The 277,135-nt window shown below is 46.2% G+C and overlaps 5 protein-coding genes, 1 long non-coding RNA gene, 1 other non-coding gene and 1 pseudogene across 9 annotated transcripts; 4 read left to right on the top strand and 4 right to left on the bottom strand.

Moving 5' to 3' along the window:
• Positions 1–23,699: 23,699 nt before the first annotated feature.
• Positions 23,700–32,527, top strand: TRIM45 (tripartite motif containing 45). 2 transcript variants are annotated; one of them, XM_030326142.1, is made up of 6 exons: positions 23,700–24,742; positions 26,410–27,143; positions 28,418–28,547; positions 29,127–29,241; positions 31,235–31,395; positions 32,254–32,527. In XM_030326142.1, exons 1-6 carry the CDS (start codon positions 24,255–24,257, stop codon positions 32,330–32,332), a joined length of 1,707 nt encoding a protein of 568 aa, XP_030182002.1. In that variant the 5' UTR covers positions 23,700–24,254; the 3' UTR covers positions 32,333–32,527. The 2 variants fall into 2 exon arrangements, with proteins under 2 accessions (XP_030182002.1, XP_030182000.1); XM_030326140.1 differs by having other exon boundaries at positions 23,701–24,742; positions 31,269–31,395.
• Positions 32,528–42,729: 10,202 nt separating this feature from the next.
• On the bottom strand, positions 42,730–84,217 carry TTF2 (transcription termination factor 2). Of its 2 annotated transcripts, XR_003970842.1 has the most exons (24): positions 84,131–84,217; positions 83,943–84,045; positions 81,293–81,379; positions 70,499–70,565; positions 68,689–69,645; positions 68,008–68,122; positions 67,482–67,664; positions 65,857–65,984; positions 64,582–64,663; positions 62,151–62,270; positions 60,635–60,785; positions 58,729–58,837; positions 56,264–56,448; positions 55,148–55,301; positions 54,789–54,880; positions 53,834–53,919; positions 53,085–53,221; positions 51,955–52,125; positions 49,634–49,692; positions 47,977–48,127; positions 47,205–47,287; positions 45,203–45,277; positions 43,227–43,523; positions 42,730–43,050 (listed from the first exon to the last, which is right to left on the bottom strand). XR_003970842.1 is itself a non-coding variant. In XM_030325269.1 (23 exons), the coding sequence occupies exons 1-23, from the start codon at positions 84,156–84,158 to the stop codon at positions 43,379–43,381; spliced, it is 3,468 nt and encodes a 1,155-aa protein (XP_030181129.1). In that variant the 5' UTR covers positions 84,159–84,217; the 3' UTR covers positions 42,730–43,378. The 2 variants fall into 2 exon arrangements, 1 of the variants encoding a protein (XP_030181129.1); XM_030325269.1 differs by having other exon boundaries at positions 42,730–43,523.
• Positions 75,230–75,578, top strand: LOC115520691 (annotated as a pseudogene).
• A 7,544-nt stretch (positions 84,218–91,761) lies between the features above and the next one.
• LOC115522577 lies at positions 91,762–91,864 on the bottom strand. The gene has a single exon (XR_003971476.1). It is a non-coding gene; the product is annotated as a U6 spliceosomal RNA (small nuclear RNA).
• Positions 91,865–103,493: 11,629 nt separating this feature from the next.
• Positions 103,494–139,514, bottom strand: CD101 (CD101 molecule). The gene is made up of 9 exons (XM_030323861.2): positions 139,364–139,514; positions 130,625–131,005; positions 128,894–129,310; positions 123,519–123,905; positions 119,811–120,194; positions 118,715–119,119; positions 116,216–116,626; positions 112,774–113,169; positions 103,494–104,416 (listed from the first exon to the last, which is right to left on the bottom strand). The coding sequence occupies exons 1-9, from the start codon at positions 139,404–139,406 to the stop codon at positions 104,187–104,189; spliced, it is 3,054 nt and encodes a 1,017-aa protein (XP_030179721.1). The 5' UTR covers positions 139,407–139,514; the 3' UTR covers positions 103,494–104,186.
• Positions 139,515–150,606: 11,092 nt separating this feature from the next.
• Positions 150,607–151,359, top strand: LOC115519962. The gene is made up of 2 exons (XR_003970643.1): positions 150,607–150,777; positions 151,022–151,359. It is a non-coding gene; the product is annotated as an uncharacterized LOC115519962 (long non-coding RNA).
• Positions 150,805–236,779, bottom strand: PTGFRN (prostaglandin F2 receptor inhibitor). Its single transcript, XM_030323862.1, has 9 exons — positions 236,545–236,779; positions 194,686–195,054; positions 191,430–191,843; positions 186,638–187,018; positions 173,902–174,327; positions 169,019–169,438; positions 160,745–160,852; positions 155,924–156,229; positions 150,805–154,411 (listed from the first exon to the last, which is right to left on the bottom strand). Exons 1-9 carry the CDS (start codon positions 236,591–236,593, stop codon positions 154,245–154,247), a joined length of 2,640 nt encoding a protein of 879 aa, XP_030179722.1. The 5' UTR covers positions 236,594–236,779; the 3' UTR covers positions 150,805–154,244.
• On the top strand, positions 212,285–212,611 carry LOC115521442 (60S ribosomal protein L37-like; the record flags this gene model as incomplete). The annotated part of the gene is made up of 1 exon (XM_032594323.1): positions 212,285–212,611. A coding segment is annotated over exon 1 (297 nt), but the record flags the coding sequence as incomplete, so codon positions are not given.
• Positions 236,780–277,135: the final 40,356 nt, after the last annotated feature.

The raw sequence follows: 277,135 nt of genomic DNA, 5'->3' as shown, positions 1-277,135 counted from the left end.
ACATCCACTCCTTGCCTAGATTGTTAAGTAGGGCAGGCGAAGCTCTGTTGATCTGCTTTTCATTCTTTCTCCTGCTCCAAACACAACCGCGCAGTGCACAGAAAGGATTCTCTGTAAGGAAACCAGCCAGTTCCCGCCTCCACCGCTGCCAGCGGAGGGAGATTTCCCTGAGGAAACTCTCTCTTGAGGATCTCACTAGTAGAAGGAACGCTTTCTTCTTTCCTTCATGCCCCACAACACTGTAAATACATTTTTAATATCCTGCAACTAGATAATCTGACCTATAAAGTATAGCTTATTCATCTTTACCTTGTATTCCCTTCAAGCAGTAATTTGCAGGCTTTTTTAAAAGCCGTGACATACATGTAGGGGATAATGTTCACATGCAGTATGTATAGGTTATATACTGTTAACTGATTAGCTCTTTCTCCCTAGAACTATAGAGGGATAACCTTGAAATATTTTGTTTAATAACCAAATAGATCATTACTTATGACACACATTATAAGTGACGGTTGGGGAAGGTCAATGAAAAGACGTGACTGTCAGTTGACCTATGAGCTAGACCCGGGTGATCAGAGGCTCCTCACCTCCTCCTCTGTCCTTGGAATGAGGTTCCTACTTGCCTTTCCCACTCCCAGAGGCTGCTCCAAGAACATGGCCTTGAGATGATGATGTGGTGTTGAGAACACCTTGCACGGTATTTGAACCTCCTGAAGGCCCCTTTATGTATAAAGATTTGCAGGGATCCACTCATCTTGTTGTCGCCCATGACAAGCCTCATATGTAAGTGCCCTCTGCTCACTGCCACTGCCACCTACCAACCTGGAGTAACCGGCCTCCTTGGATCTCTCCCTGACCTACATGTTGAGGGCGGGGGGGAGGGGGGGGAGCGGGGGAGGCAGTGTCGGATTACACCCAGGAAGCTCTGAGACAGCTGCCAACCAACACGGGTCACAACACTTTAGGTCACATGCTTTCCTTGGTTGGAAACTCAAGCAGAAGTCATCTTTCTGCTTCTACCCAGGATCCTCATAGTTCATCTCTCAGTTCCTGTTTGCTCTAAGGATGATCCCCTCCCTTAAGAAGAGACTCAAGCCATCTCCTTTCCCCCAGCAACCCATGGTACCATGTGGTCTTGGTGGAACACCATCAAAATACAGAATAACCAGCCCATTTCTGAACAAGAGATACCCATATACAGGGGCAGAGACCATCAGTTCTCAATAAATGTTTGCTGAATGGTTGTAATGATAGCCTATTTCTGTTATTTTCAGAAGCCCAGGAATCTGCAGAACTATTTCACCACAAGATATGACCTAGTTTTATATTTCTGGGGGGAAATGAAATTTGGAGTGAACAAATAAGATCAAGAAGCAAAAAAAAAAGCCAAAAGCAACCCACGGAAGACTCCAAGATGAACAAGATAAATCTATCTTCAAAGATGTATATTTAAAGCTGGGAACATAATTCACCTGAACTGGAAATGTGTTAAGACTGAGTAAAATGCATGTGGAGACAGGTGTATCCATACCTCAGGGACCTCCCCTTACCCCTGCCCATCCAGGGAGTGAGAGGAAGGGATACTGTATCTCCCTCGTCTCTGAATCTTTATATTGCTGTAATGTTGCCCTAAAATCCCAGAACGTTCTGACTGCAATAGATCCACATCTTCTACTCTATGAATTAAACTGCAGGGGATATAATATGAAGCTGCTAATTGGGTGTCCCTTCACAATTCAGAGATGGCTGAATTTTAGTGATGGGTCAAGTTACTTTTCATTAGGATGACCCAAGAGCGCCTTGGAATCTCCTTCCACCTGACAAATGCTAAAGAAATGTGGAGAAGGTCATAAATGTAACACAAAAATTATGACACGGATTTTCTAAATTACCTGAGCCTCTTGTTTTTAAAACAAACAAATGCCATTACATTTCCCAGATGATGTTCATCCTGAACGGTCCGGCAAAGGACCTCTCACCATCACTGTATAGGGCACCGTATCATCACGAGGTGTCAGGTTTCTGCTTTGTATCCTGCGTGGACGGCGATGACCTCAACTCTCAACAGCATCTAGAGCATGCTCAGCTACTCAACGATGGTGATTTTTCACACCCATCCCCACACACAGGGGACATCTGGATATGTCTGGAGACAACTGGAGGTGTCACAACTCGGGGGAGAGGGGAGGGTGCTACTGTCACGGATAGAACTCAGGGAGGTTGCTCAACATCCTACAATGTACAGGACGACCACCCACAACAAAGAATTATCTGGCCCAAAACGTCAGTCGTGCTGTCACAAGAAGCCCTGATGCAGAGTAGACAAGGATCTAGAAAAGAGGGGAGCCAACAAAGCTGTTTGCTTCCCACAAACAGGCCCTGTCCTCGGTCTCAGCACAGAGGTGTCAGCACAGACAGCCAGAGCTCAGTGTCAGGCAATCAGGCATTCCCAATGGGGTTGTCTTCAGCTGGGTCCTTTCCCTCTGTCCTAGTGTACAAATCAGGCTCTGTCAGATCGGCCTGCACTCCATCTCAAGTTCTCGTGCTCCAAATTTGGAGCTCAGGACCTTGCCTGGTCACACTTCAAATTAAGGCAACAAAAACATGTACCTTCCTTGAAACACACAGAGACTTCTGAAAGCAGGGGCGATGAACCTTTGAAGTGAGACCCTGAGGAATGAAGCTCTGATCGAAAAGAATGTTCTGTTCACAACCCCCCTGCCCATACTCTTCATGTGTTGACCACTGGCCTCCCGGCACTTTGGACCCACCGTGACTGTATTACATTTTGTTATAGAAAACTTGATTTTTGAGTTCTGACCATTCAAGAGAATGATTAAATACGCATTTCCTATGCTGTTGTCTGTCTGGTCTGTCAAACAAAGCAAGCGTAAGGGAAGATGGATAAAAAGCCAGGGATCAAGTTCTGAAGATTAGAACGTAGCACATAACAGGCCTTCAACAAGTGTTTGTTGAATGAAAAGATAAATGAATAGGATGTGAGCATGGGCCAACTGGCTGGTCCTAGTTACTTGAGGAAAGTCTATAGGCTTTACCAGCCTGCCATGTCTCTATCCGGGAAAGGTCTCAGTGGCTTGAGGCAGATCAGTTTGGGAGAATACATAAAGGTGGATAAACCCATTGCTCTAGTGTCAAAAAATCTGATTTTTACTATTCAGGAAGTATCCAATTCTAAATCTTAGAGGTGGAGGACTTCAAAATCGTCTTTCCTAATCTCTTCACTTTTCAGATGAAGACCCAGAGGCCCAGGGGGAAGTGTGGATAATTGGCTATCGTCAGGTTACGAGACTTGACAAAAACTGCACTGGTAGTTGTTAGAGGGTTAAAATCTATAGAAAATTTAATTGCCAAAGGACAAATTCTCAGGAAACTTTCAGAACGCTTCCCTATTGTATTTCTAGCTTGGTCCCAATAGGCCTTCTGCAAGAGGAGACCAATGCCGAAGCAAACTGAGAGAGCAAACTGTGAAAGCATAAACACTCCCATCCCAGGTTCGTTCTCTGGCCTTGTCCATGAGCACACGGCAGATGCGTCAGACAACAGATGCATCATATCCGCGAAAGCGCAAAGACCAGACTATGAGACACACCACAGACATCTGGGGAAGCTCACATTTAGATGCCAAAGGTTAAAACATTTCGGAAATATTAACACATTTGACCGACCAAGTCAAACTTCAGTGGACGTACTGGCTCCCAGCTCTACCCAGGCTGTTTGAAGATTTAAGCGCACGGTGGCCTCTGTACGTGCATTGTTAATTGGGGGAAGGGGTGTTCGTGGTTCACTACTGCATAATAAAACTTCGCCCGATGGCATATGCAGTGTGCTTTGGTTCTATTGATGAAATATAACTCACCAATCTCCCCCCGGCTGGTGAAGTCTCTACCCATCCAACTGGCTGCTCTAATTGAGACGGTCTTACAATGTGCTTGAGCTCCTGGTTCCTCTTAACTTTGTCTTATTTTCTCTTTCACATCAGTCATCTCCAGGAGCTTCAGTATGAAAGCCATGAGTGAGAATTTACAAGTCACAAAAACAAAGGCTTAGCTATGTTCTCTCCTGTCTTTCTTTAAATCCTACTTAGCCTCCGGCAAAAATTCTTCCCCCATGAAGCTGTTTCTGAGCAGTTCTACACGCCACGATTTTACTCTCGCCTTTATACATGCAATTTAGCACAAAATCACACACTGTTTTGTCTATTGGTTTTCACTGCTGTGTACCTGGACTCCCTTGAAGATGATGACAAAATAAGGATGGGGGTCCAGGCAGCCCTTGGAAGGCTGCTATTAAAAGAGGGCCAAGCGGATAAACCCAGGAAGGCTTGCTTCCTGATGGTGTTTGCTGGGACAAAGCAGTTAAATCGCAGCCTAGAAGGGGGGTCTGCAGTAATCACTACAGGAGCCCAAGTGCGCACTGAAAGGTATGGCTCCCCCGGATAATGGTATGTCTGTGTCTTCTCAAAGTCATAGCCTGACCTTCAGCATTATCTCATTTCTCAGCACAAATCTAACTGTCTGGCCTAAGACGCATCCTTAGCATTTTCAGTTATAGGCTCCCTTACCCCAAACTCTAAACAACATATCAAATAAGAACTTGATGAACACCTTGGTCCTATATCACTTCTTCAGAACAAGCCAAGATGCTCAGTGAATCTAGCCTGTGGGCAGTTCATAGCAGAGTGAGAGCCTTTCCCTTCCCTTCACCTTCTATATTTGCAGTTACCAGATGTTACTTCCAAGTATTCACGTGTCATTCTAGGGACAGCGATTTAGGTTTTGACAGATAAAATTCCAGGACCTTATGATACTTGACAGGATTTTGATGAGCCAGTTCAGGTAGCCATATGTGACTTAAGTGGAGCGTCCAGGCCTCACACCTAGGGTAGGTGAGACTAGAAGTAGGACAGGGTTACAGCACACAGAGAGCAGTTTCTATTGAGAGGCAGTGGTGCCCCAGGAAAAGCCGTGTCACAGCTGCAGAATGAGAGGCTATGAGAAAAATGATAACTGTCTCCAGTTCCCTCTCCCTTCCTTTTTATCCATTTTCCCCGCCATGGCCCAATCAATCCTCCTGTAGGCCCTGAGTACCCTTTGTGTTTCCATCCTTCTTTCCATTAACTGCCCCGCCTCCGAATTGCCCAAGAAAAAATGCATCCTGGCATCTAGCTACACATGAGAAAGTAATCTGTGGACTACCTTTTTGATTAGCTTAATGTATTGCCCTCCCATGGAGGCAAATCCTTACTTTACTGAAATAAAGCTATGAGTGAAAATATCAAACAAGAATATCCAACTACTGAGAGATACTCGGGATATCGAAGTGTAGACCAGTGATCCTCAGCAAGGAAGACTGGGGCTGGGGTGCAGGTGCTTTTTAACAGTACAGACATCACCCCCATTGCTGCAGTTAAGAATCACCGTGTAACTTGAGACACATTTGAAGAGAACACGTTTCCTTTATAAACATGCGACCATTGTGAAAGTTTGAGGTCAACCAATGCAAATAGCTACCTTTAGAGAAGGAAATGCAGTGCCCACTGTGGGTCGAATGTCATACTAGGTATTTGTCTCATTCAAGCCTTATCCTGTAAGGTGGGTCTCACCTTGACCCATCACCATCACCATCACCATTTTACAGAGGAGAAAACAGGTCCTGAGAGGTTAAGTAACTTATTTAGGATCACACAGCCAATAGGTTGAACCAGAATTCAAACTCAAATCCATCATCACGACCCATACTATTTCTAAAAGAGTAGGGTCATATGTAAAAGTGCTACAAGAGGTTTAAAATATTACATAAATACCGGCCATCACATTATTACGTGTTAACACATGAGGATTCACCGGGAGCTTTCGGCTTCGCTGCTCACGTGGATTTTCAGCTGTCGGTGAGGACAGCTCTTCTCCCTGGAGGAGACCGCAATGCTTCCTCAGTTACACTCGGGCCATTTTCCATCACAGTACTCCCCTGGTTCGCAAAGGGGCTGGCAGTGGAACCGCAAGCCTCTCCCAACTTGTTCTAATGACACCACCTTGTCGTGTCCCCAAGCATCCTTTGGGGACCACCTCTAAGCCTTCAGAAGATGGGTGTCATCTGCTGAGGTGATGCCTTTTCCAGTTGGTCCAATCTGGCGTCTGAGACCAGCTTATGCGTTCATTCTTGTTCAGCCTCAAGGACACCTGGAAAGAAGAGATTTAATTATTATAAATTCTTCCTTGAATCCACTAATGTTGAGCACTGGTCCTATCTCCTCTGCCATGGCCGACATGCCGCTTTTCTGCAATCAAATCTATCACTTTTTCCAGTTTTGTTTCTTCTTTTAGGACTTCTGTTTATGGATGTTTAGACATAACTTCTGCACCCTGAGATTATATTAAAATATTTATCTTTACATTTTAATACTTCCATGTTTCTTCTTTAATATTTAAATCTTTACTCCATCTTAACTTAATTTTGGGTATAATCTGTGAGGTAAGAGAGTTAACTATTGTTTTTTCAAATTATTCTCCAATACTATTTATTAATTAATCCTTACCCCACTGACGTTTTATGACATTACATTGCATGTTCTTATATATACTTGTGTCAGTTTCTGTACTTTTGACAAACTTTGAGACCTACAATTTTAGCCAGTCTATATAGGAAAGGAAAAATAATAGGTATATGCAAATACATTTTTCCCAGCTATTCCCTGGATCTGGGTAAGAAAGAGACCAAAATAGCAGGGGAAATTAAAAACAAATAGTGAATAATCAGAAGGGACTTACCAGCTCAATAAATAAAAGCTTGTAAGAATTTGCCCCGGTGTAAATGAAGTGTTACCGTTCTCCTTTAATGTAATGAAAAAGGAGTAAGCATAATCAAGATAGAGACATGCCTGTCAGAAAAATGCTTGGCTCCATTTAATTCCTCTCCCCACCTCACCTATTCATGAGCCAGCATATTTTATTTACTTACCCACCTTCAGGGTCAGGCCTGAGCATACTCTGAACAGAGTTCCTGCTGTGGGCAAAAATTATACTGGGAGTCCCTGTCTCAATAGGACCTGCCCCATTTGGTAACTGCAACTATTAAAGAGATAATTCATGAAAAGCAGTTACTACATGGCCTGGCTGTATCCATTTGCTAGAACTGCCATAACAAAACACCGTAGATTGGGCGGTTTAAACAACAGAAATTAAGTTTCGCACGGTTCTGAGGACTGGAAATCCAAAATCAAAGTGTCATCAAGGTGCGTTTCTCCTGAGGCCTCTTTTCTTGGCTTGCAGATGGCACCTTCTCACTGTGTCCTTACACTGCCTTTTCTCAGTACACCTGCCTTCCTGGGGTCTCTTCCTCTTCTTTATAAGGACCCGTCATATTGGATTAGGGCCCACCCACATGACTTCATTTAATCTTAATTACTTCTTTAAAGGCCCTATCTCCAAGTACAGTCACAATCTGAAGCATACTGGGGGTTAGAACTTCAAAATACGAAGTTCAACATATGAATTTTGGGGGGATACGATTCACACAGTAACACGGGCATATATGAAGGAACGAATAAAAATTAGCGATTAGGAAGTACACGTGTTGGGCAAGGCAAACGAATACTGATGCAACCACAAGAGGAAACATATGAACAACTTTGCTCTTTCCTCCTTTTTGACAAAGAATAGATGTCTAATGTTCGAACAGCTGGGACACAACAGAAAGCCTTGTCCAAATAGCTACTGATTCAAACCAGGTCAGAGGATACTTGAAGACTAGAGCACAACAGCTCAGCAGGTGGACACTGCTAAGGGAAGTGAATTGGCTAATGGCCTCCCCAAACCATAGGTTACTATTTTAAATGTTACAAAAGACCACGGAGCATGAGAAGATGAAAAATAAAACCAGTGTGGGTCCAATCTTCAAAGGAGGAGAACTGAGTGATAGGGGCAGTTTGGCTGCATGTGACTAAACTAAATTGCTGAGTACTAAGCCAGCTCTGGGCTAGAGGTAGATCACAGTCTTTTCTGTCCTGGGGCTCTCAGGAGAGAAAAGAGCTTTTTCCTTTTTTCTTTCTTTCTCACTAAAATCCTCTTGCAGTCCTTGAAGATGGAAAACGTCTGTGTGTTGGGCAAAGTCATGCAAAAGGGCCACAAACACGCTTACCCCTAGTGCTACATAATGTGAATGTAAAAGAGGGCTTACTTGGGGAAAAAACTTCCAGGCAGATCTGAAGGAGCAGGGCAAGCCTCTGTGCTCTTGGTAGAGTTGTAAGCTTAGGCAGGGCATAGCTTCACTAGATTTATCAGGACCAAGCATTTAAGTAGAGAGTAGTCACCCACCTCCCATTACAGTGAAAAGTGACCCTCCCCCCAACATCGCTCTATGTATTTGTAGAAGAAGAAGAGTAGGTAAATATGACGCTATGGAAGCCCCCAACTGAGAAAATGGCCTTGTTAAAAAGGGGATCACCCAAAGCTCAGGACCTAGTATTAGGTCATTCTCCCTCCAAGGGCTTTCAAGGCCCTCCAGATGGGCTCTGCTCAGTCAAGGAAAAGAATATGTACCTGCCATCGTAGGGAGGGCAATCCTCGCTACCTACAAAATATCACTGGACTACTGCAGGTCAGTTGAAATGGCAGCATGTAGTGTAACTGATTTTCTTTAACAGCTCTTGCATAGGTGTGGCCACACACGAAGGGTGAGCTGGGACTCTGCAGGACTCTTTTTTTGCATTAGGCCCAAATTATGATTTAAAAACCAACAAACAAAAAAGCGCCTGGGTGGCTCAGTAGGTTGAGCGTCCGACTTCGGTTCAGGTCATGATCTCACAGCTCATGAGTTTGAGCCCTGTGTCGGGCTCTGTGCTGATGGCTCGAGCCTGGAGCCTGCTTTGGATTCTGGGTCTCCCTCTGTCTCTGCCCCTAACCCACTCGCATTCTATCTCTGTCTCTCTCAAAAATAAATAAACATTAAAACAAACAAACAAACGAAACAAGAAAACCGTCTGGAGTCACATTGTGAGAAAGGGCCATGAACAAGGGATGTGCAGATTCCTTTTTGTCATTTGAAGACCACCAACAGTCTCTCATCCCCAGAATACAGACAGCCCTCTGAGTTCACTAAGTGATGAAATCTCTTCCTTTGATTTTCCACTCTGCTTCCTGCGCTCATTTGCTCCCTGGACCCTGGACGAATGGTGGTCCAAATGCTATCACTAACACTATGAAGACAGTAAAAATGTCTGAAGCATATATTGTGGAGCAGACGCAATTTACATCAAAGGAAGAGTGTCGCTTTAACCAAAAGATTGCATACATTTTTGGTAGTTACCAAAAAAAACAAACAAAAATCTGATGATTCTCAAATTTTTATCTCCAGCTTTCATCTCTCCCAACCCAGACACGTTCCCAACTACTGCCCAGGCGCCCCCATCTGAAGCTACCTCATTCGAAGCATATCCAAAACAAACTCAGTTTTGTGAGTTATACTATCTACCGAAGTCATCCAAGTTAGAGCTTTCAGTCATCGTTGACCCCTAGGTCCTAATTAATTGATTATCAATTTGTATCAATTATACTGCTCAAGGGCCTCTGTTTTCATACTATTACAGTTTTGATCCTTATTGTTCCTGCCTTAGTTCAGTATCTTCTCTCAAGTAAACAACTGCTCAGCCTCTGAACTAATCTTCCTGCCTCCAGTTTCATTTTCATTTCTGAGTTTTGATCAGAGAACCACCCCTGTGAAACATGGTGGATGGGAATATAAGCCTGACCTCTCCTGAACAAAGTACTTTGCTTCAGGAGGGACAAAGCAAGAATCCATTAGGTCCAATTCACAACAGAAAAGTGACAGAGCTGAGGAATACAGGAACAAATCTTTCCTGGTCAATGTGACTTGATGCTATGGCTTGATCCAATGATTTTGGCAGAGTTCTATGCATTCTCTTGAGAGGAGATGTTCTTGATGAGAGATGGGAAGACAGAGGGAAAATGGCTACTCAACTAGTGGGTTAAATTAGCCAAGACTCTATTAGGACTCAAGATAGGTGACCCTTACCCGTTGGGATGAGCACTGGGTGTCGTACGGATACCAATTTGACAGTAAATTATATTTAATTAAAAAAAATAGGTGACCCTTAGCTTTCCTTAATTAATATGCAAAAGAACTCGGATATGTACACACTCTAAAAATCATAAAACAAATTTTAATTTATAGAGAAAAAAATCACTCCTAAATCTACCACCTGGTAATGACTACCATGTCTGTGCATACTCTTCTAGTCTTTTCCCAATATGCATACATATTTTAGATAGCTTCAATCATAGCCTTTGTCTTCGGTAAATATGTAGAATTATATATCTAAAGATGCGCTAAATTAGAAAAACAATTGACCTGGGGCACCTGGCTGGGTCAGTCAGAAGAGTGTTACAACTCTTGATCTCAGGATTATGAGTTTGAACCCCACGTTGGGTGTAGAGATTACTGAAAATAAATAAACTTTAAAAAAGAAAAATAATCAACTCTACCTAATCTCATGCATTTCACTGGAGGACTTTTCAATCTGGAGTAAGGACATCATTCATTAGAGAGTAGTTCCTAATGGTGAAGGGTGAAGTTGGAGCCTGGTTGTACCTACACAATTTTGTACAAAAGGAAGGGTGAAGAGTTTGGTAAGGTGCTACCCATTTAAAATCAATGGACTCCAGATATGGGGAAAATGCCTAAAGTCTAGAAAATAAAAAAGATAATCTCTTACCTTCATAACACATTCTTATTAGCAGCATCCTTAAAATAGAGTTAATAGTACCGGGTTCAGGGGCGCTTGGGTGGCTCAGTCGGTTAAGCGTCCGACTTCAGCTCAGGTCATGATCTCGCAGTTTGTGAGTTCGAGCCCCACGTCGGCCTCTGTGCTGACAGCTCAGAGCCTGAAGCCTGCTTCAGATTCTGTGTCTCCCTCTCTCTCTGCCCCTCCCCCACTCACACTCTGTCTCTCTCTCCTTCAAAAATAAACATTAAAAAAATTTTTTTTAATAGTACCTAGTTTACAGGGCTTTTGTGAGGAATAAATGATGTGAAATTGAGTTGTAAACTATTCAAAAATGGTACAAATGTAAGGAAAAACTATTAGTATCACTCCTAATCTGTATCTCTCACTAAACTCAAACTCCTAAAAGACAACACCCTTGCTTTTTATCTCCCCACCGAATCCCCCAGAATGCTATAATATAGAAGCAGAAACAGAGCTCTGTTGGAGCTGAGAGAAACAATTTTTTCCGGAATTGTCAGGGACATCTCGCCAAGAGTTTTACAGGGGTAATAATAGGGACCCGGAGCTATTTTTAATATTTATAAAAGTCTAACCTGATATTATACTATTATCAGCAGTACAGCTTTATAAGCTAAATAAAACATCAATGCCTTCTTTAATTTTTCTTGTTTTCCCTTTTGTATGCAATTATACAAAACAAATGTGTATCTCATAGAAAAATTAATTGTTGCTTTATTTAATAAATACTGTGTGAGGCCCTGGGGTAACTGCCAAGGAAAAAAAGATGAATAAAAGAAGTCATAATCCTTGCCTTCATGGAACTCAGTCCAGGAAAGACAGACAAGTTTAATGTGCGAGTTGACATTATACGACAAGGGCAATCACAATAAAGGGAATATATGGAGGACTGTTAACCTAGACTTAAGTGGGGCTGGGTGGTCATGAAAGGCTTCCTGGAGGAAGTCAAACCTTAAAAGACTTCTGGGAGTTATCCAGGCAAAGGCTGTGGGTAAAGGAAGAAAAAGAGGCCAAATAATACGTCCAGGAAGAAAGGAATATATGCAAAAGACAAAAGGAGACAGAAAACACTTTACCAAGAAACTTAGTTCAACAGGGTCCCCATGTAGAATCAGGGTACCGAAGTGGGTAAAGATAGGATTTGCAGAAGGATGACATTTTACCCCACCTTTTATTTTGAAAATTTTCACACCCAGAAAACACTTGAAAAACTAGTGCAATGAATAGCCATATCCTGCCGCCCAGCTACTCCAGGGAGTGGTGGAGGGGGTCAGCGGGGAGAGGGAGAGAGAGAATGAATGCATGAATCAACCAATCAGTAATAATCTGGCAGGGGCGCCTAGCTAACTCAGTTGGTCGAGTGTCCAACTCTTGATTTCAGCTCAGATCATGATCCCAGGGTTGTGAGATCAAGCCCCACATCGGGCTCTGTGCTGAGTGTGGAGCCTGCTTAGGATTCTCTCTCTCTCCCTCTGCCCCTCTCCCCTGCTTGTGCGCTCTCTCTCTCTCTCTAAAAATTAAAAAATTAAAAAATTAATAATCTGGCAAAATGTTAATAACTGTTGATCAGTTGGGATTTCTAGCACTCTTCAGATGCTCCTTCTCCTCCAATCTGTAAATAGAAATCTTTCTAGATCTTTCCTCCAGTTTTTCCTCCCCTCCCTACTTGAGAAACTTTTAAGATTAACTGGTCATAAAACATTCTGCTGTAATGTGCAGGCAATGGGAATATTTACCCAGATAAACCAGTGTCTCTCAACACATCTTTCATAACTAAGCCCCTAAGGAAAATTTTCAGACTTTTTTTTTTCTAATTGCCTCCTCAGGAAACTTTAATACGCAGATAAGCTGTAATTTGGCTTTGTAATGTGCGTATATGTGTATTATATATACATATACATTATATATATTATGTATATATAATACATATGTTTTATACTTTAAAAAAGATTTTTTCATACCCCGAGAACCAATTTTTGCCTTCTTGTGGGCAATATCACTCCCAATGAGAATGCACGGATAAACAGATCTAACACAAAGAGGAATAAATCAGATTATGATAGAATGAATTCCTATTCCAATTAGTTTCTAGAAACAATATTAATGTATTAGCTACTTCTCTAAATGTAAAGTAAGATAAATTCAAAGATTTTTTAACCAAAAAAAGTTCATTCCTAAGTCTTTGGGTCATATCTTCCATGAAAAACTTTTTATTATAAGCCACTTGGCCACCATAATTAACACCATAATGAACATGCTCCAGAGAACCCAACAGAGTGATAAAGGACCTAATTCATCAGTTGTTACCTGGTCCTGACAAAATGAATTAAATAACATAAGTCTCTTTTGGGAAAGGTAGGGGGAGAACCATAGTAATCCCAAGTAGTTTGGGGGCAACGTAGAGGGACTGACCCAAAGTATAGAAGTCCTAGAGATGGAGAATGCTCTTTGTAGGGGCAGCAAAATTTAGGCAGGCGTTGGAATGAGAAGATTTTATTGAAGACAAACTATCAATGACACCGTCTTACCAAGGTCTAGAGCAGTGCTGTTCAGCACACATTTAATGTAAGCAGTCTACCCAATTTTATTCTGGAAGCCACATTACGAAAGTAAAAAGGAACAAGTGAAAATAAGCTTAATAATAGATCTTATGTACTAGAGTTCTATGAAAAGATTACCACTTTCATATATTGCAACAGTGGCCAGTGCAAAAGAAATAATAATAATAAGCTATCAAGTCATGAAAAGATGCGAAGGAATCTGAAATGTCTGTTACTAGGTGAAAGAAGCCACTCTGAAAAGGCTACATACTGTATGACTCCAGCGATATGTCATCAGGCAAAGGACAAGCCACAGACAGTAAAAGGATGAGGGCTTTGCCAGGAGTGTGAGGAGAGGAAGAGGTGAATACGCGAAGCACTGGGGATTTTTAGGGCAGTGAGATTACTCTGTGTGATACTGTAATGGTGGATACACAACATCATACATTTGTCAAAACCTACTGAGTGCACAACACCAAGAGTGAGCCTTAATGAAAACTGTGCACTTTGGTGATAATGATGTATCAATATTGGTTCAATTACAACAAAAGTAATTCCTTAGTGCAGGATGCTGATGGTAGGAAGGCTGTGCGTGAGAGGAGAGGGGATCTATAAGAACTCTCTGTGCTTTCTGCTCAATTTTGCTGGGAACCTAAAACTACTCCAAAAAATAAAGTGTCTATTTTAAAATATACGTATATTTATAATATAGGCCATTTCAACATGCAATCCATATAAAATGTTACATTTGAGATATCTGACATTCCTTTTTTCATTATAAATCTTTTCAAACCGGCATGTTTGTACACTTAGACCATTTCTAATTTGTATTAAGCACATGTCAAGTGCTCAAAAGCCACATGTGGAACAGCGCAAGTCTAGACAGTGGCGGCACCAAGCCACGCTGGATACGTACATGAGGAAAATGTTTTTGCTGTGCAACCAAGCTTCTGAGTCTTCTTTCCACCCAGGTCACTGCCTCTCAGCTCTTATCATATAGATATTTAGGAACAGCCTCCCCAAGGACCCCCTCCCCAGTCCAACCCCCCAGAGAGTATCACTCCAAAGATTTTCCTGATGGGACTCTGTCTAAAAGAGAGGCGTGAACACTGAAGAATATAAGGGATCTACCACACCAGAGTTTCCTGAAAACACCATGAACTCCTCATTAATAAAAGGACAAAAAGCTTTCAGGTCCTGCACACTGTGCAAAAAAAGTGAAGAATTTATTAAAATGCAGTGCAGATTGGAATGCTACCTAGAAAATAGGTACTTAAGAAAAAAATAGTTGCTGTCAATATAGAAATAAATAACTGGGCTTTGCCTCAGTTGGTGGAGATTACATAGATTTCTGGGCAACCAGGAACATTATTTATATATATTTCCTAGCAACATTCCTGGAACTAATGTATAGGCTTCTCTCTAAGCCATGATATATTATAATCTACTCATGTTCTAAATGCTATTACCAAGATGTGGGTGCACCTCAGCTCAGAAAAGTTAGCTGTCATTTGAATTAGAAAAGGCACCACATTAAATCATAATCTGCCCTTTTATATTCATCATTTTCAGGTTCTATCACTCAGAGAAGCCAGAAGGAAAAAAGGCATTTATTTGCTTACCATTTTGAACAGCTCTTCCGAAGGAAGGGAAAAGAAAAAAACAGAAAGTGGCCTGACTATCACAAAAAAATATGCAGTCCCACAGAATCCTGAAAAGAAAACAGCATGATATAACACAGGCTGTACACATATAAGTTTTATTTATAGTCACAAAAACCATTTTTAAATGCCTAGCTCCCATCCGAGTCCTCTTTGAAATGAAGGAGAGGATTTAAATTAGTATTTAACCATATATGGTATTTTTCTTTTTTTTTTAATTTTTTTTTCATATATGGTATTTTTCAAATTAAGAATTCTACATGAAAAGTCAGAATATTTTCCATATTTATAATTAAACCTTTCCAAATAAGTATATTAATATAATCTTAACATAATTTAATAAAATGACATGATATCTTGGACTTGATTTAGAATACCCCAACAAATAAAAATAATAATAAAAGTAACAGTGGCAGAAATATATGAAATAAAAATGAGAGAATGCTATGAACTGGTGACACCGAATGATAGATTCTTGGAGGTTTGTTATTCTCTCTCCACTATGTATAGCTCATATCTAAGGTTTTCCAAATAAAAAGGTTCAAAATTGTGGGTGCTAAGTTTTAAAATATATGGGTATTTGGGGCGCCTGGGTGGCGCAGTCGGCTAAGCGTCCGACTTCAGCCAGGTCACGATCTCGCGGTCCGTGAGTTCGAGCCCCGCGTCAGGCTCTGGGCTGATGGCTCGGAGCCTGGAGCCTGTTTCCGATTCTGTGTCTCCTTCTCTCTCTGCCCCTCCCCCGTTCATGCTGTGTCTCTCTCTGTCCCAAAAATAAATAAACGTCGAAAAAAAAAAATAAAATAAAATATATGGGTATCTTTAACAAAAGAAATTGTTAACTGGTTATTTCTGACTCAGGGCCTGGCACATGAGATTTACTATTTACTTACACCCTTTTAAACTGTTCACATGTTTTGATCAAACATTATTTTCTCACTAAAAAAAATCTACACACACACACACAAACACACACACACACACACACACACACACTAGTGTTTCGGTAAGGGTAGAACACTTAACACTTCCTGAGGATACTGGTTATGCATTTAGCTCTGTACCTGATTAGTTGTGGGTCCTTAATCAAGTTACTTCTGAGCCTTATTAAATAAGGATAACATTTAAATGAAAAAATACATTTGAAAATACCCAACACAGTGTCTGGCACAATACAGGTATTCACACAGTGTTGATTTAAATGACATTTAATACTTGGGGACAACTAGATTTACTATGGAGACAGGCCCACTCTTAACATGTGGGGGGCCAGGAGCAAAAGGAGAAAAAGAGGCATTAGCCCATATTGTTTTTCTCTTTCCACCCCATGGAGGACATCCCAACAAACTCCATCAAGCTCCACCACCCCCAGCAGCTGCCCTTTGACCACTCCTGGGGCCAAGGTGAAGGGGGTAGAGTGGGATAATGTATTCTTAGTATTCCCTGTCCCCTGGGTAGGGATGTGACTGCAGAGGAGCCTGAGTAGTTCCTTTCAAAGCAAAGAGCTCAGAGTAGGGGACCCAGGTGCCTGAACTAAAAGCTGTACCGATTTGGGGCACCTGGGTGGCTCCATTGGTTAAGTGTCTGACTCTTAATTTTGGCTCAGGTTATGATCTCATGGTTCGTGAGATCAAGCCCGCGTCAGGCTCTGCACTGACAATGTGGAGCCAGCTTGGGATTCTCTCCCAGTCTCTCTCTCTCTGCCACTCTCCTGCTCATGCTCTCTGAATGAATGAATGAATGAATGAATGAGCTGTACTGAATAGAGACCAGCTGTTATACTGAACAACTCAACAGAGTAAGAGTCAGAAGACATGCATTCGTGTCCCAGTTCTCCAGTAATTTCATGTGACCTCAGGCCATGTCTTTACCTAGCTGTGCCTCAATTTTCTCATATATCTATCTAATAAATATTTATTGGGCTCCAGTTACGGGCTAGACATGCATCTAGATACTGTGAATACACAGAGAACACCACAGACAATAGCCTTTATCTTACCATTCTGATAGGGAACAAGCCATGAAGATATCTGGGGCAAATGTAGTCCAGACAAAGGGTCTCTTCTACATCAAAAGTTTCGTGATTAATCTGGCAAGTTGACATGTTCATTAAATACAAATAACAAAAGAATCCTAAGGGAAAGAAATAGCATATGTTAAAATATAATGCAATATTATAAAGAGTGCAAAACATGCCTTTTATCTTTTCTTCTTTTTCATTAATTTTTTTGAGTGTAGTTGACATGCAACGTTACCTTTCAGGTATACGACACAGTCATTCGGCAAGTCTAACCATGATGCTATCCTCACCACAAGTGTCGCTACCATCTGTCGCCATACAATGCTATTACAGTATCATTGAATATATTCCTTATGCTGTGCCGTTGATTCCTGCGACCCATTCATTCCAAGACTGGAAGCCTGTATCTCCCACCGCCCTTTATTCATTTTGCCCTTCCCCCCTTCCCTCCCTTCTGGCACCCACGTTTGTTCTCTGTGCATACAGGTGTGATATTTTTTGTCTGTTTACTCACTTAAAACATGCCTTTTAGTATCTGTTCTCTAAGAACATTCACAACTACTGCTCTAATTTTAATCACAAGAATTATCACCATCCGCAGTACAAAATCCAATCTCAAAGTGTGCCATTTTCTTTGTATTATTACCCAATTTATTTATGTATATTTTATGTGGAAGATAAACTTATATAAAAGATAATCTAATCACAAAGTGTTTATCCACATTAATTTTTTAGTAAATATGTTAATCTATCAGGGGCTTCATAAAACATTTATTTCAAAAAAGGTTAATAATGAGCTTTATTATTTCATAAACACAGAAAAAGGAATTCACAGAAAATGAATAAAATGAATAAAGTGTGTAATCAAGTACAATCTAAGAATAGCTTATATTTATGCCAAACCAATTAAGATTGGGTGCAGCTTCCTGACTATATCCACTATGGGGTGTTTGGGGTCAGGGCACAGCATTTGGTCAGGCAGCTAGGAGTCAAGTGAGATGTTAAAGAAGACTGTGGAGAATTTTTTCTGAAACGGTGGGTAATAAGTTACAACGGACCTTATGAGTCGTTTAGTTCCAGTCTGACCTGAAAGTAGTTACACAAGGAGAACTCCAAAGCTCAGATCATTCTAGGCCTTTCATCCCACACCTTCTCAAGAGTGAAGAGCTGCCCAGTTAACATAAAATCTCAGCTATAAGGAACTATTTATACTTATTAGATCTCACAATTAGAAACATCTTGGGGCACCTTGGTGGCTCAGTCTGTTGAGTGTCCAACTTTTGGCTCAGGCCATAATCTCACAGTTCGTGAGTTCAAGCCCCGCATCTGGCTCTGTGCCAAATTATCTGTCTCCCTCTCTCTCTGGACCACCTCCCTTCGCGTGCGCGGGCACTCTTCCTCAAAGATAAACATTTAAAAAAAAAAAATAGAAACATCTCAAGCACAGCGAATTTCTAGATAAACTGCAAAGCAGCCATAATGCAATGGGACCAAGTTTTCTCTTACCCATCTCAGTTCAAAATAAGCAAAATAGAAGTGTGCGCTGTCTAAGCTTTGGAAGTAGGAGAGCATTTTATTGCAGCTACTTCCACTAGATGGCACTAAAGACTCTTTTAGGAATCAGGCTCTCTTAGGAAAGAAAAAAAAATCAGGATGAGGCAGTAGGAGAAATGAGGTTGACTAGGCCTAGGTTGCAGAGGGAAAAGGTAGAGTTAAGGGAAGCCCCTCCTAGAAGATAGCTTCCATGAAAGCAGGGATTTTTGCTCTACACAATGATGTATCTGGGCACACAGTCAAACGTCCCTGCCCTCATTACCGTTCTAGTGGGGAGCAAGCCACAAAGACATTTGGGGAAAACATACTCCAGGTGCTCAAAGAATATCTGATGAAGAAATGAAGGTCCTGAATAGCCACTGAAGATCATGACCAAATTAGGGTTTCAGGAAGATTTTTGACAGGGTCATAGAGAATGGACTGGAAACAGGGACACTAATTAGTAATCCAAAGAAAGCCTGGTAAGGACTTGAACTAAAAAGCAGGAATAATAGGCATAGAAGGGAGGGAGTAAATTCAGAGATATGATGTGGGCAATAATGATAACAGTAAAAAAAAAAAAAAAAAAAAAAGAGCCCCCATATAAAACATGGGCTAGTGCTCTATAAACGCCACCTCCAAATCTCACAACCATCAGGGAGGATGAAGATTTTTTTTTTTTTAAATAGAGCTGAGGACCCTGGGGAATACTAGTGTTTTAAGAGCCCGGTGGAAGAAATAGTGCACTGCAGGGAGAAAGAGAAGGATTGGTTAGAGAGGCAGGAAGTGGAAGGAAAATCGAGAACAGTGTTATAGCAACCAAGGGAGGAGAAAGAGAAAGTTTCAAGAAATGAGGCAGCGTTGAAAGCAGGGGCACCTGGCTCAGTTGGTACAGCATGTGGCTCTCCAAGTCTTGAGCTCCAGCCCCACGATGGGTGTCTCCCTCTCTCTCTCCGGGAGGGAGCTTACTTTAAAAACAAACAAAAACGATAGCAAATTCTGTTCGATCGTAACTGAAAAGTATTTACTGAATTTAACAAGTTGGAAGTTACCAGGGGCTCTGGCAAAAGCAATTTTCAGAGAAATGGTGACAGCAAAAGCCAGATCCTAGTGTTTAGGAGTAAAATGCAAGAATTAGAGAAGCAAGTGTAGACTCTTCTTTTTAAGAGGCCACGGGAAATCAGGAGCTAGAGAGGGGCATAGGGTAGGAGATTTAAGCATGAGTAGGAGTTGAAAGAAAAGTCCACCAGAAAGGAACGGATGAAGACAGAGGAGAGAGAACAGGCAGATGAGGCTGGGCCTGAGAGCACAGATCCTAGGACAAAGGATTCTCTTTCCCTTGAAGGAAGGAAAAAGGATGGGGAGTGAGAAAGAAGTTTAATGGTGAAAGGTAAGTCCGGCATAGCTCTCTGGTTCACCTTCTATGTATATTCACTCAGTCTCTGCTGGTTCTAATCGATCAAAATGTCCAAGCAAGCCCTGATTTCTTGATGGGTTACCCTGCTTTTCCATCCTTCCTGCCTTTGGTACTTTCCCTGTCCTGGGCTACGAGAGTGGGCTGAAAGTCTTTAGATACCCCAATGGACCTGATCACTTTCATCAGTCCTATTCCTCTGACCCTGTGACTTCTGTCCTTCCCTGTAACTATTTGCTGCCTGGGGTCCTCAGAAAAGATGAAGTAGTCTGTTAGCATGGAATAAAACACTGAGCTGATTCTGGGAAAGGAGAATCCTTAACTAATCCTTGCCTGTGATCTCACGCCATTATCACCTATGGTCTGCACTAGCCACAAAACTCTTGGTTGCCTGTAGTCCTGTTTATCCTCCTTAATTGGACATCATCATTTCCTGCCTCACCAATAACAAGTCCTTATTACATGTCTACTGATTAGGCACTAGGTTGGTTCCCAAGGGTTCTCATCTTAATAGAGACACAGTGTATTTGTGCGTGTGTGTGGTGCAAACATATATACATGCACTCACACACACATACATAATAAAAACACTTAATACTACCATGTGACACAAACTGAAAAGAGAAAAGTAGAGGAAAAGAGCCACTGGAGCTCAAATTTGGGGCTCTGAAGCAACAGGGAATTTCGAGGCAGTTGTGTAAAGCAGGCCTGACATCAAAGGACGGGGAGGTTTAAATAGTAAAGGTGGAAGAATTCTGCAGACAAAACTGGCAAAGGCCAAGAAGTGTGTTTGACCACGTTCAGGGGGGTAACTAAAAGGCCAGGTTTATCGATGTATTAGGGAATCCAGATTTTATCCTATGGCGATAGGGAGCTAGTGCAACTTTTAGAATGAAGACTGACTTGTACCATGTTTTCACATGTTTTTAGAATTAATTTGGGAAAAATCATAGGATTGGTTGAAAAAAAAATGGAGGGCAGGGATAATTCAGAGACTACCGTAATATCTGAGGTGAGGGCGTAATACTACAGGTAAGGGTCCTATATCATCCTAAAATTCTATGCAGTATGATGTTGGCAGTGGGCATGGAAAGAAATTGGTACCTGCCTGGACATGGAAAAAGAAAAGGAAGCCAGGAACACTATAAGGTTTCAAGCTGGAGAGAAGGGGGAATAATGATATCCTGGAGAGAATAAAATAGGAAAGTTCAGAGAGCACAGTTTAGTGAGCGAAAAAGTTCAATGAAGTTTAAGGTATGTGGGGTTTAGGAAGATGGGGACACAATGAGTGCAGATTTAGAACAGCTGTGACCAAAGCTCAGGGGAGAAAGTGTGGATGTGGGAATCATCTACGTAACATGACAAATAGAGAAAAAAAGGTAGGGTATAAAGAGGACGAAGGGAAACCAGGGAAGGAGAGTGTGAGAAACAGCCCACGAGATTAGGCCAGAAGAGTAGAGGATTTAGAAAAAGAAAGCAAGTTTTAAGGATAAGGAAGTACATAACAATGGTAAGTACTAAAGAGGCTGTATATTGGGGAAAGTATATTGACGAAAAGTGACTTGGTCACTTGTAATCTACGAGTGAAAAGTTTCAACAGAAGAGAGGAGTTGGGGCGCCTGGGTGGTTGTCGGTTAGGCTTCCGACTTCAGCTCAGGTCATGATCTCGCGGTTCATGGGTTTGAGCCCCACATCGGGCTCTGTGCTGACAGCTCAGAGCCTGGAGCGTGTTTCAGATTCTCTTTCTCCTTCTCTGTCTCTGCCCCTCCTCCGCTGGTGCTCTCTCTCAAAAATAAACATGAAAAAAAAATTTTTTTTTTAAAGGAGGAGTTAGTTTATTTGAGGGAGGAAAAAAATGGGTGGTGATGAACACAGAAAGCAGGACAATTCTTTTGAGGAATGTAGTGATGAGAGTCACAAAAGTCAGCTAAATTGAAAGTCAGCTGAGTCGAGGGGGGATGTGCATCCCCCTTTAGGACTTGATCACAACTCTTGGCAGAAAGAACATGCTAGTAAAGGAGTGACTGAAAATGTACGAGCAGCAAAGTTTTGAAGAGCCAGGAGAGGTTGGAGTAAAAGAGCAAAGGTCTTGAGGAAGAGAAGAAAGGCAGTCAGGATGGGTGTGAGAGGAGGTGCGACAAACCATAGATTTTTAAGCAGAAAGTGAGTTTTCCAGATAGTCTTGCTTTTCTCACCCCATTCAAGTTACCTGCTGAGTACATAAGGTATTAGATGCTAGAAAGGAGAGTCTGAGTCAGAAGGAGGAGGAGAAGCTGAAGATATCCAGGTAAGGACTATTTTTTAAGACCTTCGTGGTCATACTTATTTTTAGAAATCACAAATCATTTTTATGTAACAGTGACATTGGACTCATTGCCATGCTGTATTTTGGAAATGGCCAAACATTTCCATTTTTAAAAACGTTTATAGTTTTCATACTCTAAAGTCAAGTGTTATTTTGTTTTGGGTTTCAGATTCCATATTTTTGTAAGCTTAGGTTCCAGGCTAAGTGTGCCTCTAGCATGAACTCAATGAAACAGCTGCCCATTGGGTCCAAATCAACTAGGGAAGGTCAGGAACAAAACCAGCAGTGAGAGAACCAGGCATACTGGACAAGCTTAAGGGACTGGAAATAGAACAGTGGAGGGAAAGGAGCTAGAGGGTTACCATTTCTGGAAATTGTGGAGATACAGGTCCCAGATCTCGGGTGTGGCAAAGCCCCCACAGGGCCGAATAAGGAGACTCCTGGTGAGGATACTTGAAGAAGGAGACAAAGAAATTGCCAAGGCTGCCTGTCGCGTTCATCTTCCCAATTATTTTGTGAGCCCACAAAGGGTTCCCTCCCTCTTGGCCAGGAGCCACTCTCGCATTGTGACCAGTCACGGGCCCCCTTGGACTGACTGATCAAAACAGCCGGACAAACTTGCTCCGTTTCTGGTGTACGAAACTGTAGGCTTCTCGGTGACAAATACCTAACCCCTCTGGCGTTCCGCGCCCCTGGCCCCGACGGGTCACACAACGGCTTCTTCACCCCAGGGAACCACGAAGCCAGCCCTCGGTTCAACGGTCTCCCAGACGGGTCCCCAGAACCTCGGGGCCCTGAGCCCCAGGAAACGAAGCTCTTATAACCTGCATGCTAGGCCTGGGGGATTCCTGGACTAAAATAAGCTGAGGAGGCCCAGGCGGGAACTCGTGGGCTCAGGCCGGCCGAGCAGAAACGTCCTTCATAGCTTCCGAAGCCTCTGGGACGAGGACCCCTCGTCCTACAACTCCCAGCAAGCTGTGCGCTGAGCAACTGACAGCGCCACCCGCCAATGGAAGGGCCCGGTCTGGGTCCGTGGGCCCAATCCGAGGGCGCAAAGGAGGCCGTCCCCGTGGCAGACCAGCGGGGCTTTTTAAGTGGTCCTCTGGCCTCTCTGGTCGCCACAGCGATAGAGGGATCGTCCCCGTAAAAGGGTGACGCTGCTTATACTATGCCGCTCACTTCCAGCCTCGCTCTTTTCCTCCCCTCCGCCCTAGCCCTCCCGCCGCCGGACCCCCGGCACTTAGCTAGATCCCTCCCCTACCCGTCGGAGTGGCCCGGCGAAGATGTGGAATTTCCAAATCTTATTGGATGGTGGTGGTGTCACTCTGGAGGGAGGCGGGACCCCCAGCGGCGAAGGCCGCCCCTCTCGGACGGTGATTGGACTAGCCTGAGTAGACCGGGCTGGGATTGGTGCGAGGAGGGGCCAGAGTCATCGGGCACCTTGAGCCGAGGTGTCGGGGAGGCGGCGGCCGCCGAGAAGCCGGCCGGACTCGCAGCTCCTTTTCCAGCCGTCTGCGGTCCGCGAAGGGCCGGGTCGAGGGAAGGAGCGGGAGCCCCCCTCCCCACCTCATCACGCGGGGGCGGGGGAGGCGCTTGTCGCGTGTCGGGCGCAGGACTCTTGGGGCCGGAGAGGGGGCCGGGACGCGGGAGGGGGGCGGGTAGTGGAGGAAGTGAGAGGTGCAGGGGTCCAGGAGTTGGCATCAGGACCAGCTCAGGATTTAGTCCTGGAAGTGCTTCCGGGGCGGAGGACTTGGGGGGCAGAGGAGGGCGTGGGTGCGTCTGGTATGGGATGCCATGGAAAGGAGGGGGCCCTCCTAAATAGATCCGTGGGTGGTTCCTTTGACTCTTCTATCATTTTGCCCTTTGCTTTGCCGAAGAGAGAGTCCCCATGGTCTCTGCTCAAATTCTGGAAACTTTCTCTTTGGGTGGGCTTAATCACCTACTACTTTATTATAGAACTACCCAGAGCCTTTCCTGATACTGGGCACAAACGTGGGGAATATGTCAGAAAACAGGAAGCCGCTGCTGGGCTTCGTGGGCAAACTCCCCAGTGGGACTGCACTTGGGAACTCAGGCAAGACTCACTGCCCTTTGTGCATGGGGCTTTTCAAAGCCCCCAGGCTCTTGCCTTGTTTGCACACAGTTTGCACCACGTGTCTGGAGCAGCTGGAACCCTACTCGGTAGTGGACATCCGAGGGGGCGACTCTGACACAAGCTCTGAGGGGTCAATATTCCAGGAACTCAAGCCACCCAGTCTGCAGCCCCAGATCGGCATCCTCTGTCCGGTATGTGACACTCAGGTGGACCTGCCCATGGGTGGAGTGAAGGCTTTAACAATAGACCACCTGGCCATGAATGACGTGATGCTGGAGAGTCTTCGTGGGGAAGGCCAGGGCCTGGTGTGTGACCTGTGCAGCGACAGGGAAGTGGAGAAGAGATGTCAGACCTGCAGAGCCAACCTCTGCCACTTCTGCTGCCAGGCTCATAGGTAAAGATGGGTTACCCCACCTGGTGTAGCTTAAGAGCAGAATTAAAAAAAAAAAAAAAAAAAAAAGTGGTGTCAAGCCAGAAATCCCTTGTGAAGAGATGGGAAGGAAAGCACTCTCAAGTGCCATGTAAGGTCAAACAGCAATATATGCTGTGATGAATACTCTAGAATGGTAGTTAACTCCTGCACCCTTACATGATACCTGTAGTAATAGTGGAATCAAGGTTTGCATAGTCCTTTTGCGGTTTGGGAAGCACGTTCACAGTTTCCTTGGGTCATTAATCGCTTTTTGTATAAAGGATAATGGTAGTGGGTGCTGGCTAAACAGAAGAATATAAGAGCATAGCCCCTGGCCTTGATCTCATTTGATGCCTTGCCACTCTTACAGAAAAGCAGGCACTGTTTTCACTCCCATTTATTATTTGAGGAAACTGAAGCTCAACACTGTGATTTGCCAAGGTCCGCCAGCTGGGAAGGAGTGCGTAACAGAACCGAATTTTACATCTAGGCTGCATTCTGTGCTGCGTTCTGTGCTCTTTCTGCTAATCCACGCTGCCCTCCAAACAGCATAAGGTGCTATTTGGCGGCACCCCACCTCAGCCTTTGCCTTGTACTACCTAGAGTCACTCTGGAGCTTGGTGAGGTGGGCCGGTAGGTGCTTGTTGGGGTGCAGATTTAGGTCTTTCGTGGCATTTGGTGAAGTTTGCCACATGGATCACTCTTTGTCCCTTGTCCACCTTCTCCCCCATTCCAGGGCATCAGAATAGAAAATAGCCATGATTTTAGGATTAGCTTAAAACAGTTTCTAAATTCTGCCTTCCATTTGTTTTCTGGTCTCACCCACAGAACAAGTTAGTAGTCTTCAGTCTATTTTTAACTGGTAATTATGACTGCCTTGCTGCCAATCAAACAGCTGATCTTGTTTTCTCTACAGCCACGTTTCTGGTGCCAGAATAGGCATGTGAGCTCCAAGTTGATATAATGCTAACTGGGGGGATCGCTCAACAGTCATCAGGTTTTCTAGAGATTTCCTTGAAACTCCAGAAGGCTACAGAAAAGGGGAATTAAGAGAACTGTGATCCTACTGACCGTTGATTTCACTCTTTCTAATAATTTCGATGACTCGAGGAAAATTCTAGCTTGCTGCTTTGGGGTGATGGAGGCGCTGGTCATGGAAATGCTTTACCGAAATCTTAGGGAGACTTAATGTCACGGCCAGCCAGACACTTTTTAATTGCCTAGGGTGTGCTGCTGTGTCCTCTTGCATAGTTTCTGTCTCCTGGTGCTGGGTTACCACCATGCTCTCACCTCTAGCTTGCTGAAGGAGCAGGCCATGGCTGTTGTTGAAACTTGCCAAATTCACTCTTCGGAGAAAGTTCCAGGACATAGCCTTAGTGTCGCAACCTTTGGCAGAGTCCCGTTCCAGGCCAGAGAGCCCTAGTCCACTATCGCTTTATTCAATATAGTAGCCCTTTCAAGTAGGTACTATCCCCCCAGGGACAGATGAGGAACTGGAATCAGAGAGGACCCTGTGGTTAGTAAGAGGTTAGAGCAAGGGACCGAACTCAGGTTTCTTTGACTTCAGCGCCCATGCTTTTGAAACTGCCCGACTGTTTCCCAACTGAATTGTCCCCTAATGTCCCGATCCTGGCTCTGTTTGCCCCTAGGCGGCAGAAGAAAACAACTTACCACACGGTGGTGGACCTAAAAGACTTGAAAGGCTACAGCAGGATCGGGAAGCCCATTCTGTGTCCCGTGCACCCTGCAGAGGAGCTGAGACTGTTCTGTGAGCTCTGTGACCGGCCCGTGTGCCGGGACTGCGTGGTGGGCGAGCACCGGGAGCACCCCTACGACTTCGCCAGCAATGTTATCCACAAGCACGGGGACTCCGTGCGGGAGCTTCTCAGAGGCACCCAGCCCCATGTGGAAGCCCTGGAGGAAGCCCTGGCACAGATCACAGAGATGAACAGTGCCCTCCAGAAGCGAGTGGAGGCTGTGGCAGCTGACGTGCGAACGTTCTCCGAGGGTTACGTCAAGGCCATTGAGGAGCACCGGGACAGGCTGCTGAAGCAGCTGGAAGACATCCGGGTCCAGAAGGAAAACTCCCTGCAGCTGCAGAAGGCACAGCTCGAGCAGCTGCTGGCGGACATGCGGACGGGCGTGGAGTTCACTGAGCACCTGCTGACCAGTGGCTCGGACTTGGAGATCCTCATCACCAAGGGGGTGGTAGTGGAACGGCTCACGAAGCTGAACAAAGTCGAATATAGTGCCCATCCTGGAGTAAACGATAAGATACGCTTCTCTCCTCAGCAGAGGGCAGGCCGGTGCCGTGGCTATGAAGTTTATGGGACCATCAATACGAAAGAGGTCGATCCAGCTAAATGTGTCCTTCAAGGAGAAGGTAGGAAGGCATTTGAGAGGGCAGTGGATGGGGACATGGTGTTGAAAGAGGTACGGCTTTTTCAGCCGGGGCCTTCATCCAGCTAGGAAGAGCTTCCTCCTGACTGGTTTACCAAGGGAGAGAGCCATACTGGTCCGAAGGAAAGCGACCCCTCCCTTGCCGTTTCTTTCTGTTTCGTTCTGGTCAGGGTACGGTGCGTAGCCCATACAGGGGTGAGGCGTGACCCTTTTCCAGTTGAGCAAAGTAGTAACTAGCAAGGACCTCAAGAAGCGTGCTATTTCTATCAGATGACAGAGGAGCCCGTGCCCGTAGAAGACGACAGGATAGGCCAGGGCGAAATCCTGCCTGCTCGGAGAGGAGACTGGCAGGCCCCAGAGTACTTGGATCTGGTTCTGAAGAGAGTTTCAGAGGAGTGAGGAAGACAGGGTTATAATGTACTTTCTTCTATGCCCTTTGTGGTTCATGTAAGTCACATCTCAGCATTGGAAAGATTATGATAAGCATTCCATTCAGTAGGGGGAGAAACAATTTCTTTTGACCATTCTGTCCCTAAAGGAGGCATGTCATTCAAACATATAGAGATTGGTCCTGACAGCAAGACGGTACCGTAGGGGCAGGCTGACTCTGGCGCGGGAATTCTTAACTGTTTGGAGGTCACAGATCCCTTTGAGAATGATCTCTCCCCAAGGAACAGCTATTACTTTGGGCACACCATTTCAGGAGATTCTTAGACCCTTCATAAGCCTCTCCAAAGACCACATGGTAGCTCATGAACCGCAGGTTAAGAAGCCAAGTTGCACCTGCTGGACCAGAGGCTGTAGCTACTGAATATTCCCCGCAGCATGCTGGCGGGAGTGCCGAAGATTCGAAGCTGATTAACCGACCCCCCTGCCTGTTCCAGCATGATCCACAGCTCGGGGAGAGCGGTTTGGGGGCTACTACCTTCTCTCACAGGGTCTAGAGCTTCTCTTCTCTGAATACGTAGGTCTGTCCTTAGGATTAGCTCCCTCAGGGCTGAGGTTCAGGTTCAGGATCCTGCGTGATCCAAGAGCAGCTACTGGCTGAGAGACAACCAGGCTCGCCAGGAGGGAGTGCCAAGAGGTATGCTCTAGGGGAAAGAGCCAGAAGAGAAGAAAAAGGAAGCAGGGCCATCACAGTAAACAGGAAGCACAACTGTTTGTTCTAAAGAGAAAAAGCGAGATGGTGTCTGATCTGGGGATGCAGTCACCAATGGTTGGCCTCTGAGATGAGGACTGAGTGTTTATCTTCTGCAGATCTCCACAGAGCCCGGGAGAAACAGACAGCCTCTTTCACCCTGCTTTGTAAGGATGCAGCAGGAGAGAGCATGGGCAGGGGAGGAGACAGCGTGCACGTTGCTGTAGTCCCCAAAGATAAGAAAGACAGGTTTGTATTACACAGTCAGGTGTCAGGGGTCATAGGGGGTGATGAAACTGGAAACTTGAGGCCCTTCCCAGTAGTGATATAACTGCATGGTTAGATCCCACTCCCCTGACGCTGTTAAAAAATGTGATATGACCTGTTGGAGCAGATGTGTTTTCTTGTGTGGGTTTTATGCCAGTACTCAATGCTCTGCCCCTCAGATTGTCTGCAAGATATTCTGTGTTGGACTGAATGGCCCCCTTCTCAAAATTCAGCCCCACTTTGCTACTACATTGTGCTGGGAGTGTATTTTTATGTCTCTGGAATCAGGAGAGAGGAGAGAGCGGGAGGGTACAACAGGAACCCCTCAAAGAACACAGTAACGCTTTCAAGGAACTCATCTGTACATCAGGTTGGATCAGCATTTATGCCGCTTCCCTTCTGCTGTAAAATTAATTTCTGAGACCAGTGGAAGAAGTGTCCTGCTGGGGGATACTTCAAATTAATATCGGGTTGAATGGTGTAGAGTTTACACCCTAAAGTAGCGGGCAGTTGCGGCGGGCTTGTGAGAGTGAGTGGTTATTGAACTCCGTGTGCATTCAGTCCGGTCAGAACGCTGGTACAAGATAACAAGGACGGGACGTACTATGTCTCCTATACTCCCAAGGAGCCTGGCGTCTATACCGTGTTGGTCTGCGTCAAAGAGCAGCATGTGCAGGTAAGTGAGCGGGACCCACGTGTGTGCCTCCCTGGGCTCCTTTCCCCTTGGCTCCTCTGGCTTCTACCATCTCAGGATGCGGGGACATGTCTCATAGGATCAGCTGTATGGAGGGGCCGAATAGAATTCTCTTTTTTACTCTGCTCACATTAGAAATGACCCAGACTTTGCTACTTTTAGCCTTACTAAAGGATGCTGGTGACCAGAAGAACTCTATCCCTACTGTACCTCCTGGCAGTTAGGCTTGCCTTTCATCACTCTCCCAGTTGGAGACTTCTTGATTTGGGAAAGATACCTCAGTCACAGTGGGCAGTCTGCCTGGGAACAAGTATACACATTCAAGCAATATAATCTAGCTCGGGATTTTCCAGCTTTCTTCGGACTGTGACCGGACATACTGGAACTTACTGTAACGCAGTTTGGGAGAGTTAGGCCCTCTCCCCTCAACTGACCAGTCTTCTCTCTGCCTGGCCATCTGCCCGCGTCACTCTTTACATACGTGCTTAGCCATTACCAGGGTTACCACACGACCTCCGCAGCAAGGGTAACACCTTCTGGTTTAGAGATTACAAATTTTTAAAAATTGGGCAATACTCAGCTCCAACAGAATCTCAAGTAGTCACAGGTGTTCCCCGACCAGAAAGCAATACTGACAGGGACAATAAAATACCATAGTGTCGTGATATGTTGGGCCTGTGGTGTGTGCACCAGGAAGACTCCTATTCAGCAGCACTTCCTGCCTGTCTGATTACGGCACGCTGGGGTGGGCCAGGTCCCTTTGCAGACATTCTCACACCTTTTTTCCAAACTGTTCAGGCATAGCGATCATTGTCCACTCGGACTGAGAAACAAACTTGCTGAAATACACATTCCCTGTATAGCAGGATCAGAATTTGAACCCATTTCTTTGAACTCTGGTTTGTTTTTAAAACAGATCATAGGGGCGCCTGGGTGGCTCAGTCGGTTGAGCCTCCGACTTCGGCTCAGGTCATGATCTCATGGTTCGTGAGTTCGAGCCCCGCATCGGGCTCTGTGCTGACAGCTCAGAGCCCAGAACCTGCTTTGGATTCTGTGTCTCCCTCTCTCTCTGACCCTCCCCGTTCATGCTCTCTCTCTCTGTCTCAAAAATAAATAAATGTTTAAAAAAAAAACAGATCATAAACTAGGGGCGCCTGGGTGGCTCTGTTGGTTAAGCGACTGACTTCATCTCAGGTCATGATCTCACGGTCTGTGAGTTCGAGCCCTGTGTTGGGCTTGGTGCTGACAGCTTGGAGCCTGGAGCCTGCTTCGGATTCTGTGTCTCCCTCTCTTTCTGCCCCTCTCCCCCTCCCCACTCTGTCTCTGTTTCAAAAACAAATAAAGATTAAAATAGATCATATACTCTTTAAGGGAAGAGAGATGGAACATTTGAAAGGCTTCTAAGGTGCCACACTCCTCTGCTTGGTGCTTTTGCAGACAGCACGGTTCCCACTCAGGGACAGGCACGTAAGCAACACTTATCAAATATTTGTGGTCTAACGTAGGATAGAAACTAGAGAGTGGAAGTTGTCCTTGAAGGAAAGGGGCAGGTAGGAGAGTTTCTAATTTGAGAATTATTCACCTCCCTCCCTTGCCTGTATCCTTATAGACCTAGACTAAGTGGATGGGTAAATGGATATGTCCAGGGGGGACGGGTGGAAGGAAGGGAGTGATGGCCCAGCCTCGGGGTTGCAGCGCACCAACACCCTTCCGGGACGGAGAAGACCGTGACATCCGTGACGCAGGAGCACAGATTGGGTTTACTCGTGTATCAGGTGGGCCACGTGCCAGAAGGGCCACACACATTCCTCGACTCTCACTGCATTTGTACCTGGCGCCATTCAGCCGAGCACCCAGCTAGTTGCCGCCCCTAGTCTGTTTCCCTGCCGTGGTCCCTGTCCTCCACGGCCAGGCCCTGGGACTTACACCGCATTTAGCACATGTGACGCTCAGCACACCCCTGTTGACTCATAAGGTGCTGTTCTCTGCTCTTGGTCCAAACACTGAAGGGCTCACCATTCACTGTGACTGTGAGGAAAAGGCATCGCTCACACACGGGCGTGTTTCACTGCTGCACGTTCTGCTCCAGCGGAGGCCAGAAAACTGCTCGCTGTGCCTGTGGAGGCACCATGCCAGGTAAGGAGGCTCGCTCTCCAAGTCCTGCCCCTGTCGGCCTGTCTCCCAGCAGTGGGGGTCACCTACCGCACAGCCACTAGGTTTAGGATGTTCAGACATAGGCTTTCTTGCTGGGAATATAATCTGTGCCTGTAAATATACCACAGTTCTAGAAGTTTCACTTAACGCTTCTTTATTCTGAAAAGTGAAATCGTAAGCTGAAAAGTTCGGAGTTCTTTTAGTTTTGATACAGTTCGCCAATCTTATGAGCCCTATGTTCTTCCCCAGGACATTCGATTTCCATCTGTGCCCTTTCCCGCAGCCTGGCACTTAAAAACTATAAGTCCACTCTGTTCCTTTTAAAACCTTAAAGAAATTCCAAGCAAGGCAGGGATGGGGAGAAGGTCTGGCTCTTTCCTTGGGGGTAGGGGCATCAGCTCAGGCAAGAGATCTAATTATTTCTTTTAAAGTATTCTACGGTGTTTGTGCTCTGATGGCGGGCCTTAAGATGGGCTCAGGCACTGTTTTGCATAAACACTACAGGAACTACGTTCTTTTTTACTTCTGCCACTCTTCCCTTCTCTCTTATTTCAATTCTTTTTCAGTGAAAATCCAAACCAGCTCATCTCCTTGAGTTAGCAGAACGTTAAAACAACACTCTTCTTAGCACTTCGGCTAACTGACAGTCTTAACTGACCGTCTTCAGCCCTCGGGAGTCCTCCTGCTATGGAGGTGACAGTTTGTTCTCCTCACCGGGTTCTTACTAAACATTTTCACATCCATGAGTCTAAACGTTGCCAGAAGCTTTAGTTTCCCTGGTGAACTTCTGGACTTCACTCTAATGGCTGTCTTCTGTCTCCTCTCTGAACCACCATGCAGGTGGGTACCTGGGCTGTGGCCACGGACACAAAGGTCACCCAGGCCGCCCGCACTGGTCATGCTGCGGGAAGTTTGCTGAGAAGTCGGAATGCACATGGACAGGTGGGGAGAGTGCACCAAGGAGTCTACTCAGGACCGTAGCCCTCTGATGCTTTCCTGGCTATGCGGTCAGCTTGTCCGAGCGGTGCCCAGCGCAACTTCAGATGACCAGAGGACCCCAGACATTAATTCTGAAGAATCTGGTAGAATTAAAAACAAAGTGCCTTGTCTTATACTCTTGAGTTCCAAGTCCTTTTTTGTCAATTCCTCACTGATCATATGTGTGGATGGCCGAGCACAAGGGACCAGCACATTTCTCTTCACGGTGATTGGCAGTGTTCACTCTTTTGTACGGGAACCAAGGGATCTGTGCAGTTGGAACTTATATCATTGGGATGTTTAGTTCCTTACTTTTTTTGTTTTTGTTTTTAATGTTTGTTTATTTTTGAGAGAGAGAGACAAGGTGTGAGTGGGAGAGGGGCAGAGAGAGAGAGGGAGACACAGAATCTGAAGCAGGCTCCAGGCTCTGAGCTGTCCACACAGATCCCGAGGCAGGGCTCGAACCCACGAACCACGATACCATGACCTGAGCCGAAGTCGGACGCTTAACCAACTGAGCCACCCAGGCGCCCCTAGTTCCTTACTTTTGAATGCGTAACTCTTTTACTTCTCCCTGAGCCACATATTTGCTATTTTCATCAAGGAATGAAAGCCTTTCATCATATCCATTTTTTGCTAGCGCACTCTACATGGATTATAATGACTTGCTGTTCAGGTGAAGGTCCCGGCTTGACCCGTACACCACGCTCATCTCGTACTCGTAAGCCTGGATTACTCTTTGGTCAAGGCCATACAAGTAGTAGGAAAATAAAGGAACAGTGTTGAAATACCACCTCATAAATTTATTGCAGTTCTACTCACGCCAGGCAATCTTGATACGTTCATCCTCCTCACATCCCTCAGCCCTGTGTCATTTAGAGAGGAGTCTTCACTTTTGTCCGAAAAGCCAGGGAGTTAACTAGAAGCTTTGAGTCCTAGAGTGCACCTGCTTAGCTGTCAGAGAATTCTTGGAAGAGGAAGCACACAGTGCCGGTGCCTCCTCCCTGCCCAGGGCTTCACTGTATATATTTGGTGTTTCCTTCTGGACTCTTGATTTCTTATGTGGCAAAAACTCAGCATGTATTAAGGATAATTACTGAAATCGGCACTGCAAGATCCATTAAGAAGTAGGTGACTCATTTGAGCAGTGAATTGGGTCAGGCAAAGGAAGTGAAGTTAGCAGATGAAACACACGACTGTCAGGTCATCATGGAACACGTTCATTTCCTCCTTAGGGCTCACAGATAGGAGCTACGTCGGAGCCGTAAATCCAAAGGTGTTCACTATGTTCTCATCCTTTTCTGGGAAGATTCCCCTCCATGCTCTCTAACCCACATCTGATCTTCCCAGAAGACACTGATGGCCCCATGACCCTCATGAAGTGTTAGCTACTTGCTTTTCCTCACTCCTTCCAACTGCTCCAACCAGAGCTCAGGTAGGTGTCCTGTTAGCTCATCATTGCTGCTTTCCGATCAGTGCTTCTCAGCCAGGCGTGACCTTGGGGACATTTGTCCTTGCTACAACGGGGGCTGGTGCTCGCTCCTAGCATCTATTGGGTAGAAGTCAGGAACTGCTCAGTTTAGGACAGCTTTCTGCAACAAGGAAATATCCAGTCCAAACTGCTAATGGGCCGCTGTTGAGAAGCCCTGTTCCTGGCCATTACCGCTCTTTTTTTAAAAAGTGGCCCGCCATGGGGCGCCTGGGTGGCGCAGTCGGTTAAGCGTCCGACTTCAGCCAGGTCACGATCTCATGGTCCGTGAGTTCGAGCCCCGCGTCAGGCTCTGGGCTGATGGCTCAGAGCCTGGAGCCTGTTTCCGATTCTGTGTCTCCCTCTCTCTCTGCCCCTCCCCCGTTCATGCTCTGTCTCTCTCTGTCCCAAAAATAAATAAACGTGGAAAAAAAAAATTTTTTTTTAAAAAGTGGCCCGCCTTGAAGCTGATGCCTTTCTATAACTGACTGCCCCTCCGTGGTTCAGCATCTACACAGCCCCACATCCCTCCTCGTTCCTTGAAGATTTTAGCACCGAGCTTGCTGCCGCTGCAGAACCACTCCTCAGTGTCAGAGTAATTCAGTGTCCACACAGCCTTCTTAATTCCAAGACCCGTTCTCTGTTCTTGTTCCCCCTACCTCAGCCAGTCGGTCACCCCCCGGACCTGGCTGGATTCCAACTGCACCGTCTGCAGAGTTTGAATTTCGAGCCTCCTATGACCACAAGCTCCCATCTCTCTGGCTCACCCACTGTAATAATCTGACTCTGCTCGGGAACCCACAACGCAGTGCCTCCACATGCTTCCCACCATTCCCCTCCTGCCCCCATGTGCCTTCCTTCATCCTCTCTCCGCTTAGATTCTCCAGACCATCATTACAAACCTCTCCTGCCTGTGGTCTCCCTGTCATTCGTGACAAAGCCCCCGCTTGGATCCGACTCTCCACCCAACCCTGCAGAAATGATCCTGGAGAAAAACACAAGAACAAGAGGACTAGCCTTACTTTAAATCCACGACCACTAATTTCAGTGGGCCCTTAGCATCGCCCAGTTGCCTCACAACATCTCTCTAGTCTGTTCGCTCCCCCACCCTGAAAAGACGAAATTATTTCTTACTTTCTTCTCAAACTCCCCTTTCCACCCAACTTCCCCTCCCCACTTATGACCCGGCCTCCTATTTCACCAAGAAAACCAAAGGATTCAGAAAAGAATCCCCTACCTTCCCACCACATCTACGCATCTGCTGGCATTCGTATCAAAAGCAAACCTCTATACATGTGGGGTCTGTACTAGACCCCATTCCATCTCTCCAACCCAGGAACCTTGCTCCCAGAACTCCCCACTCTGCTCACTGCTCATTTCAGAAAATAAACATGCTACAGTATTCCCCCGCCCCACTCTCCAAACAACAGGTTTCCCTTGATTTTTGTATTAGTCTGTTGGGGCTGCTATGACCAAAACCCACAGACTGTGGGGCTCAAACAACAGAAATTTCTTTCTCCCATTTCTGGAGGCTGGAAGTCCAAGATGGAGGCCGGAAGTCCAAGATGGAGGCCCTTCTCCCTGGCTTGCAGATGACTGCTGCCTTGCCTTCATGCAGATATGTACATCCCTCATGGCTCCTTCTCTTCTTATAAGGACACCGGTCCTACTGAATTAGGGCCTGTACTTCTCACCCCATTTGACCTCAGTTATTTCCTTAAAGGCCCTGTCCCCAAATACTGTCACACTGGGGATTAGGGCTTCAACCTATGAATGGCGGGGGGGAGGGGGGGGGGACAAAATTCAGTCCATCAAATCTTTCATTACCCTGACAACCGCTCCATTTTTCTGCTTCCCTTTTTAAAAACCTCGAAAACAATTGTTTGCTATCCCTGCTTGTCCTTGCACCCTCTCTTAGATCTAACCCAGTCAGCCCTTCTTCCTCATCACTCCACTGAAAACACTTATCAAGGTCTCCAGTAATGTCCACATTATGGAATCCAATGATCAGTTCCCAATGTTTCCATCAACAGCATTTAACACAGCTGATCACTTTCCCCTCCTTGAAACATTCTCTTCCCTTGGTTCCCGTGGCATCATTCTCCTTAATCGTCCATCTCACTGACTTTCCCTGACTTTTCATCTTGGCTAGTTCCTCCTCGTCTCCCCAAGCCCTACACATTGGAGAGCCCAAAGGATCCGTTCTTGCATTTCCATTTCTTCCCCCTCCCTTGGCTATCTCATCCCCTGCTGACCTGCTAAATACCATTTAGACACTGGTAACTCCTACGTTTATCTCCTCCAAATTCCAAAGGATTATATCCAGTGGCTCACCCCCTCTACTTGGATGTATCACAGGCACCTCAAATTCCAGATGTCCACAGCAGAACCCCTAGTTTCCAGTTCTCACTTCCCACCTGCCTACACTGCCAACCTGCTTCTCCTGCAGTCTGTTCTGCCTCTTTAAAAGGAAAGCCCCAATCCATTCTTACAGGCGGTAGAGCCCATGGCCCTGCAAACATGCTTGACTCCCCTCTCGAGCACCATATCCAATCCATGGGCAAGTCCTTTTGGCTGTCCCTTCAAAATACACCCCCGGAGCACTGCTACTGTCCTGGTGTAAGACACCAAGATTCCTCCCCTGCCTTCCTCCCCTACTCATCTCCCTGCTTTCAGCCCCCACCCCCTCCTGGGGCCTGTTCTCCCCTCAGGAGTCAGAGGCGTCCTTCTGAAATACCTCGGATTATGTCACTCTTCTGCGCAACACCCGCCAATGGCCTCCCATCTTACTCAGAACAAAGCCAGCGTTTACAGCGGCCTCTAAGAGCCTGCACCCCAGCTCCCTGCTCTTGTCTCATTTCCTACCCCCATCCTTCCGTCACCTATTCCAGCCAGACCCACCTGCCCCGGGCTCCTCAAACTCTCCAAGTAGTCTGTCTAGCAGCCTTTACAATCACTGCCCCTCCATCTGGAGTGCTCTTCTCACAGACACTTAATGATTCACTCTCTTTCTCCTCAGGTTTCTGCTCCTGTGTCAAACATTGCGTCGGAGCGGTCTCTAGCTACCTTGGATAAGATAGCATCTCCCCACCCCAGGACTCTGTATCACCCTTATTCGGCTTCCTCACCACCTCACACACATACTCTACTTGTTTAATGTCTGTTCTCTCATATGACACTCGGCTCTGTGAAGACAGGGACTTGACATTATCGATTATATTGTCCCCATGTAGGACAGTTCCTGGCACACAGAAGAGGCTTAATCATTTTGTTGAATAAATAAAGGTATCATTTGGTACACATTTTAGTTTGCATCTCCTTGGTATCTGTTTCTACAAGCCACACTGCCCTTCCCCCAAACTCCAATATTTGTCATGTAACCAAATCCCACTTGGAAAAAAAATCGCAGCCTTCTCTCAAACCTGCTCTATAAATTATATGCACCTTAGGAACCAGCCTTGAATTTTCCAATTACCTCAGACATCCAGGGAATAGCTTTGCCATGAAGAAGCCTGTTGTATTACATCATTTTTCCCTGTGTGTCTTTTAATGAATCAGATTTCAGAACTCAGGATAAAAAGCTTACCATTTATTTCAGTTGGGAAAAGGATTTGGTAATTGTATAACTCTACTATAGATGAAATTATATTGCAACAGAAATTTTCTAGGAGACATCCAGGTTCTGGCAAGTGCCCTCGCCTTTAAGCAATATTAATAGTAACAATTCTGAAACAAATAGCATGACAGTTTGTGTGGGAGGTGGGGGGGGGGGGTGTGTGTCCTGTTCATTGGCCTGCGATACAATGGAGTCTAAACTCAATTCAGTTGCCCTGCCAGCAAAGAGTAATCTGCAGAGCCCAAGACCCCCAAGGTGAGGAAAAAAAGAAGTCTGAGGATTTAGGAATTGTCCCCAGTGTAACAAAGTGCTTCAGAAATCACTCTGGAGTTGTGAGCGCTGAAGCATCAACCAGGTGCAGCGTTATGATGTAAATTTGATCTGTGGTTTACTGGTAAGTAAAACGAGGGCCTCTGTCCCGTGGGACGCCGTAACAGGATAAACACGTTGGCTGCCTTAGATCATAAACACACACGTATACCTGTCAGCCCACCCACTCCAATCTCTAAAAAGCAACCGTCACTCAGCTTTCCTGCAGAGGATGTATCCCTGCCAAGTTTGTCTCAAGAGGTGGTTGGGTAAAGCGAATGCCAACTGACGCAGAATACAGAAAGAGGCATTTCACTCGGCCTTGTTAGCACCCACGTATGGATTTCAATTCTGTCATCACTTCCCTAGGCTTCCCTGACCGGTTCCTGTCCTAGCTCCTTGCTCTAAGCCCTCCCAGCTACCACCGCTCTCCACTGCACACCATTGTCCCTTCACAGCCACATGTGATGTGATTAATGCCCGCCTCCCCTGTGAGACTGTAAGCCTCAGGGAGGACAGGGACTGTGTTGGCTTTTGCTCGCCCTTTTACTTTCAATGCCCGGCAGTGCCTGGCACATTTCACGTATATTTTTGAATGTATGAAGGACTTAGCAGTGGAAATAGTCTCCCCATCCTACCTTTTATACCTAATCTCTACCTACACTCAGATTAGCTAAGAATTCTGGGTAAAAAAGGACTCAAGCTAATAAAGAGGTCATGTGACTGCAGGTCTGTCTCCCCTGTTTGCCCCCTAGGGGCCAGGCCCTAGGGGCCATTTCCTTCTCCATCCTGACCGACGGACTCTTGTGGCACTTTGTGCTATAAGGGATCCTAATTTCATGTTTATTTCTGCAAACATTTTCTTCTAGGTTACATGCTTAGGAATTCCAAGTTCTCATTATCATTCTTTGTGCCTGCAGCTATGCTTTTTACATTCCTCCTGCCTTTTCTCAGCGCTAGATGCTAGATGGCAAATAGCAGTGCAATACCCCACTTTGTAAACCCAATTCTCTCAAGGCATCATGGTCAACATCAAGATTCCAGACAACCGCAGAGGTCATACGGAACACCGGTGACTCCATGATTGTCCTATTAGTAGGGAAGAATCTGGCTTCGCCTTTGAGCCTTGGTGAAGGCCACTTCATTGGGCAAGAGAGAGAATCAGAGAGTAAACAAGTCAGTGTTCGTGTATAGCAATTCTAAGTCACACACACGAAACTGCTAGGGAAAAGGGTCATATTCCACAAAGATATCATCCTACCTATTGCTGGTCATAACAACTGCGTGGCAACAGGAGCTCTTGGTGGGATCTTCAGAGTCGTTGGTGGGATTTTTAAAGGGTTCAGGATTCTGTCCAGCCATGGCATGCGCAATGCCCCCTTTTAAGATCAATGCTGCTAAAGAGAAGTCAAACTGTAAAGCTCCCATCAAGTCACATCTGTCACATAAGAAATACCTTGTAAGTTGGGTGCTCAGCAGTGTTGCCCTTTGGTGACAGATACTCACCATCTGGCTTTCAGCTGCACCCATGCTCCTGTTTTACTCTCACTCCCAGACCTGGTCCCACAGCGGTAACACTAGCACTTGTACGACACTTCCACGGTTTATAAAGCATTTAGTACATCGTTCTGTCCTTGCCCGAGTCTGGTAAGGTAGGCAGGCAGCCGTAAGAAGATAATCTGGCAGTAGGGGTGTCACATACGGAAGTCTGGTTGACACTGGCAGAACCCCAATTCAATCACTAGTATGGGATGCTGCCTGTTGCTACAGGGTGTAGAGACCCATCATGTCATGCCCAGGCCTTACGAAACTGACTCACAGTGACTAAAATCAATGTGGACCTGAGAGACACCAGAATGCTACTTAACATTAATCACAATAAGTTTCTACTCCAGGACTAGGATGTAAGAATGCATGGTTTGGGGGGCACCCGGGGGCTCAGTTGGTTAAGCATCCGACTTTGGCTCAGGCCACGGTTTCATGCTTCATGAGTTTGAGCCTTGGGTCAGGCTGTGCTGACAGTTCAGAGCCTGGAGCCTGCTTTGGGTTCTGTCGGTCTCTCTGCCCCTCCCCCACTTATGCTCTGTGTCTCTCAAAAATAAATAAATATTAAAAAAAAAAAAAGAATGCATGGTTTGGTATATTCCATCCCATTGAAACAACATTCCAATTTTTTCTGTGTCTACTTCATGCCAATAGCATCTCACTAGTATAGGAATACTTACCCAGGACATAATTATATGGCTTTGCTAGCTTAGAATCACAAGGAACACTACAGAAACTGGTTAAGGTATCAGACGGGATCTTACAGATTACATGTCAGCGGGCTCTGAATACCTGAAGATTGTATGTTATAATCCCTGCATCCATCTCCAAACTAAAGCAAAAATGCTTGGCCCTTGGGGCGCCTGGGCAGCTCAGTCAAACATCTGACTCTTCATTTTGGCTCAGGTTACAACCTCATGGTTCGTGAGATAGAGCCCTGCGTCAGGATCTACACTGTCAGCCTGCTTGGGATTCTCTCTCCTACCCTGTCTCTCTGCCCCTCTCCAGCTCATGCCTGTGCACATGCTCTCTCTCAAATGCGTGAACCTCAAAGCTAACAGTGCCTCTGTCCTAAACAGTGCTTGGAATGCATAGTGTTCCTCTAACAGGCCTTCTCACTGACATGACCGCCTTCCATTTAGTCAGATGGGTTACAGCATATGTACTAGTTACTAAATTCCCAGTGGTGCATAATGAGATGTTAATCCATACACCTTACAGATGACAGAGCTGAGGCGCCCAAGGAATCTGTAACTGGCCTAATATCAGACAATCAGCACAGAGAGGAGCGGGGCTCTATGCATTCTCGCCGGCCTGGGAGCCATTGTTACTGGGGACTGTATCTTTGCCTCGGTGTGTTGAACTTTTAACAAATCCTGCAAGAAAGGGCAATCTTACTTCCTTCATTTCCTGATCTCATCAGGGACCTCACTTTAGTTGCTGAGTTCTGAAAATAATACTCACCTTACAAACAGGGCAACCAAAGTGCAGAGAAGTTAATGATCTTGTACAAGGTTTATGCCCCCAGCTAAGACGAACCTGGAACTTGACTCAAGACTAAGTTCTACACCAGAATGCTTCCTACCAGGCCGTGCTGTTTTTGCCTTTGTAGGCTTTTAGTCCTTGTCCTCAGCACCATTGCTTACTCAGGCTCGGGTGCCTTGGTCCATACTGTGGCTGGGTTAACCAAGGGCTTCATCTCCTAACTCTAATTTAAATGAGGGCAATGGTTCTATCTAGGACAACCACAACTCTTTCTAACAGAAATTACCAGATGTGTTTTGGAAATGATTGCTAATGGGAAGAAGGAAACATGGACAGTCTCCAAGTATAAAAGTATCACGAGTTTGTGCTAGATTACTCACTGCTATATGAACAACCCCAAAATCTCAGTGGCTTAAAAAAATACTATTTTCTGATCCTGTGACAATCCAGTGTGGGTGAGCAGGGGTGGGGTGGGGGGCACACATGGGGAAGACTTTGTTCCATTGAGGAAGTGACACTTGCTAGTCTGCCGAAAGGGTCCATGGGCCAGAAATAGGTTAAGAATCCCTGACCTAGAGGCTTCTCTAGGACTCTGTAGGTGTCCATCAGTTCCTTGCATCTGGTGGGCCGATGAGGGAAGAAACAGCTTGATGACTCATTGAAGCTTGAGAGGGAGGTAAGAAATGACCCACATCCCTTCTGTCCTCATTCCATTGTCTAGAACTCAGTAATACGGGCCCATGTGACTGCAGTGAAGACTGGGAAATGTGGTCTCTCTGGGTGTCCGGGAAGAAGAGGCTGAGTGAGCACACAGCATTATCTTTGCTACAGTGTCGGGCACACATTTATCGGGTTAAACCAACCGTCATACAAATACTAAAGGATATGATGGCAGAAATACTAACATGATCTAATACTAAATGAGACTGAGATACGAAGTGCTGCAAATATTGTAAATCTGTAAAAATGCAAACACAGGCATACCCTGGATATTGCCGATTCGGTTCCAGACCGCCACAGTACAGCAAATATCACAGTAAAGTGAGTCAGACGAATTTCTTGGTTTCCCAGTGCATATAAAAATTATATTTACGCCATACTGTAGTCTGTTACATGTGCAACAGTATGTCTAAACAACATATATATTATATGTTAATTTAAAAATCTTTTATTGCTAAAAATGCTATCATCTGAACTTTCAGCGAGTCGGTGGAGGGTCTTGCCTTGACACGGATCATGGTGTTGGCTGTGGCAACCTCTTAAGACAACAGTGAAATCTGTCGTAACGAGGGACTCCTCATTTCACAACCAATTTGTCTGTAGCTTGTGATGCAGTGTGACCGCATCTTACCCACCGTAGGACTTCTTTCAGACTTGGAGTCCATCCTCTCAAACCCTGCTGATTTATCAAGTAAGTTTCTGGACTATTCTAAATCCTGTATTGTCATTTCGACAGTCTGCACAGCATCCTTACCAGGAGCAGATTCTATCTCAAGAAACCACTGTCTTTGCTCATCCGTCAGAAGCAGCTCCTCATCTGTTCAAGTTTGATCATGAGATCCCAGCCATGCAAATATAATGAAAAGCCTGAAACATTGTTACCAAACTGTGATGCGGACAGGAAGTAAGCAAATGCTGTTGCCAAGAAATGCAGTATCCACAAGGTGCCATGAAGGGAGGTCTGCCTGTACTGTAAAAAACGACACATAGCAGGGATGCCTGGGTGGCTCAGTCGGTTAAGCGTCCGACTTTGGCTCAGGTCATGATCTCGTAGTTTGTGGGTTCGAGCCCCGTGTCGGGCTCTGTGCGGACAGCTCAGAGCCTGGAGCCTGCTTCGGGTTCTGTGTCTCCTTCTCTCTCTGCCCCTCCACTGCTTGCACTTGCTCACTCTCTCTCTCAAAAATACGTAAACATAAAAAAAAAAAAAAAGACACATAGTCCATTTTATTTCACAAGTAGCACATGATATTACAGTGAAAGGAAACAGTGGAACAGCACTAGGTGAAACGATACCAAATACTGAATGCTGTGATGATGCCCATAACAGACACCTGCTCACGTACGAGGCACCTCCTTGGTCTCACGCCTGTGAGGGAGAACCGTTTGGTGGAGACAGCTACAGAGTCATGGCCGCGGGGTCTACTCTCTGCTCCGCCCAGGGACATGTTAAAAGGAGCAGCCTCACTGGCAGGAGAGGGACAGATGGCACGGAGCTGGGACACTGGTCCCCCCTGAGCTGAGAAGAGAAAGGCAACAGACGGCGTTTTGAGCTTTTACTGAAGCTTTCCTACAACTGTCCTGGCGTTGTTTTCCAAAATTCTTGAACTCTCAGGCATTTTCTTTTTTCTGAAGTAGTTCATTAGTTTCTCTGTCACTCTTAAATAAGTCGATTGATTAACCTGACTGACTCACCAATTAGTTAACGTGGTAACTGAGGCTCGATGACGCCTCCTTCCAGGGAGGGCCTAGGGCCAAGGAGGGCTCGGAGGGTCACGTGTAGGTCGCTCTCCCAGATCCTAACACAAACCAACAGCAGCACTACCCTGAGCCCGGTAAACAGGAAGTTAGATGCCAAAAAGGACTTTGAGGTCAGCCAACGTGAGCTTCTTGACAGATTTTCCAGATCCTGATAGAACCTGCTTGGCCAAAGTTTTCTTTTTTTCTTGAAGGTGTAAGATCTTCTCTTCCACTGTTCCCTCACAAATAAACCTAAAAAAATAGATATGTAACAAACACCCAAAACAGCATATTTAATAACACGTTCAAACTTCTACTCAAGGCTTTAGTTTTTAAGATTTCTTCCTTTAAGTCTTCTCAGGTTTAGTTAAAAACTCCACGCTTAGAAGACCCAAACAACCTTGACTAAGTATATGCCCATTTAAAATGATGTGACGTAAATTATTTTGCGTTTCTTTCTGAAGCTGAGGTAACTGAAAAAATGCCAAAATAAGCCAAAGATATCTCCATCCAAAACTGTAGAGATCAGCTTCCACCCAAAAAGCTCAATCTTGATCAAGTCAGAAGGCCTTAAAGCTTATCAAATTTCTGCTAGGTGTATGTGTGCTGGTGTGAGTGCAGTGTCTCATTTCTTGGCTAATTCACACCGAACACAGGCTGTACAACCTGAAGAAACGCCACTGTTGTCATTCACTCGTTTGACACGCACTGATTCGGCATTTACAACATGCCAGGTGTGTAGGAATGGAGGGATGTGTATCTTGTGCTCTCAAAGAGCACACAAAGAGAGACCTGAAAATAAACACAAGGCAGCTGGAAAGTGCTACAGAAATGTGTCCAGTGTGCACAAAGAGTAGAACATGGCGTGTCGGAGAAAGAGCAGGCTGTCCAGTCTGGCCAGGGCAAAAGTCAAAAGGACTCCGCCATGTTGTACTGCAATGGCAAAAGCTCAAGAGGATGGCAGGGACCGCTTCGTGAGTGGCTTTGCGTGTCACGCTAAGAAATTTAGATTTGGAAGAGGGTAGTGGCAGTGTGGAGGGAAAGGAAGGGATGGTTATAACAGACATTTAGAAAATAAAATTAATGGACTTGGTATGTGAAGAGAAAAAAGGGAGGAACATAGTCTGTGGCTCCAGAATTGGATATTCACAAAGACAAGGAATTCAGAAGCATCAAGAAACATGAGGTTATGGTATCCCATTTCCGTCTGCGACATTCTGAGTGCCTGGAACATGTCACAGTACTTGCTACACAGTGAGTGCTCAACGGGTATTAGTTTTGGGAGTTAAATGAGACGAAAGCACGAGTGAATGAGTAGGTGCACACTCAGACTCAGATATTTAGCACGGATTTGGGTATCTAGGTCTGATGTGTCGGAGAGCTTGGGAATGAGGACACAGACTGTGGGCTCCCTGGAGTAGACAGGATTATCGATGGAGGTGCATACAGGGTGAAGAGAGAGCTAACGACAGGGAAAGCAGCATGTCGCTGTGTATGGCAGATTGTGGAATTCACTGATGGCCCTGATACGCACACATATACCTGGTACAGCACACAAGAATTTTTTGGCGTTATTTTTGCAAACAAGATTTTTTGGGATATTATTCTTTTAAGAACTCTTACGTTCTTTTCCACATGTCTGAAAGTATGTCAAAATAAAAGTTAAAAGCAAGAACTAAATAAATAAAGGGTGGGGAGGAGGATGCTCTCCCTAGCCTAATATGCAATCTTGTAGGGACCAACCCCAAGGGTACCCCCATATTGCTTGTGTTCCCTTCCGGACTGTGGGTACCAGGGAAGCCGTGCCTCACGGGCATTGTTAGTCAGGCGCTCACCAAATACTTTACGTTCTATGAAAACACCCCCCAAGAAAGACTTTCACAAAAGTAAAGCTTGGGAAGGGGCCCAGGTCCCGGGAGGCCTTGACTTACTTGTGCACGACAACATCTTTCTGCTGCCCTACTCGGTAAATTCGGTCACAAGCCTGGTCTTCGAGTGATGGATTCCTGTTAGAAAAGAGGCAAAGCTCAGAGGTGCTGTCGCCCTGGGCTGGATGGGCAAGTGCCCTGGGGAGAGCCAGCCTGCGGCTGCTTCCAGAGAGTTCCGGAGCTACAGACGGTGATCACATTTTCAAAGGGTTGAGAAAAGCCCATAGAGAAGAACAAAGGACAGAGACTTATGTAGCCCGAAAAGCCTAAAACATTTACCATCGGGCCTAAAATATCTGCAGAGCAAGTTTGCAAATCCCTTGTCCTATGCTATGCTGGCCTCAGAAAGATTAGCTTCGAATATCTTCTCGCCCTCGAATGAGCAGCTCGGGTCAGTGTGCCGACAGAAACCCCACACCACCATCAGCTGACAACAGTTAAGTAACACAGGGGACGCCAATGCTCAATTTCGATCACTAACTAGCTGGAACCTCAACTTCAGATTGCTACCCGGAAACATGAGGGCTGCCTAATGATCTTGAACACCGTTTTTAACTTTCATATCCTAAGATTCAACTAAGGGAACTTAATTTCTTGTCTTCTTTATAGATTCTCACTATCAACTTCAAGCTAGTTTCTCATCTTTCCTCTTTGAAATCTTGGACAAGATTTCTCCATTTCAAAACACAGCCATGTATGTATTTACGTATGTACTCAAGATTTTATTTTTACCGGCTCCTGGGTGGCTCAGTTGGCTAGGGGTCTGACTCTTGATTTTGGCTCAGGTCACGATCCCAGAATCATGGGATCAAGCCCTGCATGGGGCTCCGTGCTCAACATGGGGCCTGCTTAGGATTCTTTCTCTCTGTTCCTCAGCCCCTCTCCCTCACTTGCTCTCACTCACTCTCTAAAATTAAAAAATAAAAAAAAAAAATTTAATACATTTTTTTAATTTTTTTTTTTCAACGTTTATTTATTTTTGGGACAGAGAGAGACAGAGCATGAATGGGGGAGGGGCAGAGAGAGAGGGAGACACAGAATTGGAAACAGGCTCCAGTCTCTGAGCCATCAGCCCAGAGCCTGACGCGGGGCTCGAACTCAGACCGCGAGATCGTGACCTGGCTGAAGTCGGACGCTTAACCGACTGCGCCACCCAGGCGCCCCTACATTTTATTTTTAAGTACTCTCCACACCCACTGTGGGGTTCGAACTCATGACCCTGAGATCAAGAGTCGCACACTCCACCGACTGAGCCAGCCAGGTGCCCCCAGAAATCAGCATTTAACTCCCACTCTGCTTTCCTCCCTCACATGTATCAGGGAGTCCCAAATAAGACCAAAACACATTCTCCCAGAAGATGATAACAGGTTGGTCTGTTTGCGCCAATCTGGGCCGCCTGGAGAATCAGACAAAAGCCCTATTTGGCATAATTGGAAAACCCCAAACTGAGACTAATTATGACATTTTCCTCCTACCAACACACAAACTCATTTATCTTATGTCTAGGAAATTTGCTGTTATGCTTTCAATGTTGATGCTACGTGCAAAACCAATAGCCTTGTGTTAAGTGTATTCCTAACATAATTAGAAAATTCCTTTTCCTTTTGCAGTAAAGCTGCTCCTTCTTTTTCAGGGTTGAAATTTCCTTGGACGTCAACAAATGTGTGTGAAATATGGTATTCTGAGGAGGTAAAACTGAGTGAGATAGCTCTTAGCCCTGAGAAAAAGCCCTCTTCCCAGTTTCCATGGAAACAGATGTCAGATTAACAATAAAGCGAATGCTATTTTAAGTAGTCATTTGAAGCCTTGCTTGCTCAGGAATTCAGGCCCATCAGCAGTCCTACACCCTGTTTAGCCCTGTACCTGTACACACCCATGCAGCTGAGGCATCTCCAGAATGCAAAAAGAGCATTCTCAACATAGGAAGTCAGGCCCCAACGCCCCTGTAGCCCATAGATCCTCATGCTACGCTGCTGACGATGCAAGGAGAATCCAGAATCATTACCAGTGCATATCCAGAAGAAAAAGATGGTTTCCTCCAATCAGGTTTAGGCCAACACCTCCAGCCGAGAGAGAGATTAGCATAACCTTCAAAAGAAAGCACAGCATTCCCTTTATATGGATTTGGCCTCCTACTACAGCTCTCCCTCTGTCTCAGGTTCAAGCCCAAGATCACTCCCTATCAAATTTCCTTCTGCCGGCCCAAAACTCTGAGATGTTATCTCCCATGCCTCACCTTTAAGAAAACTCACTTCGTATTTTTTTTGTGGGTCAACCTCAAAACACAAGGCATGCATGCCTGCCAAAATACACAAATACTACAGTTGAGAGCACTGGGGCGGCTGGCGCAGCGGACTTTCCATTAACCAGATTCCGTCCATTCCCTGGGTCTCTGTACCCCGACGCCTGCCGCTGTGAATGCTCCTGCCCATCAGTCCACCAAAGTTTTCCGTGTTCTTGCTGTTACTTCGTTTCTCCCCACACTCCCTCTCGTCAAACCCCCACCTAACCTTCAAGGCCTGCCTCCTCCACAAAGATTCACTCAGTCCAACCAGTTCTGCTCTTCCTCTGCTTCTACAGCCCTCATATTTTATTCTCTTTAAAGGATTTGCACACTTTGATACATACGCCAATAAATGCCTCCTAAATTAACAGCATGTGGAGGGAGCAAGGCAATGAATGTTTTGATAGCTGAGCTGCTACACCGGAATGCTCTCTGTATATAACTGAGAATAATTTGCTCTCGACTACAGAGCTCTGATGTGACCAGCTCATACCTGAGGGCCCCTGGAGCTGTTAAATGCCTCCACCAGGTCCATCCTCTGTTTGGGGCTGACAGAGCCATCGATGGTGGCGTAAGTCAGGCCGTGCCTCTTCAGGTGCAAGGCTACCACATGCAGCATGCTGGTCCACTGGGAGACGATGACGCTGGAAGCAAGCGGAGAACAAAACATCAGCCCCAGGCAGAGAGGAAACAAATTCATCTGCAGGGCCTTCACGTCCCTGTTACTCTTAAGAGTCAGTCATCAAATGTGGACGAGGAAAGGCCTTCTGCTCCCTGGGGGGCAAAGGCGCACGCTCAGGTCACATTTTAAGGTTATAATGCTGCTGGCTGTTTCCAGATCCAGGGTGCGATGTATCTCAAGCTAAAGGAGGTCAGAATAAAGTGGCGGCTAAGGACTGCAGCCTCCTAGCATTTGGGGGCCTAGTGCTCACCCAGAGATCTGTGGTCCTGCAGGAAAGGGATACAGGCCACCCTCCCTTTGCCAGCCACAACAACAAGATGCTGGGACATCTCTAGTCCCACCCCCCAGCCTCCATGCTATATGTCTGTATCTATAACTACATCTATCTATAAATCTCTATCTCTGTCTCTTTTTTAGAGGAAGAGAATTGTAAGCAGGTTCCACACACAGCAAAAGACCGACATGGAGCTCGATCTCACAACCCTGAGATCATGACCTCAGCTATCCAGGCACCCCATAGTTTTAAGTTTTTAAATCAAATTAGTCCATATACACAAATGCAGGTTTGTAACACACAGGTAAGGATAACATATAACAAATGGGTCCATGCACCCAACTCAGGAAAATTCCCAGCACCGTGGGGCTCCCTGATCCATGCCTCACCCCTGCCTTTCACATCTGTTACTCCCTTATTTTTCTTGAGATGTTTTCTTACCTTTTGAAAAGCATTTTAAAAAATATTTGTTTTTAAGAGAGAGCGTGTGTGAGTGAGCAAGCACAAGTTGGGGGTGGGGGTGGGGCACAAGAGAGGGAGGGAGACGCAGAATCTGAGGCAGGCTCCAGGCTGACAGCACAGAGCCTGACACGGGGCTTGAACCCATAAACCACAAAATCATGACCTGAGCCGAAGTTGGACACTCAACCAACTGACTGAGCCACCCAGGGCCCCAGCTTTTCTACCTCTTTAAAAAAAATATTTATTTATGTACTTTGAGAGAGAGAGAGAGAGAGAGAGAGAGAGAAAGAGAGAGCGAGCATGCATGCGTGTGAGCAGGGAAAGGGGAGAAAGAGAAAGAGAGAGAGAGGATCCCAAGCAGGCTCCACACTGTCAGCGCAGAGCCTGACGTAGGGCTTGATCCCATGAACCATGAGATCATGACCTGAGTCAAAATCCAGAGTCAGATGCTTAACTGCCAGGGCCACCCAGACGCCCCCTATGGTTTTCTACTTTTAAACACTTCTCCAGGTGCTTAACTTACTCTGATCCTCTAGGGATTTCCTTCTGAATCAATGCCACAAATATGTAAACTAGAAATCATAGAGAATTTGTGCTCTAACTTCAGTGCTTTCTCCAGAGGATGATTTAAGGTCCTTGATTTATAAAAAGCTAACACTTAGAACTATCAGCAATGTCAAAGTTTCCTGATGAATTACAAACAATACTTGGATAACAAAAGAACACATTTACCTCTTTTGGGACCCTCCATTTCCTCGGATTGCCTCCAATTCCACCAACAGAGATGAAATCTGGGAAACGTTATTTAACACATGTAAGTTGCAGTAAATTTGTTTTTTTCCATCATCCCTCCCCTGAACTACTGAACTGGCCTCTCTGCCTCTGGTCGTACCCCACTCTAGGCCATTCTCCTCTCTGCAGCCAGGGGGCTCTTTCTAAAATGCTGGTTTGTCACTTTCCTCCCCTGAAGGCCTGCTCCACAGGTTGTTGAAGAAGAGGACCCGTCCAATCTGAGCAACACCTGTTAAGCTTCCGAAGAAGCTCTCTGGGTATTTCTCACCCCACTCAGAGCACATGTGAGTCCACATAGGCGCAGCTGGTAAGAACACGAGCGCGACTTGGGAGAGCCGCTGGGTTCACTCTTCGCGACTGCTAATGCGAATGACCTTTGGAAAGCCTGGAGGGCTGGAGTGTATCCCCAGGATGGTGGAGGAGGAAGAAAACCGGACCAGGAATCAGGAGACGAAGACAGCTCTTACTGTGCCGTCACGCAGCTGTACCCCTTTGGGACTCCTGGTGAAGGGCTCAGACTCGTCATCAGTGAACAAGCAGCTGACTCAGACGGACCCTTCGGTGCCCTCAGGGCTCTGTCCCATGCTGCTATTGTTAAAGAGGTCACCACTAGACACCCCCGCTCGCGAGGCTGCTTTCCTATCTGAACAAACACGCTGGGCAGGATGTGGGGTGCAGGACTGGACCACTGTGAATTCGTGGGGAGCAAAAAAAGCAGGCATATGAAACCCCTCGTGTCTTGGAGACTTGGGGCTGTGGAAAGTGCTCGGACTGCCACACAAACAAGCTGGCGAGAGGTCTCCTGAGAAAACTGTAGTGGGAGGGCTGGAGTCATGGTCCACGAGCTGGGGTCAAGTTCCAGCAACACTCTGCAGGAGTTTAGGTGTGTTCTACCCAAACTCCCTGCTCCACGTGAAGCCTGAAGTGGCTTGAGCCACTCTTAATGGGCTTGCACGAAGAAGTCTTGTGAATATATATCACCCGAGTATTAGATGAGGAGCACAGGCTATGAGGACTCTGTGTTCTAAGCCAAGAGCTCACTCTGAAGGTGCGAGGACATGAAGTCCGTCCACATACGGTGTTCTTCTTATGTTTTCTCCCACTTGCTGGTGGTCAAGACCTCAGTAAATACTTTCAAAATTTAATTAAAATTAGTTCTTGGAGCGCCTGGGTGGCTCAGTCGGTTAAGTGTTCGACTTCGGCTCAGGTCATGATCTCACGGTTTGTGAGTTCGAGTCCCGCATCGGGCTCTGTGCTGATGGCTCGGAGCCTGGAGCCTGCTTCGGATTCTGTGTCTCTTCCTCTCTCTCTCTCTCTGCCCCTCCCCTGCTCATGCACTGTCTTTCTCTGTCTCTCAATAATAAATAAATGTTAAAAAAAAATTGTCTTTTAATTTTTAAAATTAAAAAAAAATTTTTTTTAATTTTTTTTAAATAGTTCTTAAGTAACACCATTCCCTTGGCAGTGACCTCATTTCTAGTTATATATATATATATATATATATATATTTTTTTTTTAAGTTATATATATATATGTATGTGTATATATACATACATACATATATACATATATGCATATATATAAAACTATTATTATTTTTAAAGCCTTGGAAAAGAGGCTGAGGCTGGGAATGGCAGCTTCGACAGCAGCCGCGAGGGAGACTCTCCACTCTCCACTCTCAGGGTGCACAGCCTCATGGAGGATGCCCCAAGCCAGCCAGCAGAAAGGCAGGACTCAGGTTACAGCACACCTCAGCCTCCCTCTACCGGAATGCTTCAGCCTTAGGAAGCTTTCATGAAAATGGGAACAAAAACGATTAACCAAGATAGAAGGCTATTTAGGAAATAACACTCACAAGATGGATGCCTTTCAGCAAGCCCAAGCAACTGGCGCTCAGATGGATTACAGCAGTCTCCAGGGTCAACCCTTTGTGGTTGTCCCTTAAAGCTTTCCCGAAACAAACTGTTGGCTCACTTAGGCCCCGCCACTGGCGTAAACCTGAGAGGCAGCCTTCCCACAATCCGTGACTGAAAATCTGCCTTGCTGCTGCAGCTGGCCCAGGTCACCCTCTGAAAGCCTAGTTTTACTCGTGAAATAGAGTCAGAATTTAAGACTGGAGGCGGAGCCGCGCCAGCTAAAATCTAACAGTTCTACCCCTGAAATGCAAGAGCTGTATGTGTGTGGACCAACGTGCCCCTCGCACACACGAACCTGCGCGAGGAATCCCAGTTTCTCTACCAGAACGGAGGTGACCAAAGTACCTTGCTGCTTGCTCTTGTGTTCTCAAAGATCTCCGCCTTGAAACATTCCCCATTAAGGGAAATGATGGGAGAAGGCTCCGCGTCACAGAGTTCGGACAACGTCAAGGCACTGAGCTGCTCTTCCAGAGAAAGGACCAGGCCCTCACTTTTCAGTTCTGCCGGGTCCAGGGCCTGAGAAGAATACAGGAGATGGGAACTGGTGGTGCATAGTCGAGGCAGCGAGACGGGTTATTTGCCAAGGCAGTGATGACCATCTAACATTTCACACAGCCAACTGTCTTCTAATTCATCATCAGTGTCTCCTCAGAGAAACCCTGCCCAGAATGCAGTCTGGCAAGTTTGTTCACCAGATTAAACATAAATCAAATGATGGCACTTCTCAGAGAAATGCCAGATTCCACGACCATTCTCTTTTCCCCAGCGGAAGCAGTACAGTTAATTAAGCTGTTGTCATCAAAACACATTACTACAGCTCCTCAGAAAGAAAAACACTCATCTTAATTATGGACGTGCCTCTATCAGATGTGAGCGCCACTTTTCCAATTATATAAATACTCGAGTTTTCACAACTAGCCTTAAAAGCCCCAATACCACCAGAAGGCAGAAAAGACTAGTAGCTAAATTGGCTTTATGGCATCCTCAAATACCAAAGTATTCATGGATGGTTTTCACAAAATGACATTTTCCATTCTAAAATAAAGTTTATTTACAAAAAGAACAGTAAAAGCTGTCTCACGGGGCGCCTGGGTGGCTCGGTCAGTTAAGCGCCCGACTCTTGATTTGGGCTCAGGTTGTGATCTCTGGGTTCGTGAGTTTGAGCCCCGCGCCATGCGCGGCACTGACAGTGCAGAGCCTGCTTGGGGTGTTCTCTCTCTCTGCCCCTCCCCTGTTTGTGCTGTCAAAATAAATAAACTTAAAAAAAAAAACAACAACAAAAAACCTGTTCTCAATACTAGGGGAATTATCTCAAAATCGGTGAAAACTAAAATAAGTAAGACTTTTCTGCCCCACCAAAACCCAGAAGCACCCCAAAACGCCATTTCCCTTGATCCAGCAGCTGGACCCCGGCACAGAAGAAATGGACTTCTCTGGCAGCCACTGTGGAGATGCACGCAAAGGGCTTTTCTTACCGACGTCAGCAGAGAAAGGTGACAGCAACATTGGCGGAGTCTCAGCAGCTGTGTCAACAGTACGTGGGGGGTGCCAGACCGCTGTGAGTCCGCGGCCGCAGAGGCTCCAGGCCCGCCGGACCCAAACTCCCGAGCCACTTCCACAAAGGAAAACAAACCACAAGAAACAGTACGGGATTTAAAGCACAAATATGGGGAGGAATCGCCAACTCACGGAGGCCATTGTGAACTTCTCTGATCTGAGATTCGGTAACACGGCTGTAACTGACTTCCCTACCAATTAAGCCAAATGAAACATAGGTTTTCTTTGCAGACCTACTTGCATTTTAATAAAGCAGATTTCAAAAGTAACTGAAAAGAAGTTTACATCACCAGGCCTGGTGCATGGAGATCAGCTTGGGTTGGCTTGGTTTGAGGTTCCTTGCTAAGATCGACTCTCTCAGATCAAGAATTCATAGTGGCGCCTGGGCTTAGTCGGTTAAGGGTCTGACTTCGGCTCAGGTCACGATCTTGTGGTTCATGGGTTCGAGCCTCTCATCAGGCTCTGTGCTGACAGCTCGGAGCCTGGAGCCTGCTTTGGATTCTGTGTCTCTCTCTCTCTCTGCCCCTCCCTCACTCCCACTGTCTCTCTCTCTCTCAAAAATAAATGAACATTAAAAAAAAAGGAAAAAAAAAAGGATTCATAATGTCCCGTCTCTAAATCCACATTTTCATTTCTTGTATGTATTTATGAGGGTCCCACTGCTTACCTTTACTGAATGGATTATCAGGGCTTCTTCCAGACTGGTTGCCTCCACTTTCGTGCCCTGCTTTGAGGTAGGATTGCAGAGCTGACCTGCCTCAGATCGAAAGAGAAAATGGACATATAATGTTTGCTACGACCAAAGACATTTACAATGGTCACTGCTTAACTGTGCTTGCGGTAGGACCCTGCAAAATTATAAAGGGGAGATCTGTTAGAATAAAGCCAGGCTCATGGCAAGTACTGGCCAAAGGTAATGAAAACTAATTATTTTAAAAGCCAAATCATTTTTTAAATGATTGATAAGGGTTAATAAACACATTAATATTATAGAATATTATGTTTAATGATAACTTACTACTAACTTACAACACATTAATGTAACACTAACATTAATTAGTATTAGTTTATGTTTATTAATAAATACTAGAATATTACATGAGTTTACAAAGAAAAAAACATATTCACACTGGAAGTGAGAGGTACCCAGAGGGAGAGAGTAAATCTGGAATTTAGGGAAGGACAAGAGTTTTAGAGACACCATAAAGAAGAGACGACAAGGATTACAGAGCAGTTTCTTTGTTTAAGTCCGATCAGATGCTCAGTAACAGGTCAAAGGTCAAAGGGATGTTCCTTCCCAATACGGCCCCATAGGACCAGATAGAACTGATGTACAGTGACCACACTGTAGGGCTTCTATGCAAGGAAGAAGCCCTCGCATAGGCTTCTAGTGCCTATGAAGAACATAGTGTGTATATGAGTCAGAGGGGAGTCGGGGAGTGGGTGGTAAGAGAAAAAGGGAGAAAAAACAAGCAAACAGGAGGAACACAGATATCCAAACTCATCGATAATAGCATAAATGCAGTTTGAGGAATCCCGTATTCCTCAAGCCTGGACTCACTCCCAAGCAGGGACAGGAATAACACAACAACAAATGTGAGGTGCTTCCTCAGTGCACACACCTGGATCTTGCCAAAAGGACACTGTAAACATTCTCTTCCTCTTCAGAGAGCTTTAATCGGTGCACCTGAAATTTCCGCTGGGGTAGCATCACCTGGAGGAGGAGAAAGCAGCCGGTGAAGTCAGACAAATGACCTGAGCATTAGAGAGTAAATCCCCACAGTGGACACTGGAAACCTAGTCAAAGCCTGGCCAGCACTTCCCCCTGTCCTAAATCAGGACTGCTGCGGGGCCCCCTCACAGGAAGACGGGACACTCAGAGACCCCCAGGAGCAAAGCAGATGGCTGGTCAAGCCAAGGCAGGGATACGGATACCCCCCTTTCCCTGGCCTCGCCCAGGGACGCGTGAAAGTAAGATTACCAAGGGCTTGCCGGTGGGGTCCAGCTGGTCTTTTGTTCTCCTCAGCAAAAGGCTCTTGGTTAAAATACTTAACCGTTCTCCTCCTTTCTTTGAACCATTGTCAACCTGGCTCTTCCACAGTCGGATATCATCAAATGGTGAGCAACGGAGAAATCTGTTTTTGTTGGGGAAGAAGACAGAGAGTAGGAAGGAAGTATTGAAGGATAGTTCAAGGAGGAGAAAAGGGTCCAAGGAAACACATTAAGATGAGAAACAAATCAGGGGCGGCTGAGTGGCTCAGTCGGTTAAGCGTCTGACTTCAGCTCAGGTCATGATCTCACGGTCCATGAGTTCGAGCCCTGCATCGGGCTCTGTGCTGACAGCTCAGAGCCTGGAGCCTGTTTCAGATTCTGTGTCTCCCTCTTCTCTGACCCTACCCCGTTCATGCTCTATCTCTCTCTGTCTCAAAAATAAAAAAATAAAACGTTAAAAAAGAAAAGATGAGAAATCAGATTTTCTGTTACATCTGTCATTCAATCATTTTTAACAGTGAATTTCATAGAAAAGCTCTGCCAGACATATCAAAAGGATCCAAGTCAAGTAATAAAACCACATTATAAAATGTGAATTTTCCCATTAACATTGTCCGTATTGCTACAGCAAAACACGCAATCAGTAGATAGAATTTATTCCTAAAGCTTCAAAGGTTGACAGAGAAATTCCCTATCCTCTTGCAGGCGGACTTGAATTAAAGCAAGTACTTTAAAATCAGCATTCTTTTCTGTTTGCGTCGAATAAAATAGTAGGCCTGACCCTAGGACATATGCTTTAAAGTGGAAAAAGCCCAGAACATTCACCGGACTGAAGAAAGAGGGTTTTGTTTCCTTTCATTTTAATCCGTCCTGTATTTTTTCACACACGGGGGCTGGATGTCATCAAAGTCTTGTACCTGCCAATCAATCAACTGGTTATTTTCTCATGGATATTAATTCTTTTGTCCTTTAAAGGTTGTCAGGTTTGCCGTCTGCTATCCGAGATAATCTGGCACACTCTGGAACTTTATCATGAGATATGAAACAAGTATGAAGGGTTATTGACACGGTTCACACTGACATAATCCTGGAGAGTTTTACTCACTTCAGCAGTGAATACATGTCCAACAAGGTGTTCTGAATGGGGGTTCCGGTGACAGCCCAACGGGCGTGGGCCTCTAGCTTGCACACAGCTGTGGAAGTCTGCACTCGGGGGTTCCTAACACAGTGAGCTTCATCCAATATGATTCGAGCCCAGACTATTCGAAGCAAAGGTGTTTTTGCTATATCCTGGAAGAAACCCAAGTGAAATCCATCAACTGTATGGGAGAATGTACACGTCTTCAAGAAGTTAAGGGAAAATATGAAAAAGTATGGAGGATCCATTCTTACCTTCAAGTTTGAGGGCTTAAATCAGGTATACTGAAATAAGAATTGAGCTGAAGAAACCAAAAGTGGAAACTCTTAATGGGCAGAAATAAACAAGTCAACTTGAGAGCCCCCAACTTTCGGTTTAAGATGCTTAGTAGTAAAATGTTTTAACTTAAGTTCATTTTATCCTTTCTACCCACTTCTGAGCAATGGCCATGGGTCAGGACTACACTAGGTGTCAAGCCTGGAAATTCACTCACTCAATAACATATTGACCAGATTTATAAAAATTCACTAGAACTGTACTGACGGGTCTACTTTTATGCGTAAGATATGAAATCAGACTTAAAGGACAGTTCCTAGACTCAAGGAGCTCACAATTTGGCAGGGAAGAAAATCAGGCATCCAGATTAGCATTATGTTTATATATTAAGTCCTGCTGGGTAATTCAATACACGCCGGAAAAATCTACTCAGTCCGGCTCACTGCTACATCCCTAATACCTGAAACACCATCTAGCACATAGTAGATCCTTAACGTTCGCTGAATGTGCAGAGTGCTATGACGTAAGTAAGCACAAGGTCTAGGAGAGGCATTTAACCAGAGGATTAAAGAACTCTCAAAGCAGGTAAAAATAAATAAATAAATAAATAACCAACCAACCAACCAACCTAGAAAAGGAACAGAGGCAAAGCATTCCACTCGGAGGGAGAGCAGCATGACAGCGCAGGGCAGGTGTCCGCCCCTTGGTACAAGTGAGCATGAGGCGCAGGGGGTGGGAGATGAGGGACGTGCAAGTTCAAGTTCATACAAGGTCTACTGCGTCCTGCAACGGGACTACGGTTTGATCCTGAAAGCAATGAGGAGCCACTGGAGAACCTCAAACGTTAATTACCAGCAAGAAGTCAAGAGTTGTTCTGACTGGAGAAGCATTCTAGAGATTAGCCTGAATATGGCTAGGTTAGTTCTTGGAACAGCACAGTATTTTCAAGAGAAAAAAAGCCCCACGGTAATGATGCAATAAAGCCTCTGTGCTGTATAACTGGGACTACTTGGCCATCCTAGCAAACATTCAGGGTTTTTTGTCTGGTTATCGTTTAGCTTCTGGCCCTCTTGTAGCCTTATTATTTGCAACCCTTTTTCTGGGAGGTGGAGAGGCAGTTGTTAATGGCTTAATACAAAAATACTTGTACTAAAATACTGGTCTTCACATTGAATATAAAAAATGCCCCAGGGTGCTTGGGTGGCTGTCGGTTAAGTGTCCGACTCTTTAAAACAAAATGTTTTTTACTGTTTATTTATTTTTGAGACAGAGGAAGAGCATGAGTGGGGGAGGGGCAGAGAAAGAGGGAGACAGAATCCAAAGCAGCTCCAGGCTCTGAGCTGCACAGAGCCTGATGTGGGGCTTGACCCTGAAACCACAAGATCATGACCTGAGCCGAAGTTGGACGCTTAACTGACCAAGCCACCCAGACACCCCAAGCGTCCAACTCTTGATCTCAGCTCGGGTCTTGGTCTCAGGGTCATGAGTTCAAGCCCCACATTCAGCTCTGCACTGGATGTGAAGCCTACTTAAAAATATATATATATATCGGGACACCTGGGTGGCTCAGCCGGTTGAGCGTCCGACTTCGGCTCAGGTCGTGGTCTCACAGTTGGTGAGTTTGAGCCCCACGTCAGGCTCTGTGCTGACGGCTTAGAGCCTGGAGCCTGCTTCACATTCTGTGTCTCCCCGTCTCTCGGCTCCTCCCCTGCTCATTCTCTGTCTCTCAATAATAAATAAATATTAAAAAAAATTTTTTTTAAATATGTGTGTGTATGTGTGTGTGAATACACACACACACACACACACACACACACACACACACACACACCCCTAAGAGTATATACTCCGAAGACTCTAAAAATTGCAAGTGGGGCTTCCCATATTCATGTGATGAGTACCATTACAACTATAACGTAGTTACCATTAGTTCAAGAAAGCAACTAAATACTGTGCCAAACCTCAACCTTTACTGCTGATGAGTTTGTCTAAAATAAAAGAGAAGGAACAGAGGGAAGAACTCTTTGTTTCCGCAGGTGGAATGTTTAGGCCATTCCTGCCCTCCCAGGAAGGTACCTTTCCTTACTCTGATGCTGCGGAAAGACTCCAGTTAAGTGAGGTGTGGCTCCAGTTTCCCTGGCGGCTCCCAGACTCACCTTCTCCGCGCTGGGGTTTGCACCCAGGATCACTCCCTCTTGTTTCTGTGTGGGAATCTCCTTGGTCAGAAGGTTATAGGTAGTGATCACGATGTCATATGTAGACAGTCTGCCCAGATATAACACAGAGTAAGCAGTAAACAATCCCTCCGTGACTGACAAAACAGGCGGGGATGACCCGTTTATAAAAAATGCGAGCGGCTGCAAGGACAGTCAGCAGAATTCGTTAACTCATGTCCATAATCCACACACACATGGTTTGGGAGGGGTAAACTTTACTCACTAGGCTTCCTTAGCTCTGACATCCGATCATTTTTATAGCCTGCTCACTATTACTAAACAGCCTCCCTGTTCCCATCCCACGAGTCAGAAAGAAAAACCTCTGGCTGGCATCATATTAAGCTTGGTACAATCTGGCAATAACAGAAGCAGCATAGGATTGAGAATTAACATTTAGTAATGATTTGACCTAGATTGATACTGACGTCTCAGGGAGGTAAGAAACTCTCAAAGCATTGTTCATCTATAGCTGATCTTTCGTCTTATGATTCTATAACGGATTTCTGAAAACCCATTAACCCAGCTTTGACATTTGGGTACAAAAATACATGCTGTAAGCTTGGAGTTTACCTCTCCTGTACTCTACACGTAAAGATTCTTAACAAAAGGTACAAATCTTTTTTCCAACGAAACGTAACATTGTGCACCTAGGCGAATGTCCATAAATGCTTCTGATAAAAATGATATGCCTAATTCAGAGGGAGTGCAGTCTACACATTGCCTTTGTCTCACACAGAGAAGAAGAATTAAGAATGATTCCAAACTGTCAACTAGCGCATTCGGAACACCAAACCAGATATGCTCAAAGTGCAAATCAAGTGGGGTGTAATTTATTTCTAATAAATATCTGGAACAAAGGCCACTGACAGCACTCTGCTGGAGAAGGCACGCAGGCCTGTCACTGCTGCCCTGATACTTTTCATCCGCTGAGGCGACCCTCACTCATGAGAGTGTATTGTAAGACTGAAGGCCCCCAATTGTGCAACTCACTGTTCTTTAGGAGGTCAAATTTCTAGTATTAGAGGTTGGGGAGATTATTTGGAAGCAGAAACAACTCTGTTCTTGACTAGACAGCAAGTATCCAACGCAGACCATCATATCACAATTAGAAACAAAAAACAGTTCCTTTAGAGGCTCCTGGCTGGCTCGGTCGGTGGAGCATGTGACTCTTGACCTTGGGGTTGTAAATTCAAGCCCCACGTTGGATGTAGAGATTACTTAAAAATAAAATCTTACCAAAAAATAATTCCTTGAAAACCAAAAGCAAAGATTAGGACTAAAATGACCCTATGGGGAAGGATTTTCATTCCTCCTTCCTGATCATCTCCCTTGAGGAATTTGGTTAGGTCTCACCCTTAACCCTTGAGTCTAAAACTTCTTAGATGGTTCATATGTGAAAAAGAGCACCAGTCTGTATCACACAATCCTTAATAGTCTATCAGAATGCTCTGTAAGACTGGGCTGACTGGGCTGGCTGCATGTGCACGAACAGAAGAAGAACGTGAAGCTGGACTCAGATATTCAACAATCATGAGCGACTGTGGCAGATCCCGTTGTTCCAGAGGAAATGCTGCTGCTCCCTGGCTGACAACTCAGACACCTCAGGCTACCTCATATGGCAGCTCCTGTTGAGGACGGGGACAAGGATACAGCAAAAGAACACCATTCTCTTACAAGCTGCATCTCTTCTCACAGGTGAAGGATGCTGGGTTGACGACAGTGCCCTTGGTCTTCACAAATCATCAGCCCTGATTAAGTGAAAGCCCAGGGAGAGCGGGGAAGGCCAACAGGCCCCTTCAGCCAAGATGCCGAGGGCTCACACCAACCGCCGTATTTCCACACTTACACTTTTGCACGTTGTTCCCGATTGGGCCCATGATAGAGACAGACTCTTAGTGTGTTGCTGCCCACACGTTTCATCACCTCGTTTTTCCAATGATGGATCAGGGAAGCAGGACAGATGATCAGCGTTCCATGGGAAATGAACTCGGAGGAGTCTTGAGGGGGGAAAAAAATCAGCACCTCGTTATGCTCATTCAACCGTCTTTGACTCCTTGAAGGCATTTCCTCTTTTTCTTGACTTTCATTCTTTCAATCAATATTTAAAAAAAAAAAAAAATTTTTTTTTTAATGTTTATTTATTTTTGAGACAGAGAGAGACAGAGCATGAACAGGGAAGGGTCAGAGAGAGAGGGAGACTCAGAATCTGAAACAGGCTCCGGGCTCCGAGCTGTCAGCACAGAGCCCAATGCGGGGCTCGAACCCACGGACCGCGAGATCATGACCTGGGCCGAAGTCGGACGCTCAACCGACAGAGCCACCCAGGCGCCCCTCAATCGATATTTTTAACAAACTGCTGCTCTTACTTCCACGCACAGGGTACCACAGAATGGGAAATAAAAGAGGTGATCTGTCAACTCAAAACACGTATATGTTTTCCCCTGTACAAATGTCAGACAGAGAAAGGCTGAGGAGGGAAAGTACAGTACGTGGCCTCAGTCTAGAAAAAACAATATGCTTCCACAGTGGCGAGGAGGCAGAGGTAGGATCATTTCCTATCTCGTCCCGAGTGGATTCGTCACAGGAGAGTATTATTTTCTCTGAAAAGTGTAATTTAATTACATCCACATTATAATGTAAGTACAAAACCCCTCAGAAAAGCCAAGCTTGCTTTGGAATGGGTTAGGGATGGAGTATTTGTACCATTGCCCGCACCCCCATCTCTTTGTATGAACCCAGGGGCACAGGACCCGGCTGCCACCGTGTTCATTAGAGGCCCTGAGAATGGACGGCAGGTTTATAAAAGTCCTACCAACTGACCCGCCAACTGTCTTGGCGGATGTTAGCAACTTCCACGTGATGTGGTGATGCCAATATGTTACATGTAGGACCTTTAATGCACTTGCACATTTTACTTTCAAACAGAGGTTGAGATAAGGTAGAAATTGTCTAGAATTTGGAAACTTCTGGAATTTCAGAACACTTGGAAAACAGCTTCTGCTATGGTGGCTAAAATCTGAGGTTGTGACAGACCTTCCTTAAGAAAACTATATATTAACTAATTTGTACCTAACCTATGGTTATGTCCTCAACATTAACAGAAATAATCATCAGAGCCCTTCCAGCGCCTTGGCTCTCTCTATAAAATTTTTTCTAATTACAGGTCAAGCTAAGTTTATAGCAAAAGGAGAAATGACCACTTGTAATTAAGCAGATCTAGCATCAGAAATGACGGCACAGGAATGAGTCTAACACTAGTCTTCCAATAGATGAATTAAGTATGACCAAACGTGTTCTTTCAGAGCTTAAAAATGTCTACTCTTAAAAATGTCCACTTAGGAAATAACAGGCTATCTGTATACCATCTTTGGAAAGCCAGGTCAATGCCAGGTTTTTGTCTTCTTCTTTGTTTTTCTCCCGATTCTTCTGGGTCAGGATGAGTGCAATCATTGTCAGAGTTTTTCCTAATCCCATATCATCCGCTGGAAAACAACAATAAAAATCGGACAGTCCATTACTTAGGGCAAAGCATCACCTCCACTTGAAGAGAGAAGCCACTGGCAGACCTTAGCCCTTGCTGTGCTGCCGGTGTGGATCTAGGTCCTTTCCAAGCCTGACAAATCCTTCACCTTGTGTTTGAAGACGAACCCTAGCTCTGGCTGTTTACTATCTAGATCAAAGGCACTTACCGTGACTTTTGCAAAACTTAGAACTTAGGACTTAGATTTTATTCTAGTCTGCATGCTGAAATGTTACTTAACGGATGCATACGTGGACATCTATCTCAGTTTGGTGGTATTGCCTGGTCTTTTTAATTTCTTACTCCGCCAAAGCAAAAGGATCCAGTAGGTGGAGTTCGTTCAAAACAGTCCTTCTCCATTCCCTTCATTTATTCATCAAAGAGCGCCATAAATGAACATTTCTTGGGTGGTGTCATTGTGCCAGTCACTGAACTTACCTAATTTATTGTTTGTACCCTACAGAATATTCTCATCCTCACCTGAACAGTTTCAATAAGCATTCTGACATAAGCAGAAATAAAATGTCACAGCATGGGTTCTGGTTCGCATTCTGGCCCTGCTACCATGCAGACAGAGTTAGCACCACACATCTGACCCCCATCCCGGGAAAGGCCCGCTGACAAGGTCGGCCCTGGGCTGGCGTGTGGGAACACGAATTCAAGCAGGGTTCCCACCATTCCCAGACCTTGTAAGAGCGCCTCACTGTGCCTAAACTGTGCCCACATGATGTGGTTTATGCTGCACAGCTGCTTTCCTTCTGGGAGTCTGGAATTTCAGGACCCAACAGGCCGGAAGCTGCCATTGTGGCCAGTTCCTAGTAAACACCTGGGGCCCAAACTTCCCCGCTTGGTAACATCTTACATGTGTCATCACAGCTCACCCTGTGTGACTTCACTGGGAAAGGTCTCTGGAAGCCTGCACCTGGTATCCCCTGAGCTTTGCCCCATGTGCCTTTTTCCTTTGCTGACTTCGATTTCTAGCAAATCAAAATCAATTTAATTAATTAATTAACTTATTTAAAGTTTGTTTTATTCTGACAGAGACAGAGAGTGGGGAGGGGCAGAGAGAGAGAGGGAGAGAGAGAGAGAGAATCCCATCAGCGCGGAGCCTGATGCGGGACTCGATCTCACAAGCCTATGAGATCATGACCTGAGCCGAAATCAAGAGTCGGACACTTAACCGACTGAACCACCCAGGCGCCCCTACTTTTTTTATTTTGTAACAAATCACAGCCATGAGTACGACCACATGCTGTGCATCCTCCTAGCAAATCATCGAAACTTGAGGATCCCCAACACGGCCACTTACTAGCCATCATGGCCGTCTGTCATGTTTTCTAGAAGCTGAACCCCTTGGAAAATTTTAGTTTGAGGAGTCTCCAAAGCAGAGCCTGGAAAACTTACTTTCTAGGGTCCCCTGCACCTAAGTCCCTGGCAGCGTGACCTGGCTCTGGAGATCACATGCACTCAACTCACATAAGATTTCAACTCAGATGTAAGCAACGTGAGAAATGAGGTTCCCTGTGACATCCTTTCTGCAGGAAACGGTGGGGACAGGAGTCTCCGACTCTAGGGTGGCAATGCTCTCCTCTGGTGCTTGAGCAAAGCAGCCATGACAGTTTCCACAGGACACTGAGTTTATTACTTGGCTTTGGCCATGCTCCTAGATATCTGGTCTCCAGCCTGGCTCTCCACATCTCCCAGACACTCTCTGTGCCACCAGAGAATGAACTCTCCTTCTGCTTAATGAGCCACAGTCAGCTTCTACTGTGTGCTACCACGACCTCACCTCTTGAGTATGTTGCTTTTCCCACCCTGCGCCTCAGTTTCTTCATCTGTAAACAGGGGGGATCATAGTGCCCACCCCAGAGCTGGTGACAGGGTCAAATGAGGGGGCATCTCTGGGTGACTCAGTTGGTTAGGTGTCCAACTCTTGATTTCAGCTCAGGTCATGATCTCATTATTGTGAGACTGAGCTCCACACTGGGCTCTGTGCTCAGTGTGGAGTCTGCTCAAGATTCTCTCTCCATCTGCCTCTTTCTGGCTCACACGTGCTCTTGTGAAAGGGAGAGGGGAGAGGGGAGAGGGGAGAGGGGAGAGGGGAGAGGGGAGAGGGGAGAGGGGAGAGGGGAGAGGGGAGAGGGGAGAGGGGAGAGGGGAGAGGCGGAGGAGAGGAGAGGAGAGGAGAGGAGAGGAGAGGAGAGGAGAGGAGAGGAGAGGAGAGAAAAAAATTACAAAACATATGTCGACTCTTATCATAATGTCAGACTTACCCAGAATTCCTCCATGTGGCTTCTGACTTTCCCGCCATAGTAACCAGGCCAACGCCTGCTTCTGGTGCAGTAGCAAAGGGACCTAATAGAGGTAAGAATCCAAAGCTGAGTACAAATTCCTCATGAGGGGCTGGATCCTGACTACATGGACTCCATGCTCTCCGATTCTCATGTCTAGAAGTGATCCTCCCAATATCCTAGCTGTCACGGGGCTGCTCACTGCTCCTCGGATGTCCCCGAGTCCGCCTCTGACCTAGGGGGACCATATGTCCTGGTGTGCCTGGGACAGACTTGCACCTACCAGCCAGCATGTCTATCAAGAGCGTCTATCAAGAGCGTCCCCTACCCCCTCAAGGGAGAGTCTTGGTGTGTCTGCTTTGATCGCCAGGCAGTTTCTATTGCTTGCTGCCAAGACCTCTGACTGGCCACCTTCCTTTCACTGACGAAGCCATTTCGATGGCTCTTCCTTATTTTCCTTTAAACGTGAGTCTCCATTCTGTAGGCAATGTCCCAATCTACACTGTGAGTCCTAAATTTCAACAGCCCTGTGACTGACACCCCCTTCCAGTCTTTTCTCACTCCACTTTATCCTGTGCTCCGCCACAACAACAATCTTCAGAAAACGCCTCGCTCAAAATTCTACAGTGATTCCGTCATTTTTCTTGAGCTGCTTCCCTATGCCAGGCTGCATGGCCGGGGCTGCCCCGCTCAGTAGCGCCACCTGCTGCCCTCGCTCTTCACTCGTTAATAATCGAGCTCTGTATCTCCTCTCTGACGGAGCCTTCGGCTTATACCCTCTCGGTAATCTTTAGCCTGCAACTTCTTTAAGGCACGGAATAGGCAGGCAACGAAGAGTTCTTTACCTAGAGTGACTTCTCCCTTATTTTGATTCCTCTGTATGCTGCATACTGTCTGCGGTCCCTTACAATGCACACTGTACCTCTGTTCTTGCATCATTTTCCGGCTGGCTTATATCTGTTGCATGTGCACTCCCCCCAACTAGTTCCCTAAGAGCGCAATTCCTTCGCATCCTCGTGGCACCCAGTGAAGCTCCGTAAATGGATCTTTTACTGCTATAGACTTCTATAATTTTATGGCTTTAGGGAAAAAAAACTATTTTTTTTTTCCTCACTGTTTAGCAGGAGGAGAAAATACAAGAGAAGCCGCGGAAGCGTTATCCGTAGGAAAGATCCACCAGGACGGCACTCTGCCGGGCAGAGACCCAGGGTCTGTGGGTGCAGGGACACTCCGCGCCAGGAATCTTCCCCGGCTCACCTTCAGCCCGGGGGGATCCTCTGCCAAAGCTGTCTCGGCAGGCCGCGACTCCAGTGACTGATGTAGCTCGTCAATGGCTTTACTTATGATTTTCCACACTGCGTGAGGGCCATCTGGTTTGGGAGGGCCTGGGGACAAACAGGCGTTCACTCAAGGTGTCACAAGTATTTCACCCCGGCAATTCGTGGTTCGCCAGATAATCAATCTGCACGGACTACAGATTCTTGCCTCTCAATTCTCCTGGCCTCCCAGGCCCCTCGATCCCCATTTTCTGTCTGTTTAATCACACATTCTAATAAAGGGCAAAATAACAGAAAGGATAATAAAGAGGTAACTTGTAATGTTTTGGATGTGTTTCTTTTTCCCCCCAGCTTCGGAGAGGTGGCAGAGGAAAAAATAGTGCCATTGTTATTTCAGGAAGAAAAGATCCTCGGGGCTGGACAAAGAAGGGAAGTCAGCAACAGGCAAGGCCGAGCTAGTGGAAGTCTGTGGATATTAATTCGGGCAGAGAGGGAGACAGCCCCTGACATGCGTGTCACACGCTGACCGCCCTGAGCCAGGCGGTATTAGCTCTCCCTCGTCCCACAGGGAACAGCTAGACACACACCTCAGCTGTTTGCAGTGTCAGGGATGAGGTGTCCCAAATATGGTTTCTAGATAAACGGCAAGCAATTAACCATCTAAACGTTACAATATTTTTAACGTTTACGATATTTTTAAACGATAAACCATTTTAATGGAATGCTTTCCAAAACGTATTATATACTTTCTCACCTTAAGACTCTAACATAATTTCGTTTTTGTCCAGGTGACTCAGTCACCATCATGCTCACTGAATGATGCTCTCACAGCAGTGCTCTCAGCCAGGACTGTCCTGCTACTCAAACACATGCATTTTCCGTTCCCTCTTAGACAAGCCTCAGCTCGTCTGGCACCGAGCCTATTTCTTACCCTCTGTTAACTACTGCTCCTCGACTTTCTCCCCTTCCTTCCTCTTTCTGCTTCCTTGCGTCTCTCCTTTTCTCTTTCTGTCCCTCTAGAGGTCCTCAGCTGGGAGAAAACTGGCCTTGGCTTTTCCAGTCGCTGCCAGCCCACCTAACCAGTGAGCTCATCAGGTCCCAACTCCTGATCCGCAAACCAACCCATCTTAGGACATATCTGAGGCTCTAATGGCATCGTTATTTGCGGTTACTTCTGAATCACTGTTTTCTGGAAAGTTTAGGACAGAAGCACTAATTTAAATAGGGTGGCTCTGCTCTCGGTGGCTCTTTGGTCATCAGCTTGACTCACGTCGCTCCTCTCCCCTACCTTAACACGCACACAGGAGTGCAAATGTGCCCGCTGGTCTGCCTACCTCGTGGTGGCGTGGGTTTGAGTTTTCACTTACATTTACCAGATGATTCCCATGTGCCGGCCACTGCGTTGACTGAATAAGGCCCGTGAACAAGGCAGGCACAGAAACCTAAACACTGTGGAAACCCGGCGAGCACCACAGTCTTTATTATAGGGGCAATTCACAATTCCAGAATGGCTTCTCTCTTCACATGGGCACAGAGACACCTGCTAGGCAGCATTGAACTTGGAGGTGTAGCAATTCACAGCAGGGCCAGGCCCTTGGATCTTACCTCCATAGCACCCGCTGGATCCCCCAGCAGCTAGAGGGCAGACGGCTTTCAGTCCTTGAGAACCCAGAGGCTGCAGTCCCTGATCATGCAGGGGTAGGGGAGGCACCAAGCGAGGGAGGTCAGTGGCAGTTTTGGTGAGGTTCCTCTGCTGTGGTACTTGAGTGTCACTCTTCTCATTAGTGTCTGTTCAAAAACAAAACAAGGAAAGAATAGGCTACAGTTGAGGAAAGCAAAGGAATTATCTGTGCGGGAGGAGGTCAGGAGAGGGTGGGACCACTTCTATTCCCATGAGCCGGGAAGACCTCAAGGGCACAGCATTGAAAGTCTCTTAACCAATGGGAACGAGCGGAGTCCATAGGCAATGCAGGAAGTTTTTCTAAATCACAAGTGTAATTCTGAAAAGCTCAGAAGTAGATCATCAAAAGGAGCGGTGAATCAATCAGTGTCTTCTTTATCAAAAGGGCTTCTCGAATGTCTCTTGTAAAGTTCACGCAAACCCTGAGTTCTGGGGCGCAGCCCATCTCACCTGGCTCTGGGGAGAGGGCAAGAGCTCCCAGGGCTTCCTCCAACTCCCGGATCTGCTTAAGCAACTTCTGACCCTTGTCTGGAAGCGCCTGGAGGTTCACGGATTTCAGTGTGCTCTGAAAAACACCTCCTATAAGATTCTCTCTTCTCCAGTTGTTAGAAAAACAGTTTCAAATTAAAGTACCCTAAAATGTGAAAACTGAAATTATGGTCCATTAAGTGTATGTGTGAAAACCATGGTTTTTTTTTGTTTTTTGGGGGCTTTTGTTTTTTTTAAACCCAGCTGATCTACTGACCCTGAAAATATAAGCCTAGGCAAAGACAAACTAACCACCTGCAAAACCTTTGTCCTATTAACCTATCCGACTGGTTTGCGGCCCACAGAAAGCAATGTTCTGACCTTAGAAACAAAGCACACGGGTGGCATCTGGGTGGTGCAGTCGGTTAAGCGTCTCCTAAATCTCAGCTAAGGTCATGATCTCAGTTTGTGAGTTTGAGCCCCATATCAGGTTCTGTGCTGATGGCATGGAGCCTGCTTGGGAGTCTGTCTCTCCTTCTCTCTGCCCCTCCCCCGCTAAGCAGGTGCGCACACACTCGCGCTCTCTCTCTCTCAAAATAATAAACTTAAAAAAATTTTTTTAAACAAAAACAAAAATAAAGCACACGGCAGCTCAGCAGTTACCTTCTTTTGTTTCAGTTGTGTCGTGAGGTACACACGTTGGGCTGCCGGGTCTGAAGGTTCTACCTTCTTGGAAACTCCTGAGGCGGCAGATGTGTTTCTTTGCACGCTCTGACCAGGGAATGAAAGGCAGTTCTCATTCTGTGAGTCCAGAGTCAAGTCAAAGAGCAAGGGAGGCTTCGGGGAAACAGCAGTACCTTGCCCACGGTCACCGTGGCTGGAGCCCGCTTCTGGGCCCTCTCCCAGGGGGCGCAACGCAGCGGCTGGTGCGCACTGTGTGGACGGTCCTTGTGGGGCAGGCACATCCCGAGGCTCCGAGTGCTGATCGGACTGCGTGCTTGGGTAACCCCCTGCCTTTGCTTCTCTAGCCTCCCGGCTCTTGGAGTGCTCTTTGTTGAGGCGGCCCCCTGTCTGGGGCTTGATTGTTGGGTTCTGACCATGAGTAATTCCAGGCAAAGGCTTGGGTTCCTTTTCCCTTAGAGGCTCTGATGTTTTTTGGACATGATGACTCTCAACATTTGATTTCTCCTGAAGAGATCTGGACGGTTTTCTCAGCTCATCGCCGTGGCCCTGTTTGGATTCAACCCCAGAAAGGTCTCTTCTGTGCGTCCCTTTGCTCTCCTTTGCTTCACACTGAAACTCTTTCTCCACTCCATGCTTCTCTTGACCTGCAGCTTGTTTTTTCTTTACCTCCAGGCCAGAGGAGAGATCTTTCTTCATCCAGCAGTTGGATTCAGCCTTCCATTCCTTCTTTGGATCCAAGAACACATCTTTTTCCTTTTGATTCTTGTCAGCCATCTTTTTCTCACCTTCGCCTTTGGTGAACTGTTTCCAGAGAGACGGTTCTTGATTCTTGTCAAGTACCTTGAACGGGTTTCTCTGCTGGTTGGAAGGATAATGAAGTGGCTCAGAGGCACTCTCACACTTGTGGGTTACAGGATGTTCTTTGGAACCGGGCTCCTAAAAGACAAAATAATCTTCATATAAAACGTCAATGCAAGCTTTCTATCTAGAATGCCTTCCCCCCCCCCCCCCCAGAAGAAATGGAAACAGTAGTCCAGTATTTCTGAACATTCCTGGGACCATTTCTGCCTCTAGGAAAGACCATGTGCCTAACTCAGAGAGTATTAGTTTCTGAACAGAACTTCCAACACTCGGCTCCTTCTCTGATCATGACCACTGCTTTCCCAGGCTTCAAGGACAAGCAGTGACCAAATCAAGTGCTTCTGCAATTGTAATAGCCACATTGTATACCTCTCATGAAAAACTATTCTCTTGGATGAACCTATCCCCAAACCTATACAATACCCTCAGCTTGCTTTGAGTCTGGCTTTAGGAAGGTTTCATTGTGCGAGTCTAGGGTTACAAGTTCAAGCTACACCTCCACCAATGAAAGTGTGGCTGCCTCCCTGGCCTAGCCCCTCAGGCACCAGGCATCTGTGAGTCTCTCATGTGCCAGGAGCTTATGAATCACACCCCATTTATACCAACATCAAGGAGTCAGCAGTCCATAAAAAGATGCTGAAGTTAGTCAGGTGAATCCAAAATTTTCCCTAGAGAAAACAGTGACTACAATTAAAACCTCGGAAAATATTTAAGTGAAATAGGAGGCAAATCATTAAATCTTCACTATAACCAAATAGTCCTTTGAATTAAAAGACCTGACATGGCCCATGCTGCTTAAAGAAAAGATCTTTCAGGGACAGTATGATGAAGACAAACCAGTTTATACCGGACTTCAAAGTCTTTTCAGGCAACACTGCAGATTAAACAGTCTTAACGAAGCAGGTCTGAAGACAGGAATAATTCCTACCTGCCATGGGATACTTCCACACCACTGCTTCCCTGCTGCCTTACTTCTAACGCACTGGAAGAACAATCTAGTGAAGTACAAAACACAAATAATCAAGGCTGTGAAAATCCATTAAAACGAGATACATTTAGTTTTCATCCAAGAAAACATCTTGCAACTTCTTGACACCAGTTTTGAAAGGTCACTTGAAACCAGTGACTCTTAGATTTATATTTAAAAATTCTCTACTGCACAGGATCTTTCTTCATAAGGGATACGAAGTGAAAGACTAGAGATGTCATGGAAACCAAGACGTGTACTGGTTTGTTCTTTTTACTCTGTAAAGGATGACTAAAATGGAAACATGATCAGTGGTGGCTGTTAAAATCAGAAAAAGAGAGACCATCAAATCCCTGACAGGAAACGATAACACCGCCTATAAAGTAAAACAAAATCTAGCCAACCAAAACAAACACGAACTACCCTGGATCTGGTCAAGCCCCTAGATTCAATTATCAATTTACTGGAAGCACAGACAACAGACGAATGCACGGATCGAGGCCACAGGGATGTGATCTGTAAAACCTTGACAGGAGGAAATGCTCTGTGACAAACAATTGTATTCTTTCAACAAATAAATGACAAGGGAGGGACAAAATGGAGAGAAAACTTAAGAGACTTAAAAGACATATCAATCAATTGCAACCTGTGAACCTTATTCATTGATTTAAACAAATAAAAACTATTAAAATTAACTAGTTGTCATCTATGAAGCGACAGGAAATCTGCACTCCAACTGGTTAAAAAGAAAAGAGAGAAAGTCCCTATCTTTTAGAGCTAGATACTGAAACACTTGCAGAAGAAATGTTATCTGGGATCTGTTCCAAAATATGGCGAGAGCTGGAGGGTAGAGTGGGTAGAGTTGGTAACTGCTGAAGTTCACATGCTGCATTATTCTATCTTGCCTACTTTTGTGCATGTTTGCAATCACCCATGAAAAAAAAAAGATCGTATTCAGACATACATCCAAATACAAGACCGTCCCTGTACAAGTAAACCCAGCCTTCACACCCACTGCACAGAAATGGCCACGCTACTCCGTTAGCAAGCAAACCACGCATACGCTCTCCAGCCCCCTGATTTTCCATGCACATCTCCCTCCATCCAAAAGATGTCCTCTTTGTCCCTATTTGCCCACTGCTTCCCCCATCACCAGCTGTCAAAGTCCTGTATGTCCCTCCATGTCGGCTTCAAGCCATGTCTCCTTTGCAAGGTCTTCCCACATTCCCTTCCCTGCTCATCCACTGGGCTGCTTCTGGATTTCTGCTGTATTTAGTTGTATTACACTTGTGTCTGCCTGCCTGCATGACTGTATCTTCAGTGACTGGAAGGCTATAATCCTATATGATCTCTTTATTCCCAACTATGCCTTGCCTTTTGTACAGAATTGTTAAGTATTGCTGAATTAAATAGAACCAACTCATTTTTTCCTTCCCCAAAATGATTCCTCAAAAACATTTAATCTGTTAAATAAGCTCTTTCAAATAGAATTTTACCTAATTGTTCAACTAGGTAATAAACTCACTCAATAAAATGGCCATGGAAAGGAGCCTCTCACGGTACCCCATCTGTCCAGTTCACGTTCCTCCCAAGTGTCTGTTCCTGTTAGTTTTCTGTTTGCCTCTCCAGAGACTTGTAAATGTACATTCAGATCAACATAAATATATAAATCTTAATTTCCTTTTCCACACAAATGGATAGCATAGTATACATACTACTAAATACCTTGTTTTTAACAATATCGTCAAGATTCTCCAGAATATATACATAAGGTGTTCCCATTATGTAATACACGTATAATATATATTATATAATATATGTAAGCAATATACAATTTTTACATAATTTTTCTTTTTTACAACTGCACAGTTTTTACACAGCTGCACAATCTCCCACAATTTAGAGTTCCATTATTCATTTAACTAGAACCCTCTTGATAGTTTGGTTGTTTCCAATTCTTTCCTACTAAAAACGATATCACAACAAATAACTTTTTACATGTGTCATTTCACTCGCGTCTTAATACATCTGTAGGGTAACTATTTCTCACATTGTGTATTAGGGCCTTCTCTGTTTTTCTTTATCAATTGGCTTGTAGATTTTATTTATTAGCTCTTTTTGCTGTTTTCTAACTCATTAAATACAATTTTTACCTACATTAATCCCTTTTTTCTCCTTTCTTTCGGTCTAATTTCTTGCTCTTCTTCTAACTTCTTAAAATAGTCTTGTGACATACAACAGGAATCGTGACAGTTTGAGTCCTAATTCAAGATGAATCCTGAGCGGGTCTCAATCCCCTGACGTCAATATCTCACCTGGACGTATAAGCAAAGATAGGCCCCAAATGGACAGATACTACATAAAAGTCAAGCTAGAAAGAAAACAGGTCCAGAGGTGCCTGGGTGGCTCAGTCGGTTAAGTATCTGACTTCAGCTCAGATCTTGCAGTTCGTGAGTTCAAGCCCCGCATTGGGCTTTGTGCTGACAGCTCAGAGCCTGGAGCCTGCTTTGGATTCTGTGTCTCCCTCTTTCTCTGTCCATCCCCCGCTTGTGCTCTCTTTCTCTCAAAAATAAATAAACATTAAAAATAATTTTTTTAAAGAAAATAGGTCAGCCCCTCCCATAAAAACTCACAATTTTCCCATTCAAGCTCACAATTAAAAAAAAATAACAAAAAACCCATACTGGTCTTTTTAGTTTTTCTCACTGAAACAGGATAATTACATAATTGAACTATGTAAAATACATGTATTTTACATGTAAAATGCTATGTAAAATACAACTATGTAAAAAAAAAAAAACTATGTAAAATACAACTATGTAAAAATACATAATTGAACTATGTAATAAAATTTATGAAATGTTCTGAAAGCACAAAAATTCAAAGTGTTGGCTACTATTAGGCAGGACCATTACTTATCAACGTGAATCAAGAATAAATTGCTGCTGTGGTTTCAAGTGCATCAAGTACTTGAAATCTTTACTGACAAGAACATTTCATAAATCATATCTATTTTAAAGCCCAAGCCACTGCAGACTTTCAGAAGGGTAGGACTTGGGAGTCCAAAAAGGGGAAAAAAAACAACACACTTACCATGCATCTACTAAGCATTTACTTAGTTCTAGGCATGGTGCTAAAAAAAATGTTTTTACTTGCATTTTTATTAAAACCTATCTGAATGGGTTTCTCTGTTTTTAGGATAAAAATTTTGTTATGTTTATTAAATTGCAAATCAACAAGGAAAGCAATGGAAATACATTCTCACAGAGAAAGCAAAATTTTTTTATAAACGTTGATTTTTGAGAGAGAGCGTGCGAGAGAGCGCGCATGCGCGCAAGCAGGGGAGGGGCAGAAGAGAGAGGAGGACAGAGGATCCGAAGCGGGCTCTGTACTGACAGCAGAGAGCCTGACGTGGGGCTTGAACCCACAAACCCCGAGATCACAACCCGAGCCGAAGTCGGATGCTCAACTGACCGGGCCACCCAGGTGCCCCGAGAAAGCAAATATCGACTCCACTATGAAGAGTGTAATTTCTGCAGTATGTCATTTTCCGAGATATAAGTAATAAGCGATACTGATGAACACAGCCAGAGGAGGCCAGACCTCTTCAATGCCGTCTTCTTCACCAGAAGGCAAATCCCCCCTGGTTGATCGTCCAACCCTGGCTTGCACTGTCAGGCACGTTCACTTCAGCTAGGCTGGGATTCTCTCAAGTCTCCAGAGTCATCCTCCCTTGGTTCAAATCCCAGCCCTACTACATAATTAACTCTGAAACCTCAGATACTTCATTTGACTGGCCGCTCTGCCAGTTTCCTTTTCTGTAAAATGGCCAAAACGAAAACAGTACCTACCTCATATGATCACTGTGAAAACCACGCGCATTAATGCACGTAAAGATAAGGTTCAGATCAAAGTCTAACCCGTATCAAGGACTTGTTAAGCAGTAGCAGTCATTAGTTCACTCTCACTGACCATCTTGCTGTAGCCACACTTCTGTTTCTAGCCCCAAACACTGTCCTTTACTCTATCCAAATTTTAAAGGTCATTCAAGGCCAAGCTCATGTCTCAGTTCCCACACTTCCTCAGTAACTTGCACCAGCCTTGAGCCCCTGCTGTAGATCTTACTGTCACAGAAGCACCTGCACCTGAACACATCCAATTTCGTGCTAACACACACAGATCGTGCTGGGCGCCAACCTTCGTGTGTCTGACTCTTACCCCAATGGTGTCAGAGGCCGTTAGGAAGACAGGTTCACTTTTTTGTATGCTCCAGCACTGGAAAAACACGAAGCAGGATTTCTACCTCATTCCTTTACACGAAAATTCAAGACGGAACAAAAACATAAGTGTAAAAAAATGAAACCGGAAAGGTTCTGGGGGAAGAAAGAGAGAGGAATTTTTTTTTTTTTTAATCCTCAAGCGAAGAAGGCTTTTCTCAGTGTGACCTAAAATCCTGGATTTGGTAATTCTGACCACATAAAAGGTTTTTGCTTTGTTTTTTTAAGATTTTAGTTTTTTAAGTAATCTCTACACCCAACGTGGGGCTCGAACTCACCACCCTGAAACTAAGAGTCGCACACTCTACCGACTGAGCCAGCTAGGTGTCCCATCCACAGACCTGGCCAGAAGAAAGTTTTAAACCTCCGGCTGCGGGAGCCAGTGAGGAGCAGCAGCAGGGCTCTGTGCTGCCCTATGGCCATGGGCCTTGACAAGGGCCACAAGGCGACTTGACTGAGAACTAAGCAAGCTGAGGCACAGCCACCGCCGCGGGCGCCTCCCCGAGCACATGCTCATATGGAACGTGAGGGCGCCTCCCTGAGAGCACATGTCCCTATGGGACATGATCCGAGAGGTGTGGGCTTCACCCCACACAAGGGCACGTCACAGAGCCACTCAAGGTCTCCCAAGGACAAGAGTGCCCTCAAGTTCTTCCAGAAAACAGTGGAGACACACATCCATGCCAAGAGGAAGAGAGAGGAGCTGAGCAACGTCCTGGCAGCCAGGAGGAAAGCGGCAGCCAAGAAGGAGTGAACCTCTCCCCTGTGTATGTAATAAGGCCTTTTGGGGCAGGGCGGGGGGGGGGGGATTTTAAACTTCCATATGGTAAAAATACCATTAGCGAAATTATAAGACAAAGGCAAAATGGAAAAAAGTGATTGTGACACATATCACAAAGACTAATATTCTTCACACGCGAGGGTTCCTTCAAGTGCACGGCACAGGGCCTGACACTGTACAATGGATGCGACGCACAAGCCGTACTAGCTTCACTGAGTGGGACTGCTCACGGGGTGGTGGGACCAGAGGTCCTTCTTCACGGGCCTGGCTCCCATTCAAATTCCTCCCTATAACCCAGATAATCATCACTGGGCTATACCAGCTGTTTGCCCATTTTACCCAATAACCGGCAACACAAAGAATTTTTTTTTTAAGTAAAAAAAATTTTATTTTTAATCTTTATTTATTTTTGAGAGAGAGAGACAGAGCGTGAGCAGGGGAGGAACGGAGAAGAGAGGGAGACACAGAATCTGAAGCAGGCTCCAGGCCCCAAGCTGTCAGCACAGAGCCCGACGCAGGGCTCGAACTCACAAACCGTGAGATCACGACCCGAGGCGGGGTCGGACGTTCAACTGACGGAGCCACCCAGGCGCCCCTACACAAAGAATTTTCTAGACACGCAAAGATTCAATTGTTATTAAAAAATAAAATTTTCTGAGCATCCCGCAACAACTAGTTATTTAAAGAACTAAAATTTGTTTTACCTAGATGTAGATAAAAGAATACTTCTAGCTATTTTGATCCTATATCCTTGAGAAGCTAGAAGAGAGGTTGGTGGGGGCAGGGGTGGGCGGCAGGGGAAGGAGGGGAGGAAACAAGAACTCAGGAAGCTCAATGATGTTGTCCAACATTTGTAAATCAAGGTATGCCACGTCATTCAAGGCAAGGCAAGAGTTCTTCCTTCGGGTTCTACTGAGTGACTGTTTCTTTATTGCCCATAAACAGAGGGCCAAGGCTGAAGGGCCAGTCAAATGCCGGTTGAGTGGCACCATCTGGTGTTTAAGTAGGAGAACTGCACATAAATGCACCTACCGGCCAAGGTATCAAAAATGGGCTAAGATCTTACCCTCACCTGGGCTTACACCGCCCCCCCATTACTCTGCTGCTCCTGTCTCCTAGCTGGGTTAAGCTTTAAACATACCGCCATTAAGTCAAAATGTAAAGTACTTTAAGTTCTGGAAAAGAAACTTTTCTTCTGAAAACTGGGTTTCAGAAGAAAAGGTTACATTCCCTGAGGTCATTTTCCAGAGTACAGGAGTTCTGGCTAAATGCCCTTACTGTCTGCTAAGGAAGTATCAGCCACCGGCTTACGTACTTCTTTTAAAATTTCCAGCCTGTACTACCTACAGGGGTGCTTGGTTTTTGTTTTTTAAGTCTATTTATTTATTTTGAGAGAGAATGTGTGGGAGGGGCAGAGAGAGAAAGAGAGAGACAGAGAGAGAATCCCAAGCAAGTCCCACACCATCAGCATGGAGCCCAACACAGGCTCGAACCCACGAACTGCAAGACCACGACCTGAGCAAAAACAAGAGTCAGATGCTCAGCTGACTGAGACAACCAGGCGCCCCTGCTTGTTTTTTGTTTTTTAATTTACTGTGTGCTGTATAACTGTATTTTATTGTGCTAAAACAATCTTATAAAACCTCCAGTGAGTAACTCAGTAATAGTGTTCTAGACTTGGCCTAAAAGAAAAACATTAGCATACCTTACTTTTCTATTTTAAAGTAATGATCAACTCTCAGCCTCATCCACCTAGTATGAAGAATGTGAATGGTAAGCTCTCAAAACTCCATCTTTGGTCTAGACCTTTCTTTGCAGCTAGCTGGTCTCACATATACGTAAGACACAATTAGTCCAAAGCTGTCTGGGTTAGCCACACATCCCAACCTGACAACCATTTACTGAGCACTGACAGTGAGCCAAATGCCAGACTATGTACATCACACATAGGACCTCACTGAATCCTCACAAGCCAGGGGAGTCGGGACTGCCATGATCACTGTTCCTGATGAGGAAATGGGGAAGAAAAGTACATGCTTAAATGCCTACCAAAACACTGTCTTACTGATTTCCTTTCGGCAAGTTTTCTGCAATCTGGGCACACCTAACTCCACCGCCAGTGCCTCAATCCAAGCACACCTTTCACTTAGAGACTAAAGTCGATGCAGCTAGAAATCAGCCAGACCTAGGTCTGAATCCCAGCAATGCCACTTCACAACCATGGGACATCAGATTCCTTTTCTAACCTCCCTAAATGTTGGCGGCCTCATCCACCTACCACAGAAGATTCTATGGTAGGAAGAGATAAAGACTATGCCATTTAGTAGACATTCAATAGCAGTTCTATTTCAGCAGTCCCCTTGCCTCCACCACTTTCCTTTTTAACCAATCCTCTTCGGAGTTCCTCCTTAATTAATGCAAATTGGACCCAAAATTCTTCAGTGGCTTCCTACAACCTAAACAGTATTCCCATAAGGTAGGGGGCCCTCAGCAGTATGTAAATGGTTTTAGATGTCAGGACATCCTGACTTCACGCCCTAGAGGCTTACCAGCCCCACTGTACTACCAAAAAAACAGTCCAAAAGTGAAAAAATTTTAAATTCCATTTATAATAGCATCAAAAACATAACACTCTCTGAGGACTAAATTTAACAAAAAGGGTATAGTACTCTGTAATAAAAACTATTCAACAATGCTGAAAAAAAATTTTAAAGCATAAATACACCATGCTCATAGATCAGAAAATCAATATTAACGCAGTTCTCTCCAGAATGATCTATACAGATTCAGTGTAATACCAACAAAGTTTTCTAAGGAAATTTAGAAGTTGATACAACTTTTTATATGCAAAGGACCTAGAACAGCCAATCTTGAAAAAGATGAATGCTGGAACACTCACATGATCTCATCTGAATGTGTGGGGGTGGGGAAAAGGGCCAACAGACGGGCAAGTTCAAAAATAGACTCAGAACATGATAGTCACTGATTATTTTTTTTTTTTTTTTACAAGTGCCAAGCATTTCCACGGGGGAGGCCAAGTCTTCCAAATGTTGCTGAACCAACCAAATAATACTCATTCAGTAATATAAGGAAAAGTAAATGAAATACTCTTATCTCATAAGATACCCAAAATTAATTGGAAGTAGATCACAGACTAAACAGAAAAGCCATTAAGAAAAAAAAAAAATGAAAACAAAAACAAAAACTATAAAACCTCTAGAAGAAACCACTGGAGAAATTTGTGCAAGGATTTCTAAGAGAGAAACAAAAAGCACAAAGGATAAAAATATAATAAACTGGACTTTTATGGGGCGCCTGGGTGGCTCAGTCGGTTGAGCATCCGACTTCAGCTCAGGTCATGATCCCAAGGTTTATGAGTTCGAGCCCTGCATCGGGTTCTCTGCTGACAGATCAGAGCCCGGAGCCTGCTTTGGATTCTGTGTCTCCCTCTCTCTCTGCTACTCCCCCATTCATGCTTGGTTTCTTTCTTTTTCTCTCTCAAACATAAACATTAAAAATAAATAAATAAATACATACATACATAAATACCAGACTTTATAAAAATTTAAAACTTCGCTTTTCCAGAGAGTTAGAAAAATGAAAACCAGAGACTCAGAGAAAATACTCATTATATATGTATTTACCATAGAACTTATATAGGGAATATACAAAGACCTCTTCCAATTCAGTGATAAAAAGACAAAGGGCACAGTTTTTAAAATAGGCAAAAATCCCCCACAGTTACACTTCACTGTTTCATTTCTGTTAACGTTCCTGAAATGACAAATTTTAGAAATGGAGATCAGATTCCTGGTTGCCAGAGGTGAGGCGGAGGGAGTGGGAAGCAGGGCAGGGGTATAAAGGGGCAGTGGGAGGAATGGAGTGGTGATAGAGCTGTTCCGTATCCTGACTGTGGTAGTGCATACTCATAACCACTCGTGCTAAACTATATAGAACGAAATCTAAACACACACACATCAGTACAAGGGAAACTATCTTCCCAAATAAGAACAGCGGACAGAGTCAATATCCTAGTTGTCACATTACATACTGTTTATATACACTGTGCAAAATGTTGCCGTTAGGTAAGGTCTACAGAGATCCCTTAGGTTCTATTTGTTATAAGCGCATGAGAATCTACAACCACCTCAATAAAATTTTCAATTACAAAAGTGAGCAAAAGATTTAAACAGACACGTCACCAAAGAAAAATATAGGGATAAGAAACAAACCCAAGAAACTGTGATATTCACAAAATGGAATTCAACTCAGCAATGATGTACAGACCCCGTTTCAGATACTGTTACATAAAAGAAGCCAGACGCTGCAGAATGAACCAAACCAGTGGTGGCACCTAATGGGGTGACAGAAATACTCTGTATTTTGACTGAGGCTTGGTTATAAGGATGGTTATATAAATCTCTCAAGCTGAACTGCTGAACACTTAAAATCTATGCAGACTACTGTATACTGTATCCATAATTCAATTAAGAAAAAACAGAGGCGCCTGGGTGGCTCAGGTCATGGTCTCGCAGCTCGTGAATTCGAGCCCCACAGCAGGCTCTGCAGACAGCACAGAGCCTGCTTCTAACCCTCTCTGTCCCTCTCTCTGCCCCTCCCCTGCCCTCGCACGGTCTCTCTCTCAAAAATAAACATTAAAAAAAAAAAAAAAGAAGAAAAGAAAAACAGCAGTACAGGCAATATTCAGATATGTAAAAATTGTGAAGATGGAACTTAAATGCCAATGTTGGGTGTGGCGGGGGGGGGCAGAGATCGATCTAGAATACATAAATTCTGAACTGCACAGAATATCATATAAAGACCATCACAGCTGGCCCCTGCCTTCCTGGCCAGCCTTACCTTCTGAAATCTCTACTCGAACACATGCTAAACTACTACCAAACCAAATGCTTGCAATTCCTGATCACTTCCTAACTCTGTATGCTAATGCAGGGTTATCGATCTGTTAAATATGACCCCTTTCCTGCCCCTAGTGAATTTCTACTTTTTTTTCAATACTCATGACCAATATCACCTGCCACCTATATAGACTTCCCTGCTCTACATCCGAGTTTTCGTAAAAAAAAAAAAAAAAAAGAAGAGAAACTAACATTTATCGAGTGCTTAACATACTTGACACATTTTGCAACATTACTTTCATTCTATTACTAGGACGGAAAAGTTGACAAGTTACTGCAAGTTAGTGACTATTGGCAGGCTCGTGTTACGGCTACTTAACAGCTAGAAAGGGAGGAAGGCAGAGCAGTTGATTCTGAAACTAACCAGATTCTCAGACTGACCAGGTGCTCAGCAGTGACAGTGACAGCTCAGAAGGCATTCAATACATAGAGAAATTCTGTTTGTTAAAAATGATTTCTAGGGGCGCCTGGGTGGCGCAGTCGGTTAAGCGTCCGACTTCAGCCAGGTCACGATCTCGCGGTCCGTGAGTTCGAGCCCCGCGTCCGGCTCTGTGCTGATGGCTCGGAGCCTGGAGCCTGTTTCCAATTCTGTGTCTCCCTCTCTCTCTGCCCCTCCCCCGTCCATGCTCTGTCTCTCTCTGTCCCAAAAATAAATAAACGTTGAAAAAAAAAAATTTTAAAAAAATGATTTCTAAAGAATAGTCCATCCTAGGAAAACACATCTGGCTGTAAATCCAGCGAAGAAACAAAAACTTAGATGTTCATTTTGGACACTTACCTGTATTCTTCCTTGCCCGGCGGTAGGAGCAAACCCTGAAGTGCTACCACACAGTCCTCATGCAATAAACAATGAGAAACAGGAATGCTAGAGGGGGAGGAAAAAAGGAAATTTTGTTTTAGGGGACATCAGAAATTAACATTCTAAAATTAAGTCCTAACTATGGGTTTCATTATTACTTTTTTTAAATGTTTATTTATTTTTGAGAGAGAGAGCATGTGAGTGGAGAAGGGGCAGAGAGAGAGGGAGACACAGAATCTGAAGCAGGCTCCAGGCTCCGAGCTGTCAGCACAGAGCCTGACATGGGGCTTGAACTCACAAACTGCAAGATCATGACCTGAGCCACAGTCAGACGCTTAACTGATTGAGCCACCCAGGCGCCCCCTAACTACAGGTTTTAAATGTAGGAGTGCACCTATGACCTCCACAGGGTTTGTAGATGCCATACATTTTTACATCTATGTGCCATCCTCTGGGGAAAGGCTCACTCAGCAGCTTTCATTTCTTTCCCCACTTCCCCAAAGATAGGACAACAATAAATACATCTTTTTCCTGATGACTCAAAAGCTTAAAACTATACTGTTGTGCGACCTCTACATTGTGAGAGCCCCACCCCCACCCCGCCCCAGAAACGAGTGAATATCAAAGACTAGCTGTGAACTTCTTCCATCATCCCTTTGTCTGTTACAACCTCTTTGCTGCCCCTCAGTGTTGTTCACATGCCTGCTCTAGAAACATGCTCCACTAACCTGCTTCATGCCTGGCATAAGTTTTTAACTCTTCTCTTCCAACTTCTCATGGGAGAATGTATATATAACATTTGAGGATAAACAATTTTGAGTGTAGACCTAAAATATACTCTCATAGGGCCTGTGGCACTTGTTTCTTCCTTTGTTTTGCTTATATTCTAGTTCCCCAGACATATTCCAAAGAGATCAAGTTTATCAAATAACTGTCATTATATTGTACTGCTTTGATAGCAGTGCATCTGTATAAATGGCACTCTACAGAAGGGCTTCTTTTTTTTTTTTTAAGACGTTATTTCTAAGTAATCTCTACACCCAGCATGAAGCTTGAACTCAAATCCGGGAACAAAGATTCTCACGCTCCACCAACTCAGCCAGCCAGGTGCCCCAAGAGTATATTTCTTTTAACATAAAACTGAATCTTATGCTACCATTAATGCTTACTTCCTACAAATCTGAATGTGCTTCCATGTTGCATGAAACTTGAGCTAGGTCTAGAACCTAAGAAACTCAGTAAAGAAATTAGAAATAAATAGTAAATCACAATGATATGTTGTTGATAGTATACCCGGCTTGTCCGCCCCCGCACCCCCCTTTTCTTTCTTTTTTTTAAATGTTTACTTGAGTGTGAGCAACCCAGGAAGAGGCAGAGAGGGAAAGAGAGAACCCCGCAATGTCAGCACTGAGCCCAACGAGGGACTCCATCCCACGAACCGTGAGATCATGACCTGAGTGGAAATCAAGAGGTGGACACTCAACCTATTAAGCCACATAGGCGCCCCTGGCCTGTCCCTTCTAAAGATTTGACACTTTTTCTCAAAATCATTTTGTATGTAACCAAACTGGATCCCAGTAATTTCTTTCAAATAAAAAGACAACTTATTAGGGAGCCAAGAAAGTATTTTGTCTAAAAGTGTATTTGTCAAATCTGAAAACGTATACCAATTCCTTCATTTAGTTTCAAAGCCCAACAAAGACACAAATCGTCTAAATCACGTAAGGGAAACACAGGTTAATACACACATTGAAAAATACCTCATTTTCTAGTATGGATACCCACTTTGTGTCTTATTTCAGAAGGAGAAAATTTATTTTTCTCTACCAAGTTCTGTAGACATCAGGAAAAACGTTTAATGTGATAGTTTAAAAATTCACATAGGCTGTGGACACTTGGTACTGTGTCAAAACATTAACACTTTATGAGAACAGTATTAACTTTTTGCTTCTACCAGAGTGCGGGTAGTATGTATGCGATGAACCATGGGAATCTACCCCAAAAACTAAGAGCACACTCTACACGCTGTATGTTAGCCAGTGTGACAATAAATTATATTTAAAAAATAACTACCAGAGTGCTGAATTAGATACTTGATTTTTTTTTCCAGCGTCAATCCCTAAAGTAACCTGTTTCTTTGGATTGTCAATCTCACCCCCTTAAACGCACAGAATCCTATTTTAAAAGGGAGCTGATACTCTGACCACCAGAGTGTTTTAACCTCAAACATTTAAAAACAAGTTCGGCCTAAAAGTAGTGCGAAACAGGGACCAATTATTTTCTACTATGTCTGCATGTCCTCACTTAGCAGGGAGAAGCAATGTCCGAGCAGAAGGCCTGACAAGCGCACAGAAACCCAGAGCTGGAAAGGACCAGAAGGTTCCAGATATAGCTGACCCTCCATCTTACAGGAGGGGGAAACAGAGGCCCAGAGGGTGAGTAAGCTGCCTAGGGCTCAACAGCAAGCAGGTAGAGAGCGTCTCCCCAACACGCCACGCTGCCCGGGGATTATCAACCACTTAAAGGGCCCTGGCTGCACACACCAGGGTCCCCACCTCTCCTAGTGCCTGTGGCGCCGGGCAGAGGGGAGCTGGCGGTGACAGGCAGTCGTGCCCAGCTCGAGACTTACTCGGCTGCCAGCACTAAGCTGCAAGAGTTCGCCGGGCACACGTAGAAGCTCTTTCCTTTGTTGGGACCATCGCGGACGCCAGTCTTGAGAAAGCAGATGGTTCCTGAGGAGAGAAGGTTGATAACGATTATGCCACGCTTAGACTGACAGACTCCCGGAGGAGCCCCTAAAAGATCCGAGCCCCTTACCGTGCTCCGAGCACCTAAGCGCTTCCATGACCGCTCCAGTCTCCAATTCCAGAGAGCCGTGCCCCAACGCCTGCTTCCGCCTTTTACTCCGCCCTCCTCTCTCAGGAGCCAATCAGCACCCCCTTTCTGCAGCCTCAACCCCCATAATTCACCGCGCGTGGCCTTCACCCGCCGCCTTCGCGGGAACTCGGCGTTTGAACTGTGGGGCGTGGCTGCAGCTGGCGCGGCTCTTCCAGGTGGGGCTTTCCGCGTTAGGAAGCTTCGATTGGCTGTTGCCGGGAGGGGCAAGGACAAGGCTGAGGCCGGGGCGACTCCAGTTTATAGGTGAGACCTAGAGGCGGTCCTAGAGGGAGCGTGCGTTGCAGCTGCAGAGGGGAGCTCTGCAAGGAAGGCTCCCTTCTCCCGGAGGCCGACGGCGCCTGGAGCTTGGCGGTCGTCTCCGAGCCGGGGCCTGGCTCTCGGTCCCTGGGGAGGGTAGGCCCGGAGAAGCTGCCACCGCGGGAGGAGCTGTGAACCCCTCCAGGGCTGGGGCGAAGTGGGGTGCGGGCTACTACTGGGCGCGTCGTGGGGGACGCAGGCGCGAAGACTTCTGCAACACCCCCCAGTGATCCTTTAAGTGTGCGTGGAGCTTTAGACTTCGCAGGGTGCTCACACGTAGACGTGTCTCTTGACTCGACGGCCTGGTGAGACGGGCATTATACGGAAGGTCCCGAGGTTCCCAGAAGTTTGACTCACCCAAGGTCACAGAATTAGTGAGTGGGTGATCCACCGACAGGTGCCCAGGGGGGCTGCCCAGCTGCATCCTGTTGTGTACTGAATGTTCTCTAGGGCCTCTTGGTGCAGGAGCCCTGAGTTGTAAGAGTCCAAGTGGAAACAACAGGAGAGAAATAGATTACCTTTGGTGTACTCTGTGTATTTTGTATCGTCAGACTTTTTCTATTAGTATGCTTTTGCAATGTTAAAAAAATATTGAGAGGTGCCTGGGTGGTTCAGTTGGTAAGCCTCCTGACTCTTGATTTTGGCTCAGATCACTATCTCATGGTTGGTGAGATGGAGCTCCGCCTGCGGTCCCTATACCCCCCACCCTTCATTGGCGCAGAACCTACTTGGAATCGTTTCCCTCTCCCGCTGCCCCGCCTCTACTTGCGCACGCGCGTGCGCGCTCTCTCTCTGTCGCATAAGAAACTTTTAAAAAATCGAGAATGAAGTTAAGTAAAAGAAAGGGAACTGTATTTGAAATGGTAATCAGAACTATTAGTGAGCAGAAAGGGAGGAATAGAAATCAAGAGATGTATTGCAGTAGAGATGGATTCATATTACAGCTATTGAGGACCATATGCCCAGACATACGGTGTGGCACATGCAACTGTTCTTATGGGACAGTTGAACAGAAACTCTGTAATGTCTAGGAAATCTAGGGTATATGATAAATGTAAATGTGGGGGGAGGGCAGAAGCTTCACAGGAAGGGAGACGGACCTGAGGTATCATTTATTAATGAAACAAGTACTTATTAAATAGCTTTTTGTGTGCCCAGTGTGAACTAGGTGCTTGAGAAAAATAAAACTCATTTTCACGCAAAGTTGGAAACAATTTTTCTAACCACAAGGAGCTTAGTATATGAAGGAGACTGCATTAGCACATATTGAATGAACACTTAAATAATCAAGTAAAATGATATTCAGTGTCAAGATGAGTGGAGTCAATAAACTGCGATTAATTTAATCACAGCCAAATTAAAGAAAAGGAGAATATTTCTTCCATAAATTTGGAATATGCCAGATCAAAATGTTTAAGCTCCAGACAGTTGATAACCATATTTATAAGAGTGAGAAAACAGATAAGGTTGTCCTTGGGTGAGAGGTGGCCATAATACTGGCATAAACTGTAATGAATTCTACAATATATACTTTTCAAAATATTTACATACATTCGTGCATGTGTATTAACTTTTATTCTTAATTTATACATTTACTTTATATTCTAATTAGCCTGCAGACCCTGGAGAGAATGTGCTTCATCAACCTCTATTTTGAGTAAAGTTGAGAGTTTAAGTTTGTTTTCCTCTAAAGCTAATTTATTCAAAAGGAATGCCTAAGCTAAGTTCTAGGGCTAGGTGGTTTATATTTTATTTTATTTTATTTTATTTTAATTTTTATGAATATAATTTATTGTCAGATTGGCTTACATACAACACCCAGTGCTCATCCCAACAAGTGCCCTTCTCAATGCTCATCATCCATTTCCCTCTCCCCCACGCCCCCCCCCCACCCTCAGTTCTCTGTATTTAAGAGTTTCTTGTGGTTTGCTTCCTTCCCTCTCTGTAACTATTTTTCCCCCTTTCCTTCCCCCCTGGTCTTCTGTTAAGTTTCTCAAGATCCACATATGAGTGAAAATATATAATATCTGTCTTTCTCTGAGTGACTTATTTCACTTAGCATAATACTCTCCAGTTCCATCCACATTGCTGCAAATGGCAGAATTTCATTCTTTCTCATTGCCAAGTAGTATTCCATTGTATATATAAACCACATCTTCTTTATCCATTTGCCAGTTGATGGGCATTTAGGCTCTTTCCATAATTTGGCTATTGTTGAAAGTGCTGCTATAAACAATGGGGTACACTTGCCCCTATGCATCAGCACTCCTGTATCCTTTAGGTAAATTCTTAGTAGTGCTATCGCTGGGTCGTAGGGTAGTTCTATTTTTAATTTTTTGAGGAACCTCCACACTTTTTAGGAGTGGCAGCACCAGTTTGCATTCCCACCAGCAGCGCAAGAGGGTTCCAGTTTCTCCACATCCTCGCCAGCATCTTTTGTTAATTTTAGCCACTCTGACCTGTGTGAGGTGGTATCTCAGTGTGGCTTTGATTTGTATTTCCCTGATGATGAGTGACATTGAGCATCTTTTCATGTGTCTGTTGGCCACATGGATGTTTTCTTTGGAAAAATGTCTATTCACGTCTTCTGTAGGGCTAGATGATTTAAACTCACACGTTAATGATCCATTAAATTCTTTCCCTATAGGGCTGGTCAGATGCAAAATGTATGATGGAATTGTTCTAAAATCAAATTGTGGTAATGACTGCGTAACTGTATACGTTTACCAAGGCTCGGACAACTATGTATTAGGGAATTCTACGGTATCTGAGTTATCCCTCAATAAAGCTGTTTAAAAGCAAACAAAAAACTTAATTTCTAAGCGATGCCAAAACATCCGCCTGGCAAATAAAAGCTAGGATCATCTCGACATTTTGACATCCTAGGGAAATATAATGGGTGATGGAGTTAAATAGTAGAAACTCTTAAGTTTCGGATGGTGTGGATCCTTAGGCAGACTGGTTTGCTGGCCTATGCCATAACATCCCTTTGATGCAAACACTTATTTGAATTCTTGGGAAAATGAAAGAATTCTCTTTTCTCTGGTCACCATTGTGCCAGCTGGCATGTGTTAAACCTGTCAGTCACCTGTAAGATACTGGCAGAGAGAGGATCAGCTAGACCAGTCACCTCTTGACATCCTTGCCACTGTCTGTATTTTTTTTTTTAAATAATCGGTGATTCTAAGTTATTTGTAAAATTCCAGCTTCTGTGCAGACTTTGGCTTCACTCATCTTAATAATTAAATTGTTCAGGGGTGCCTGGGTGGCGCAGTCGGTTAAGCGTCCGACTTCAGCCAGGTCACGATCTCGCGGTCCGTGAGTTCGAGCCCCGCGTCAGGCTCTGGGCTGATGGCTCGGAGCCTGGAGCCTGTTTCCGATTCTGTGTCTCCCTCTCTCTCTGCCCCTCCCCCGTTCATGCTCTGTCTCTCTCTGTCCCAAAAATAAATAAACGTTGAAAAAAAATAATTAAATTGTTCAAATGTGTTTTTCGAGTAGGCTGATAATTCTAAGAAATGTAGTTTGTTATCTGAACTTGTATCTTTCTGGATTTTTGCTTATTTCTTTGGGGTGGGGTGGGGAGAGGTAACTACTTTAAAATGTCAGATAAAGGATTTGTGCCCGTGAAGCACATGGTCACGGAAGGAAACCCTCACTGTCACTGCAGAAGGGTGTTCGGAGATCAGTGATTTTACATGCATTTTCACACTTTGTTCTCACACCTACCTTGGCAGTGGGTGTTCTTTTATCCCCATTTTAAAGAGTAGGACACCAACGTTCAGGGTAGTTAGGAACTTACCCCAAGGTCATGCTCCTAACCACTGTCTTACAGAGCCTGTGCTTGAACTTTGGGACCAGATAGGGCCAGTAGATTACTCTTGTTCTGGCTCAAAGTCACAAAGCTGACACCAGGCAGATCAGGGGCTGGAAGCGATTTTTTGAGATTCCCAGTCCAGTTCTTGCCACTACCGTATTTTTATGAAGTATAGATTATTCAGTGATTCATTCAGGGATTTAACCTACGCATAGCCAAGTGTTCAGATATTTGTGGTATACCGACAGGGCTTGACAAATTCAAGATTCAAAAAGCAAAGCAAGTTGTGCCATCTTATAAATGACCACGAGGTGGCAGCCTACGAACATAAAAACCAAACACAAGTCCCTCCTGCTGTTTCATTCTTTTGTTTGTTTAAGGATATGTAACGGTAATTCAATTTCCTCTCATTTTGTGCCTTTCAAATATATGACCATTTAAACCTTATCCTTTGACATAAGCACAGTCAGAATGATACTGTGCTAAAGATAAATACGGTTTATCATTTAAAAAGCCAGGAGACCTGGGGTGCCTGGGTGGCTCAGTTGGTTAAGCATCCGACTTTGGCTCAGGTCATGATCTCACGGTTCATGAGTTTGAGGCCCATGTCAGGTTCTGTGCTGACAGCTCAGAGCCTGGAGCCTGCTTCAGATTCTGTGGCTCCCTCTCTGCCCCTCCCCTGCTTGTTCTCTCTCTCTCTCTCTCTCTCTCTCTCTCTCTCAGAAATAAATAAAACATTAAAAAAAATTTTTTTAGAAAAGCCAAAAGACCTTAGAAATTCTTTTGTTGCACCAATATTCTTTATTAGGGTCCAAATTTCACTGCTCTTAAAATATTGTCCCCAAACTGGTTCAAAGCGTGCCCTCCTTCATCTACTTCCTTGTTGTGGTTTTTTGGTAAATGTACAATTCAGTACTTTTTTAGTAAACCTATAAAGTTGTGCAGCCATGACCACAATCCAGTTTTAGAACATTTCTGTTACCACCCCCCCCCAAATTTCCCTTGAACCTGTGTATAGCAATCCTCACACCCCCAGCCTCAAGCAACAACCGATGTGCTTTCTGTCCATAAATTTCGTCTTTCTGGACATTTCATGTAAATGGAATATGCAACATGTAACAAATTGCCTGTCTTCTGTTCCATAGCCTAATGCTTTTGAGTTTCCTCCATGTTGTAGCATGTATCCATATTTCATTCTTTTTATTGCCAAAGAGTATCCTGTTGTATTCATTCATCCGTTGATAAACATTTGGGTCGTTTTCCCTTTGGGGCTATTAAGAACAGTGTTGTCATGAACACTAACAAGACTCTGTGTGCACAAAGTTTTCATTCCTCTCAGATACATACCTGTGAGTGGAATTTCTGGTTGTGTATTAAGTTTATGTTTAAGTCTTTAAGAAATGGCCCAACTGTTTCCCAAAGTGGCTGTGTCATCTTATTTTCTTACGGGCAGTGTATAAAGGTCCCAACTTCTGCACATCCTCACCAACACTTGTTACTGTCTGCCTTTTTTATGATACTGGTTCTGGTTGTGGTGAAGTGGTGTCTCCTCTGTGTTTGAATTTGCATTTCCTGATGACTCAACAGTTGAGCTCCTTTGCATGTGGTTGCTAACCATCATCTTCCGCTTTTTCAATGGTTTTGCAAGGCTTTTTCTTTTAAAGATCTGTATGGAACTTAAACTAAAACCTAAGTAAAAATGACATCAATTGTTATAAATCTAAGGACATCAAAGAAATAGTTCTGGTTTGTGATCATGGTAAGTAACACAATTGTATATACTGTTTTTTAATGTTTATTTATTTTTGAGAGAGACAGAACACAAGCAGGAAGGGGCAGAGAAAGAGGGAGACACAGAATCCCAAGCAGGCTCCAGGCTCCGAGCTGTCAGCGCAGAGCCCAACACGGGGCTTGAACCCACAACTATGAGATGACCGGAGCCAAAGTCGGTCGCCCAACCGACTGAGCCACCCAGGCGCCCCAGCACAATTGTATATACACTATGATCATGGTCATGTGAAAAATACTTTTTAACTACAACAGACTGTTAACTTTTAAGAGTACATATTGTGTGGTTCCATTCCTATGGCTCTGAGAGTCTGGGTTGGGAGATGGGTCAGATTTTTATTTTTATTTTCTACAACTCTCATGTGTTACTCTTATTATTTAAAAAAAAAAAAAATCCCTGGGTGGGTCAGTGGGTTGGTTGAGCGTCCAACTTCGGCTCAGGTCATGATCTCACAGTTCGAGTTCAAGCCCCATATCGGGCTCTGTGCTGACAGCTTGGAGCCTGGAACCTGCTTCAGATTCTGTCTCCCTCCCTCTCTCTACCCCTTCCTCTCTCTCTCTCTCTCTTTCTCTCTCTCTCTCTCTCAAGAATCAATAAACGTTAAAGGAAAAAAAAAAGAACTCATCCACCTTTTTTTTTAATTTTTTTTTTTTAATGTTTATTTATTTTTGAGACAGAGAGAGACAGAGCATGAACGGGGGAGGGGCAGAGAGAGAGGGAGACACAGAATCGGAAGCAGGCTCCAGGCTCTGAGCCATCAGCCCAGAGCCTGACGCGGGGCTCGAACTCACAAACCGTGAGATCGTGACCTGAGCTGAAGTCGGACGCTCAACCGACTGAGCCACCCAGGCGCCCTCATCCACCTTTTAAAAACATGAATTGGGGGGTGCCTGGGTGGCGCAGTCGGTTAAGCGTCCGACTTCAGCCAGGTCACGATCTCGCGGTCCGTGGGTTCGAGCCCCGCGTCGGGCTCTGGGCTGATGGCTCAGAGCCTGGAGCCTGTTTCCGATTCTGTGTCTCCCTCTCTCTCTGCCCCTCGCCCGTTCATGCTCTGTCTCTCTCTGTCCCAAAAATAAATAAACGTTGAAAAAAAAATTAAAAAAAAAAAAAACATGAATTGGATTCTGTTGTTCTTTGCTTAAAAATGCTTCTGTGGCTTTCCATCGAATTTAGAAAAAAGCTGAAACCCTCATCCTGGCTCATGGAGGCCCCATGTGACTTCGGCCCTGTCCACTTCTCTCTCTCACCTTCTGCCATTCTCCTCCTCGCCTTCTGCCTTCCAGCTGTCCTGACCTGTGCTCCTGGCCTCCCGTGCCTGGCTTTGTCTTACCTTAAGGCCATTGTTCGGTTGTTCTTTTCTCTTTTCTTTTCTTTTCTTTTCTTTTTTCTCCTTTCCTTTCCTTTCCTTTCCTTTCCTTTCCTTTCCTTTCCTTTCCTTTCCTTTCCTTTCCTTCCTTTTCCCACACTCAAAGAAGATTAATGTTAATATGCCAATCAGGGATAATTTTTCCATGAGCAAGATTGCCTGGCCTTATATTCCATATTTGGACAGAGCTAGACAGTTAACCAGTGGCCATAGCCCATGCTGAAGGGGAAAGGGTTTGATAACCCTCTGCCCATGCTCCCGTGTGGCTGGTTCTGAGTGGAACCAAAAATATGGAACACCTTGAGAATTTGTCATCCTTGCACAGGCGCTGTGCTAATCCTGTGCGTATCGTTGCAATTTTAGTATACGTGCTGCTGAAGCAAGCACTATGTTGTACTTTCGGCCTGACACGTTTCTTTAGATCTTCTTTTTTTTAACTTTTTTTTTAATGTTTATTCATTTTTGAGAGAGAAAGAGAGAACATGCGCGCACGAGTGGGGGAGGGGCAGAGAGAGAGGGAGACACAGAATCCGAAGCAGGCTCCAGGCTCTGAGCTGTCAGCACAGGGCCCGATGTGAGGCTCGAACTCACGAACCGTGAGATCATGACCTGAGCCGAAGTCGGACGCTTAACCGACTGAGCCACCCAGGCGCCCTTTCCCTAGTTCTTTAAAAGCCTAGCCCCTAGGTCTTCAGGTCTCATCTGAAGTATCACCTCAGTGAGACTTTCCATGACTACTTAATCTAAAGAGGTCCTTCCTTGCTACTCCCTGCCTCCGCTCCCTGTTTGCTTTCTGCATAACATTTAGTTTGCATGGTCTGTTTATTTGTTGATTGTGTCCTCCGCATAGATTATATATGTAGGTGCCAAGAGAGACCACTTCTGTTTTGCTCACCATGCTGCGTAGATACTCAGTAAATATCTAGTAAGTGAAATGAACTAAACCGTAGAGCGGAAGGGACTAAAGTCACCAAGTGTGCCCGCCCAATCCCCTCCACTTCATCCCTAATGGATTCAGCATGAGGACTTCAAGTCACAGCAAATTCTCTGTTAGGGTATCTCACATTGCCAGTTAATTCTAATGTCTGTTGAGGAGAAATATGTCTTTCTGTCTGAAACTTCCACTTATTTGTAATCTGGAGTGACACATAATACACTTAATTCTTTTCAGTGTCACTTTCAAATATTTGAATATGGCTGTCTCATCCTCCCCACATCCTCAGAGAGCCTGCTCCACCGGCTGTGATCATTTCCCTCCCCTCCGGAACCCCTCACCAGCACTTGTCCATGAACGTTTGCTTAATCTGAGGCCTCTCAAACAGAATTCGGCATGAAGAATCCTGTGGGATAATAATCTCCTTTATTTGGGATACGACCACATATACATGCAATATAAGGCAACACAAAATTTCTCTCTGCTTTCTAACAAATATGTCACGCTAGTTATTCACATCAAGTGTGCAATCAACCAGAACCACTGCTTTCGTTTTTCGCGCATGAACTCGCGTCTCCCCTACCTGGTGCACCTAATTGCTTGAGTTTAAACTCTGGATTCCCGCTTTCATCCTGCTAGTTTGGATCCATCTTTCTCACCTGTCTAGATCTCTTTGAATCTTGTTCCTGTCAGCTGACCTATTAGTGCCACCTCCTGACTGTGTGTCAGCCGACCACTTGACAAGCCCGCTCCCCTGGATTCCATCTGAGTTGCCACGAGAAATGCTAAACCGGGCAGAGCACTTGGGTATCATGTGCCCAAGGCACATGGGCCGGCCGCGGCATCATGGTTTGGGCATGGTTATTCGGTCAGGCACAGAGTCCCTGAGATGAAACGTTGCTCTTTCTTGCCTCGGTGCCTCCCTGCAGCTCGTGCATACTCTGTCCCTGTCCCGATTTACCAGTCCACACAGCAGAGCTGACGAGAAAGTGAGGTTAATCTGGGTGATTTTTTTTTTCTTGGCGAGCAGCACAGGAAGCGGCCCAGAAGCTGCAGGGGGATGTGGTTCCTCGGGACAAGAGGCCCCTGTGTCACACCAGACTAATGATTCACTCAGTGACAGTCACACAGTCCGCTGTCTTTGCCTGACACCCGTCTGTCACTTGTCACTTCTTATCTAATCCTCCACCTCCCTCCAGGTCCTCTCTCCGGCTTCACCTGCATCGGGATGAAGGCGGGCTGGTGCGAGTTGAGGGATTTGCTCCAGCCGGACAATGAGAAGGAGAGTTCATAACTCTTTTGAGGGAGAGCCGAGGCGGCCTTCCTGGGTAGCCCAGAGCATCCCCTTCAAAAGATGGAGCTCTTCTGAGCTCTTCACTTCCCCTTTAGAGCTTCCCCCCTTTCCTGGACGACTTCCACCTTCACTCGAAGCAGAAGTCTTCCATAGAGCAGACACAGCCTCCCCTCTGCAGTAGCCCGGGGGGCCCAGTGAGGCCTGGCCCCAGTACCGCAGAGCTTAGCGCCCCTCCTGCCATCCGGAAGTTTCTTCCGGGAAGCAGGCAGCCTCCTTCTGTCTCCCAGTCCGTGGGTTCCTTCAGAACCTACTGGTGCCTGGTGCTTCGGATGGGACCGACCCACCTAAGCCCCAGAGAAGAGCTTGGGTGGGGCAGGGGCTTCTGGGTTCTTCTTTCTGTGGGACCTTGGCTTTTATTTCTGCTTTCTCACTTTTATGCTAATTGCCTCATTCTTCTCTCCCCTTCCTCTTTCTCTCTTCCTGCTCCCGCTACCCCTCCTGCCAACCCTCAGGGTCTTCGTTAAGGACTGGCTCTGCCCAGAGCTCTGCGTGCACGTTGAAGTCGTCCCTCTCCATCCTCACACTTTTCTCGAGGTGACATAATTCCTGCCACTTTCGTCATTGCCTACGTCTGGCAGAACAGCTGGAGCAGGGCTAAGTGGTAGGTGGGGACATTCTGTTCGCATGAGTGATTTTGTTTTTAAGCCGTACACCCTACCCAAGAGTGTGCATGTACAATAAAACATACCAGATAAATTACCGCATCTGAAGCATGTTAACAGGCATGAAGAACACAGGTATGGAGCAAAGCACCGTCCAGTGCATTAATTACACTGTCAATTTCTTCTATGGACTGAACTGTGTCTCCCCGAATTCATGTGATGAAGCTCAGTTTCCCAGTGTGATGGTATGTGGGGGTGGGGCCCCTGGGAGATAATTAGGTTTAGGTAAGGTCTTGAGGCTGAGGCCCTCATGAAGGGATTAGTGCCCTTATTAGAGATACCAGAGAGACTCTTCTTCTGTGTGTGTGTGTTTCTCTCTCTCTCTTTTCTCTCTCTCTGTCACATGAGGACATAGAGAGAAGTTGGCAGTCTACAAGCTGGGAAGCGGGTGCTTGCCAGTTGGCTGGCATCTTGATCTGGGACTTTTCGTCTCCAGGACCGTGAGAAACTAAAGTTCCGTTGTGTAAGCCACCCAGTCTATGGCATTTTGTTACGGCAGCTCGAGCTGACTAAAACAAATTCCCAAGCTAAGTATTTGCTATCTACCATAACATTTGTTTTCCAGATGTGCCATTTGCACTCAAATCTGCATGCAAATTGAATTAGCTAATTAATACAGGTATATACTACCTCAGGATAGGAGTCTCTAGTGACTCCCTTCCCCATTAATCCCCGTATATTTATATATCTTCACTTGGAACTCCTGGATTAAACTCAGTTAAGCTTAAACTCCCTTGTCTCTTCATTTAACTGTAAAGCACTCAGACAATTTTGTCCGAATGTTCCTCTGTCCACATTTGCCTTGATATCCTCTTTACTGAAACATCATACTTATCCTTCCCAAAATTAGGCTCATGGGCGGGGGACCCAAACAATGATCCCATTTTGTAGCAAAGCCCATGCTTGGACCTCATGTCTATACCCTGTTCTTTCCACGATCATGTTAAGAATTTAGAAGGTGAAATGCAGGTATCTGGTTTCCTTTTCCGGAGCAGAGACGATTAAAATGTCCAGCCTGTCGATGATTCCCAACACTTATGAGTTCTGTCTCCTTTACGCGCCTATCTCATTTAGCCCTCACAACAGACTCTGTGGAGTAGTGAGGATCCCCTCCCTGGAGGGACGAGGGCAGTGAGACAAAGAAAGATTAACTGGCAAAGATGACAGCCAGCGAAGGATGTCAGGGTTTCCCCGCAGGCAGTCTGAATCCAGAGGTTACCTTCCTGACTACTAAGAAACCAGATGTATTCGTTGGGCGTCCCACCAAAAAGGAGCAAGGGGTCAAAGTGGAGAGCCCTAAGAGGGAGTATTTGGCAGCCTCAATTTTATCTTGCTGCGGCTTTCTTCTCACGGGGGCTCACGTGTTGGCTCTTTCTTTTGTGCGAAAGGATTACTAAATATCATAGTTGCCATTTAGCTTTCTGTTGCCAGGTTGGGACGGCTCCTGGTTTACTGCTTCTGAGTGACCCAAACTGAATACTACCCTGGATACCTTCCCTCGAAGAAGAAAAGTTTTGAGCAAGGAATTTGGACTGGAAACTTAGACTTTAGAATTTAGTACGTGTGTGTTCGGACCTGACATTAGGTCCTATTACTGATCGGGTTTTTTCGCACAGCATCCCGATTTGTCAGTTCTGGGACTAGGAGGTGTTTGGCCCACGTGTAGGAGTAAAGGCCATCCTGACATCAGCACCATTTTATTGGGGGGGGGGAGGGTCATATCTTGGGTATTGAGAACAGAAGATCCTCAAACAATTCTTAGCCGCCAGCAGGGTGGTACCAATAGCTGCCGTGAGATTATTAAACAGTACGAAGATTTCCTACAGACAGACTCAAGAACTGGTAGCATTTGCCTTCAGTCATGGGAGACCATAACAAAAACACGCTCTCATGTGTTTATTTTGGCAGCATCCTGTGGTAGCACAGAGTAGCCATGCAATCAACACGCATGGGATTAAATGGACATCTGTGGGAACCAGGGCAAAGAGTGCCAAGGGGTCCCCTGTCCCCTGTCTAAATTTAGTCTCCCCTTTTTAGAGCAAACCGGATCCTAACATGTGACAAAGCAAACATCTGGCATTAGTTTTTCTGTCCCAGTGGTGCTCCTGTTCTACCTTGTGTGTGCAGCTCTTTGCTCAGAATGAGATGGTGGCATCTTTATAAGTAGAGGAAGCACAGTGTGATAGAAAGGGTGTTGCTTTTGGAGTTCATGCATCTGGGCTCAAGGGCCAGCTCTTTTTGATACTTAAAGCATGATACTTAACTGCTTTCTCCTGGTTTATGGTTAGATCTCAGCTTCACAAGTTTGTTGTAAAGCTCTGCTGCTCCTAACCCATGATGACGGCTCAACATAGTGAACATCAGCTCCCTTCTCCTTCCCTCCTAGAGGGAATGGATCATATCACTTATTTCTGCATTCCTAACTCCCAGCATATGTCTTGGCACACGCGGAATATCTGGAAATGTTTGTGGAACAAATAAAATCTTATTTCCCAGTGTATTAAAATCCCTCCCTCTGTGTTGGTCATCTAGTTGGTTCTCAAACACTTAAAAAAATTTTTTTGTGGGGCGCCTGGGTGGCTCAGTCAGTTAAGCTTCTGACTCTGGCCCAGGTCATGATCTCGTGGTTCATGAGTTCGAGCCCTGTGTTGGGCTCTGTGCTGACAGCTCGGAGCCTGGAGCCTGCTTCAGATTCTATGTCTCATTCTCTCTCTGCCCTCCCGCCCCCCCCCCCCCCCCCCCAGCCAACTTGTGCTGTCTCTCTCTGTCTCTCGAAAATGAATAAAGGTTAAAAAAAAATTTAACTTAGGTGCAAGTTATTTACATACAATTATTTCAGTTGTATACTACTATATTTATATATTTATTAAGTTATATATTAGATTATTTACATAAATTGCTAGATCTTAAGAAAGCTTAGTAAATTTTTACGTAGGTATACATACACCCATGAAACCATCACCTAGATAAAGATAAAAAACATTTCAGTTGCCCCAGAAGGTTCTTCCTGCTACTTCCCAGTCAATACTCCCCCTGCCAGAGGAAATGATTGTGGTGACTTCTGTCCTCATAGATTCGTTTTGCCGGTTCTTGGATTTCAAATAAGTGGATCTTATAGTGCATACCCTTTTGTGCCTGGCTTATTTCACCCAAAAAATGCTGTGATATTCATCCATGCCGTCACGTATGCAGCAGTTTGTTCATTTTTATTATGTGTAGTATTCCACAATATATATAAACTATGCGTCCGTTCACCTACTGATGGACAGTGGGGTTGTTCCTAGTTTTTAGCAATGATGGATAAAGCTGTATTTTCGTTTATGTCTTTTGGTGGATAGAGCTATTCCTTTCTCTCGGGTAAACGCAAGGAGTGGAGTTGCTTATCAAAAACTACCAAACTATTTTACAAAATAGTTGAACACACTTACACTGCCACCAGCACCGTATTGAGTTCTGGTAACTTTAAATTCTTACCTGCGTTTGATATTTGGTATTGTCTTTAACATTTTAATCATCCGGGTATCTCATGGTTGTTTTAATTTGTAGATTTCTGATGAGTGATGATGTTGAGCGTCTTTTCAGGTGCTGTGGCCACGGGGCTGCACTATTCAGATCTCACTTCAAGGGAACCTTCTGCAGGGAACATAGCTGACTGACAGCTTCCAGCAGCTAGATCATCATATCTGTCATGATGCTCGCACTGAGGCCACATTTTCCCAGGAAATTTGCTGCTTCCAGTCAAAGACTAAGCAGGGCAGAGATACTAGACTTAGACCATTTCTGCCCAGTGGAGCCCTTCTCCAATAGCCAATCTTTGTTTAAGAGACTCCCATCAGCTTGGCCCAGATTACCTCAAAACTACAGTGTCTAAAGTTCTTCCTAAATCATCCGCCTTCCTTCCCTGATCCTTTTATAGATGTCAAACCTGCACCACAGTCCAGGGCTCTCCCCACTTTCTCCTGCCCCACCCCCCTTTTCCTTCATAGGCATTTCCCTCAGTAGACCCCTTGCATGTCTAATCCCATCTTGGCATATGCTTCATGAAGCCTGAACTGACCTACTTGATTATTGACTGTTGATAATTCTCTTTTGTAAAACCCCTGTACAAGTCTTTTGTCTATTTTTAAGATGAGCTTCATGCTCCTCCTTTTTTAAAAAAATTTATTTATAGGAGCGCCTGGGTGGCTCAGTCGGTTAAGCATCTGACTTCGGCTCAGGTCATTATCTTGTGGCTTGTGGGTTGGAGCCTTGCGTCAGGCTCTGTGCTGACAGCTCAGAGCCTGGAGCCTGCTTCGGATTCTGTGTCTCCCTCTCTCTCTGCACCTCTCTGCTAATGTTCTGTCTCTCTGTCTCTCTCTCAAAAATAAACATTTAAACATTTTTTAAAAATTTATTTATAGGAGTTCTGTATATATTCTGGATATAAATTCTTTGTTAGATATGATTTGTGAATATTTTCCCTCCGTCCATGGCTTGTGTATAATCACTTTATTAATGATATCTTTGATAAATAGTTTATTTTAGTGGTGCCCAGTTTATTTTTTTCCTTTGTAGTATAAAATGTGAGGTAGGTATCAAGGTTCTTTTTTTTTTTTTCATATGAATATCCAATGGTGTCAGCAACTAGAAGAAACATGATTTCCCCACTGCAGTAGCACCTATAATGGAAATTAGGTAAATCTACGTATGTATGTATATTTCTGGACTCTATTCTGTTCCATTGATTTCCTTGTTTATACTTGCACCTATAATACACAGTTTTTAAATATATATACCATCACACTTTATTTTTAAAGTAATCTCCATGCCCAACATGGGGCTCAAACTCCTGGCCTTGAGATCAAGAGTCACATGCTCCATGGACTGAGCCAGCCAGATGCTCCTACAACATACTGTTGTAATTATTATAGTTTTATAGAATGTCCTGGAACTTGAGCTCATAATTCCTCCAACTTTTTCTTCTTAAATATTGTCTAGATTATTTATATTTTCATTTATTAGAATGAGCCCATCGATTTCTAAAATTGCCTGGGATTGGGATTAGGATTCCATTAAACCAGGGTTTCTTATCCTCAACGCTATTGAAATTTTGGGCTTTGCTGTGGGGAAAGGAGTCTGTCCTGTGCATTGCAGGAGATTTAGCAGCAACCCTGGTCTCTGCCCACTAAGTGCCGGTAGTAACCCCTCCCCCCACCCCAGGTGGTGCCACACAGGTCAAGGGGCGCCTGGGTGGCTCAGTCGGTTAAGCATCTGACTTAGGCTGAGACCATGATCTCATGGTTTGTGAGTTGGAGCTCCACGTTGGGCTCTGTGCTGATAGCTCTGAGCCTGGAACTGCTTCACATTCTAGGTCTCCTGCTCTCTCTGCCTGCCCCCCACCCCTGCTCACGCACTGCCTCTCTCTGTCTCTCTCAAAAGTAAATAACATTAAAAAAAATTATTTAAAAAAATGTGTCTGTAAATTGCCAAATGTCCTTTGGCAAGCACAACTGCCCTGCCCTCTCTCCCCGATTGATAACCACTGCATCAAATCTATGGAGCAATCTGGAGAAAATTGGCATCTTAACAGTATTGGGACTCTCCATCCACAAAAATGGATTATCTCTCCATTTAAAACTGAAGCACACACTTTCAACACCCTGTACCATTGTGACCTTAAAGGCATAACGAATTCAGGTTTTCATTTACTGGTTATTTATGACATATGAACTTATACCTCCTCGCCAAAACTATCTCAGCAAATGGTTTAATGTGATAATTATTCTTCTAGTCAAAATATCTCTATTGGAAGTCAGAGCTGATCCAAAAGGAGCCTTGGATTTAAATATGACATAGTAGAAACTCTAAATGTCTAACAAGTAAATTAAACAAAAAAGCAAGCATCAAAAAGATAAGGTAAGGGGCGCCTGGGTGGCGCAATCGGTTAAGCGTCCGACTTCAGCCAGGTCACGATCTCGCGGTCCGGGAGTTCGAGCCCCGCGTCAGGCTCTGGGCTGATGGCTCAGAGCCTGGAGCCTGTTTCTGATTCTGTGTCTCCCTCTCTCTCTGCCCCTCCCCCGTTCATGCTCTGTCTCTCTCTGTCCCAAAAATAAATAAACGTTGAAAAAAAAATTTAAAAAAAAAAAAAAAAAAAAAAAAAAAAAAGATAAGGTAAGGGTGTAGGTTCAAGCCCCACATTGGTTGTACAGATTACTTAAAAATAAAGTCTTTAGGGGTGCCTGGGTGGCTCAGTCGGTTAAGCGTCAGACTTCAGCTCAGGTCATGATCTCACAGTTTGTGGGTTCGAGCCCCACATCAGGCTCTGTGCTGACAGCTAGAGCCTGGAGCCTGCTTCGGGTTCTGTGTCCCCCTCTGTCTCTCTGCCCCTCCCCCACGATGCTTGCTCTCTCTCTCTCTCTCTCTGTCTAAAATAAACATACATACATACATACATACATAAAATCTTTAAAAACACAAAAGATAAGGTAAATGGAAAGCCAATTAAGTGAAAAGATACTACTCTGTCATCTCTACACTTATCAATAGAAAATTAATATTTATTAACCAGAAGAAGAATCTCATAACATGTCATTGTCTTTAACAAATATACATTAGCTACCTCTTTGAGCTTGCTGTAAGACTTGAAACTTTCTGACAGTTTGGTTCAGTCCACAAACCTCATAAAGTTGTTTTTGTCCCTGTTACACAAATTAGAGGACAGTGGAGGTGGTGTCCTGAGGCTAGCAGTCTCATTTTGTCCTGGTACTGCCCCAGTCCTCACCCATCATCTATGCTGCTCCTTTTTCAATTCTCCTGAAGGGAGCTGCCCCTTCCCTGCTAAATAACATTCAATGGCTCACCACTGTCCACCAAATAAAGGCCAAGTTCTTGTGCACGTTCAAGATCTTGTTTCCTATACATCTCAATAGACTATAAAGAACAAAAACAGCCTATTCATGCCTTTGTCACCTCCTTGTCGTCTCACCCCACACAGAGTAGGAATACCTCCGGAGTGATGCATTTTCCATCTCCAGTAGGAGTATGGCAGAGGATTCGAACTTCACAACTGTTTGGACTGGACACTGATCCAGAGGGCTTAGGATTATTCTTCAGTTAATCAGGTATATTACAGATACAGATACAACAGGTCAAATAAAATTTCCCAGGAGCACAGGGCATGGCGGAGACAGAACACTAGCCACTAAAATAGAGCAGGGTTGGAAAACTTTTCTTGTAAAGCGTCAGATAGTAAACATTCTAGGCGTTGCGGGTCATATAGCCCCCCTGGCAGTGACTCACCACTGCCATTTTATTGTGACAGCGGCCGGAGGTAATATCTAGGCAAACGGGAGTGGCTGTATTCGCACAAATCGTATTTTAAAAAACAGGTGGTGGGCAGCATTCGGCCTATGGGCCATAGGTGGCCAACTCCTGAGACAGAGGGTTGTTCTGTTACCAAAGAGGGTTTGAAACACAAGATGCTGACGGGAAAGCCAGGTGCTGACATAGAACGGAAAAGTTGAAATCAATGAACAAAAGTACAATTCTGTACTAAGTTTTAGACAGGAAAATGGAACAAGTACCTAACTGGAAAAAGAAGAGGTTTCATGTAAAATGTCTCCTGAGTTAGGTGAAAAATTTTATTCAGTTCAAGAAAAGAGAAAAGATGACTTTGGGGCTTGGTTGCCTGAAAATTCCCCATGGGCCAAATGGAGCCGTGTGGCTTCTCTGAACATCTAACGTGCTGTATGAAAGCAGAGCATCCAGAAGATGCAGGGTGACGACCCCAGGGGATGGGGCACCATGTTGGTCGGGTCACCACTAGATCCCTCACCCCCATCTCTGCCAGACACTAGGAGGTGCTCACTGGGAAATAATCGTTCCCGTGCTCTGCGCTGGGTGGTGCGGTTGGACATTTGAGTGTCTGCTCTGTGCAATGTCTGAGCCGGATTCAAGCGTGAAAAAGTGCTGTTTGAGCTCCGAGCTTCTGAAAGGCGGGGCCCAGCTGAGGACAGAGGAAGAGAGACAAGGGGAAAGAGTAGCCCAGGCAGGGGACAGTACTAGAGTCTGCTGGGATTATCTGACGGGGCTCAATTCTGTTCTTTCTCTTCAAAATACCAGTTAGAATCCAGGTTTCTGCCGGGGGCGGGGGGCGGGCAGGGGGCATCATACTTTCTAAGGAGTCATAACTTTAGCTTTGTTTTCTGAAAAATATGCCACCCTACCTGAGAGACAAGAGACAAATGTGTTGACACATTTAAGGAAACACTTGTAGTATTTCAAATGAGCCGATAAAGGGAGAGAAACGTAAGGAACCCATAGGCTACAGTGGGAGTTCTCAGAGCCCCGGTAATCCCCTGGCAAGGGAACTAATTATGTTTGCAGAAGACGTGTGTGCTTGATAAAATAATTAAAAATAAATTGCTCTCCTTGGACATGCAAATCGCCAAGTGTTAAAGCAACCCCATTGGTCACATAGATAATAAATAGATGCGTTTTCTCAAGTCTGTTAGGTGGCACTGATTGATTTCCAGTTCTGGCTACGATAGGGCCTGAGCAGCTTTTGAAACAAAGATGAGGAGACCTCAGACCCAGTGGGAACAGTTGTCATATCCTGGGGGCCAGTTGTTAAAAGCTGTAAGCCATGACACTCCCCAACCCCAGCCCTCCTGACCTTTCCTGGCTGAGAACTGGGGACTCTGAGGAACCAGACTTGACCCAGTGATCCCCCTGGGCTCCCAGCCCCTGCTGGAGAAAGAGGGGACAGGGGCCCTGTTACTCCTCCTCCCTCAAAGAACTACCACGACACTCTGTGCTACTACCCAGTGCTGTCAGGTCAAAGAAAATAAGGCATTGGCTAAAAGCCAGGACCCAGATGGATCTTTTGGTGTGGGGAGGAAGGGGAGATATGAGGCCTTGGGGTTGACTGTCGTTAAAAAAAAAAAAAAAAAAGTTTTTCCTAATGACCTAATAGTCTTATAGAGCAAAGAAGAAAAGGAGATGAGAGGTGAGGTGAGGAGAAAGAAAGAAAGAAAGAAAGAAGAAAGAAAGAAAGAAAGGCAGAAAGAAAGAAAGAAAACAGAGAAAGCGAGGAAGGGAAGGAGGGAGGAACAAAGAGGAAGCAGAAACTCAGACTACAAAATGCTTTATAATTTCTTCAAAGAACCCATCAATATTAATTAGGTACTGTCTATGCAAAGATTGTCCTTGAGTAGCATTTATAGATGGGATGGGGGCAAGACAGGATTTCTGCATTGAAGGAAGTCACATCCACATTGGGAAGTAGATCTGATGTGAATGAAGGGCATATTCCCAATTCCTTTTTGCCTTGCTGACATCAGGCCCCTTCCCACACCTCTTATTTGGGGGCAAGAGATTACCTAGAGCCAGTGTGACTGGACCACTCGGAATGCTTTCCTGGGAATCAGTGACATAAGGGAGGAGAAAGCAGAGGGCAGCCTCACCCTGGGCTTCGCCATAGGATCGCAACTAATACCCAAGAGGCTGTGTGAGGGAGGTTCTCTCCTTACAGAAGGGGACCCTGAACCTCTGTGAGGTGCGGCAAATGAAACACAGGGTAAATCATCTAGTTCCTGGGAGAAGGCAAGGGGTAGATGACTTAACACACAAAGAAACCACATACACATTCCCTCTGATTCTTAGGTAACTTGCCCAAGGCCACACACACCAAGAAGGACACAATCAGGATTCATTCACACCAATGCTCAGTCCAATTCCAGAGCCCACACTTTCCATAGGGCTGCAGACAGCTCTCGGGATTCAATGGTCTTCCTCTTCCCTCCAGGTGGTTACCCAGTCTCCAGCCCGTTTCAAATCCACCCAGAGAGTCTTTTCTTTCAGCGCGTTTAGCTTCAGTGCCGACAACCTCCTGGCTTTGTGGTACAAGCAGACGAGGGAAATGAGCAGAAGGATAAACAGAATGCAGGGGCAGGTGAATAGGAAATAGAGTAAAGGTGTTGATGAGCAGATCCTGGAGGGAAATGTGGGCTCTGCAATGAAAAGAACAATAAAGAAGATAATTAGTCTCCAGCTTACCTGCACTAATCAATGATAAACACTTGGGGGATTTATTGTTACAGGGAAATATATGTAAAAATAGTGGGGCCAAGTAGTGGTGGGCCCTTTAAATCGTTTGTGGGCAGAGGAGTCCAGAATAGGGCTCTTCCAGCCTAGCTGCCCTCACCCAGCATGTCCCAACCACTGGGTGGGGGGTTCCAGTGACCTACTTAAAACCAACAGCTGCGAAGAAAAATAAAACAAAAAAAGAAAACCTCTCCTTTAATCTTCTATCCTCAGAAAAGATATCTATAATTCAACCCTCGTTCTCAGCTCTGTTGCTGGTCCTGAATTTTTAACTGAGTTATTCCCACTGCTGCTGCTTAAGTGTGCGTACTCATATGGACACGCACGCGGCACACACACATGCACGTGTGCACACTCACACAGTGCGCTGTTTTTACACAACTACAGTGAGAAGCTCGGTCCGGACTCTCCTGTTGGGATCCCCCCACCCAGGCACCCTCCGTTTGGCTCCCCTCCTGTGTTGCCCTTACTGTTGCCTCCATCATGCACGCTCTCTGCATCCTAATCCTCTGGGTCCTCCTGACCCAGCTCAGACAACACTTCCTCTCCTGGGTCCTCTACCTGCCTCAGGCACAGTCCTTTCCAATGCTCCTCTCACATACCCCCTGGTGTAGACCACTTTTGTTCCTCCTTAACCATCTCCTTCATTCCACCACAGTTGAGTACGACTGGTAGCGACTGATAGCGTCATTGGTTTCTGTGTCCCCTGCTATGCCCAGCACTTGCCTGACAACGTTGGCTGATCTGAATCGAACCGGACTGACTGCAACCACCTGGGCAAAGGCTACTATATAAAGGCAAGCTAAAGCACACGATCTTCCAGCAACTGCAGTCCGTGGCGGGGGCAGGAGGGGGGCACTGTCAGCGCACAGACACGCCAGGCATGCACAAGCAGTCCCAAAGTGGCTCCTGGCCACACGGCCAGAGAGGCAAGGGGACAGGGCTGCAAACACCACAGGTTCCAGGAAGCAGTGCCTAACAGCCTCCATGCACAAAGGCACATGCTTAGAGAGACACCAACCACTAAATGTAGTCTTCTGACGACATTTGTTTATGACAGGATATTTGAACTTGGGGCTTTTTGGAAAACTCTGATGCTAATAGTAGCTGTGCTTTTATTGGAAAATTGTAATGACATAAGCAAGTTCTTCTTCAGAGGTTAAGTTATAGGATTCACGGGATTATAGACTCTTAGAGATGTAAACGGCTTTGGAGGTCATTTCCACCAACCTCTACCGCAAGAATTCCATTTTTGGCATTGTTGATGCATTTGCACCTTGAAGAACGTCTCTTTGTTGGAAGTCAAGAAAGAGCCTCAAACATTTGTCCGGCTCCTGCCTTGTGAACTCCTGAAGGACAGGGCCCATGTCTTACGCGTCTTTTTATCTTGTACAGCACTTTGTCCATAGGTCATCAATGGAAACCGATGGATGAATCAATTGCGTGAGTGCATTGCACACACAGGAACCCAGGGGTGGCTGTCATCCTGTTACACAGAGTAAAGACCATCACTGAACAGGAAGCTAGCTCTGAACAGGACTTGACGAGCTGAAGGAGTTTGCAGCTGGATTTTCTCTGGTCTCATGTATATTCTTCGCCCTCAAGTTGGTTTTGGTTTTTGAAAGGGTGGGCAATGATAAAGCTAGACTTTTAATTCATTATCACCCTCTCTCTCTCTATCCTACCTGACCCCTCTCTCCAAGGCCCTGCTTGACTACAATAAATCTCCCCAGGTCTTATCTTAATATATCTGAAGGCATGTGGGTAGGAAGGAGGTAGAAATGGCAGTGCTGAAAGAGACCGGAGCTGTAGAAAACAGCGGAGAAGAGCACTGGCCTTGACACTTCACGCTACTCGTACGCACAGTAGCGACTGAGTACCTCTTCCATCTCGAAGGAAGCCGGGTTCACATTCTGGCTCTTCCACATACTGTTATTGACGTTGGACCAGTTACTTGCCCTCAATAACGCTTAGTTTCCTCATCGATCAAATGGGGATAATAATTTCTAGAGTCGTGATAAGATAATGAAGTATTTAACAGAGCGCTCAGCACATCTGTTGAGTCAGCAAGGAATAACTATCAGTACACTGGTAGGAAAGTCACAGGCAATGCTCTCCCAAGAGACCGGGTCGAAAACGGGGCTTGACCAGCTGGTTCCCCACACAGGCACCACAAGCTTGGCCACGTTCTTCCGCAGGCCCAGTCTCTCCCTCAAGTCTCTGGTCCCTCCGTCTCCATGGCTGGGTGACGTTCCACTGAGAGTCAAATGATTACATAGGAGACTCTGACTTCCCTTCCCTATCATGGGAGGCAGAGAATTGGGAAGTGAGAGTCCACCTCTGTGTCACCGTTGCTAGGACGGTGGTGCGATACTGAAGAGATTTGCACCAGCACGCAGAAGGTGAGAAGAAATCCGGTACTTGGCTTTTTTTCTTTTTCCCCTGAGACTCTAACCTTCAGTGTGAAGGGACTGCCAGAGGGCTTGGGTATCTTAATGGGGAGGAGACTGCTCTGTGTGGAGCAATCTGCCATCAAAGGATAGCACAGGCGCTCGTCACAGTGCCGAGTTGGCCAACAGCCAGCAACTGTCAGCTCCAGTGCTTCTAAATTACCTCTCCTGGGAGGGCAGGGTTTGCTCTAGATCCCACAATCACCAGTCCCCACCATCTGCCTCTCACCCATATCTGGATTAGAATTAGCGACATCCCAAACCATTAAGGTTTGGCATTTTGAATCAATCCGAGTAAGTGCCCGATGCTCGAAGTACAAGGTCTGCAAGACAGAGCCAAAAGTGTAATGAGAACACTTCATCACGAGGCTTGGTTGATAACTTGCTCCCACCCACAGCCAAATACACCACGAGGAGCATTCCTTTTCCATATTACCTCAGAAGTACTGACTTCAGCAGAGGACAGATACCGGAGAGCGAGGGGGCTACCAATTCTGCCCCCACCCCAACCCAAATTCAGCAATGGACCATGCCAAGTGTGGCCATGGGAGAGAGTTGGCTCCCGCCAAGAAATGAAAGTAGGGTTCGGGAACCCAATACAAGCGCATCCCAGAATGAATGGTGCCTGACAGTATCCTGTTTCATCCCAACTGAAGACTCGCTTGCTCATTCTTTCATGAAGCATTTATTGAGTACTACGTGCCAGACTTTGTGGGAGGCACCGGGGTAGCATAGAAAAATGTTATGTTCTCTCCAGAAACTTCAGTGTGGTAGGGGCACATATCTCCTTTGAAGGGTCACTTTCTAAGTATATCCTTACCCACCTAGAAGCTGGGGAAGAGTAACAAATACATATGATGACAAGTAATCCAGTCCCCAGAAAGCCTTATAATCTTGCCTATTAATTAATTACAGAGAATTCTCTAGAATAAGACATTTATGTCTGGGGTCTGAGGGTGAGGTAGGAAGACTAAGGTATCTCTAGCCCCTGCCTTGGCTTAGTCATAGGTAAGGAAGTCAGATGGAGAAGCAAATGCCAGGTCCATTCCATTCCCCCAGGGAGATGCGTCTTAACTTTTCTGTCTCCACTTGAGCCACAGCACTCCACAGACTTATTAGGTAGTCCTAAACTAACCCACCCTGAAATTGCCACAGGGAGGTGGCAGAAAACCATCTGAGAAGTGGAGAGTTGATAGCATGTTAGTCCCTGAGAAGGTAGCAGATAAGTTGGGAGGTGAAGGATTAGTAGGTGTTGACCAAAGGTGGCATGGAGGGGCACTGCAGTCAGCAGGTGGTATAGCTTCATCATCTTCCTCTCTGCGGCCTCTTTCCCCTCTAGAATTTTTTAAAGTGCTCAAGTCCCTACCAGCTCCAAACCAAAACAGAACAAAGTAAAACTTCACTGACACCTCTTGCCACTTATCTTCTCTCTTACCTTTACATCAAAGCTCTTGAAAGTGTAATCTATATTTGATGTGTCCACTCTTTCACTGTGGTCTGCCTTTTCTCATTACTTCTCTGCAATTGCCCTGCAGTGTGAAATCCCATGGACACTTGCCCGTTCTTATCTTAATTGACCTCTTTACAATAGTTGAGTTTGTTGGCTTTCCCTTCCCTTTTGCTGTGCTCTCTGCCTTTGGTTTCTAGGATACCACCAAACCCTGGTTCTCCTCCTACCTCTTGGCTACTCCTTTCGTTCCCCTTCAGTCTCCTCTTCTGTACTTCCCTGATCAATAGTATCTCAGGGATGTGTCGTTGGACACCATTATTGGCTATGAGTTGATGCCTACTAATCTACAGCTCTGGCAAAGATCTCTCTTGGAAATCCCCATGTCTATTGGGTATAACTCTCTGGATAACTCACACATACTCCACACATCAATTCCAGCTCAACTTATTCAAAATTGAACTAATTTCTCCATCAGACCTTATATTACCTCATTTAGTGAATGTCCCCACTAACCACCCATGCTAGAAACTTCTTATTTATCCTTGATTCTCCCCTTCTGCCGATTCACCCTCCACATGCACCTAATCAGTCTCTAAATCCTGAAGATGATGCTGCCTAACACTGACTGCCTGCTTTTCTCTCATCCCTCATTAAAGCACTGCCTTAATTTGGACCTTCATCTTGTCTCACCTGGGTTCCTACTATCAATTTCAAATAGTGCTCTCTGCTCTGTGTCTGCCTCCCTTCCAACTCATCTTTAACAGGGCTCCCAGTGGGAGCTTCCTAAAATGCAAATCTCATGATGTCACTCCCCTGGTTGAACTTCGCTGACACTTCATAAGGTTCATGACTCAGTTCACCTTCCTTAGCTACATACGTGGGATGAGTTTGAGATCCATACCCTCCCATCTCACTAGCTGCCTCTCTTACCCTTGCGCCACAGTTTATTTTTTAATAATTTTTTAATGTTTATTTATTTTTGAGAGAGAGATGAGTGGAGAGAGAGTGTGTCAGAGCATGAGTTGGGGAGGGGCAGAGAGAGAAGGAGACACAGCATCTGAAACAGGCTCCAGGCTCTGAGCTGTCAGCATAGAGCCTGATGCAAGGCTCGAGCCCACGAACCAGGAGATCACGACCTGAACCAAAGTCGGACACTTAAACTAACTGAGCCGCTCAGGTGCCCCTGCCCTTGCACCACAGTTTTTATGATCATCTTGCCTAGCCTTTCCTTTCCCTAAAATATGTCCTCTTCCTTTTCATAGGCCCCATACTCTGGGGAGTTTCCCAGATCTCCTCCCCACCCAGCCCTTCACCCCAGCCCTGCCTCTGCTCCTTGTGCAGCACCCTAAAACTATTTCTTTGATGACACCTACCACTTTGGACTTTACTTCCCCAACAGAATCTGAGCTCTTTGGGGGATGCCTGGGTGGCTCAGTTGGTTAAGCATCCGACTCCTGGTTTCAGCTCAGGTCATGATCTCACGGTTCAGGAGTTTGAGCCCCACATCAGGGTCTGTGCTGACAGCGCGGAGCCTGCTTGGGATTCTCTGTCTCCTCCTTCTCTGCCTCCTTCCCCTCTCTCTCTCTCTCTCTCTCAAAAAATAAACATTAAAAAAAAAAAAAGGAAAAAGAATCTGAGCTCTTTGGGAACAGACTCTGTAATACATGTTTTTGTGATCTCAGAAGCTCACATGGTTATTTATTGAACAACTTAAAATATTTTGTCATGGGGCGCCTGGGTGGCTCAGTAGGTTAAGCATCAGACTTCAGCTCTGGTCATGATCTCGCAGTTCGTGGGTTCATGTCCCTTGTTGGCCTCTATGCTGACAGCCTGGAGCCTGCTTCAGATTCTGTGTCCCCTTCTCTGTCTGCCCCTCTCCCACTGTCTCTCTCTCTCCCTCTCTCTCAAAAACAAATAAACATTAAAAATAATAAAAGGAGTAAGAGGTATATATTAAAAATATTTTGTCATATATATAGATGTAGATAGATATATATATAGATATATATAGATACAGTATATACGTGTGTGTGTATGTGTGTGTGTGTTGCCTGTGTGTGTGTATAGCATGTTTGGAGGCATAAGAGGAAAGAGAGTTAACATTTCTTGAGCACTTACAATATCCATGGACTATGCTAGCTACTTTACACACATTTGTATTACGATCCTCATTTTATGAGTAAGCTGAGGCTCACAGTGGTTAAGGAACCAGGGTATGATTTCACAGCTCATAGGTGGCAGGGGGCTGTGATCCAAGCCTAGGCTTGTCTGATTCCAAACCCTGGGATTTCGCATCCCACCCCCCCCTCACTGCCTCCCCAACTACCAGGAAAGAACAGCGAGGTAGAGGAAGCAAAATGCTGTAAGCAAGGATTTACTTGGGAACCCCCACTGTGTCTATAACAAAAACCCTCCGCTTATCATGGCACAAGTTTTCAAGCTTCTTCAACTGTAAAGAATACAAAGACCTCCCAACTTTTAATGTTTTCTTTCCAGAGTTTATCTTCTAAAAACCTTACACCTGACTTGTAAGGATTCTACAAAGATTAACTATATATGTGTATATATATATATATATATATATATATATATATATTGCTGTGTAGGATCCCATGTCTCTCAGAGGAGATGTGCTTTTTCATCACAGATTATATATTTATTACAGTTATTATCTATTTATTCTGCTACAAAAAGTGCTGATTCTACAGAGCCTAGGGATTCCAGGGAGAAAACATGTATGGAATGTGCTCAGGTTGTGGGACTTCCCGTAATTGTTGGAATAGAAGAAAAATATCTTCTGGACACTGGGGAGAAAACTTCTGTTGAAGAACACTTGGGGGAGGAGGATGCTGGAGCCCTAGGGAGCAAGTCAGAGAACTCTGACTTCTGCTCTAGAAGCCTGGCTGGGACAGGGACACAACTGTCCCTATTTTGGAGAAGTTGCCACCTATTCCCAGCACCACTTTTTCCCCCCAGAGAGTGTCACCAAAGCTAGCTGGTGTTTCAGGAATGTTACCTAGAATTGATCCTTTTTACTCTTGCTGGTGTGGGGCACCAAGGTCACAGCTATGCATCTCCGGTGTCCCCTTCCCACTATTAAGTTCAGCGCACCTCTCGCCTTTTCCCTAAACCCCACCAGGAAGGAGCCGCTCAGGGGCATCTGGGTGGCTCAGTCGGTTAAGCATCCAACTTTGGCTCAGGTCATGATCACGTGGGTTTGTGAGTTCAAGCCTCTCATCCAGCTCTGTGCTGACAGCTCAGAGCCTGGAGCCTGTGTCAGATTCTGTGTCTCCCTCTCTCTCTGCCCCTCTTCCACTCTCTCCCTGTCCCTCCCTCTCTCTCTCTCTCAAAAATAAATAAACATTAAAACAATTTACATAAAAAAGGAAAGAAGAAAGAAAGAAAGAAAAAGAAAGAAAGAAAGAAAGAAAGAAAGAAAGAAAGAAAGAAAGAAAGAGAAGCAGCTCAGAGATGAGCTGGCCATATTAGCCAGCACACTGATCACCAGGGAAGATTTACTGGTCTGGCTGGAGAAATTTTTGCTTTCATTAACAAATGCTTAATGAATGCCTACTACATGCTTGGCACTGTACTGGCTGGAAGGTTGCCCTCTTCTCCTTCACAGCCTCTTGCTCCACACCCCTCCTCAAGCTGTGCACTAGCTGAGTAGGTTGGCCTTCCCACGTGGACAATGGTCACTCTTGGGCCAAGGTCTTTAAGTAGCTGCCTTCCTCGCTGGACCCCATAAGCAAGCTCCACAGGGCATACTTCCTTCTCTGATGCCTTTCAAGCTGCAGTCAGGTGAGGCCCACCCACCACATGACTATCGTTCTCAAAGCCCTGCTGATTTGTTGACCTGTCGAGAGAGAAGAACATGGCACTTACTCATTAAGAAAAGTTTCGCTTTGGTTTGGAGGTGGGGAGCATGTAGAGGCAGTTGACTGCAGTGAGACCAAATGAAACATCCCGTCACCAGGCCCCTATCCCTCATTCCAACTCCCTCTGCAGATCCGAGCATTCTGAGACTGGAGAACCAGCCAAGGGGTAAAGATGTCTGCTTCGAACGTAATTTTGTTATTGAAAGGGATACGATGTGGATGGCTTTTTTGGTTCGGGAGGAGAAGGGGCGGGGGAAGCAGGTCAGACGCCCCTGACATTTCCGTGTCTGTGCCCAAAACCTTGCGTAGACCTCATCTGTCCAAATGAGAACTAGCAATCACTATTGACAGAAACTGCAAAGTCACTTTCTTTAGGGAATCTGTAAACTGCTTTCAGCAAAACGTAACTGGGAGGGAAACACAAGACAGGGCGGGGGACAAAGATTCTCCTGACCAGGGGCCGGGGCAGATTAACCCCTAGTTACCTGAAGGCAGCACCGTCAGCACCACATGCTGGGACTCATCTGATGCTCGGTTGACCCACGTGCCAGGGTTACTATGCGGCTCCCACTCTGTCACCTTGCACCAGTACAAACCAGCATCCTCCATTCTGACCCGATGAAGCTTCAGGACAAAGTCTGTAGGGGATGAGCGGTAACAGTACAGATGCCCCCCGAGCCCCTCGTCACCATACTCCAGCAAGCCATCATGCCGAAGGTGTACCAGCATTTTCCTTCCTGAATGCTCCCCGTTGCGCAACCACATCACAGAGTACAGAGAAGCCGAGCTGCCAGAACTCTCCAGGCTGCAGCGGATGGCCACCTCCGTGTGCTCGGTAGCATTTTCTGTCCAGTACACTTTGGAGACACGTACCTTGCTTCCTAGGAAATAAAATGGCAATAAGTTAGAGAAGAATCCAGATTTGTAGATTGGGTACCCCCTCTGAAAGATCTAGTTCTCACTGAGGAGATGCCATCTTAAACTCTTTAGATAACCAGGTCTCTCATCTTTAACGTTTTCCCTTGACCCCTGTCCTTCTTCAACATTTGCTAGAACATTCTGTGCGATGAAGCAAACCAGCCGTTTCCCTTCAGCCCTACCTCTTGTCTGCTGAAGGCCTGCCTCTGAAGCCACCCAGCTTCAGTGGGTGCTCTGCTCTGCTGTTTTGCCTCTCCCTGGCCAACTCTTTCTTCTTCTGCCCAGATGGACCATCCAAAACTTCTGGCTCTTCCCTCAAGTCATTACTGCACCACTGCCCCTCATTCTTGGCAAATTACCTTCCTCCCATATACCCAGATATCATCTCAGTCCAAGATGCAGGGAAAGAGGAGGCTATCTGAGAGACTGAACATTTTTATACAAGTATTAGAATACCACTCAAGGAAAGACGATTTAAATTACTAGATTAGACTAAGTCTTAAACAGATTTTGACATTTACTTCTTAAAAATTTTCTCCTGGGGTGCCTGGGTGACTCAGTTGGTTAAGCATCTGGCTCTTAATTTTGGTTCAGGTCACATCTCATGGTTCGTGAGTTCGAGCCCCATGTCAGTCTCCGTGCTCATGGAGCCTGCTTGGGATTCTTTCTCTCTCCCTCTGTCTCTGTCTCTCTCTCTCTGCCCCTCCCCTGCCTCACAAAATAAATAAATAAACTTAAGAAAAATTTTCCCCTCCTAACCTGCAGGTGAGAACTTCAAATGAAGACCAGAGCAGTTACTAACAAAATAAACTATAGTATACGCTAAATTTTCAACTCTACTACAAACACATTTATTGATCAATCTTAAAAAAATTTTTTTGAATGTTTATTTATTTTTGAGAGACACAGAGGGACAGAGCATGAGTGGGGTGGAGAGAGAGGGAGACACAGAATCTGAAGCAGGCTCCAGGCTCTGAGCTGTCAGCACAGAGCCCGACGCGGGGCTCCTACTCATGGACCATGAGATCATGACCTAAAACAAAGTTGGAAACTCAACCAACTGAGTCGCCCAGGCATCCCATATCTTTCCCTAAAAGGATAACTTTGTCTCATCCTGGATTTTTGTTGTTGTTGCCATATTTACTCTCTCCCTCCATTCATGGCAAAGTAAGTGAAAGTTTATATGATTCTGTCTCTGCTTCCTCATCTCAAATTCCTCCCTACTTTAATGCAAACACCTTCTAATTCTATCCCATGCTCTGGCCAAGATCATTAGTATGGGCCTGATTTCCCAGCTCAAGACACTCTGGTTTTGTTGTCCGCTCTGTGGGTTTTATCACCGAAGTCCATTTTCTTCTTGAAATTCTCTCTTCTTTTGATTTCAGAGAATGTGTCTCTCCTGCAGTTCTGACCACTCCTTCTCAGTATCTCTCCCTGGGGCCTCTTAACTCACTCCCTGCCCCGGGGTACACAGCTGGCCACCCCCAGCCAGCCACACCTAACCCACAGATATGTTTTGTTTGACTCCCACAGTCTTTTTTAAAAATTTGGACTAGCTGTGTATAGTCTCCACCAAGCGATATCACCAAAAAAGATGTTAGGCGTTTCTTGATGTACTAAAAGATTGGGCAACACTGAGCCCACATTTCCGGATGGGAAGGGTTTTCTAGCTTGAGCCAAGGAGCGGCTGCCTCCTTAAAGGGTGTGCGAACACTGTCAAGATTTGGCTTAGGCAACCGGGAGAAAGGGCTGCCAGCCACACAGATGGAGAATGCAGAAGTTTGCACGGGTCTTGTGGGATGGCAAGAATGATAATGAGGTTTGGGACATGCTGCGCGTTAGGGTCTCAGGGGCATCCAAGCAGAAATGTACAACAGGCAGTTGGGAAGAAAGAGCCGGAGCTCAGGAGATCGGAGCGAAGTGTAAAGACTTTGCGCTATTTCATCGAAGGTGGTAGTTGAAACCAACACAGTATTTGAGAAGTTCTGGAGAGAGCAGAGAATAATGAGACAAAGGGGCCCAGGATCTGTCCCTGAGGAGCACCCACATTTACCAGGGAGAAGAAGGGCCTGAAGAACACAGAGAAGGGGAACCAGAGCAGCAAGAAAAGAGAGCCTTATGCTCCACTACTGTTTGGCTCCACTGCCCGCCCCCCCCCACAGACCGTAAGCTCCTTAAGGCAAGAGCTGTGCCTTATTTCTCTTTGTATCTCTAACTGTCTAATACATAGTAATGTTTATTATAATCTTATTTGTGGGTGTTCCGTTGAAAATGCAATTTTAAGCACCAAACCAGACTAACTTCTTTGCATTGTGCTGTTGGATCTCAGCCAGTTCCCGAACCCTAGCCGTGACATCTGTCTCATTTTAATCAACCCTGGAGGTGACCAAACCGATACCAAGAGATCTAACCAACCCTGCCCACACTTCAACCGCAGCGCTCTTAGACCAGCGGACGTGGATGGAACTTCTATTACAGTTTTAAAGCTCTCCCGAGGAAGAGGAGACTCCCTCAGTAAGCATTCCGACAGTTAACTACTCTTCTTTGCCGTATGTTTAGGCAGCCAAATGTTGAAAAGCAATTTCTCCACACATCCCTATAGAGTTGTACAGTTTCTGTTCACAGTGGGAGAAATATGCTTCGTATTACTCTCTCTTTGCCAAATTACAGTAGAGCCCCACTGGAATGACACAGCTTGTTATTACAGAGATCTAGAGATACGATACCCTGGGTAGCTGCATAGAGCAGGCTGCCAGGCTGATAGGCAAACCAATCAAAGGGATCTTGTTCCCATCCAGACTCCTCAAAACCTCAGATTGACTCACCTTACGTGACTCCCACGTCCTCTGCTGGGCCACCAGGTCCTGCATTCATTGTGTAGGTGGCCACTATCCCTATGGCCCTGGGTCACATTTCTACCTTCAACATAATCACTCCATTGAAGAGCTGCCCAAAAGAAGAAGGCCATCCTATAGAAAGCCGTTGTGAGAATACACTCATGAGGTTTACCTGTGGGCCTGAGTTTCAATTCTGTCAGACCTGACTTCTTTTCTCCAAGCTTGTGCCAAGTGCCGTTTCTGGACAAGAACCATTCTTCCACAGCACAGTGGTATCTGCCCTGATCGCTGTCTTCCACATTCAGAATCTGTAGCTGAAACAAGTCCTGGGAAACTTTCTTGGGGTGGAATTTTTGTTGTCTCAGTAGGGAGTGAAATTCATCCCCATATTTTACAACATTGGTTTGGTCCATTTCCAGGATCCTCAGCCAGGTTGCATTCATGGAAATGGGAGAGAAGTACCAAATAACGGCTAACTGGAGGTCTCCAGTGGACTGGGACAAGATGCTACATTCTATATTGGTGTTGGAGTTGATGAAGATCTCTTGGACTTGACTGGTTGAGTTCACTCTTAGCTTGCTCTCTAAATGAAAAGAATGGTGACAGTTACTTTGTTTTGGTTGTTACTTTGTTTGTTTTGTTTGTTACTTTGCTAGAAAATAGAATTTTAAGGCAGAAGGGACATTAGAGGCCAACTGGGACAATGTCTCCTCCATCCACTGGATGGGGGAATTTCCTCCCCAGCAGCCCCACTCACTGCCCATTGAGCCTCTGAACAGTTCCCCAACTGACAAACCAGTCCATTCCATCTTTGGACATCTCTGCCACTAGAGAATTCTTTCTGATATCAAGTTGAATCTTACCACTCCATACCTTCCAGCCACTGGTCCTGGTTCTACCCTTACCTGGATGAGTGGGATGGGAACATGGGGTGGGAGGAAGTGTCATACAGGAAACTAATCTCTTCCACATGATAATGCCTCATTATTGAAGCTTAGACATCTTCTCTTCTGCAGCATTTCATAAATCAAAGTGGGAGAAAGTGCCCCTATTAATGCTTTGTCTGTGTGCTCACTCTCCAGAGTACCCCCAGATTCACAGTTTGCCAAACGCCCTTGTTGGTATCTACTCTTGAACTCAGGTAAACAAAAGCAAGTTGTACGTGGGCTATTAACATTATATGTTTCTTTGCAGCCAGTCAACTGTAAGAATCTCATACAGATACATAGTCAACTACCCTTTTATTCCAGCAGCTTTTCTGCTCCGTCGGGAAGATGAATGCTAAAACCTGCCTTCCAAACCTTATTCTAACCTCTTGCTGACATCACTGATTCTGCTTTTGTAACTGCTTCTTGAAGTTGCCAGTAGATCCCTTTATTCTTCCTTCAACAAACATTTATTAAGCACACACTGTGTTCTCTGTCAGACTATTCCCCACTCTGTGGCTACCTTCCTTCCGTGGGTTCACAGTCTAGAGGGAGACACTAGTACAGTCACAGAGGCTTAGGATTACAAGACTGTGTCACCCAAGAGTGACAGAGGTATGCAGAAGTCAGAGCACAGGGCACGACTACCTAACTCAAATATGGGAGTGTGGGGAGGCTTTCTGGAGAAGAGACCTCTAACCTAAGTCTTAAGGGTTAATAGGAATTAGTCTGATGGAGAAGAGGCTAAAGCGTTCCACACAAAACACATGACTTGAACAAAGACTGAAAGAGGGGGAGAACATAGAGTATTTGAGGGCCTGCAACTAGCTCAGCGTGGCTGGAGCTCAAATTCAAGATGGAAAGTAGAAGATGAGTCAATCAACAAGGAGATCATTACTAGTACAAAAGATGTCACTCAGCAGCAGAGAGAATGACCACTACCATGTCTGAACATCCACTCCACGCATCGGCACTGTACTAGGCACATTATCTATGTGTCACCACCTTTAACGTGCGCATCTTTAAAGAGCAACTTATGGATGAAGTACCTAGACTTGGATGGATTGTGTGACTTGTCCACAGCTATGCTGCTGTCTGGTGCCGGTCAGATTGAAATGACTTCAAAGGCTCTTGAACACTCTGCCTTAAAAGAATGCAAGCCATAAAAGAAGATGCATGACCCAGCAGAACTTTGCCCAGGTTGTGTCATACTTTTTACCTCTGTTCTTTTACCAGCTGACAAGGTAAATTATATTTGACTATAATCATATCCTCTCTCTTATACATTCACATGGTACAACAAGAGGATAAATGTATTCTAATGGAATTTACGTTATCCATACCACTAATGGAGACATTCCAAACATTTAATGACTCATGAGGCATGGGCAGTGACCAATCCAAAAGAATGCCTCCCCCAGCTCTAGGAGCTGGTCTTAGAGGCCCCCTGTTGTGCCACATGGTACCTTGCAGGTGCTGGGAACTTATGGGAAGGGGGGAAGGGGCATGGAGCCACAGTTATTATTAGTCAGTGTGGAAGTCTGTCAATGTTTTAACAATCAGTATGGCCATCCCATGCACGTTAACTCAATGTCAGCCTGGATATTGGTTTTCTGTGGTGCTAACTTATACAGTAAGAACATGGGGAGAAGGTATTTTATGTTTTAATTCTACAAACTTACCCACCATGGGAGAAATGTGTTGGTTTGTTTTTAAAGCATGGATTAATTTCAGGTGGTGTTTACCTGGCAAAGTGATGGCTATCATCAGCGAGTGAGAGACGGCGGAAGCCCTCGGGGGGCCGCTCGTGTCTGGGGAATTTCTGGCGTAAACTTCTACTTGACACCGATAAACTCCTGCTTCTTCCTCCGTGGCATCGTGGATTAGGAGTTGAGAGTAAAATGAGGACTGCAAAAGCTTTGTCTTCTTTTGGAACTGAGATAGGAAATCCCCCCACTCAATAGTGCCGTTCCAGGCGATTCGAACAAGCAGATAAAAGACCTGAGATCTTGCTGGCTGGAACTGCCACGTCACAGTGAGTGGCACCCTGAGGTGGGAGAAGTCAGCCTCCACTATGCAGGACAGGCCAAAGGTGTTGGTTAATGTCACTTGGGGTTGACGGCTCATCAGCTTAACCTGTAAACTCGACTCTGTGGGCAGAAATAGATGGGAAACAGGATTTCTAATATGCTTATCAAATCAAAGCCTTCCTATTCACCTATTCACACAGAGCCATGCATTTGTACATCGGGAGAATCAAATATTTGGAGGTAAAAGTTGACTCATAGTACAGCCTGTCCTGAAATCTGTCCTCAGATTTCCAAAGCTGACCCTCTTCTAAGAGTGTTCTCAGTAGTGACAACAAACAGGCAGTGTCTCTCCAGCCTGCTGCTTAGACAGCTGCTACGGAGTGGGTGGAGCACTCCCCAGCCCAGTGGCTGGCCTCCCTCCCTTATTTCCACTCACAGGCTCAGTGTCACTGTTTGGAACATGCTAGAAGACTCTGCAACACAGGGCCACAGCTGTCAAAAGCCCGAATGTATGAGGCTCAGCTCCACTGGCCATGTGTCCTCTGTAAGTCTACTCCAGGTCATAGGCTTTTGTTTTTAGCTGTGAATAATAGCCTGCAAGGGGCACCCTACAGATGATCTTCATAAAGATGAGTAAACTTTAGAGAGTAGTTGACGGACATGGCAGCCAGAAACAATGCTCCGTGTCCTGGGGTGTACGTGCCCTAACTGGGGGGTTCAGGGTGACACACAATCAGACTCTACTGCGTCACACTGCAGAGGAAGGTACCGACGACCCGCAAGTTCAGAAAAGGATTTCTTGGACACTTACCCAGAGATCTGATGCTGACCGACAACTTCTGAGTCCAGCTCCGACCTCTGGCCTGGTTCTGGGCGCTCTCAGACACTCGGCACTCGTATATACCACCGTCCGTAATGGTGGTGGAGGTGATCTCCAGCTGGAAAGTGGCCCAGTCCGTTTTCTCCAGCCTTGTGTTGCCGTGGTTATTGAGTTCCTTGTAGGGGGCGCCTAGCTGCACCGTGCCATCCTGCCCCATGCCAGCCACGAACTCTGGCTGCGTCTGGCCCTGTGGGAGGCGCCACCATTCCACAGACAGGGGACTCTCGGTTCCATCTGCCTTACAGAGAAGGGTTAATACCTCTCCTTCCCACACTGCTTGCTGCTTGCTCTTGGTAGATAAGGCCACATTTCTTGCTGTGGATTACAGATTTGAGAGGAAAAAAAGGGTTTCAAGTAAATGAAAACGTTTCGAAAACACAGTGACATCTCTTTAATTAGGATTTGACTCGTTTTGTGACCAATCAGATCAGGCCGTGTAGTCCTGGACCACCCTCAGAAAAGAAATTGGCTAGGGGCGCCTGGGTGGCGCAGTCGGTTAAGCGTCCGACTTCAGCCAGGTCACGATCTCGCGGTCCGTGAGTTCGAGCCCCGCGTCAGGCTCTGGGCTGATGGCTCGGAGCCTGGAGCCTGTTTCCGATTCTGTGTCTCCCTCTCTCTCTGCCCCTCCCCTGTTCATGCTCTGTTTCTCTCTGTCCCAAAAATAAAATAAAAAAAAAATAAAAAAAAAAAAACGTTGAAAAAAAAAAAAAAAAGAAAAGAAATTGGCTAAACACTTAAATAGTGGGCACAAGACAATAGAAAGAATATCAGGAGAACTTATTTACACTTAAACAATTTATAATTTGCCCTCGTTTTTAGCGATTTGTTAAATCAGCCCTTCATTAAGAACATCTAGTTGGGAAAACATCTGGTAATATTTTCTTAGATTAATTAGGGTGGGTATAGGAGCCTGAAAGTAACAAAGCTGTGTTTATTTAAATTTCTAGTTTTTTGGAATTTTGTGTTTCACAGTTCAAAATGACATTCCTCTCCCTACTTATCTTTCCCTAATTAGTATGTGTTTTGAACAGGGAACGAGTGTTGGTAATTAGATTTCTGTTCAAATTACTGCTATTAGGGGTGCCTGGCTCGCTCGGTCCATGGAGCATGTGACTCTTGATCTCCGGGTCATGAGTTCAAGCCCCACACTGGTTGCAGAGTTTATTGAAAAAAAAAAAAAAAAAAAAAAACAAGAACAGAATAAACAGAATAATACCATTAAAAGCAATTACTTGGGAGAAAATACACATATATAGATTTCTCTTTTTCAAATCATATATTCATATAGCTAGAGATATGTTAATGGTTTGGTTGAGGGAAGATCCTTCTTACAGCTGAACTACAATGTTAAACTGCAAATATACGTCTGGCTCCCAGAAATTCAAGACACGTGGAAATGCAAACATTCGGACGCGTCCTGGGCAAGGTTTTGTCCTGGGTGCTGTGTGGGCAAGGCAAAGACATCTCAGTAGCTCATGCATCCCAGGCTTAAGGCCGAAGCCCTGGGAGTCAGAGTTACCCTGGGCAACACACTGTCCTCCCTGAGCCTCGATTTTCTTTCCTGCAAATACGAAGGTAATAATCGCACCCACCTTATGGCATTGTTGGGAGGACTAAAAGTGGTACATGCTTAAGGGCTTAGCCTGCCGGGCAAGGGGAAGCTAATAGCTTTGGCTGTAATGATAGGTGCTTAGTGAAAGTGGGGTGGTTCAAAGACAAAAGAGAAAAAAACAAAATAGACTTGGGATGAGAAATTTAAATAGGATCTAAGTGAATTTGCAAATTGTTCTTCCCTGCTGAGGAAGGAGTTTAGTCTTCTCCTGCTTTATATATATATACATATATGTATATGTACATATATGTATGTATATATGTATGTATATGTATGTATGTGTATATGTATGTATATGTATGTTACAAAGGCAGAATGAAGGTTGATATCCACAAATAAATTTAATATATGTATTTCATATTTTAATATAATTAATAATACTATTGATTCTTATTTCAATAATATTTTATATATATTATATATTATATCACATGTATGCAAGCCTGCTTCCAAATTTTGGGTGTTAGAGGCAGGATTATACTTAGAGTCATTTTCAAGTTAAAAATAGACTCATAACTGAAGCTTAGAACGTAAAGAGGAAATTATTACTCATAATCTCACTACTCTAATATAACCATTATGATTAGTTTCAACTAACATCAATTTTTTTAAGAAAAGATGAGGTGTCCTTAACTCATTACAGTCATTACTGCCTCTTGGTAAGAAGTAATAAACTTATCAAGTGTATGTAAGTTACAGATTCACAGTGGTAGCAAGTACCCCCTTCTGTTTAAAATATTCATAGAATGATAAGACTCTGCTCATACTTTGGTTTGATTTTCAAAACTGTGAATGCTCAACAGGATCCTTAATAAATTTGCTAACAATTTTTTTCTGTTTCTGCACATTGGGCCCAGTTTGGATTCCAGCCTGTACAAAGAACTATTTTTTGCTTTGGAAGACCACCCTACTGATGGGCTTAGGATCTGGGCACCGTTTGGCACAGATTCCCACATGTGGAATTTAAGAAAGCTTTACCGATATGTTTCAGCAGAGACTGGATGCATGAATCAGAGACCTAGACCTGTGTAAGTATGTAAGCCCGCCCACCTAGTTTTTCCTGAATCCTAGAAAGTTCGACCAAATGTTTAGCGTGAAAACTAACACCAACACGCTTCCTGGCTTGCCACTCTAGGCCAAAGATTGTGATCTTCATTGCTAGCAAATGGGGTGACGGAGAAAAGCATGAAAGGGAAATTTGTCCATCTTTGGAGATGCCTCCAAGGAACCAGTGAGACAAGGGTATCTTTATTTTTTGGTGGGTTGTGTTCTGTGCTCTTGGGCAATTAGTCTTTCTAGACTTAGAATATAATACCCAGCCCGGAGCATCCTAATGTTCGTTGTAGATTTGTCTGTTTTCTCTTCACACAAAAAGCACTGACTGCTCAACCATGTTTCAGGTCACCCAACCTTCATGAACTAAACAAGGCCTAAGTGGCCTTCCACTTTCATGCATACAGATACTCAAAGTGGTTTGGACAGGCACGTCACATTACAGCAAAATGCAGGGGACAACATCTGCCTGCTATCATTTACCTCTTCATTTCTTAGTCTGAGTCATGCTTTGATGTAGCATTAAGATGCACTATCATCCTGTGTATCAGGTTAAGATAACAGAGGATTGACCAAAGGTACCTGAAAGGTGTTAGTGGGGGGGGGAGCATAATGTAGGTGTGCATTCCCCAGGAAGGAGGCCAAGTGTCATTTTTCCCTCTTCACACACTCACATCACACAGACAACGATAGAAGACAGAGGGTTTCATTGATACAGGTATTCCCTGCTTGAAGAAAAACCCAAGGTGCAAAAATTAGGACTAACAGCAGACAGAATCAAAGAATCTAAGACGTAAGACAGCAAGAAGAGACTTCAGGACAATCTAATTGTGTGTCTTTCACGCCACCTCAAAGTGATCCGACTGGCACCTGCCTCTGCAGGAGAAGTCCGCTGTGTCCGTGAAGTCATACTGTACTCACAAAGGAGGGAAGCTGAGAACAGCCTAGTCATGTGTGGCCCTGACTTCACGTACCTGCTGGCATCCTCAGATGCACGCGGCTGTCCGGTGACTGCTTTCTCTGAAGCACATCCCAGGAGTCCATCTGATTTCTTACCACCTCTTCCACGGCACATGTGTAGGCCCCTTCATCCTCGGGGCCCATAGAAAAGATCTTGAGAGAGAAAACCTTGGGGTTTAACTTTGAAACCTGGAGCTGTCCTTGACTTGCTCTCTCTCTGTAGTCTCTCTTGAGGTCCAGAACACCACGAGCATTGATGCGGGCCACCTCGTTACCATTGAAGAGCCAGATGCCCTGAAGCTGTGGGTCCTGGCCACTGCCTACTACCAGGCAAACCAGTTCTAAGGGTTTCCCTGCTGTAAACGTGCTCCGGATGGTAATGTTGACTTGAAAATCTCTCACTAGGAAAGAAAAGCAAAGCAGATATTTAGAGAAGTCACAGCATCTGTCCTTTCAGTACCGCAGGGAGATAATACCTCCTGTAAGGATCCACAAGGATTGAATTTCATGTGGGAGTTTAGCTCCAAAGAGCAGGTCAGCCAAAGAAATGCCTAGAAGCAAAGATGCCCTTGACTATTCCTTAAATCATTCAGAAAGAACAGCATACATAGCTTTCTGAATGCAATCCTATTAAGCAAAACGTATGCATAGAAATATAAAGTATACAGTAATGTATCTCTTTTTAATAAAAAATAACATCTTATGGTATGTTGAATTGCTATAAATTGGGATTTTATTTTTTGGTTGAGAATATCCAGTGGAATTTTCTTAAGTTAAAGCACATGTGATGTATGACTAGTCTGCAGTTAACATAATCCCTAACCATGAAAAACTGAAAGTTTTTCCTAAGACTGGGAAAAGGCAAAGATGCCCACTCTCACCACTTCTATCCAACATAGTACTGGAAGCCTTACCCAGAGAAATTAGTCAGGGTAAAAAAAATAAAGTAAAAATGAAGTAAAATCATCCATTTGCAGATGACGTGGTCTTATATATAGAAACCCCAAAAGACTCCACCAAAAAACTATTAAAATGAATAGTTTCAGTAAAGTTGCAGGATACAAAATGAACATACAAAAAAAATCAGTTGTATTTCTATACACTAACAACAAAGTACAGATCGCGAGTAACTTGTTCTGTGAGTGTTCCGCATGACGAGCACACATTTCTAATAAATTTTAACTTGATAAACGAGCGATGTCTTGCAATATGAGTAGTACGTGACATCAAACGTCACATGATCACAACTGAGCCAATGGTTCTTCTCTTTCTCTCTCTTTTGCTGTGGGATTGTGGGTGATCGTCTCCCATGCTCAGATGCTCAGTCTCACACCGTGGTGTTCGGCAGAAGTCAGTGATTTTTCAGAACGTTGGAAGGTGCCCACAACTGGCACCAGTGTATTTTTGTCACTTCAAAGTGCCTATGGATAGTCCTTTGATTTCCAGACAAGAGTAAGCTTAGAAATGCTTTGCTCATTCTATGAATTCTATATGTCAGGCTGTCTGCACATATAGACCCTTTCCTCTGCTGCCTTATTGCCAGTTACATTAAATACAGTACATGAGGGGCGCCTGGGTGGCGCAGTCGGTTAAGCGTCCGACTTCAGCCAGGTCACGATCTCGCGGTCCGGGAGTTCGAGCCCCGCGTCAGGCTCTGGGCTGATGGCTCAGAGCCTGGAGCCTGTTTCCGATTCTGTGTCTCCCTCTCTCTGCCCCTCCCCCGTTTATGCTCTGTCTCTCTCTGTCCCAAAAATAAATATAAAAACGTTGAAAAAAAAATACAGTATATGACAAGAGTTTATTGATACTATACTGTAATCAACATGTTAGTGATAGTGAAAGTCACCCTTCACAATAACTCTCTTCTCTCTTGTTTCCCTCACACCAGCCATGAAGATTTTCAAAGGTAAGTACAGGTTAACTTGTTTATTTTTCTTTATATTTTTGTATTTTCTTTATTATTTTATATTACAGTATTGTAATCATTTTTATGTGAACATTTTTAGGTTGTGGAACAAATCATCTGAGTTTCCATTATTTCTTATGAGGAAACCCACTTTGATATACAAGTGCTTTGGATTACCAGCATGTTTCTGGAACGATTTATGCTCTCAAACCAAGGTTTTACTGTACTGGAAAAAGACATTAAGAAAACAATTTCTACAGATGGACAACAGGCACGTGAAAAGATGTTCAGCATCACTCATCATCAGGCAAGTGCAAATCAAAACCACAATGAGATATTAGTTCATCCCTGTCAGAATGGCTATTATCAAAAGGACAGGAAATAACATGTGCTGGAGAAGATGCGGTGACAAGGCAACGCTTTTACACTGATGTTAGGAATGTAAATCGGTGCCACCAATATTGAAAACAGTATAGAGATTTCTCAAAAAATTAAAAATAGAATTACCTTATGATGCAGCTATTCCTCTTCTGGGTATTTATTCAAAGAATACAAAAACACCAAGAAGATATATGTACCCTTATGTTCATTGCAGCATTATTTATAATAGTTAAGATACAGAAACAACCTAAGTGTCCATCAATGGATGAATGGATAAAGAAAATGTGGTACACACACACACACACACACACACACAGAAGAATACTACTTAGCCATAAAAAAGAAAGAAATCTTGCCATTTCCAACACCATGGATGGACCTTGAGGGTATTTTTCAAAGTGAAATAAATCAGGCAGAGAAAGACAAATACCATATGATTTCACTTATATGTGGACTCTAAAAACCAAAACAAATGAACAAACAAAATAAAAATGAGCTCACAGATACAGAGAACAGATTTGTGGTTGCCAGAGGGGAAGGGGGTTGGAGAGTGGGCAAAATGGGTGAAGGGGTTCAATTGTATGCTGATGGATTGTAACTAGACTTATGGTGGTGATCCCTTGTAGTGTATACAAACATCGAATTCTAATGTTGCACACCTGCAACTTAATGTCATATACTAATTTTATCTCAATTAAAAAAAAGCTCATTTACAATAGTGTCGAAAAGAAGAAAATACTCAGGAATAAATTTAACCAAGGAGGCGAAAGACATTTGCACTGAAAACTACAAAATATGGATTAAAGAAAGTAAAGAAGATGCAAATAAATGGAAAGATATTCTGTGTTCATGGGTTGGAAAAGTGAAAACGAGTATTGGTGAGGATGTGGAGATCAACTGATGAATGGATAAAGAAGATGTGATTTATATATACAATGGAATACTACTTGGCAATGAGAAAGAATGAAATCTGGGCATTTGTAGCAACGTGGATGGGACTGGAGAGTGTTATGCTAAGTGAAATAAGTCAGGCAGAGAAAGACAGATACCATATGTTTTCACTCATATGTGGATTCTGAGAAACTGAACAGAAGACCGTGGGGGAAGGGAAGGAGAAAAAATAGCTACAAACAGAGAGGGAGGGAGACAAACCACAAGAGACTATTAAATACAGAGAACAAACTAAGGGTGGATGGGGGGGGATAGGGGAGAGGGGAAAGTGGGTGATGGGCATTGAGAAGGGCACTTGTTGGGATGAGCACTGAGTATTGTATGGAAACCAATTTGACAATAAATTTCATAAAAAAAAAGGATGTGGAGGTAAGGGAATGTAATATTGGTGGGAATATAACATTATAGAAACAGTGTGGAAGTGCCTCAAAAATTAAAAACAGACCTATCATATAATCCCAGTGATCCCACTTCTGGGTGTAGTATCCAAAGGAAATGAAGTCAGTATCTCAAAGAGAGATCTGCATTCCCATGTTTATTATGCATGGTAACAAAGATAACGGAGTCAACCTAAGTACCCATTGATGGAGGGATGAATGAAGAAAATGTGGTATATATACACACTGAAATATTATGCAGCCCTGAGAGAAAAGGAAATCCTGTCATTTTCAACACCACAGATCAACCTGGAGGATATTAGGCTAAGTGAAATAAGCCAGACACAGAAGGACAAAGACTGCAGGAACTTGCTTGTATGTGGCATCTAAAACTGCCAAACTCATAAAAGCAGAGAGTAGAATGGTAGTTGCCAGGATCTGGGGGAGGGGATGGAAGAGGGAGATTGTGATCAAAGGGGACAAAGTTTCCACTGTGTGAGATAAGTTTTATAGATCTAATGTATAGCAAGTGACTACAGTTAATAACACCGTGTTGCATACTTGAAATCTGCTGAGAACAGAGATCTTAAGGGTTCGCACCATACACACATGCACACACACCCCCACCCCCCCACACACACTACACACAGAAAGTAACTATGTGAGATAATGGATATGTTAATTAGCCTAACTGTGGTAATGGTTTCAAAATGCATGTCTATCAAAACATCATGTACACCTTGATGGGGGGTGGGAGGGAGGGGTGGGTGGGTGATGGGTACTGAGGAGGGCACCTGTTGGGATGAGCACTGGATGTTGTATGGAAACCAATTTGACAATAAATTTCAAATTAAAAAAAAACATCATGCACACCTTAAATACATACAATTTTTGTCAACATAAAGACTGTTTTATATAAAAAGTTCTCAGAGAGAAAAAGCACCCATGATGTGCCCCCACAGAACTCACTGAGTATAACTTGGACACTCAAGGCCAAAGACAATTTTTTTAATGAAACAGAATAACACTTTTCCGAAAAAAAAGAAAAAAGAAAAAAAAAAAAAGAAGGAACTTCCAATGATCCACCGTTGGATCACTGCTTTTAGCATGGATATATATAGTTTTCACAACCTCTTCCTATTGGACCATAGCCTATGTAGAGAAACCAGGAATCACAGCTGAGGCTTCCTGCTTGCATTGATGAAAACGCCAATGGATCATGAAGAGGGACACCATCCCAAGTAGGAAATGGTGTCAGGTGGGAGGAAAGCCTGGCCGTGACGAAGAAAGCGTCCACCCTGGAAGCGGGCTACTCTGGGGCCCGGGTATCTGTGGTGCAGGATCACTGGAGAAACACACCAGCTCAACTTCTTACCAGTATTTAGCCTGTTTGAGGCTCAGGTTCCTTGTTTTAAAAATGGGGAGATGACTAGCTGCCCCATAGGGTAAGGACTACATTAGATAAAGTGCAGATAAAGTGCTTACACAGAGCTTGGCAAGAATAACACCGTTTCCATGCATGATTTGTGGAATCTATCTAACCATTCAACAGACCTTATCCCATAGAAACCCTGCTGTGGGCAGACCCCCCCCCCCCAAACCAAATGTCTTTCTTCTTATTGATGCTTCCTAGATGCCCAAAACAAATTTTATTCAAACTTTCTAAATGTGGTTTTTTTTTTTAGATTCAACCGAAGATTAGAAAAAAGAAAAAAAGATGGCCCATAAATACCCACTACCAACATAGTAATGAATTTCCTGAGAAGATCATTACCTGTCGGTTGGATCCTCAGAGTTGTTTGATCCGTCTGCTTTTTCGTGATTAAAGTCCAGGTTTCATCTGGATCTTGAATCCATTCGGTTGCCTCACAGAACAGCTGGCCTTGATCGGAGGGCTGGAGCCTCCCTACGGCCAGCCTGAAGGTAGTGACCCCAAGCTTGTTGAGATGCACATCACCAGTGGCAAACCTCTCGGTAAATGAGGGCCCAGGGATCAACATGAAATCTTTGGAGAGGGAAATAATCTCGGTAGCTTGGCTTCTTTCTCCATCCTGGATCAGGTGCCAGGTGACAGACAGGTGGGTATGCTGAGTTGTCGCTTTGGATGCGTCGCACGTAAGTTCTAATGATTCGCCTTCCTTCTTACTGAGAGTCTGGGAACTCATAGTGGCAGAGAGGGTATCTGGAATAACTGAAAGCAAAGGAAAGATGACAACTGACTGGCCCAGGAACCCACCAGACAAGCCTCCTTAGACAAAGATGGTGCCCTGACCCACCATCTGTAAAGCACACACTTTGAGTTGTTTTCCACTAGCCATATGCCTTCCCTATTGCCAAGGGGAACATTGGCATCTGTATAGATAGCCTATGGAACTTGGCAAAACTAATGCCTCGGTGATGTATTGACCCTGACTTTACATTTTTAGCGTAGGCTGTGACCAATTTAGCTACTTAGACACAGAGTATTTAAGACGGAAAAGCACTGGGAGCTAGGAGACCTACATTCTCATCCTGAGTCTGTCCCTATTTGACGACAGGAACTGGAGCAAGTCGCTTCACTTCCTTACGCCTTACTTAACCTGCTTCTTCGTAAAGTTCTGAAATAATCTCTTATAATCTATCACCCAGAGCCAAAATGCAACCCTTACCACAATTTTGATAATCACCCTACTCACCTATCATCGTGTTCTTCCTCAAGGACATTCACACAGCCTATGCTTATGTGAAAGCAACACTTAGATTCAATCAACAAATACTGCTTGAGCAACCACTCAGTGCCAGTCACTGTGCTGGGGGCCGAGGTAGCTGTGCTCATGGAGCTCTGGGTGAGGTAGGGGTCATGTAAGGAGCCAAATATCACATAACCTGGGTGAGTGCTAACAATAGTGATGTGAATAGAGCATCAGGAGGAAACAAAGATATGGGAGCACTGCCTGAGACAGGACAGATTTCACAGAAGAGGGAATACCTAAGCTGGGTCCACAAGCATATGTAGGAGTTGGCTAGACTGAAAGACGGGTGCTAAGATATTCTAGGCAAAGGGGCAACGTGGTCATTGCAAGGACTATGAACCTCTCTCTCTACGTAAATATGCTAGAGGAGAGTAATTGGGGAATCATAATTTCCAAGTTGATGACTTATCACTGATCGTGCTAATACAAACTCTTTTACCAAGTTAATGTTCTCCCTCCAAGAAGAGACATGGCCTGGGGAGAACCCTCACAGTTCTGTCTGATCAACCTGCAGCCAGCTATGGACAAGGCCTTCGGAGACTTATACACTATCTATATCTTCATGGCAAGGTTGACTAGAGAGATGAATTGAGAGTTTTAGAGAATGTGGGATACCGATCTGTGACCAATCTGCAACACACCCAGTGGGCCGCGAGGGCTCTCTTGCCAAAGGGCTTGACACAACGTGAAGTCACGTCACGTTGCAAGGCATCGTGATGGTGGGGGTCTGGCTTGTCGGGGGACCGGCAGGCGCAGGAGGCCAAACAGCTTACCAATGAGTCTAGTCTTCGCACTGTAATTGCCGTAGTATTTTTTATCCGTGTTCGGTGTGTAACACTCATACTCTCCAGAATCCTTCAGCTGGACCTTTGAGATGTGCAATAAGACTGAGTTGCCCCGGACCCTCTCCACGTAGATCCCCCTGCTTCGTACTCGCTGCGCGTACACCGCGTAAGTGAAGGTGGCATCCACGGTGCTTATGATCTGGATTTCTCGAGTCGGGGCTGTCGGCAGGTAAACAGACCACTGGAAGTGCTGCTCAGAAGGTCCCTCATAGCCAGTTACATTGCAGCCAATGCTGACAGGGTAGCCTTCAGCCCGAAACAGCGGTCCTTTCTGGACCGTTACTTTTCTCTGGCCAATGCTGAGCTTAGCTTGCAAGGAGGAGGAAGAAAGGGGAATAAAAATAGATTAGTGCTCCAGTCCCCCGTGTGCCACCTTATACAGCTCCCTGTATTATAGTTCTAGTAAATGAGATCACAGGTTATTAGCTATAATCAACTCAAATGTTCAACACCTCCTCCAGGCTGAGGAGCAGTGGAATGCCTTCATGAGTTCATTGGGTTTTTTACAACTTTAACTTCCACAGTAATTCCTAGGCTCTTAAAAAAAAAAAAAGTCAGCTTCACCCGTGTTATGACTGGTAACGCTTGGTGCCCAGTGTTATCTGAGGGCACTTATTTGAAAGTAAATACAATGCATGATAATTCGCCTTTTACATTATTTTACGGGAAGATTCAGCAAGTACTTCCTCCAGACTCCAATTCCCGAGTGCCTGTCAGGCTGTCCTCACAGACATTGCTGGAGAGACAAAGTCTAGGGCACCGCCCACGCTGTCCATGGTGCCCAGCTTTCTTTGTCTCGCTACTTGGTTAGAACTATTTGTAGCCCTTGGCCAGGTCTGATGCAGGACTAGCTAAAATTAGCATCTGAAGAGCGAGGCATTTCCTTTCTATACTGGGGAGGGTTTGGGGTTTTTTTTTTGTAATTTTTTAAAGAGCCACTGCAGCCTTACTGAAAAGCTTCCTAAAAGATGGCCCATCAAGTCCACCAGGATCTGGGATCAAATTCACTTCAGTTCTCTTCTTACCAGAAGTTTTCAGTTGGGACTACTCAGGAATGCTGCCTGTTGAGACACACATCTCAAGCATTAGGGTCAAAGGACAGAATATGATCAAATGGCAGCATTTTCTTTCTTTTTAAAATTTTTTTTTAACATTTATTTATTATCAAGAGACAGAGAGACAGAGCATGAGCAGGAGAGGGGCTGAGAGACGGGGAGACACAGAATCTGAAGCAGGCTCCAGGCTCTGAGCTGTCAGCACAGAGCCCGACACAGGCGGGGCTCGAACTCACAAACCACGAGATCATGACCTGAGCCGAAGTCGGACACTTAACCGACAGAGCCACCCAGGCGCCCCAAATAGCAGCATTTTCTTTGCACGTTTTCAAACTCCGGCATTTGGTAGAAATTAAAATGTCTGTGTTTATGGAGCGTGTTAATACTAAAGGTTAGTTTGTGTTACACAAAGAACAAAGAGCTAATGACAGGTGCCAAAGGGTGAGCTGGATCTTTTACTGGGGGCCTGGGGGCTGAAGACGAGAGGAAAGATGGAAAGACGTCAGAAGAGTCCGATGGGGAGCAATTGCTGGGATTGTGGAACGAACAGAATAGAGTTCGTAAGAAGGTAGGGCAGCAGCAGAGTACCTGCTGAATTTTGCAACTCCACAAGAACAGCAGCAAGTCAAGGAGACTAGAGTGGAAGAAAGTGAGAGGAAAAATGGCCTTACAGAGACCATGAGAAGGCTGAGGATAGGAATTCTGGAACGGAGACAATTCTGATAGAAGGGGCCCTACAAAAAACGGGGAGAAACGGCAAGTGGTTATCTGATGTAGTCCACTACAAATCACAGACTGAATGCTTAATGCAAAACTGGGAAACAAGCAAACCTCCAATCCACCACACGCATTTCCCGTAGTATGAAAATACGCCAATTTATTCATAAATCCTGGTTGATGTCATATATTTATATTATGTTCAAACGGAAGTTAGAACATAAATATAGGAAAAACATAACTTATTACTTACCAAAACATTACTCAACAGAGACCATTTGAGGCATTTTTGGCAACGCCAGCCAGACTTCGGCACATATCTTAAAGAAATGTGTGCCCGTGCATCAGGCTACCTGTGCAAGGACACCCACAGCAGCACTGTTCGTTGTGGCCCCAGTCTGGACAGCACCCATATGTCCATCAACAGCTGAATGACATGACTGTGGTATGTCCATAAAATGGAATATTACACAGAAGTGAAAGTGGATGGATTGTGACTGGTTGTACTGTGGATGACTGTGTTTAATGAACGATGCAGAATACTTGAGAATCTTTTTGACTATATACAGAGTGATTTCAGTCTTTATAAAAATTTAAAAACAGGTGAAACCACACTAGAGTGTTCAATAAATGGAAAAATAATGGATAAAGCCACTTAAAAAGGAAGAAAAGCTGGGAAGTGGTTATCACGGAAGGCAGGACAGTGATGGTGTGTGCAGAGAGGGTTATGATGTGGATGGGGCATGTGGCAGGGTGGACGGGTGCTTCTAGCAATATTCTAGCTCACGACCTGGATAGTGATGACATGGTTTTTACTTTTTACTTATTTATTACACTGCATGTTTATGTTTTGTTAACTTTCCTTATGTGTTATAGTTCCACAATAAAAATGTTTTTAGAAGGATGTTTTCTGGGGTACCTGGGTGGCTCAGTCAGTTGAGCGTCCGACTCTTGATTTTGGCTCAGGTCATGATGTAGGTATTGTGGGATTGAGCTCCGCATCGGGCTCTGGGCAGAGTGTGGAGCCTGCTTGGGATTCTCTCTCTCTCTCTCTCTCTCTCTCTCTCTCTCTCCCCTGCCCTCTGCCCCTCCCCCTTTCATTCTCTCTCTCAAAAAAGACTGCTTTTAGAAGTATGGTTTCTAAGTTACCACTAACCTGTTTCTAACACGGCATGTTACCACAATATTATTTTGGTGGCTAGGCAACACTTTTTCAACATTTTCCATGACTTTTCAGAGATGGATACCACATCTGAAATATTTTCTTGCAAAAATCAGCACTCCATTTTCTAGTGCTTTATTTGCCAATCCAATAAATATTTATTCAACAGCTTATAGTATTCTTGACACGTCAAGGAACTAAGAAACGAAGATGGGATGGGGATGGTCTTTAACTTTGTGACTGTATAAGTCAAGGAGGGTGGAGGTCATCTCTCTGAGATAGGGAGATGATAACACTGTTCTGAGGAATTTGAAGGAAGGGGGGAAACGGAAGGTTTATGGGAGAAAGAAGGTATGAGAAGTGGACTTTGGAGAATCAAAAAGATTAGGATAGGGGCGCCTGGGTGGCGCAGTCGGTTAAGCGTCCGACTTCAGCCAGGTCACGATCTCGCGGTCCGGGAGTTCGAGCCCCGCGTCAGGCTCTGGGCTGATGACTCGGAGCCTGGAGCCTGTTTCCGATTCTGTGTCTCCCTCTCTCTCTGCCCCTCCCCCATTCATGCTCTGTCTCTCTCTGTCCCAAAAATAAATAAACGTTGAAAAAAAAAATTAAAAAAAAAAAAAAAAGATTAGGATAATTTAAGTGGGGAGACTTCATGAGAAAATTGTATGAGTAGGAACTGGAAGACTTGTTTAGGAATTAAGGAGCAATAAACTGGATCAGGGGAAGGGTTACATCAAGATTAATAGAAGGAGGCAAGGTTGATAGGAATTTGGGGCCCAAAGCATGAAGGACTTAACTATCATGTCTGAAAGTTTGAACTTGACTGATTAGGTGCTGGGGAATCCACTGGAAGTGTTGGAAAGGTCTTAGGAAAATTAGTCTGACAGCTGTGTAGGATGATGGAAGTTAGAAATAAACATTAGGGAATTCTGGTAGCCCGGGAAAGAAGTAATGACAGCAATAGGAATGGAAAGAAAGGGACTGTCATTTCGAAGCCACTGTGGAGATAAAATCTAGAGAGTTTTTCAGTGCCTTGGATTCTTGGAGGTAGAAGGGGTGGATGGAGATGAAAGGCAGGAAGAAATAAAAAATGATGGCAGGTTTTGTGAGGCTGACCGAGAGTGAAATAGTACTGTTAATAGAAATAAGGGTATCAGGAAGAGACTGTTGCGTGTTCAAGGGTGAGGGAGAAGATAATGCGCTTGATTTTTGAAAATACGAAATTCGAACACCATTAAGTAAACAGGAAGGATATCCAGCAAGCATTTGGAAATAATATTTAAATATATATATATTTGTACTTTTTAAATTATTGTCTTTTTTAACTTTAGAGAGAGAGAGAGAGAGAGCATGCAAGTAGGGAAGAGGGGCAGAGGGAGGGAGAGAGAGAGAGAGAGAGAGAGAGAGAGAGAGAATACTAAGCAGGTTCTATGCTCAGCACAGAGCCTGATTCAGGGCTTGATCCCACGACCCTGGGATCATGACCTGAACAGAAAACAAGAGTCGGAGGCTCAGGGTGCCTTGGTTAAGCATCCGGCTCTTGATTTAGGCTTAGGTCATGATCTCACGGTCTTAGGATTGAGCCCTCATCGGGGCTCCGCGCTGACAGTGCAGAGCCTGCTTGGGATTTCTCTTTCCCTCTCTCTCTTACCCTCCCCCCCCTCAAAATAAATAAATAAACTTAAAAAAAAAAGGGTCAGAGGTTCAACTGACCAAGCCACCCAGGAACCCCTATATATTGGTACTTACTCAACTCAAGTCTACTCAACTTGGAAAATATTTGTAATCTAATCCTTTTAAGAACTCTGTGATATCCCCATGTTTAGCAATGTGAGACTTGCAAATGGTTGAACCAGAGTCCAACCCAGATTTGCAAATGTCAAATCCCTGGCTGTCTCCATTGCTTCTCACTGCTTCTTGTGAATGTCTGCTTGTAACCACCGAGGGTTCTGGGCCACAGGTGCAGATTCGGTCGCTGACAGTGCTGGGCAATGATAGGGAATACAAGGAGAAAGGCTGAAGAGAGGTAACTAGAGGGTCTCTCTAGTTCAGGGACAGGATGAGGAACAGACCTACAGAAGGAAGAGTGAGGGAGATAGGAGAGCAGCCGGGACACAGCAGCTCGGAAACCAAAGGAGGAAAAACTTGACACAAAAGAGCTTGTCTGGTTGTTGAGCGCTGCTGGGAGGGTAAGGACCCTAAAGGCAGGGCACAGTCTTTTTAATTTGATGAGGAAGATATCAGTGGAAATCTTTGTAAAAAGAGATTTCAATAGAGCAGAAACAGAGGACTTCAAGGGTAAGAAAGGGTGTAAACTACCCAAGACGTCTTGTGGAGACAGGAAGCAGAATAGGGTGGCAGCTGGAAAGAGTAGCTGAGAGGGGAGGAGCAGGGAGGGCTGGAAGGACATGTTTAAGGACAGAGAAGGTGCAGAGGGGTAAAGATGGATGACGCCAGAGAGGATGATGAATGGAGGAAGGTCCTCGTAGAGGCGTGAGGTCAAGAACATGAGTGGGAAGGGACTGCTTTCTCAGAGAAGTGGAGCAACCGTGTGGAAGTTTCATAGGTATTTTTAATGCGAAAGGAATGGCTGGCAGAGGTCAACTCAAACGGCTATGCATTGGGACCATGCACTGAAACATCTTCTATAAGGACATTCTCTGTGGGATATGTTGTACACATCTCTCCTCCTCCTCAGGGGTAAACTACTTCCAAGAGCTCTTCTGTTGCTTTCTCTTCCAATCAGAGGGTTAGAAATCTTTGCATGGCAGCTCAAATTCCCATTGCCTAACGGGCACACATCTGGGCGCCGACATACTCCACTGGGGTCACACTTTTGAAACACAGAGAATTCTCGGGTACTGGCTTTGTTCAGAAATATCCCCGGGACTGCCAAATTTACGACTACAATATTACTTACATGGAAGCTGTTAGGCTGAATCATATAAAATGGCCCATAATTGACCATTTTTGACACACAAAAACAGCAACTTCAAATGATCCCACTTTACACAAAACCTACCTGGAGAACGTCAAGCGAGACAAGCAGTATCTCTTTCTTTACACGTATAAAAACCCTATACGCTTGGAGGCTGAGAGAACTTCCAACCAAAAACATTTTTTTTCTATGCATAAAGTCTCAGTATGATTAAAAAAAATAAATCGGCCCCTCCCCAGCACCCTCCCTCCCACCTTAGTGGTTTTTATATGTAGGGCAGTCAGCGTGAGGGGTGATGGATCAGGCAGGCAAAGCTAAGTCCAAGAGCTCATCTACCCATGACATTCACCTCATCTAGCACCACGTTCTAACAGAACCGATCGGTCTTTATGCTTATTTAAAAAAAATAATTTGGACAAAGTATACATTTGCTAAACAACACAACTGGTCAATTGATCAGGGTTGAATTTCCTTCATGATTTATAATTTTCCCTCCATATGTATAAGGAAGGACAAAGAGTGGGCTTCCAAAGTTCTTTCAAGTTACTTCCTGATTTATGTGTTCTCACATAAAAACTGTGGCTCTACACAAAATGAGTGCTGGATAGTGAGTCAGAATTTAGAAGAAATAAATACAGGGGCGCTTGGGTGGCTCTGTTGGTTAAAGGTCATGATCTCACAGGGAGTTTGAGCCCCGCATCGGGCTCTGTGCTGTCAGCACGGAGCCCACTTTGAGTCCTCTCACTCTCTCTCTGCCTCTTCCCTGCTCTCTCTCTCAAAAATAATAAATATTGGGGCGCCTGGGTGGCTCAGTCGGTTAAGTGTTCGACTTCGGCTCAGGTCATGATCTCACGGCTCATGAGTTCGAGCCCCGCGTCGGGCTCTGTGCTGACAGCTCAGGGCCTACAGCCTGCTTCAGATTCTGTCTCTGGCTCTCTCTGCCCCTCCTCCACTTGTGCTCTGTCTCTCTGTCTCTAAAATAAACAAACATTAGAAAATTTTTATAAGAAAAATACTAAATATTAAAATAAAAGAAGTAGTAAATATACACCTCATATATATTTATAATTGTTTACATGAGTTAAGGAAAAGCTTCCAGCTTCTCTTTTTTGAACCTGCCTACAACCTGCCTTCACCCAGGGCTTCCAGACTGCTCACCAGAAAAAAAAAAAAAAAAGGAAAGCGTGTGAGAGAGTTTGCAACGTCTGACTTGTTGCACAACGTACACTCCGTTTTCCCCAATACACAGGCCAAACACACAGTCCAAATACACAAAGCACATACACTTAAGAATCATACTCAGGAAAAAAAAAAAAAACCTCACCAAGATTCATACTCAACAAGTGACCAGGGCACATAGGAAGGTCCCCATCCAACTACCCAGCCATCAAAGCTTGCCAAGCCAGTCTGGTGGGTGCCCATCGCCCAGCAACTAACTGGTCCTTGTAATGAATCCTGCAGACCACCTCTTACCCATCAGGCCCCAGATCTGAGCCTTGCCTCACACAATCCAACATTCACTGAACCCAGTTCAGTTCAAGCCAGTGTTCATGAAGCACCCCAATGTGCTGAATGCTGTAGCCTCTCCATGCTTTAGTCACAGCACTTAGTTCCCCTACCGTCACTTGAGTCCCCGCACTAACACAATCTAGTCTCTACAGCAGGAGTTCCTAGCCTGGGTCCACACACAGGATCACAGGGCCCATAAACTCCAGTGAAAAACAAAAACCTACATCTTTATCTTCACAAGTCTTAACGAGAACTCAGCATTTCCTTTGGTCATGAATGTAGACAGCAAACCATAGATATTTCCATATCATATTACAGTTGTTGAAAGTATCTTGAAATATGATTCATACTCATTCCTGCTTTGAAGTTTGGTGGTTGACAGACCACCTCTAGATCTCCTTATGGAATCCGTAAAGAAGCAGACACATCACTACGTCACTCTTTAAAAATATTTTGATGATTGCATTTCAGCATGACTGACTTCCCCTATAATCCTATGCATTTCATTTTAGGCATTTAAAAAATGATGCTAAGGTGGGTTCTCTAGGCTTCACCAGATGCTAAAGGAACCCATAGCACAAAACCAGTACCTGCTACTTGCTCTGGAAAGATCTCATTCCCAACCCAGGCCATCAGCTTTTCAGTCTACCCCCAAATGTCCCTTTCCTCCACCCTGTTCTAATATGTTTAGATGCTCCTGGGCCATAGCTAAGGCCCCTCCATATGCCCTTTAGCGGAGCCCAGTGAATCTTCTTGGCCCCTTCTCAGTCCCTCAGGTCAATTCCCCCGCTTCAGTTCGTGGGTGATGTCCAGAACCTTCTTTTAGCTTAACCTAAAACTACTAAGTACGCTAATACCTTTTCCTTCCATCCAGCCACATCCCCAAGGCTCACACATCAGAGAAACCTTCAGGCCACCTGTCAGTCTGGGGAGCTGGGCCCTCACCAGGGATGGGTTAGCCCAGGAAGAAAAGGTAAAGGCAGGACCAGCAAAACTGGCAGAACTGGCCCCACAGACAAATGTAAAAAACAAAAACAAACAAACAAACAAAAAAAACAGTGGGACCAGGTCTGTGGGACTCAACCAAGCACTGCACCTCCCTGGAACTCGAGGATGCTGAGGCAAACCATGAAACCATTATCAGTAAGTCAAAAATTACTGCCTGCGCCAGAGATGTGTGGCACGGTTTTCCCCGTTAAGTACCAAGTTGTCCTGTTTCACCACCCACCAGCCTCCTGTTGACTAGCTCCGGTGACAACAGAGACATGCACAATTATGACACTTACTCAGAAGGAGAAAGAGAGATGCCACGTATAGGATGTGTGCCATTTGGACCAGTACAGACCTCTCCTGGCGGTGTCACTGAAGTTGTTCAGACACCCAGCGACAAAGGCTGTGCTCTCACTACAAAGGTAAAGAGGAAGCAGTAGTGTGGTTTCCAGCCCACTGAGAAAGACAGATGGTTTGTACAGAGCAAAACCGTTTGCATCATGAACTTTTTTGCTAATCACTCAAATCTGGGTGAGAAAAGTTACACTGGGTAAGTAAATGTATACAGATAGAAAGAAGAAAATACAGATCCCATCCTGGCTAACTGCGTATCCTTAAGTAATCACGAGGGAATATAACTGACTAAATAAAAAAAAAAAAAAAAAACAAGCTGAAATTTTCTCTTCTTAGCCCTTACCTGTCCTTCCAACTTGGGAGAGGAAGGGACCGAGAAATGCAAGGACCCCCCAAAAACACGAACCTGGGGAGACATGAGGTGCTGGTAATGTCAGTCTCTGGAACCAAGCTGCCTGGGTTTGCATGCAGATTGTATTTTTAATAGCTCTATGTGCTTGTTAACTTTTCTAACTCATCTACAAAATGGAGATACTAATAGTATGTACCCCATCAGACTGCTGTGTGAATTGAATGAACTAATTCACTTAAAGCACCTAGAACAGTATCTGGTACTTAGTAAATGCTCAGTAAAATCATCTGCCATCATGTGACATGTAAGTGAATCTTCATCTGCCCCATATTGGCCTGGCATGAAGGATGGTCAATGAATGCCTAAATATGACAGTTTGCACTGAACCCAGGCCAACTCACCCTAGAAGACAAGATCATCCAAGGATAGGCTCACTGAAGACATTCGTTCCCTAGGTCAAGGCTACATCTAGATACGTCAGTAATGAACTGGTCTGCTTCAGGCCACAGTATCAGGCAGATTTCTGCTCATTCCATCCATCCATCCATCCATCCATCCATCCAACTTGTTTAGTACTTCTGTGTTCTGGGTGCTTTGCTAAGTTCTGCGCAAACAAAGATGTTAACTACCCAGCCTTTGTTCTCGGGAAACTTCCACCTACTCAGATAATCACAATGCAATGTTTTCAGGCACAACAGTCAATGCAGCTGCTGAAAGGGGTAGGAAAAGTCAGTGGGCAGGAGGCAAGGTCTGGCTGGGCGGGGCTGGGCCAAATGAGACAATTAGGAAGGAAGAGGGGCAGGTACAGCTGGGGGAGAAGCAGTCTAGCGTGGATACTAATGCACCAGTCACGTTCCCCTGTTGGAGTAAAGTTTGAGGCTGGTATGGAGGGAGAAGGGTCCACAGAGGTAGGCTGGGGCAGATCTTACTGGTAAGAAAGTGGTCTAGTTTCGTTCTTCTGCATGTCGCTGTCCAGTTCTCACAGCACCATTTGCTAAAGAGGCTGTCTTTTTCCCATTGGATACTTTCCTGCTTTATCGAAGATTAGGTGGCCATACATTTGTGGGTCCAACTATGGGTTCTCTATTCTATTCTATTGGTCTATGGGTCTGTTTTTGTGCCAATACCATACTGTCTTGATGATTACAGCTTTGTAGTAGAGGCTAAAGTCTGGGATTGTGATGCCTCCTGCTTTGGTTTTCTTCTTCAATATTACTTTGGCTATTTGGGGTCTTTTGTGGTTCCATAGAAATTCTAGGATTACTTGTTCTAGCTCTGGGAAGAATGCCGGTGCAATTTTGACTGGGATTGCATCGAATGTGTAGATTGCTTTGGGTCGTATTGACATTTTAACAATATTTATTCTTCCGATCCATGAGCATGGAATGTTTTTCCATTTATTTATGTCTTCCTCAATTTCCTTCATAAGCTTTCTATAGTTTTCAGCATACAGGTCTTTTACATCTTTGGTTAGGTTTATTCCCAGGTATTTTATGGTTCTTGGTGCACTTGTAAATGGGATCAGTTTATTTCTCTTTCTGTTGCTTCATTATTGGTGTATAAAAATGCAACCGATTTCTGTATGTTGATTTTGTACCCTGCTACTTTGCTGACAGAGAAATGTTTTCAGGGGTCAGAGAAATCCTATGGGAACTCACTGTACTTTCTGTAATTTTTTTTCTATAAGCCTAAAACTAGTCTAGAAAATAAAGTACTTAAAATATTCCTTATACTGTATCCATAAAGTGGATGCATTTTGTATTTTTAAAAATTTTACCTTAGTAAAGCTGATTTAAATATCAGGGGAAAAATAATAAATGAATAAACTTTGATCAACTCTGTAAAATATATATATATATATATATATATATAGAGAGAGAGAGAGAGAGAGAGAGAGAGAGAGAGGATAAATAGCTAGAGATGCATTTGGAATTAGAAGGTAGCCTCTGATCTGAGGATCTTCTGAGGGATGCTGGAGCTGGGTGGAGGTGAACAGGAACACGATTGGCTATCACACAAGGTAAGTTAGGTGAGGTCACCTGGGAGAAATGCAAATAAAGAGATGGACATTTGAAGGAGGGAGAAGGCATAGCTGATTTGAGGAGAATGGGAAATCAGGCCAATCTTTAGGGTAAAAGCAGCATTTAAGATAGGACTTACTTTCCCAGTGGCAATTATAGTACGATAGGGTAACATTCAACAAACTCAGGTCTGGAAGCCTCTAGCTTCTACCCTTTTTTAGTTTTCACTTTCTCTCCCTCTGGTGTTATTTATTGGTGATGATACCTAACAATTAGCTCTCCAATGTTAGTCAACCTATAAATATTAATGTGTTTAGTGAAAAGCTCTATACTTACCTTTTCAAGGTACTATGATGCAAGGGTTGGAGATAAAACAAGTGGAAGACGAGCCCTTCCCTCCAGGAACTTGAAATCTAGTTTAATAAACAACCATAGACAAGAAGCAGTAGACAATTGGCATGAGCTCCTAATCATGTGGGCCTCTCCACAGCAACGCTTGAGTGTCCTCACAACATGGCGGCTGGCTCCCCCCAGACTGAGGCCAAGGAGGAAGATGTAGTGCCTTTTATGGCCTAGTTTCAAAGTTACACACTACCATTTCCGCCCTATTTTACTTGTTAAAAGGGAATCATTAAGTCCAGCCCACACTCAAGGGGAGGGAAATTAGGCTGTGCGTTTTGAAAGGAGGAGTGTCAAGAATTCATGGACATTATTTTAAAATCACCACAAACCTACACCTATATTCAAACAATTTTTAACACTTTTTCCATATGTGCTTTATATATGTGCATGAATATGTATGTATTTGTTTGAAAGAAAGAAAAAAAGGAAGGAAGGAAGGAAGGAAGGAGGGAAGGAATGGGAAGGGAGGAGGGAGGGAGAGGGAGGGTAACCAAATAAGGCAGCATGTGTTGAGTATCCACTTTATGGCTCAAACGAGAAATATCCTAAGAGTTAATAGGCTGGAGAGGCCACTGTAGGCAGGGAACAGCCATAGGTCATTCCGAAAAGGCTGGTTTTAAGTAGGTCCTTGGGGATCTGTATGATTCAAACAGGCAGAGGAGGGAGGGAAGGAAATTCCAGTAGGGAGAAATGAAATGTACAAAGATACAGAGGCAGGGATGTGCAGGTTATATTTAGGGAGCAGTTAAAGGATAGTTTACCTTGAATGGGGATTTCAAACTACTCTCCAGGCTGTTAACTGTAACATCAATGGGGCTTGAAGTACAGTAATTTGTTCATCATTTCAGTTGGAGAAGTCATGGGTCATCCCCAGGCACCAAAATTTTAGGCAAACACACTGTATGAGTTAGTTATTGCTGTGGAACAAACCACAAAACTTTGGTGGCTTACAACAGTAAACATTTCTTTTTGTTCACAAGCCTGTGGGTCACCTGTCCAGAGCCGGACGGTCTAGAACAGCCTTGGCTTGCATCCCTCGCACTCCCTCTAGTAGGCTAGCCCAAGCAGGCTTTTATGGTGATGTCAGGGGGCCAAATAACTCATGGAAACACAACAGCACTTTTTAAAGCTTCTACTTTCATCATGGCTGCTAACATCCCATAGATCAAAGCAAGTCACGTGGCCAAGTCCAAATGCAAGAGATAGGTTAACAGCCTCCATCATCTTTCTAGTGAGGAGAACTGCAAAGTGACAGGGCAGAAGGACAGGTAAAGAACTGGAGGCACTGATGTAATCGATCTGCCACATGCCCTGAAAAAATAATTAGTTTAGAAATGGGCATTGACCACAGAGACGATCGTTGCCAGTAATACACGGTATCGGTATTCCTGAAATATTCAACCAAATAAATATGATGCAACTTCTCATTTCTAGCCATTGCCAGAAAGAATGTTTTTTTTTCCCCCTTTTCATTTTAGTGGCTCCATTTCTGCCAGAATTAACACTGACTGAGTGATGTCGCTTCTTTTCTGGAGAGGAAAAAAGAAAAGAAAAAGAAGCTTTCCGTTGTCCACAGGGGGAAAAACAAGAAAGAAGAAAGAGAGCCAGAGAGAGTGTTATTCCATTACCTGGGGAATCACTGCATTGTAATTGTATCAGCTGAAAAGAATGTAAAAATGTAGTTCCTGAATCAGATGGAGGGAGAGAGCCAGTAATGGACAAAGCAACACAGGAATGTACAAAAGAAACAATTTTGTTCCAGTTCCTGGAAGATTAATAAAAAGAAATGTGTGGGTTTTGAGACTTGAAATGCACACGTAGCCCACAAAATCACAGCAGCTAAATATGTGGCCTCCTCTCTGAAGCATTCAGGCCCCAACATATTTCAACAGGGACCTTTTACATGTAGGCTTTGTGCAAGATATTTTCATATACACGATTTTATAGAATAGCTCACATCACCATGTGACAGGTATGACAAATCCCATCTTACAGATGAGGAAACGGAGGTTCAGAGGAATCAACTGACCTAGCCAAGATTGTATGGCTAGGAAATGGATGCCTATTTGCTCTTGGCTGAGTGATTTTTATTTTTTTAATTTTACCTCCAGTACAGTTAACATACAAGCGTTATATTATTCTCAGATGTACAATATAGTCATTCACCAATTCCATAGATCACCCAGTGCTTATCACAATAAGTGCACTCTTTAATCCCCATCACCTATTTTACCCACTCCCCCGACCCCCTTCCCCTCTGGTAACCATCAGTTTGTTCTCTATAGTTAAGAGTCTGTTTTTTCGTTTGTCTCTTTTTTGCTTTTCGTCTTGTTTCTTGAATTCCACATGAGTGAAATCATATGGTATTTGTCTCTGACTTATTTCACTTAGCATAATACCCTCTAGATCCATCCATGCTGTTGCAAATGGCAAGGTTTCTTTCTTATGAGATTCCATTGTGTATGTGGTGTGTGTGTGTGTGTATACATACACCATATCTTTATCCAGCCATCTATTACTGGACCCTTGGGCGGCCTCCATAATTTGGCTATTATAAATAATGCTGCAATAAACAGGGGTGCATGTATCTTTTTGAATTGGCGTCTTGATATTCTTTAGGTAAATGTCCAGTAGTGGAATTGCTGGATTGTAGGGTAGTTCTATTTTTAACTTTCCGAGGCACCTCCATACTGTCTTCCACACTGGCCGCACCAGTTTGCATTCCCACCAAAATGCACGAGGGTTCCTCTTTCTCTACACCCTTGCCAACATTTATTTCTTGTGTTTTTGATTTTAGCCATCCTGACAGGTGTGTGGTGAGAGTGCTCTTGCTAGTATACCTTCTGGCTTGCCGTTCGTGATTCCAGAAGGCAGAGTGTGCGGGGAGATGGAAAAGAAAAACCCCAAGGGGTCAGTAGGAAGCTCGTCATGATTTTCCCTGTTTGAGCTCTTGCAACTTAGGTCAGATTGAGGGCCATCCCACAGGTGTTGAATTTGCCAAGGCAGAGGAAGCCTGCGGACCGAGCCTACATTCGTGGAGCACCCAGCAGTGACCCCACAGGAAGGGACCATACTGACCTCAGTCAACACCCTTGTGAGGCAGAGGAAGAAACAGGCTTTGAGAGGGCCCAGCTGTGGCCTGGCCCCGCGATGGAGAATGATACCCAAGTCTCTTCCCACTTGCCTGGCTCCACCAGGAGCTGACAATTAGTTAACCAAGGCTGAAGAGCTTCTCATGGGGCATGGCGACTGCCGTCTATGGGGCAAAGGCTGAACTGGAATTCTGTGGGCAGGGGCAAGAGCCAGGGCGTTGGGTGGGGATGGGGCTTGGGCGTAGAAGATGGGGAGTCGGGGACGGTAGCAGAAGAGAAAGAGCAGCAGAAGGGATTCCTAGGCCATCTGCCGTCTCCAGATACTCCCTTGCTAAGGGCTAGTCCTTAAATTTCCTACCAGGGAGTAACTGACAGCTGTGTCTCATCCCCCATTTGTATGCGGACCATGACATACACTTCCAACCCCACCTTGTCCCTTAAGTGCCAGCCCAACCACCTTGCTGGTGGAGAACATGTCCATTTGAAGGTCCTCCAGGAAACTCAAACTGGAGTCTGAAGCTGAAATCCTTGTTTTCTTGTTCACACTTTGAGTGTCTGACGTGGTTGGACGCGCCTGTATCCACCCAGACCCACGCTCTGGCCTCCACACTCCACATCCGGTTATAAAGTCCTATCGGCTCTTCCTCAAATCTTTGAGGACTCCATCCTACCTGCTGCTGTCACAACCGGGGGCCTCGATTTTGCTGCTGGACTAACACAGTTCAATTCATCTCCCAGCCTTCCCTGCACACCACCCTCCCTGCTAACAGGTTAATGTAACATAGAAACCTAGCCAGGCATTCTCCTGATCAAAGTGTTTCGGCGGCTCCTCAAATATTTCTAGAAGATTAAGTCCAAACTCCTTGACTTGACCTTTAAGAGCCAGCCCTTGTCAACTCTCTGCCCTTCAGACACAGAACGGTGTCTTTCTGCTGGGTCTTACCATTGTTTCCCTCTTTAACTGTGCAGATACTAACTCCTCTCCTTGGAACCCTGCCCCCTCCCTACCTGGGAAATACCTGTTCATTGAAAACAATTTAAGGGGCGCCTGGGTGGCGCAGTCGGTTAAGCGTCCGACTTCAGCCAGGTCACGATCTCGCGGTCCGTGAGTTCGAGCCCCGCGTCGGGCTCTGGGCTGATGGCTCAGAGCCTGGAGCCTGTTTCCGATTCTGTGTCTCCCTCTCTCTCTGCTCCTCCCCCGTTCATGCTCTGTCTCTCTCTGTCCCAAAAATAAATAAACGTTGAAAAAAAAAATTAAAAAAAAAGAAAACAATTTAAAATCTAGGCTTGTAGATTCTGTCATTTTTATATGGTAATAAAATGAATTATTTATGTGCCACCCTCTCCTACAAGACCTACGAAATTTCGTAGTGATAGGATCCAGTGCTGACTCATCTATCTACTCAACAAATACTCAATGCTTAAAATATTCAGGCTCTGTGGCTGGTGTACTGATTTACAACACGCACAGGAATTTCTCCCTTACCCACGGCTTTACTTTCTGCAGGCACCTGCAGCCTTTTGGAAGCAGGTGATCCTCCTTCTGTCACACCGCCACAAGGTCAGTAGTAGCCTAACGCTACATCACAATGCTGACATCCGTCATTCACCTCACTTCATCACAGGAAGGAGAGTTACAGGACAACAAGATATTTTGGGAACAAGAGAGACTACATTCACCTTTTGTTATCGTATATTGTTATCATTGTCCCATCTTATTAGTAGTTATTGTTGTTAACCTCTTACTATGCCTAATTTGTAAGTTAAACTGTATATATGCACACATAGGAAAAAAAACATTAAGTAAACAGTTTGGTACTATCTGTGGTTTCAGGCGTCCTCTGGGGGTCCTGGAATGTATCCTCTGTAGATAAGGAGTGGGGGGCATGAATGTATAGACTTTGGAGTCAGAAAGGTCTCAATTCTTAGTTCATTTGAGCAAATTAATGTGTTATCATTTCCTTATTTCTAAGAACGGGAATATTAACAGCAGCAACTCTATCATCTGAAATGATTAGAGCTGTTGGTCAATGAACAGAAAATGTCAGGTAAAGTTGAGAATTGGAAAAAGATTCCTATGTACCTTACGCATGTTATTTTCAATTGGAAAAAGATTCCTATGGACCTTACGCATGTTATTTTCAATTGGAAAAAGATTCCTATGGACCTTACGCATGTTATTTTCAATTGGAAAAAGATTCCTATGTACGTTACGCATGTTATTTTCAATTGGAAAAAGATTCCTATGTATCTTACACGTTATCTTCATCTCAACCAACATATTCATTCACCAATCTCTCGACATAAGCCCAGGTCTTTCCTTGGAGCATGGGTCTGTTTTCCGGAGCCTTCTAACCCTTTCCTGCAGAGACCAAATCTATCATGTCTAGTCTAAAACTTTGAAGTTTGAGTTCTTTCAAATGAAGTAAGAACTTACGATTTCTTTCAAATGAAGAATTTAAGAAACATGTGCGAAGCCAACAAAGTACAGAATCTTTTCCACATTTTCGTGATTTGTCTGCCATCAGTCTTTAACAGTTTTGCCTGGACCTACTGATAGCATTTTTTTTTAAAGCAATTTGTCTCGGTTGAGACTTTCCAGAGAATTCATCTTACTTTTATCCACACTTGGTTGCCAAGCTGGAGCTGCTGTATGCAGTTAAGAATATGCAGATTATGACCTGCTGAATGAGGGGGCACGAGCCACACACGTGGGGTCAGCAGGTAGCTTCCTCAGCATCCAAGCCCCCCAGGGCCGCTTTGATGGAAGGTGTAGTTTCCAGACACTCACACAAAGGACGTAAAGTCACAAGATTTATTACTTACACATCCCAGCCAACGGGGGTGGGGGCACCAAGCTGGGGTTAGGGTGGCCTCCGTGCCAAGGTCACGGGTGAGCACGAGATAGAGAGCAGGGGAGCAAACCCCTGTTAACTTTAAGGAGCTTGGGGTGGAGGGTCTCACTCCAACTTTTCCAGGGCTTCACTCTAAATGGTTATTTTATTTTAAATTTTTATTTATTTTTGAGAGACAGAGAGAGAGAGACAGCAGGAGCTGGGGAGGGGCAGAGGGAGAGGGTGGGAAGCAGGCTCTGTGCTGATAGCAGACAGCCTGACGCGGGGTTCAAACCCACACACTGCAAGATTGTGACCTGAGCTGAAGAAGTCGGACGCTTAACCGATTGAGCCACCCAGGTGCCCCTGTGACAAAATATTTTAAGTTGTTCAATAAATAACTATGTGAGCTTCTGAAATTACAAACGCGTGTATTACAGGGTCTTGTTCCCAAAGAGCCCCTCCAAGTGGCTATTTCAAAAGGTGTCCAGAGAAACACAAAGCGGGGACTGATGGCAGGATTCCTAAACTCAAGTCCTTCCCTAAAGTGTCCAAATTCTGGGTGGGAGTAGGGTCGTCACCTGTAAATGTCTAGGCGTCTCGTCACCGCACCTCTTTCTCTGGCACTCACATCTCAACTGGTGGCCGTGCAATGGACTTACGTAATCACAGGAGCCACACTGGTGGCACAAACAAGTTGGAGGATAATCAGGACGGCGAGGGCTGAGGTGAACGTCGCCGCTGCAGGTGGAACTCAGGTGTGCCCGTGCAGCCGGCGAGCCTCAAGTGGCGAACATATTAATCATGTCCTTCTATGTTGTTTTCTGAGACTCTGATATCTAGGGCCTCGTTGACCCTGGAGACCGCTGCTCCCAGAGCCGGCCACTTCCTAGAGAGAGGAACTGATTCACTGTGAGCACGCCTTGCACGCACAAAGCCGCGGACCCGGAGCCCACGCCCCTGCCACCTTCTCCAGCGGCACCCACACTCAGGACCACTGTCTCCTGCCCTCCTCACCCCAGGGCCAGGTACCAGAAAACTAGGTTTTCTGCACCCCAGAGCCCAATGAAATTAACCAAACTGCGGACCCTGCCTTGCCCGTTCTTCCCCGTGAAAACCACGATAAAGGCTGCTGCCTGTGCTTCTCCCCGCCCTCCGCCTCCTGATGGACCCTGGTCTCGGCCGTGTGGCCTCCCAGCGTGTGGCACGGTGCGCCCCCTCCTCTTGGGATCGGTGAGTATAAAACAAACTAGCTTTTCAGTGCCGGTCATCTCTTGTTCTGCTGGCCCTGTAACACCTAATAATAACAAAACCTGTATGTTAAAAAAAAAAAAAGGGTGCGACGTACAGTGGTCTGTGGGTCAGAGTTAATGAGTGGCTTTTATCGGGAAGATCCAGTTACACGGAGAGCAGTTAAGACAGCGTCTGCTGAAGCCACCGTGGGAAGACTGGAGGTACTTAACCTGGTTCACGGCATATTACAATAATCCCCGTGTTTGCTGTTGCCATGATGAGGCCCCTGGGGCCACAGCAGCGAGTGGGCCCTGCCCTCACACCACTTTCAGGCTTCCACAGCATTTGTCAGGGGGCCCTCAGCTAGCCGGGAGGAGCAGAAAAGGCTCCCTGGGACCCAAGTACAAGTTAGCCAGGCAAGCAAATGGTATGTGGGCAAGCAAATGTTTGTTTTGTTTTTAATTTAAATTTTTTTAAATGTTTATTTACTTTTGAGAGAGACAGAATGCAAGCAGGGAGGGACAGAGAGAAAGGGAGACACCGAATCTCAAGCAGGCTCCAGACTCTGAGCTGTCAGCACAGAGCCCGAAGCGGGGCTCGAACCCACGAACTGTGAGATCATGACCCGAAGTCGGACGCTTAACCGATTGAGCCACCTAGGCGCCCTGTCGTTTTGTCTTTTATTTAAACTGAGGTAGGAACAGGTTTGGTCATCGGTAGGGGGCTGCTAAGACCAGCTGTGACTATGTCACATTCTGATGTGAGCAGAACCCTCCCGGTTCACCGAGAAGCATGAGCGAGGGGCCATCCCCCACAGTACGGCATTAATTGTGCATTTATACACTGCATGTACCTTCTACATCCTTAGGCAAGGTTAGTAACTGGGACACAGACCCGGCCCCTGAAGACCTCACAGAGAAGCTCCCCACCCAGGACACTATGGGACCCACAGGGGAGTGTGGGGTGGGGGGCAGAGACCAGCAGAGAGTTGGGGCTCCCGAAGCCGGTGGCCTGGGAAGGAGCACTGTTTTTCTATCACAGGGGCCGGCACCTTCTGGACCAGTTTGGCTCCAGACTGGGTCATGAGTCAGAAAAGCCGTTGTGTTCCAGTCACGATAAGGTCACAGAACCTTGCGTTTGTTTCCTCATCCGCAGAAAGGAACAACGTCCAACTTCCCCCTCTCATGACGAGAGACCCATAAGGTCATGAGAACTTACCAAAGAACCAGGAGACCTTCCTCGGCAACAGGATCCTGGCCCCCAGCTTTCCGTGTGGTGGGGCTCTCAGTACTGATCCTGTTAAATCCACTTCTATCTTTAGTGAAAACCTACAACGTTATTGCCACGAGTCAGAGAGATCGGAAGGTGTTAAAGCTGCCACTGGCATTCGGCCGTGATGCCTCACGCAGAGGGGACCAAAAGGTAACGAGACCAAGTTCCTCACACGACTTCAATTTAAATTAAACTTCCTTTAATGAAATAAAAAACAAACGGTGCATTGCATAATATCTGTGGTCACAGTATAAAACAATACAATTAGTTCATGTAACATCGGGTATGGACAAAAATACACGAGACCCTTTATTTGTCTACGTAAAATCTGGCAGATCCTTCTGTGCGACGCTAAGAAAGACAGAGAGTCAACTTTTTTTTTTTCTCCTCCTAGCGATCTGCGCGCAATATTTATCACGGAGAATTTGGTCAAACAGCAGAGGAGGACTTACCGAAATCCCAGATCCCTTCTCCCTCTGCTGCCATCGGTGAAGCTAAAAAAAAACACAAGTTTTCTGAAAGTAGCAAGTTGTGTAGTATTGCTTATTATTCCTGCCCAAAAGGCTCAGTCTTTGGCTCACGGATGTCAGTGACAAAATCATGGCTGCAGGCAGTCTGTAAAGCAAGAAGCGAGAGCCACCGGGGGAAAGAGACAAGGGTCTGGGCAGAAGGGATGTCCTTTGCCGGGATCTTAAGGAAAAGCCGCGTTGGGGGGGGGGGGGGGGGGGGGAGGGAAACACACAAATAAATACATTTCTAAATTAACATTTAAATCCAGTTGGTGAGTCAGAGTTCCATCGTCCCATGAAAAATCCGAAGCGTTGTTAAAAAGTCAGAGTTTGCATTTTTTTTCTTTTTTCTTTTTTAAAAAGTGAAAAGTGTTATGTAAACATCATGAAGTAAACAATTGAAAGTAAATTTGAGGCTTCTATCTGAACATAGCTTAGGCTCTTCCTGGGGGCTGTTTTTATGATTAGTTAAAAAAAAACAAAAACAAAAACAAACCCAAACTGTTTATAAAGTTTCTTTTTGTTAAGAAGTGCAATTTCATCTGTGTGAATTGTGGCTAGGTTCTTCTTCTGTTCACACCAGTGCCTCTGCCAGGAACCCCCTTCCAGAAGAGCACTTTGGGGGGGGGGGAGCCGTATTTGGTACAGCAAGAGAGTGTATCTCACATATTTAAAAGGACACACATTCCAGGCCAGTTTCTGGCCCTGGATGGAGTGAGGTCCCTGGTACAACACCCTGGGATTTCTTCCTCCTCTGTACCAGCCCCTAGGCGACTGGCAGTGTGGCCAGCCCCACGATCACAGGGTGGGGTTGGGGTCAATGCCTTAGCAACCCCAGCCTCGAGCTGCAGTGGCAGTTTGCAGTCAAATGCTCTGCCACGGAGCGATACCCCCAGCAGTGGCGGTTTGAGAGCAGAAGGTACAGCATGTGAACACCTGTCACTTGCCGTGTGTCTGGCGTGACCCATCCATGGTTTTACGCATACCTGGGGCCACCTGGCCACACTCACAGCAAGGTACCCTTTGCTCTACCAAGAAGGGCCTGCACTACGACAATCCTGAACCTTCTTTTAATGGTGATAACTGTGTGGACTCAAAGGGCACTGGTGTCCCTAACGTAGCACCTGTGACTGTGTGTTCCCTCTTCCGTTCCCGTATATACAATCACCTGGGACCCACCTCCTCTGAGATAGCATAGTTAAGAAACAACTGGTAGAAAAGACCCAAATCTAGTGCCATCAAGGCCTCCTCCTGTTCCTCTGGTCACCCGTGCTCGGGTGGGGCAGGTGCTGGGCTTGGAACTCACTTGTGCCACTACCGTTAACACGGCATCTACCGTGAGTGGTCCCCTAGGTGGGCAGGACAAAAAGGGAAGCGGGGTGGCAATCTGCCTCCTGGGGGTGACTCAGTGACAAGGGCAGAGTGGGCTGTGTGTGGGCAGCGCAGGGAGGGAAGCAGCGGGGACGATGGTGAGCCGGTGGGCGGGGGAGTGTGGCTCGTCTGGCCCCTTGTGACAAAGAGCCGCACATGAATGGCCATCATTTTGTAGGACTTTATTGCTCAAAACAAACGAATCTTTTTTCCCTTCGGAAGACAGAGCAGCGTGAGATCCGTCAGAGCCAGGATGAAAGCGCAGAGGATTGCAATGCGGGGCATGACTCACCAGTGAGCCTCAGAAAGCCCACTGGGATGCTTCCGAAAGGCCAGTGCTATGCAGGGGCAGATGCCTCGGGGAGCAGAGGAGCTCTTTTGGTCCGCGTCCTACTCCGGGTACGAGCAGTTGGGCAAAATGGATTGCTCTCAGATCTACTTTGTAGGCTGTTCACACGGCAGTAAATTGCTGGTTTCCTTCGTGTTCCTAACAGGAAAGCAAACATACCACAAAGCGTACCCTTGCTCGCTGACCCCCGGCGGGGGGTCTTACGACGACTTGAAGGGCTGAAAAGGTCATGGAAAATGCACGGTTCTTCCAGGCAATTTCTGATTCTGTGAAGTCGGTCAGTCTTGCAAGCAGCAATACACCTTCACATTAAGGAGCCCAAGCAGCCACGAAGGACGTGGGGTACACGTGTGGGTGCCCCTCGGTGGCCGAGGCCTTCGCCTTCCACGAAGGGCAGGAGAGGGGGACGGAGGTGACGTCCTCCTCCAGACACAGCCCCGGCACCCCCGACACTCCTGGCCCGAGCCGAGGACAGCTGACCCCCCAGGACTCTCTTCTGTACTCCCTGGGGCCCCCTGAGGCATGGCGGCCTCAGAACCATCGGAGTGAGGGCCTGCTCCTTCCCTTGTCCCCAACCTCGTCTTCCTTGAGGACCTTCTTACTGCCCCGGACAGAGGTGGCTGTGTATTTTTCTTCATATTCATTCTTAAGGCTAAGGTGGCAAGATAAGGTGCTTGGTGGGGAGCCAAATTCTAGATTCCAGGGCCATTTCAGCACGCTCACATAAAGCAAATACGAAAGAAATGGAAAGGGGGCAGAGAAGCAAAAAAAAAAAAAAAGGAAAAGAAAAAAAAAGCATTTGGGCTCAGTAAGAAGTTACATACTGCAAGTTTAGATTTCAAATGTCTAAACCCCTGAAAATACGGGGTGGGTAGGGTGGTCAAAGCCACGAATGAGCCTGCGGCACAGGTCTGTGTTGTCGCTGGGCCGGGGCGGACGGCTTCGTCTAGCGGCCCTCCTAACACGGGCCCGACACGGAAGCTGGCTCCCGGCGGGCAGCTCTGTCCTCCCCTAAGACAAAGAACTCTGAGAGCCACCGTCCTTCCTCACCGCGACCCCTCGAAACCAAACATACGAACACACACAGGTCAGAGATCTATAAACCGGTAGGAGAAAAAAATTAGACAAAGGGTAACCATTAAAAAGCCGCAGCCGGGAACACACACACACGATTGTTCTACCAGAAAGTGCCGTGGGAAGAAGAGTCGTGGGCTGGTAAACGTGTCCGCGCTCAGAACTTGACATGCGGGGGGGAGGGAGCGCCCGGTCCCACCTGAGATCGGAGAGGACTGGTTTCTAGTGTCACACACTGCGCGTGAAAAAGATCGCGGTCCTCCTCCCGCCCCGTCGCTCCTAGACCGCCCCTGTCGCGGCTCCCCCGGCGTGGCCTAGTCCATTTCCATGGACATGAGGCGGCGGCGCTCACGCCTTGTCTCCTGGACCTCCTTCTTACAGCACCAGTGGGAGCTACAGTACCCGATGAGGCAGGACAGGAGCCCGATGACGGTGGACAGGCCCACGCCGATCAGCAGCGGGTACTTGAAGGCGTTCAGCACTGGAGGGAAGGAACAGGGGGATGCCGGTCAGTGGTGCGAGGAGGCGGCCTCGGGAAGCCTGCCCCCTCCCCTCCCCTCCCCTCCCCTCCCCACCCAAGCGGGTGTCCCCGCGGGGCCCAGCTGGCACTCAAGCTGTCCCCAGCACCTAGCGCAGTGCTCCGGGCAGGAGCCCTCTGATCTGCCCACAAAGTGAGCACATGACACCCCGCCCGGTTCTGTGGGGGAGAAACAAAAAACCGGGAGAAAGATTTCGTTCGTTTGATGTCTCTGAATGTCAGCTTGCTTTTTAGGGTTTTGGCAGGAGACTGATTTTTAAAAGTCAGTATAAGGGCGCCACACATTCAGCAGCAGATGCGTCCTTAAAAAAAAAACAAAAAAACACAACACTGTTCATACATCAATTCTGTGCATCGAATAACTGAAGTGTACTAGCGGGGCTATTTTAAGTAACACTAGAGTCGATTATCCAGGAAAGTGAATAATTCCCTCCCTTGTTCAGGAAATCTGGCTTTTCATATGGAGCTACTTGAAACAAGGAATTTCTGCGATGCAAACAGGGGATAAATGACGAAGTTTCAGGAATGCACAGACACGGTACGGACCGCACACCCCCAAATCCCAAGTCCCTTCTCCCAGAAGCAGCAGCACTCTTTGCGCGGGTGCTAGCACGCCTGCCGGCAGCTGGCATTTAATGTCGCTCACCTTTCGGAAGAGCCCATCGTACGGCAGAGGAGACAGAGAGCCACAGAGGCTAAGGCATCCGTGGACAAGCTGGGGCTCCAGTTCCAGTCTCCCCCACACTGACATCTCCTCAGGGACACCCACTCAAAGCTCTCCCCTAACCCTCGGAGGCGCTGGGGCTTTAATTCTCTCCGGGGAATTTCTCCATTAACGTGTACTCTCAAGTTTTTGCAGAGAAGACAGGTTTCTCATTAGCCCAGGAACAGCTGCCCCCGCTCTGGGATGCTCGGGGAACAGAGGGGTGGGAAGGGGGCCCTCCGACCACCTAGTTAGAATGACTCTGGAGGTCGGTGTGGGCCAACAAAGCAGGGAGCCCCTTCTCGTCCCAGGGTTCCGGAGAGAACCCCCTGCATGCTAATGACACCAGTTGGACCCTCCCTTTTCCAAGAAGCAAAACCAAGAGGGCAGGAGGGGCAGGAACCCACTCACCACCTCTCCCGGGGCCCTGAACCCACTCCCTTGATGCCGTTCTCTGGCTCTGCCTGGCAGAATCCATGCCAGCCCCGTGACAGGGAAAGTGGGTCTGCACACAATTCGGAGAAACCATCAAACGTCTCTCCGGTAAGTGCTAACCACCACCTCCCGGTGGCGGCTCGGGCACATGATGCCGCACCTGGGGTAGCAGCAAGGCCTCCTTCTGCGTGCCGGCCCAGGGTAGGTCTACAGAGAGAGAGAGGGCCGGGTGCTGGGTGGCACATTCCTCGAAGGGCGGCCACCTGACCCTGTTGGCCGCCGCACAGCCCAGAGACGTAACCGGACGTCCTCCTTACCATCCATCTTCACAGTCACAAAGATGGGCTTGGAGTAGATCTCTGCCTCCTTCTGCCAGGAGCCTGTTGGGGACCTCACCCATGGGGTCACGGAGCAGTAGTAGTTGCCAAAGTCCTGGTCCTCGGAGCCATGGACTCGCAGCAAGAATTCCAGCACGCCGACACGCTCCAGGCTGAGCTCGCTCTTCCGGTCTCTCTCGGCCGTGGTCACAATCCCCTTCCGATCCAGAGAAGACAGGAGGACGGGAGCCTTGTCCAGACCGAAGGAGTGCACCGCGAACCAGGACACGTCAAAGGCCATGTCGTCTGTGGATTACAGACCACGCCAAAACCCCGGGTCAGCGCAACGGGCAGAAACGCCACACGAGGCTAACACGTGCGTAACCTCGCCAGGGGCCAGCGCTGGCCTGTATGCCTTGGGTCTCACTGGATCCTCGCGACCCCGCGATGACGGCCCTGTCACACTGCCCGCTCGACAGCGGGACCAAATACCTTATTCGAGGTCACAGAGCCAGGGGCGGGAGAATGTGTGGCTTCACCCAGGGAGCGTAGCTGCGGACTCTGCCCTTTTTTTTTTTTTTTTTTTTTTTTTACATTTATGTAGTTTTGAGAGAGACAGAGCACAAGCGAGGGAGGGTCAGAAAGAGAGGGAGACAGAATCCAAAGCAGGCTCCAGGCTCCGAGCTGTCAGCACAGAGCCTGACGCGGGGCTCGAACTCACAAATCGTGCGATCGTGACCTGAGCCGAACTCGGACACTTAACTGGCTGAGCCACCCAGGTGCCCCGACTCCGCCCTCTTTTTTTTTTTAATTCATTTATTTTGAGAGAGAAAGGCAAAGGGAGAATGAGCAAGGGAGGGGCAGACAGAGAGGGGGAAGAGAGAATCCAAGCAGGCTGCTGTCAGCGCAGAGCCCGATGCGGTGCGAGAACCCACGATCCGAGAGCAGGAGTCGGACGCTTGACCGACTGAGCCACCCAGGCGCCCCCGGAATCTGCCCTCTCTACCCTGCTGCCACCGCCCAGCCCAACGGGCACCCCAAACTGTCTCCCACAGCGGTGTTCCTTGACATTTCAGGCAGAAGAGCCCAGACCCAGAGGCCGCTAACCGTGGTCAAGGACAAAAGGTACGTAAAGTGACCTGTACACAATTCAGTGTCAACAGTTTAGATTTTATTGTTCTCAGTCCTCTTCTTCCCCGGCCGAAGCACTCAAGTTCCAGACAAGAGGGAAAAAAACGTCAAACTGAGAAAACTGAACACAACTTAACAGTCCCAGAGAGGAATACTACTGAACCTTAAAGTACCCTGCAAAACGAGGGCTCTAACAGCGTCAAATAAATGAAGATGGGCATCTGACAAAGAAGACTGGTACAAGAGGCAATGCTCACAGGGTGTGAAGTCAGAGCACGCGCCATGAGCCCCTGACCTCTTCCTCTGGCCGTTCCCATTGGAGCAGCAGTGTCAGAACTGGGACACATCCAGCAGGCAAGAAAGGACCACGAGGCCACAAACACGGTTTTCTTTCTCTGTGTTTAAATGTTTATTCACCTCTCAGAGCCAGTGAGAGAGAGACACAGAGCGTGAGCAGGGGAGGGGCAGAGAGAGAGGGAGACACAGAATCCGAAGCAGGCTCCAGGCTCTGAGCCGTCAGCCCAGAGCCCGACGCGGGGCTCGAACTCACGGAGTGTGAGATCAGGACCTGAGCCGAAGCCGGACGCTCAACCGACTGAGCCACCCGGGCGCCCCCAACACCGTTTTCTCTCAAATTCACTTGACAAGGCTTTCTGCATACATGTGAAATTACCCCACGTCCGTTAAACAAAAAGTAACATTTATCCACGAGCGAAAATACACCGGTGACCTCCAATAGCGCTACGTCAAGGCAAACGGTATTCAGGTGCTTACGTATTAAAAGAAAAAAATCAAAAGCAAGACTTTGTACAAAATTATCCACATGGTTAAGTCCTTTCCAACTTGCTCTGGAAATGCTAAGTGCCAGAGCAAACCTCAGCTCCCTACCCACAGGATGACAGCTCTCCACGCCAACGCTCAAAATACCTGCTTTCCCTCCCCCTCGTCCGCTGCGGCACTTGAGCAGAAAATCGGATTGTTCTCAGTGTGTGGGTCATCTCTTGCCAAGAAGACCAACTCCCCGGGGGAAGGGGGGGCAGAGGAAGTGCTGTCAACATCCTCACGCCCTCACGGTGCCAGGGCAGAGGGGGCCCCCGGGATCATGGTCACGTGCTTAGTGCAGCTGTCGCCTGCGGACGCGGGGCGGTTACCGAAGGCAAAGTCACAACTGCTGTCCCCGTTATGTGGGCTCCGATTCGTGCCCCAGTCCCGCCGCGCCTCACAGAGCTGAGGCCGGCCTGGAGGGCCAGGCTCCCGGGCTGGACCAGTACTGGCGGGCCACGTGGCCTGGAGGAGTGACTTAATTCCCGGAGGCTCAGTTTCCTCAGCTGTAAAATGAGTATCAACAGCTTCACCGTGGTTAAGTTAGCTATCTCTGCAAGATGCTTAGAACAGCACCTCGCACGTAGGAAGCGCTCACTAGCCCTACCTCCACAGTACGACACACACGGTCCACAAACAGGTGCTAACAGGGAGGGCGTTAGCGCCTGTAGCAGAGGCTCGCGGTGCCCGCCCCGACCAGCTGCTGACGGTGCTGACTGCTAACACTCTCACACCCGTGCCCTCTTGCCGAGGGTCAGCCTCAGCTGACGGAAGCCACCTCCTGGAGGTTAGGAAACACCCTTGCTCCCCAACCGTTCAGCCCGTGAACAGTGGCTGACTGACGGCGGGCATCTAAAAGCCCAGTCCCTCACCTCAAGGAGGCCATACTCTGTGGTACAACCCACGCGCCAGAACTTGCCGTGGGGAGTTAAGACTCGTTCTGAAGTCACGTCTTTGCCTGGCTTCCTTCCCTTGCCCGGCTGGACTCCCTCACTCCCTGGGCGCACAACTTCAATTAATCACTTGCACACCTGTCTCGGGGCTTTGCTTCTAGAGGGCGTGACCTAAGACACTGCCTCTAAAGGGCCACACGATCTGCCCCGTCCCTCCCCTTCTGGGCACAAGAGCGCCTTGGCGCTTGGCCCACGTATGTGATATGTCCTTTCCAAAAGAGAATTCCTTCACGGCCCATCGGATGCATGAGGAAAAACTGAATTATAGCGTGTGCTTAATTATTCAGAATCTTCCACCCACACCGTCCACGGGTGCAAAGTTCTGGAAAACTGTGATCTGCATGATAACAGCCACCTATAGCTTCGGTAATTACCCTGGGGGAAAAGACTCTTATATTAAGGGCATGATTAATATACGGGGACCCATTAATTTGCTGAGCATGAACATTTACATGATTTATTTTTGCACATGTCACAAACGAGCTTCAAGGGTAAACATGGTACCAACCGCTGAAAAGGGTGTACCTCCCCTCCTCCTGCCAGCCTCTATTACTTTCACTTCCGTTTCTACTTCTGAATCCCACTCTGTCCCCCCCCCCCCCAGTCCACATCTCAGCTTATTCGAGACCGAGGCACCCTACCCCGCACCTTGAGAACAGAGCTAACCAACTGGTGGCTCGGAGGGACTTCTTTTCTTTTTCACCAATTCTTCTTTCTCCCACCTCTAAACCTCAACCATGTTGAGGCTCCCTGCAAGAACCAATTCGGTATCAACCAGCTAGTCCCGGGGTCCGTAACCTGCAGCCCGCAGGCCACACCCAGCCCACCACCTATTTTTGTCAATAAAGCTTCGGTGGAACACAGCCAAGCGCATTTGCTTACATACTGTCCGCGGCTGCTCCCGCTGCGGAGGTGACTGCTGCGGAGGTGACTGCTGCAGAGGTGACTGCTGCAGGCCTCCCACGAGGCCAAAAATACCTCTCACCGGAACCCTTTATGGAACATAACTGCTGACCCTGCAGTAGTGGCTACCCGAACCGCGGGCCGGAGGGCCTGCGGCCACCCAGGCCTCCGCTGCTCGATGCCAGAGGGATCATGCCGTTCACTCTGGTTTCCCTGCAGGCCGTCCTCGCGTTGCTTACAACCTGCCCTGAATACAGAATGAAAACCTGCTTCCCGTGCCCACCCCAGGGCCACACATCCAGTGGTCTCTGCGCAGAGCTCGATTCCTTTCAAACCCTGCGGGTCTAAGTGTCAGGCGAAGACACCGACTGGTCGCTGAAGGGGGCCAGGCAGAACAGGTGTAAGACTGATGGCCCACGGCTCCCAGGCATCCTGTTGGCAGTGCTAATATTTTTTGCAAAGAAAAGGTTTACAAAGGTTTCCCAAGAATTTAAACAATAGCACCGCCTGGTCGCTCGCCCCATTTACTCTGCTCTGTATTTCATCACAGACTTAACACCACCTGATATTACGTTATATGGTGATTTCTGTCTCCTTAATCAGGTGGCAAGCTCCGTGAGAAGAGACGTGGAGTGTTCTAGTGCCTCCTCTATTCCCAGCACCTGTTGACAGAAGACGCTCAATGCATCTCTGAATGAATAAATGAATGAAAGACCAGGGAAAGGGGCTGGACTCTGCTGGTAGGTTTCGAAGCAGCTTGAATCGGCCCCGGAAGTGGCCCACTGATTGCCTTGAGAGCTCATGTTCCAGTGTCTGGAATCATCTAACGCACAGATGCCTCCATCGACAAGTATTTATTAAACACCTACTGAGTACCAAGTCCTGAGCTAGGCAATTTGGGATCAGCAGAGAGTCTAATCCCTGGCCTCCAGGTCTACGCAACACAGTGGGAAGACACGAGACACATTCAGGGAAAGCAACACGGAGCAGGAGGCAAGACAGAGAGAAATACCTGGATCCAGCGCTCCTCCTTCAACAGCGATGATACAAAACAGCTTGATCAGATCTCCCCGGATAACCGACGGTGTGTCTGAATGCACGGAGGCATTAAATATAGGACCTGGAAAACAGTGATGGCACCTCATTATTCCCGTTCACACTCGTGTTTAAATTCCATTCCTGGCGCTCTAATGGCCATCTAAATGTGGCCCGCCTTCCTTGGACCTGGGCTAGGTGGCGGTCTAAGGTGGCTTTGCTTCTCTTCAGAGAGACACGTGCATCACGCACAGTCAAATGAACGTCCTCTTCATTACAGCCACCACAGAACTCTTCCTACAGAATTACTTTTGCTTCTGGCTTTTCCCGTACCTCTTCTCTGATGACAACCGTGGTCCCATTCGAAGGCCACCCCCACCTGCCAGCCTGATACAGCCTGGGTTGCTTCTGCTTCTGTGCGGGTCACCTCCAGGCCAAGGTGGCAGGAGAGCAGAGGGAACAGGACTGGACTGGGGACACTTCTGGCCCCCGACGGGGAGAGCGGCCTCGCTGTGCTGGGGACAGGGGCTCTGCCGTTAGGAGGCTGAGATCCAGTGAGCAGACCAACTTGCCAACAATGACGACACTGTAGGGGGCACTGGCGGGCACCACAGGCTCCAATCTGTCAGGGGAAATCGAGGCAGCATGGGTATTGCTTCAAAACACTACCCACACAGGATCGGTCTTGCACACCTTCCTGAGAACACCTCTCCTTGACTTTCAGTTTGCTTTAAAAAAAGAACTTTTTCCTTCTTCCAGAGGCCAGAAGATGGTGCTACTCAAAGTGTGCTAACTGTATAGGGCACAGGTACTCCAAGCTTTCGAGTTGTGAGCACAAAAATGAGCAACAAAATTCGAAGTATAAAGAGTGAACACATAAAGAGAATTTAGTGCTAGAATTTCATAATATTTGCCACAGAGTCAGTTAGATGCATCTGACTGTAGATATCATTGCTACTATGCTATTTGATTACTAGACATAAGTAAGTGACTTATTAAATTAAAAAAAAAAAAAGTATGCCAGGGCGCCTGAGTGGCTCATTTGGTTGGACGGCTGACTCTTGGTTTCGGCTCGGGTCATGATCTCACGGTTTGTGAGTTCGAACCCCACGTCGGACTCTGCACTGATAGCGCGGAGCCTGCTTGGGATTCTCTCCCTCCCCCTCTCCCTAAGAATAAAATATGGGGCACCTGGGTAGCTCAGTTGGTTGAGCTTCTGACTTTGGCTCAGGTCATGGTCTCATGGTTTGTGAGTTCGAGCCTCACATTGGGCTCACTGCTATCAGTATAGAGCCGGCTTCAGATCCTCTGTTCCCCTCTCTCTCTGCCCCTCCTTTGCTCATTCTCATTCTCTTTGTCTCTCTCTGTCTCTCTCTCTCTCAAAATAAAAATTAAAAAAATAAAATAAACTTCAAAAAAAAAAAGTATCCCTTTGCACGGCCGCAATCTGGCTCCTATCCTCTTCACTCCTTTTACTCCTCAGTTTTATGTGGCAGCATTACGTAGCTTTCAGCCAACCTGATCCAAAGAGCTCAGTATTTACCTCATTCTAATTTCTAAAATCTCAGAACAGGCAAACCTAAAGAAGGTTCCAGAATACCTATGGGACTTCTCTTGGGTTTCCTGGGAAGCAAAAAGAGATGGCCCTGGACACAGATTCTGAAACTCATTCAAAGCTAAAAATATTGTGATTACTATCTTTTAAATCAGATCATCAAAGAGCAGGAAGTACTTTTTTTTTTTTTAACACCTAAAAGAAATGACCGAGAAAGAGTGTGAAGGTCATGCGAACCAACGAGGCAGAGTCGAAAAGGCTGTATTTTCACTTCACCGTGAGCGGGAAGATGAACTGCTCGATTGCTTTCCTCACACCAAGGACCAGAGTGGTCTGTTCTGCTGGGAGAAAGGCAAAGGGCGGGTGGAGGAGACGGCAGCCTAGGGGGGTGGGGCAGCCCTGAGCAGGTTGTGGGGAGAGTTCAGATGAACCACGGACAGCAGGAGGGCATCAACTCTGGGGGCAGGGCAGGGGGATCATGACAGAATGGCGGTCCCGGGCATGGGGAAAGGGATGAAAGCAGAGAGAAGAGGGAAGCCTGACCTACGTGTGGACGGCCTGCCCTTCAATTAACTGCCCTCCCAGCCACGGTTCCCACAGGTCCTGACCAGCCTGGATTTGATCTACCTGGATGGCTCCCTGGGAGTGCACGTTAGTAGCAGCCAAGGTGACCTGTGAGGACCACACGTTTTCTCTGACTAGAAACAGAGCTCCACCAAGGGGCTTTCTGGAAGTGTCCAGCCCCCTTCTGACAGACCACAAAATGGTAATAAAACAGGAAGAGCCTCATCATGGATTTAGGTTTCTAAATTTGAACCCACAAAGGAAGACTTACCAATTTGGACAAATTTCACTTTCGTTTCTTTGTATGTCCAAAGAAAACCCAAAATGCCTTGTAGGTCACAAGTTATGGTTGTCATTTCCCCTAGCGGCTACGGCTGTGGGAACAACAGAGCACTTGTGCTACGGCTCACGATGCAGACAAGGGTCTGGGAAAAGGCTTCATTGTGATATATAAACGGCGGTGCACTTCCTTCTAATGAAATCAACAACTTGCTGTTAATATGGGTCTTTATGCCAGCCTTGGAAATATTTTTATTATGGTCAATTTCTGTGGTAGTGCTGTTTTTGCGAGGGAATTTGGTTAACTTCACAGACGACAGACGTCGGCACAGAGAATGTAAGTGAACAATCAGAGTCACTAGATGTCCCCCGATTCCTAGTCTGCAGAGAGTAAGCACATGGACCACTTAGTTTTTAAATACAAACACCGACAGGACCATGTTCCAACTCCAGCCCCTAAAAAAAAGGTTATAAACAGCAGTGTTTTTGTGAAAGCCCAAACTGTAGGCCACCCACATGTCCATCAATAGGGTAATGGTTAACTAAATTTTCTAGGAGGTGTAGTCATTAAAGTTGTTATTTACCTAGAATTCGTTTTAACATGAAAAATACGTATCTTATAAGGTTAAGACGGGAAAGCAGATCATGCAAATGTATATACGGCCTGAAGTCACAGTCATGAAGAAAACACGGAAGAGAAGATTTCTAGGAAGACAGACAACACCAATTAACAAGGTCTGGTAGGTTATGGGTAATTCTTTTCCTTTTCTACTGTATCATATTTAAAGTTTTTTCTCTTTTAAGGAGAAGAGCTTTCGTATTATCCTTTTTGAAAGGCCAAAACCTTGAACACCATAACATTTAATCCATATTTCCCCCTGACACTTTGGGTCAGTGACATTCATGACTCAGCAGGGCCCCTTGGGAAACACTGTCCTCGTACCAAGAGGCAAGTACCCCCAAACCAGAGGATAGAAAGGTGGACACCAGAAAGGACCTCTTTGACATATGGCTCTTATGGTGTGCTGCTGATTTTTAGGAAGCAAACACTCTTCAATATCAAGTCAGTGCTTGCTGGCAGTCAATCGGGGTGAGGGCACTGTGCTGGAAGGATCTGATGGCAACTTTTCCTAACTCAACTGTGAACTGGCCATGACAACTGCATGGATTAAATACAATAAAAACCTCAGCCAGTCTAAGACCGAAGCCAGTCTTCAACCTTTTATCATTTTATCTGTTGTGCAGAGATTTAAAGAATTGAGAAATAGATTCAATACCCATTCCTCACCCAGGAATAAAAAGATCTTATGTCTCCCTTCTTTCCCATAACAATTCGAGAGAAACAGCAAATAACAAATGTAAAACAAGATGGAATAAACTCCTATGGAGAGTAAAACAGATACATGAATGAAACACAAAGACCACATAATCCTCTGAATATCAATAGATACAGAGTAAGTATTTGACAACATTCACCATCTCTCATGGTAAAAACAAACAAGCAAACAAAAACAAACAAAAAAAACCACTCACCAAACCAGTAATGAAGGGAAACTTCCCCAACTCAATAAAGGGCATCTATGAAAAACCCACAGTTACAATGATTCTTAATGGTAAAAAACTGCAAACTTTCCCCGTAAGATCAGGAACCACACAAGGATATCCTCTCGTGCCACTACCATTCAACATTGTACTAGAGATGCTAGCCAGGGCAATTAGGCAAGAAGAAGAATTAGAAGGCATTCAGTTTGGAAAGGAAAAATTAAAATTGTCTTTATTCACAGATGCCATTTCATTGTATTTAAAACAGTCCAAGGAATCAACCAAAAAAAAAACCAAAAAAAACAATTAAAACTAATAATAAGCCCAACAAGGTTACAGAGTCTGACATCAATATGAAAGGTTGCAGAACCTGACATTGATATACAAAAATCAGTTGTGTTTCTTTCTATACCCTTGTAACGAATAAACAGAAAAGGAAATTAAGAGAGCCATCCCAGGGGTGCCTGGGTGGCTCAGTCGGTAGAGCGTCCAACTCTTGATTTTGGCTCAGGTCATGATCTGCTGGTTCGTGGGCTCCTGCTCCATGTCGGACTCTGTGCTGACAGCATGGAACCTGCTTGGGATTTTCTTTCTCCCTTTCTCCCTCTCTCCCTCCCTCCCTCCCTCCCTCTAAATAAATAAATAAATAAATAGCAATTCCATTTACAATAGCATCAAAAAATAAAATACTTAGGATAAATTTAATGAAAGAAGTTCAAGATTTGTATGCTGACAACTATAAAATATCACTGACAGAAATTAAAGAAGGCCCAAATAAATAAAAAGATGTACCATGTTCATGGATTGGAAGGCAATACTGTTATATGGCAATCTCTCCAAACTGATCTACAGATTCAACAGAAGTCCTATCAAAGTCCCAGCTGTCATTTTTGCAGACATTAATGGGTGATCCTAAAATTCATACAGATATGAAGGGACCTAGAAAAGCCAAAACAATCTTGAAAAAGAACAAAGTTGGGAAGGCTCATATTTCTTGATTTCAAAACTTACCTCACAGCTCAGTAATCAAACAATGTGGTACTGGTATAGGAATAGACATACAAAGCAATGTTATAGAACTGAGAGTCTAAAACAACCCTTACACTTATGGGTAAATGATTCTTGACAAGTGTGCCAAGACAAGTCAAGGGGGAAAGAAGAGGCTATTCAACAGATGGTGCAAGAACAGCTAGTTCTTCACATGTAACAAGGCAAAACTGAATCCCTTCCCCTGCCACACACAAAAATTAACTAAAATGGATCATAGCCCTAAATGTTAAGAGTTGAAACGTAAAACTGTTAGAAGAAAACAGAACCATAAATCTTCACAACCTTGGATCAGGAAATTGTTACCTGGACAAGACACCAAAAACATAAACAAAAAAAGAAAAAACTAAATTGGACTTCATCAAAATTAAAAGGTTGCATGCTTCAAGGGATACCATCAATAAAGTGAAAAGACTACCCACAGACGGGGAGAAGGTATTTTTAAACAATGTATCTGTGAAGGGGCTTGTATCCAGACCGTATGAAAAACTCAACTAACCAATGATAAAAACATAAATAACTCAATTTAAAAATGAGTAAACAATCTGACCAGACATTTCTCCAGAGAAGATACACATATGACCAATAACTCCACGAAAGGATGCCTAACATCAACAGTCATTGGGGAAATGCAAATTAAAGCCACAATAAAATACTACTTCACACACCCACCAGGTTGGCTCTTCTAGAAAAGATGGAGAATACCAGGGTTGGTGAGGATGCGCAACACTTAGAACCGTCACACGTTGCCGGTGGGAATATAAAACTGAGCGGCTGCTTTGGAAAACAAACATGGCAGTTCCTCAGAGTTTAAGAGAGCTACCATATGACCCAGCATCACTCCTCGGTGAGAAATGAACCCTCGTGTCCATCCAAAATCTTGTACACTAATGTTTATGCCAGCATGATTCACAGTAGCCAAAGAGTGGAAACAACTTAACGTCCATCAACAGACGAATGGATAAACGAAACGTGGGACGTCCACACAATGGAATACTATTCAGCCACGAAAAGGAATGAAGCAGTGGCACACGCCCTAACATGGACGCTTGAAAACATCATGTAAAATGAAAGAAGCCAGGCACAAATGTCCACATATGTGATTCAATTTATGTGAAAGGTCCAGAGGAGGCAACTCTACAGAGACAGAAAGATTAGTGGCTGCGGGGGGCTGGGGGTGGGGGTGGGGAGTACTAATGAGTCGAGTTTCTTTCTGGAGCGATGAAAAATTCCGGAAGAGATTGTGGACGGTTGCACAACTCTGTGAATATACTAAAAACTACTCAATTGTACAGTTCACATGGGTGACTTTTCCAATGTGTTAACTGTAATTCAATAAAGCTATTATTAAAAAAACAAACAAGCAAATACACAACAAAAGAAACTTGTGCTTTCTCTGCTCTTTCCAAATCTCAGGGTTTAAATCAATATTTCCTCTTCAGTAACCTAAAGGTTAACGGATTAGAAGATGCCAGAAGACAATTTTTTTAAGTTTTTTTAAAATTTATTTTGAGAGAGTGACAGAGAGAGAGAATGAATCCCAAGTAGGCTCCATACTGTCAGCTACAGCGTCTGTAACATCAACACAGCGTCTGATGTTAACACAGGGCTCAAACTCAGGAACCATGAGATCATTGGCTAACGTAAAGTGAGCCAAAATCAAGAGTCAGATGCTTAACCAACTGAGCCACCCAGGTGCCCCAAGATAATTTCATTATAGTATTAAAGTTTATGTTAATATAAAATAATACTAAAAAAAAAAACTTTAACAGAAAAAAATAAACTTTAAGGTCTAGTTTACTTTTAATATAAAAGGTAATCATTTAATTCAACAAATATCTCGTATTCACTATGCTGATTCAATTAACACTTGAATTTTTACAGGTGAGTATAAATGAACACGTTCAGAAATTTCTCCCTGGGATCCATGGGAGATTGACTGAAAACATTCAACATTAAACTCACAAATGATGATCGTTCACCTTGATATCCTAAACAAAACTGGGGATCAAACACTTTTAACTGACCTACCTACCAAAATGCACACACATAGGCAGAGATTTCAGAAGAGCTTCATGAATTACACAGATGAAAAAGAAACATTTCTCTATGTATCCATGCCATTAAAAAAAAAAAAAAAAAGTGGACCTTTCCGCCTTACAGGCATAAAAACATTCTACTTAACCAAAGATAAAATCAAGTCGGAAATAGATACAAAAATGCCCTTGTTTTAACATGAACACCACCAATAACTATTCCTAACGAACCGGTGACAGGTACATTCATTCATCCATACCACCACAGCTCTGGTAACTCGATTAACTGACGGGAAATCTTTCTCCAGTCCCAAAGCAAGGGGAGGCATAAGGTCAGAAGCTCACCCCCTACGGGGAAATAATGCTCTGTAAGTTGGACCAAAACTAGTGCCCATCACCTTCAGTCCTGGGGACCCCTAAAGACCCACTAAAGAGTGAAAGCTATGGGGCTGGATGCCACGGGGGTCTTGGCTCTGAACCTTGCACTTCTGGCAAGCCATTTACAACGCCTCTGGGGGTTCAGCTCCCTCTTCTCTTTGTTCTCCACCGTGTTCTCTAAAGGATCTAAAATAGCTGAGTTTGGGTTCATCTATTTAAAAAAAAAAAAAAAAAAAAGGTAGTTTTTACACACAAAAACTGATACACGAATGTTCACAAGGATTATTTGCAATGATCCAGGAACTAGAAAACACCCGAATGGCCACAGGCTGATAAACAAACAAAACGTCGTATCTCTGCACACTGGAGTATTATTCAGCCATAAAAATGGATGAATTACTGATACATGCTACAACATGGATATCCTTGAGGGCACTGTTTAACAATTAAGAATACAGGCAAACAAAAAACAGAAAGGTGGGAAAAAAAAAAAAGACATGAAGACCATATATTATATTCCATTAACGTAAAGTGTCCAGAACGGGTACGTGTATAGAGACAGAAAGAAGGGGAGTGCTTGCTGGGAGGCTAGGGATTGAAGGGTGTCGGCGGAGGGGTACACGATTTCTGCAGGCGTATGAGGAAAATGTTCTCCAATCGACTGTGGTGATGGCTGCACAACTGTGACTGTCCTCAAAGCCACTAAATTATGCCCTCTGAATGGGTAAACTATATGGCACGTGAATCACACCTCAATAAAGAAAGCCATTCAAAAAAAAAGTAAGCCACTGGATCAAGATCCTAGGGTCTCTCTAGTTCAGTGTGTGGTTCAACAGGGCTCCCTACTCACCAGCAGTCTGGAAGTCGATCTCAATAGGGTTGGACAGACTGGTTGCTGCTTCTCGCCACAGGCTGCCCCGGACAGGAGACCAGGCTGTCACCACGCAGCGGTACAGCCCCGCATCCGACACCTGAGTCTGGTACATTCGATAACGAAACTCATCTTCCTGCACCTTCTCTAGCACAACGCCATCCACCCGCGATGCGTCTGTCCAGTTCTCCAGCTTCACCACGGAATCCTGGTCCAGGGAGATGATGTACTTGGTTTCATTGGGGCTGGAGAGGTCCCCAACAGGCTTCTCAGCGGTGATGAGAACAGAGTAGCGCGGCGACTTAATATTCTTGGAAGACACTTTGCACGTCATCTCAAATGTATTTCCTGCAGCAAAGAAAGGCTTTGGCTGCCTTGCCTTCACCACAAGCACGGAATCTGGAACGAAGCACCAGAAAGAGGTGATTTCCAACAAGGCTGGTTAAGATGGACGTACGTCTGAGAGCACAATGACGGGGGAATTGGAATTTAGGCGCAAACTGCCGCACGACAGCACTTAAGAAAATCCGGAAACCCGGAAAGAAAACCACACGGATCTGGAAGCAGGCTACAGGCCACCATCCTGGATGAAGCAGAAGAGTCTGGAACGATTTGGTGGGCGTGAGGGAATCTGGGAGACTTGCGGTGCCCTCAAGGACAGGAGGCAGAGCTCACGCTTAGAGGACGGGAGGAGACGTGGTTGAACCCATCACCCAAGGGGGACTCTAGGCCATGCCAGTTGCCTGCCCTCCCCTGAGGTTCTGCTGGGTGAGGGAGAGTCTGCTGGGAGGAGCAGAGCAAGGGAGAAATGGGTTCTTTCTGTTTCATCATATGATGCTCTCGGTCAGAATGGGTTATTACTCAAGTGACAGAAACATGCACCTGTAGCTCTAGTCCTTCCCACAGAGACACTGTTTTAACATTTTGGGCGAGTGTCCATGGCTACACTAACTTTACGTTTAAGCACATTACTCCCTGCTTCTCTGTGAAAACACAAATCCCTAAGCATATACACTTTAGGAGTCATCTATATTATGACAGCTCAATGTCAGGCACGCGGAAGGTACTTCAACATTGGTTGAATGGATGAATAAATGAATTAAACATATTCTTTTCATCCTTTAATAAGATTATTAATTCTATAATCTGCCTAGCTAAAAACTGAAATTTTTATATTGGGTTTTTGCAGGAGCACCAAACCTATTAGGCAGAACACGTGTGTTATATAGTGTCTGTCCTGTGTCACTGGTTCCTGAGGTCCCACGGAGCCACCCACATTCTTTCTTGGTTCTCCCATGAGTTTGGTAATCCACTGATTAATTACCCAAGTACTTAGAGCCTCCCATATTCCAGGCACTGGCGATGCCACGGTAAACAAAGAATGCCTTATATGCTAGCAGGGGAAGAGGAACAAAATAAATAAGTAAAATATACAGTATGGTTAGCGGGGGATCACGTGTGAGAAAATGAAGACGAGCCAGCAAAGGAGGCGGAGAAGGAAGAGCTGTGAGGTAGGAGGGAAGCCTAGGGAGGACACTGTCCCACAGCCAAGGGAAGACCAGAGAGGACGGTGTCCCACGGCCAAGGAAAAACCGAAGTACTTCTGGGAGGAGGGAATGATCACCGGCACTAAATCCTAAGTCAAGTAGGACAGCCAACAACTGGATTGTGCAGTAAGTCAATCACTAGCGATCTTAACATGAGGACCGGGAACAAAAGCCTGATCAGGGCAGGTGCCAGAAGGAACAGGAAAAAAGGAACTGGAGACACCCAGTACAGACAAATCAAATGCTTTGGCTATAAAACGAAAGAAAGAGCAGTGAGTGGGGGCCAAGGGGCTTGGGGAACGGAAAGATGGAGGGTGAAGTGAGATCAAAATTACTCTATAGGGGCACCTGGGTGACACAGTTAAGCATTTAACTCTTGATTTCGGCTCAGGTCATGATCTCACAGTTTGTGGGTTCAAGCCCCAGAGTCAGGCTCCACACTAAGCATGGAGTCTGCTTGGGATTCATTCCTCTCTCTCTCTCTCTCTCTCTCTCTTTCTCTCTCTCTCTTTCTCTCTGTGTCTCTCTCTGCCCCTCCCCTGCACATGCACATGCATGCATGCTCTCTCTCAAAATAAATACATAAACTTAAAAAAAATTCCTTTAAAGGGACCTCTGGGTGGCTCAGTTGGTTAAGCATCCCACTTCAGCTCAGGTCACGATCTCATGGTTCGTGAGTTCAAGCCCCACGTGGAGCTTTGTGCTGACAGCATGGAGCCTGCTTCGGAACCTGTCTCCCTCTCTGTCTTCTCCTCCCCCTCCCCCCCCACTGCCACTCTCAAAAATAAATATTAAAAAAGTTACTTCATAAAATACAAAAGTAAAAGACAAGAGGTCTAACGGTACGTTTATAGGTCAACAGGAAAGGGCTGGAAATTGTAGTAATGTTGACAACAGAAGAGGGGGGAGCCATATGCCTGACCGGTGGGAGAAGCTGCCCTTTGCTCGGACCTGGGCTGGGGGCGAGCGTGGGGAAATTCTCCTCTGATGGCTTCTGCTTCTTTAGGGCAAGAGAAAGCAGGGCAAACAACTGAGGGTAAGGCTGGGAGAGGAGGATTTCAGAGAAGGTGGTATGCAATAATCACTGTGGAGAGGAGGGAAGTGAACAAATTAGGGAAATGCAGAATGATTGCCAGGCAGCGTTGAGAGCTCCGTTGCCATAAACGATCTGAAATTTAAAGAGAAGCCAGCCCACACGTTTAAATGTTTCTGTCCAATGACAAATGCAGGTAGGGGGGAAAGCAGGCGGCTTTGAACTGGCCCGTGGTTAGGTCAGAGCACCATGCAAAACCAGAGCAGGGCAAAAGGGAGCTCAGCGTGCAAGGGGGCGGTGACGGCTGGCCGGGAATCTAAGCAAGGTGACTGCACATCTACCCTCTCCCTTCCACCCCTGGACATACCTCAGAATGAAAGCAGGGGCTATTAAAAAATGGGCAGGGGCACCTGGGTGGCTCAGTCAGTGAAGTGTCTGACCTCAGCTCAGGTCATGATCTCACAGTCCGTGAGTTCGAGCCCCGCGTCGGGCTCTGTGCTGACAGCTCAGAGCCTGGAGCCGGCTTCGGATTCTGTGTCTCCCTCTCTCTCTGCCCCTCCCCTGCTTATGCTCTCTCTCTGTCTCAAAAATTAAAAAAAAAAAAAAGATGACACAGGGCAATAGGTGTAGACTGGACTGCCCTTGACAAGTGGTGCTATGACAGGAGAGAGAAATGAAGGCCAGTACATACAAGGTCATGGACTGCCGGTCCGGTAGGATTAAAGGGCTGATGCGGGAGTACTGGTGGGAAGAAACGGAAGGTGTGTTTATTGAACAGAATGTCTGGAATGGAGGACACAGAAGGTTTTTGGTGATCACAACTCAGACGGTCTAGTGTAGGGTGTGAATGTGGGAGAAAATGACCAAGCCACACAGAGGACACGATGACTCGGGAGGAGGGCAGGGGACTGAGACAGAAAGGTTCATCTTCACCAGGCTTTTCCACCCTGGCCACATAGGAGAAGTGGCTTGGCAGCATTTAAAAATTCCAAAGCCCAGACTGCATATACCCTCAGGCCAATTAAGACAGGACCCCTTGGGGGACTTAAGTATCAGGGTGGTTTTTTTTTAATGTTTATTTATTTTTGACGAAGAGAGAGAAAGAGACAGAGACAGAGCATGAGTGGGGGAGGGGCAGAGAGCGGGAGACAGAATCCGAAGCAGGTTCCAGGCTCCGAGCTGTCAGCACAGACAGCGGGGCTCGAACTCACGGACTGCGAGATCATGACCTGAGCCGAAGTCGGACGCTTCAACGATTGAGCCACCCAGGCGTCCCAGGCATCAGGGTTTTTTGGAAGCTCCGCGGGTGTCTGCAATGTGCATCCAAAGTGTGGGCCAGCGCTGTACGCAGAGAGAAGCTAGCAAGTCAGTAAGAGGACTGGAGGGTGTGGCCGTGAAACAAAAGTGCCTCCCTTCCCAGAAGGAATGAGGACCAGGAGTCCAATGAAGGGGTGGCATGAGCTGATGAATAGGCCCTGCTGTAGAAGGAGCGTGGGGAGGAAACCCCTCTACTCAGGAGACCCCAGGGGAAACGGCGGCCTCAGGGGACAGAGCGAGGCTGGTCATGTTTCAGGTGGGAAGAGAAAGGAATGTTCCAAGCTGAGCTTCAGGCAACAGGAGATCCCACGGAGTCTGAGAGGGTCCTGTTTGGGTTTGGGGGGGCGTGTAGTACGGAGGGGGTGGCAACCAGTCAACTGAGGTGTGTCGAAAGGCATGTGGTACGTAACACCTCGGGCACGAGGGGGACCTAGGAAGCCTGGGCTCCCTGCAGTGAAGGACTTGATGAGTCGGGCGTCCCAAGGCAGACAAAATTGCTTCCCTCAAGTTTTTGTCACCTCTCCCCAGAAACAATCTCTCTGAATGGATGACTGACGCCTCAGGGGCAGGTGCAGTGGCCCGTGGCTGCCCTTTCATCTGTGGCACCGCAAACGTGCCTGCATCCAGCAGGAACTCGCAGACACGAACCCACCCCAAACACCCCAGACCACCCAGCAGAGCAAATGTCAAGGGCGGAGCCCCTCCACACTGCGGGCACCTACGAGATGAGCGTCTACCACCCACCCAGCCCCAGCTCTCTCCCCGGGACTGAGCCTCCTCGAGCATCAGCCTCTTGAAGGGGTTCACGCTGTTGATAAATGCAGTAGTCGCTCGAGTTTGCATTCTCTGGGCCTCCTGGCAGCAAGGGAGCCTGCAGGTGGGCCAGGCACGTAAAAACGCGCAGTGGGATGACCTGGGCCCGAACGAGAAAACGGACCGTCCCTGAACAAGACTAACGCGCCTACCTTCCGATGCCCAAAATATGTTGACGGGTTTGGAGAAGACGTCCTTGCTCTTGACCCAGCTGTCGTTACGCTGTTTGGTCCATGCGGACACAGCACAGTAATAACTGCCTCGGTCTTCCTCTGTGGTCCTTTGGATTCGGAAACTGAACGTGTCCGTACGCTCCTTAGAAAAAATGAAGTCTCCGTCCTGGGCCCGCTGCTTGCTCCGGTCTCCGTACTTCAGCGTCCAGTCCCCGTTCATGACTGCAAGCAGCTCGCTGGCCACCAGGTCATCGCTGCGCCGGTTCACCCTGTAGTACCAGGACACCGTGAAACGGACGCTGGCCTGCAAGCTCTTCATGTCCACTATGCGGCACTCCAGCTCCGTGAGGTCGTCTGAAAACTCGGGGACCTTAGAAGCATTCAGGTACACCTGATAGTCTGGTTCTGAACGAGGGGGAGAGGGAGAGAGGTGGGGGGAAGGGGCAGGATAAATAAAACCAGACAGCAACATACTAAGAATTAGCAAAAAGAACGAGACAAGCGCTACTCCCGTCCTGACCATCAAATGCCCATCCTATCGACCACAGTGAAGGGAATCAAAGTCTTTGCGCTGGAGAGGAAGGATCTAGAAAGAGTCAGTTCCTGCAAAACTTGTACAACGCTGCCACCCGGGAAACCTCCCAAGGCCAGAAGCCAAATAAATGCCTGTAATCAGAGTCCTGACCTTTCCATAGGCTCGGGGGCTGTGTCAGTTACCCCAGCAGGTCGGTCTTCCGTGAGGGAGCCGAGAGGCTCAGTGCTCATGCTCTACCGAGGTTTTGCCTGGTAAAGCCAGCCTGCCTGGCTGTGCCGACAGAGCTCCAAAGCCCCCGCTGGAGCAGCACGGGAAAACCCCATCCCAGAGTGCATTCCAGCACTCGAGGCCGATCCCCACCCTGGCCTGGTTCCTGCCACCCTTGGCCAGGCTCCAAAGGCAAGGCCCTCAGGTCACCATTCGTCCTACAGATTCTCATCCTCACTTTCCTGGTCCTCTGACTTTTTTCCGCTCAGTGTGTTCAGTAGTCAGTACAGCCTCCCACACGACACTGTCTTCGCTGCCCCCATGTGACTCTCCCACATAGTTCCCGCACACGGGAGAGCAGAGCGGGCTCTCTTGGGACCATGCCACTTCCCTGCCAGGTGCACGTTCTGCCGGGGGTGGGAGGGAAGCCAGCGCCCTCCTGGCGTCCCCTGACTGCCGTCACAGCCCTCTCACTTTTATTCTCCCCTCATGTGAAAACCCTCCTTCCTCGGAGGTTCACTGCACCCATCTCATCCATTTTTACCACTCCATGTTTCTGTCTCTGCTGTCCCCAAGGCCTTCCTCCACACTTGCCAAGGAACTGGCATTAGAACCTCTCTGTGGCCTTCCACCCCCTCCTCGGGTCATTCTCAACGATCTGAGGTTCTCCAGCCCCCACACCGTGTCACACCACTGTGGTCACCTGCTGGCAGTGGCCGTCTCCTCCTGACCGCCCTGCAAACTTCCACTCATCCTTCACTGTACCCTCCTCTGTGTCCGCCTTCGGGGTCCCCAGGTGTGGCACCCTTTCTCCCTGCTCCCATAAGCCGCCGTGGAGGTACGCTCGTACAGCAGCGTCCCTGTTATTACCGTTGAAGATCTCCTCCCCAAGTGCCAGATACACAGCCTTGTATGCAGCAGGCACTCAATCAATGTGTGCTGCCTGGCTTTTACAGAAAGTCACATTCTTCTCTTGTGGCATATGGTCCGCCAGGAGAAAACTAATTCTCCCTAAAGGGAACTTTCCATCTGCTACGGCGATCTTTATTCCCATCGCCCCAAACAGTTTAGTTTTATTTAACGTTGCTTTTATTGATGACTCATTCAGATTATAAACTGCTGAGGTCAAGGAACTGTTCTGTGATTTACACCTCTAATAAAATGTGTAACATCATGACTTCTCCAAGAATGATTCAGTGGCCAGGAAATGGAAAGAAAGCAAAATCCTAACGCCTTCAAATGGCATCTTCACAAGCATTTCATTGCAAGTGAGGGTAGGCCCTGTGGCATATATAGTTAAACCAAGGGGACCTGGCCCACCAACGGGAGCACGCCGTGCCGTGGGGTGGAGGTTACAGAAACAGCATGGGCTGCCAGCACGCCACGCTGCCTCCTCATTGGACAGGTGAATGTGCTAGAGTCGCACAGCTGGGGGGTGTCCTGCCTCCTGGGCACAGGGCCGGCACCCCACGCTGCCTCGGCAATGACACCGCCTGTGGAATAAATACCACCCAAATGCCTTTACACCGTCCCGTGCCTAAGACCTTCCCAGATTACCCTACATCCCAGGCTTCGGACCCTTTCCTCCTGGCAGACTTTGCCAGAGCTACCTGAGCGCAGACAGGACAACCAGGTTCCTCTCGCGCGGCAAGGACAGCAGTGGACTGGCCGGGCGCATGGCAAGATCGCACTGCTCTGTCAGGACTGACCTGGAGAGCCACACCAAGAGTGCTCGTGACACGGTAGGAGAAGCCACTGCCATGCACGGATCCCACCCCCATTACGAGCAGAACACGAAGACCCTTCATGTAGTTCCATGTTAACCAGAACAACAAGCTGAGGCAGTAAAGGGCAGTGGTGAAGAGCCAGGGATCCGGAGGCAGACCGTTCGAATCCTGGCTTGGCCATCTACTTGCTGTGCACTTGGGCAGACTACTTAACCTCTCTGGTGCCTCACCTATAAAAATAGAGATAGTAGCAGTTACTGGCTCGCAATGCTGCTTGTGAGGACTAAGAGTTAAACTATACAGGCTGCACGCGGCTGGCTCTGTCGGTAGAGCGTGTGACTCTTGATCTCAGGGTTGTAAGTTCGAGCCCCACGTTGGGTATAGAGATCATTTAAAAATAAAATGTTTTTTTAAAAAGGAGTTAAAATATACACAAAAGTGCTTACACTGGTGCCTGGCAGTGTGTGTATGCTTATGCACACACACATATACGTATATATACGGGCACACGTGCATATTGGCGAACTACCATTCACCATTCCCAGCTCATATCTGAGGAAGCAGAGCTTTAAAGAGGTCAGTCACATGCCCATATAGCTCCAAAGTGGGATCTGAACCCAGGGCCATACCCTTTCTAACGCCTTTCAAGGACAGCCTCGCCTCCTGGATGAACCACGTTCCATCTTTGAAACTATTTTCTCACTCCCACTGACTGGCACAATGACCTGTAGCATCACGGGATGTCGTGCCTGGCAATGACACTGGTATGGCATCATCACCAGGAATCTCACCCACAGAGGCAGCTCCCCTCCACGTGCCGTCACCTAAGCCTGGATGACCAGCACCACCCAAATGGCCGAGAAGCAAGCTGTCGGATTTTCTTCTGTTTCCTTAGCAGTCACCAGCTCTTAAAAATAAGCCCTTCAGGGGGCACCTGGGGGGCTCAGTCGGTTAAGCGTCCGACTTCGGCTCAGGTCATGCTCAGGTCATGATCTTACGGTTCGTGGGTTCGAGCCCCGCGTCGGGCTCTGTGCTAACAGCTTGGAGCCTGGAGCCTGCTTCGGATTCTGTGTCTCCCTCTTTCTCTCTGCCCTTCCCATTCACGCTCTGTCTCTTTCTCTCAAAAATAGGCAAACTTAAAAAAAATTTTTTTTAATTTTTTCAAATTAATGTTTTTAATGTTTGTTTATTTTTGAGAGAGAGAGCATGAGTGGGGGAGAAGCAGAGAGAAAGGCAGACACAGAATCCAAAGCAGGCTCCAGGCTCCGAGCTGTCAGCACAGAGCCCGACGCGGGGGTTTGAACCCATGAACCGTGAGATCATGACCTGAGTTGAAGTCAGACGCCTAACTGACTGAGCACCCAGGCACCCCCCCCCCCCAATATTTTTTTAAATAAGCCCTTCAGTCCTTGCTGGTTTACTTTCTTCCCCTGAGCATATTCCTCCAGAGGCATGCTGAAAATAAAGCTATTAAAATTACCATGAAAGACGGATGGTAGAGAAGCAGTAACATCTGTGGTCAGACCACAAGGCCCCCCCCACAGCTCATTCCCTGGATACTGGAACCCAGCTGCTCCCCTGGGTTCCTCCTTAGGCTCAGACCCGAACACCAGCACAGAGCTGGCTTCTAGGCATCTCAGGTGGGTGTGTCCGTGGCATGGCCAGCGTACCACATTTGTACCATCACCTCGTTCCCCACCTGCCTCTGCCAATGCACACGCGCACAAACACGCATGCAAATATATAATACACACACATGCATGCAGGCACACACATGCACAAGCACATTCATACATGCATGCACACACATACGCACATTCATATATGCACACATGCTCACATATACAAGCACATTCATATGCTCACACAAAGCACACATTCATACATTACACACACACGTACACATTCATACGCATACGTACACACACTCACACATGCATGGACACACATACGCAAATACGCATTCATACACATACACACTCGTACACACACATGCACACATACATAAGCACACATTCACACACACTTGTACACATGCATGCACACGTATGTAAGCACACATTCATACACATACTCGTACACACACATGCACACATACGTAAGCACATATTCATACACACACACTCCTACACACGCACACACATACATAAGCACACGTTCATACACATACACACTTGTACACACACGCATGCACACACATACATAAGCACACGTTCATACACATGCACACTCATACACACACGCATGCACACACATACATAAGCACACGTTCACAAACACATGCACACCTATACGTAAGCACACACTCATACACACTCGCACATACGCGCGCGTGCACACACAGCTGACTCCCGCTCCAGACTCGGCCAGCTCTTCCTCCTAACTTCCCAATTACTGTTCCTGCTGCCACACCCACCATTTGCTCTCCAGGTCACCTCTGCTCAAGGCGTGTGCCGTGTCCGACTCTCCACTCCGAGGGGCCCTAAGCCTCACACTGCTCCCATTCCAGGACCTGCACACAGTAGGTGCTCTGGAAGTATCTGTGAACAAAAGTGGGAGCCTCATGAACACCGCCCTCATCCCGGCCCTCTCTGCCTCTGGCCGAGACTATTATAAGTAATCAACCCACCTCCAGGCGGACACAGGTATCAGGTCATCTGTACCGTAAACTTCTCACCTCCAGGGTGATGGGCACACTCCCCAGCCTGGCACACAAGGCTCTCGTGAGTGTGAGTCTACCCCATTTATCTGGCCTCACCACCTGCTGCCTTCTTATATCTATTCTACATTCCCCTGGGGTGACACCTCTCCTCATTCCCTGACCTCCTCCCACATTTCCAGGCTTTCTACCTCCCTTCCTGCCGCTCCCTCTGCCTCGGCACCTGCGGCACCTGCGACACCTGCTCCGGTGGCTGTTGAAGAGACGACTGAACAGACTCCCCCGTTCCACTCCACACCCCACCCCCAAGTGAGTCAGTTTAAACCCGATGAATCCAAACACAGAGAAGGCAGAGCACTGCGGGGCTGCAGCATGTGAACGTCTAATTCAGCAGGACAGGAGATTCTCGTTGACTGGCTGATCTCCTTCTCTGTTAAGACTAAATCTTAGGCCCCCCTACTGCAAAGACGAACAAAAACAAGTGGGTGCTCGGCTTGTGAACTTACAAGGCATAGGTTCCAGTGATTTAAAGGATGTTCAAAGGCCATGTGAACTACCCACCAGCCTTTCAGGCCGACTTTGGACTTGGACTCCTGGAGGAGGCATACACGGCCCCTCTATGTCAGAACAGCGGGAGTATAGGTGGGTTCTTCTTTCAGTTTTGTTTTGGCACACGGGTAGAAATTTTCCCTTTTTGTTGTTTTGCGATTTTAAACCTTGTTTGTGGAGAACTGTGCCTGTTCCTCGAACTCCATCATGCACATTCGTCTTCTGTATAGCCTTCTCTACTGACCAGAGAACGCCTACTTGGAATTCACCTGTCAAACCTCTGCTTCTTGTTCAACAAACCTTCACAGAGACCCAACACCCACCAGGCTCCCTGCTCTCCAAGCCTTTTATCTGAACACTGCCTTGAACTTTGATTATTATTATAGGTATGTCTTATGGACCTTCTGTACGTCGCTTCCCAGCGCCAGAGACCAGCTACCTAATTCCTCCTTCTGTGCCAGGCATGTAGTGCCTTGTACATAAATGATATTAAACCGTTTGCCGAATTGGAATAAATTTAATATTTTGCATAAAAATGCTCGTTTGTGGCATAAGCATTTCACTACTGATTTATCCTGCTTGATCTCATCAAGAAATCAGCTAAGAATGCAATGGTGGTTATGTTTAAAAACCTGCTTATCAGTTAAGGATGCACACGAAAGTACTTAATGGCAAAATGACATGATATATGGGATATGCTTTAAATTCTACCAGAAAAAGTGTGTGTGTCTGTCTGTCTGCGGGAGGGAAGAGAGACAAAATACAATTAGCAAACTACTGGCAATTACTGAAGCTGATGGTTCTTTCCGCTTCTGCGTGAGTTTTTTTTACATTTATATTCCAAAAAGTTTTTAAAAATTAACAAACAACTCACCCACACTGTAAGCCCTTTCACAGAGTACAGAGACCAGAGTAAGCATGACATCATCACTACTATTCTTAGAAACAAGGGTCTGCTCCCTAATCTGGCTCCACGAGGCTCTCTGCTCATATACACACCCCCACCCCCGCCCCCACCAAAGCTACAGTCTCTAATAGACTCCCCACCCCCTGCCCAAAGAAAGACTTGTTTTTTTCAATATATGTCATTGAACTCCCTTGTTACAACTTTCAAACACAATGAGAAGCTGTCACAAGCCTTGGCTCATTTGTTAAAGCAGGTAATTTGTGCCTACTGTGTGTAGGGCCTGCACTGGACGTTTTCACACAGATTGCCTCCTTTCCTCGAACAGGAATTACACACATACATAAGCACACGGCATCATAGCGGCCGGCATTTATTGAGGACTTTCCACACACCACACGCTGTGCCATATACATTTCCTCGCGTTCTTGCTTAATCTTAACAACCTTTGAATATAGGTACTATTTCCACGTACGTTTCCTAAATAGAAAAAAAAAAAAAAAGCAAAACAAAACCCAGAGCCCAGAGGTGTGAAGTTGGAAGCCTCAGGTCTTGCACCGCGCATGTGAGCAGGATCCTGGCCTGGCTCCCCCACCAGGACCGAAGTGCACAGCCTCCTTACATACCCGGTTGTGAACACTTTCTCAAAACCCACCAACATCCCAGAAGACGAGAGTGGCAATCACAGCCGAGGCACTAATCCCAAACTGTGTGCGACAGGGCCCAGCTCTAATACCCGCTCTGCAGCCTTGTTAACTTGGGAGAGCTAATCAGATGGGCAGGCTGCACGCACGAGTTAGAGGGAACGGGAGAGGGCGTGCCCCCGTGTCTGCCGATGCCAGTTCTGTTGCCTCGCACTGGGCAGGTACTACCGGGGCAGCGAACCGGCTGGCTAATTGTCAGAGTGGCTGCTCTCGCCATCTGCGTAACAATTACGTATTCTCTGAGGTTTAAACAGTTTATAAAAACCCGTTGTTTGGGGGAGACCCCCTACCCCACCTTATAGGACCATGATTGGGAGGTTGTTTTCAGCGTCAGCCACTTCAGAGAAGAAAGTAGCAACGTTTGGACGACCTCACGCAGTTTCCTCTCTTGCTTCATCCTCCTCACCGATCCCAGAGAAGGAAGAGTGAACTGCCGGGTTTGGGGGGAGCAGGGGCAGGAAAGGGGCTGGGCGTGGTCAGCTCGACCCCCTCTCCTCGGGAGCAGCTGACTCCGGGACCCACATCCTTAGTCCTTCCATGCCCTGGAAGGCATGGTCTTACTTGGTTAAGGACTTGGTGCGGAAGAGTACGTTATATATTGACCCTCCCTTCCAATAAATCCTCGTTATCGCCGCCAAGAGGATGTAGAGAGGACTCGAGCGCCGGTCACTGTGCTAAAAGCACTTCATAGGCAGCGTTCCACGGAAACCTAGAAAACCGAAGCCTCACAACCTTAGCAACGCACCCAAGATAACATGCCTAGAGAGCGGTGGAGCACATCCCCGCTCTCCAGCACCGGCCCACATGCTACTCTGCCTCCAGAGATAACCCCCGGACAGACAGCTGATAACAGTCGCCCATAAGTTCTGCAGATCTGAATCTTATCTCCTGTGGACGGCCCAGAACTCTGAAGTCTCTACCAAGTACTTAGCAGATTAGCAGCTCCCTTTAAAGGAAAATAATTACCTTCCTCGCTGGCACACGGCTGGAAGAGGGGACAGTCCTCTGGTGGGGAAGAATGCAAATCAGGTTCTTGGGACTGAAAAGCCTGGCTCAGCTCTGCCTCCTCCTGTTCTTGTAGCCGAAACCCACGGAACGCCCACCAATTAACACCGCAGAGGTCTGGTACTTTGGGCAGACAGCTCAACCATAAACTGATTAGGATCCAACTCGTGCCAAAGACTCATTTCAGGCATCTGACTGCAGAGAGAGGTGGCCTGCTGTGTAGATCAACCAACCCTTCCTCCAGAGCCTCTCGTTTTAGCCATATACCAAATTGGGTCAACACAAAGCAACGTTTCTCCTCCATAGTAACAGCTTCTTACAGAAACTCCTTCACACACTTAAGATTTACGCCCTCAGCTTTTATAGAGTGGATATGAGAAACATCCATTTAGACAATCACTCAGAGCCTTTCATACAGGAACAGTTGAAAGCACTGTCCATTATGTTCTCCGATGCCCTTCCATAAAAAAAAGCACATGATAAATTCAGTGCCAACAGAAAGTTTGGCTCCCTCTGTTTTCCTTCATCAGAGGTGAACTGTACAATCACATTTCTTCTTGCCCCAACTCTTCAAAACTTCAGAAGCAAACTCAGCACTCAAGTGGAGCTAACTAATGGATCCCAACCACCTTGCGATATCTATTCTTTGATTTGTTTCTCACCCCTTTTGATCTTGGTTTTATTTTTATATCTCCTGCTTTAAATCGGGCTTCATTTTGCAAGCCAACTTAAATCTTTTTTCTCTCCTTCAAAAGTAGGACACAAATCCTAAGTAAAAGAGGCTTTTTCTTACCCTCTACAAAACCATCACAGCCCTCCCGGCTGCTTCAAGTGTTCTTGGACTCACCAGACCCATGCATCTCTGTCTGGTTAACACAATGGAACGTACGAGATGAGAAGACCCCAATCAGCTTCGACTCCCTCCTCTGCTCAGTGCACTAACCCCAAGCCATCAGGACAAGAACGGCCCAGCTTTTAAAACTTTATGCTTTACAGTTTCAGGGGTAAAGCGGATTCCAAGAGCCCAGAATGTTTCTACATAAGATAATAATACTTGGGGGGGCCCGGGTGGCTCAGCCAGTCAGGTGTCTGACTTTGGCTCAGGTCGTGATCTCGTGGTTCGTGAGTTCGAACCCCAGGTCAGGCTCTGTCCTGATAGCTTGGAGCCTGGAGCCCGCGTCGGATTTTGTATCTCCCTCACATTCTTTCTTTCTCAAAAATAAACATAAAAAAAAAAAAAAAAGATGACAATACTTGGAACAGACTTGACTCTGCGACATAATTCTCTATAAGCCATTCTAAACGTTTCTTTTGAAATAAAAGAAACAAGCACTCACCATTTGGTAGATTCTATTTTCCACACATGTCTGCAGTTATGTTTCCAAGCCTACATGCCCTTTTGGAATATGACCTTGCTCCTCTCTCATTAAGAAATGGGGTCCCAGGGCGCCTGGGTGACTCAGTCGGTTGAGCATCCGACTTCAGCTCAGGTCATGATCTCGCGGTTCATGAGTTCGAGCCCCGTGTCGGGCTCTGTGCTGACAGCTTGGAGCCTGGAGCCTGCTTCGGATTCTGTGTCTTCCTCTCTCTCTGCCCCTTCCCTGCTCACGTGAGCTCTGTCTCTGTCTCTCAAAAGTGAATAAATGTTAAAAAAAATTTTTTTTTTTTAAAGAAATGAATGCTGGAGAGTCCTTCCCTAAATCCTAACCCTCAAAATCATAACCAAAATAAAAATCAGTGGTTTTCAGATGGGAATAGGGCAGTACCTCACTCATGAGGTTATCGTGGGGATCAAATATTTAATGCACGTAAAGCCCTTAGCTCAGTGCCCGGTGTACAGTAAGTGTTTGATAAATGGTAATTATTATTTTTAACGTGTCAAGTAGCAAAACGGAAAGTTCTGTGTAACACCTGCCTAGGGAAGCAACTTTCGCAAGATGCAGTTTTGTGACAACATTCCATAGTCACATAATGTAAAATGACCTACATAAACAGAGTCCTTGGCACGTCGCCTGTCTTCCTATTTTTCTTGGACACCTCTCAGTCACCTCCAACAGCCCCCAAGGTGCATGCGGTAAGGTGTCCACATGCACGCACATACACGTCATGTATCTAGAGATAATCATAGAGTGTCAGGCCAGGCCCATCCGTCTCTGGGCAGAGTCCAAAGGGGAGGTCCTGGAGAAAGGTCTGCTGCTGTACTCGTGCCCGACTCACCCCTGATAAGTGTCCCGGCAGCTGTAATGGAGTGAGTCACAGGCACGGGGAAGGAGGAGGTTTAAGAGGAAGAAAAAGAACACAGGCGGGGTTTCTACCACTTACACCCCCAGAAAGTTACCCTTCTGCACATATCTCTGTGCATTCTGGAAGCTGAACACGATTGCTTTCCTTGCAATTCTTGTTTTCCTATGCACATGCTTTAATACTCTCCATGTTTATCTATCCATTCGGCCAATGTTGCCCGAGTGCCCACCAAGTGCAGAGCGCCGCACAAGGTATGGGCGTTCTGCGAACCTTCCATCGGTCAGGGTAAAGCACGCTGATGACTTTCCTGACAGTGGTGCCGGCACTCTGCGGGCAAACAAACGGCTGGATCCTTGGGACAATAATGGAGCCTTTTCCCACCATTTAGTCTATTTCTTCTCACTCTCTGGAGGACACGGCCACCAACAAATCCTTTCCAGTTAAAAGAGCCCATTCCCTCCCGGAGCAACCCTCCTGCTTTCTGACAGTCCCTGCATCTCCCCCAGGCGACGCCAGGATCAGTGCACCAGCACTTCAGAGAGGCCCTCACACTGGATTGCAGGCGGCGCTTTCTTAAAAAAAAAAAAGAAAAGAAAAAAAAACCCACCAGAGCTGTGATTCTAAGTTGGAGAGGAGGGGGGACCAGGAGTCAGCGCTGGGATTTGACGCACCATACAATGCACCAAGGATCAGAGCCGGGAGACAAATTCAGCTCCAGAGATGAAAAATCTTCTTTCGGTGCTGACAACATCTGTTTTATTTTGAAGGTTGCTAAGGAGAGTTCTAGCTGGGCCAACATTGTTCCAGTTCAGTACTTCATAGTGAGACTCTCGCACAGGGCTCAGACGGCAGGAATAAAAGCTCACCAGATAAACCCTGCTCCTTTTACTGTGCAGATATCAAAGAATCACTTTGCTACCAGGGATGATTAACACCCTGCCTGGTCTCGCTCTGAATCGGCCATACCTTCTGCTCACACTCTTATTCCTCGTCCCCTCCCTGCCCCCTCTGTTCCCCACTTGCCGGCTCCCCCTCTCTGCCAATAAATTAGGAAGAAACAGACAGTGAACGTGCCACTGACCCGGGAGACTTTTGACACTGAGATGAGGAAGAGCTAAGTGTGGGATGGGGGTCATGGTGGGAGGGTACTTAGCATCAGACAATGGAGGAAATGATTTCCTGGCCTTTACAGATCTGGTTTACCTACTAACAATCACAGCAGAGCCCAATGCCTGCATCAGGGCTCAGAACGGCCATGGGATGGCGGAGAGATCAAGCTCAAAACAGAAGAGTCTGACAAGTGGGCCCGTCCCCACCTGTGTAATGGTGCACCCCGATCTCCACTCGTCCCCAATCCTGCTTAAGCTTCTCTGTAATTAATTATAAGAGAGGAACAAAAATGAGGAAAGTCAGCCCTGGGTGGGGGCAAGCGTGTAGGAAAACAAGGGCCGGGGGAGATGGGAATGGCAAAAAAAGACGAGGGCACGACAATTTCACATACGTGCGGAGTTGTTATAAAGTGAGGGTCAAGGTGGTCAACAGGTGAGAACCGCCCTGCTCCTCCAGCGGGGACTGGCAGCCGGTGAGAGGGCCCACCAGAAGAGCCTGGGGAGCAGGGAGACCCCTGCACTGAACTGGCAGCTGCAAACAAAATCATTTGGGGATTCCAGGGCATTCAGCAAAAAAAAAAAAAAAAAAAAAAAAAAAAAAAAAAAAAAAAATGCATTCCATTAACTGAAGGAATTCTCTTTCTGCTCTGGGCTTTAGGAAGGCACCAGCTCCTGCCAGTGAGCACCTCAGAGTATAGGAAAAGGAAAGGGAGAATGGCAGTGCTCTTGCTCCAACAAAGATCCATTTCAAAGAGCCCTTCGGAGGGGCCGACCCTGCAAATCTTGACAACAAAAGGAAACCATATCCTCTCAAATGAGGGTATTGAGACAACCGAGGCCACATTATCCAAACATTGCCCTTGCCTGCCAGATTCTATTTCAGCCTGCTTTGCCCCTCCTTCCCCCCACCTTGGGATCTAGCCAGGCTAAAGTATGCTGGTCCCGATGTAAAGAACGCCAAGATCACGCAAAAGGCACAGTGCTCTAACTCATCCGGATATCCTAGGGAAGGGAGGGAGCCAGCAAGGCTAAGAGCCACCCCGTCCCCGCCCCCCCCCCACCAGGCACTCACCTAGCCAGGTCACATCCACACTGGCTGGGGCAGACCTGGCCTCTGCCACCTTGTGCCAGCTCCTGTTGTGTCCGGGTGCCCAGAGCGCCACGTGGCAGAAATAGTAGCCGGAGTTTTCCTTGCTAACGTCTCGAACCAGTAAATGGTAGGAGCGTGCATCCACGTGACTCAGGGCCACGTGAGGAGAGCTGTGCACCAGGGAATCCCGGTCCAGCCGTGCCAGCACGGGGGCGCCAGGCCAAGCACCATCAGGCGTCCTGCTGAAGTACCATGTCACCTCGGGTCGGACGTCGTCTGCTCGGTCGGTTGTGATGTTGCAGGTCAGGTCCAACCCCTTTCCTTCAGCCACAGACACATTCCTGGCCACAGCCACTCGAAGAACTTGAAAAAAAAAAAAAAAAAAAAAAAAAAACCCATCTAGATAAACAGGGTTATGTTTGCCCCTCCCTGCTTTAGATCCTCTTTCTTTCTTTCTTTCTTTCTTTCTTTCTTTCTCTCTTTCTTTCTTTCTTTCTTTCTTTCTCTCTCTCTCTCTCTCTCTCTCTCTCTCTCTCTCTCTTTCTTTCTTTCTTTCTTTCTTTCTTTCTTTCTTTCTTTCTTTTTATGTTTATTTTGAGACCCAGAGTGCATGTGCAAGACAGATAAGGGCAGAGAGAGGCGGGGAAGAGAGGATCCCAGCCAGACTCTGGCTGATGGCACAGAGTCCAATGTGTGGCCTGAACTCACAAACCACGAGATCATGACCTGAGCCCAAGTCGGATGCTCAATCGGCTGAGCCACCCATGTGCTCCTAGATCCTCCTCTCCTTTTATCTTATTTATGGCATTAAAGTCAGAAGGCTCTGTGCAATTGTAAGTGTGTGAGAAATATTTACTGAATAAATTAAGGAACTATAACTCGTTTCTTTTCATTCCACGAAAATACTAACAGCAGCAAACACTAATACACTTACTATGTGCCAGGCACTATTCTGAGTGCCTTGTAAATACTAACCTTCAAAACAACCCTAGGAGGTAAGTACTAGCATTGTCTCCCTTTTACTGACAAGGAAACCGAAGCACAGAGAAGTTAAGTAAGTTGCCCAAGGTCACACAGGCGACCGTTTGAAAAGAAGTCGGAACATCGCAAAACTACAATTATAGTTTCACCATGTGCGTGATAAAACTTGGGTGCTTCTACAGACAGCTCAGTTCTGACTGGCTGACGTAACTAGTTTGGGACTAGGGCCTTGGGGTTGGAGGCTGGCAGGCAGGAGGTAAGGGTGGAAACATCTTCTGGGCACAACAGGAGAAAATCCTAAACAGAAGGACCAGGAAAGTGAAACCAGACAATATGCCTTCATGAGTCAAGTCTTCAAAATGCAATGTACTTAGAGCATCACATATTCTGTTAGACACGCCCACCTTAAAGTCAAACATAAAGCATATATTCTGAAACTTTGCAAAACGCCATGACTTTTGAACTCTCCACACCACTGCCTTCTCGCATGAGTGTGGATGATTAAAAGTAGACTATATTTAGATGAAGCATTGAAGTATTTGGTGTCACAGTCTCTAGACAGATCTGGTTTCAGCATTCCCCTGTCAAAGCTTTTTACATGGAAACGTTTTACTTTATTCGAGCGTTGTTTTTTTTTTTTTTTTTTTTTTTAAAGAAGTTGAACATCTGTAATCAGAGTAGAAAAACATTCAATTCGTGGTAATGCTCTGGGAACAACTGCTTAAATGAGAAATAGCTAACGTCTCCCAGGGGGTTCAAGTGCAGGCGCAATCCTGGTCTTCCAGCAAGACTGGCTCAGCGTCAGCTATCCTGAGTAAGCTCAGTAACAAAGGCTGGTGCCTAGTTCAGAAATGGCCCAACCCCAAAGCCCAGGCCCTCTGGAGTAGATGGTTTTCACAGGAGTATTTCCAGAGCCTGACAACATTTCCGACAACCATTTCAGGCCACGTTCAAGACCCACCTTGACGAAGATGGAAAATGAAGTGGGTATATTATAAAAGAGAACTGATAAGTCGAATTTTTCACCCTCCAAATTGTGCCTCCTCCTTCACCTCTTGAAAGGGGCCAAAAGTAATTTGAGGGCATCTTTTGAGAGGAGTCAGTATGGAAACTTCTGCCCTGAGCCTGTGCTGTGGTTAACAGCCCCACATATGATGCCTGTGGTCAGAGACCCTGGAATGCTGCTAGCATCCCTCTGTGTGGCTGGAGGCAGAAGGAGAGAGCCACATGAGGGAAGTAGGGGTAAATACACAGCTGTAGACTGCACATATGGAGAAAATGGATTCTTAGCTTTAGGAATATCCGCAGAAACGGCTCTTCAACTGAATAGTTCACTTTGTAATTTTCTCTCCGCAAGTTGCGAAATAGCTTGTCACATCACTAACCATTGTTCCCGTATGTTCTGGACTGGGGGGGGGGGGGGGGGGGGCTGGTTCACAGCTGGGAGACAGGAAAGTGCAGGCAAAAGAAAAAGGAGAATCATTTCTAAGGACTCGTAATGCAAGGGGATACCTCAGACAAAGCCTGTGGTGGTGAAGCTTTCTCGGGCTGGACAGAACTGAACCCATAAATCAGACACCAAGATGTGCACGAACCAGACCACTCCCAACTTGGCGGGGAGGCAGGTATTGCCACATATATTACACAGCCCCACTGTTTAAGTGGCTTTGGGCTGTTTATCATAACAACGCAATAAGAATATTTAAGAAGGTAATTCTGGAGAGTGCAGGTGTTGACAAAAGAGAAAGGCCAGCACTCCAGTGTGGTGGCTCTCAACCTGGAGTCCAAGAAGACAGTTTAGAAACTCTGTGACATGGATGGGAAAAAAATCTTGCCTTTGTGCACATGTGTGATCTCTCTCTTGCTCTCAAGAAAAAAAAAAGAAGCCACAGATATTTTCAAATGACGTTGTAATTGTTGCACGTATCTTAAAATATCATTTGCATCCATTGCTACTTGGAAACTACAGTAGTTACTAAGCCTGCCAACTACAGATTACTTAATGAATGAATAAAGCACAATATTACTACATAACAAATTTGTCTTAAAATATTTTGATAACTATTTTAATGTAATTGTTTTCCTTTGTCACCTCAAATATGCGTTTTAGAAGTTAAAACACGTTAATTCTGAGAAAGCATCTGTGGACTGTCAAAAGACCATCAAAGCGGCCCATGGCACAAAATGGTTACGAACCCCAGGCTCAGGTGAGAGTCAGAGGCTAGTACATCCAGGCTCAGAGTTTTCAAGTCTTATACTAGCTATTATGGGTTCTGTGGCTTGTTTGAAATAACAAATACCTTTACAGTTGAGATTCCTGCACAAAAAGGTAACTTGTTGCAAAGCTGAAACTCTTAATCCTCTGCCCTGTGAGAAGAGTTGTCTGATACAAGCTGAACATCCCAGCTTCTTAGGACAGATTCCAGGCAGATCACACCCTCAAAGGAAGGTGACCTGAGTCCATTTAGAAAGTGATTTCTGCGGCCAGTGGAACCAAGACTGACCGCGATGGGTAGCATCCTTCCTCGGCAAGAGCACCTCCCTCCTCACCTCACTAATGGCTGCGGTCACTCAGGAACCTCACTCAGGAACCTGCTTTTTTACCAAACCCAGTTCCCGGGCAGTGGTATAAATGCAGAGCAAAATGCTCAGGACCATGCAATCTGCAGAGGAAAAATACTCCCCGTGTGCACGGTTTCCTGTTTTCCTTCCCGTCTTGAGTTACAGAGTGGCCACACATTCACACTTTACACTGAGGAAATGAGTCTGTCTTCCCACCGTACAAAGCAGGGGGCGGCAGCAACAGATGTGAACGTTAGATTCCCAGAAAACCAAGGACAGCCATCCATCCACAGCAAGGACCACATCTTGAGATGGTCTCTTTACGCTGTCTTTGTCAGAGCTGGAGGTTCTACGGTGCCTGGAAACGTTCCTCAAACCCCTCTGACCCCAGGGCCCAGACAGGGCTGACCGCCTGGTAGGTTCTCCATTAATGCCTGTTGGATACTGAGTCAACAACAGCTTGTTTTTCTCTCTTACCTGTCTTTTCATGGCTTTTCCTAAATGTCTCTTGTATTTTCTTACTTCTCCAGTAGGAATAAGAAAGGGTTGGCTTTTTTTTTTTTTTTTTTTTAAAAAAAAAAAAAAAAAAAAAGGCTACTTCACAGATGAGAGGACGCAGAACTTCTTGCACGGAGACCCCAGAGCCAGATGCTTGCTCCTGGGGTGTGTGTCATACATGGAATGAGAAGAGGCCCGGCCCTAGAGAAGTCTCACCTAGCAGGGCACGGCCCATCTGAGGGGACCCAGAGGACCCAAGATAGACGAGAGGTCTGCGCATGAGACAGACACACATCCCCACCAGCTGTGCAGAATGGAGGATTCAGAAATTCAGGAAACACCCGAGCAAGATAAAGCCAAAACACAATAAAGGGAGCAGGGTGGGGACAGCTCGGCCCCAAAGCCCCTCGGAACACCAGGTCGGACCTCACTCTGACACTTAAAGGGACTTAAGCTTTCAGTCAACAAACTGTCTTAGTATCTTCTGCAACCTGCAGCGTCCCCTGAGTATGAATCCAGACGGGAAGCAGCTGTAAAGCCACACTACAGGCACACGGCACAACACCAATGCGCCTTTCCCCAGCCGTCACCACCACCTACTCCCCCATCCCCTCAAAGCCAGGCCGCAGGTGACCTGTCAGCAAAGGACAGGGCTCCCTCCCGCCTGTTTCTTTCCCCGGCACCGGCCAGAACACAGGCCAGGGTGCCAACCGGATAAGTCCCAGGAGCTCACCTGTCGGCTGGATCAGCACGGTGGCCACGTCCACGGCTTTCTCCTGAATCTCCTGCCAGCTGCCCTGCTCTCCGATCCACTCGCTGACCACGCACCTGTAGGAGCCCTGGTCGGCGGCCAGGGCGCGGGCCACGGACAGGCGGTAGCCGTCGGCGCCCACGGTGTCCAGGCGCACGTCTCCCACGCGGTAGCGCTGCTCGTAGCCGGGCCCCGGGCGGAAGCGGCCCTCGTGGGTCAGGGCCAGCACGCTCCGCCGGGCCGTGCCCCGCTGCAGCTCCCACAGCAGCGCCAGGTGCGTGTGCAGCGGCGACGCCGTGGAGGCCGAGCAGCGCAGCTCGAACGGCTCGCCCAGGCGCAGGCTCAGGCCCGGCTCGGGCGGCGCAACGGCACCCACCTGCAGGGCATCGGCCAACACTGCGGGAGGAAGGAGAGGCGTCAGTCGCGCCGCGCCCCCCGCCCCTGCAGGCACCAGCCCCTTCTGGGGCTTTCTGGCCCCAGGGGGAGCGGCGTCCCTGCCCTGTTTAATGACCACGTGGGAACACTCCCCATTTTAATTTGTGCGTAAGGAAAAAAAAAAAAAAAAAAAAAAAAAAAAAAAGAAAAAGAAAAAAAAAAGGAAAAAAGAAAAAAGGAAAAGAACAAAGGAAAAGAAAAAAGAAAAAATAAGAGGCACTAAGAAGACATTCCCCCCCGCCCCTCCCCCCCCAGCTGGATGGAAAACACTCCCTTTTGGGAGTTGTGCCCTGGGGATGCGTTTCTGCCACCCTTGAACAAGTTGCTTTACTACCCTGTGCCTCAGTTTCCTCATCTCTAAACAGGGATGACAACTGGACCCATCTCAGGGAGTTGAGGGAGTTGAAGGAGTGATAAAGGAAGGTGCCTGGCACTCGGCAAAGCTGGAAGATAACTAGCTGTTACTGTCAAACACTCCTCTGTTCGGGCACAGGGCTGCAATAGGGAGCCTGAAGAATCTCCTAGCAGATAAAGCAGCATGATGGGAAGACGGCAAAAGCGTGGCATGAGCTGCCTGTGCCCTGAGGCCCAGGAAATGCCTAAGAATAACTAGGGTGAGCAGAAAGTTTCTGCAGGATAGGAACCCTTTAAGGAAACCTGAAGCCTCAGCTATTTACTCTATTAGGGCCATTTGGAAAAAGGCTGCCTCTTTACAGAGTCTAGAATAAGGGGCCAGAAATCAAGAAAGTGTTGGTGAGTGCACGTTAGGAAGGGAAGTGATAAGCGAGGTAACCAGAAAAGTGGCCTCTACCAGGGGGCAAGGACAATCTCCCAGGCTGGTCTACATGCTGGATAAAAGAATCCTCAAACAACCCTATTCATGATCTCTTCCGTTTTTCTCAACATTCCACACCGAGAAAGGAATTCAGCGTCCTTAAGACAAAGCTACATCTTTAGAAAGACCTATCCTAAAGACCATCTCTACTGCACAATGAATGACCTTCTAGTGTATATACATCGGTCTGTGAGTCTGGTTCACATGACTCAGTTCCCGTGGCCAGTTATCTGTTAGCACACAGCCACAAAGCCGAGGGCCACACAGACCCTGGACCGTGCCAGGCAGGCACCGGAGGCGCCACCTGGGCAGCCAGCCAGTCTCTTTTGTGACCATTTATCTATCTCCTTTCCTCACCCAAGAAAAGCCTCTCCTTGCTTCTTCCTTCCAAAGACTGGAGAAGAAACAGGAAACCACTGGGGGAAATGGGTAGGGGAAATTCTCCGGCTGCCCCCTACTCCTCAACATGAGAATTACAGGGGACATAAGTGTGCATCTGACCTAATAGAGGTAGGGCGTGTGTGTGACTAAAAGCAACACATTATTGAACTGCAATCAAGAATGTCTCATGGGACTTTTTTCTAAAAAACATCTTTAGGATTTTCTGTTAGAATAAGGAAGAGGTGACGGAAGAGGCAGATTTGATGTGTCAATACCTACATAATGCATGTGGCTGTTTTATTCCCTCACGATGGTTGAACGGGGTGGGGGGCGGGGGAACAGCAGCTGCAACATGGCAGGCTTCTGTGCATGATTACAGAGAGAACAGATACTTGGGTCTGCCCCCTTTTTTCAGATCATCGTGTACATCTTCTACATGCCCAATCGTTACCTACAGTCCCTGCTCTAATATAAATGCTTTATGGCGGGGCGCCTGGGTGGCTCAGTCAGTTCAGCGTCCGACTGGGGCTCAGGTCAGGATCTCACAGTTCATCAATTTGAGCCCCTCATCGGTCTCCCTGCTGTCAGCCGGCTTTGCATCCTCTGTGCCCCTCTCTCTCTGCCCCTCCTCTGCTCGTGCACTCTCTCTCTCTCTCAAAAATAAACAAACTTAAAAAAAATACATAAATAAATACTTTTTTGGAACAAGGCAGGGTATGAATAAATGCATAATTAAGTAATAACAATAACAATGTTTCTATTTTGCTGGCCCCAAATGAAAATAGTTTGTTCTTGCTTATTTACTAATTAGCTGAGAGAATTTTAGGCAAGTAATTAACCTATGCTCTTCCACCTCCTCATGTGTAAATTAGGCAAATATCCTGCCCGGTCTTCTTCATTGGGTTCAGAGAATCAAAGGTGGGAGTAAATCTAATAGGACTTGGGAAACAGAAAACAAGCAAACAAACCAAACCGCACCCCAAACATTCCAGGTACATAAGGTATGATTCTTCGCAGAGAGGCCAGTAAGATAGCAGGGTCCGTTGGAAGCTAGCAGTGACCATGTCGTCCTGTCTCTACAGAGAACCCACACAAATTCTAGAGTGGGCACTGAGATCATGAAGGGCACGAAGAAGGGCATAAGCTTGGAAGTATGTGATAGTCTCATGAGAGTGAACGTTATCATGACCGTCACCTTCTCACTGCAAATCTGCTAATCACCTTGTGCTCAGAGCCTTTAAGGGGAGCACCGTTTCACAGAGGAGAAGTGGAGCCATGTAGCATGCCCACGGCCACACGGCTGTCCAGCCAGTCACTGGAGCGAGTGCGGGCAGCCTGGCCCAGACCTGGGCCCTGCCACCACGCCAGCCAAGGATGGGTCAGAATCACAGTGAAGAGAAAGGACCCTCCCAGGCGACCCCGCCTACCCTCTGCTGTTAAGCAGGTAAGGTGCTTCTTTCTGTCCATTGGACGGAGGGAGCAGAGCCCCAGAGGAGTCTCCTTTCTTGGCAAAGTCACCCCCAGCCGAGTGGCAGGGGAAGGTCTAGCCCCTGACGCGATGCCCACCCCCCTCCCGAGAGGCTATACCTTTAACCTGCACTATATCCTCATAGTTGCCCTGGACGGTGGCGTCGGTGCTGGGGGTGGAACACTTGTAGTGGCCCTGGTCCGAGGGCTGGACATTCTTGATGTGGAGCTCCACGCCATCGTTGGCGGTCCGCCGCAGCAGGATCTCACCCCTCTGCAGGCGCTCCCGGTACGGCTGGGCCGGGAAGCCCGCCTCCCAGGTGCTGGCCAGCTCCACGAAGCTGCTGCCCGAAGACGAGAAGCTCCAGTCGAAGTTCTGCTCGCTGGGGCCGTCATAGTCACTCACGTTGCAGGGGATGACCAGCTCGGTGCCCACCACCCGCACCAGGCTCCCCGAGGGGACTCTCACCACACGCCCTCGACACAGAGCTGCAATGACAAGAGAGGACGGGCAGGCATTGAGTCGTGGAAGGTCATCCCAGGATAAATGGGTCAAAACCCCGTTGGGTGTTCCTGCTCACAGGCTTGTGGCAAAAATGTGACATGTGGCCAGCTGGGAAAAATGAGGCGCTGCCTCGATCTGAGAAGGTTAAGCCCATCCCTAGAACCCCGAGCCAGGAATACAACCCTCAAGTGCGTGTCTCTCACACAACAGTTTCCTAGGATTGGCGGGGAAGAAGACAAGTATGAAAAGTAGGCTAACCGTAAACCTGAATGGCTTCTTCCCTCCCGTTACTATTTAACATACCATTGTCACTCAGCGTGATGCAGAAATATTTTAGGGTTGGTGCGAAAGAAAAGGACACAGCTAATCAAGTATTTACATTTCTGCCCACCCTGGATCAACCCTCATCCCTGGAGACCATTCCCTAGGGCTCCTGAGACCTGATTTACACTGATGGATGCCAATCCCGAAACCCGAGAGCAGCCTGCTGATAAAAAGATTTAACTCCGGTTATCTGACATTGCCTATAAATTAATATTAAAATATGACGACTCCACCAAGTATTAATTTTCTATTTTCTGGCTCATTTCCTTCTCTCTACTCTTCACCCTGATCTAAATTCAGAATGAGGATAGGGAAACACAAAGGGAGACAGCGCCTTGTCTGGCTGGTTGCTGGGCGTTGTTAGGAACGCGGCAGCTTGCCGAGTTCAGAGGACAAAGCCAAGAGTTTACTGGTGTTCCCTGCCCCGAGAGCACATACCTCCCAGGCCTCTGATAGGGCCCGGGGGACGCACCTATGTGGCCTTTAAGATGTCATCTTTCCCATGAACTTGAGGGTGATTTTGTGGTACATTTATGACCTGTGTACAGCATTTCAATTTGGACCAAATGAACTTGTCTGGCTCCTGCCTGATGTACCAGTTTTATGAGCAAACTGGTACAGCACTAAGGCAAAGGGGAAGCCATGGGCTCTGATATCCAGGAGGTCTAAGTTTGGGTATTCATATACCTTGTACTAGGATGAATGCACATTCACTAGATTTCTCGAAATTAACTCTTTTTCTTCAGTATTAACGTCAGGCATGGCTAGGTCAAAAGGAACATCACTCAAAAATCACAAGAATTAAAAAAAAAAATACTCCTTGTTTAAAAAAAAAACTGAACAAAATCAACACTATACTAACAATTATAATGGAAAGACAAGAGGGGCGCCTGGGTGGCTCAGTTAGGCGTCCGACTTCGGCTCAGGTCATGACCTCATGGTTTGTGAGTTCGAGCCCCGCCATCAGGCTCTGTGCGGACAGCTCGGAGCCTGGAACCTGCTTCAGATTCTGTCTGTCTCTGTCTCTGTCTCTCTCCCTCTGCTCCTCCCCTGCTTGCACTCTCTCTTTCTCTCTCAAAACTAAATAAACATGAAAAAAATTTTTTTAAAAAAAGCAAATATGAAGTGATTAGAAGGACTGGAAAGAGCTCATGGCCAATACAAAGAAGTTAGATTTTTTATAAGGGAATCAGTTATGTCTTATACAGAAATCACATACAAAATTGAGTAATTTCCCTAGAAAGTTTAGTTGTAAGAACAACTACCACACCAGATTTGCCCTCAAATACACTCTGATAGGAGTATGCACTCTGAAGGAAACCGAAGAGACTGACCTCTCTTAGCTCTGGCTGCCTCAACTATAAAATGGGGAAAGAAGGATTTACTGAATTTGTGAAACGGAAAATGCCTGGCTGAGAGTCTGCCGTGTTATAAGAGCTCAATAAAATGGGAACTTCTGTTATGTATTTTCAACTTTGTATTTCTATCATTTGTTAAGGGTTCAATTACAATCCCCCCCCCCAACAATACCCCTATGGTGAAGACCAAGCCCACAGTATCTCAACGGGTGACCATACTTGGGAATGGGGTCACCGCAGAGGTTATCAGTTGTTATTAGACATCATCGGTTGAGGTCATACGAGAACAGAGCAGGACCCTAACCCTATGACTAGTATCCTTAAAGAGAGGGAAGTCTCTCTTTATGCACAGACGTGTATAAAGGGAAGACACCACGTGAAAATGAGGGCAGAGATGGGAGGTGAGGTGTTTACAAGCCAAGGAACACCAAAGGTTGCCCACAAACCACCGGAAGCGGGCGGGGAGGCCTGGAGAAGACTCTCCCTCATCCTCCGAAGGAATCGACCCCGCTGGCATGCGGTCTGCTAGTCTCCAGAGCTGTGAGAGAGCACCTGTCTGCTGTTGAAGCCCCCAGGTAGTGGTTCTTTGTTACAGCAGCCCAAGCAGACGGATACACCATTGTTGCTTGCTTTCCAATGATTCACTTCATGGTTTTCAAAGTCTGAGTTGCCATTCGGTGGTTGTGAAACGAATTTGTAGTGGTTGTGACCAGCATGTGTGTGCGTGTCTTAATACAATGCAACAGAAGAGGAAATATTAGAGTCCACTGCATTTAGTACGGAATAAATACTGTTGCATTCAATGTTAAGTACACAAAGGTGTGTGTGTACCAGATGATGATGAAAATTATATATCTTAATTTGTATTGGGGTAAAAAAAAAAAGAAAAACAAGTTGAACACTTTTTAAAATCCATCTCTTATTTTCTGCACCCATTACCATTTCCTTGAAGGGGGGGAAAAGGAAGCATCCCTACAACAGAAATAGTGATAAGGTTAGTGTGTGCTCTATGCAGGGGGCTGTCTGTCAGCCTACCGGGGGGCAGGTCTGGACTGCTGCCCCGTTCAAAGAAAAGATGCCACACCCTAAAACACTCTACTTAAAAATAGAGTTATTGGTGCTAATAACTTGGAACTGCGGGTCACGTGTCTTCCTGCAGACAACAGGACTGCCATATTGTTACAGAATAGCACTCAAACATGCTGCCGCTTTCTTCCTAGGACAACCTGGTGCTTACAGGATGTGGCCCATGACCTCACATCTACTGCTTCTGGCAAACACACAGCATATAGCCTTCCTGCTGCCCAGCATTCCTCAAGTGCTCCTCAGATCAGGCTGACTCTGGTGGAAACCGGGTCAATCAGAATCATTCTGGCTCGCTTTTGCGGAAGCCAATCAGAAACTTTCAGTTCCCTTGGAATCAGGGTACTATAGAGATGATTTTCAAAAAGAAAGAGTCCAATGGGGGGTGGGATGGAGGGGAAAGTGGGTGATGGGCATTGAGGAGGGCACCTGTTGGGATGAGCACTGGGTGTTGTATGGAAACCAATTTGACAATAAATTTCATATTAAAAAAAAAAAAAAAGGAAGAAAGAAAGCGTCCAAGATGGTTGTGTAGGAAGATCCTGAACTCACTTCCTCCCAAGGACACATGCAATCTACAGCTATGTAGGGATCACTTCCCTTTGAAAAAGATCTGAAAACTAGATGAACTGCGTCCACACAACAGAAGACAAAAGGACTACACTGAGATGGGTGGGAGAATTAGGAACACTGTCGCACCAAAACAACCACCCCCCCACTGCAGGAACATCTCGCCAGACAGGCATTTCTCCTGGAGGAGCAAGGGGTCAGGGCCCCACATCAGACACTCCAACCCTTGGGATCCATGTTGGAGACACGAGCGCCCCAAAACATCTGGCTTAGAATCCAACAGGGCTGACATCCAAAGAACCTACGGTGCCATGGGAAATGGAGATTCTTCTTTTAAAGGGATCACCTGCTTAGGGATGCCTGGGTGGCTCAGTCAGGTAAGCGTCAGACTTCGGCTCAGGTCATGATCTTGCGGTCTGTGGGTTCGGGCCCCGCGTCGGGCTCTGTGCTGACACTCAGAGCCTGGAGCCTGCTTCGGATTCTGTGTCTCCCTTTCTCTCTGCCCACCACCCCCCACTCCCACCCCAGCTCGTGCTGTGTCTCTCAAAAATAAACAAACATTAAAAAAAAATTTAAGGGATTACCTGCAGTCTCACTTGCCCCAGAATCCAGTGAAAAAGCACCCATTCCAAAAGCACCCACACTGTATGTGAAGGAGATTCATTTGCTGGTCTGGGGCATCTGCTGGAAAGACAGCTGGCGCTCTCTCCAGAGATGGGGCACTGGCAGAGACCATTTGTAGCTCTCTACCTACCCTGCTGGTGTAGACTGGGTGCTTGGGCACAACTCAGCACCCTCCCATGGCCTCACTGGCTGGGTAGGGGTGAGTGCTCATGGCACCATCCTGCCGCCTTGCTGAGGCTGGAGATCTTGGGTGACTGCAATAATACCGGCTCCCTGGCAGGCGTAAGCAAGCAGGAACAATCACGGCATTCTCTGCCTCCCTTGCCAAAGCTGATGAGTGCAGGTGGCAGTTGTGATGCTCCCCTACACCCTGGCTGGGGCTGGCAAGCCCTAGTGGTCATAGCATTCTCCCACCCTCAACTCGGGCCAAAGCATGCATGCAGACAGGGCACTCTCCTGCTGCACTGCTGAAGCCCATGGGCATCTTCCCACTGCCTTTCTGAAGCTGGAAGGGTACCCCACCCCTACAATCTCTAGCTGATCTGCTAAAGCCAGCAGACATGCAGAAACCACACGGGAGATACCCCCTATCTGCCTGGCCCTAGTGGCCAAGGGGGCTGGTGTTCCTGAACTCCAGGGGACTAGGACAATCAGAAAGACAATTCTTAGCAAGCCAACACCCACAGGACCCTGCACAGACAGCAGACGGCAACACACTTATGTGAAAAAAGGCCTATTTACTTATCCTGAAGCTTCAGCCTTCAGGATAACCTTCAGGTTTCCAACACATCCGGAGGCTATGCAGGCATTCCCAGGGAACATAAGCAAAGAGACACCATCCTTGTGCACCCCACTGGCCTCACTACAGCTTGATGAGAACTTCCAATAAGATTGTACGCTCTCTCAGGGCCCCAATTTTTGCAACTGTTACCCAAGGGACGCCTCCAGATCTCCTGGTCTGGAGGCCAGCGGGTTTACAAGTGCAGTCCCACAGGACTGTATATATTTGCATAATTTAAAAACTGCTGCCTAAGGGTCTGGCTTCTACTCAGCCTGAAACGAGGTGATAAATGAGATTTGTCCCCTTGGAGCAGTGACAGATCCTGGCACACCCTCAACAATAGGGACATATCAAGAATAAATCAGGCTACTTAGACAATCACAAAGGTTTGAGAGACAACTAAGAGCTATGGCAAGGTCAAACAGGAAGGATCATTACCTACACAAGGCCACTCCTTCATGTCTGAGAGGTAGCTATTTCACCTAATACCCAAAAACTAACGGAGAGTCAAGCAAAGTAAGACAGACAAATATGTTCCAAACAAGAGAACACACACACACACACACACACACACACACACACACACACACCTCAGAAGAAGACCTTAATGACATGGAGATAAGTAATCTCCCTAATAAAGAAATCAGAGTAATGGTCATAAAGATGCTCACCAAACTTGGGAGAAGAATGCATGAACCCAGTGAGAATTTCAACAAAGATAAGAAAATAGAGGAAAGTACCAACCAAAAGTTACAGAGCTGAAGAATATAATAACTGAACTGAAATATACAGTAGAGGAATTCAGAGCAGACTGGATGAAGCAAAAGAATGGATCAGTGAACTGGAAGACAAAGCATTGGAAATCACTCAGAGCAGCAAGAAGAAAAAAAATTTTTAAAGATGAAGATATGGGGTACCTGGGCGGCTCAGTCAGTTAAGCATCCAACTCTGGCTCATGGCATGATCTTGCGGTTGGTGGGTTCAAGCCCCACATGAGGCTCTGTGACACTGACAAGCTCAGAGCTGGAGCCTGCTTTGGATTCTATGTCTCTATCTCTCTGGCCCTCCCCCGCTTGTGCTCTCTCTCAAAAATAAACAAACATTATAAAATGTTTTTAGATAAAAAAATAAAAAAAGAAGATAACTTAAGAGATCTGTAGGACAATATTAAATGGAATAACATTCACATCATAGGGGTCCTAGAAGGAGAAGAGACAGAGAAAGGTGTGGAAAACTTAATTCAAGAAATAATGGCCGAAAACATCCCTAACCTGAGGACAGAAATAGAAAACCAAGCCCAATAAGCACAGAGAATTCTAAATAAAACATACCCAAAGAGAGCCACACCAAGACACATAATTAAAATGTCAAAAGTCAAAGAAAAAAAGAGAACCTTTAAAGCAGCAAGAGAAGACCAACTTGTTACATACAAGGGAAACCTCATAAAGTTATCAGCAATTTTTCATCAGAAATTCTGCAGGCCAGAAGAGGGTGGCATGACATATTCAAAATGCTGAAAGGAAAAAACTTCTGACCAAGAATACTCTACCTGGTAAGGTTATCATTCAGAATTGAAGGAGAGAGAGTTTCCCAGATAAGCAAAAGCTAAGGGAGTTCATCACACTAAGCCAGCCTTACAAGAAATATTAAAGGGACTTTTTAAAGCTGAAAAAAATGTCACTAATTAACAACGAGAAACCATACAAAAGTAAAAAAATCTCATCAGAAAAGGTAAGTATATATTAAAAATAGTGGATTAATCACTTATAAATTTAGTATAAAAGTTGAAAGATAAAAGTAATAAAATTAAAATTACAATAATTAGTTAATAAATGCATAAAATAAAAAAAAAGTAAAATGTGACATCAAAAACAAAATGTGAGCTGGCAGGACGTAAAAGTGCAGAGTTTTGGAATGTGTTCACATTTAAGTTGCTATCAATCCAAATAGACTGTCATGTACATGGGACAGTATATGTGCACCTAATGGTGACCACAAAGCAAAAACTTATAGTAAATACACAAAAGAAAATGAGAAACGAATGTAACACTAAAGAAAGAAATCATACCACAAGGGAAGAGAAAAAGAGAAGAAAGGAACAGAGAGGAACTACAAAACAGCCAGAAAACAGTGAACAAAATAGCAAGAAGTACATACCTATCTTTAATTATTTTAAATGTAAATGAACTAAATTCTCCAATAAAAAGACATAGAGGGGCTGAATGCATTTTAAAAAACAAGTCTCTTCTGTATACTGCCTACAAGAGACTTACTTTAGGATACACACCAACTGAAAATGAAGGGATGGAAAAAGATATTCCATGCAAACAGAAACGAAAAGAAAGTTGGTGTAGCTATACTCATATCACACAAAATAGATGTTAAAACAAAGACTGTAATAGAAGACAAAGAGGACCACTACATAATGATAAAAGGTTCAAGCAAGCAAGAAGATACAACATTTATATATACTCATGTACCCAACATAGAAGCACCAAAATATTTAAAGCAAATATTAACAGGGGCCACTGCTCAGTCAGGAAAGCATCTGACTTCAGCTCAGGTCATGATCTCATGCTTTTTAAGTTCAAGTCCCGTGTCGGGCTCTGTGCTGACAGCTCGGAGCCTGGAGTCTGCTTCGGATTTTGTGTCTCCCTCCCTCTTCACCCCTCCCCTGCTTGCACTCTGTTTCTCTCTCTCTCCCAAAAATAAACATTAAAAAATAATAAATAAAATAAAGTAAAATGTTAAAGCAAATATTAACAGACCTAAAGAGGGAAGTTGACAGCAATATAATAATAGTAGAGGGTTTTTAACACCCCACTTACATCAATAGATACATCATCTAGACAGAAAATCAGTAAGCATATCAGCTTTGAACAGCACATTATCAGACCAGGTGGACTTAACAGATATATACAGAACATTCCACTCAAAAGCAGCAAAATACACATTCTTCTCAAGTGCACATGGAACATTCTCCAGACAGTTCACATGTTAGGCCACGAAACAAGTCTCAATAAATTCAAGAAAACTTAAATGATATCAAGCATCTTTCCCAATCACAATGGTATGAAACTAGAAATCATCTACAAGAAGAAAACTTACTTAAAAAAAACACAAATACGTGGAGATTAAACAACTGGGACAACAAAGAAATCAAAAGAGAAATTAAAAAAATACCTAGAGGAAAATGAACAGAAATACAACATACCAAAATCTATGGGATGCAGCAAAAGTGGTCCTGAGAGGGAAATTCGTAACAATGCAGGCTTACCTCTAGAAACAAGAGAAATATCAAATAAATAACCTAACTTTATGTCTAAAGGAACTAGAAAAAGAAGAACCAAAGAAGCCCAAAGTTAGTGCAAGGAAAGGAATAATAAAGATCACGAGTGGAAATTAATAAAGACTAAAAGGAAATAAAGAGAACAGGGGAAAAAAAATCAATGAAGCTAAGAACCTTGAGAAGATAAACAAAATTCTTTAACAAACAAAATTGACAAGGCTTTAGCTAGACTCACCAGGCAAAAAAGGAAAAATCAACAAAATCAGAAATGAAAGAGAAGTTGCAACTGATAGCACAGAAATACAAAGGATTATGACACTACTGTGAATAAGTATATGCCAACAAATTGGACAACCTAGAAGAAATGGATAAATTCTTAGAAATATTTGATCTTCAAGAATGAATCAGGAAGAAATAGAAAATCAGAAAAGACTGATTACTAGTAAGGAGACTGAATCAGTAATCAAAAACCTCCCAACAAATAAAAGTCCAGTACCAGACGGTTTCTCCGAATTTTACCAAACATTCAAAGAAACATTGAAGAGGAGGGAATGCTTTCAAATTCATTTTATGAAGCCAACATTCCTCTGATACCAAAACCACATAGCACCACCATAAAAAAAAAAAAAAAAAAAATTACAGGCCAATATGCCTGATGAACACAGATGCAAAAATCTTCAATAAAACATTAGCAAACAAAATTGAACGATGCATTAAATGGATCACACCCATTCACACACACACCATCATATACCATCAACAATACATTATAGGGATCACCACCAACAAATGAGATTTATTTCAGGGGAGCAAGTCTTGTTCAACATCCATGAATTGATCAGTGTCATACACCACATTAACAAAATGCAAGATAAAAATCATATGATCATCTCAACAAATGCATAAAAAGCATTTGGCAAAATTCAACATCCATTTACGATAAGAACTCTCATCAAAGTGGGTACTGAAGAAACATACCCCAACAAGAACCATATATGACAAACCACAGCTAATATCATGTTCAATAAGAAAGAAATAAGACAAATGATAAGAAAGATAAGAAATAAGACAAATACCCACTCTTCCCACTTTTATTCAACATAGTATGGGGGTTCTAGCCACAATAATTAGGCAAGAAAAATAAAACACAACCAAATTGGAAAAGAAGAGATAAAACTTTCACTATCTGCAGATGACTAATGCTAGAGATAGAAAACCCTAAAGATTCCACCAAAAAAAAGTGTTAGAAAAAATGAATTCAGTAAAGCTACAGAATACAAAATTAACATACAAAAATCTGTTGCATTTCTATGCAGTAATAACAAATCATTAGAAATGGAAATCAAGAAAACAATCCCATTTACAATTGCATCAATAAGAATACGATACCTAGATGGTACGCCTGGGTGGCTCAGTCGGTTAAGCATCTGACTTCAGCTCAGGTCATGATCTCAAGGTTCAAGAGTTCAAGCCCCGCGCTGGGCTCTGTGCTGACAGCTTGAGCCTGGAGCCTGTTTCAGATTCTGTGTCTCCCTCTCTCTGCCTCTCTCTCTCTCAAAAATAAGTAAACATTAAAAAAAAATTAAAAAAAAAGAGAATACAATACCTAGGAATAAACCAAGGAGACAAAAGACCTGTATACTGAAAACTATAAGACACTGATGTCAGTGGAAGAAGACACAAATAAATGGGAAGATACTCCATGTTCATGGATTGGAAGAATTAACATTGTTAAAATCTCCATACCACTCAAAGCAATCTACAGATTCAGTGTAATCCCTATCAAAATTCCAATGGCACTTTTCACAATACTAGAACAAATAATTCTAAAAATTTATATGGAATTGCAAAAGACCCCAAAGACCCTAAATCATCAGAGCAATCTTGAGAAGCAAGAACAAAGTCAGAAGTACCATGCTCCCAGATTTCAACCTATACTATAAAACTACAGCAATCAAAACAGTATGGTACTGGCATAAAAACAGCTACATAGATAAATGCAAGAGAACAGAGCCCAGCAATAAACCCATGCACATGTGGTCAATTAATTTATAAAAAAGGCAAGAATACAAAATGGTGCTGGGAAAACTGAACAGCTACAGGCAAAAGAATGGAACTGGACCTCCATCTTACACCATATACAAAAGTCAACTCAAAATGAATAAGACACTTGAATGTAAGACATAAAACTACAAAGTTCCTAGAAGAAAACAGAGGTGTTAAGCTCTACGAAGTTGGTCTTAGTGATGTCTTTTTGGATCTGACTTCAAAGGCAAGGGTAACAAAAGCAAAAATAAACAAATGGGACTACATGAAACTAAAAAGCTTCTGTACAGCAAAGAAAACCATCGACAAAATGGAAAGGCAACACGCTGAACAGGAGAAGATATTGGTAAATCATATATTCAATAGGGAGTTAATATTCAAAACATATAAAGAACTCATACTACTCAATTACAAAAGAGCCCAAACAATCTGATTTAAAAATGGGTAGAAAATCTGCACAGACCTTTTTCTAAAGAAAATATAGAGTGCAAGGGCACCTGGGTGGCTCAGTCAGTTGAGTGTCTGACTCTTGATTTTGGCTCAGGTCATGATCCCGGGTCGTGAGATTGAGCCCCGCATCAGGCTCTGCGCTGTGTGGAGGCCGCTTAAGAGTCTCAATCTCTTTCTCCCTCTCTGCCCTTCCTCTCCCACCCCCGACCCTGCTTGCAACTTTCTCTCTGAAAAAGAAAGAAGAGGGGTGCCTGGGTGGTTCAGTAGGTTAAGCGTCCAACTTTGGCTCAGGTCATGATCTCATGGTTTGTGGGTTAGAGCCCTGCATTGGGCTCTGTGCTGACAGCTCAGAGCCTGGAGCCTGCTTTGGATTCTGTGTCTCTTTCTCTCTCTGCCCCTCTCCCACTTATGCTCTGTCTCTCTCTGTCTCTCAAAAATAAATAAATGTAAAAAAAAAACAACTTTTTTTTAAAGAATGAAGAAAACATACAGATGGCCAAAAGGCACATGAAAAGATGGCCAAGATCACTGATAATGATGGAAATACAAATCAAAATCACAACGAGGTATCCCCTTAAACCTGTCAGAATAGCTGTTACCAAAAAGAGAAGAAATAACAAGTATTGGCGAGGATGTGGAGAAAAGGGAACCCTTGTGCACTGTTGGTGGGGATGTAAATTGGTGCACCCACTCAGGAAAACAGTATGGAGGTCCCTCAAAAAATTAAAAATTGAACTACCCTATGATCCAGCAATTTCACTTCTGGGTATCTATCCCCAACCTTGAGGGTACCATGCTAAATGAAACAAATCAGACAGAAAAAGACAAATAACATTTGCTTTCACTTACACGTGGAATCTAAAATACAAAGCAATCGAACAAAAGTCCAACTCATAGATACGGAGAACAGACTGGTGGTCGCCCGAGGAGAGGAGGCGTGGGGGAGGTGAAATGGGTGAAAGGGATGAAGAAGTACAAACTTCTAGTTATGAAATAAGTCACTGGGATATAATGGACAGCCTGGGGAACACAGTCAACAATAGTGTATTAACTTTGTATGGAGACAGATGGTAACTACACTTACTGAGGTGATAATTCTACAATACATACAAAGGCTGGATCACTATCCTGTACGAAACAAATGTATTTGTGTCAATTATACTTCAGTTTAAAAAAAAAGAGAAGGGCGCCTGGGTGACTCAGTCGGTCGAGCGTCCGACTTCAGCTCAGGTCATGATCTCACAGCTCGTGAGTTTGAGCCCCGCGTCGGGCTCTGTGCTGACAGCTTGGAGCCTGGAGCCTGCTTCGGATTCTGTGTCTCCCTCTCTCTCTGCCCCTAACCCACTTGCATTCTGTCTCTGTATCCCTCAAAAATAAATGAAACATTAAAAAAATTTTTTTTTAATAAAAAAAAAAAAGAGATGATTTGCTCTGAAGCCATATTCGCACAGCCCTCCTGGCTAGGTGAGGAGGCCATCTACAGCAAAGAGAGCCAGGCAGGCACCTGGACCAGACAGGTAAATTGAACCTCACCTGGCATCACGAGCCACTGGATCCAGCCACACCACCTCAATCACTCCACTCACACGCACACGCACGTGTACATACTTCTTCCCCCGCACATTTCAGTATCTTGCAATTTCACTCACCCCCACTCATATCCCTTCAGCGAATTTCTATCACTGGCAACCCAGAGCCTTGGAATCCTACATGACCATTCAGCCCTGAACCCACTCGTCACCAGAGTTCACAAAGGACATATGCAATCTCTTTTTTATATTTACTTTTAGTGATGACCAGACAATTGTGAAGATCCCTAAGAGAACTTTCAGAAGGAAATGTTGTGGGGGAGACCCTTAAGAGGCAGCGTAGCCCAGGGGTGCCTGGGTGGCTCAGTCGGTTGAGAGTCCGACTTTGGCTCAGGTCATGATCTCACAGTTCGTGAGTTCAAGCCCCGCGTTGGGCTCTGTGCTGACAGCTCGGAGCCTGGAGCCTGCTTTGGATTCTGTGTCTCCCTCTCTCTCTGCCCCATCCCCACTCATGCTCTGTCTCTGTCTTAAAAATAAATAAAACATTATAAAAAAAAAAAAAAAAAAGAGGCAGTGCAGCCCGGTGCTTAACCTCCTTGGGGCCAAGTTTCATCATCCGTGAAATGGAGACAGCAATAACCACCCCCCCCACACACACACCCATACTGTGTAAGGAGTCACTGAGTTGTGTACCCTCACCGCAGTGCCCTGCGGTGGTAAGGAGCTAACCTCATCACAACCTTCCACGCTGCTTTCTTGGCAAGGTTTACAAAGGAATTCCCTAATGTACAAATCTTGTCAATTCCTGTCAGTGGTCAAGAACTTGACCAGGGTTAGCAAGCTGCCCACAGCGCCCTCAGGCAGGAGCCTACATCCCTTATAAGGTCTCTCTCCCTCTTCTTAGTGATTGGAGCTTTGGCACCTGACCCAGCCCCTAGTCTCCGCTCTGTAATCCGTTTCCCACGTGGTTGCCCAAATCATCTTTTTAACCCACGAATCATGCATCCGTTCACTAGTCAAGGTCTGTGATGGCTCCTTACCACCTCCAGGATACAATCGATCTTTCCCAACGGCCCCCCCATGTGATTCCCCCAGTTCACGCCACCATCCCTCTTACCTGAATTATTGCAAGAGCCTCCCAGCTGGCCTCTGGCTTCCACTCGTGCCCTGTACTCCCAACCCAGCAGTTGAGGCACTATTTTAAACACTTAGGCTGGATTAGGTCATCACCCTGCTGCAAACTTGCCGATGGCTCCCCATCTCAGGTCAAAGCCCAAACCCACAGAGGCCTCACAGACTAGCATCTGAGGCCTCACAGGACCCAGCGCTGCTTCTCGAACCTCCTGCTCCTCTCCCACGCACTCCCTGGATGGTAGCCAGCCAAGCCTTCCCCCTAACATTCCTGGAACAAACCAGATCTTCTCCAACCTCCGTGCTCTTCCGCGGGTCCAGAGTTCAGAGCACACTCCACCTCGAAGCCTCCTTCACCGGATTCAGATCTTTATTCCCGGGTCAGCCTCTTGTGCACACACCCACACCCCCCATTCTTACTCCTGCCAGATTTTCTTATCACTCATCGCTAATAGACTCTATGTGTATTTGTATATTTTTACTATCATTTATTGTCTGTCTCTTCCCACTAGAATGTGAGTTTCTACAAGAGCAGTGATGGTTATCTGCTTTGTTCACTGCTGAATGCCAGAGCCTAGAACAGGGCCTGGTACCTAGCAGTTTGTTCAATAAACATTTGCTTAATGAGTGAATGAATAATAGACTTACGAGGTCATTGGCAGGCTGGCCACTCCAGGTGGCTTTGTCTCCTGCCACTTTTCCACCCTCTAAAGTTCAGCCTCCGACAAAACAGAGGACCCTTCATTTCCTGGAAATGCCATGCTTTCTGAGGCCTCACGGCCCCTGCTTCTGTATCTCCTTCACCTGGAATGCCTCCCAGCAATCTCCTCATCCTCTTGGAAGACACTGTCCCAGAAGCACCTCCTCTGTGAAGCCTTCCCCCTCTCTCCTGGGATCACTTGGGCACTCCTGCCTCCATGTTCCAGCTCAACCTGCAAAAATACCTTCAGTGCTGGCTACGTTAGCGTGCCACTGGGAAAAGTAAAGCAGGTATGAACAGATGCTTGAAAGATCAAATTCTAATCTAAAAAGATATAAACCCAGCCAGCATCTTGCATGCAGAACAGAGATGTTCCCTCATCCGTACAAACCAAGATGTTAAATTTTGGTAACAGAATTTCAACTTGCTCTGAGCAGTCTGGTATTTAGCACAGATTTCCTTTAATATTGTTAAATAACAGCTAATAATATTTTTAAATATAGTTTGTAAAAATTAAAGCATATGGCCCTTTTCAAATCAAAAAGAGTGTCTGCAGAGCCACCCACTGCCAATTTTTGTCAAAACCTCTTGTAACAGTTGATAACTGACGGAAAAAGAACAATTTTCTCTGGTTTTCCAAATTCTACCAGTATTTCAAACTAAGAGCCCCAGACACTTAATGGCAACTGAAACATATTAATTTAGCTCTCCACAAAGAGGTCTTTACAAAGGAATGATTTTAACCTGCGCTTTCATTTGTTTTTAGGGTTCAGTGTAAGAACCCCTCATACGAAAAGCATTTCTTCATCAGCCTTAAAAGCACCATTGAGGACACTACTGTGTTGTTCAATGACTCAAGCGTCCGCATGTTAAAATTCCCTCGAAATGCAGTACCAGAAAAAAATACCTGTTGATGGACCATTGTACATTCTTTCCCCAGAAAACAAGAAGTACGCAGGCATTCCTTGCGTTCAAGCCAGTTGGCACAGCCAAGAGTGCCTTTGTTATTCAAGACAAAATAAGGGCACAGCAACTTCACATCTGTGTAGCGGTATGAAAGCTTCTGTGCCAAAGCATTAGAACTCCCAGTTACTAAGTGGCCCAGCACCACATCCCAAACCCTTACAGGTAAGTCTCAGAAGCTTCTACTGTCTCCTAACTCCCATTCTAAATAAATTTTGCGGGGCGCCTGGGTGACTCAGTCGGTTAAGCATCTGACTCTCGGTTTCAGCTCAGGTCAATGTCTCGTGGTTTTGTGAGGTCAAGCCTTGCGTTGGGATTCTTTCTCTGCCTCTCTCTCTGCCTCTCTCCCACTTGCACTCTGTCTCTCTCAAAAATAAATAAACTTTAAACAAATAATTTGCCTAAGCCTACAAAACAACCTCAAAGAAAAAATACCTGATGTAATTGTTACTGCTAACTTCATCTCTCTTTTCTCTATCCCAACTTCCAACTCCTGTTTCCCCCAACATATACAAAATTCATGTGTCCGTCCGTACCTTAGCTTCAAGTCAGTACTAAATATGGTCAACTATGGAAACCATACACAGTTTAAACTTCTAATAATCATCTGTTCTTTATCTCCATACCTTTCTCTCTCTCTCTATGTCCCTACTGCCCTTGTACTTTTTTGTTGTTTTTTTTTTTTTTTTACCTTCATCTTAAGGTTTTTATTGCATGTATACATGGATGTCTTTGTAAATTGCCTCCAATGCTTTTTTGGAAGGAGGGGAGGGAAGTAGGGTATACATTTCTAAAGACCAATAATTAAGATTTCCTCTTTAGGGAGATTTTCCCTTTCTGCTATGAAGGAGAGTAGCTTGTATCAGATCAACTCCAGCCTCGCAAACAACTACCAAAGATGGCTAAAATACAAGAAACAGCTAACTGAATGCATTGTCAGTAATCAAGGTATGAAGGATCAGGGGACCAAGATCCCAGAAACACACCAAGGTGGGCCCCACAATGTTACTGCTTTTTCTCTTGAGACATTTGCCAATTTTTTTAAATGTTTATTTTTGAGAGAGAGAGAGCGAGAGAGAGAGAGAGAGAGAGCGAGCATGAGTGAGGTAGGGGCAGAGAGAAAGGGAGACACAGAATCCAAAGCAGGCTCCTGGCTCTCAGCTGTCAGCACAGAGCCCGATGCAGGGCTTGAACTCACAAACCATGAGCTCATGACCTGAGCAGAGGTCAGACGCTTAACCGACTGAGCCACCCACACACCCCAAGACATTTGCCAATTTTTAAGTGACGTAGGTGCTTCCCAGTGCCTCACAGGGCCAAGACGACAACTGAAGTTCAAACCCCTTTAGGAAGTCATAGCTGGAGAAGTCAGGATCCCAGAGAAAAAGGCAACAATAGAGAAGCCAGCCTGACCTGCTGCACTGATTTTTCCTCAAGGCGAACTGACATGAAAGCTACACTCAGGGGGACAGGGCTGGGTAAGTGGCTGAGAAGCTAAGAAGAAAGTAAACAGTAGGAGGCTAAAAGGTTAAGCAAAGTTTTCAACCATCTCACAGTACTGGGGAGACGAAAATTGGAATTCTGAGTTCACAAAGGAAGGTAGACTGTAGTAAACACCCCAGGCGTTTGGGGACAGCCCTGAAGGGCCATGCCCTCGGAGTGAGAGCAAAGCTCAAAGAATCAGCTGTCGTCGACACTGAGTTCCAGTCTCAAAACATCTCTCAGTCCCTCACGGGATCGTGGTGAGCTCTTATTCTGCTGGACTGCCGGAAAAACAAGCACATCTTCTTAGGAAAAAGAGAACATCGTGCAGAGGTGCAGAGTCTCTGTGGCTTTTCAGTATTCAATTGAAACTTATCTGACGTTCCAGATGATAGGACCAAATGACTGAATTACAAAAGAGGAAGAAAAAAAAAAAAAAAAGAAAAACAGACAAGAGAAATAGATCCACAGGGATCCAGATACCGCTGTTATCAGCATGGACTTGAAAATAACTATGGTTAATTTACTACAGAAATAGACAACAGAATTTGACCCCTTAACTGAAATCTATTAAAATAATCAAATTGAAATATTAGAACTAAAAAACAAAATAAAAAAACACATATTTGAAATTAAGAGCTCAATAAACAGGGGTGCCTGGGAGGCTCAGTCAGTTGAGTGTCTGACTTCAGCTCAGGTCATGATCTCATGGCTTGTGGGTTCAAGCCCTGCATCGGGCTCTGTGCTGATAGCTCAGAGCCTGGGAGCCTGCTTCGGATTCTGGGTCTCCCTCCCTCTCTGCCTCTCCCCGTCTCGCGTTCTGTCTCTGTCTGTCTCTCTCTCTCAAAAATAAACATTAAAAATTTTTTTTTAAAAGAGCTCATTAGCTCTTTGGTCTCGGTTGCGGAAACAAGATGACGAAGGGGACGTCATCGTTTGGAAAGCGTCGCAATAAGACGCACACATTGTGCCGCCGCTGTGGCTCGAAGGCCTGCCACCTTCAGAAGTCGACCTGTGGCAAATGTGGCTATCCTGCCAAGTGGAAGAGAAAGTATAACTGGAGTGCCAAGGCTACAAGAAGAAATACCACTGGGACCGGTCGAATGAGGCACCTAAAAATTGTATACCGCAGATTCAGGCATGGATTCCGTGAAGGAACAACGCCTAAACCCAAGAGGGAAGCTGTCGCAGCATCCAGTTCATCTTTTTTTTTTTTTTTTTTTTTTTTTTTTCAACGTTTATTTATTTTTGGGACAGAGAGAGACAGAGCATGAACGGGGGAGGAGCAGAGAGAGAGGGAGACACAGAATCGGAAACAGGCTCCAGGCTCCGAGCCATCAGCCCAGAGCCTGACGCGGGGCTCGAACTCCCGGACCGCGAGATCGTGACCTGGCTGAAGTCGGACGCTTAACCGACTGCGCCACCCAGGCGCCCCGGCATCCAATTCATCTTAAGGATTTCAACGATTAGTCACACAATAAATGTTCTGGTTTAAAAAAATAAATAAAAAAATAAAAAAGCTCAATAAACAGGTTTAATAGTAGACTAGAAGGAACAGGAAAAAAGTCAATATAAGTTATCCAAACTGAAGCCCAGGGTAAAAAAAAAGGATGAAAAATACAGAAAATAGTGTACAAGACACATAAAAAACAGTAAAAAGGTTAAACACAAGTGTAAGAGAGTCCTACAGGAGAAAGAAAGAATGTGGTAGAAGTAGGCAAAATTAATTTTTGAAGAGATAGTGGCCAATATGTTAAATTGACAGAAGACATCATGTCCCAGATTCAAGAAGTGCTACATATCCTGCGCAGGAGGAATACAGAGAAAACCACACCTAGGAACATCATGGTAAAACTCTCTAAAGGCAGAGAAGGGAGCATGAATACAACCGACAGCTGACTTTTAACAGACACTGCTCGTAAGACAATGGGATGACATCTTTAAAGTAATGACAGAGTTGGGAATGCAAGCCGGTGCAGCCACTCTGGAAAACAGTATGGAGGTTCCTCAAAAACCAAAAAATAGAACTACCCTACGATCCAGCAATTGCACTACTAGGCATTTGTCCACGGGATACGGGTGTGCTGTTTCGAAGGGACACATGCACCCCCATGTCTATAGCAGCACTATCAACAATAGCCAAAGTATGGAAAGAGCCCAAAGGTCCATCGATGGATGAATGGATAAAGAAGATGTGGTGTGTATATATATATATATATATATATATATATATATATATATATATACATACATACATACAATGGAGTATTACTCGGCAATCAAAAAGAATGAAATCTTGCCATTTTCAATTATGTGGATGGAACTGGAGGGTATTATGCTAAGTGAAATTAGTCAGAGAAAGACAAAAATCATATGACTTCACTCATATGAGGACCTCAACAGACAAAACAGATGAACATGAGGGAACGGAAACAAAAATAATATAAAAACAGGGAGGGGGACAAAACATAAGAGACTCATAAATATGGAGAATAAACAGAGGGTTGCTGGAGGGGATGTGGGAGGCAGGATGGGCTAAACGGGTAAGGGGCACTAAGGAATCTACTCCTGAAATCATTGTTGCACTTTATGCTAACTAATTTGGATGTAAATTTAAAACAATAAAAAATAAAATTAAAGTAATGACAGAGAATAACTGCCGACCTACAACTGTGTACAGAAAAAAATTTCCTTAAAAGGCAGACAGAATAAATATGCTTCAACCAACTCTCGACAAGCGAAAGAGAATTAATTGAAAAAATACTGAAGAAATACCAAAAGAAATACTAAAGGGAGTTCTTCAAACGGAAGGAAAATGATCCCAGATGGAATCATGGATGTAAGAAGGCATAAAAAGCAACAGAAAGGATAACTCTGGCAAATCTACTGGATGCTGACTATACAGTCCAATATTAGTAATGTCTTCTAGAATTTAACATATATGCATAATCAAAATATATGACATCAACAGCACAAAAGCGAGGCGAAGCTTCGATGTTCTAAGGTCTTGCATGATCCTGGAAGTGATAAAAAGGACCACCGGTAGACACTAATAAGTCAACAATGTATGTTCCAACCTCTAAACTAACCACCAAAATGGCAGAATGAATAACAAACAAACTAATGGAGGGAGGGGAATAATGAAAAAATATCTGATTAATCAAAGAAGCCATCATTTCAGCTAACTTCATAGAAGCACTTCTCATTTAACCTGTAATCTATTCGCTTTGATTCATCAGCAAATAGCTGCCAACAATAAGTTGGGTATAATCCGCTGTGTGTCTCTTATACCATGCACCGAGCTGGGTGCAATTCAAAACTTCCCTTAATGAATCCACAGAACAGAACCATAAGGTAGACACTACCTCCCCTATCAGAGAACTGATGAAACTGAGGACCGAAGCTGAGACAACAGATGCAAAGAAGTTAAACAACTTGCAGAAGGCCATCACAGCTATTAAAGGAGGGACTCCCACCCAGATTCATCTGGCCTATGTGCTGCCCTGTCCAAAGATGGGCCGGAATGGTTTGCTTTCGACTGCATTGTTGATATCACCACCTTCAGTTGGTTTTGTCCTTCCTCCTAGTAGGAAGAAGAAACCGCTCGAAATTCCATATGAAATATTTCAAATTCTCCAAGGGCAATGTGGACCGGCAAGGCAGCAACGTAACAACGAGTCACTAAGAGAGGAAATATTACACGTTCTCAGTATGATGTAGATAGAGAGAAACAGAATTGTCATAAACCATTTCCAGTTTCTTCAAAACCTTCTCTGACCTGTTGCCTTCATTATTTTAAGCGATACTAACTTGAACATCTCACACAATCATATTCAAAAAAGGGAAAAGAACTTTATCCCTTCCCATATAGGAAGGACTTCTGGAATCCCTACTGCTGTGACTTTTCAGTAGTAGGGATAACTAAGAAGCAAGAGGTAATCGCTTCCAGATTACCATTTCGCTACCTTTGAAGTATTCAAGAAAATTAGTAAAGGCCTTCAACTTTCTTGTAGCGTGCAGAATGGATGGGGATGGGAAAGAAAAGTCAGGCAAGTTTTTCAAGGTAAGCTATTCCTGCAACACGTATTTCAATAAGTGCTTACTGGCAACCGTGAGGAATCATTAAGAGAGACAAGCTAATGAAGACTAAACCGTATTTATCTACCCTCTTCCACCCCTTCATGATATCCATGGGAAATATGCAGATTTTATTTCTTGGGTTATCATCAACATTATTCTAAATCAAGACCCACAGAGTACAGTGTATCTGTAAAGGATTTTTTTTTTTTTTTTGCGATTGTTTCCATTATTGCACAAACTTTATCATCTCACTGAGCTGCCCGGAAGCAAATAATCTGACTTTCCAACCTGAGCCATTTGTAAGATGAATATTGGCAGTTACTGAATCCATTGGTACAGGGAGAGCTGAAATACTGCAACAAAGAGCTTATGGTATTGCAGTCTGCCTTGTCAAAGGACATCTAAATCCCTCTTTTCTGAGTCTTTACAAGGCCCCTAAAAGAGACCGGGGGCGGGGAGGGGGGGGGCGCACGGGGTACGGATTTCCACACGGAATCCCCAGTCCACATGTGAGCTAGAGATGAACACAGAGAAGGTCAAACTTGCAAACTCTAGTAGAGCCTTTCCTGGCATGTCGGACTCACCAAATGAAAAACCTTTGTCTCTTCACGTCTGCCATTGCAAGGTCTGGCAGGAAGAGATGGTGGCAGCTCTCCCTAAGTGACAAAAACGCAGCCAGGTACACACGAAACAAGTCAGAGCCAGCAGAGAACGTGTAATGAAGTCACATATGGTGGTACTTCAAAATCCCATCTGAACGCAAATCAGGTTCTACAAGAGCAGGTCGTATAATCATTTAAAAAAAAAAGAAAAAAAAGAAAAAAAGAAAAAAAGCAAGGTTCGGCTCAGACCTCCCCGGGATGCACTAGACAAATAGAAGACAGCATTACTCACTCAACAACCGAGTGAGCTACCGAGCAGGAAGCCCCTGTGCGAGACGACAGGAGAGAGAAGGGCTAACCAGCCTCTGGAACTTCTCCTGGGAGACTTAGAGTGTGTTAAGAGCCATAAGGTGCACACGAAAACTGTAATATAAGGAAGGATATGAGAAACCAAAGAGAGGTACTAACGAGTGCCATGGGGTTCGAAAGTGAGGGCATGTCCACCCAAAGGGTTTAGTGGAAATCTTCATGGGTGTCAACAGTTGAATTAGGCCTTTTGAGAATGGCGCTGGACTGGGGACACTGAGGATCAAAGTGCTTTTTTTCACAAAAAAAAAAAAAATCCTTTGCAGAAGGGAGGAGCATAAGGAAAGAGCCTGGGGTGGGGGGAGGGACCCGTGGGGAGCAGGGGGGTTGGAGCAGTGACCGAAGGCGGACAGGAGTGGACACACAGGAGGTCCGTCGGGAGCCCTCTGCACGAGGACAGGCGGGACAGAAAGAGAACCAAAAGTAGGGCAATGCAGGCGATGGAAAGGCAGCAGCTCTGAGGGCCACGCTAAGAAGCAGCCTCAACTGATAGACCTGTGGCATTAGAGACAGCAAGGAAGGGCTAACAGCTGCCTAAGGAAACAGTGGAGAAAAAGTGCCAGTGACATGTAGGCAAGTTGAAAGGTCCGCCAGGCAGTGGGGATGGAAAACCCCCAAAAGGTATCTGAGCCCAAAATGAATGTGGAGTCGCACGCATGGAGAGAGGTGGGTGAAGAGGGCATCTGTGTAAAGGTAAAGACGTGGGATCACTGAGGTCACCACAAAACAGAGTGCAGACAAGAGCAGGAGGGACAAACCACCGTGATCTCTTGCATTTAAGACACAAGCAGCCGAAAAAGACTTAGCAAAAGCAAAGAAAACAAAAAATCACAGACACAGAGTTAGGGAAAAAACAGGAAAGGCTTCTATCCTGGCAGCAGTGGGATGCAAGGCTTTCAAGATTAAAAGGCTGAGAGTAACGCGCCATTCCCTTATGCACATACCCATCTCCTTGCTCCTGGCAGCCTGCAAGCTGGTCAGGCGGGACCTGCTCCCTACCCTGCATCCTGCACAGTATCGAGAGCAGACTCCTGCGATAGGTTTCGGTTTGGGAAAAAACAAACAAAAAACGAATAGCAATGTCAAACCTGCAGAAAAGTCAAGGCAGAGCGCTGCTGAGAAAAGACTACTGAATTGATAACTACTGGTCACTGGTAACCACGGAAATGCATTCTCAGTGATGCGGTGTGGGATTTCCAGAAAGAGAGCCAGGGGAAAGGGAACGATCAAGGATGCAATCCAGAGAGGGCACAACCATGAAAAAGATCCAAAGCCGGCAAGACGAAGGGCACAAGTGGGAAGTTGATCCTGCAAAGTCAACCAGTCGGTTCTCCAAGCACCTTCTAGGCACTGGGGAAATGCAGCTCAGTGTCCCTGCCCATAAGAAGCTGGTGTTCTAGTAAGGAAGGGGGCAAGGAACAAACCCAGAGTGCTGATAAATAACCTGATAGGATAGTGACAGGGATGGGTGGGGGAGGGGTAGCAGGCTGCTTTTGCCAACAAGGTCAGGAAAGGTGATCCTCTCACAAGGTCACCTTGACCTTGAGTTCAGACCGGAATGAGGAGGCGGCAGGGGCTGAACGCTGGGGCAAGACTGCTCCGGGCAGAGAGAACAGCTAGTATAAAGGCACCAAGACAGAGCAAGCTTGGGGTGTTCACGGAACAGAAAAAATGTCAGTGTGACTGGACTGTAATGAAGGAGGGGGCAGAGGCCTTGACTCTGGTTGGAATGGGAAGCACATCAGCTAGGGAATGACAGACAGACCCTGCTTTTTAGAAAGCTCCCCCAGGCTGCTGTGTGAAAGACGGATTATGGTGGACCCAACTGGGAAGCGAGGACAAGGTACAGTAGATCAAGTACAAGATGATGGGCACCTGTCCTCAGGCTGTAATGGCAGTCATTCTCAGAGTGGTCAGACTCAGGATACACCTTGCATAGTTAGTCGATCCTTAAACCACATGGGGGTTAGGGGTGCCAACCCCCCAGGCAGTCAAAAATACACATATAAGTTTTGACTCTCCAAAAGCTTAGCTACGAATAGCCTACTGTTGTTGACCGAAAGCCTTCCTAGTAACATAGTTGATGAACACAACATTTTGTGTGTCCTACGGAGTGTATATTATATTCTTAAAATAAAGTAAGCTAGAGAAAAGGAAAATATTATGAAAATCAGAAGAAAGAACATACATTTATCGTATGGTACTGTAAAAAGTCCACATGTAAGCGAATCTGCATATATAGTTCAAACCCACGTTGACCAAAAGTCAGCTGTGTATATCTGGAGCTGGGGGGAGGCCCAAGCAAAGAGCTTCACTGAAGAGTCACCAGCACATAGATGATATTTAAAGCCACAGGTTGCCTGGGGTCACACAGGGAGACAGAATGTATACATAATTATAGAGACAAAAGGAGCCAAAGACAGGGCCCTTACTTTTGTTAGAATTTAGGAGAAAAGGATGGGTAAAATTAAAGCCCCCCCCTTTTTCTTATGTTTTATTTTATATTTGAGAGAGAGAGAGAGAGAGAGAGAGAGAGAGCGCGCGCGCGCGCACAGGGGAGGGATAGAGAGATAGAGACAGAATCTGAAGCAGGCTCCAGGCTCCAAGCTGTCAGCAGAGCCTGACGCGGGGCTCAAACTCACAAGCAGTGAGATCATGACCGGAGCTCACCGAAGTTGGATGCTTAACCAACTGAGCCACCCAGATGCCCAAATTATAGAGAAGTTTTGAGGCAAAAGCTTGAGGAACATTAAGTTCATCTCCAATGTCTCAGTAAAGTAGCAGAGAGGGGTTTAGATCTTATCATGGAAAAGGTTTAGAATAAGCCATTAGAAGGAATATAATAGAGGGGTGCCTGGGTGGCTCAGTCGGTGAAGCATCCGACTTCAGCTCAGGTCATGATCTCACTCATAGTTTGTGAGTTCGAGCTCCGCATCAGGCTCTGTCATGACAGCTCAGAGCCTGGAGCTGTTTTGGATTCTGTGTCTCCCTCTCTCTGCCCCTCCCCTGCTCATGTTCTGTCTCTCTCTCTCTCTCTCTCAAAAATTAATAAACGTTAAAACATTTTAAATAAAAGCATTTAAAAAAAGGATTGTAATAGGAAACCATTACAGAATGAACACAAGGGAGGGCTGAAATGCAGTAATGACCCCCTAATTTGGGGGAAACTCAGGTGGGCAGGTTTCGAGATTTTCCCCAGTAGGATGATACAGCTCAGGATCAGAGACAACGGTCGGTGTGGATAACTCAACCACGTGCAAGAACTGGCAAAGGATTACGGGAGTGGGTTATGGGATGTCGACAAGCCCACCATTGAAATGCACGCCACACTAGGAGTAGAGCCCAGGGCAGTGAGCGTGGCCTGGTGGACTGGACAACAGGAACATTCAAGATCGAGGGATCACAGTGAGGATGAAGATTAGGTTCAAGAGACACAAGGGAACTTAAAAGGGGCAAGAAGGAAGAAGCTGTGGTCATGAGGAAAATCAGAGTGGACTATCAAAAAGGGAAAAGAGGGGCACACGGGTGGCTCAGTCAGTTGAGCGTCTGACTTGGGCTCAGGTGTGATCCTGCAGTTCATGAGTTCGAGCCCCACATCGGGCTCGCGAGTGTCAGCCTGTCAGCGCAGAGCCCGCTTCGGATCCTCTGTCCCTTCTCTGCCCCTCCCCCGCTTGTGCTCTCCCCCACAAATAAATAAATGTTAAAAGAAAAAAAAAATGGTAGAAGAATTCTGAGTGACAACAAGGTCCAGGTATGGCCATTAAATCTCACACAGTGGGATTTTCCTAGGGGCTGAGCTTACCATAGAAGGCCCTCCCTGAGTCTTTGCTGGCCCAGGCTGGCTGCCGCAACATGAGGGAGGGGCAGGGTGGCGAACAGACCACGGGGCGGGGAAGGGCGGTCCAGTCATGCAAGCCTTGTTCTCACCTAACATCTATCTCCGTGATATCTGGCTCCGGTCTGTAGCTGCTCATACCTGCTCATGGGCATGGGGTAGCCTTCATCCAGGGCAAGGCGGAGCTAGTATCCATATGCCATGGGTCAAACAAGAACCCGGTGACACGGACAACACTGACTCCACCGGAACCGACAGGCTCTTCAGGAACAACCCGCCTTCACTTAGCTTCTGGTGCTGAGATAACCATTACCTCTGGCACGAGGGACAGGAGGGCGAGGACAACAGGAGAGATGCAGGGCCCCCAGCGGCTGAAAAACGCAACTGCAAGCCACTTCTTAAAAGACTGGTTCATGAGGGCCCCTGTTGGGATGAGCACTGGGCGTTGTATGGAAACCAGTGTGACAATAAATTTCATATTAAAAAAAAAAAGACTGGATCACGAACTGACTGAACTTCTTCCCAGTAAAATGCTGTATCCTGTAAGCATGACATCGCTTCCAGTTCCGGGGCCTCTGAGAGACCCCGGGGTGGGGGCAGAGCCTTGCGAAATCTTTAATTCTACGTTATGAAATCGTGGGGTTCTCTACTGTGTCAGCTCGGCCAAGCTGGCACTACATCTCCCAGCATCCTCCTCCCTGCGCAGCTCCGGGTTGAGAGGAACCCAGAATTTTTCAGAAGCACCTGTGAGACTTGGGAGGCAGAGGGAAGGGAAGCTGCAGCCATTAGGCTCTGGTGGTCGCCATGGCTAAAGATGGCGAGAGACAGATGCGCGGGCACTCACGAGCACTAGTTTTGTCCTGGTTTTTCTTTCTGCTCCAGGTTTCTTCCCAAGCACTATCCTTAGCGACCAGCGTGACCCCAAGACCACCACCGGCTCGGCTGCAAAGGCAGAGGCGGTAGCTCTAAACAGGCTTTTCCCAGACCCTTTGCCACCCCCTCCCCCGCTTCACCATCCCACTCTGCGTGGCTCCCAGGTCCTCTGTAAGCCCCAACCTGGCCACCGGTGCTTCAGGAGGCCTGACCGGTGGTTTTCCTCGGCTCCTCCGGCTCCCCCTTTCAAGCCTTCACTTCCTCAGCTCCTCCCATAATCGTGTAAAGATTAATTCCTCTGACACGGGCCTTGTTCCACCATATTTACGGTGGCTCTGCTTCCCTGACGGAACCCTAACGGACACAGTAGGCCAAGTATTGAGCAGACAGCTTTGCCCTCAAAGACTCAGTAATGGACAGAAACCACCTTACATTTATAGCCCTGCTTTACAGTTTGCAAAGTCTGCTCACATGATTTAATACTCAACCTTGAGAGGATTGAATAAGGAAACTGAGGTTCCGAGAAGTTAGGTGGCCAAACGACACGCGCAGAGACCACTTGGAGGCAATCTGCGCTAATGAGTAACCAAAATAACTCTCTACGTGTAGAATGATTTAAACAATTCTCTGTCCAAGGACCAGAGACAGAAAAGGCTGTGGCAAGATCTATCCAGAAGGATTAGTTTGGAGCGTTCTGTAAAATTAACAGCTGCTAGCGGCCCAAGCACTGAGCAGCATCCCTCACTGCTCAGCCATTTTCAATTCTCCCCATGTTCGAACTGGCCAGGGTGGTCTGCCAAGTTCTGGGCGAACACCTGGCCCTCCTTTCAGCCTCTAGTTTCAAGAGAATGGGGGATTCACATTGGGTTTAAACTCGCATTTGTGCGTGGAAGGCACCTGAGACAGTCGTCGGTGAAATACTCCCCTAGTCCTACCGTAGCCAGCTTTGTCCTATTTTACTGTCTCCGGTACCCTTTCTCTGCTCTTTCTTAGCCTTGTCCACCCTTCTTCCCTAGCAAGGTCTCACTCAAGCCCACCCTTGACACCTCTAGGCACACTGCCAGGTTGCCATGGGTGGTGTGGACGTCCCTGCCCATCTTCCCCACTGAGGCTCAGTAAGCAATACACTGTGGTGGTCTTCAACAGAAGACTCTGGGTTCACACGCCCTTTAAGGAGAAGACTTGAGCTCTGTCAGTCTGATATTTCACACACCTACCGTGTGCTGAACCACATCACCAGGTAAGGTGACTGAGCCAACACCTAGCCAAGTGCCAGAGCTGAGGAGGCGGAAACAGTGTGGCAGCTTTGCAGAAAGGCCAGGAGGAGAGGAGTTCTCCAACAACGGGAATCCTAAGATATAAGTAAATAAAGGACAGGAGGGGCTTAAAGCATTCTAGGGAACACAGCACCTGAAAAAACAAAACAAAACAGACACTCACCTACAACATCAGACTTAAACTCCTCCAGGTGGCATTCAAAGCACTTCCCAATCTTACGATTTTCTCTCCCGTCCCAACCCTTTCCCTCTGGAGAGGCCCTCGGCTCTAACCCTCAGCTCTAGCCACAAAAATGCCCTTACAAATGGGTCAATTTCCCTACCCTTGTTCTCCCCTCTGCCTGAAACAAATACCCCGCCCCTTCTCTGTCAGACAAAACCCCGATGATCGACAAGATTCAGTAAGCTCGTAGAAGTTCACCTGACGGAAGCCGTTCCTGATCCCCAACCTCCCCCTTCCCCCCCCCCCTCAGTCCCCAGCCAGAGTTGTGAATGTGCCTCTGAGGGGCAACTCGGCTCAGCCACCGCTCGTAGGAAGCTCGTGTGCTGCCCTCATAGGACTGTGAGCCCCTTGAAGGGGCAGATCGTTGCCTCCTCATCGCCACATTCCCAGCCCAGCAACGTGCCTGGTGACAGAATGACTGATCACGTCTACCTCAGTGGGCTTTGGTAAACTGGAATGTCAGAACCCAAACTGATCTTTGGATCATCGTCTAGGGGGGTGAACAGGAGTTACTTCATCTCACTGATATCAGAAATGACCCCTGATCAGTAACTTCCAGAAGAGCTCTTTGCTAAGCTCAGCGCAGAAAGCAAAGAGCACAGGGCTAGGGCACCTGTCACACACAGCATCGGTCAAGAACACCGCGGGGCGGGGACCTCGGCACCTCGGGAGGCGACGCAATCCCAATATTCCAAAGCCCACATTTTGACACCTCAGGGTTATTATCACTCTGCCGTGGGGCTAGAGGAGCCAACACAGCTGGGTGCTTTGGATCCTTGTAAAAGGTTCTCGTTCCAGACACGGCACCAAAGCCTAAAAAACGCACAGACAGGTACAGAGGAGACACAGGTAGTAACACACACAGGTATGGAGCATTATGTCCGTCACCTTACCTCTCCTGCAAGAGCGCCTCTGTCTAAATCAGCCCCCAATACTCTCCCTTCTCTCCACACGTTTTCGTCTCGAATGATCTCGGACACCTCTTCAATGTCACCTCGCTTCCCGTGTGTGGGTCACGCCTCCACATCTAGACTGGCAGCTACAGGGGTCGAGGGACTGTGTCTACGTCCCTACGTGCCCAGAGCTCTAGAGTAACGCCTGGCACAGGGTGGAGAGGAAGTAGTAGTTACGAAGGAGGCAAACGGAGGGGCGAGCCACGGGCCGCAGGCAGCAGCACACTGCCCCTTCCCTCAGACGTGGCCAGAGCTGGCTGCTGGCCGGAGCAGGGGTGACAGGCCCTCGGGCTGTGGTCTGGACTGACCCCACCACGGGGCCCCTGAGGCTCGCACTGGGAGTAGAGAAGCCTGCTTCTCCACGCTGTGAGCACGAGGAAGCCCAGGAAGGGAGGAGATGCCAGTTGGGGATGGGAGAGGTTGTGTCAACCCCACAAAGGGAGGAAGGGGTGGAGGTGGCGGAAAGACAATAGCCAGAGTGGTCGGTCCTCCACACCAGCTGCCAAGGAAAAGAACTGAGGAAAACCTCCCAAGCAAGACTGGAGGCTTTCCCGTCCCTTCTTCTTCACGTGTGGACTCCATTTTCTCCTAACCCACTCCACAACCCTCTGTCCTAGAAATGGAGTCACAGGCCAGTCCTCCAGAAATACTGTGGTAGTCACAAAAAGAGACCGCAAGCACGCGTGCAAAAGAGAGAAGGACACACAGGTCACCTCTGAATCCTGTGATTAAGGTTCCACAACACAGATTTTACATGTGCATCTCACAGAGGTACGGTACATGTCCTCTACAGTACACACGCTATTTGCACACGTATATATGCAAGATATCTACAGACGTTTTCTAAGCACACACACTAATCTAATCGTCCGCAGGCTTGCATGCCTACACGCCAGGGTAAACAAAAATGGACACCGTCCCGTTTTCACGGGGCTTCCAGCTGGGGTGAGATAAAACCCCTCCTAATAAACAGACCATCAATTGATGGCTGTGCTGTGAAGGAACGTGGCTCAACGAGAGCCGACGACAAAGGAATGTGCTACAGGCAGCCTCACCCTGGATCAGAACGTGTCATCCTCTCTCAGGGCAGCAAGGCTTGACCTGAGCCCCAGAGACTCAAACAAATGGAATTAATTCCAAGACGACATATGAACAGAAGAGGGGCACTGCACACATAGGCTGTAGAGTCGGTTCCTAAGGGCATGGAATGAGGGTGACTGGGGAAAACCATCACGGGTTCCGTTCTCACACTTGTCTGTTCTGAGGCCCGGATGCCTTCGATGAACGTGCTGGACGGGACACAGAGCTCGTGTGAGCACTGCCGTTTCCTTAGGACCAAACTCACACCCGGCCTTGGGGTTAACTCCCGTAAGGCTCGTGGATCCTGAGGCTACAACTGGGCAGTATACCCCCACCTTGCTACACTGCTGTGATATTCCGGAGATGCGCCCACAGAGCTCCGTCCTCTGCCACTTACGAGCCAGGTACAACACTTGAGCTGAGACTCATCCTGGTGTTTTGACTGCACGAGGTACAACCCTTGAGCTGAGACTCATCCTGGTGTTTCGACTGCACGAGGTACAACCCTTGAGCTGAGACTCATCCTGGTGTTTCGACTGCACGAGGTACAACCCTTGAGCTGAGACTCATCCTGGTGTTTCGACTGCACGAGGTACAACCCTTGAGCTGAGACTCATCCTGGTGTTTCGACTGCACGAGGTACAACCCTTGAGCTGAGACTCATCCTGGTGTTTCGACTGCACGAGGTACAACCCTTGAGCTGAGACTCATCCTGGTGTTTCGACTGCACGAGGTACAACCCTTGAGCTGAGACTCATCCTGGTGTTTCGACTGCACGCTTATTTGCGGGATAAATTGTTATTAAAGCGGGGGCTCTGATGAACGGACCACGCGGTTGCATAAACCGGGTTTCCAGAGAAAAGCATCTAAAATCCCCCTTCTCTCCTCTACGAGGTATCTGTGTCTCTTATCAGGTGGTAGTCCTTTGAAGAAATGTTCTGATCGACCACCTATGGGGAACATCAGTAATTGTTTTGTGAGCCATTTTCCTTGTAGGAAACAACCCAGAATAGGATTAGGGCCTGACTTACCACCTGAATTTAGCAGGCGAGCTCCCTGTAAGCCCCAGCAGACCTCACCAGCCTTATGCACGTGGGCTCTGAGCTGCTATGTGGGCACTGACAACACCTCTCAGGGTGACTTTGCTCACATTCGTCCTCTCCGCCAACCTCCCCTCCTCAGAGCTTAATATCCACATCCCCTGAGGTCTCTCGTACCGTTCCAGTTTAAGTCAGCTAATTCCCGGACGGAATGCCAACCGGCACGACACCGATCTACTCCCGCCTCCGAGACACTGTGCGGGTCATTCTCCTAACTTGAAATGCTCTGCCTGCTCCTGGCTCAAAGTGCTTTCTAGTCCCACCTGCTCCGTGGAGCCTTTCCATAATAACAGCTCCTGGCCTCGCTTTTGTCCCTGGGATCCTGACAGCCCCATATGCACAGCTATCTAATGATTCAGCCACTTCGACGTTTCAAAAGCACCGGCGATCCACTCTGTTATAACGGGTTCCGTCTCCACGTTGGCCCCCCCTTTCCTAGTTCCTTTGTAATTTCCCAGTGTCAGAAACACAGTAAATAGTCCCTAAGTGCTGCTGAAGCACTAAAACGTGAGCTCCCGAGGAAAAGCAGGAACGTCTCATACGGCAGAGTAGGGTAGCAACTGGGCACAAATCATTTATCCACAACCGCCACCACTTTGCGCAATCCAGGGGCCCGCCACATGCCAGGCTCTGGGCTAGGCACCGTGGCCTGAGCTTGAGGCTTACTGTACGGATTCCTCAGTCGAAGATGACGGACTACGGTGCCCTGTAATAAATAAGAAAACATTTGGATGTGCCAGCCTTCGGAAAATGGAAAAATGAATCGCCGTGCCCAAAGTGGCTTGGCTTCGCTTTCTGAAGTCCTCGCCGCAACAGAAGCAGAGCGGCAGCGCACTGGACAGACACCAAATCGGCTGGCATTCCGCTCTTAGGACATCCTAGGAGACGGTGCATTTATACCGCACGAGCCAGCCCTTCACCTTCAAACACATGCAAGAACTCACTCCTGGAAGGCTCCTGGTAAGCCTGGGAAAATCTCCACATCCAAGATGAGTGAGGGAGCACTGTTAGGTCAGCAGCACACATTACATCTCAAGGCAGCCAGGACGCAGCAAAGACCAAGGCCACAGCAACAACACGGAGGTCCTCCGGGTACACCCTTTCCGTTGGTATCACATCCAACGTCGTTTTTACCTTCCTCCTTCAGACTAACAGAATGAAAAGGAAGAAAGGCCCCACACACGAGAAACACATTTCCGAGCCAGTTAAGGCTCTTGATTGGAAATGTCGGAATTTCGACTCTCTTGTCCTTTAGGCAAGTGGAAAATCCAAACTAGCGTCGATATGTGGACACATTTAAAGATGTCTTTGTCTCTTCTCACTGTGGGGTGGAGACTGTTAGGAAAAAGAGTCTATGCAAAGTAACTGTCTCCCAGGCTCTCTCCTAGATTGGAAGGCTAAATGTGGAAGAAAACACAAGTCCCATTTCTGAGGGCTGAGACTTGATTATCTCCACCCCGACTCACTCACTAATGGCTGATTTCCTCAACAACACTTGCAAACAACCGAATCAGTAATAAGAAAATGTCCGCCATCTAGAAATGCCTAATTGGTTTTACTGTTTCTGCAACTTCTCCCAGAAAGTCCGTCTGAAGGCGCAGTTGGCCTGGTGGTTGGGATACCTCCGTGACCTCAAGAACCACAGGGAAAGATACCCTGTTTCCCAGCACGGGAAGTGGTCTGGAAGGAGGAAGCAGTTACCAACACGGACACAGAACAACAAACAATTCCCAGAGCCCTCTGGGTCCCCAGCCGTCCCTCTGTGGAAAGGTGCCAGGCAGGTGAGAGGTGAGAGGCGCAGGCTATAGACAGGAGGAGAGCTGGGGAAGATAGGCCAGGAGCCAGGGACACCAGGGCTGGACCAAGCAGCCCATATGGCCGCCAGCAGGGGTCAGCGCGGATTCCAGCAGTTCTGGAGATGGAAGGGGGCCTTCGGGATCAGCCAGCCCAGGCCTTACTGGACTGAGGCTAAGAGCTAGTCAGCAACTTGTCCAAGGTCACAAAACTAGTGAGTGGAAGATCAGGGCCAGAAACCGCACCTGCTGTTTTAAAAGACAAGGAAACACATGTTATCACATTTTGGCTAATTGTATCAATTCCTCTGTCTGTTTTCCAACCCAGGTCAGACTCTGCATATCTGTACTGACCCAGAGAAGCAGAACAGCCTACTGTGGTAGCACGCCCAGACTCTGGAGCCAGGCGGTGTGGGCTTGAATCCCAGCAGCTCCGCCACTGCCCGTAACCTGGAGCAGTTTGCTCCACGTCTGTGTGACTCAGTGTTATCATCTCTCAAATGGGGGTGGTAACAGCACCTGCCTCATGGGTTCTGAAGCTCGCTAAAGGACTTCATATACGGTAAGTGCAGTGCCGGGCACAAACTAAGTGCTATGTAAGAGGTAGGGAGGAATAATCCCCGTATTGGCTTCTCCCTGGCATACCTGCTCTCCAGCCCCCAACTCCTGCTAGTCACAGGATCCTGCCTTTTCCCTACAACACCTGGACGCGATATAATTGCCACCACAACAGACCTACGTGAACCGCATCCTTCGTGGCCAACTGAGCGCCTGTCACATTCCCATAGAGCCCACCCCAGCTCACTTCTAGCTCTAACCCTGACCACGGCCTTTGCCTCAGAGCTCACTAAGGGAAGCCAAGGCCACCAGATACATGCCAAGCTCTCTTCCAGGCCAGTGCTTCTCAAACTTTAGCAGGCATTTGAATCCCCTGGGGATCCGGTTAAAACACAGACTCTGACTCCACAGACTGGAGTGCAGGCCCTGAGATTCTCCCTGATGCCGCCAACACAGCCGGTCCCCGAACCCCACTTTTGAGTAGCAAAGCTCTAAGGACCACAGAAAGTGTAGTGTTTGCATTTTTCTAGATTTTTATCTTCATGACAAACCTGCAAGTGAGATATTAGTCCCACTTGACAGATGTAGAAGCCGAGGTCAGAGAGGTGAAGAAACCCGTCCGATGTTGGAGGGCTGCTAAAGGGCACATTCCAAAGCCTGATCCCTACTTGGCCTCCATGAAAGTGATTTCCGAGAGCAGAAAGAGTTTAGAAAAAGCACATGGAATACAAACTGCTGAAATCTTCTTAGCTGGTGAGCATGAGATAAAGATGGGTTATAAAAATGGCCACAAAGTCCCTGTGCTGGAAGTCCCACCTAGCAGCTGAAGGTCTAAAAGCAGCCATCAGAAAGGAGGCTAATTCCACCAATCAACAAGGAAGAAGACGTCCAGAGGAACACGGGAAACACTTTCAGTTTGTGCAGAGAAAGGGAACACACGGACAACCTCTATCGGGCATGTCTGGGGACTCTGTGACCACTCTTCAGGCTAAAAAGGCTGCAGGCGTGGCCGAGCCCATGGTTCCCATGCCACAATGCTCCCTGCACATCCCCCCTCCACCTCGCCCTTCCCTCCTCTCGGGGAGACTGCCTGGCACTCCGACCTCCAAGGCCAGGGAGCTCTGGAAGGCTCTCACCCTGCTGCCTCCCGTCCCTGGAGTGCAGCCCCAGCAATCATCCTGTAGCAGCCCTCCACCCCGCTCAGCCTGGCCTCCCAGCAGGCAACAACCTGAAAAGGTGGGCTGTGGCACCTGCTATGGCGGTCCCACTTCACTCACTCCTCGAAGTCGGCGATTCCGCCTCGTCCTTCACTGTTGGGTCAGAATCACAATCTCGCAATCCAAGGCTTCTCTTCGCCTTGATCTTCCTGCATTTTCAGCAGCATTTGACCAACCCCCATAGCGGGTCTCCTCAAACCCTCTCTGCTTGCTTCTGACAGAGGGCTCTCCTGGATCTTCCTCCAGCCCTGACTATTCCTTCTAGAACTCTCCTTTCCTGGTCCTGCTCCCTAGCTGCCGCCATCCCTGGCTGCATGCCCTTGACCCTCACCTCCATCATCCAGGCGCTGCTGCACCCTGTGGGGACACCGCCCACCACACACCCATGCATCCCGTCCCACCCAAGGGACCGCAGACCTGAGTCAGCTCGGTTCACTGTGCAATCGGTAGTCAAAACAATGCCTGGGCCGAGGAGTGTGCATGCTCTCAGTAGTCACTGAATGGATAAGTGACCTCTCACCAGGTCACTGGACTGCTCAATTCCCACCTTCAAACAGCTCCTCCCAAGGCCAGAACGGGGCGAAAGGGTTGTGGTTCACCAGTAAGAGACAACTAGCAATCGCGGTCAAACCGGAGCGCACACGGGAAGTGATAATATCTGCAGGGCCTTCTTCAGTAAACAGGGCGTCTGGTTTAGAGGCGGCTCCGACCTGTGGGCTCCGGGGGCTGAGAGCATCTGCATCATGACACTGGCTCCTCTTACCATGGCCGACAGGCTGCGAAGTTCTGGCCCAGTCCCGCTCTACATAAGGACGGAGAAGAATCGTTACCAGGACATTCTTGGCTTGGTGTCACTTCTATTTTTAAATTTTTTTTAAATGCTTTATTTATTATTGAGAGACAGAGCACGAGTGGGGGAGGGGCAGAGAGAGGGACATAGAATCCGAAGCAGGCTCCAGGCTCTGAGCTGTCGGCACAGAGCCCGACGCGGGGCTCGAACCCACAGACCGCGAGATCATGACCTGAGCCGATGTCGGACGCTTAACCGACTGAGCCACCCAGGCGCCCCTTGGTGTCACTTTGAAGGTCTGAGAAGTAACCCAACCATCTGCACACTGCTTCTATTTCATTAGGATTCAAAGAGAGCACCCATTCTGAAATGCGTCCTTAACCCTTCAACATAATCCTGTCCTTCACAGTGCCGAGAAAAATTCATCTGAGACACAGCAACCCTAGCCAGTGTTTCTCGACTCCCCTGAAATATCCCGAATGATGCAAATGCTCACGTTCCAGCTGCTTATAAAGGTGCAAAGCAGGATGCAATTAAGGTCCCAGAAACATCATACTTAAACTTGAATCATGCTGCTGAGTGACTCCGTAATCTCACACAAACACTTAGGGAGCATTGTGGAGAAATCAGCATTCGAAGAACACAAACGTGTACACGGTGCCATTATCTCTAGTCTCCGGGAAATCACATTGCCGGTCCGCAACTGCGTTAACGACCGGGTCTCATCCTGGTGCTTTGCAAAGACTCTACAGTTGGTGGGGGGGGGAGGGGGGGATGATTATTCCAAGACCTAAAAACCACTGACTGTGCCAACTGCAGCACTTCGCCTTTTCCAGAAGATAAATTATGAAGCGTCTTTGCCAGTTCAAGTTATTTTCCCAAGGCAGAGAGTCATATGGCCTTGCTCCCCTGCCTTTAAGGAAGCAAGGCAATTAAACTGACCGGCTACGAAGTGCCCTGACAGGTTCCCCCCCAGCTTCATTTGATATAAAGTGAGATGCAGACACACACTGCCGGACAAGCACACAGCTTCTGGGACTTCCACACACCGTGCCGATATGAAAATGTATGTTCAATCTACAGGGGGGGGAAAAAACCGCTAAAACAAAATAGTCATACGAATGCCGACCGGCCGGACCGCCTTGTAAGGAGCCATCACTGACAACTAGGCTTCCTATTCAGCAGGCTAATAAGAATAATTATAGCCAGGGCAGGCATTAATCAGCTTGGCAGATACAGGAATTCTGTTAACAAGGCTAAAATGAGTGCCAAGGAATCTCTGAAGGCCACGGCACTTCAAAGACCGTTAAGCTGGATGCATTCACTAGGTTCCTCCTGCCAGCCTTCCCCTCCTCCCGTGCTTTCTGGAGGAAGTTGCCCTTGGGTCCCTGGTGACCTGCTAAGGGTTGCAGAGTCGCCACATTTGGGAGGTGGCTCCTGCGACGGCCCCTTCAGGAATTGCACTCGGACTGCACTTGTCCCAGACCCTCCTCTGTTTGCGCTCCGAGTGTCCAAATGCTGCCGCCCTTTTCTGGCGAAACTAATCTCAAGCAACAAACAGCATAAGGTGATGGCGAACATCGGTCAACTTTTCCGTGGTAACAGGCACAGTAGACTCCAGTGATCAAATCCTGGCTCCGCCATGGAACAGCTGAATGACTCGGGACACGGGAAGTCAGTTTCCTCGTGTGCAACATGGGAAAAAGAACAGCACCTTTCTCAGCGTATTGTGAGGATTCAGTAAGAGAATGCACAATAAAACCTGATGCTTGATATGCGCTCTAGAAACAGCAAATATCGTTACTGTCACGTGCAGAGCCCTGTACAGAAACGAAAAGAACCGGGGCACCTGGGTGGCTCGGTCGGTTGAGTGTCCGACCTTGGCTCAGGTCATGACCTCGCAGTTGATGGGTCTGAGCCCCACGTCAGGCTCTGTGATGACAGCTCAGAGCCTGGAGCCTGCTTCGGATTCCGTATCTCCCTCTCTCTCTGCCCCTCCCCTCACTCACACTGTCTCTCTCTGTCTCAAAAACAAATAAACATTAAAAAAAAAATTTTTTTTAAAAGAAACAAAAAGAACCAATGAAACATTCAGTATATGGACACACGAACATCATGCGAGTGGCTGAGCCTGGGCGGTGCAAGGGTGGGCATATTTACTTTTTACCTTACATCCTTTGTAACTGACAGAGACTGCTGGTCCTCCCCCCATTCCCGCCCCCCCCCCCAGCCAAATCCACTCTTCTCTTTCACAGCAGCTGGCACTCCATTGCTGCCAGGCCACTTTTTCTCAGCTTCCCTTGCAGCTAGGGTGACCAGACTAAGTTCTCTTGAATGGAATGTGTACAGAAATGATGAGCGCCCCTTCCAAGCCTGGCCTATGAAACCCCCAGGTGTTCTCCTCTGTGATCTTTCCTCCATATGGGGCTGGCACGGTGATGGTGACGACCAAGCTGACGTTAGGTGGGCTGAAGACAGGGGACTGCCATCAGCCAGGGTGCCAGAAAGGCTGCGAGGGGCAGGGATACTATTCAACCTTGAACATCCCCTTGGGACTGTTTGGAAAGACACTTCTATATCGTTTGAACCACTATGCTTCGAGAATCTTTCTTTGTTAAAGCAGTCTGGCCTAATTAGTACAAAATTCTTCTATCCTATTTGAATTTTAAAATATAGATGTAATGCTTTTGTCATTTCAAAACGATTTCGATGGATTTGCAAGTTATTCCTTTCTTTAAAGACACACATGGAGAATATCTGAATCCCTCCCCAGATCTTTGTACCTTTCACTCTCTAATCCATGCTGTGTGTTACGTCCTCAAATACATCCCATGTTTGTGTTCCTCTCACCCTGAGAGCTTTTTTTTTTTTTTGAATGTTTATTTTATTTTTGAGAGAGAGAGGGAGACAGAGTCCGAAGCAGGCTCCAGGCTCCAAGCTGTCAATACAGAGCCCGACGCGGGGCTCGAACTCACGAACCACAAGATCATGACCTAAGCTGAAGTCAGCACTTAACCGACTGAGCCACCCAGGCACCCCTTATCCTGAGAGCTTTTAATGGCTACCCATTACCCACAGATTGAGGGATATATACGTGTATTCATTCAGTCAGCCAACACTTACCAAATACCTACGATGGGCCAGGTACGACTACTATCCTATTAGTAGTAAGGATACTACAGTGAACAAGATGACCATGGTCCCTGGCTCTAGGGTTATAATCAGGGTGGGGATTTAGCCCAGAAAGAGACAATTATATACAGTGAGATAAATAAGTGACACAACTGGAGAATACACCCATGAGGCCAACAAACCCAGCCCTCGCAGCCCAGACTTCTCAGCACAGCACAGAAAGCCTTCAGGACCTACCCCACACCCACCTTTCCCCTCCCACCTGTTCCTCCTCCCTCCAGCTCCAAGGAGCTTCCCTGCCCTTCCTGAAGCAGCCACACACTCTCACTCATCTGAACTTGATGCCTTCCCACAAGTGTGCATTTCCTGGAATGCTCTCCCACCCCTTCTTTCAAAATTCTAATTATCCTCAAGGCTCAGCTCAAATGTCACCTCTTCAGCAAAATCAACCCCAACCCCAAGTCAAAATTAATCATCCTCTTCCTTGCTTCCTACCAGCACATGGTTCCTCTGTCAGGTATTTCATTCTGTCTTATAGTTAGCTGTTTCATTATTTGTCCATCCACCCGCACCGACCATTCCATGAGGCATCCATCTGGGACGTTCTGTGGGCTCTAATGGGTATTTGAGAAATGCTGTATTTGAATGGATGGACAAGACGGGTCAGACGCAGGCAACAGAAGTGAAAGCCTTCTCTGCGAAGCTGAGTGGATTCTGGTGTGATCACGGAGAGGCAGACGTAGGAAAATTTCATGGAGGAAGCGAGTTTTAGGGGGAAAGGGAATACACAGGCGAGAGGGGAGAAGCAGGAAAAACATTCCTAGGCCATGGGAAATAGAAAGTCCAGAAGGTTCACATACATTCTATGCAAAGGACAGCAAACATTACCTAGAACGAAGTATTTGATTCAGAGAGAAAATCAGAGAGAAGAGACCACAAGGGGCATAGCAGCCTTGGAGGAAAAAATCATAAAGAACCAATGAGCCCAGGTGGGACCCCCAAAAACGAACCTTCTGGACAATGATGAACTAAGAAGGGAGGTTGGAGGAAAAGGTCAACCAGGAAGATGTCAGAAGTTATCTGTGGGGGGAACTATCAGAACCTGGGCTAGTAGGATAGTAGCTGCAGAAACAAGAATGGGAAGAAGCTGGAGTCTGTGCTAGGGGAAAAACGCCACAAAATCGAGGGACTGTGTGAACACAGAGGTCAAAAAAGAGCAGTGACAGCAAGATTACACCAGGATGCAACACAAGAGGAAAGATGAGCTTGTACATCAACATATTAAGTTTCCGGAGCCAGTACAGCACGGAGGGCTTCCCAGAGGTCACAACGAAGCCACAGCGAGTGCGATGCTGTAGGGCAGAGCTATCATCTGGAATACCAAGCTCAGGAGCTGTTAGAGGAAAAGGCACTAGCTGGTGACACCATAGACGTTCATGTATAGTTAACACGAAATGCCCAACCAGCACAGGATACACTGGGACACATACAACCAAGACTTCTACAAGCTGTGCTTTCCCCGTTTCTATTTTTGCTCTTGCCAATCTCTTTTCCCCCTTTGCCTTTCCCTCGATGTAGTTACACCCAAGGGCACTCTTTTCAAACTTCCACCTGAGCCCACCATCTGAGCTGGTGCACAGGTTGTAAACTGCACAACTCTAGGGGGAGTCACTCACATTGGCTACAATGTGAATAACGACGCCTAGAGTTGTGCAGTGCACAATCTGTGCAACCAACCATGGGCCATGGCTTGGTTTGATCCTGATACATCAGTCCATTAATGGACTATCACAGCAGAGAACTTCAAGGGTCCTGGCGTGAAGGGGAAAGGCTTAGGATCCGAGACCGTACAAGGCATGCTACAAAACTAAGTGAAAGATCTGGAAGCTTTCTGCACATGGTTGCAGCTCAAGCAATATGGCTGGACGAGCTCTCTTAGGGAGTGGATTATAGAAAAAGCCTTCAAAGGTGAAGAAAAAAACCCCAGTAGCAGCTAGAAAGGCTGGCCCACCAGCAGCAGGAGTCGTGGGGGTTGGGGCAGTGTGGGCCCTGGTGTCAGCAGAAAAAGGAGTGGCTGTGGAAGGCTTCCACTGGGACCTCTGCCTATAAGTGCAGAGTAGTCATCTGCCCTGTGTGCAGCTGGGGCCTGGCTGGGACAAACACCATACACCATGCATTCTGCAAATGATTCAGATCTGCCTTCTCTCGGGGTTTGGAAGGGAACCCCGGGTCAGGTCGCAGGCCTCCTTCTGTTCTGGTTGACACAGACCAAAGGGATCCAAGAATATTAAAGAACATCAAAGCACTGGGGTCAGAACCTCAGGTACCTTGGTGGTCACTTAACAAACATATGCATTTCTACTGTTGCTAACTGCACGGTTATGTTAAATAACCCTACTATGATAATCACGTAGATTTACACGAAGATGGTGTCTGTGTGTATGGGGTAAAAGGAAAATGGAGAGAAAACACACACACACACCCCAAAGATTCCTTGGGTTGCGGAAGGCTCTGGGCCAAATTATCCAGAGGCACCCAGATTTGGGGAGGGTGGAAGACAGGGGACAGGAAAGGGAAGAAAAGTAACAGGTAGGAAAAGTTGGAGAAGCCACGGCTCCCAGGTCTTTGTGTGCAAATGTGCAGCTAGGCAGCTTGAAGAAGAGCTGAAGGAAAAGGCTGAGGCAGAATATCGAGCCACCGCCAACATGACGAAGGACGCGCACACCGATTTTTCCTGTAGCGCTCTGGGCCACCCCGTGACCTTCGTAGAAGGAAGTTGGCGGATTCCCTGCCATCCCTGGAAAGGCAACTCAGCGTGGGCTGGCATGTGCCAGGGGCGATTGGGCCCGTCTCGGCTACGGCGGGGCACATCAAAGGCGCGTATTTCCGCCCCCCTCCTGGGGACGCGGCTGGGGACCGCGGGCACCTTCCGAGGCCGGGAGTTCAAGGTGAGCCGGCTCCCGGCGGCCAACAGGTAGGGAGGGCTGCGGGGCGGCGGGGGGGGAAGCCGGCCACGGGCCACTCCCCCGCCCTCCCCGCACAGGTGGGGCGAGGCGCGCGGCCTGGCCGGGCGGCCCCGCCGGATTCGCGCCCCGCTCCGGGCGGCTCGGCGCCGTTCCCCGCCGGCCCGCGCCGCCCGCGTACCCCGCCGCCTCTCCCGGGAGCCGCCCGGCACCTCGGCGCCCCAGGCCGCGCGCCGCAGCTGCGCCCCGCCGAGCCTCCCCCGGGCCCCCCGCGCCCCGCCGAGCCCCGCGCGTGCACTCACCCAGCCCCAGGAGCGCCAGCAGCAGCGGCCTCGGCGCCAGGCGCCCCATGCTCGCCGGGCGGGAGCGGCTCTCCCCCGCCTCCTGCGTCCCCGCCGCCTCTCCTCCTCCTCCTCCTCCAGCTCCGGCTGCTCCAGAGTCCGCGCTCCCCCGCCCGGGCCGCGCGCCTGCTCCGCTCTCCTCGCGAGCCGAGAAATCCCAGTGCTGGGCCGTACGTGAGCCCCTCGCTCCGCGCCGCCCGCCCGCCTGCCCCCGCCCGCCTCCCGCCTCGCGCCTCCCGCCGGCCGGGCACCGGGAGCCGGGCGCCGGAGCCGCCCCGCCGAGCCGAGCGCGCAGCCCCGACCGCTTCCCGAAAGCAAAAGGGAAGAGCCGCAGCGCCCGCCCGCCCGCGCCTCCCATCCGGCGCTCTGCCAGCAACAAACACAAACTTTCCCAAGCCCCTCCCCGCTCCAGGTAACGGAGGCAGCGCCCGGCCACCCGCTTAAAGGGGAGGAGGCGGCGGAGCCCACCCCCCTCTCCCCTCGGGCCCCCGCCCCACGACCAACTTTCCTCCGACCTTTAAAAGTTGGCCTTGGAAGGACTCCGCTGGAAGCCCCATCGCTGCAGCTCTCTTCCCCGACAGCCCGCGTCCCGCCACTCTGGACGCACCCACGCGTGTCTGCTGTTTCCTCAGCTGCCTCCCACCCACCCCCACCCCCACCACCGCTCGTCTCCAGCCCAGCACCCCACCGACAAGCCGCCGGGCTCTGGCCAAACATTGTTCAGGTAGGACTTCCCCAGAGGTGAGAGGACTTTAAAGGTCACCGATTCCAACCTCTTCGTGGTACCGAGACCTCGTGTTCAGGTGACCTGCCCAAGGACTCACGGCCAAGTGGCAAGACCAGAGCCTTGATCTCACAGGCTCTGCTCACCGCCCTGTGGCCGGGTGGGCCTCTTCCCTCTCCCGGGTGCCTATGGCATTGATTAGAACACTTCCCACAAATACACCCATGGGGAAAAGACAAAAAAACAAGACCAAAAATCCATGTATTAATAGCTACAGTTCTTGGTATGGAATGTACTCTTAAGACTAAATGGGTGTTGCTTTAAGCGGACACAACTGGTTACCAATACTCTTTTTTTCCCTACAATAGGGTTCTGAGCTTCCGATTTGAATACAAAAGGCACAGTATTGAAAAAAAAAAATTGTTAGTGTTCATCGTTTAAAACTTCACAAGGGTGATTCACAAGAGTGCTCCTATAAGGGACCATCCTGGCGCACCATGCCCCCCCAACACCAAGGCCTTTCATCAGTACATGCAAAACAGATCACAGATGTCAATGGACAAACTGCCTGGGTGGGGGAGGGGAACCCTGTTTTTAACAGGTGTGTGGTTAGCCAGGTATGGACCCTTTGAAAGGGACTCTTAAAGGAGCGCTTGGGTGGCTCAGTGGGTTAAGCGTCCCACTCTTGATTTTGGATCCAGCCTTTTGGGGCTGACAGGGTGGACAGAGCTTGCTTGGGATTCTGTCTCCCTCCCTCTTTCTGCACCCCCCCCCCCACTCCTGCATGCATGTGCGTGCATGCTCTCTCTCTCTCAAAATACATAAATAAGCATTAAAAAAAATTCATCCCCGGTGGCACAACAATATGAATGTCTTAATGCCACCGAACTGTATACTTAAACACGGTTAAAATGGTAAATCCTAGTTTAACACAAGAAAACATTTTTATTTCATTTTTGCCACTGAGGTGCTCTTCCTTCTGTTCACCCACCCTGAAATCCCTTTCCACTTCCCATCCCATGGAACCCTCTAGAATTTCTCTGGGAAGTTTTTGAATTTAATTCAATCCACCTTAAATGCAAGCCTGATGTTAGGCCTTGGGAGATGCTGGAACCACAGAGAAGAGTAAGGCTGGGCCCCTCCAGAAGCTGGGATCTTTTCCTTTCTTAACCCCACCACAGCGCTTAATGTCTGGACCACACGTCTTGGCACTTGGTCACATTCAAGTGAGCACGTGCTATGGACTGAATGGTTGTACCTACACCCCGCCCCCACCCGCCGCAAATTCATGCATTAGAGCCCTAATCCCGAGTGGTATTTGGAGGTGGGGCTTTTAGGAGGTAATTAGGTCCTGAGGATGGGATGGGGCCCTCATGAATGGAATCAGTGCCCTTATAAGAAGATCTCTGCACCATGTAAAGAGACAGCAAGATGATATCTGTCTGCAAACCAGGAAGAAGGCCCTCACCAGGAACTAAACCATCTAGCAGCTTGATCTTGGACTTAAAGCCTCCAGAACTATGATAAATAAATGTTTTTTTTTTTTTGTTTAAGCTACCTAGTCTATGGCATTTGCCATAGCAGCTTGAGCCGACTAAAACGGTACAACATGCATACTACTCGTATTTTTGTCTAATAAAGGAAAGAGTCGGTGCTAAAAACTCTTTTGTTCAACAAATAAGTACAAATCTGGACACATGATAGGTCTTCAGTAAATGTTTATACAGCGAATTAATGCCAGGCAAAGGGCTAGACCCTGGGAATACAGAGATGGACAAGGCATTTCCTGCCCTTGAGGTGCTTAGTGTCCACGCATCATGACTTGGAAGGTGTGACAGCGTAGGCGAGGTGCAGGTGTGACACAGGGAGTGGTCGGTCCCAGGAAAAGTTGTCAAAGAAAGCTGATCAGAGAGTATGTCTGTGAGATGAGTTTCGAAAGATTGGGAGGTCTTTAGCTGTGAGGTGTAGGGATGTGCTTATAATAGATGTTGTATATTTAACATGATAGGGATTCTTCTCCCCTCCCCTCCCCTCTCCACCCCCAGGTGTTATTAAATTAATGGTGCATTTTCAATCATGGAAATAGCAGTGGTTAGTAGTTGAAATGGAAATAATAAATAAGACTGCCCAGGCAGGGCAGGCAGAATGATGACGGAAGTGGATAGCCTGTTGGTAGCGGGCAGTGAGCTGTGTCATGAGAGTCAGCCCAAGTCAGCCGTTTTGTTGCAGAAAATGGGTGTAAATTAATAACTCAACTCCAGACAGTTGCTCATAACCACTGCTCTTTGCATAGCCCTGACTACCAAAGGATAAAATCCTGAAGAAACAACACCTGCAGCAGGCTAGCACAATTTATTAATTCATGACTCTGGAATCCAATGATGCTTTGCTTATGAAAGATATTTATGCCAGAGTGAGTAACCTCCTATACAGGTAAGGCTTTTGCCCCAACCAACTGTTCTCAGTTTGGTTCATCTGTGGGCTTGCCTAAGGCAAGACTCACTCTCCAGCAACTCTGACCCACACCCAATCCCCAAGGAGGTGAGTCCTACCCTGGGTTTCCTTTGCCAGATCACAAAGGACCCTTGGAGGCTCTGGTCAAGACAGCCAGGATTTGTCTCTTGATTACGCTTCTCTGTCTTCGGGCATGTCCCCCTGAAAACCCCAAGAAGGTCCTCACACTCACTCCTGACAGATTTTCCTGCTGAGATCAGGAAAGACGCCCTATTATTTAAAGTTAAGAATGGAATTATTAAAAGGTCCCTGTGAATGAATGTGCTGATTGTTCTAAGATTCACCCACACGTGGTGTGTTAGTGATGCCATCCGTACCAGCCCATGTACGCGCGCACACACACACACACACACAGTCTCCAGATGCCCCTGGCCCTACTTGAGCAGAGTGGCAAGGGAAGGTGTCCAACCTTTCCATTCCAGTAATCATTCTCGTTAACATAGTCCTTGTTTTCTTTGCAGGTGTCTTTTCCCCCCATTGAAGGTATGGAGGGGATTACCAATCAAAAAGAAATGTAACATTTAATCATCAAATTAGAGGATGGAATTAAAAGTTAGAAAGGAAGAGTGGGGAGGGGAAGCCTTCGTTTCCTGGTGAGTGACAGTCATTCGAAGCCGGTGAGCCTGTGGAGGATGTTACGAAATGCTCAAGTGACAAACTTAAAGACAGTCAGGGCTTCATCTGTTTGGACTGGGTTAAGCATGGTCCTGCGGAGAGCTGAGCTCTGTGACCTCCAGCCTCAGGCTGGAATGGGAGATAGTGGAGAAAATGTTCTTAGATGACCAGATCTACCCCTCATTGAATGTCCGCCTTCCTTCCCCTTGCCATTACCTCCCACCAGCCTTTCTCACCCCACTTGAGCTCTGCTTCACGGCTCAACTGGAATATGGTCTCCAGTTCTCGGCACGACACTGTAAAAATATTTGCAACCTAAAATTCACTCAGAGTAGGGATGCGACCTCAACTACAGGATGCCCAGTTAAACTGAATTCCAGATAAACACGGAATACTTCTTTAGGGTAAGTATGTCCCAAATATCACATGGAGCACACTCATACCGGGAAAAGTATTCCTTGTTTATCCAGAACTTGAAGTCAACTAGGCATCCTGTATTTTTATTTGCTGAGTCTGGCAACCCTTGTCCAGAGAGGAGTTACCTTATATGGAAATAGGATCTTCCAAAAGACTTGGAGAAGGACAACAGGGAGCTCTCAGTAGTTATCTTCTGATTATTTTGAAGTTTTGCATTTCAAAGGAGGAATAGACTTGCTTCGGGGTGTTATGTTGAGTCACTGGGTAAAAATTGCCAAGAGACAGAATCGGCCTAGTTTGTTACAACCAGAGTGAGCTCAATGATGAGGGGAGCTGCATTTTGTGTCGGTATCCTGCTCTCTCTGTAAAGCCTTCAGGCAGACATTAAATGCCTACCTGTAAGGGAGGCTGTGGGGGGATTATTGCATGGGGGTGGGGGTGGGGGATGGGACAGAGAAGCTGACCTCAGAGGCAATCCTTTCCAACCTCAAGATCCTGTGATTTATCTAAGGCCAGCCAACTCTCTTGTCTAGTCCCTCTTCCAAAGTGAAATCTTTGTCCACGCTGCTCTTCCCTTTTCTGGAACTTCCACCCCTTTGGGCGGGGCTGGCTGTCTGCCCTGGAGCTTAGAGAACAGGGTGAATTCATGCACCAGCCACAGCTTTCTCGTGGAAAGCTGGGATCGCTACCCCTGCTACCTACTCTCTACTGGAGAGGACCCATAGCTAAGTTATTCTAAAACCCAGCTGTCGGTTTGGGTGGACATCTCCCCATTTTTATCCACTCCGTAGCTCATAAACCCCCCTCAGCAAGTCACTTAGCAGAGGGGTACATTTTGCAATTTTGCCTACCTTGGAAGGTGCATGGGGAGTGGCATTTTGCCAGCCAGCCACTTCGTGGTACTTTACTGAATGACTTTTGTCCCCTGTAGCAGAGGCAGGTTTGTAGCACCCATTTTAATGTGTTACTTTTTTTTTTTTTTCTGGCCTGAAATTGCATCCATGCTCTGTGACATAAAGCTTGTGGGGGTCTTGATCATCCATCTGCGTCTGAGTTAGGAAGAATGCAAAGTTACCTTCTGAGGAGAATCTCGGGCATCTTGCCCATGAAAACACAGGAGGCCCCGCTCCTGAGCCTCGGTGGGCTGGCCTCGCATCGCCCCTGCATCATCACGACAGCATGTCAGCTGCCTGACGGGCAGGGTAAGTGCCTCTGTGCTTAACCAGCCACCCAGAACGGCCACCATCCAGATGATGATTGCAAACTCACCGCTCCGCAGCATTTTCAAAAGCCCACCTGAGAGAAACAACATTTATGGAAGATTACCTGAAGTAAATGCAGTCTGTATATTCTTCTAGATACCCTACGGTCTACCCCTGAATTATGAATTAAGCAGACAGTCAGTGAGCTCATACCTAGCTATCTCATATGGGCACCCCCATGACGTTGCTTTCACTGAATTCCAGATTGTCCTGATGCCATCAGTTGGTACTGAGGGATGACCTAACAAACAGCCCGACGCACTTTGTCATTATCTTTTCCTGGAAGGACAGGTCATTACATCAGGCAGCAGCCTCTCTGCTTAGGAGATCACGGAAGAAGGTTACTCTGTTCTCAGCACTACAAACGATTGCGCTTTTCCTTAGTGACTGCTTTCTTTTTACCTCACGGGCTCCGTAAATGTTATAACTGGTGGTATTTCTCTTTTCATGCTAGTGACTAGACAGGTTATGGTGAAATCCGCACCTCCCCTGCCCCCAACAGATGACTAGGACAAAAAGCACAAATTTTGCATAGCTTCACTCGCCCCTGTTCTTTTCCCTTGCCCTCATTTGACTTTCTTCATTTTCCTTTCTTTTACATTCCTGTGCTTGCACCATGTAGGAACCCGCTTCCCGTCCTCCCTGCCACGGTGATACTCTGTTCCACACCTCCTGCCCTTCAAGAGACATTTTAAATTCTAACTCCTCATTTGCAGATTAAATACAATGAGGTAATAATCACAACGAACTCTGCTTCCAGGGAAAGGCTGGAATGTGATTAAGCCCAGGCGGCTGCCCTTGAACTCGGGGCCTGTGTGAGAGAGGCATGACATCCCATCAGAGCCCTGGGAGCTCCTGAGAAAGGACATCCTTTCTGAGAGCAGCAGACAGACAACTGCCTGTCCTCCCCTAACCCTAGCTCAGCGCACTGTTCTTGTGTCCACAGCACTGGCTAGCAAATGTTAGAATCCACTCGCTTTCTCCAAGCACACAACGGGTGGAGGGTTGGGGTGGTCTGAGAACGTTCCGGGCGGAAGGATGGTAATTCACCTTGGGTTCTGTGTAGTTAACTGCTCCAGTGCGCTGGTCCAGCCGGCCCTGAACTGCTCAGTGTCCCCTGCACTCTGCTGCTTCTCATTTTTGAACATTTGCTGCCACCATACCCAGCCTCTGAAACACTGTTCACACTTCTGTGCCTCTGAACTGTCGCCCTTGCCCCCAGTGGAAACAGAAGGGTCAGGCATTACCCTCTGATTTTCCAGCTCCAACAGTTGGAATTGGCCCGTGGGGACGTTTACTCCTTCATGCCTCTCTCTGGTCTGCACCTGTCCTGGCCTAGCAGGCAGGAGGGACAGGTGTGCTTGAGGTGGGCCACTGATGGCACACACTGAACTGTCCCCCACCGCTTTATGGAAACCCCAGGAGGGGCCGAGGGTTGTGACTTGGGGCATCTGCTAGAGCTTACTCATCACTCCTATCTCCAGGCTGGCGTCCCCCTCCCACAGAACCCTGTGAGTATCTCCAGCTCTTTACTGAAGGCACGTCTTATAGTTACACAACATATCGTTACACTAATGACAGCAGAGGCTGATTTCTACTCAGCTTCGTACCCCAGCAGCCAGCACAGTGCCTGACACAGAGTAGGTCTGCTCAATAAATGTGTCAGCTCCAACGAATGTAGCTTTATCTCCTTCATCCAGGGGAGTGCCACGTAAAAATTTATTTGGGGGAAACAAATATCCAAAGCCACTTATCTAGTCCAACCCTCTCATGTTACAGATGAGGCATCGGAGGCCCAGAGAGCCTAAGTAAGTTGTCTCAGATTACACAGTATATTAAAGTGATTATGGAATATTAAAATGATTCCACAAAGTATGCCAAATGCAGACAGGGGAGCCAGCCGGAGTTACAATGTAAATTATTAGCACTTGAAATGGAGGGTATGACCATTCTGTGCTGGATTTCCAGCAGGAAATTGCTCAAAATAAATTAACTTGGAAAGTTCCTGAGCTCTGATTAAAGAGGTGAATGGCTTGAATGGGGCTCTCTCTTCTAGGAGAAGAAATTCGCCCTCTGTAAACACATTTTCGAGTAATGTACCAAGGACTTTGAATCAGAATGAACTTACTTAGCATTCTCTTCCTCCAACCCATTCATCTGACTGTGGCAGCTATAGGGAGAGGCATTTTCATTTAAAAAAAAAAAACGAGATGTGGATGGCACAAACTATCTTAATAAATTGAAAGAAAAACAAAACCTCGGCTAGCCCTCCCCTTCACCTATGCTCCCTCCTACCTCTAGAAAACCTTCTGCTGCAGTCTTGGGCACGTGTGTGAGATTCAGAATGCCAGGGATGGTCAAAGATTATGATGAGAGCCCAGAGAAATAAAAGTTTACCACTCCTCATTGCATGCCAATGTAAAAAAACAAAATAAAACAAAAAAAAAAACCCAGCAGTGAAACACTTTAACTTGAGTGGACGGGGGAGACTGTGAGTCATGGGAACTAGTTGGCCTGCCAAATGAGAGAGTTAGGACTTGCTTGAACAGACATACTCCCACTAAACTTTTCTTATTTGCCCAGACATGGGCCAACATTACTTTAGGAAAGAGGGGCCAGTTTAGCATTTTCACCGTCCATCATACCGTGACAAAAGAACAAAAACAAAAAACAAACAACTTGATGAGTGTAAGGCAGACACCTGCTTCTCCCCTGTGTGGTCCATTCTCCACAGTTTTCCTTCTGACACTCCCCAGAGCCGGAAGCCCCCAAAAGCCAAGTGATAAAGTGGTGGTGTTTTTCTGCAGGCGATGCAGAATGAAGCCAAGAGACCTGAACCGGAGTCACCCATTCAGGCTGTGCCTCTTACAAAAGCTCTCTGACCTGGCACGAGTCATTTAACCTGTCTGGGGCTCAGTTTCCTTGTCTGTAAAATGGGGACGATAGTGATATTTATGGCCAAGCATTATTTTGGGAACTGAGAAAGGGCTCATGACATATTTATGAGGTAGAAGCTGCTGGTGCGCCACTCAGCAGTGGGTGTCCCCACGAGCACCGTGGCTGCCTACCGAAATGTGTGCCCCGTTCCACAGTGTGGGACCATCACCGGAAATCGGTCCTGCTGCCGGGGACCACGTTCCCAGCTCCCTCTCCGCCTAGATGAAATGACAGAACTGACACCTAGGGGAGCAGGTTAAAAAGTAGTTACGTGGCTTTCTCATACTTTTCTTCCCATCTGCTAGTTGGAAGCAGAGGCCTAAGACGACGGATCCTCAAGATGGGAAAGAAACAAGAGTCCGCAAATCTCTACGTGGGGGAGAGCTGCCCCAGCCAGGAACACCTGCATTGTCCTCCTATGCCAGGGAGAGGGAACCTTTGATGGTGTTAAGTCACTGGAATGTGGGGCTTCCTTGTTCCAGCTGCTACGGTTACCCTAAGTAGTACACCTCCCTCCTTCTCTTCTAAGAAGCCACCCTGTTGTAGAGGAGTCTGCCCACCTCTGTTGAGCCATATGCTCCAAGGGGGGCTGTCTCCATCCCCAGTCCCAGGGGGTCATTCTGGATTGCTCTACAATGGGAGGTCTCTAAAGCTCTAAACTTGAAGTCTTATTTTTTATTATTTTTTATTTGAGAGAGAGAGCACGAAAGTGGGGGGAGACAGAGAGAGAGAGAGAGAGAGAGAGAGAGAGAGAGAGAATCTCAAGCAGGCTCCGTGCTCAATGTGGAGCCCAATGTGGGGCTCGAACTCATGAACTCATGAGATCACGACCTGAGCTGAAATCAAGGGTTTGATGCTCAACCGATGGAGCCACCCAGGCACCCCCTACTCTTGAAGGCGTTTAAGTTTAATACCCTTGTCAGGGATTGGTTTAAACATGACCGGGTGAGGAAACTGGCCAACGAGATGTGAGGGAAGCCTTGCAAAGGTCCTTTTCTTATATCAATGTCACTCTGACTTTTATGATTACTGCTTTCTCTTGTCTCTGTTTTCCTTTTATTTCCTTTTATTTTATTTGTAAGCTTTATTGAGGTATAATTTATATACAATAAAATTCACCAATTTAAATATACAGTTTGAGGAGTTTCTATAAAGTCCTGTAACCATCACGACAGTTACAATGAAGAATACTGCCGTCTCCCACTAAACATCCCCATGCCCCTTTGTAGTCAGTCTCCCCTCTTCACACTTGGGCTCTGGCATCCTCCGATCCGTCTTGTATCACTACAGTCTTACCCTTCTAAAATTTTACATAAATTGAATCATAGAGATTCAATAGTCTTACATGTCTGGCTTCTTTCGCCTAGCATAATGCTTTGGAGAGTCATCAATGTCGTTGTATGGATCAGTAGTTCATACCCTATGATTGCTGAGGACTATTCCGTTGTACAGATATAACACAATTTGCTTCTCCATTGACCCACTGATGCATGTCTGGGCTCTTTCCAGTCTTTGTTTCTTATGAATAAAGGCACTATAAGCACGTGCAGGAGAGTGTTTGCTTGGACATACGTTTTCGTGTCTCTTCGGAAAATACCTGGAAATGGTGTTATTGGATCATGTGTTAAGTTTTAAGTTTAAATTTATATAAGACATCACCCAACTGTTTCCAAAATAACATTTTGGGAATTATCATTTGGCACTTCTTCCCAAAACATGTGAAAGTTTCCGTTTCTCTGCATCCTTGTCCACACTTGGTATTGTCAGCTGTGTTTAATTTAAGCTATCCCAGTGGGTCTGTAGTAGAATCTCATTGTGGTTTTTTTTTTAAGTTTACTTATTTAATTTGATAGAGGGAGAGAGTGTGCACAAGCAGGACAGAGGCAGAGAGAGAGAGGGAGAGGGAGAGAGAGAGAGAGAGAGAGAGAGAGAGAGAGAGAGAGAGAGGATATCCCAAGTAGGCTCTGTACTGACAGTGCAAAACCCAATGCAGGGCTTGAACTCATGAACTACGAGATCATGACCTGAGCCAAAGTAGGATGCTTAAGTGACTGAGCTACCCAGGTGCCCTGCGGTTTCTTTTTTAAGTTTATTTATTTATTTTGAGAGGGAGAGAGCGTGCATGCACGCACACTCAGACACACACGCACATGTAAGTGGGGGAGGGTCAGAGAGAGAGGGAAAATCCCAAGCAGGCTCTAAATGCGGGGCTTGCTCCCACAAACTGTGAGATCATGACCTGAGCTGAAATCAAGAGTCAGACACTCAACTGTCTGAGGACCCAAGCACCCCTCATTATGCTTTTAATTTGCATTTCCTTGGTGAGTAATTATGTGGAGTATCTTTTCATGTGCTTATTTCACCATCTGTATATCTTCTGTGATAAAATGTCTATTCAAATATTTTGCCCATTTTTATTTTATTTATTTTTTTTTTTTAATTTTTTTTTTTTCAACGTTTATTTATTTTTGGGACAGAGAGAGACAGAGCATGAACGGGGGAGGAGCAGAGAGAGAGGGAGACACAGAATCGGAAACAGGCTCCAGGCTCTGAGCCATCAGCCCAGAGCCTGACGCGGGGCTCGAACTCCCGGACCGCGAGATCGTGACCTGGCTGAAGTCGGACGCTTAACCGACTGCGCCACCCAGGCGCCCCTTGCCCATTTTTAATTGGGATGTTTGTCTTCTTATTAATGAGTTATAAGAGTTCATTGTATATTTTGAATACAAGTTCTTTATCCAATATATGTTATACATCTGTTTTTTCCACCATCATGTTTTCATGGTCTGTCTTTTTTCATCCTTTTACCTTTACCTGTTGGGGGCTTTATATTTAAAGTACAATTGTAGTAGATCGTATATAGTTGGGTTTTGCTTTCTTATCCATTCTGACAATCTCTGCCTCATAATCAGGATGTCTGCAACATTTACATTTAATGCAATTTCAACGTAATTGAGTTTAAGTCTATGAACCTGCTATTTGTTTTCTATTTGTCTCATCTGTTCTTTTCTTTTTCTGCCTTTATTTGGATTGAGTTTTATTTTGTTTTTAGTATTCCATTTTATTTCTTATTTTGGCTTTTAGCTATATGTCTCTGCTACTCTTTTTAAAGTGGTTTTTGAGTTTACAGTATATATCTTCAACTTGTCATGATCTACCTCGTGTAAATATAAAAATCTTACAACACTCTACGACCATTCCCCCTTCTCCTCCTTTGTACTATTTCTTTTCCATTAATTTTGTTCTACATATGTTATAAATCTCAGACTACATCATTGTTACTTTTGCTTTAGACAATTACTTTAAAAATTTTTTAAATAAGAAAAAATGTCTCATATTAGTACACATGCTTACATTTCCAGAGCTTTTCGTTTCTTTGTGGGGTTCCCAATTTACATCTGGTGTTGTTTTCCCGCCACTTCAAAAAATTTCTTAACATGTCTTATAATATATGTCTGCTGGTGATAAATTCTCTCAGCTTTTGTTTGCCTAAAAATGTCTTTGTTTCCTCTTCATTTTTGAAGGATATTATTTCCCCTGGATATGGAATTCTAGGTTGTAAGGTTTCTTTTTCTTTCAGAACTTTAAAGATGTCATTTCGTTGTCTCCGGCTTGCAGGGTTTTTGACAAGTAGTCAGCCATTACTCTTATCTTTGTTTGCCTGTTTACAATGTATCTCTTTCTCTGGTTACTTTTAAGATTTCCTCTTTATCACTGGTTTTCAGCAATTTTATTATGATGTGTTCTGCTGTGATTTTCTTTGTGTTTATCCTGTCAGGAAGCTTATGAAAATTTTAAGACCTGTGTTTGTATAGTTTTTAGCGAATTTTGAAAAATGTTGGCTACTATTTCTTCAAATATATTTTTGGCCCTCATTGTGCTTTTTTTGTCTTCCTAAACTCCAGTCATATGTTTATTAGTCACTTGGTATTATTCCATAGGTCACTGTGGCTCTGCCCATTATTTAAAAAAGAACTTTTTTTTCAGTCTGTGCTTCAGTGTTGATAGCTTTTATTGCTACGTCTTCAAGGTCATTGATCTTTTCTTCAGTGTTGATTATTCTGGGAAGCCCATCCAGTAAATTTTTTTTATCTCAGATATTGCATTTTCAGTTCTGGACATTCTATTTCATTATTTTTGTAGTTTATCTACATCTTTATTATTTTCAGTTTTGTCTTGAATTCTTGGATATGTTTATAATAACCATTTAAATTCCTTTTTTGAAAATTCCACCGTGACTGTCACCTTAAGTCTGATTTTTTTTTTTTTCTGGTTAAGACACATTTTTCTGCTTCTTTGCATGTTCAGTAACTATTGGATGCTAGGCTTTGTGAAGGTTATGTTAAGTATCTGGATTTTTGCTGTCTTTTAAAGGCTTCTCATGCAGAGGCAATTAGGTTACCTGCAGATCAGCTTGGTTCTTTTTAACTACTTAAGATGTTTTTATTATTAGAAGTAATATTTAGAGGTGCCTGGGTGGCTCAGTTGGCTGAGCGTCTGACTCTTGATTTAGGCTCAGACCATGATCCCAGGGTCATGGGATCAAGCCCTTTGTCAGACTCCAGGCTGAGCGTAGGATTCTCTCTCTCCCTCCCTCTGCCCCTCGCCCCAACTTGCATGCTCTCTCTCTCTCTTTCAAATAAAAAATTAAAGAAAAAGTTTTTAAACAAGTAATATTTGTTTTTTATACAAGACTTGGAAATCTGAAAAATATAAAAAATAAAATAAAGCAGTCCAAAATATAATTATCCAGCAATAACCACTGTTAATATTTATATATTTCTTTTCAATGTTTTTTACCCCGTAAGAATACATTTTGTTTTTTAAAAATACATAGGTATTATCACGATGAACACACAGTTCTGTTTTCCTATAAAAATATTTTCTCATATCATTAAAAATCTTGTATAAACATAATTTTTTGGCCTTTTATTTTGAAGTAATGTTAGATTTACAAAAGAGTTGCAAAGGTAGCACAGAATTCCTGTGTCTCCTTCACCCAAGCTTCCCTTGATGTTAACATCTCCATAACTACAGTACATTTAGTTGCCAGATTTAGCAACTAAAAACACAGAATGCCCAGTTAACCTTGAACCTCAGACAATGAGTGATATTTTTAGTACAAGTATATCCTAAATATTGCATGAGACAAAAACAAAAACAAAAACAAAACTTGATTCTTTCGAGTACTTTTTAACCTTTGTTAAGCAAGTTGCCTTTAATCTAGGGTTCCTTTAGCCTTACTACTAAGGCATGACCCATCTGGAGTCCCCAGTGAATGCCCAGGTCTCCAGAAAAGACTCTCCACTCTAGCTGGCTAGAATACAAACAGCTGTCATTCCTGCGTGAATATGGAATTTTGTTTTATTGCCCAGCCTTGTGTAATTTTCCTCTGAGTTTAGGTTTCATGCAAAGATTCAGAGTTTCCCCTTAAGCAGATTCCTGGGGGGTCTTTTTGTCATCTCTCCAGGACTCTGACCCCCATTCCAAACTCCATCTTCAACTCTGATCTCTGTCTCCCAAACATAAAGAGGTTGCCATGCTCTCTGTGGTCCCCTCCTGCTCCGGGATCCAGAAATATCTCCAGGAAGAAAGCCAGGGCAATTGTAGGGCTCATCTAATTTTCCCCCTTCTCTGGAGAATCACCCTGTCCTGCCTGCGTACAATGATGGGAAACAACTTTTCAATATATTTTGTCCAGTTTTGTCATTCTTTATGGCAAAAAGGCAATTCCAACATCAGCTACAGTTTCATGGCCAGAAATGGAAACTTCTCTTTTTTTTTTAAACAAAACAAAACAAAAACTCACACACACGTATGATCTCTTTCTTGGAAGCTGTCGTTCCTGGTTGTGATGCTGGCTGTGTGTAAGCCAATTTATAGACACGAAGAGAGCTGCCCTACAGACAGAGCCAACATGACAAGAACGGCAGGAAACAAAGATGGAAATCACCTGGGTCCTTGGTGACATTGTTGATCTACTGATCATTTTAACCTGGAGCCCCCCACTTTGGAGACTTACCTCTATGTGAAAAAAATGTTTTTCTTAATTTTTAAGCCAGTTGGTTGGGATTTTTTTTATTTGACACTTAAAGTGCCCTAATTAATACAAATTAATGTACTAATAAAATAGCAACTGCTCAGTAATGGCCAGTGGGCAATTTTAAAAGTACAATTGTAGAGTACTGTGTGCTACCTAGGTAGGGTGCTAAGAGTTTTATATACAGTATTGCACTTAATGCCATAGCAAACCTAGGAGGGAGTTAGTATTTTTTTTTCATTTTTATTTATTTTTGAGAGAGAGAGAGCCTGCAAGCTGGAGAGGGGCAGAAAGAGACGGAGACACAGAGTCCAAAGCAGGCTCCAGGCTGTGAGGTGTCAGTATAGAGCCTGATGCGGGGCTCGAACTCACGGACTGTGAGACGAACTCGAACTCATGACCTGACCCGAAGTCGGACGCTTAACCGACTGAGCCATCCAGGCACCCCTAGGAGGTAGTTAGTATTAACCCCATTATATATATGTAGAACTTGAGGCTAAGAGACCAGCACATTTTTTAAGCGTACAATGTTTAGTCTACGGCCCAGCCAAGATCCAATCACGGCCTCTCTGCCTTCGAAGTTACACAGTTGTTTAATCTTCCAACATTGGTTTTCAAGTCCTTGAATTTAATCTAGACCAGAGTTCTTTTCACTAAAAAAGGAGAAAAACGATGAATGAAAAAAAAATACCTTGCAAGACAGGGATCCAAGGCACTGAGTGTTAGTCCAGATTCAGTGTGAGGAGAGTCCTAATCCGAATCCTGTGTCCTGACTTCCCCGGCCTGCACATTTCTGAGAAAAAGAGTCCGCACGCTTTCTGCTAAGTCATGGCAGCTAGCCAAGTCATAATACAAAATACCTGAACAGGAAACCTAAGCAAGCGAGCACTCAGGAAATAGGTCCCTGGAAACAAAAGGTCCAGATGTGGGGCAAGGTTGATCAAGCAGCCAGGGAGCATTATCAGGGACAGCAGAATGGAAGGATGAACCCGGAGTGAGTGACACACTTGGTGGGAAACAGAAGGGGCTGGGGAAGAGCCCCCATGGCCCACGACCCTCTTCACAGTCCTGCTATGGCAGGAACCTGAATGGTGCTAGTTTAGAGGGACTGCAAAGAATCACAATCCCTAAATCACACTCTGCCTGCTAGGAATACCAAAGTCATAGTTTTAAGACTTTGAGAAATGTAAAAGATGGGATGCATTATGACAGTGTACAAACACCATAAATCCTTTAGAAAACTCTTCCCTTAGTCACTTAACGTAAGTGGAGGTTCTGAGAGCTGTTAGCAGAGAGAGAGAGAACTCCAGAGCAGGAGCAGAGAACAGGAGCAGGGAGAGGGGAGGGGCGATCTGGCACAGGGCAGCATGCCCAGGCTGGGCTCCAGGAGGTCAGCTGCACTCGCACATCCTTCTGCAATGACACACTCCAGGCAGGCTCACCAGCAGAACGGGCATGAGGCTGAAAACGCACGTTTCTGTTCCTAACAAGTACCTTTCCTAAAGAAGGTGGGCAATAAACTGGAGTGAGTCAGCTAGTCAGTGAAGACACATCACCAATAGAAAGGAAGGCACCTAGAGGGTGGGAGCGAAGGAGTGTCTGTGTGTGTGTGTGTGTGTGTGTGTGTGTGTGTGTGTGTGTGTGTTGGGAGGTGTGAGCCAAGAGACAGAGAAGGAAGAGCCACTCTTCCCCCCTCCGATCCCAAAAACCTACAAATGACACTAGTTTGGGTAGAACTGCCTTCAGAGATAGGGGAGGAGACAAGAGAAATCTAGGCATGCCTGACTGAGTAAAAAAAGCAATAAAAATTGCATTAGCTATGGAGGACAGCATGGAAAAATGCAAACAGTGAATTTGCTGGGGATGGGGGTGGGGTGGAACTGTGAATGATTTTTTTTAAGTCTGTTATTTCGAAAAATACCTTTTTCAAAATGACATCCTGGGTCTGAGAGTCAGGATTCTGTGTGCATAGGCCCGAGTCCCTGTTCCTGGAATTGAATCCCCGCTTAAGAGGCTGGTGGCACTTTAAATTGATCCTGAGAACAAAGAAGGGAGACTTTGCCACATTTTAATGGCCTCCAGCTGCCGGACCAGCCCCTCCGGGGGCCTTAGCCACACCCTCAGCGCTCTGCTCTTCGGGCAGGCTGTGCTTCCAGAGGTTTGACTGTCTCTGAGTTAGATTGGCTCCCTGGAAAATGTTACTGCCAGTATCACCAGTTGCGGAAACCAGCCTGCCTTTGGCACAAGGAGCCTTGCTGGCTTTCCTTTCCATAGACTCTCCCGTGGGATCAAGCCACGCAGCACTGACCTGGGGCCACCTCTCTTCTCTGCAGCGGTAGGGTGGGCAGAGAGACTCTTGAAAGGTCTGGGCTGCCTGGTCAAGAAATGCAAAGGCCTGACAGTCCCCCTGCTGAGCGGTCCATCCAGCCTCCGATCCCGCCTTCCAGCTTACCTTTAGGCGAGTCTGGTAGGGGAGGTTAAACAAAGCTAAACCATTTTCTAAATCACCAGCTTTGAAGGTCATTCCTCCCTTCTCCCAACAAGGAGAACCTAGATGTTTAAATTGCTTATCTCCTGTACTACTTAATTAAATGTTTAAAATTTAAAATGAGATGAAATAGTATGGAGGCTCCTCAGAGAAGTTAAACATAGAATTACCATACGACCTAGTCAGTTCCGCTTCTGAGTATATATTGCAAAGAATCGGAAGGAGGGACTGCAGATATTTGCACAGCCACCTTCACAGGAGCATTATACACAGTAGCCAAAAAGGTGGAAACAACCCAAACATCCACCAACAGGTGAGTAAACAAAATGTGGTGTAAATATACAATGGAGTATTATTCAGCCTCAAAAAAGGAGATTCTGACACGCCACCACGTGGATGGACCTTGAAGATACGGTGCTCAGTAAATGAGCCGAGCACAAAACCATGAATGTCTTATGATTCTACTTTTATGAGGTACCTAGAGTCGTTAAGAGACACAGACAACAGAATGGTGGTTGCCAGGGGGGCAGGGAGAAGGGGGGAATGGGGAGTTATCCTTAATGAATGGGGAATTATCCTAATTCTGCCTGACCTTTTCTTTCTGTTTTTCTTTTTTTAAGTCTTTAAGCCCTTTTGCTCTGTCCTTTTCTCCCCTGGGCTTGTATATATTTATACGTACCTTTGTTAACGCTTACTACACTATAAAAAAGCAGTTTTTAATGTTTATTTATTATTCAGAGACAGAGCAGGAGAGGGGCAGAGAGAGGAGGAGACACAGAATCCACAGCAGGCTCCGGGCTCCGAGAGCTGCCAGCACAGAGCTGAATGCGAGGCTCAAACTCACGAACTGCGAGATCATGACCTGAGCCAAGGTCGGACGCCCAACCGACTGAGCCACCCAGACGCCCCACGCTTACTAATTATAACGTGATCGTCGGCACACGTAGTTAGCCCTTGAGTTCCCTGATCCACGGTCCCTGGACCATAAGGCCACGAATGCTGTGCTCCCGTGTCAGATGAGAGCCTCACTCTTCCAGGTGTGGTCTACAGACCCTTAGCACAACTAGCATCACTTGGTTGGAAGCTTATTAACAACGAGGACTCGGGGCGCCTGGGTGGCTCAGTCGGTTGAGCGTCTGACTTTGGCTCAGGTCACGATCTCGCAGTTCACAAGTTCAAGCCCCGCGTCAGGCTCTCTGCTGACAGCTCACAGCCTGGAGCCTGCTTCAGATTCTGTGTCTCCCTCTCTGCCCCTTCCCTGCTCATGCTATCTCTCTGTGTCTCTCAAAAACGAATAAACGTGAAAAAAATTTTAAAAAAAATGAGGACTCCCAGGCCCCACCCCAGACCGATTTAATCAGAAACTGCCTTTTCTAGGCTCCAGGTGATCTGTATGCACATTCCAGTTTGAGAAGCCCTGGGTTAGAAGCTAACGGAGGTGAATGGTGAGCATGAGCTTGAGTTTATGAAATCACATGCCCTTTTTATGGGGTCTGACCCCATACAAGGGGCTTGGTAGCCTCTGGAAGCACCTCCTCCCATCACTCAAGCTGGCTCTCATCTGGCCCACAACGTTCCTTACGTTATATAAGAAGAAGACAGAAATGAGCTGCGTGGGGAGGAATCCAGCCTGCCTGGGCGGGGCTCCGTTCAGCACGATGGAACAGTGATGCCCTTCTCAGATGAAATCTTGTCATCACAGCAAAACAGGCGTGGTACGGTCCCTAGCATGGTGACTTCTACATTCCAGCTGACTGTCTACTTCCTTCAAGGAAGGACGTCAAAGATTTGTGTGATTTTAAAAAAAATTTTTTTAATGTTTATTTATTTTTGAGACAGAGAGAGACAGAGCATGAATGGGGGAGGGGCAGAGAGAGAGGGAGACACAGAATCTGAAGCAGGCTCCATGCTCTGAGCTGTCAGCACAGAGCCCGATGCGGGGCTCGAACTCATGGACTGCAGGATCATGACCTGAGCTGAAGTCGGAAGCTCAACCAACTGAGCCACCCAGGTGCCCCAAATTTGTGTGATTTTTAAAGGCACTCAACAAACATGTGTTAAGCTTGGACTTTAATTCCTTCCTTTCACAGGAGAGCAAACCAAAGGCTCAGTGAGGTGGGAGTTGCCTGAGCTGTTTTGCCTCCCCCGAGGATCAGGGCGAGAGCAAAATTGTCAGCACCTGCCAGGCTAATGAGTTGTTTTTTGGTTTCTGTTTTAAATTAACTAATTAATTTATTTTGAGAGAGAGGGCACCCACATGCGTGCATGGGAGGAGGGGCAGAGAGAGAGAGAGAATCCCAATTCGACGCGGGATCTGAACCCACGAACCGTTGAGATCATGACCTGAGCCGAAATCAAGAGTCGGATGCTTAACCGACTGAGCCACCCAGGCGCCCGTGAGTTGTTTTGAAATATTTGTTCAACATTTATTTAGTGCCTGTCAGAGTAAACTGATCTATTAATGAAAATTGCATCTAGAAACAGATTCTCTTGTTCGTTTACACCCACTGGCCAAAACAGACTCTATGTTTTTGCAAAAAACTTGGCACAATGTTGTCCTCTCTTCTGATGTTCTTGTTCTCGATTCAGTTTTCTTTCACGATTTTCTAAACAAGACAGCTTCATGACAGGAATACGAAAGGGTTTAAAATTTCAACAAAAAGAATTAGATTATTCAGCCTTAGTAAGTAGCACTATGTTGCCCTGTTGCCTTTCGGAATTCATTTAATTGTGACTTTTGGTTTGGTTGCATCAAACACGTGTATGTGGCATATCTGAGCATAATCCACAGAGATACTTCAATCTGGCAGTGTTTTTTAAATTTTTTTTAATGTTTATTTATTTTTGAGAGACAGAGACAGAGAGAGGCAGAGCATGAGTGGGCGAAGGGCAGAGGGAGAGGGAGACACTGAGTCTGAAGCAAGACCCAGGCTCTGAGCTGTCAGCACAGAGCCCAATGTGGGGCTCGAACTCACGAACTGTGAGATCATGACCTGAGCCGAAGTCAGACGCTTAACCGACTGAGCCACCCAGGCGCCCCACTGGCAGTGTTTTTAAATCTATTGCTCAAGCGTGCTGTGTGGTTTCAGGAAAGAGACCAATGTTCCCATGACTTGGAGGGAAATCTGAAGGAAGTGGCAACCCTTCCCATTTGTAACAGTGTTGTGCTGCTACCCTGGGTAGTGGCTTGGTTGGATCTTCTTAATTCGGCTCTGACTGCAATTCAGATGCATCTGGGCATATCTGGAGGAGTCAAGGCACAGGCTGCCAGGAGACTATTGGCATAAAGAGACGGGGAGTGTTTGGACCGTTGGAAAAAGAGTCATCCCAAAGAGCAAGACCTATAGTCTCGTGTCAAGACCTCCCATTCTGTGGTGGTACCTCTGTTCGCCCTAGGACAACAGTAGGGGCCGTTGGGCTGTTCCCTGGCTTCCTCCCCTCCCCCTCTCCACTGTTGGCCCTGACCCAGAATGGCGGCTCGGGCACTGAGGACTTACTCCAGGGTTCCTCGCTGTAGGCGCAAGCAGCAGAACGTCACAGGACTGGTGGAAGCCAGAAAAGGAGGGGAGGAGAATGGAGGAGGCCACATGACAGCTGAAAGGGCTTGTGCATGAGCACACAAGAGTCTTCCGGGGGCCCCAAACATGAGTACGAGAGACTTCAAGGTTGACTGGAGAGCCAGCGATAGCACTTAGGAGGGTAATTCTATTCACATCCCAAAGCTTGTTTGTTCTGATGGCATAAACAATAAACTAAGAGTCTGGCGCTCTGCTTTCCCCTGGCTGGGGGACCGTTGGCAAGTCAGTGACCTCTCTAAGCCTCAGTTTTCTCCTGTGTAAAACATGGCCACCATGACTGCCTAACCCCTTCAAAGGCATTTTGAGTTTCATGTGCTACAAAGTACTTGAAAGTGTTTTCTTAACTATAAATGAAAGTAAGCTATTCTTGTTAACCGGAAGAAATGTCAACTCCCGAGGTCATAGCCTAAGGGAAGGGGCTGTAAGACGAGAGAGGTACCCAGGACTCCAATGTTAAAGATTTTATATTTGTGCCAAAAGAACTGAGAAATGATGTGAGATGGCCAACTCCAGGTTGTTGGCAGAATATCTGTGAACAGCGCCCCCTGGAGTTGGGCAACCCAGCAGCTCCGGCTCTTTGGCCCCCCCCCCCCCCCCCATTTTTTCATATTGTGCTGAAACTTGGCATAAGTTTGAATCACATACTAGACTTCATTGGGCAGGACTGTCGGTGTGGTACCTGTTGGGGGGAAGAAACTATGGCAGGTTTAGAAATGATGGACACACTTACCTGCAGGGTAATAACCCTGGGTGGTGGCCGAAAAATTTAACCCAAGATCTCCCAGACCAACATGTCATATCCTGTCTAGAAGAGGACTTTCCCAAGCAAGGAGAAGACTCATTCGGGATTCTGCAGGTTATTGCCATTATGTCATAGTCTTGGGCACTCTGATAACAGGCAACATACAGAGAGGTACAGGTCATGGCATGCACTGTTCCAACAGGTTCTGGCCACGCAAAGCAAGGTGGAGCCTTGGGTGGTAGAAAGCTTTCTGTGGGAAATTTAAATGGCCTGAGTTATGTTAGTAATCGATGTTAACCTCACCCTGGGGGATCCCATCACAACGGAAATTTTGGGTGTTTTCCCAGCTTCAGTAGGGAAAGGAATACGACAGAATGCTGTGCTAATCGCATTTGGACAAAAAGTCCAGAAAATGCAGCCTTCACAGGGGCCACTGGGGTTCCTGGAAAGCTCTTCGGTTCAGACACCTGAGGCACTTGGTGCAACAGGGGTATTCCTTTTTCCTCCTGGCTGGTGACATTGGCTCTGTGCTCCACTCCCTGGGCTCCTACTCGGTTCAGTTTTCAATCAGACAATCTTCCGTCAGCCATCAAGGTCCCTTACGGCTTTAAATCTCTACAAGTCTGTCGTCAAACATCGATTGTGCAACTAAGCGTTCAATGCACCATCCCTGGCACTGTGGAAATCATGTGCTTTTTTTCCTTCCCACCCCCGCCCTCCCAAGAGCTTATCCAGCAGAGAGGCCAATGAAAAAACTAGAGAGCATTCTCGTTTACTTAACATCTTCTGTTAAAGCACTGCGAGCAAATTATTTTTCCAGATAACTGAAGCTTACGACAGGGTGAGCCGAGAGAGGACTTTAGCTAACCTTGAGGTCAGGAAAGGCTTCTAAAGAGGTGCCCTCGAGGCTGGGAACGGAAGTGCCCGTAAAAATTCATTGAAAGAGGAATGAGGAGCGGAAGGGAATCCCTCGGGAAGAGGGAACTGCAAAAACAAATGCCAAGAGCCAACATGGGGTCTGAGGGAAGGTGCAGAGAAGACTGGGGCTGGGGGGCACAGCGGTGGAATGCTGCATGGGGGTGTGCACAGGGCAGCTGGTGCACAGGCGTGAGGCCAGAGACATGAATGGAGCCAGGGCACAAAGAGCTTTCCGTGCCTTTGGATACCAACTGGATCTTCATCTTTTTTTTTTTTTTAGTCTGGGTATAGCACAATTTGATTGATTAGTGGGCAAATGTTAATTGGCCCCTTACCCAATGGCAGATGGTGATAATAGTAATTGCTAACCATGAGAGTTTACCATATGCCAGGCATTACACTAAGCACCTGCTTGGATTGCCTTATTTCATCCTCGTGTAACAGGCATGAGTATCATCCCCATTCTACAGATGGGGAAATTAAGATTCCCAGAATTTAGGCAGCTTGCCCCCAGTCCCACAGCTTGTCTGGTGCCAACCACGGTAGGTGCCACAGATGATGAAGTATCTGGGGAGATGTTTGTAGAAGGGCATGGCAGTTTTCTGACCTAGCTTCAGAGGTGACACATCATTTCTGCCATACTCATCAAAGCAGTCACAAAGATCTATGCACGTTTAAAGGGAAGGGAGTGCGGCCTCACCACTAGATGGGAGGAGTGGCCATGTCACGTTGTCAGAAGAATAAGAAGGTTAGGAGATTCTGAGGCTGCTATGTTTGGAAAATGCCGTCTGCCAGGGGGCACATTGGGAAAAGGTAGGAGATTGAAGGCTTCATCTACTGCCCCGCTGAGCGCGATTGTGCAGTGCACCTGTTACAGAAACACATATGGCACCCTCAGTCCCAGCAGTTTCGCTTTGGAAGACCCCTGACTGAGTGAATTGAAGGGTAGGAATGTTTTCTGGATCCCCCCCATACTGTACCTCCTGGAATTATTTTTCCTTAAATTTTTTTTTAATGTTTATTTTATTTTTGAGAGAGAGAGAGACAGAGACAGAGACAGAGCATGATCAGGGGAGTAGCAGAGAGAGGAGACACAGAATCTGAAGCAGGCTCCAGGCTCCGAGCTGTCAGCATAGAGCCTGACGCAGGCTCAAACTCATGAACCGTGAGATTGTGACCTGAGCCAGAGTCGGATGCTTAACCGACTGAGCCACCCAGGTGCCCCTATTTTTCCTTTGTGATGCCACTGTCTTCTCACCCAGACTGGTGTGGCTAGGTACACAGGTAGTAATGATCCTTATGATGCTGATGCTCCATAGTCTAGAGAGCACGGGGTGGAGGGTGGGGGGCAGCTGTGAGTGGGGGAGGCAGTAACTATAGCTAATTTCTCCACGAGAGTTGATTATATCCGAGTCACCGCCTCTCCAGACAACAGTGGGCTCTGTTTCACTGAGAACTACGAACATATTAGTTACTTATTTAGGAAGCTTATTTAGGAAGGGGTGTCCTAGAATGGACTGGAATCTCTGCTGGTAAAGTGGTTGGAGGCTCCGTGTATCCAAGCAAACACGACCTCAACTTGCTGGTGTTCTACCAGCCTACACACAAAAGACAGAACGTGTTAGAAACAAAAACAGGGGCGCCTGGGCGGCTCAGTTGGTTAAGCGTCTGACTTTTGAGTTCAGCTTCAGGTCATGATCTCATGGTTTGTGAGTTCAAGACCCTCACGGGGCTGTGCACGGATAGTGCAGAGCCTACTTGGGACTCTCTCTTTCTCCCTCTCTCTCTGCTTCTCCCAGACTCACACTCCCTGTCTCAAAATATAAATAAATAGACCTAAAAAAAAAAAAAAAAAGCAAAAACAAAGAAAAAACTCCAGAATCTCTGGATAATCAGATTCATTTTACTGCAGCGGGTGGGCTGAGAGGTGAACTAGCAGGACAGGAGGTAGAACAGATAACTGCAGAGGACTTGGGGCGGTAGGCTAAGGTTTCATCTTGCTTAGACCAATCACTTGTACATCTCTTTGATCGTGCAACCTGTGAGTCTGACACCTTTCGAGCGCTCCTTGTCAAATGAAGACTCATCACGGCTATGCTAATATACGATGTATGCTCTACAACCTGTTCCAGACTAGACATCGAGGCAGGGGCCAAATAATTATCAAAGATAATCTAATAGATGTTCGGTTACCCCCAATTGATCAGTACATACGTGCCACCTTAGAGGCCACTGGCTCAGCCACCGGGAAAGCTTTGAAAAGAGTCTTGCTCCCTGGAGAGGCATGGCCAAGGTGGCATATGAGGACGTCTAAGCTGGTCGAGAAGAGGTGCGTGTTAGCTCCAGACCTGGGCCGGCCCTGGCCTCCTCTGTGGTTTTGTTACCAAGAGAACCTCTTAGTCAAGCGTGGACTCACCTGACTCCCTCTGTGCTTTTCACGTCTCTCCTTTCCCAGCTGTTCAGGGCAGAAATCCTCACTGCATTGTTCCACACACAGAACAAATTGCACCGAGTTCTCTAGACCTGCGGCATGTCGAATAAAGGAAAATCATATCTCAGTCTGTCAAAGCTTTTCCTTGATCCAGCCCAAAAAGATATCTGGTCCATCTTCCTCTGTTACCATGTGCTACAATTTCTCTCATGCCCCCAATCTTGATGGTCTCTTTCCCTGGCGGCGTTGGAACCTCGTGAATCACCCACCCGGTGGGCCAATAATGCTGCTCTGCGTAGGAGAATGTCTGATAAAATTGTGTAAGACGCATTCAGCCGTGCGAATATGCGCAGCCGTTGAATGTTAATTCTCTCGGCAGGCCAAAAACCATGCCCACCCGTCCGCCTGAAGTCATGCTCTGGGTTGTCTGTACCTCTCGTTTGTCTGTAAGCCTTGGCTGGCAGCCGGTGGGTGTACGTGGGCTCACATTTGCAAACTAGGCACAGAAAGGCTGTTAGCCTACCCCTTCCACTGTTGCTACCTTTTAGTGGAGGTGACCTTTTTTTTTTTTTTTTTTAACCTACCACGTTTAACTAGTTATTCAGAGTCCACCGGGGAGGTGGGCTTCTGAAAGGTGGCAATGATCGAGCCAGAGCCTTACTGGGATGTGAGGGCAGGGCCAGGAGTAGGGTGAGGCCAGGGAGGTGCCTTCTAAGATATGGTGAGAGCGACCATTTTCACCAGGGTTGAAGCGGAGTTCCAACCGGTCTAAACATATACTAGATCCTGAGGTTTTCCCATCAGTCCAGAGGAGCTCAGGCCAGATGGAGCTGGGAATGCAGTTGGTGGCGATTCAGAGTTTTAAAAGCCTCTACCTGAGGCTAGGAAAACGAAATAGGGATAAGAGAGGTTAAAGGAGCAGAAATAATTCACATCTCCTGCATATTCACACGCCGCACGGTGGCCCTCGGCAAGTAGACGGTGGCAGTTCATTTGAATTGTATGCCTGTGGCCTGTCGGTTTAAGGAGCCCCGACCTTTTGCGCTCTGGCCAGTGGGCCATCTGTTACCAAGTTAAAAATGTCACCCCTGCAAGTCTGCTGCTCAGCCCGCTTTGCTGGTCTCTGTTACACACACGGCTTCTGACGCCTCGGCGGCAACATTCCATTCCAGAAGGAGCAGAATTCCGTTCGCGCTTTCACGGCTTCCACATCCTTCCGCGAAAAATAGCACCTGATGAAAGCCTCCCGGCTCACACACCTCTGAGCTTTGAGGAAAGCTTGAGAGCAGGCCAGAGGTTATCAGAATGGCTCCAACTGCACAGCTCAAGCGGCTCTCCTCTGTCTAAACACAGTTGACGTGTTCAATAAAAGGAAAACATGGGAGCAAAGAGTGTTGTGTCTTTTCCTCTTGAAAATGGTGACAAGGGGGGCGCCTGGGTGGCTCAGTCGGTTAAGCGTCCGACTTCAGCCCGGGTCACGATCTCGCAGTCCGTGAGTTCGAGCCCCGCGTCGGGCTCTGGGCTAATGGCTCACAGCCTGGAGCCTGCTTCCGATTTTGTCTCCCTCTCTCTCTGCCCCTCCCCCGTTCATGCTCTGTCTCTCTCTGTCTCAAAAATAAATAAACGTTAAAAAAAATTAAAAATAAAAAAAAAGAAAATGGTGACATGGTGCAAATAATCTACATGTCCAAAATAGGGGACTGGCTAAGCGAATTACCGTGCATCGACTCGGAGGAGTGTTATGCGGCGATTAAAATAAGAGAAAATCCTGGGGTGCCTGAGTGGCTCCGTCGGTTATCTGTGTCTCCCTCTGTCTCTGCCCCTCCCTCCCCCCTCACGCTCTGTCTCTGTCTCAAAAATAAACATTAAGACAATTTTTTTTTTTTAAAAGAAAATATCCTTATAATGTTACATGAAAAAGCCCACAGAACACAGAATTATATGTTCGGTCTGTGAACTATGCGAGTGTCCGGACTGTGGAAACATGCGTATATAAAATCAAGAAAGTGATTTTAGCAGTCACTGCCCCCTCCCCCGCCAGTTGGAGCATGTTCTGAATGATGTTATTTATATAACGATATTGGTGCCTGAAAAATTTCTAAGCACTTTGGAAAAAATGAAGAAGGTCTGATGCACACGGGGTGGGGGGTGGGTCTGTGTCCACTCAGAGGCTGGAGCATGGGCTCTGGCTTTCACTGTCTGGTTTGAGACACTTGGCCACTCTGGAGCTATATGACCTTGAACATGTTCTTATCTCACCTGTCAGACGGAGATAAGAATGCTGTCTACCTCATCGGCAAATGGAAGTCTAAGTTAGTATATATCTAGGGCTTGGAAAAATCCCTGGCCCAGAGTGAGCCCTCCGTAAATATCAGTTCTCGTGATTATATTGTGGATAAGCCATACGCCCCAAGCCGCATCAGCCCGGGCAAAAAGCTAAAATCATAGAAATTTCTCTGGCTTGGCCATGACCTGGTCTTGCAAATCTTTCCTGATTTTTTTTTTTTTTTTGCCAGGAGTCTCCGGGGGTATTTGGCCAGCAAGGGGTCCTTGCTGCCTGGGCAGGCTGGCAAGAGAAAAGCCCTGGGTCACTAGCTGCGGGCCTACGGCCCACCGCAGAGAGGCTGGCTATCTCTTCCAAGGACAGGGAGGTGCCTGTTGCTCAAGCTGCAGCCTGGCAGCCGAGGTGGCGGCTACCGCAGATGCCACAGCTGGTGCCGTCTCCTGTGGATGCCCAGAGTCACCCGCCAGCTGCCCCACGCCAGTCTCCCCTGTGCCCTGCCACCCGGTCCTGGTGACAGCATGGCTTCCACTTTTTACACGCATGCACCCCACACACACAGCCCTTTCGGATGGAGGCAAGTCTGGGTGGCAAACACTCCGTTTCTCTTCACCCTGCCCCTCCTCTCCACCCCTAAGTCACTGCAAGGGTTGAAAACTGTGTGTGACAGATGCTCCTTTCTTTCCCTTGAGGCCCCACAGGCCTTTCTGCCACCCGCCTCCTTCCTACCCATGGGACAAGCCCAGACTTGACCACATCCCCACAGGAGGACAGTTCTGCTCCAGCTGGGACGCCATGCAGCTCAACGCCAGACTGACGTACAACCTGGAGAAAACATTGGGATGCAGAAGCGAGGCACAGATGCCTAGATGGCAAGGGCAGGGATGGTGAGAGTGGAGGGAGAGGGGGCGCCTGAGAATGCTGTTGACTGGACACTAAAGATGTGGGGATGAGGGAGGGAGGCAGCTGCTGGAAAGGAAGAAGGGAGGCCCCAGCAGATGCTAAAAAAAAAAAAACCAAAAAAAAAACAAAACCCAAAATGTGAAACTGGTTTGCACAAATCTTCTTCAACCTCCCCCAGAGTGTCAGGAAGACACTCAACCACTCCACCCCACCCCATTCTTTTTGGCCTTCCAATCTGTACAAAAAAGGGCGCTTGAGGGAGGGGAGGGGGGCTGTCCCTATGCGTGATTGTCTCACACACCTCATTCTAGAGGCAGACCTATTATCTCAAGTGATGCTTTCTTTATCCCTCGTGCAAGTGTGATTAGAAATGGGAACAATGTTCCTTAATAAAGGGGGAGGGGGGGACCCGAGGAAAATTGGATGTTGCGTGAAGGGAAGAAGACGCACGTAAAACAGCCCTGGTGGAAATAAAGTGCTCAACCAGTCCTGTATCCATTAAAGTAATAACATCGGAGCGGGCCAGGTTTATCACTCCCTGGCAGTCCCTCAGCGGGGGAGTGGTGGCTCTTTTTAAACATGAGAACAGAGTTGCATGTCGCTGCTCCGATGTGGAAAGACAGATCTCCTGGTCCCTCTTCCCCAGACATCTTCCCCCAACCCTGCGCACCCCCCCCCTCCCCAACCTTGGACTTCTCCCAGCCTCTGGAACCATCGCTAAAATTCATTTCACTCTTTAATTAGATTTCATGGAGTAAGGGATTGGGAGGGGTTTGGGGAAAGGCGTTCATATGACCTCTTTCTGTAGAAAGGGGTAATGCTGTTGATAGGGGAGGTGGGACAATGGTTGCTATGGAGACATATTCCCAGACATACAGACACACACTCATTTTAATGCCTATTTTTTTTTTTTCCAGCAGGGGAAGGATCCGGTGCCCTATTTTTAGTGTCAGATTTCAGCAAAACAATTCACTTTCATTTCATCACACGCACACTGCTGGGTTTTAAAGTAGGTCACATTTTCTAACCATATCAGGAGCTCAGATCTGTCTTGCCTGAGTAGTGCAGGGTTCCACAGAATCTTCCACGGAAGATTTTACTGATTGAGACAAAGATCTCAGACTTGCCTTGGCACAGCTTTCTTTCATCTCTGTTTGACAGGCTTTAGAATAGGCAGAATGAGGGGCGCCTGGGTGGCGCAGTCGGTTAAGCGTCCGACTTCAGCCAGGTCACGATCTCGCGGTCCGTGAGTTCGAGCCCCGCGTCGGGCTCTGGGCTGATGGCTCAGAGCCTGGAGCCTGTTTCCGATTCTGTGTCTCCCTCTCTCTCTGCCCCTCCCCCGTTCATGCTCTGTCTCTCTCTGTCCCAAAAATAAATAAACGTTGGAAAAAAAAAAAAAATTTTAAAAAAAAAAAATAAAAAAAAAAGAATAGGCAGAATGAATAGCTGCAGGTAAATTTACATTTTAAGGACGAATGCAAAAATGTCTATTCAGTACTAATAGCAAGGAGAGGTCTAGAAATTAAAAATGACAAACTGATCTGTTATTCTATTATCAGGTTATCGCTGATTATTATAAAAATAGACCTTGAGTGCCAATTTCTCCACAGTCCATCGGGGAAGAAATAAATCCTGGCTGGTAGCTGTCCAATGTAAATTTTTTGATCTTTGTTCCCGTTCGACTGGGTATGTCAGAATATGCAAATCCAGAGTTCGGGGTTTTATTTTCTGCCCTGTGCCGAGCTGCAATTTGTAAGTGTTTCTGTCTGCATTTCTTGCTTTGTGCTCTCGGCCAAATCTCACAACCCCTCTGTGACTAAAATACCCTATTGACTGGAATGAGCACTGGACGTTCCTCAGCAGAGCTGGCCTGAGGCGAGATGGTGAACTGGTTCAACGTCTACAGTAGCCCTAGACTCACCCACGCCCCTGGATCATCCCACTGCCTCCTCATTTAGGAAAGGCTACTCTCCAGTCCCTTGGAACTTGGTATGTATTCACAAAGCCTTTTTGTTTCTAATGGGGGAGTTATTTTCACACTCATGGACTTCTGGCTTCCCTTCCGCAACAGAGTGGGGAGCTGCCTGTGTGTATAATCAAAGGACACCACATGGCCCACAGCCTTAAAAATAATAGCCTGATAGAAAAAGGAAGACTGTGATGAAGTCGTTGAGATACAATACTCATAGTGTCATCCTGGGTGGTAGGGGTTCAGCTGATTTTTATTTTCTCCTTCCTAACTTTTTGTATTTTCCAAACTTAGTTGAGCACATGTTCTTTTTTTTTTCTTTTTTAATTTATTTTTGAGAGAGAGAGAGAGCGAGCCCAAAGCAGGGCTGGAACCCATGAACTATGAGATCATACCTGAGCCCTGAGCCAAAGTTCGACACTTAACTGACTGAGCCACCCGAGTGCCCCAAGCACACGTTGTCTTAATCAGAAAGTGATGAAAAATAAAAGCAAACATGATCATCTCTGGGTGCCTGGGGGGCTCAGTCAGTTGAGCATCTGATCTCGGCTCAGTCAGGATCTCACGGTTGGTGGGTTCGAGCCCCACGTCGGGCTCTGTGCTGACAGCTCGGAGCCTGGAGCCTGTTTTGGATTCTGTGTCTCCCTCTCTCTCTGTCCCTCCCCTGCTCATGCTCTCTCTCTCTCTCTCTCTCTCTCTCTCTCTCTCTCTCTCTCAAAAATAAATAAATATTTTAAAAAATTAAAAAAATTATAACCTCATACTGAACGACTATTACGTGATCATTGCTATGCTCTATGCTCACTGTTATTTTATATTATTATATCCTCACAGCCACACTCTAAGATGAGCATTATGATCCCCATTTAACTGAAGAGGAAACTGACATGGAGAGAGTTTGCCCGTGGTGACACAAATTGCAAGAGACAGAATGAGAATCCAAGCAGAGATTATCCAAATGAAGACCCAATTCGAACATCCTGATCACATGTTTTTAAATAGGTATAGCTACCATTTATAAAACACTTCCTAAATGCCAAACACCGTTATATATATATATATAATACATTAATATATATATTATATATATAATACATTAATATATATATATTTTATATATATATAAATATCTACACAATAGGTAGTTTTGTTTTTTAATCTGTATTCTACAGTTAAGCAAACTGAGAAGCAGAAAGGTTAAGTCAATTTGCCCAAAGTCACAGAGATAGTAAATAATGAGAGTAGGGGATATAGGAACCCAGGTTTGTGTAAAGCCCCAGGAGTTCCCTAGAGCCGCAGGTTCAGATCGGGGAACTGAGGGAAGCCAATCTCTCGGTTAGGGAGTGGACATTCTCTACTACGGATGCTCTGTGGTCACACCCATGAAACTACTGGTTGGAAACGTTGAGTCTTGCCTACATAGCAATCTGCTGTGTAGATTGCAGGTAGGTTCCATCGGTATCTCTTGACAGGCCAGGGCCTAGGATAAGAGGCCCTTAGTCAACCTATTCTCTAGAATCAGTATGGCTGAAGTTGATGAAGATGGCCTCAGGTGGTCTGGGACCCTAGATCTCTGGAACACCTATCTCCAATAGTTACGTCAAAGGAAAATTCATTTCTTTTGTATTAGCGTGGTAAAATTCTTGGGTCCGCTTTTGGTAGTGGATCTGTCTTGGCTAACACACAAAATTAGTATCAGGATTGGGGGTTTGTGGAGTATCGTCATTACATATTCCTAAAATCCTTGAACATCAGGAAGAGTAGAAAACTAAAGCTCAGTCTACCCAATCTGTGAGATATCAGAAAAGCAATAAGCGATAATGGCTTCCTGCCATTGGCCTGCCATCTAAATTGATGAGCAGTCCAGTGGTTCGGGAACTGAAAAGTGAAAAAGACAACAGGGTGCCTGGGTGGCTCAGTCGGTTGAGTGTCCGACTCTTAGTTTTGGCTCAGGTCATGATCTCTCAGTTGGTGAGAAGGAGCCCTGCATTGGGCTCTGGGCCAACAGCTCAAAGCCTGCTTGGGTTCTCGCTCTCTGCCCCTCCCCCACTCATGCTCTCTCTCTGTCTCTCAGGAATAAATAAACATTTTTTTAAAAAGGGAAAAAGACAATTATCCTCACCCCCTCAAAACATGCATTCATAAGCAGTGGCTCTAAAACTATAGTAAGTTGCATTCTTCTAAGTGCCATTAAAAGCTCTCTGCCGAGGGCGCCTGAGTGGCTCAGTAAGTTGAGCATCTGACTTAGGCTCAGGTCCTGATCTCACAGTTCACGAGTTCAAGCCCCACATCAGGCTCGATGCTCAATGTAGGACCTGCTTCGGATCCTCTATCCTCCTCTCTCTGCCCCTCCCCCATTTGCACTCTCTCAAAAAACATTAAAAACAAACAAACAAAAAAACTCTCTGCTAGACAATGGGCGACAGCTTAGCTGTTAAGATGCAATTGAAAGCGATGCTTTCTGGGGCACCTGGGTGGTTCTGTCAGTTGAGCATCTGATTCCGGCTCAGGTCATGATCTCGTAGTTCCTAAGTTTGAGCCCCGAGTGGGGCTCTGTGCTGACAACTCAGAGCCTGCAGCCTGCTTCGGATTCTGTGTCTCCCTCTTTCTGCCCCTCGCCCTCTCTCTCTCTCTCTCTCTCTCTCTCTCTCTCAAAAGTAAAATAAACATTTAAAGGAAAGAAGTGATGCTTTCCATGGGGCACCTGGGTGGCTCAGCTGGGTAAGCATCCAGCTCCTGATTTTGGCTCTGGTCATGATCTCACGGTTCAGGACTTCATTCAAGCCCCATGTCAGGCTCTGCTCTGACAGTGCAGGATCTGCTTGGGATTCTCTCTCTCCCTCTCGCTCTGCCCCTCCCCCTCTCACTCACTCTCTCAAAGATGAAAATAAACTTAAAAGAGTAAAGGTGTTGCTTTCCTTCCAGAATGGATTGTTTCAAGTAGCCTCAACTAACTGCCATTAAACTGAGGGGAGGGGTGGACAGAGGACCAAGGTGTATAAGTACAAGCCGGAGTCTTCACATTTAAAACCTATTTTTAGACAAGATCCTTGGCTGCCGTTACTGGTCCATGGACGTGATGGAAGGGAAATGGAAGAGATACCTACTGAGGTTTTGAAAGAATTGCATTCCCAAAGAAACCATAGACGTGACGTGCAAAAGCCTGTGCCTGCAAAAGCAGTGCAAAAGCAGTGTCAAAGCAACCTTGGTACCTCCAAATCTGCAACAGCGGGAAACAGGCAATGAAAGCCGTGCACCCCCAGAGGGCATGCTCGCTGCTTCATGCCCCCGCGAGGACCACGGAGGATAATGGACATAGAGGTGCCTCCCAGAGGACGGCTGGCTGACCTCTTCTGTGGGAGAAGGCAACCTCCTCTATTCTTGCTCGGCAGGATTTGATAATTGCTGTAGACTGTGACTGCTTAGGCTTTCCCATTTTCGGAACGGTAGCTTTAATTGTGGTTTTCCTGTTCCTACTTCATCGCCGTGTATGTAGTGTGGTTGGGGGCAGACAGCTAGTTTTTAATTGGTGGTTTTCGAGATCGTGTAACATCACATCTGGACTCAAGCAAGGAGACTGCATGATACCCGCTGAGCTCGATTTTGAGCTGAAGGCAGACCCTTGATAAAATGTTGGTGTTTCTTCTCTTGGGGAAGGAATATGTCCTGTGTGAGGAAAGAAAGGTTCATACATATTTTGGGGAAGTCAAGAATTGAACTACGGCAGTGGCTGCTTAATTGTCTGAAAACATTTGTTTTCCTTAATTCTATAGTATCAGAACATCTCATATTTAGGCAGGCACATACTGCTGGAAAGACTCCACTTCCTAGTCTTCCTGGCTCCCTTCCAGTTAGGTAAGGTCACGAGATTAAGGCTTGGTCACTTGGATGTACGTAGTAGTGTGAGCAACTTCTAGCAAGTGTTCTTAAAGGAAGGAGGAGTTTCTTCCTCCTGGTTGGAATGGGATGTGAGGGCTGGAGCTAAAGCAGCTATTTTGGACCATGAAATGGTTTGGGAACTCGAGATTATGCAAGGCAGAAAATTGAGGAAAAGGAATCTGAGTCCCTGATACTGGAGGCACTTTACAATCTGTGGACTCCTTACCCAGGCTTATTAAAAAGAGAAATAAACGTTCATGTTGGTTAAGCCACTGTGTGTGTTTTGGTTTTTGTTTGTTTGTTTGTTTTTGGTTTGGTTTTGTAGGGGAGAAGGGTAAGGAGAGTTCAACCTCCTGCTTGGCAAACCTAATCCTAACTAATACGTGAGAAGTTACTTTCTTGAGTTATCCCGATTTTCCTAAAGGTGAGCATATCTTGGAGGCTGAAGACCGAAAATGGCTTGCAGAGGCCATCAACGGAATTAAACAAGATGCCACCTTGTCCCATGATACACAAATTAGAGGAGAATCCCATGCTCAGGGAATTCCCTCTCCCTCTGTCTTGAGACACTGGAACTTCAGAAACCCAAATTCATTTACTTCTCTGGGTTTTAGCCAGGGAGCTTGTCTGCAAAGAGCTCCCTTATTAGACCACTGTCTGCCAGGTTGGTTTAGGAAAAATTTCCCGACTGGCACAGAATATCTGTGGCTCTGGAAAATGACTAAACTATTCCAAACTATTTTAAAAGCAAATCCATTCTTAATATCCCAACAACTGTGGAAATTCTGTTCCATCTAGTTCGGTATAAATCTATTTTTATTTCTTAACTCCTTATATCTTCATAGGCTACGTTTTTTATATGGAAATTTTCAGATTCTGTTTCTTCCAAATTATATTTTATGAATTTGCTGCCGTTGAAGCCTGCCTCTGATCCCACATCATTATTTAATCACCTCGGTATAAACACTGATTCAATGATTTTGCTATTGGTTACCTAAATATCACTAGCTCCCTTCCGTTTCCTCTCTTGTACAATGATGGTGCTTGTTTATAAAACTGCTTTGAAATTACCAAGGGGGGAAAAAGCTACATCAAGATAAAGTGCTGTGTTGTTCTTCCCTTGGAAATATGCCTTGGCTCAAATTGGAACTTGGGGTATAAATTGTAAAAGATTCTGCCAAGAGCACTCTAGTTCTGATATACAGTGTTGGATGAATTTCTGCTTTCAGGCCAGGTCATTGTGCAACTTGAGGGAGATGGGAAAGGAGAGTCAGATAGGAAAAGGGTTTTATTCCAGGGCTATCGTGCATATTCATAGATGGGCGAGGAGCTCCATTTCTCCCTCCCTTCCTCATTTTCTCCTTTCTAAAGTCCTACTTCTTTCCCTCCTACCACCTCTCCTCCCTTCTGCCTTCCTGCCACCCACGGATACTTCTCGAATGCAGTGGTAGCTAATCAAAAATGTCACCCCCAATGAACTTGGAAAGGTCATGTGTAGGCACTCTAGACCACAGCCCCAGCCGAACTCGTAGACAGTAGTGAGCACTGCGTGCCAGTCATGTGCACTCCAGATGACTCCAGCCCAGGTGCCATTGACTCCAACCACACGGAAGATTCCCCATGAAGAACCACCCAGCCAAGCCCAGTCAACCCATGGGATTGTGAGAGTAGAACTGACTGTTGCTTTAAGTCACTACATTTTATAGGATGGCTTATGACACAGCAATAGCTAATTTAAATGAGCCAGGCACTGTTCTAGAGATTGGAGAGTGAGCAAAACGAATGAAAATGTGATCCCTCCTGAATCCACAGGCTAGCAGGAAAGGTAGCCAATAAAAAAGGTGAATACACAAATAGTAATAAAGGCCCAGGAGAGAAAATAAAGTAGAAAAGGAGAGGAGAGGGGGCTGGGGAAGGCTTGGCTAGGGTTGCTGGTGAAGGATCCCTGAGAAGAAGATTTTTGACTCAGAAACGAAGAGCAGTGGGAGTTAGCCATGTGGCTACCTGGGGCGCGCCCCGGGGCGCCAACAGTGACTGCAGAGGCCCTGAAATGGCAGCACATCTGGGAGAATCAAGAAGCACAGAGGCAAACGCAGCTGGGACGGAGGGAAGGAGGGTGAGGTCGCTGGTGATGAGGTTGCAGACGTTGGGGGCGCAGATCAGCAGGGCCTTGCGAGTCAGAGCAAGGACTTTGGCCTTCATTCTGGATGGGTTGGGAACCGCTGGAAGGCCTTGAGCTGTTGAGTGACGTCATTTGGCTTATGACTGAACAAGAGCACTCCCGTTGCTGCGCTGAAAACAGAAAAGACAAACACAAGAAACGCAGGCCCATTAGGAGCTTTTTAACCACACAGGAAAGACACGGTGATGTCTTGGATGGGTGGTGGCAGTGGTAAATGGTGAGGAAGAGGTTAAATTCCAGGTTTATTTAAAAAGCGTAGCTGATGACGGTTTGAATTTGGGCTGGGAGGGAAAGACAGGAAGCAAGGATGAAACCAAGATCTGAACCATCGGAAAGTAGGTACCGTTGATTGACGTGGAGGAAAGTTGGATCAGAAACTTCCTAGTGGGGGCGCCTGGGTGGCTCAGTGCGTTAAGCATCTGACCTCGGCTCAGGTGACAATCTCACACTTCGTGGGTTCGAGCTCTGCATCCGGCTCTGTGCTGATGGCTTGGACCCTGGAGCCTGCTTCGGATTCTGTGTTTCCCTCTCTCTCTCTGCTCCTCCCCTGCTCATGCTCTGTTTCTCTCTCTCTTAAAAAAAGTTTTTTGTTTTGTTTTGTTTTTTTTTTTAAGAAAAAGAAACTTCATAGTGTTTGAGTCTCCCTGCTGGAAGGTAAGTTGAAGCAACTCCAGAATCTTTCAAGCCTGGAGGATAGAGATAATACCTGAGTCCACTGTTCCAGATCCTTCAGGGTGTACTCTCTTCATGTGCTCAGTCATGAGGACCCACACCCTAGCTGGTCTCAGCCAGTAAAGGCTGACTGAATGAGTAAGTCTCAAGGGTTAGTCAAGGGTGTGCGGCTAAACCTTTGGCAACTGGCTGCGGGGGGTGGGGAGGGAGTGCTGATTAATGGCTTGCCAATTCCCATGGTGTGAATGCTCTCACTGGGGCTGCTTTCAAGCTACCGGCACAACACCACTCAAGGCAAAGTCGGGGGTGCTCAGTAGCCCGCTGTCAGGTATAAAACCTCCACCATGCAGCTACAGTAGATGTACGAAATCTCAAGAGCGTAGATAATAGCGAAATGTGGTCAAATAATTAGTAAGTGATGAGTTTTGAGTCTTTATTATCTTTGTTTTTAATATAATGGTTTAGTTGAAAGTTTACATCATTTACTATTTAATAATGATTATATTGAACAACTGGCTGGCAACGAGTTCTTGCAAGCCAGTATGAACCAGTTCGAGAACATCCCTGGTTCACAGCTCTTACCAGCCAACTCTTTTGTCCACAGACGCACGCACACACACACACACACACACAGCCACTTCCCTGGTATCATGCTGGCTGAAAGTAGTGAGTTCAGACCGGTGTCAGCCTTGGCCACCTGGAGGACTCATCTGACTTAAGGAGGATCCCACCCTCTGGTGAGGCTCGCTACCAAGGGCGAGAAATGCCAGATGTACTGTAGCCTCATGGGAACTTTATTGCCTGGCCCCTGAGTCATGCCTCCATGCTATAGATTCTTGACTTTGAACCTCAGGGAGCAGGGAACTTGAACTTTAACCCTTTCCCTCCCAGGAGGCATTGGGCTCTCAGGAAAACAGGTCCTCCAGTTCCAGAAGGGCCTGATCTGCCTATGATCGAATGGGGAAGATTTTCAGGGGTGGGGAGAGGGGAGGGAGGAAGAATGAATCCTGTTCCAACATCTCCCAGGACCGAGGGACTACTTGTCCTACATTTATAGAACCAAAAGAGATCGTGAGTGACTCATCACTGCTTCAGGATGATTTACCCTCTACAGGACAAATGGTCCGTCCCTACTACATTCGTGTAAGCGACCGCAGGAAGCCACTTAACAGGCTTCCACAGAACAAAAAAGATACACTTCAATGCGATTGTCTATCCTTGACTGTGGAGAGAGGCAACTTTCACCGCGGAAAAGAAAAACACAACTTTCTCCACGGTGCATTCTTCTGGGAGGAACCTCTTGTCCCCCTCCCTCCTTCTTTTTGTCTTCTCCCCCACCCTTCCTTCCTTCTCCAAACATTTATCCAGTGCCTTTCTGAAAGCATGCCACCAAGCGCTAGGAATGCCAAGATGAGTCAGCGGCGAATCTACTCTTGTTCCCTTTCAAGTCGTTCTCTACAAATCTGCCAGAGTGCTTTTTTGAAAACGCAAATCAAAAGGTGACCCAGCTCTCCTCTTTTCCATTCCCTTCCCTTCTCTTCCTTTTTCTGCCTGTCTTTAAATATATATAAACATAAACATAAACATATATATTTATATTATATATATTTTTATATAGTATATATATTTCTATCAATGTATAATTAAATGTAATTAGTTAAATATATTACATTAATATACATAATTAATGTTTAATTAATTAATTATAAATTGTATTTATTTATTAATTTATTTATTTACTGGCTGCTTTGTTTTCTTTCTTCATCATAAAACGTGCACCAGGGAGCTAGAGGCTCAAGGAGGGGTGAGCCGGTGAGGGAGGCGGTATGACTCAGTGGTGTTGAGAGACGGGCCAGGTAGAGGTAGGTTGAGCTATCTGGAGCCAGGTTTATCACTCTTGGAGAAGGGAGGCACCGATAGGGCAAGGGGAAACAAAATAAACTTCCTGGCGGTGGATTGCAGCTGGATCTATCACTGTAAACTGTGGTTTAGACAGATACATGATAGATACATAGATAGATAATAGATGGGAAATAAACATGTGTGTGTATATGTACACTGTGTTTCCTAGCTCTGCCCAGTGGAAGAACCCAGAAGGCCTGACACCCCAAGTAGCAGCAAGAATTCTTAGTGCTCAGACGTTGGTGTCCAGCCCTACTCTCCACCATAAGGGACCTTGGTTTCCTTAAACAAATAGCTGATTCCGGGGTGGGGCAGAGAAAGAACGAGATAGCATAAGAATAACATTTTGTTGCACCAGAGTGTAGGGAAGGTCTCCAAGAATAATGAGGACAGGTCAAAAGGACACACAAACCGACCTGAAGGGGCTTCTATGGACCACATTTGGGACAATTTGAAGATCAAAATAATGATAACCTATTGACTACAATCAACACCTGTAAGTCTACGCAGATATAGGCATATAAATAAAAAAAAAAAATGAAGACAATTATTTCTTACAGTGGAAAGTCAACTAATAATTGCAGAAGAAATAGCGGTGTAAGGAATTCACCTCTTGGATTCATCCGTGTAATCATTTACTCAAGAAACATCAATGGGTGGTGATGGATATGGGTAACAGTGGTGTGAGGGAAGGGCCCAACCCCCTCACCCACCATCTCCTGGCCACTCCTGGATCAGCGTGGGTGGCAGCGCTCAGGCAAGGCTCCCTCAGATCATACCTGCAGTCCTGACCAGGGTGCATACCTCCGTCTGCCTCCCGGGCTTCTTGCCCACGCTCTATCACAAGCCTGAATTTTATGGAAATTTTATGGAACGATTTCAGAAAAATCGTTCCTTGGAACTAAACACTGTGTATCTTCTGTCTTCTTATAGAATAACGATCAAGGGGGGAAGGGCAAAATAGGTGAAGGGGAGTGGGAGACACAGGCTTCCAGCTATGGGATGAATAAACCACGGGAATAAAAGGCAGGGCGTAAGGAGTGTAGTCAACGATACCGTAATAGCGTGGTGCGGGGACAGGTGGTAGCCGCACTTGCACTGAGCACAGCGTAATGCACGGACTTGTTGAATCGCGGCATTAAACACCTGAAACTCATGTAACATTAAGTGCCTACTTTACTTAAATCAGGGGCGCTCAGTCAGTTGAGCATCTGACTCTTGCTTTCAGCTCAGGTCATGATCTCGTGGTCATAAGATCAAGCCCCACGACGGGCTCCGGGCTGGGCATGGAGCCTACTTGGGATTCTCTGTCTCCCTCTTTCTTTGCCCTTCCCCCACTCAAGCATGCACACGTGCACATGCTCTCTCTCTCTCTCTCTCTCTCTCTCTCTCTCTAAAAACACAACAAAACACAACAGACTCACACTAATTAAAAAAATAATAGGGGCGCCTGGGTGGCTCCGTTGGTCAAGGATCCGACTCCGGCTCAGGTCATGATCTCCTGATTCACAAGTCCGAGCCCCACGTGGGGCTCTGTGCTGACAGCACAGAGCCTGCTTGGGATTCTGTGTCTCCCTTTCTCTCTCTGCCCCTCCTCTGCTTGCCCTCTGTCTCTCTCTCTCTCTCAGAAATAAATAAACATTAAAAAATTAAAAATATATAGCAACAAAGGGTTGGCAATTTAACCATGTGGCGTGCTGCCTGCCTAATTGGTTACCGGTGTTACAAATATAAAATGAAGTTGCTCCTCTAAAAAAAAAAAAAGGAATGGTAATAGCAGCTAACATTTATTGAGTGCTTACCAAGTGCCAGGTGCTTTACATGTGTTTTCCCGTTTAATCCTTACAACAGTCCTTCCAGGAAAGACGGCTCTTAGCCACAGCGTCCACGTGAAAACACTTGGGCCCAAAGACATGAAATTATAGTGAGGAAAGAAGCTGACTCATAAATGCCGATAATGCGAGGGGGAGGGGCAGGGATTGCCCGAGACAGGCCCCACGAAGGTCACGTGTAACGGACCGACGTTGGCATTAAGCCTCCAGCGGAGCTCATGCTCGCTCAGCTATGGGCCCCTGTCTTCCGGGCACGTCTATGCCTT

Source organism: Lynx canadensis, chromosome C1, assembly GCF_007474595.2.
Source record: "Lynx canadensis isolate LIC74 chromosome C1, mLynCan4.pri.v2, whole genome shotgun sequence".
Lineage (NCBI taxonomy): Eukaryota > Metazoa > Chordata > Mammalia > Carnivora > Felidae > Lynx > Lynx canadensis.
The sequence above is the reverse complement of the archived record's forward strand: the minus strand, read 5'-3'. Positions and strand labels throughout refer to the sequence as shown.

Excerpts from the sequence above, each read along its gene's own strand:
- TRIM45 (XM_030326140.1), top strand. The coding sequence starts at position 24,255 with ATGTCAGAAAACAGGAAGCCGCTGCTGGGCTTCGTGGGCAAACTCCCC. Across the intron at positions 27,144-28,417 it reads ATGTGTCCTTCAAGGAGAAG|ATCTCCACAGAGCCCGGGAG; the intron begins GTAGGAAGGCAT and ends TATCTTCTGCAG. Across the intron at positions 31,396-32,253 it reads CTGTGGAGGCACCATGCCAG|GTGGGTACCTGGGCTGTGGC; the intron begins GTAAGGAGGCTC and ends ACCACCATGCAG.
- TTF2 (XM_030325269.1), bottom strand. The coding sequence starts at position 84,158 with ATGGAAGCGCTTAGGTGCTCGGAGCACG. Across the intron at positions 65,985-67,481 it reads ATCCAGCGGGTGCTATGGAG|GCCCTCCCAAACCAGATGGC; the intron begins GTAAGATCCAAG and ends GTTTGTCCCCAG. Across the intron at positions 43,524-45,202 it reads AAAGATGTTGTCGTGCACAA|GTTTATTTGTGAGGGAACAG; the intron begins GTAAGTCAAGGC and ends CTATTTTTTTAG.
- CD101 (XM_030323861.2), bottom strand. The coding sequence starts at position 139,406 with ATGGCACACATCCTATACGTGGCATCTCTCTTTCTCCTTCTGA. Across the intron at positions 120,195-123,518 it reads GCATCTGAGGATGCCAGCAG|CAAGAAATGTGGCCTTATCT; the intron begins GTACGTGAAGTC and ends TGTAATCCACAG. Across the intron at positions 104,417-112,773 it reads GCTGACGGTGCTGCCTTCAG|AGCCCACATTTCCCTCCAGG; the intron begins GTAACTAGGGGT and ends TTTTCATTGCAG.
- PTGFRN (XM_030323862.1), bottom strand. The coding sequence starts at position 236,593 with ATGGGGCGCCTGGCGCCGAGGCCGCTGCTGCTGGCGCTCCTGGGGCTG. Across the intron at positions 191,844-194,685 it reads GGATATAGTGCAGGTTAAAG|TGTTGGCCGATGCCCTGCAG; the intron begins GTATAGCCTCTC and ends TTCCTCCCGCAG. Across the intron at positions 154,412-155,923 it reads TGTGACTGTGAAGATGGATG|TGCTGAACGCCTTCAAGTAC; the intron begins GTAAGGAGGACG and ends CCTTCCCTCCAG.